The 245,747-nt window shown below is 45.8% G+C and overlaps 2 protein-coding genes and 1 pseudogene across 3 annotated transcripts; 2 read left to right on the forward strand and 1 right to left on the reverse strand.

Moving 5' to 3' along the window:
• Nucleotides 1–84,055: 84,055 nt before the first annotated feature.
• On the forward strand, nucleotides 84,056–84,322 carry LOC136150082 (large ribosomal subunit protein eL43-like; annotated as a pseudogene).
• A 16,457-nt stretch (nucleotides 84,323–100,779) lies between these two features.
• ELAC2 (elaC ribonuclease Z 2) lies at nucleotides 100,780–117,223 on the forward strand. The gene is made up of 24 exons (XM_065909508.1): nucleotides 100,780–101,076; nucleotides 101,532–101,582; nucleotides 101,703–101,773; nucleotides 102,805–102,869; nucleotides 104,149–104,206; nucleotides 104,982–105,050; nucleotides 105,376–105,480; nucleotides 106,794–106,852; nucleotides 108,957–109,015; nucleotides 109,105–109,177; nucleotides 109,629–109,741; nucleotides 109,877–109,972; nucleotides 110,586–110,724; nucleotides 110,823–110,908; nucleotides 111,772–111,884; nucleotides 113,061–113,157; nucleotides 113,703–113,841; nucleotides 114,112–114,150; nucleotides 114,286–114,395; nucleotides 114,670–114,769; nucleotides 114,853–114,973; nucleotides 115,062–115,140; nucleotides 115,584–115,728; nucleotides 116,046–117,223. Exons 1-24 carry the CDS (start codon nucleotides 100,844–100,846, stop codon nucleotides 116,262–116,264), a joined length of 2,439 nt encoding a protein of 812 aa, XP_065765580.1. The 5' UTR covers nucleotides 100,780–100,843; the 3' UTR covers nucleotides 116,265–117,223.
• A 580-nt stretch (nucleotides 117,224–117,803) lies between these two features.
• On the reverse strand, nucleotides 117,804–234,881 carry ARHGAP44 (Rho GTPase activating protein 44). Of its 2 annotated transcripts, XM_065909510.1 has the most exons (21): nucleotides 234,535–234,881; nucleotides 166,404–166,443; nucleotides 165,926–166,030; nucleotides 159,005–159,081; nucleotides 155,785–155,896; nucleotides 154,197–154,273; nucleotides 146,905–147,022; nucleotides 143,066–143,134; nucleotides 140,895–140,976; nucleotides 140,262–140,389; nucleotides 138,441–138,552; nucleotides 137,972–138,053; nucleotides 136,178–136,258; nucleotides 133,421–133,534; nucleotides 132,738–132,829; nucleotides 131,655–131,835; nucleotides 125,168–125,389; nucleotides 123,635–123,792; nucleotides 122,392–122,772; nucleotides 120,439–120,487; nucleotides 118,370–118,507 (listed from the first exon to the last, which is right to left on the reverse strand). In XM_065909510.1, exons 1-20 carry the CDS (start codon nucleotides 234,585–234,587, stop codon nucleotides 120,480–120,482), a joined length of 2,292 nt encoding a protein of 763 aa, XP_065765582.1. In that variant the 5' UTR covers nucleotides 234,588–234,881; the 3' UTR covers nucleotides 118,370–118,507; nucleotides 120,439–120,479. The 2 variants fall into 2 exon arrangements, with proteins under 2 accessions (XP_065765581.1, XP_065765582.1); XM_065909509.1 differs by lacking the exon at nucleotides 120,439–120,487 and having other exon boundaries at nucleotides 117,804–118,507.
• Between the last annotated feature and the right edge of the window lie 10,866 nt (nucleotides 234,882–245,747).

The raw sequence follows: 245,747 nt of genomic DNA on the forward strand, positions 1-245,747 counted from the left end.
TTCTGCTTTACTGACTATGCCAAAGCCTTTGAGTGTGTGGATCACCACAAGCTGTGGAAAATTCTTCAAGAGATGGGAATACCAGACCACCTGACCTGCCTCCTGAGAAATCTATATGCAGGTCAGGAAGCAACAGTAATGTCCAACTGGACATGGAACAACAGACTGGTTCCAAATAGGAAAAGGAGTACATCAAGGCTGTATTGTCACCCTGCTTATCTAACTTATATGCACAGTAAATAGTGAGAAATGCTGGACTAGATGAAGCACAAGCCGGAATCAAGATTGCCAGGGGAAATATCAATAACCTCAGATATGCAGATGACACCACCCTTATGGCAGAAAGTGAAGAAGAACTAAAGAGCCTCTTGATGAAAGTGAAAGAGGAGACTGAAAAAGTTGGCTTAAAACTCAACATTCAGAAAACTGAGATCATGGCATCTGGTCCCACCACTTCATGGCAAACAGATGGGGAAACAGTGGAAACAGTGGCAGACTTTATTTTTTTGAGCTCCAAAATCACTGCAGATGGTGACTGCAGCCATGAAATTAAAAAATGCTTGCTCCTTGGAAGAAAAGCTATGACCAACCTAGACAGCATATTAAAAAGCAGAGACATTACTTTGCCAACAAAGGTCCATCTAGTCAAAGCTATGGGTTTTCCAGTAGTCATGTGTGGATGTGAGAGTTGGACTGTAAAGAAAGCTGAGTGCCAAAGAATTGATGCTTTTGAACTGTGATGTTAGAGAAGACTCTTGAGAATCCCTTGGACTGCAAGGAGATCCAACCAGTCCATCCTAAAGGAAATCAGTCCTGACTATTCATTGGAAGGACAGATGCTGAAGCTGAAACTCCAGTACTTTGGCCACCTGATGTGAAGAACTGACTCATTAGAAAAGACCCTGATCCTGGGAAACATTGAAGGCAGGAGGAGAAGGGGATGACAGAGAGTTAGGTGGTTGGATGGCATCACCGATTCAATGGACATGAGTTTGAGTAAACTCTGGGAGTTGGTGATGGGCAGGGAGGGAGGCCTGGCATGCTGCAGTCCATGAAGTTGTGAAGAGTTGGACACAATTGAGTGACTGAACTGATACGTATCACAACTTCCTTATCTATTTATCTGCTGATGGACATCTAGGTTGCCTCCATGACCCAGCTGTTAGAAATAATACTGCATTGAACATTGGGGTACATGTGTCTTTTTTCAATTATGGTTTCCTTGGGGTATACCCCGTAGTGAGATTGCTGGGTTATATAATAGTTTTATTCCAGAATTTTTTTTTTCTTAAGAAATCTCCATTTTGTTCTCCATAGTGGCTATTTCAATTTGCATTCCCAACAGTGCAAGATGGTTCCCTTTTCTCTACATCCTCTCCAGCCTTAATTATTTGTAGATGTTTTTGATGATGGTCATTCTGACCGGTGTGAGATGATACCTCATTGTAGTTTTGATTTGCATTTCTCTAATAATGAGTGATGTTGAGCATCTTTCATGTATTAGGATTCAGTGGGGGAAGGAAAGAGTGGGATGAAATGAGAGAGCAGCACAGAAACATACACATTACCATATGTAAAATAGATCACCAGTGGGAATTTGCTCTATGATGCAGGGAACCCAAAGCTGGTACTCTGTGACAACCTAGAGGGGTGGGATGGGGAAGGAGGTGGGAGGAGGGTTCAAGGAGCGGGGGACATGTGTATACCTTTGGCTGGTTCATGTTGATGTATGGAAGAAGCCATCACAATATTTTGAAGTAATTATCCTCTACTTAAAACACACACACACAAAAGAGAGAAGGGGAATCGCCCTTGGGTGTTAGCTCAAAAAGTGAGGTCCCTTTCTCAGGTGGTTGCTTATTTCCCTAAACAATCACATCGATTGATAAGGAATGGTGTCTGCCTACGGGCGGTAGCAGCTACTACAACCCCACTAAGGAGGCTGGAAAGTGAATGGTTTGCTCAGCTGATAACTATATGGACTCCACTCTGGGTCCAGGCTTTGGTAAGTTCTAAGGGAACAGGATGACTATCCCCAGAAAGTCAGTTCAAGTTCAGACTTGAACCCAGTGGCTACCTTAAAAACGTGTGTGTATGTGTGTGTGTGTGTGTGTGTGTGTGTGTGTGTGTTAGTCATTCAGTTGTTTCCAAATCTTTGCAACCCCATGGACTATAGCCCGTCAGCAGCTCTGTCCATGGGATTCTCCAGGCAAAAATACTGGAGTGGATAGCCATTCCATTCTCCAGGGGATCTTCCCAACCCAGGGATCAAACCTGGGCCTCCTGCACTGCAGGCAGATTATTTATCATCTGGAGCCGCAAACTTGTCACATACTAAATCCTGCTATCCACAGAAATGGATATATATACTAAAATATATATGTCAATGAAAAATTAATTAGTTGATCCAAGAAAGAAATGGAAGATTTTATTCGAGTCACGTTTGAGGATTATAACCTGTGGAGAGCATCTTAGAATGCTGAAGAACTATTCTGCCCATTTGAAATCCAGGCAGTTATAAGAGTTTTTCTGAAATGGAAGGTTGAGCATTAACTGATGTGTTATTGACAGTTCACATGATTCAGATCTGCAAGTACAAAGTGGTTGGTCATCGTGATCCCTTATAAGAACAGAAGGAGTGTTTGTTATCTTTTAAGTTGAGTTGTTGTTGTGATGAGAATGTTTCTCTTTATGGTTGAGCAGGTGTTTCTGCCAGTGAGGGAGGTTTGGTCAATATAATGCAGACACAAAACACAGTGGGGAGAGGAGAGGCCAAAGGGCAAAGAAAATTTCTTATATTTAAATTATTTTTGTCTTGCCATAAAATATGAATTTATTTCTCATATGCATGCCAAGTCACTTCAGTTGTGTCTGACTCTTTGTGACCCTATGGACTGAAGTCCACTAGGCTCCTCTGTCCGTGGGATTCTCCAGGCAAGAATACTGTAGTGGATAGACATTCCCTTCTCCGGAGGATCTTCCCAACTCAGAGATCAAACCTGTGTTTCTTGCATTGGCAGACAGGTTCTTTACCACTTAGTGTCTGTGTGTGTGTGTGTGTGTGTGTGTGTGTGTGTGTATATATACTGGTATATTTGATTTGTTGGCATTTTATTTAGAATATTTGATTTTGCATATGAATCAGTCTCTCTATTCCAGTTTTTATCCTATATATGTTAGGCTCTATGATCAGAGATATGAATTTTTTTCATTTCTTTCTAAAGATTTGGCTTGCTTTGTAACATAAATAGCTATTTCACAAAAAATGAAGAACTGACCCCATAGACTATCTGTAGTTAACTCTTTTTTAAAGAGGGTAGAGGTTTGGGTTTTTGTCATAAATATTTTTTCTTTACTGCATTTCTAAATTCAGCAATCCTGTTTTTTACTAGAAAAATTTCTGATCTCATGTCAGCTTTCATTCCCTAGTTTTTGTTCTGTTTCCATTTTTATAGGGTTATTAAAATCACAAAGATTAACTTTGATGTTTTCCCTTTCCAACAAAAGTCTAAGAGTCTGATTATTCTTTGAAATGTATTTAAGATGAAAAATATTTTCATATGCTTTTATCAAGATTACTTCATTTGCTCCTTATCATAAGCCAGATAGGGCAATTTATATAAGATAAAACTTAGAAATGCATGAAATATCACAGCTTTGACACAAATTAGCTTGATAAGAATTTAGGAAAATGAAAGAGGAAGTGAGTTTATAGACATGTGTAAAAATGGAAAGTTTAAAAAAGTAAATGAATAAGTCCAACATCTGGAATACTATGCAGTTCAATAAATGTTATTGAATGAATGGACAAAATTCCCTTAGCTGTTAAGTCAGTTGGATTTAGCAGTGGAAGATAATTAAGCCTCAGTCTGACCTCTTATTTGGGATTAGTATTCACATCATGAGCCTCTTGTGAAAAGCAGAAATTTGAAAACCCAGATAAATACACCCAGTAGAAAAAGAAATATTTCTTTAAGTCTTTTACAATTTTCTTTCTATTATTGGTCTTACTGTATATTTCCCTTTTCCATTTGTCTTCTGTTTTATTTCTGTGACAAATCAGCCTTCATTTCTGGACAAATTGGACTTCACTGTTATCAATATTGTTTTTCCATCTTTTCATTAACAAGCTTAAGGGCAGTGACGAGATGCGAAGTAACCTTCACCTTCGGACTGAAAAAAAATCAGGTTTTGCAATAACCGCTCAATTTCAGGTTCATCCTCTCCTGCAGTCAACCTGGAGAGGTGATCATGGGTCTGCACTGGGGGCAGCCTGGAGGGTGGTCTGCGAGAGTGAGGTTGGGGTCATTGCAGGGGCAGGGTGATGGGTCAGGCTTTCCCTGCTGCACCTGGAGGATTTATAAATGGGGATATTTTAGTCTCGGCACAGGCCACTCCTTAGCCTGAGAGAGCACAAATATTTACAGAAGGAAAACCAAATAAGAGCACACTGCATTGCTGGGCTGGGCTGCTGGACTTAATGACGGGTTTCTTTCCCCCTATGGATTTCAAAGCAGCCTGCACTAAGGATACCAAAGCAAACAGCATATCTGAGATTTAATGGAAAGGAAAACATGCATGTGGCATAAAAGCCCCATTATCATCCCTTAGCACTTAATTTTGGGTGAAGTGCGTTGCGGTGACTGTTTGATGCACCCTTCTGTCCTCCTGCCTCTGAAGCAGCCCAGCTCCTCAGGCAGTGACTGGGTTTGATGGCATCCATCACCAGCCTAAGCCTGTTGAGGACCAGGAAGCGGTAATGCGCACCTAGGCTGGATGGATTTATAGAGCTACAACACCTACCAGTAGGGCCAGGGAGCAAGCCCTGGAGCCTGCGGTGATCTCAGAGAACCTGTCAGCTATGATGAGAAGGCCAGGTCTACCAGGTGCCCTATAGTTTTGGGACATAACTTGATAAATTGCTTTTTATCCCCCTCTCCTTCAGTCTTTATGTTTTTGATTGGCATAATTAACAAGTAGTAACAAACGTTACCACAGCACAGATCAAGATAGAAAATATTTCCATTTCCCCAGAAATTTCCTTGAGTCCTTTCTCACCAATCCTCCCCCAAAACTAACCACTATTCAAATTTTGATGACCAAGGATTACTTGTGCCTCTGCTGGCATCATACAACACACACTCTTTAGAGTCTGGGCTTCTTTCACTCAATGTAGTGACTGAGATTCATCTGTGTTGCTGAGTGTAACAGTGGTTCATTCTTTTTATTACTGAGCAATATTATTTTGTACAAATGTGTAATAGTTTACTCTCCTTTTGCTAGATGTTTGGGTTGTTGAGTTTAGGCTTTTAAGACAGCTGCTTTGAACTGGTTTTGTGAGAATATCTTTTGATAATTTGTATACGTGGAACAACAGACTGGTTCCAAATAGGAAGAGGAGGACGTCAAGGCTGTATATTGTCACCCTGCTTATTTAACTTATATGCAGAGTACATCATGAGAAACTCTGGGCTGGAAGAAGCATAAGCTGGAATCAAGATTGCCTGGAGAAATATTAATAATCTCAGATATGCTGATGACACTACCCTTATGGCAGAAAGTGAAGAGGAACTAAAAAGTCTCTTGATGAAAGAGTTCACTCATTGGAAAAGACCCTGATGCTGGGAGGGATTGGGGGCAGGAGGAGAAGGGGACAACAGAGGATGAGGTGCCTGGATGGCATCACCGAGTCGATGGACACGAGTTTGAGTAAACTCCGGGAGTTGGTGATGGACAGGGAGGCCTGGCATACTGCGACTCATGGGGTCGCAAAGAGTCGGACATAACTGAGCAACTGAACTGAACTGATACCTTCTTTGCATACAGTTAGATTGAGGTTTTTTGCATATTTTTAATTGCATTCTTTGTTTTTGGTTTGCAGGATTTATTTTTCTTTATTCATTATTCTGGCAATGAGTTCTTTGCTAAATATAATATTTAGTAAATATCCCTTAATTTTGTTCTCTAATCTATCAGTACAGTTCAGTCGCTCAGTCCTGTCTGACTCTAATCTATAGAACAGGCCTAACACTGCTAATGAGGTGTTATGCATGGTGCCTAATATCATTAGGCTACATTTCCATAGCCCTGAACACAGCTTCCAGGACAACAAATCTTGGGTATAGCTTCCCTGGTGACTCAGATGGTAAAGAGTCTGCATGTGATGCAGGAGAGCCAGGTTCAACTCCTGGGTCAGGAAGATCCTCCGGAGGAGGGAATGGCAACCTACTCAGTATTCTTGCCTGGAGAATTCCACAGAAACAGGAGCTGGGCAGGCTATAGTCAATAGGGTCACAATGAATTGGACACGACTGAGCGCCTAACACTTTCACTTTCCCAACACTCTGCTGTTAGATGGAAAAATTACATTAGATATAAAATATATCACCAGTTATTTTTCACTCAAATAAGTATGACAAAAGGAATCAGGATGCCGAGCAAGTGCTCAGTCAGTGTTGTTATTGGTGGTGTCATTCCTGCTGTAGCTGTGAGCATCATCAACAGAATAAGGCTTCAAAGCTGCCTATTACACCTAAGCATGAGAGAAAAGGTTGTATTTTCAGCAAGTTATTGTTGAAAGCTAACTATGTTACCAATTTCCAAGTAATATTCCAGAAATATTTTAATTATAGTCATTAGTTCTCTTATTTATTTAAAAAAAAAACACTTGAGCACTTACTATGAGCAAAATACTAAGGATTTAGTAATAGAGATTTCCTCAAAATAACTGCCATCATAGGGTTTTTCATTCTATTTGGAGAGATGGGGAGGGAATTAAAATGTAAAAAATGGAAGTAACAATAAGTGTTACAAAGGGAAAATATCAGAAAAAAATGGGTTTGAAATATTAATGTGGGGGTGGCTTGGAATATTAGAAATAGAAATGGAGGTCAGGATAGCCCTCTCTAAGACAACAACTTTTGAGTCAAGACTTGAAGAAATGGGATGAACTGCCTATGTGGGTGTCCTGAGAGGAGCCCTCCAAGAAGGGACCAACGGCAAAAAAAAAAAAAAAAAAAAAAAAAAAAAAACTGGAAGAGAAAAGGTGCTCGTGAGGGATGCCATGAAGATTCCTATGGCTGGAGCAAAGTGGATGGGAGTGAGGAGAGGAGCCGTGGTTCTTCAGGTCCCCTTTAGGTCTCTGCAGAAGATGGGAAATCCTTGAAGGGCAGAAGAGACATCTTTTAAGAAAAATAGCCCTGTGTTGACAACAGACAGCCCAGAAGCAAGTACAGAAGCAGTGAGTCACCTGGAGAACCATCTCGGTCACCCCACAGGAGATGAGGGAGATGTGGACCCAGGTGGTGGCGATGAGACTGGTAACAAGAAGTCATTTCCCAAATATATTTTGAAGGTGGGTGGTGGTGGTTTCATCGCTAAGCTGTGTCCAACCCTTGCGACCCCATGGACTGTAGCCTGACAGGCTCCTCTGTTCATGGGATTCTCCAGGCAGGAATACTGGAGTGGGGTGCCATTTCCTTCTCCAGGGGATCTTCCTGACCCGGGATCTTCCTGACCCTGACCCAGGTCTCCTGCACTGCAGGCAGATTGTTTACCAACTAGCTAGGAGGGAAGCCCGTTTGAAGGTAGAGCAGCTCTAAATTTATTCCCCGTCCCTTTCTAACTCACATATGTAGCGTCAAGGTATATTGTTCTAAAACAGCCTTTTAGGTTTCATAATGTATCTTGGCAAATTTTTCCACTTGAGTAAATGAAGAGCTTTCTCATCTTCTTATGCTCATGCTTTATTCCATCATATGAGTGTTGCCATAATTTATTTAAGCAGCCTTATACTGATGGATATTTGGATTGCTTTCTGACTTTGGCTACCACTCTGTGTGCTGAAATGAATAATCTCATATATGTGTCACATTAGACATTTGAGAATGTGTTGACAGGATAAATTCATGGAACAGAATTTTCTTAGTCAATGAGTTCTTGTATTCATAATTTTGACAGATATCTGACCTAATGATTGCCATCCATTAAAATTGTTCTAGATGACGCTCCCACTATGCATGAAAGTTTCTGTTTCCTTAGAAACTTGAGACTAGATCCAAGATCATAGAGGTTTCTTCTGGTACCACCTTAGTAACAATGTAACAAAGATTTTCTAGCTTTTTGCTCCATGTATTTATGAAAACTGAGTATTTATGTATTACTGTAGGGAATTCACTTAAAGATTGTCCACAATGTTGTAATTCAAGTTTGACATTTGATAAAATTCAATATTCATTCCTGACTTAAATCTTAACTCAGAATAAATGGGCATTCCTTGTACTTAAAAAAAGATTTTCTTGAAATTGAAAGTAAGCACAGTTTTAATAGTGAAATACCTGAAGTAACCCCACTGAAGTCAGAAACTAGGCAAAGATGCCCTATATTACTGCTCAGAAAGTCCCTGACAGTGCAAAAAATAAAACACAAGAAAGTAAAGAAAGGAATCAAATCTGATTATTTATGAGCAGTGTAATGATCTACATAAAAATAACATCAGAGTAAAGCTTTTAAAAGTTCCTTCTGTCAAAATGAAGTATCTGACATTATTATAAATTCTATTTAAATTAAATTTAAAAGTTAAGCATTTAGCATAAAACAATTTAGCTTACAGTGATTATATGGATAACAAATTATGGTGGTGCATCAGTTCAGTTCAGTTCAGTTCAGTCACTCAGTCGTGTCCAACTCTTTGCAACCCCATGGATCGCAGCACGCCAGGCCTCCCAATCCATCACCAACTCCCAGAGTTTACTCAAACTCATGTCCATCGAGTCAGTGATGCCATCCAGCCATCTCATCCTCTGTCGTCCCCTTCTCCTCCTGCCCCCAGTCCCTCCCAGCATCAGGGTCTTTTCCAATGAGTCAACTCTTTGCATGAGGTGGCCAAAGTATTGGAGTTTCAGCTTTAGCATCAGTCCTTCTAATGAACACCCAGGACGGATCTCCTTTAGTATGGACTGGTTGGACAGTAAAGCATCTGCCTGTAATGTGGGAGAACTGGGTTCAATCCCTGGGTCGGGAAGATCCCCTGGAGAAGGAAATGGCAACCCACTCCTTCCATGGATGGAACAACTTGGTAGGCTAAAGTCCATGGGGTCACAAAGAGTCAGACATGACTGAGCAACTTCACTGATTCACTGGTTCATTGCAAAACTGAATTCAAAGCCATGACATTATATTAATTGAAATTGAAGCTGTGCTTGCCAAAACTTACCAATGTTTAAGATAATTTTAAAGATTAAGTCACATTGAAAAATACATTCTCAAGGAAAATACCAGTGGCAAGATATTAGAACAAGAGATGGCTAAAACATTGGTCATATAAATATCTATCAAAATATTCATTGTGTTTGTTTTAATTTTCAAATAATTTATATTTGTTCTGCTCTTAGAGGACTCTTCCCAGGTATCTTCTTTTTCAGTTTTCTCCTGCATGCTAACTGCCCCATAGAAGGATACACCTTCATTAGATTCATTGATCTCTTCCTAGTTTCCTTCACCATAGTCTCTCCTGCTTTTTGAGAGGTCTTTGGTTTGAATTTCTTGGATGTGTAAAATATAGACAAAGAATATGGATAGACATTTCTCTAGGGAGAATATAAAAATGGCCAACAAGCACATGAAAAGATGCTCAATGTAATTAGTTAGCAGGGCAATGTAAATCAAGGCCCCAATGAGATACCACTTCTCATCTACTAGCATGAGTCAAATCAAAAAGTCAGATAAGATGTAGGGAAATCAGAACCATCATACACTTGTATGAGGGGATGTAAAGTGGTCCGTTGCTTTGAAAACCAGACTGGCCATTCATCATCTTATTCATGGTTGAACTCTACTGGCAGGTGTCTACAGTCACCTGAGTTGTCTTCATGCTCACCTGTGGCACTTACTCTCTGCTTTAGTATACTCATTACCAAAAAACAAACAAAACCAAAACAAACAAAGCAATGTTTCCTGTATGAATTTGTCTTATAATTCTGTCTTATGTATTATAAGTCCTGTCCCATTTTCACTTGTATTTTAATGTCCTCTACATAGTAAAATATGACCACAGGGAGTTGAATGTGACCGCAACAAAAGACACATCCACCTCCTGAGCCCCAGACTCTGTCCATATGACCTTATTTTGAAAAAGCAACTTTGTAGATGTAATGAAGCCAATGGTCTTGAGATGTGAATCATCCTAGATTATCCACTGGGACCTGATACCAATGACAAGTGTCCTAATAAGAGACAGAAGGTGAGAAGATAAACACAGAAGTGAATGCCATGAAGATGTAGGCAAAGATGGGGGTTAGGCAGGTGCAAGCCAAGGACTGTCAGGAGCCTCCAGAATCTAGAAGATGCAAGGAAGTATTTTCCATCTTGAACCTTCAGAGGGAGCATGGCCCTGCCAACAGCTTGACTTTGGACTCTTGGTCTCCAGGACTATGAGAGAATAAATTTCTGTCCTTTGTGAGAATTTGGTATGGCAGTCCGAAGAAACTAAGTGACATTCCTGCTGTGGCCATCTACAAAATCAACTAATCTCTAGACTTACTTTGTTGACCCTGCCTTGTAGCATGCTGGATCTTAGTTCCCCAACCAGGGATGGAACCTCTGCCCCCTACATTGGGAGCTCAGACTCTTAACCACTGGACCACCAGGGAAGTCCCTACTAATCTCTAGATTTTTGCAGTCAAGTGTATGTGTTAGTCTCTCAGTCATGTCCAACTCTTTGAGACCCCCATGGACTGTAGCCTTCCAGGCTCCTCTGTCCATGGAATTCTCCAGGCAAGAATACTGGAGGGGGTTGCCATTTTCTCCTCCAGGGGATCTTCCCCACCCAGGGATCAAACCCAGGTCTCTTGCATTGCAGACAGATTTTTTTTACTGGCTGAGTCACCAGAGAAGCCTCTTTGCACTCATAACTAAGTTCAATTTCTAGCAGCTAGACCAAGAGAGTCAATATGAGCCTGTTTTAACATTTTTACATCAAAATGAATCCTGCTCTTATTCTACGTCCATGATATATTCCACTAATCTTCCAAACTGTGGATTCAGTTCAGCTCATTTCCCACTTATTGATCCAGGACAACAGCTTTATCAGGCTGAGTTCCAAATTCAGATTAATTTTCCTTTTCACTAAGCCTTTTTAAATGGAGTGTAATGATAGCAGAGTGCACTTTCCAAACTCCATTTGAAAATTTAACTCCATACCTAGTTGGGAAACCTGAGAAGATTTGAACAAATTATCAGTAAATATCCCATTTTCAGCCATGGTCCATCCCTACCCTGTGTCTCATAGCTAATTTTCACAGTTTAGAAATCTAGTAGTCATTTGCTTTTTAACCCAAAATTTAGTGTATCCCACAGTCAGATTCTGATATGCTTTTCCCAGTGGGAAAAAAAGAGACACCTCAAAATTGTTGATATTTATATAGAAGTGTGTCCTTGTATGGAGCTTCCCAGGTGGCTCAGGGGTAAGGAATCCACCCACCAATGCAGGAGCCGAGGGCTCGATGCCTGGATCAGGAAGATCGCCTGGAGGAGGAAATGGCAATCCACTCCCATATTCTTGCCTGGGAAATGCTATGGATAGGGGAGCCTGATGGGCTACAGTCCAAGGGATCGTGAAGAGTCAGATACAACCTAGCAACTGGGCATACATACAAAAGTCGTTGTGAGGGGAACCAGTGCTTTATAGAAAACCACTGTGTCAGGAAGAGGAAATGCAAGAATTTAACCCTGGCTTCTCCATGAGGTGTGTAATCTTTGGGAGGTTTCTTACTTTCACTGAGGCCTAGTTTCTTCATCTATAAATGAAGTTTCTTCATCTATAAATGAAGTTGGTAATAACTGTCTTGTAGGGTTGGAGTGGATTAAATGGGATGTTCATGCAAGCAACAAGGACCAGTGACTGGCACATTATAGGCCTTTAAAAATGACAAGGCTTCTTCCCCGAACTTCATTCCCTCTTTTTCTCCTTCCCAAGCCTTTCCGAAGTCCTTAAACTTGAACACACATGGCTCCGTTTGTAGACTTAGTGCTGAGAAACTCAGTCCTGTCTGACTCTCTGCGACCCCGTGGACTGCAGCCCACCGGGCTCCTCTGTCCATGGGATTTCCCAGGCAAGAATACTGGAGTGGGTTGCCACTTCCTCCTCCAGGGGATCTGACCCACCCAGGGATCAAACCCGCATCTCGTGCATCTCCTTCATTGGCAGGCATCTCCTTTACCATTGAGCCACCTGGGGTTTGTGGACTTAGTTTCCCTCAGTTCCTAATTGAAGACCATCAACATCAGGACTTATAAGTCCCCCACCAACCTCACTGTTTTGGAATGAAGTCACCCTACCAGATCTAGGATCCAGCCTCAGAATTCTTCTAGACCACCAAGTTGACCCAGAATCATTCCCTTTCCACCCCCTCCACTAAGGAGTGGTTCCTTGGTTCCATGGTTCCTTACCACTGGAGTTTTTACTGCTTTCTCTTTATAGCATTCCAATCCATGCCCTTCTCCAAACTCTAAAGTTGATTGGCCACCAGAAAACTACTAGAGCTAATCAATGAATTTAATAAAGTCATGAGTTACAAAATTAATACACAGAAATCTTGTATTACTCTGTACTAACAGTGAAACATCAGAAAGAGAAATTAAAAAAATAATCCCGTTTATCATTGCACCAGAAAGAATAAAATACCCAGGAGTAAGCCTACTTAAGGAGACAAAAGACATGTATGCAGAAAACTATAAGATACTGATGAAAGAAATCAGACGACACCAACAGATGGAGAGATACATCATGTTCTTGGATTGGAAGAATCAATATTGTGGAAATGACTATACTGCCCATAAGGTTGATAGGTAGTTTCCCAGTTACTGCCAACCCTCTCCCCTGAGGATAGGGTCAAGTGCATATTAACTCATTCCCCTGACACCCGCCCCAAGTTTTGGGCCACCACCTATATTACCCATTTGCCCCTCTTATCTGAGTGGATACTAGTACTGAGAATTCATTGATTCAATTATTCAACAAAGTGAATAGCAGCAGATACTGTCTTAGGAGCTGTGTATGTTAGTCATTCAAAAGTGTCTGACTCTTTGTGATCCCATGAACTATAGCCCACCAAGTTCCTCTCTCCATGGAATTCTCCAGGCAAGAATACTGGAGTGGGTTGCCATTTCCTCCTCCAGGGGATCTTCCCAACCCAGGGATTGAACCGTGTCTGCTGCATTGGCAGGCAGATTCTTTATCACTAATACCACATAAGGACATCCTGATAAAATATCAGTGCTCTCATGTAGCTCACAGACTATTGAGAAGATGGAAAATGTGTTCATAAGAAAGATAAATGAAAAGTTCCTTGAAGAAAATAAATAGGGTGATGCAGTGGGTGGCGGGAGGGGACATTTGACCCAAGAGCTTAGTGAAGGGAGGAAGCTAGCCTCACAAAAGTCTGAAAGCTGAGCCTTCCTCCAAAAGGTTAGAGCTCCTTTGGCTGCCATGACTGGGGCTGGCTTTCAAGGCCAGGTAATTTTTTGGGAACTCCAGGCCCCTCCAACGAGTAGATCTCTGCGGGTCACAGTTCTCAAAATGCCATCTAATCCCAAGTCTCTGAGGTTCTAGAATACTTTAAGCACTTTTTCCACACTCACAACAGCCTCAAATCTTTATTCACTCATTAATCCATTCATTCAAATGTTGATCTAATGTCAACAGTAATGTAAACAAAATAATAGGTGATGTGGGTTACAAAGATGAATAAGACATGGACCCTGGTCTCAAGGAATTTACAGGTAAAGTTGACCTTAATCACTGGTTGAGGGACTTCCTATCCCTGGGGGTCCGGTGGTTAAGACTTGGCCTTCCAATGAAGGGGCGTGGGTTCGATCCCTGGTTGGAGAGCTACAGTCCCACATGCCTCGCAGCCTAAAAACCAAAACAAAGAACAGAAGCAATGTTGTAATAAATTTAATAAAGACCTTAAATAAATGGTCTACATTAAAAATAAAATAGGTTGCATTTAAAGGTACAGTAGAGATACTGTTGGGTTAGCATTAGATAAAACATTGGGAGGTTGAGTGGTTAGAAGCCAAGTAAAAGCAATAGAAATGAGACCCACTGAAGAGTTTAATACACAATAAAATGATGATCAGACAGGAGAATAATCAAATAGGCCAGGTGAGAGCTGACGAGCGTCTGAACTAAGGCAGAGGCAAAGAGCATGGCATGGAGGGGCTGGATATAGACGGTTTTAAGAGGTGGAATAGATTGGGTATTTCTAAATATCTGACAATCTAATGAGGAAGACATTGCTGCACTCTTCTATCCTCCCTTAACTGAACATAAGACAACCTGGAGTTGCTAAAGCAAAGAGCTGGGATAGAGATAGAGTGACAGATGAGACTGGATCCTGCCTGGCAAGGTTGAGAAATATGTAGCCTTGGACTTTCACTCCCAGATACCACATCATGGCAGACATCCCTTATCAATCATGGTGCGCCTTCTTATTGAGTTCAGATGTAGCATCAGATCCCCTTTCAACAAGAGGCTCCAGGCAGGGAGGGCAAAATCCATCAGGGTGGGTGTAGTAATTGAAACCTAATCACCAGTTTGGGTGCTGGGCTTAGAATGCCATAAGACAAGGCTTTGTCATTACTCAACAGGCAACAGGAAGCTATTGATGGCTTTTGAGACAGAAGACTGACATACAAAGGACATTATTTTTGGTGAAAATGTGAAAAAAGGCAGGAAGAGTAAGTGACTGGAGGCATGCAGATGGGTCAGAACATTAATTACTGTCTTTGATGGCTAGTAACCAGGAAAAGAGAACATGATGTAAAGATTAAGCCACAGTACATCCTCGTGGGGCTTCCCCAGTGGCTCAGCAGTAAGGAATCTGCAATGCAGGAGATGCAGGAGACACAGGTTTGATACCTGGGTCAGGAAGATCCCCTGGAGGAGGGCACAGCAACCCACTCCAGTATTCTTGCCTCGAGAACCTCACTGACTGACAAGCCTGGCAGGCCACAGTCCATGGGGTTGCAAAGAGTTCGACACAACTGAAGTGACTGCATCCTTGTATTTGCCAAAACATCTATATTTGTATTTGCCAAAACATCTATATTTCATGACGCTGGGTACCAATTTATCTTTGTGTGTCTTATCTCTGATAGGAAGCTTGATTATGCTTTGTGCCTACCTTCCACACAGTGGCAGTGAAGCTGACAGTGAAATTTGATGAGAACTACTGTTACAGAGGGGCTTCCCTGGTGGCTCAGAGGTTAAAGCGTCTGCCTGCAATGTTGGAGACCCAGGTTTGATCCCTGGGTCGGGAAGATCCCCTGGAGAAGGAAATGGCAACCCACTCCAGTATTCTTGCCTGGATAATCCCATGGATGCAGGAGACTGGTAGGCTACAGTTCACGGGGTCGCAAAGAGTCGGACACGACTGAGTGACTTCACTCACTCACTGTTACAGAAGGTCAGCAAAGTGGACAAGATTTTGGTAACAGGTGGCTCTGGGTTTTCCTCCCAATACTCAAGTCCAACTCAACCTGCCAGCAGCTTCTGATCTGAGCTTTCAATGCTGTGGACTTCCCTTTGATTTTCAAATCAAGATGACCTTGTTTAAGATGACGCCAGTTACAGACAGGCCATCCACGTGTGCAGAAAGGGCATTGGATCAGAAATTGGGAGGCAGTCACATGAGGTCTCTGTAAGGGCACTAATTCCATCCCCAGGGGCTCTATGCTCCTGACCTAATCACTTCCCAGAGGCCCCACTTCCTGGCACTATTACATTGAGGGATTAGGATTTCAACATGCAAATTTTGGGGGGACACAAATAGTCTATAGCAAGTGTCAATAATCAAGAAGATGCCCCAAAGTGGAAATGGCACATCTCTACAAACTTCATTTTTATCTGACTTCAGCATAAATATTTTGGCATTTGGGGTAGAAATTTTTGTTCTTTTCTTTTGCAAGCATTCTTCAGGGGTTGAGTTGAAGAGAATGGCAATTACAATATACTTTCCATAAACACAGACCAAGTGGTGATTGCAGAACTATACTTGGTAAGAGGAAGAAGCCATTCTCGGATGAAAAACCTGGATAAAAGAGAGGATAGTGGTAGATAATCAGGAGTTGGCTTATTGTGTATCTCCATATTACATTTTTAAGCATGTATATACATATGTATGTAACAAATTAACATAAATATTATATGTATCAAGAAGATAATTGGGAGGCAGAGACCCTAAGATATGAATAACGGATGAATTACGTAACCTTGCCTTTTTCTTGCTTGGAAAAATAGAGTCGAAATAAATGTTCTCTAAACACACTCCAATACTTTGGTCACCTGATGCAAAGAGCCGACTCATTGGAAAAGACCTTCATGCTAGGAAAGACTGAGGGCAAAAGGAGAAGAGAGCAACAGAAGATGAGATAGTTAGATAGCATCACTGACTCAGTGGACGTGAGTTTGAGCAAACTCCAGGAGATAGTGAAGGACAGGGAAGCCTGGCGTGCTGCAGTCCATGGGGTCACAAAGAGTCAGACACAACTTAGCAACTGAGAAACAACAGAAGACCCTCATGTGATCCTAATTCTCTCTGGCTCTCCAAGTATCACTGAAAGCTGCCGTGGGAGTGGCCATCGGCTGTAACCAAGAGGAGTGAGCACCTCTGGTTATGAAATAAAACCCAAGGAGGACAGCACACAGAGGATTCTTACCCCTGCTTTGCATCTCACATCTCCAATTTCACCCCAAACTTCTGGCCGTGGACTGAGGATTCTGATAAGATCCCAGAATACATGGGGTCTTTCCAGGGCACTGACATAATCATTTATATGTTTTACAGCGAGCCTGTCCTTAGGGTGTGCCCCCACATCTCCTTATCCCACAGAAATCAGGAGGCATTTGCCGTGGGGACCTCCAACTCAATGAATGATGAGGCCTTAAACAATTTACCAACTCTTCTGTAGCTAGCAGAGCAGCCGGTGTTTCATCTTGCATCACTCTATCACGACACCAAATCAGCTCCATATGGTGGGTGAGACCCAGATCACAGAACAGAGGGCCTGCCCATGAGGACATCTGGAAGTCCTTTAACACGTGTGCCCAGAGAGACTTGAATGGATCATTTATAGTCGGTCCTGGGCCTATGTGCTGGAGATACCATTACCGTGCTTTATCTGCCATGCAGAGGACTTCCTGCCCGAATAATGCTTTCATTTTGGTTTTATCATTGCTGTGTATTGGAGGGCTCGCTTTCTTTGGAATATGTGATCTTTATGTGGTAAATGACTCTGAACCCATCCCCAACCCCCAACATTTAGAGCCAGATGGTGCCAAGTATCTATGGTTACAATAACCCAGGGAAAAACTAGACATGGATCCCAAGGATTCTGGGGATCACTGATACTTACTGGGGTTTATGAGATTATGGAGGGAATGAATCAGCCTGTCTTGGAAAGCGGCCTGGGTATCAGGAGATGTAATTCGGTGTTTAAGTTTCTGTGGAAGTTGGAAACTGGGAGATCAACTTGACGGGTGTTGGCTCTCTTATTGGGGTGGCCCACTTGATTTCCCTCTCCAAAATTTTACAGAGCACCTGATATCATGATGTTGCATTGGCCAGTATACCATAAGAACATGATGTGGGCTCCCCTGGTGGTCCAGTGGTTAAGAATCTACCTGCCAATGCAGGGGACACCGGTTCAATCCCTGGTCCGGGAAAATCCCACAGGCCATGGAGCAACCAGGTCCGTGTGCCACAACTACTTGGCCCATGCTCTGCAACAAGAGAAGTCTCAGCAATGAGAAGCCCGTGCACCTAGAGAGTAGCCCCCACTGGCCTCAACTAGAGAAAGCCCACACAGCAACGAAGACTGATGCAGCCAGAAATCATTAAAAAATTTTATAAGAACGTGTGTACAGGCACAGATACATACTCTGAAATTCATAACTACTATAAAAATGAAGACCAGCCAGCAGTATTTTCATAGAACCCCAAAGAATTCACCACTGTTGGAATTTAAGGAACTAGAATTATCCTTTTTTATTATACATCATCTCTGTGCTTAAGTACAGGAGAAAACTCCTGAAAGTAGATGGAAAATATTTACTAAGCACCTTAGTAGGCTGAGGGACTTCCCCAGTGGCTCAACAAGAAAGAATCCTCCTGCAATGCAGGAGACACAAGAGACACATGTTTGATCCCTGGGTCAGGAAGATCCCTTGGAGGAAGAAATGGCAACCCACTCCAGTATTCTTGCCAGGAGAATCCCATGGACAGAGGAGCCTGGTGGGCTATAGTCTATTGGGTCACAAAGAGTCGGACACGACTGAGCAACTGAGCATGCACACACACACACACAAATACACACACACCTGGTAGGCTGAATAATGCCCCGCAAAGATGCGTGCATGTGTGCTAAATTGCTTCAGTCATGTCCATCTCTATGCGACCCCATGGATTGTAACCCACCGGGTTCCTCTGTCCATGGGATTCTCCAGCCAAGAATACTGGAATGAATTGCCATGCCCTTCTCCAGGGGATCTTCCTGATTTAGAGACTGAACCCAAGTCTCTTCTGTCTTCGGCATTGGCAGGTGGGTTCCTTACCACTATCACCAACTGGGAAGCCCACCCCACAAAAATACCAGGTCCTATTTCCTGGAACCTGTAAATGCTACCTGATAAACAGAAAGGGTCTTTGTAGATGTGATTAAGTAAATGGTCAGGAGTCGGCGAAATTATCCTGGATCATCTGGATGGGTCTTTGAAACAGCCACAAGTGTCCTTATATAACAAAAGCAGAGGGAGATTTGACGCAGAAGAGAGGAGAAGGCAGCGTGGTTGCAGGAAAGTCCAGTAGCCTCCAGGAACTGGAAGAGGCAAGACGCGAATCTTGACCACAACCTCCAGAGGGAATACAGCCCATTTGACACCCTGATTTTGGCTTAGTGAAATGAATTTCTGACCTGTGGCCTCCCAAACAGTGAAAGAATATAATCCTGTTATTTTAAGCCACCAAGGGTGGGGAAATTTGTTAACAGCAGTGACAGGAAACTAACATAGGAACTAACATAGGTACATTAAAGTTGCTTTGGGACTTCCCTGGTGGTCCAGTGGCTAAGACTCTGAGCCCTCAAGACAGGGGGCCTGAGTCTGAGCCCTGGTCGGGGAATTAGGGGGCTTCCCAGGTGGCTCAGTGGTAAAGAATCTGCTTGCCAGCGCAGGAGGTACAGAAGATTACAGTTCAGTCCTGGGGTTGGGAAGATTCCCCTGGAGAAGGAAAGGGCAACTCACTTCTGTTTTCTTGCCTGGGAAATCCCAGGGACAGGGGAGCCTGGAGGGGTACAGTCCACAGGGTCGCAAGAGTCAGACACAACACACACACACACACACACACACACACACACACACACACACACACACACACACACACACGGAATTAGATCCCACATGCAGCAACTAAAAATCCCACGTGCCCCAATGAAGATCAAAGATGCTATGTGCTACAACTAAGACCCAGCACAGCAAAATAAATGAATTTAAAAATAAAGCAGTTGTTTTGTGAATTCCCTAATGGTCCAGTGGCTAAGACGCTGCATTCCCAATGCAGTGGTGGGCCTGGATTCAATCTCCGGTCAGGGAACTAGATCCCACATGCCACAGCTAAGTCCTGGCACAGTCAAATAAAAAAATATTTTAAAGGGGTTGTTTTACACTAGTTGTCCATTGTTGTTGTTTAGTCATTGAGCTATGTCTGGTTCTTTGCAACCCCATGGACTGTAGCCCACCAGTCTCCTCTGTCCATAGGATTTCCCAGGCAAGAATACTGGAGTGGGTTGCCATTTCCTTCTCCAGGGGATCCTCCCATCCCAGGGATCGAACCCACCTCTCCTGCACTCGCAGGCGGGCTCTTAACCATCTGAGCCACCAGGGAAGCCCCTGATTTATGTTAGTACTCCTTCCTGAAACTGCTCTGCCTAAAAACGTGCTGTGGTAGAGCTGCATGTAGATCTCTTCTCTCTCTCTCCCCCTTGTGGTGTCCCCTTCACCCTCTTTTAGAGAGAAAAATGTACCTCTCCTCCACCCTGAACCTGACTGTACTGCAGTACCCCAGACTGTGAAAATATCCCAGGGGACAGACCATTCCAAATGTAGGTGTCTGAGAAACTTCTTTTAATCAAGCCACTGTAACCTCCATCTGAGGGTTGAGTCATTTCCCACGTTGGTGATACTTCTATTAAGGTCAAAGCGTAGTGATTCCCCCTAGGTTGAGACACTAAATCCAGACACACTGGAGATTGAGGTGGCAGGAGGGATGGGAATGGGAACTTAATGGCTTTACCTCTTTGGCGCCCCGACTACAGTCCTGTAGTCATCACCCCTTAGGGAGAGTCTGCTGAGAGCAAAGCAAAGGAGCTGTCAGTGTGAAATACTGGAAGCAGTGGAACTTCACTTTAACACGGCCACAAACCAAGGGCAAGGGTCCCTGCCTTATCTCTTTATCTGTCTGTTGTGCTCTTAGAACGGTCAGGATTTACACACAGAGATACACACACACACACACATCAGGGGAAGAACCGTCTGGTGCAGGCACGTCTTCTCTGCGTTTTCACCATTCTCAGGAAAAGTAAAAAGTCAAATGAGTGTCAGGTGCATACTTTATTTCATTTCAAGCAGGAGGAAGTAAAAACTCCTCCCCCTCCTCCGTTTCTTCCAACAGATCAACGTTGTGGCTTGGAGGAAAAGGAGAATAGATCAGAAGAAAGAATTTTATATCTTCTTGATCATTTGTTGTTGTTCAGTCGCCAAATCATGTCCAACTCTGTGCCACCCGATGGACTGCAGCCCACCAGGCTCCTCTGTCCTCCGCTATTTTATGTCCATTGAGTCGGTGATGCTGTCTAACCTCCCATCCTCTGTTGCCCCCTTCTCCTTTTGCCTTTAATCTTTCCCAGAACCAGTCTTTTCCAATGAGGGGACTCTTTGCATCAGATGGCCAAAGGATTGGAGCTTCAGCTTCAGCATCAGTCCTTTCAATGGATATTCAGGGTTGATTTCCTTTAGGATTGACTGTTTGATTTCTTGATTATTTACTCAGCCCACAGAAGAAATGATTTCATTAACTTTTACCAGTTGGCTGTTGGAAATCTATATTTACCTTTTACTGGCAACACATCTTCTGCTGTGTTTTCCAACACCTCCTCCTTTCTTCACTTTGATTATATACTTCTCAGGTCTCTATTAGCATGATTGGAATATTCTGCAGGGAATCTTCCTGATCCAAGGTCAAACCCAGGTCTCCTGCATTGCAGGCAGATTCTTTACCATCTGAGCCACCAGGGAAGCCCATATATATATGTATATATTAATATAATGCTTCACAACAGGACCATTAAAGTGCCTGTTATAAGCTCCTCAACTACTAGCTAACTAGCAGCCTCGAATTGTCTCTTCTTTATTTGCAATTTATTTCTACAAGTTCATTAAACTCCTCCTTCAAAATGAGAACAATTATTAATGTATGGATGTATAGACAAAGCATTCCAGTATGCAATCTAAATGATGTATGTTGGGGAGTGGCTACACTTTGAAAACACCTTTGTTTAATTTGAATTATTTCCACCTCCTCAAATTTTATATTACTCTAATTCTGTCAAATTGTTTTCAACCATGAAATGAACTTGATATTAGGTGTTACGTGTATAAATTCTCAAGTGTCTGACTGTCATTTATAAAGATATCTTGAGATAGCATGAAAAATAAAACTTTGAGATGAATAAACAGCTCATTGTTCACAACTTATTTTAAGAAAATATAAAAATGTGAGATTTCAAATGTCATAGGGACAATTTAGCTCTGATTTGTCTAATTTTAGTTTTAATAAAAGGTGACTGTCAGTACAAGAGTAGCAAGTAAAATTAATACCATCTGATAAGATTCAGTAAAGATTTGTTGTACCTTCTAGAAATTAAGATTAATGATGAATGATTGCATTAACAAACTTGAGGTCTGAAAATTTTACTTTGATTAATAATTATTTATCAAAGTCCTATTTGATGTGGAATATATTTTATTAATATGCAAATATCTTATTTGATCAGTTGCTTTGTAAGAATTATGATGATTATTTAATCCTGAATAAACATTTAACACATAAAGCCTTATAGTCAGAAGAAGGAAAGTCAGGCCTTCCCTGGTGGTCCAGTGGTTAAGAATTCGCCTCTCAATGCAGGGGATGCAGGTTCAATTCCAGGCCAAGGAACTAAGATCCCACCTGACACAACAAGCAGGCACAAGTACCGCAGCTACCAAGCCCACGCCCGCCAGAGCCCGCTCACCGCAGAACACAGCAAAGATCTGGTGTGGGACACAGCTCAGTAGCTCAACAGCGATCACTGTGCTAAGGGCTCTAATGGATAAAGTGGACACTGTGGGAGAACACAGGGCAGGGGGCAGTGGAAGCAGGGAGATGAAAAGTCGAAGGAGGACTCAGAAAGAAATGCTAGAGATCAAGACGCTGTAACACAAACAAGGATGCCTTTGATGGGTTTATTAGTAGACAGGGCTTGGCTAAAGAAAGATCTCTGAGCTTGAGGATATGTCAATAGGAACTTCCAAAATGAAATTACAAAGAGAAAAAAGACTGGAAAAGAAAGCCAGAGTATCAAAGAACTATGGAGACAGGTGCACAAGGTATGACAATGCATAGGGGGATAGGGGGTTGGGGGGAGAAACCAGAAGAGAGATCTGAAGCAATATGACTGAGAACTTCTCCCAAGCAATAATGTCAGACACCAAGCCACAGATCAAGGAAACTCAGAGAACACTAAGCAAGATAAACACAACAGAAAAAAATGACACCTTATGTGTATACTATTCAAACTGTGAAAAATCAAAATTAAAAAAAAAATTCCCGAAGGAAGTCAGAAGGAGAAAAATTAAAACCTTACTTAAAAGAGTAGGAAAGATAAGAATTACCTGACTTCATCTCAGAAGCCATGCAAGCAAGAATAAAGCAGAATGAAATATTTAAAGCTTTGAGAGGAAAAACAAAGCAAAACTACTAACCAGGATTCTATATCCTGAGAAATTATCCTTCTAAAGTGAGGAAGACATTTTGGATGAACAAAAATTAAGCGATTAGATGACCATTAGACCTGCCTTGTGATAAAAATTAAAATAAGTTCTTTACATAAAAAGAAAATGATATAGGTCAGAAACGTGGATCTACATGAAAGAAGAAATAGCATGAGAGAAGGAATAAGTGAAGAAAAAACTTTTATTTTTCTTATTCTAACAGATAACAATTTGCTGTTTGTTCAAAATAATAGCAACAACATAGTTAATAATTATAACTTATACAAAAGTGGAAATGACAGGAATGACACAAGGAACAAGAGGAAGGAATCAGGAATATTCCATTATCATATGGTACTTGAACTGTTCGTGAAATGGTGTGAGATTACTTGAAAATAGACTTGGATTTGTTGTAAATGTATATTGCAAACTCAAGGGCCAACACTTAAAAGTTAGAAAAAAAAGAATAAAAGTAATTGATATGCAAAGAAAGAAGAGAAAACTGAATGATGTTTAATTAAAACCACAAAAGGCAGAAAAAGAAGGAAAGACAAAAATAGAAAAAAAGAACAAGAATAATAAATAGGAAACAGTAATAAACATGGTAAGTATTTTTTAAGATTTTTTTTTAATGTGGATCATTTTTAAAGTCTTTATTGAGTTTGTTACAATATTGCTTCTGTTTTCTGTTTTGGATTTTGGCCACAAGGCTTGTGGGATCTTAACTTCCCCCCAGGGATCAAACTGGCACCCCTGTCGGAAGGTGAATTATTAACCCCTGGACAGCCAGGAAAGTCCCAACATGGTAGATATGAATCCAATAATATCAATAATCATGTCAAAAGTAATTTGTTTCAATATGTCAATTAAAAGAGTAAAGTCAGTGGATGAGAAAACAAGACCCAACTATATGTTGTCTACAAGAATCCCATTTAAAATATAAAGACACATTAAAATTAAAAGTAGAGGAAAGGAGAAAGACATGCCTTGCTAACACTAACCAGAAGAAAGTTGAAGTAGCTATATTAATTTCAAACAGAGCAGACTTCTGAGCAAGGAAAATTATTAGGGTTAAAGAGGGGCATTTCATAATGCTTAAAGGGCCAGTTCTCCATGAAGACATAACAATCCTTAATTGTTAATTTGACAGAGTATCAAAATACATGAGGCAAAAACTGGTATTGTTGCAAGAGGAAATAGACGAATCCACTACTCTAGCTGAAGACTTCAACATGACTCTATCAGAAATATACATGTCCAGTAGCCAGAAAATCAATAAAGACATAGCCAAACTCAGCAGTATCATCAATCAACTGGATACAAAGGACATCTATCGACCACTTCATCCAACAACAACAGAACACACTTTCTTCTCAAGCTTATGTGGAACATTCACTAAGCTAGAGCACATTCTGGACCATAAAGCACACCCCTTGACAAAAAAACCTAGAAATCATTCACTCTGCCACTTCAGCCACTCACAGCAACATCTCTGAGCCCCTTTTGTTATCCTGCTGCTTCAGCCCAGCAAAATTCACACCATGGATCAGCTTAACTTTCACTTTCTCTATTTCTGCTTCTCACCTTTAAATAGTGAAGGACGGGGACTTCCCTGGTGGCCCAGTGGTTAAGAATCTGTCTTGAAATGCGCAGGATGTGGGTCTGATCCCTGATCAGGGAACTAGGATCCCACTTGCCGCAAGGCAACTATGCCCGAGTGCTACAACTAGAGTCCATGCAGCTCAAGGAAAGATCCCAAGTGCTGCAACTAAGGCCTGACACAGCCAAATAAATAAATGCTTTATTTTTTTAAAAAAATGTAGCACAATTATTCTCCACTTAAAAATACATAAATTATGTACAGCACATAGAACTTTGATAAATGTTACGTGGAAGCCTGGATAGGAGGGGAGTTTGGGGGAGAATGGATACGCATATATGTATGGCTGAGTCCCTTCAGAGCTCACCTGAAACTATCACAACATTGTTAACAGGCTATACTCCAATACAGAATAAAAAGTTCAAAAAGAAAAAAAATAATAAATTTTAAAAAAAGTAACAGTGAAGAAATCATACAACCTCATGAAATGGTAGGATCTCAAATCCACAAGAAACTTTTCCTGAGTCTTCAGTACACTGTGACAATTCTTCTGTGTTTCTCTCGTTGAATTTATCTCCTGTTTTTCATGGTCACTACTTCAAACCTACATCACAGAAAATCTGTGCATTGCCACACCCCATCTCTTTTTCAACAGACCCCCAGCTTCCCACATCTCTGTAAAATAGAAATGATAAGATGGAAACACTTTATACTTTCCTGTGTCTCATCTGCAAACTCACCAGTCTCCCTACAGGTCATATTCACCTTCCATATAAAAAGATGGGCGAGGGGTCTTCTCTTAACCTAAAACTAGTCCTCCTACTTATGATCTGGATCTCATTCCCAACAGTATCTTTGGGGACTTAATTCTGTCAGTTACCGTCTTTCTCACCTCAAGTTTCAACTCTTCATTCTATACTCTTTTCCCCCTTTAGAATCTAAAGGTGCAGAATTCTCTTCTGTATTTGTTTTTTCATTTAAGGACTCCCATAAGCACATGTCCCTCATCAAATCTTGCTCTCACATCAGATCCTTTGCACAGACTTGAGGAAAGTGTTGCCTGCAGGAGCTGTGCACACAGCTCACCAACACCCGTTGCACTGAGATCTGTTGTGCTCAAACTTCTCCACTGAAAACCCCAAATTTGTGATTGTCAAAGACTACTTGTTGCTGATTTCTATCGTACTTGACAAGGCCCTCAAAAAAAATAACATTAAGCTCTTATGTTTCCTGCATTGACGGGCAGATTCTTTACCACTTGTGCCACCTGGGAAGCCCAGTGATGATTATACTTTAAAAAAAAACAAAAATGACAAACTTAGAATCAAGCGTAAAAAAATTCAAAGCAAAAACTATGACATAGGAAAGGAAGACGCATATTGTATTCATAAAGCTTAAAATTGACAGAAAGGTTAAATTGATTTGAATCTTTATAGACGAGTTGTACTGAAATATATAAAGGGAAAATAATTTGTAATATTTGGAAAAATTGGCCAGAAAATTGAAGTAAAAAACTGTGATCCAACTCTCTAAGTCTTTGTATAATTAAGTAGTTCCCTTAATTAGTCCCTTCCCAAAAGCACAGAAGATATGAATAACAAATAAGTCTAAATTAAGAGATGGATAAAGTCAGCTTTTAGTTGCTTTAATAAGCACTATTAACCATATTTTAGATCAAAGAAAATGTAAATAAATTCCTCCCGAACCAAATCATTCATGCCATAGTCTTTGGCCCCTTATTTATTAAAACTGGGTGTTAAAAACAAAAAAATTCAATGAAATTTCAAGTGAAAAACTCAACCACCATGAAAGAGTAAACTACTGTGTTACGTGCATGCGTGTGTGCTAAGTAGTTCCATTCACGTCCTGAATTCATTCATTCAGTCATGTCTTTGCAAGCCCATGGACTGTATGGACTATAGCCCTCCAGGCTCTTCTGTCCAAGGAATTCTCCAGGCAAAAATACTGAAGTGGGTTGCCATGCCCTCCTCCATATATAACTCCTATGATACATAACTCCTACTTTAAAGACAAAATCCAAGCTGAGATCATAGTAATATTAAACACCAGTACTTATGAATAAAAGCAAATTTGAATTCCAAGAAAACTCAAGCTTTAAATTGTTTTACTGTAAACCAGATATATTGAAAATAAATAATCTAAACATACAACAAAAAGAAGTTAATAAAAGGAAAACAAGGGAATTTCCTGACAGTCTAGTGTTTAGGATTCCATGCTTACACTGCAAGGGCTGTTTCAACCCCTGGTGAGAGAACTAAGACCCCACAAGCTGCATGGGACAGCCAAAGTGAGAGAGAGAGAGAAAATTCATATGGCATTTTAATGGTTCATGATCAAGTACACAGACAGAAAGCTAGCAAAATCCTGATGCCATAATCTGAAAAACATTGCTTTAAAAAAAAAAACTTAGTCAAACTTTTATTTGTTGGTATAGAAGAAAGCTGCAAAATATTAGCAAAGCAAATCTAAATCATAGTAAATAAATCACATGCAATGAAAAAGCACAAGTCTTTCTCCAGAGTTGCAAAAATGAATCAGTCCTTAGAAAAATCTATGAACATAATTAACTATATTGATGGATCAAAGGAGATTTTTCTAAAGCATATAATCATCCTCAGAGTTGCTAAAAAGATTTTTGAAATGGAAGAGTTGCTCCTAACCTCTTTGAAAGTATGGCTTTTTGTCAAATAAAAATAGGATATTCAATTAATGTGATACATTATATCTATCTGAAACCAACAGCAAATATTACTCTTAACTCTAGGAGTCCAGAAGCACTGTTATTAAAATCAGGTATGGCATAGATTGCTAGTAACTGCTGTTATTCAAAGTGAATTTGGAAATCTTTGCCAACACAGTCAGAAAGGAATATGTGTATGTTTGTGTATATGCATATATTTACATGTAAATATGTGTCTATGTATATATACACATAAATATGTTGGAATTATGGAACAATATTATCATCATTCACAAATTAAATTCATGAATCCATTTTGAAAATCTGAAAAACCTATTGAAAAACCATTGACATTAACCAAAGATCTTGCTTTGGTCACTTGTAGCAGAATATGTGAAAATCAATAGCCATTTTACATTTCGTTAATGATCAGTATATTATTCAGGATTGCTTTGGTTGCAAATGACTGAAATCATTCTGAAAGAAATTGGGCGAAATAGACTGTTTTGGAAGGACATTTAGTAGCCCACGTGACCTTCAGTCCTTTGGTCCCATGAGCTGTCAGGTAAAGTCAAGGGCAGCTAGGAGCCTCTCGACCACGAGTCTCCTGGAGTCAGGTCCTGAACACTGGTGGTCTCGACCCAACTCTTGTTTGCTTTGATCATCAGTGTCTGCCACTATAACTTGGGTTTCTCCATCTGGTTTGAAGTATGGTATTCCTCAGGTCCCATGTCTCACCTGCTGTATCTTCCACCACCAGAAGGGGTCTTGTTCTCTGTGTCCCAAGTTACAAGACATTGGGAAAAGACACTGGCTAGAATGATTTATCCCCATCAGTTTCGTAAAATCCTTCAGTGGCTCGGTGGTAGAGTCTGCCTGTCAATGCAGGAGATGCGGGTTCAAACCCTGGGTCAGGAAGATCCCCTGGAGAAGGAAATGGCAACCCACTCCAGCATCCTTGCCTGAGAAATCTTCCATGGACAGAGGAGCCTAGTGGCTACAGTTCATGAAGTCAAAAGGAGTCAGACATGACTCAGCGACTAAACCGAAACAGCAACAAAATCCCTAAGAGAGTTGGAAACAAAGGTTGAAGCTGAAAATATCTACGTATCTTATTTCAGAGTGTTTCACTCTAGATCCCACTTGATTCTGGAGCCAAGAGAAAACAGAGAGGTGAGTTGTTCTGATAACAGGGTCTCATCTCACCTCCAGAGCCCAAAGGCTGTTGAGTTTCCCTGAGATTTCCCTCGCAAATAATTTAAAAAGAATACATTTCTCAGAACAAACAGTTTAGGAAATATCTGTTGCGGTAATGACTGGCAGGGAGCATTGATCTGAGGTAGGATATTGGCTGTCAAACCGCCACCCAGGCGGGCAGAGAACCTCAGCCCATCTTTGATGTGGAAATCCAGAGGGCGAGGTTCCTGTTGAGTGGGCTTCTGCAGCCTGTGTGCAGACAAAGGACAGATGCAGAGTCAATAAAGTCCTTTTCTTGTTGGTGGCAGCAGCTTGGAATCTGGCTTCCTGTGGACCAGATCCTTTTGATTCTACTGACATCTATGGGCTGTGACTTAGCTATGCTCTTTTCTTTTCTTTATAGAAAGAAAGAAAAGCAATGTTCCTATTTTTTTTAAGGTTTTCTTATATATATGTAGTTTTCTGAAGATGATAGAGTAAAACTACTATTTTTCAAACATGGAGCTCTTGCCTTTCTGTCCACCAGAGACAGGCGAGGAAGAAAAATTCTCATATCAAAAGTTGTACCCAGGGAGAGAAGGGAAACCTCCTACACTATATGTGCATATGTAAATTGGTATAGCCACTATGAAGAACAGTATGGAGGTTCCTTAAAAAACTAAAAATAGAGCTAACATATGACCTTGCAATCCCACTCCTGGGCATATATCCAGAGAAAAGCATGATCCGAAAGGACACACGCACCCTAATATTCACTGCAGCACTGTTTACAATAGCCAAGATGTGGAAGCAACATAAATGTCCATCGATAGAGGAATGGATAAAGAAGATGTGGTACATATATACAATGGAATATTACTCAGCCATTAAAAAGAATGAGACTGCCATTTGCAGCAACATGGATGAATGCAGAGATTGTCATAGTCCATGAAATATTAATAAGTCAGACAGAGAAGGAGAAATATATGACATCCCTTATATGTGGAATCTAAAAAAAATGATACAAATTAACTCACAAAATAGAAAACGAAACTATGACTGCTAAGGGGGAGGGATAGTTAGAGAATTGGGGATGGACATATACACACTGCTATATTTAAAATGGATAATCAACAAGGACCTACTGGGTAGCATGGGGAGCTCTGCTCAATGTTCTGTAGCAGCCTGGATGGGAGGGAAGTGTGGGGGAGAATGGATACATTCATTTGTATGGTTGAGTCCCTTTGCTGTTCCCCTGAGCTTCCACTACAGCGGACATGGGTTCAAGCCCTGGTCAGAAAATTAAGATCCCACAAGCTGCACAGCAAAAAAAAGAAGAAGAAGAAGAAACAATCAAAACTGCACCCATGATTACCCTCTTCTCCACCCTGCTTTGCTTCAGTCATGAGGGATCTTAGTTCCCCCAGTTCCCCAACCAGGGATTGAACCCAGGCCCCCTGCACTGGGAGAATGGAGTCTTAACTTTTGGACCACCAGTGAAGTCCCACTCCATCATTTTTTAAAGTGATTGACCACATGTGAACATTTAACTGCAAAAGGAGGGAAGAGATTTTCTTTCTCAATCAAGCAACCTTGTTTCTTCACTAAGGGTAGTCCCAAATAATCTTTCATTCATGATGAGAAAATTAGCAAATCACAAATAAAAATATGAACAGCAGCATGTTCCAGTGGGCTAGGCTTTAGCCAAGAACTTCAGTGGTCCACGACCTCTGATTTTATGCTCAGTGATTGGTCAAGGATGTATCTGCCAATTGGAAAGACACCTTTCCATCCTGGGACGATCTGAAATCACAGCCACAACAAACATTGGAAGGTTGTAAGAAGACAACACTCGGTTTGATGACCACCTAACAAGAGGAACCGTGGAACACCTCATTTCCTCCTGACCTTGTAGGCAGGATGTAGTAGAAAGACCATGTACTTTGCGGTCTGATTAAGCTGAGTTTGAAACTTCTGCTCCTAAGTGTGTGTACATGTGTTAGTCGCTCAACCATGCTCCTAAGTATGTCATTGTTGTTGTTTAGCCACTGAGTCGTGTCCAACTCTTTTGCGACCCCATGGGCGGTAGCCCACCAGGCTCCCCATCCATGGGATTTCCCAGGCAAGAATCCTTGTGTGGGCTGCCATTTCTTTCTCCAGGAGATCTTCCCAACCCAGAGATCAAACCCACCTCTCCTGCATTAGCAGGGGGATTCTTTACCCCTGAGTCACCAGAGACGCCTACTAAGTATATAGATGAGTCTAATCAATTGACTTACTTTCACTGAGCCTTACAGTCATCAGCTGCGAAATATAAAAGCTAAGGATTTTAACCACTCAGTCAGTTCCATCCCCATTCTCTCTTCTGGGCAGAGGAGAAGTGACAGCCCCCACAGGGCCCTGGGTGAACAAAGGACCCCTGTGAGAGATGAGTCTCAGCTTCCCCTCATCCCGGGAGCATCCCAGTCTCTGGCTCCTTAGCCTGGTATTTCAGGTCAGGGTTATTTTATCCTCAGGAGTAACTGCAGCCTTCGGATGATGAACGCTAAGTCTTTAGGGGCCATTTTTAAATCCACTGTTAATATGGAGTGACACTGAATTCCCTGATAATCGGATTAGTGTATATTGCTCAAGCTGTCATTCAGAACTCAAGCCCCTTTATCTCTTTGCTGATATGAAGCTAAGCTTCTTGACTCACTTTGCTGCTGTCTCTTTGGAGTCATCAAGAATCTGACTTCTTCGAGCCAACAATTTTATTTGCTTAATCTTGGGTGAAGAGATTAGGGATTTAGAGAAGATTTTTCAACATCCCTGCCATTCCTAGAGAGAAGGCAAATTCCTTCCTCCTGCACCCTTCTCTCTCTGCCACCAGTGCACACACACCAACTAGAGGAATGAAAACACCCAACACACACAACACTACACTCAGGTACAGCATGCAACACAACACACAAAACTCAGATGCTGCACACACCCAGTTTAGGAGAAGAAAGAGGAACGCATGCCTGCTGCTTGTTTCATTGAAAGGTGGCATTTCTGTGGGTCCAACAGAGCAGTTCTCAAAGTTTAGGAGGTCACTGAGATCACCTGGCTAAAATGATGCCCTTCCGTTGCAAGACCTGTGAACAAAAGGGTGCTTATACCCATATACTCTGCCAGAGGCCAGCTTTAACCACAGCCTGGCAGCTTTCAAATGCGGATGCCATGAGATTAGAATGGGAGAAGATAGAAAACTTCATACTATTGAGACCTCTTCAGTAATGCTCAGCAAACCCCCTGATGCCCATGGATCCTTCAGTCACCATATTGCATTAGAATATGTAGTGCTCAGCTCAGACTAGGCTCTGCAAGCTTCACTTAGCCTCCTTCCAGGGACAAAATAAGACAGCCACGTCGTGAAAAACAAAGCTCTTTCCCAACTTAAGGACTGACAGTAACATTTTTTATTCAAAGAGGTGTTTTTGTGTAGCTAGACCAGGGTGGTCAGGACTCGGCAAAACCTAGTTTAAAAAATGGGATGTAGGGGCTTCCCTGGTGATCCAGTGGTTAAGAATCCACTTTGCAATGCAATAGACAGAGTTCAATCCCTGGTCTGGGAAGATCTCACATGCCGTGGAGCAACTAAGCCCCTGAGCCTGCTATCTAGAGTCCAGGGAACTGCAACTGCTGAAGATTGCATACCTAGAGCCTGTGCTCCACAAAAAGAGATGCCACCATAATGAGGAACCCATGCTCCACAATGAAGAGTAGCCCCAACTTGCTACAACTAGAGAAAGCCCGCACACAGCAACAAAGACCCGCAAAGTCAATAAAATAAAATAAATAAATCCTTAAAAAAAAAAAAAAAGACAGGGACAAAACACCTACTTAAAAGGAAAAAAAAAGATGGGAATGTGAGTCAGATGAACTCAGATCCCCCTGTGTACCTGGCACACATCCAGGTGTAGATTCACTTTGCTTTCATACTGATGGACTGGGCTGCATCTTCCTCCTTTAGCACTAGTTATGCATCTAAACATTCAGTAACTCTGAATTTATGGCTCAGAGTTGCAGAGTCCCTCCTCCTTTGACTCTACTTGTCTCTAGGAACCAGAGTAGACAAGTTAGAAATCAGATATATAAACATAAGTTACCCAATGTCAGACAGTCTTTCTCCACCCCTCCTTCCACAGTGTGCTGGGTTATGTTACCCAGGTACTGCCCTGGATAGTGTCACACACTGTCAACTCATCAGACATCATATACCTCCACATCTCCCAGTGCTCTATGCCTCAAAGAGGTGAGGAAATGATTCTCAATTCCCAACGTGCTTTCCTTTAGCTGTCTTTATCTCTCCTAAGTTTCCTTGCCAAAATCTACATGTCATTCTGCTATCTACTTTACCTCCTACTCTTGTGTTTGAGGGACACTAGTCTTTATATACTAGAGCTTCAAATTAGCAGAAATTGAGCCTCATCGTCACAATGAGATGTGATAGTAGTGCTTCAAAGGCTGTTCTATAGTGTCCACAGTTCTACAAACAGGTGTTCGGGAAGCAGAATGAGCAATAAACATGGTATTGTATACATAACAATGTTCTGAACTGCCAGAAACAAAATACTTGACTAAAAGTGGCTCTGACAATATTATCTTCCATAATAAGATGTCCAGAAGAAGGTGGGTGCAGAGTGAGTGCAGTGGGCCAACCAAGGCTTCAAGGACCAGGCTCCTTTCATCTTTCTCCTCCATCAGCCCATGGATCTGGTCCTTAAGCTTACTGGCTCATGATCACAAGATGGCTGCTACTGTTCCAGGCATCATATCTTCATCCAGAGGCATTCAAAGACAATGAGAAAGGCTGTTATTTTTTTCTTCGTCTCTGTTAATTGACTTCCCAGAAGCTTCCCTGTGAATTTCACTTTGATCCCACTGACCTACATTAGATCACACACTCAAACCCAAGCTGCAAATAAAGCTGTAGAAACAAATGTCTGGCATGGTCAGCTTTTATGTTAAGGGGAAACCTCTATCCTAAGCAGGCAAGCCCAGTAGGTTGAAAATCTCATCCTGGTTTTAAACCAGAAATGTCCTGGTTTTAAAACTGGAATCTCCACATCCTGGGAAACCCCTCTGTCTTGGGAAAACTGGATAGCATCACCCGTCTGTCATGGTGGATGCCTGTAGGGTGTTGGCAAAGAGGAACAGGTAGTAAGGATATGCCTAAAGCCTCAGGAAGGGGCTTAGGTACAGTAGGTGGCACTTAGGAGGGATTTGAGAGGGGGAAGAGGGGCTGTTGCATGAGTTACTCTGACTAGAATGGATGGGTCATGATTAACATTTAGCTGTGAAGCAAGAAGGGGTCATTCATGACTCAGTGGGGGGGGGGAATCCTGTCTCAAGTAGCAAGAATGCCCACTTATTATCTCATAGTTCCACGAGTCAGAAGTCTGGGCACAGAGTGGTTCAGCTGAGTCTTCTGTCCAGGATCTCACAAAGCTGAGATCAAAGGGTCTATGCTTTTTCAAGTTCTTGGAAGAATTATCTTCCTTCTGGTTTTGGGACTAAAGTCCCAGTTTCCTTGGCATATAATTTTCTTCATCTTCCAGCCAAAACAGTACATTCTACCTTTTCCTGCCTCAAATTCCTTATTTTCCCTTATGTTACCAGCTAGGGTAGGATTTCTACATTTAAGGGCTCATGTGATTTGATTAAGCCCATTCAACAACCCAGGATAATCTCCCAGTCTCTTAAAGACATTTGATTAGTAACCTTAATCACACCTGCAAAGTCCCTTGGCCATGTAGCGTAGCATATTTATCAGATTAACACTGAAGGGTGAAGGTCACGGGAGACAAAATTCTCCCTACAGATGGTTAGGTAGACAAGTTAGGAGATCACTGGTCACATTTTGCCACAATGAAGAAGAAAAAGGTTTCTAACAATAGAAATAAGCCTTAGGTTAGATGGTCTGTCTTATGAAGCACTGAGCCCTCAAAATCTAGAGCCACCTGAAATGCTCTTAAAGAAATTCTTGCAGTGAGCAAGATGGGACTGGATGATTCCTAAGATTCCATCTAACTCTAAGATCCTACAATTCCAGTTTTCAAAGAGTTATATACCTGCCAAGTAGAGAAAAATATAGTATGTTTGATTGATGAAAAGACAGAAATTTTCAGAAAATGATCAAACCCTTCTAATACAGGTGTTTTTACTTTCTCTGCAATGACTTGCAGTAAAACTTGAAAGTAAAGACTTGCAGAAACTGACCTTTCCTTTCGCATTTCATGGAGTTATTGGCTCTGAGAAAAAGCTTGGAGACACCTAGAGATCCCCAATATTGCCTGTCTTAGACTAGACCCTGGGTGATTGGGAAATATTATGAAACACTCCCTCAGAAGAAGCTGTTAGGATAGCTCACCGATTTGTAGTTGTAGGGACCTTTCCCCTTTAGGTGACAGGCAGAGTGCTGAAAGTGGAAACAGACTCTTGTGGCCCGCCCTGAGACCAGGCTTTTATTGATGGTAAGGCAGGAAGTGGTTGCAGGCTGGATGGAGCTGTGAGGAGCTGGAGATGATGGATCATGAAAATCTGCTTTGAAAAAGGAGAATTCTCATGGCTCTAAAACTCTGTGAGAGTGGGAATTTAATTAGGATATCTTTAGCTATTCAGTTCAGTTCAGTCGCTCAATCGTGTCCGTGACCCCATGATTCGCAGCACGCCAGGCCTCCCTGTCCATCACCAACAAACACTAATACCAAAGCACAGAAAACTAATTTCTGTCGTATTCTTGCCAAGTGTTCATAGCCTCAATAGAACCTGAGAGAGCATTAGACAAACCCAAACTGAAGGGCGTTTTATAAAATGACTGACCAGTATTACCCAAAAGCATCAAGGTCCTAAAAACTAAGGAAGAGTCCAGGTTGGAGGAGGCCAAGGACATCTGAGACCTGAACACAATGTGAGGTCCTGGATTGGTACACACCAGTCAAAACATTGTACAAGATGAATAAAGTCTGGTGTTTAACCTAACAGTATGATGCCAGTTTGAATGTCCTAGCTTTGATAATTATACCATGCACATACATTCCATTAGAGAAAGCTGAGGAACTCCATACTAATTTTGCTAACTTTTCTATAAACCCAAAAATGGTTCAAAATAAAAACTTAAAAAATGCAATGACAGGCTCTTAAGAAAATAACAATAATATTTAAAGTTGTACTCTGCAACCAATGCTAAACTCAAACAGAAATCCCTATTCTTCAATACCTTTTGTTTTTGCCACACCATGAGGCGTGCAGGATATTAGTTCCTCCACCAGGGATCGAATCCATGCCACCTGCATGGGAAGCAAAGATTCTTAACCACTGACCCACCAGGGAAGTCCCTTAAATGACTTTTATTATTAGAAAGAAAGACTGGAAATAAAAGAATTAAATGTTTTTCATTCAGAAAATTTAAAACTATCCACAGATAGCTGTACATGCATAAAAGAAGAAAGGAAAAATTATAAGAGCAAGTATTAATAAGCTGAAAAAAAGAAAAACAGACTAAAGCTAAATGAATCAAAAGAGAAAACATAAGTACACAATCTAGAGTCAGAGAAAGGGATATTACCATTTATATCCATTTATAGCCGTGGATAGAGAGACAATTTTTAAAATCCTAAACAAATGTTGTGTATTAACCTTTCATTTTAATGAGTGGAAAATATTCCAGGAAAACATAAATTATGAAAAAAAAAACATAAATTATGAAAATTGACATAGGAAAGTTAAAAAGCTTAATAACAATGGAAGAAATGGTTTTTTAAAAATTGTTAAAAACCACCAGAAGAACAACAGTCTTTAGTTTTATGAATGAGTTTTTTCAAGTGTTCAAAGAATATTGAACTCTCATGTCAAACTATTAAGGGCATGGAAAAATATAGAAAATTTATCAACACATTTTCTGAAACGAGAATGATTCTGATGACATAAATTTGGTAAAGTATAAAAATGAAAGTGTTTATCTTGCATATGCAATATAATTACTATCTCAGAGAGCTTTGCTTCCCACTTGTAGAATCTTCTGCAGTTTCTTTTAAATTTAGAGATTGCAAAATACAGAAAACAGAATAAAAATAAATTTTAAAAATATTTGAGTCATTCTTATCTTACTACATTCTCTGTTAACCTATTACATCACTTGCCCTGGGGAGAGGCCTTATATATTCCTTGTAATTCTTGTTCTGGATGCATCTTAGGAAACCCCAGTCTTCTTGGTGTTGTTTTCAAGTCTCAGCATCTTTCTACTTTTACACATTCATACCAACCTCTCTATTTCATGTGCCCTCTGTTTTCTGTCTCTCCTTATATCTCTTGTATGTGTTCTTTTAAAATGGGAATTAATGAGAAAGTCTAGCCACATTGATTTTTTATAGAGGTCTCCCCCTTTTCTTCTTCTTCAAAAAAATCATTCATAAGTATATTGTCGGAATTTAATTTTTGAGAGCATTCCATCCTCTGTGGATTAAAGGGACCATTGTTGTTGTTGTCGTTGTTATTCAGTCCCCATGATGTGTCCAACTCTTGCACCCCATGGACTGCAGCACACCAGGCTCCCCTGTTCCGTCTCCCAGAGTTTGCTCAGGTTCGTGTCCATTGAGTTGGTGCTGGCATCCAACCATCTCATCCTCTGCCGCCCACTATACAAGCACAGATATGTATGTATGAACAATATCATAATGTTTTGTGAGTTTTTGAAAGTTGTGTAAAGATAGTTCACATTCCTCTCTCTCCCTTGCTTTCTCTCTCTCTCCATACATATATACATATATGTATGTGTCTATATGTGTGTATATGTACATATATAGAAAAACCATAGATAAATGGAGGGATGGCTAGAGGGAGGGATGAATGGGCAAACGGACAAAGATAGATAGGTAGATAGAGATAGATAAACAATATATATAATGCTTTCTGGTTTTACTGAAATGTAAATAAATACAGGCATTCATTGTCCCCTCCACCTGGCTCACTCACTGCTTTTCCTTTGTGGAACCTGGTACATGAGTCACCACGGTGTATCCATCAACACCCCCCTCCCCCCACTGAGAGACATTTGCCATTTCCAGGTTTTCTGATTACAAACAATGTCAGTAGGGGCATGTCTTCCAGCCCCTGTCTGGGGGAGTTAAGCATCCAGACCTAGAAGTGGAATTGCTCGTCGAGAGCAGAGGTCAGCACAACACATAGGAAATATTTTGGTATTTTAGGTCTCGGTCAAAGCTACTCAGCTCAGCTCCTGGAGCACAAATGCAGGCAATGCAAAAGGGAGTGAGGGCCCTTGTGCACTGGAGAAACTCCCACCTCTGCCCCCAGCAGAGCATCTTCAGTGTCACTCCCTAGGGCCAAACCCCTCCCCAAGTGTTGCCCACTCAGCCTTCCCTACAGTCTTGCTTCCATCTATTTCCCTTCATCGTTTCTTGTCTTAGAGATGTTTGCAGAGCTGAAAATAGAAGCTGCCTAGGTCAACAGTTTCTTCTGTATTTTAGGAGCCTGGGTTCATTGAAAAGATTGCATGCTTGAGGTTCAGAGAGAAGAGGTGTATGTATGTGTGAGAGAGAGAGAGGCTTTGAAGGCCACCAGATGGGTAAAGGAGAGATTTTCCCCAGACTGTGATTGGTTGCTTGCTCCCTTGAGCAGGGGCACCCTTAGTCCCTGGGGACAGGATGTGGCAGGATCACAGTGGAATGACTCAGAGGTGGCCCAAGAAGGTTCCCAGCCTCCAGGAAGAACAATCCCAGTCAAGGTGCCAGACTACATGCCAACCATCACCAGGGTGGGAATAAGAAGAGAGAGACTCCCGGCCCCCAACCACCGCAATGACCTGAACAGTTGACCGTCTAGGATTATTATGTGATCTGGAGGAGGAGAGAAGGAGGAATCCCCATTTTAAAATGTCTCTTGAATTTGGAAAATTATTTTCCAGGTAAAGAAAGAACTCTGATATTTACACATTATATTAATGGAAATGTAATCATAGATTATTGCTTGGTTCAGCAAAGAAGAGTTGTTACATTATCTAAAAACGGATAAATGCTGTGGCTGAGTTCTCAACTTTTAGAACCAACTCTAGCCTTCATGGGTGACAACCTTGCTTACATAACAAAATGTAAATTTTATAAACCTTGATGAAGGAAGCATAAAGTTTTTGTGCATAAAGTTGAGGAGGTAGATGGGAGCATTGATGAAGTATGTGGGAAGAAAATTGCCAGTATGCAATGGAGACATCTTGGGGTTTCTAGAAAAAGAAATGGATGTCAAAGGTCTACTTTAAATATGTAGGTGTGACTAAAGAAGGATCTGGGTGATGCTAGTCATACACTACACATAAGGGATAGGATTGGTGGTGATAAAAGTGACAAAAATCCTTATCTATCAAACTGAAAGGCCACAGGTAAAAATTAGAGTGGATTAAGGGACTTCCCTGGTGGTCCAATGGTTAAGAATCCACCTTGCAATGCAGGGGATTCAGGTTCAATCCCTGGTCAGGGAACTAAGATGCCACATGTGGCAGAGCAACTGAGCCTCCAGGCCACAACTAGAGAGTCCACACACTGCAGCTAGAGAGGACAGCTAGAGAGGCCACGGACCACAACTAGAAAATCCACATGCCACAACTAGAGAGGTCACAGACAGCTAGAGAGGCCATGGACCACAACTAGAGCATTCACAGACCACAACTAGAGAGCCTATGCACCACAACCAAGATCCTACATGCTGCAACTAAGAACCAATATAGGCAAATAAAAAAAATTTTTTTTAAACTGATTAGAGTAGATTTATCTGGAATTGGTAGCCTAAATGTACTCTTTAACTGTGGTGCAGGAGAAGACTCTTGAGAGTCCTTTGGACAGCAAAGAGATCAAACCAGTCAATCCTAAAGGAAATGAACACTGAATATTCATTGGAAGGACTAGAGTTGCAGCTGAAGCTCCAATACTTTGGCCACCTGATGTGAAGAGCCAACTCACTGGAAAAGACCCTGATGCTGGGAAGGATTGAAGACAGGAGAAGTGGGTGACAGAGGATGACATGGTTCAATGGTAATCACCGACTTGATGGACATGAGTTTGAGCAAGCTCCAGGAGACGGCAAAGGACAGGGAAGCCTAGCATGCTGCAGTCCATGGAGTTGCAAAGAGTCAGACACAAACTGAACCACAAATCTGTAAAGAGACAACACCCAAAAGAACAGATACACACACACATACATATCTGTTAATCAAGGAGTAAACTAATGTCAACCACAGACTGCAACCCTTTTTTAAAAATATAGTAGGAAAAGTACAATATGCTGATGTCATGAATTTTGCTGGGATCCTTCATACTCGGGTGAAAGCTACTTTCTTCCATCAAAATCTGAGAGTAGAGGGGAGGAGTGCAGAACCAGGATTGAAAATGAGAACAGGGGAGGCAGGCAGACAGACCAACTCAGGGGGAAGCTGCCCCATGCAGGTGGAGACACTCCCAGCCAGATGGACCTTAAGTTGAATCAGGGATAAACTTCGGAATGGGGGACGGTAACCAGGAATGCGACGTCTGGCATTTTGTAATTTCTGAAGAATCCCAGTTAAATTCCTTTCCCTTCAGTAAACAAGATGAAAACCGCTGTCAGCCCTGTGTGTGGTCTCCGTGGCACACAGGAGTCAAGGTCACAGCCAGGACAGTGAAAGGGAAACCCAGCGGCCACTGGACCCCAGGTGCTGAGAGCAAGGGGGCGGCATCCCCTCTGCTGGCATCCTGGGGGGACTGTCACTGGGAGGCTGAGCCCTGGCTTGGAGATGGGAAACCTGGAAGCCAGGAAAACTTGGACAGTGAGCTTCTCGGCTAGTAGCAAACAAGGTAACACCTTCCTCTACCGGGAAATTCCATTACAGAAGAGGAAACAAACTGAAGCCATCTTCACAGCCGACTAAAAATTTTGCAAAGAAATGATTTATTTTTAAATGATTATAAAACTGGGTTACAATCATCATCATCATCTTTTATTTGCCTGTGACAGTTACTTTGCAAACACTCTGACATTTGTCATCTCATCATACCCCTAGCAATTACTGTTTTTCTCCTTCTCAGAAAACACAGCATCCCTAAAGTGTGACAACGATGCATGACTAAGGTCCTGCACCAATCCCAGGCATGCCCTTTAGTTTTGTCTCTGCTGTACCATCCAACCCAGAGGCCCTAAGAACAACCCAGTAATCAGAAAACGTTTGTGACTGCCCCTCAGGTTCACAGTGATTCCTACATCTGTAAGCACAGAACCCTCGAATGGACTGGAACCCAAGGGTGCTTCCTGTTTACTCCACCCTGGTGCAGGAGGCTGCACCAAGAAGAAGAAATGAAGCCCAGGTTTTGGGATTTGTGGATTATTCACAGGCACCCACACGCGACCCACACCTCCCCTGCTTTATGGCATCGCAGGAGAGTTCATAAAAGAAACAGACTTTTCTCCACAGCAGAGTTGCATGTTTTGAAATTATAAGACAGTAAAAGGAAGCTGAGATGAAAGAGTGGGCTGGCTGCACTTTTTCCCTATACCCATCATTTAAACTTTTGACACCCAAGTCACCCTGCTGTTTCAAATGCGGAAGCCGGGTCGAAGCTGGTAAGATGAGAACCGTCAGTAGCAGATCAAGCAAAGCCCGCTTGTCTTAGCCCAGCGAGGTGGTGAGCCCCTTAGCACCTTGTCAAACACTAAATTTAATCCCAGCTTTATTTTCCAATCGCTTTTTAAAAATACACTAACCATTAAGCAATCTGGGGAAAGGTCCTTTTAAAATGATTTATTACGTGTTAACAGCTAAAGAAAACCTAAACAATGTCTCCATAAAGACCCATGATCACGTTTTTAATTAAGAGCCACAACTTTTAATGGAAAGCATAATATGCCCATTCATTTCAGGGTGCTGGTGGCAGCGGGGCCAGGCAGCATCGGACTCTGGGGAGCACCACAGCTTTGATTCACACCTCAGGGTCTTCTGCTAAAGAAAATAACAATAAAGTCAGATCCCTTTAAACCTTGAGTTTGGGAATTGCAACCCAGAGAAAGGACACATTTTGTTCCACTACAGAGACGTTTGTTACTGTTGCTAAAGTGCCCACAATAGCTCACTCAGTGCTCTGAGTAACTCAGACGCCCCCTGAGTTTTAGTCTGTGACTAGGTTGTTCTAAATGTGACCCCGGGACTTTCCTGCCCAAGCTCAGGGGAGGCTCTGCCCTCTGAGAAACAAATCATCACTCTGTCTTTCTCAAACTGGCCCCTTAGATGGTTTTTCTTCTCCAGCTCTTTTATTTAAGGTTAAAATTCCATGATGGGGGAGAACAGAGCTGAGTCCCTCTGTATGGTCCTGCCGGGAAACCACTATAGTACCACCAGCACAGACTGGCTGCTTCCCACGAGCCTGGTTCTGCAGACTCTGATGAGGGCCCCAGAGCATCATCTCACGCGACCCTGGTGACAAGGCAGTAAACAGCGTATCACCCCCCCCCCCACCCCGTTTGCAGATAAAACAATGAAGCTTGGAGAGGGTGAGGAATTTCCCTTGGTTGCTGAGCAGCCTCATACGCGGCAGGCTGCGGATGGGTAGGGTGGGGCTGGACCAAGTCCTTCCCCCAAAAGAGGCTTAGGTCTTGCTGGGAAGACAGGACTTGAGCACATTGAAACAGAGCCAGCCACACAGGACTGAGGCTGGAAGAGTCCAGTGACAAAGCGGACAGATAGCCGCGTTGTTCCTCGGTACCTACGGGGAGTTAGTTCCAGGACCCCACAGACCCCAAAATCCATAAGTGCCCAAGTCTCACATAAAATGGCGTGGTACTTGCATATAGCCTACATACATCCTCCTGTGTCCTATATATATTTTTTAAATATTTTACTTTTATACAATTTAAAGCTTACTTTCATTCACAGTTATTACAAAATATTGGCTATATTCCCTATGCTGGACATCTTCAAGCTATCTTTCAAAAATAAATAATTTTATTTATTTATTTATGTCTGTGCTGGCTCTTCGTTGCTGTGGGGCTTTTCTTCGTTTTTTGGGGGGGTCTTCTCTCTTGTGGTTGGCAGGCTTTTCATTGCGTGGCTTCTCTTGTTACAGAACAAGGGCTCTGGGGTATGTGGGCTTCAGTAGTTGTGATTCTCAGGCTCTAAAGCACAGGCTGGACAGTTGTGCAGCTCCCGTCCTGGGGGACCTGGGAATGTATATAGGATATACCACACCTTTTATTTCAGTAGCTTGTACACTAAAGAACACCACTTAGGACATAAGTCAGAGGTGACAGTTAAATTAGATATGAAAGAGGACTAGCAGCTGGACAGGCAGGAAAAGGAGTAGGACCTTCAGCCTAAGGAAACGTTTTGTGTGCAGGCAGGTCTAAGGAAGTTTCTGTCCTGAGTGGCTTGCAGAGCATGGCTTTCGGTCCCGGGAGGGTACGACCACGGAGCTCCCATTTGGCATTCTGCACAGCTCTCCTTGTCCCTCTGCCTGCCCGGCTGGCTCCAGAGGGTGGATTGAGCTGGGGTGGAATTCTAGGCTCAGGATGAACACCAGAAGAGCATTGCCCAGAGAGCTGTGTGGAGTCTAGACAAAACCCCACCCACGAATGTCCATAACCATGGTCTCCACAGCAGCAAAGGTGGACACAGCCCAAACGCCCAACAGTGGATGAGTGGATAAACAAAATGTAATCTGTCCATGTAGAAGAAAACTTCTCCACCTTTAAAAGGAACAAAGTGCTTTACAAGCTGTAATATGGATGAACCTTGAAAACATTATGCTCAATGAAGGCAGCCAGGCACAAAAGCCCTCTTATTATGTAATTCCATGTGTATGAAGCACCCTGGACAGGCAAATCTGTAGAGACAGAGAGCAGATTAGGGGCTGCCAGGGGAAAAAGCAGGAAAGACAGAGTACCACTCAATAGAGTGGTAAAGAAACTCTTTACCGCTGAGCCACCAGCAAAGCCCCTTCAACACAGGTTTTGAAATGCAAAAGATATTTTTTTAAAGTGGGTGAAGAGAAAACTAAACCTCGCTGTGGATTTGCAGAAGGCCCTCAGGAGCACACAGAAGAACCACAGTGAAGGCGACCGTGCTCCCTGATCTGGTAACCAGAGCAGTCTGTTTCCTGTAGCAACTCAGAAGGGATATCTCACAGGGTGGAGGGATGGGTGAGCTAGGAAAGAATCAGAACCTGGGTTGGTATGTTCACTCTGCCCCTCTCGAGGTGTCTGATCTTTGGCAAGATGTTCACACTTTCTTTGAACCCTAACCAGTCACCCAGGACATCCGACTCTAGTCAGCCTGCCCCCAGCCTCTCCCCTCCCCAAGCCAAACAACTAACATCAGGGCAGCCCTGAGCCTTCTCTTCCACCCACTGTGACTCCTCCTCTCCTCTGCCTGCCTTGGAGTCTCTCCAAACTCCAGTGCCAAGGCTACTGCCTTCCCAGGGCCCGGTCAGCATGAAGAAGAGACTTCGCTGCCCCATTTGGTTGGCCTACATCACAGTTCTCAGACGCGATCCAAACCACAGTTATCGACCTGAGGGTCACGGGTGTCTCCTCCTCAAAGACTCCTCCCCACTCCACATTGGGTTAGATCTGTCTCCCTTAGATCACCTCTCCTCTCTCCAAAACCCAAGAAGACAAACTTCCAACTCAAGATCTGCACAGTCTTCCCATGATTCTTCTGAAATAAAAAAGCAGAGAAGTTCAGAAAGCACTGGGATCAGAGCATTTAAAATAATAGGTCTCCTGCAATGCAGGCAGATTCTTTACCACCTGAGCCCCCAGGGAAGCCCACGAATACTGGAGTGGGTAGCCTATTCCTTCTCCAGCAGATCTTCCCAACCCAGGAATTGAACCAGGGTCTCCTGCCTTGCAGGTGGATTCCTTACCAGCTGAGCTACCAGGGGAGCCAATTAAAGTAACAGGAGGGGGAAACCATCAGTGCCTACAGATTTCCAGAAGCTGTATGTAATAGAAGGGATATGAGCTTATTGACAGGTGAAGCAGACCAACAACGAAGCTGAAAGTGGCAGCCTGGAGCCCAAAGTGAGCGGTTCTGAGCAGATGCAGACTCCCTAGTGGGGAAAGGTGGGGTAAAATGTGATGCCCCAGAGGTTCTTGGGAAGGTCTGTGTGTGGAGTGTCTGTCAGCATCAGCATCCCTACCTCACAGGCAGAGCTCAGGCAACTGATATTATCCACCAGGGGGAAAAATCATGAACATCTCTCTCTCTTATAAAAAAAAAAAAGTGTTAAAAATATTAAATGTAGTAAAAGTGTCTTTAGGAAAATTGATTTTTAAAATTTTTTTAAGACCCCAAATTTGCCTCACTCCTTTAGCAGGGAATTCTAGAATTGCAAATTCTCTCAAAGGGGGACTGATTTTCAAAGTAAACCAATTTAAGGACTTCCCTGATGATCTAGTGGTTAAGAATCGGCCTTCCAATGCAGGAGACCCAGGTTCAAACTCTGAATTGGGAAGATCCCAGGAGAAGGGAATGGCAACCCACTCCAGTGTTCTTGACGGGAGAATCCCATGGACAGAGGAACCTGGCAGGCTACAGTCCATGGGGTTTCAAAGAGTCAGACACAATTGAGCGACAAACGCTTTCACTTTCACTCTCCAGGACTCTTGCCTGAGAAGTCCCAAGGACAGAGGAGCCTGGCAGGCTGCACAATCTATGGGGTTCCAAAGAGTCAGACACAACTGAGTGCACACACACATAGGAGGGCTGATGTTCATGCTTCTGCCCCATTCTGCCAGCAGAGTAGCTCTGACTCGGGTCTGACACCCACGGGGCAGCAGCCATGCAGCAGGTGGTTAAGGGCAAGGCGTGTTCATGGACCTCATCTCAGCTGCGCACAGCTATGTGTCCTTGGACGAGTTATTCACTCATGTACTTCAGCTTCTTAAGCAGTCAAGTGGGGGATAATAACACTGTCTCATCATGAGATCATCCTGGAGGACTGATTCCTCTAAATGCATAACGTGTTGACATCAGTGCCTGGCACTCACAAAACCTGAGGGAAATCTAGGCATCTAAGGTCTCAGCCAACTCCTCGCCCTCCACCAAAAGCCTGTCTGCACTTGGGCCATGATGGGGGGAGGACAGAAAGGCTGCGGCGCTGGGAAAACCAGCCGGAATGTCCATCACTCACATCTGTGATTGTGTAGCAGGGGACAAGGTAACTTATTCCTCCCCACACATTTTCCATTAACAAAAAGAAAAAAAGGCAAACCTCTGGCACCATCCGGTATGGTCATCCCCTGGGTTTTGTTCAGGGAATAGCGAGCAATGACTAACCTAATATCAGAGGAGCTTGACAGCCAAGGACTTAATTTATGAAGTGTTTAGTACATTTCTGACGAAAATCGGCTCCAAAGTATGGACACACGTTCATTCATGCCTTATGGTTCCCAGCTGCGGTGCTGCAGCCATAAACACACATTGTTGGAAGGCTGGGGGAGGCTTGGAGTGGATTTCCAGGAATGACCGTTTCTTCGAGGGAACGGGCCAGAGAGCAAGGCTCCCTCAAGACCAGGGGCCTCCTGGCTGGAGCAGGAGGAAGGGGGTGGAGTCTTGCTCCCTCTTGGTCTCCAACTCTGCAATTCTGTTGATGATCATAGCGGGCTGGGGTACACGCCATTTATTTCCCTCTAAATTCCAGCGAGGAATGCCGAGACCTAGCATTTCCTGGAGTGGATTTACATAAAAGAAGTGTCACCCACTTCCATTCTTGCTGTTCTTGTTCAGTTGCTAAGTCATGTCCAGCTCTTTGAGACCCCATGGACTACAGCACACCAGGCTTCTCTGTCCTTCACTCTCTCTCTGAGTTTGCTCAAATTCATCTCCGTAGAGTCAGTGATGCCATCCAACCATCTCTTCCTCTGCTGCCCCCTTCTCCTTTTGCCTTCAATCTTTCCCAGAATCAGGGTCTTTTCCAATGAGTCAGCTCTTCACATCAGGTGGCCAATGTGTTGGAGTTTCAGTATCAGCCTTTCCAATGAGTATTCAGGGTTGATTTCCTATAGAATTGACTGGTTTGATCTTTCTGTCCAAGGGACTCTCAGCCATTTAGTAGATCAGAAAACAAAGACAAACAGGGACTTATCTGCTGAGCCAGTGGTTGAGAATCTGCCTTCCAATGCAAAGGACTCAGATTCAATCCCTGGTCTGGGAACTAAGATCCTCTATTCCGTAGGGCAACTAAACCCTCGTGTCACAATACGACCCAACACACCCAAATAAATGTAAACAAAAATTTAAAAAGAAGAGAAAAAAAGAAAACTAAATGTGTTTTTAAGGCAATTTGGGACAGAGTCTTCGACAGGCTGAGAAAAGGTTATTTTAGTGTGAAGATAGGAGATTGAATTGTTGTTATTCAATTACTAAGTGTCTGACTCTTTGTGACCCCATGGACTGCAGCATGCCAGGCTTCCCCGTCCTTTGCTATCTCCCAGAGTTTGCTTAAACTCATGTCCACTGAGTCAGTGTTGCCAACCAACCTTCTTGTCCACTTCTCCTGCCCTCAATCTTTCCCAGTATCAGGGTCTTATCCAATGAGTCATCTCTTCACATCAGGTGGCCAAAATAATGGAGCTTCAGCTTCAGTGTCAGCCCTTCCAATGTATAATCAGGGTTGATTTCTTTTGGAGTTGATTTCTCTTATCAACATTAATCTTTTGATGTTTGATTACCTTGGGTTTTATGTGTTTTTTTCCCTTAAGATTTTTTTTTTTTTTGGATGTGGACCATTTTTAAAGTCTTTACTGAATTTGTTACAATATTGCTTCTATTTTATGTTTTGTTTTTTTGGCAGTGAAGCATATGGGATCCTAGCTCCCGGACCAGGGATTGAACCTATACTCCCTGCATTGGAAGGCAAAGTCTTAACCACTGGACCACCAGGAAAGTCCCTGTTTGTTTGTTTTTGGTTTTGCAAAAACTCCTACATACCCTGGATATGCCCTGGCTCTTCCTTCATATTGTTTTTAAATAACGTGGGGAGGCAGAGGACGGCTCATCACATACAAAACTTCTTCTCCTCTGAATCCACCCCTCACCGCGTGGGGAGAATTATCTTTACTCACGTGATACTGCTGCTGCCTGAAGTTTGATTTAAATAATGGAATGTCATCCAGAAACATCCGTTTGTTTATAACTTCTTTACATAAAAGTCTATGAATTAAGGAAGAATTAAGGAGGAAAAGTGGAATCTCGGCAGGGGCACACAGGGTGAATTGCGGTGGCGAGTGCTGAGTCCTTGATGATTTACAGTTCACAAGATGAGAAAAGAAAAGAGCTGGGGGGAAGGGTGGTGAAATGCCTGGACTGTGAGGCACTTGGGAGCCCAAGACCCCCTGGTACCAGACACAGGTTCTCCCAGGTCCATCCCCCTATTCAAGGGTATTATCCATGGACACACCTATTTTAGAGACAGGAAAATTGAGGCCTGGGAATGATCATGGGAACTGACAGCAGGAGGTCTCCATGGCTAAAAATCTATGGGCTAAACCTAGAACTTTAAACGACCAGTGACGTAGTAGTCAGTTCATGTGTAAAGTTAAAAGGACTACCTAGGGACTTCCCAGGTGGTCCAGTGGTTAAAAATCCACCTGCCGGGCATGTAAACTGATACAGCCACTATGGAGAACAGTATGGAGATGCCTTAAAAAAAAAAAAAAAAGCTAGGAATAAATCTACCTCATGACCCTATAATCCCACTACTTGGCATATAGCCTGAGGAAACCCTAACTGAAAAAGACACATGTACCCCAGGCTTCATTGCAGCATTATTTACAATAGCTAGGACATGAAAGCAACCTAGATGTCCATCAACCAATAAAAGGATAAAAAGGTCCGGTACATATATACCATGTGATATTACTCAGCCATAAAAAGGAGCAAATTTCAGCCAGTTCTAATGAGGTAGATGAACCTAGAGCCTACTATACAGAGTGAAGTAAGTTCAGAAAACCAAATATATTTTAATGCATATATGTGAAATCAAAAAAGATAGTACTGATAGACCTATCTGAGGGCAGCAATGGAGACACAGACATAGAGGACAGACTTTGGACAGCAGAGGAAGAAGAGGGTGGGACGAATTGAGAGCAGCACGGAAACATATACATTACCATGTGTAAAATAGACAGCCAGTGGGAATTTGCTCCATGACGCAGGGAGCTCAGGCCTGGTGCTCTGTGGCAATCTAGAGGGATGAGATGGGGTGGGAGGTGGAAGGGAGGTTCAAGAAGGAGGGGACATGTGTAAATCTGTGGCTGAGTTATGCTGATTATGAAACCAGCAGAATATTGTAAAGCAATTATCTTCCAATTCAAAAATAAATAAAATTTTAAAAAAAGAATCCACCTCCCAATGCAGGGGACATGAGTTTGATCCCTGGAAGATTCCACCCGCCACGGAGCAACTGAGGCCATGCCCCACAACTGCAGACTGAGCCTATGCTCTGGAGCCAGTGCTCCAACACTAGAGAAGCCACTGCAATGAGAAGCCCACACACAGCAACTAGAGAGGAGTTCCCGCTCACTGCAACTAGAGAAAGCTCGTGTGCAGCAATGAAGACAGTGACGCCAGAAAGCAGACAGACAAAAACCCATGTGCTCAGCACAGAGCAGCCAGTTCTCCTAATTCACACAACTGCCAGCTTGGTCATCTCTCAAGGCAACCTAAGCGGCAGGGTCGTGGCTGAGCTGCTGGGAAAATAACATCACATGCTGTCCTGTGTGCGTCTCATTACGACTAGTGTACACACACACACACACACACACACGCACACACTCCACCTTTTGTGGGCTTCTCGGGAACCCTGACTATCCTTTAATGGGAAGAGTTGGTGATAAATTGGATCTTGGCTCCCCTGGCATTTTATTCTCAGTAAATGGTCCATCATGGCACATAGGTCCTCTGGCTTGAAGAAGAAAGCCCATGAGCAAGGAGACAGGCTCCTAGTGGTGTTCAGCGATGCCTCACTGACTCCCTCCAATCTGTCTTTCTTCTGTTGCACAGTTGGCCCCACATAGTGCCTGGAGAAGCGCCTGAGGACGGACCTTCATTTCTTTTTTTCTAGCCGTGGTCTTCCCAGCCCAGCGGGAGGGCTTGATAAGCTGCTCTCCAAGATCCCTTCCCACTCTGAAGTTTTATGAGGCTGCGATTACCTAAGATTTGTAAAACTGACACCAGGGTCTTTTATGCACGTAAAAAGAAACAGAGCTTTTAGCTCAACAATTCCACTCCTAGGAATTTATCCTAAAGAGATAATCTAACATGTGTGCAAAGCTGTATGTATAGGAATGTTCACCGCGGTGTTATTTATGGCAGCAAAACTTGGGAAAGCTCAGGATTCAGCAATAAAGGACTGGTTAACTCAGCATTTCCCAAAGTATGTTCCGTGATATAAATAGGTATGACTGGGAGAAAGAAAAAAGAAGAAGGAGGAGGTTGTGACATTCCGTGGTCAACGATTTTAAAGAAGCATCACCTTAAACAAAAGAAGAGTTTAAAGGGTTTCTTTCAACCAGTATTTCATTGGACTTTTATGCTGCAGATATGAAGTACTCGATAAAAACTGTTGAATGATTGAAAATCTGTTGAATGATTGAACAGGAAGTGAATGTTTATAGTCAGCCAAAAAAAACTATTGGCTTCACTGTTTCAAAGCCATGGAACATTATACCTTCCAGTACGGGAGAATGGTCATTTATAGCACCTAACGATCGTAGCCTCTAGAATACGTTTATTTCTGTCTTTATTTATTTTCAGCTTCTTTTTTTTTTTTTCCAGGAAAAGATTTAAAGTGGGTGAGTGGGGGGTTACACCTTATAAAGTTCCTGGAGGGCAAAAGACTTTGCCTCAGGCACTCCTTCAATGCAAAGACCCAGGCCTGGAGAACAGACAAGCAACAAAATATATTGTTCATATGCCCCTCCAACAAGCCCCTTCTGTTTCCTATAAAAATGATTAGTTCAGAATGGAAATGTATATTTGTTTGGAATCCCAGATCTCAGAGTCTTCAACTAGCACCTACTGACATTGCCGCTTTTCACAGGCAGTATGTATGTTCTAAATAAGACGAGGGATATTTATATTATTTATGACCACAAGCTTGCACTCCCAGGCTCTTCTCCAGACTCGTATTCCTGGTGAGTCAGGCTGGACCACATGTGAGGTAGAAAGACTTCTTTGTGCTCCTGACCCAAGACTGAATCTAAAAGTAAACATAATATATGGCAGAATCAAAAGTTTATAAACATCTTAACAGGCTGGAACATAAGACCCAAAGCAAAAAAAAATAGTTATTGGCCACAGTAACGCTGCTAACATTTATTGAGTGCTTTGGGTATGCCAGCATTGTTCTAGGCAGCTTTATAAGAATTAACTCAGAATTCTTACAGAAATTCTATGCCGTGAGAATAATAATTACCCCCTTTTTCACAATTGAGAAAAACTAAGGAACAGAGAGGTGAAGCAACTCACCCAAGGTCACCCAGCTAGTGACAGAACTGAGGTTTAGACCAGCAGTCTTTCTACAGACTCCATGTGCTTAGCTAGCCCACAACGCTCTTAAGTGAACCTAGGTTAATAATTGTTTAAATTGTCCTGTAGAAAATACAGCAAATTTACAGCACAGCTTGAGGAGTTTTATAAAGTGAACACGGCTGAATAGCCACCATTCAACTCACAAAATAGAACATTAGCCACAGCTCAGAAGCCTGCCTATTACACTACTTCAGGTAACCACTGGTTTGACCTTTATCACCCTAAGTTAGTTTTGCCTGGTTCTGAGCTTTATTTAAGTGGAGTCATAAAATCTATGCTTCTTTTTGTTCAGTCTTTCTTCAGTCGACACTATAATCTGTGAAGTTCATCTATACTGTCGAGTGTGTAGCAGTGGTTAGTTTCTCTTCATTTCTTTTTTAAAAAATATTTATCTATCTATTTGGCTGCTTCAGGTCTTAGCTGTGGCATGCGAGATCTTTTTTGACTGCAGCATGTGACCTTCTAGTTATAGCACCTGGGATCTAGTTTCCTGACCAGGAATCGAGGCAGGCCCCCTGCATTCAGAGAGCAGAGTTTCAACCACTGGACCACCAGGGAAGTCCCCTAATTTCTCTTCATTTCATTCCCAAGGAGAGAAAATGTTTTTGTATAGCCTACAAGCTAAGAAGAGTCTGTATAATTTTTAATGGTTGAAAACAAATGCTTTTAAAGGGTAACAGTTTGCAATGTGAAGATTATATGAAATTCAAATTTCACTGTCCATAAATAAAATTCTAGAGGCACAGCCACGTTCGTGCATTTGTGGGTTGTCTGTGGCTACTTTCACACTAGGACAGCAGAGATGAGTGCTTGTGTCAGAGGCAGTATGTCCAGCAGATCCTAAAATATTTACTCTCTGACCTTTACAGACACAAGGCTCAACGCATAGCTGCCTAGGAAGGTAGTCATGCCCAAAGACAGAGCCCGCCAGTGCCTTGATTCTGGATGTCCCGGCTTCCGGAGCTATAAGAAATATGTGCTGTGGTTTATAAGCTGTCTGTCTGCGGTACTTCGAAGTAGCAGCCCAAACCGGCTATACAGTGCTCCATGGTACAAATGAACTATCATTTTTTTGTTCCCTTTTTGTTTTGTATTGGAGTATGGCCAGTTAAGTTGGACACAATTTAGTGACAAAACAACAAACACAGCCAATTAACAATGTTGTGATAGTTTCAGTGCACAGCAGAGGGACTCAGCCATGCATACACATGTATCCATTCTCCCCCAAACTCCCCTCCCATCCAGGCTGCCATGTAACATTCAGCAGAGTTCCCTGTGCTACACAGGAGGTCCTGGTTGGTTATTCACTTTAAATACAGCAGTGTGTGCATGTCCATCCCAAACTCTCTAACTATCCCATCCCCCAGCCTCCCCCCGCCCCGCCCCCGGCAACCCTAAGTTCATTCTCTGAGTCTGTGAGTCCATTTCTGTCCTGTTAACAAGTATGAATGAGCTATAATTTATTATCCATTTAATTGCTGATAGGCATTTGATTTGTTTCCAATTGGCAGCAATAATAAATAATAAACAGTGATCTCATGTATATTCTTGTACTTGTGTACACATTTCTGTTGATATACCTAAATATGGAGCTGCCATTAAATATTCATGTGTCTAAGGAGATCAAACCAGTCAACCCTAAAGGAAATTAACCTGGAATATTCATTGGAATGATTGACACTGAAGCTGAAGCTTTACTACTTTGGCCACCTGACGTGAAAAGCCAACTTATTGGGAAAGATCCTGATATGGGAAAAGATAGAGGGCAGGAGGAGAAGGGGATGACAGAGGATGAGATGTTTGGATCACTGACTCAATGGACATGAGTTTGAGCAAACTCCCAGAGATGGTGAAGAGCAGAGCAGCCTGGTGTGCTGCAGTCCATGGGGTCACAAAGAGTCAGAAGTGACTGAGCCACTGAACAACCACAGTCTTATTAGATACAATCAAACAGTTTTCCAAAGCTGGTGATCCAGTTTACACTGTCCCCAGTGACATAAGTGGTAACCTTGTTTAGGTCATGTGACTGAATAAGTATCAGGCACATATGTCTTATATTTATTACACTTCACTGATCAATGTTCCTATCCGTATATTAGAAAAACCACAATCTTCATCACTACAGCTTTTCCATAAATCATAAAGTATAATCATCTTGATTCTTCTTCTACCACAGTGCTTCTTATCCTTTTCTTTACCCATATGAATTTTAGAACCAGTTTGTCAATTTCCACAAAAATTAAATCTGCTGGGGTTTTCATTGAGATGCCAGTGAATATATAAATTGATGTCAAGAAAAGAAGATAATGTAACAAGATTGAATTGTCCAATCCATGAACATGGTATTTCCTTCCATTTACTGCCAGCCATTATGTAGTAGTATTTTTGTGTACAAGTTCTGAATATCTTTCTTTGGTCGTTTCCTAAGTATTTGATTTTTTAAAAAATACTCTTTTGAATCACAACTCCCCATGAGTTCTCCAAACCAATGCAACAGCTTTATTCATTGGTGCCTGAGAATCTCTGAGATGTCCTTTTCAGATCTTTTTTTTTTTAATATTTATTTATTTGGCTGTGCTGAGTCTTAGTTGTGGCATGTGGGAGTTAGTTCCCTGAATAGGGATTGAACCCAGGCCTCCTGCATTGGGAGCAGAGTCTTAGCCACTGGACCACCATGAAAGTCCCTTTTCCAGGTCTTCTGAGATGACATCCTTTTTTCCTCAGTTTTTCCTACCTTCTAGGATTTCAGTAGGAGATGCAGATTAGATCTGTGGGTCAGGAAGATCCCCTGAAGAAGGAAATAGCAATCCACTCCAGTATTCTTGCCTGAGAAATCCTATGGACAGAGGAACCTGGCAGGGTGCAGTCCATGGGGTTGCAGAGTGTCGGACACAATGGAGCACACACACACGCAGGATTTCAGTTATATCTGAAGTCCAGGAAAAAAAATTTTCATCTTTTACTTGAAATCCTCCCAGACCTCTCCAGTCCTATGGGAATGCCCCATTGCCATCATAGGTGGCACCTATTAACTTATTGCTAATTTACTAATTAATGATCCTCTGTTACTTGGCCTTGGGAGTAAATTTTTTTTTTTTTTTTTTACTGCACCACAAAGTATGTGGGATCTTAGTTTCGAAACCAGGAAGCAAACTCCCATTCTTTCTTTGAAAGTTCAGAGTTTTAATCACTTAATCACTGGACCATCAGGGAAATCTTCTGAGTAAATTGCTAGAAAAAAATTTTTAATGTATTTATTTATTTTTGGTTGCGCTGGGTCTTCATTGCTGAGCAGGCTTTTCCCCTAGTTGCAGTGAGCAGGGACTGCTCTCTAGTTGAGGTGTAGGGGGCTTCTTATTTCAGTGGCCTCTCTTGTCTCGGGGCACACTCTCAAGGGTGCACGGGCTTCAGTAGTTGTGGCTCCTGGGCTCTAGAGTGTTGGCTCAGTAGTTGTGACAGACAGGTTCAGTTGCCCTGCGGTATGCGGGATCTTCTCGGACCGGGGATCAAACCTGTGTCCCCTGCATCGGCAGGAGGAATCAACCACTGGACTGCCAGGGAAGCCCCGCTAGAAACCTTTTCAATGTCAACACACAACTTCTGAAGTCTTGTCTCCCTCCAAAAGTACACATCCACTAAAGATAAATATTCATTATCTTTTACTTTTGGTGCCCCTTAAATATTCTTCTAGATTAGTGTGTTCAGAAGGAACTTAATGTTAGCTCCTTCTTTGACTGAATCCTAAATTAATTTTCCTGAACATAGTTTACCTGGAGATTGATATGAAATGGTTAGCTATTTCCTATTCTTTCTATAATTGGCTCATATATCATACACACAGTAATTCATGGATTTAAACTTGTCTTGTGCTTTAAAGCTAAACTCTTCAGTGAATTAAGACAAACATATTTTTTTTGTTTTTCTTTTTGATGAAAGAGGTAGGCAGTTTTTTCAAAAAGAGATTTGAGGAGGAAAAGAAACCATTTTATCATTTAGCTTATTTTTTTTTTAAGTTCCCTTGAATGACGCCATGAAATTATGGAAGATGCAAATCTGTTGCTCATAATTTGAAGTTGTTGACATGCAGGACGGCCCTGTGTGGGTTCAGAAATCATTTTTCAAAATGCCAGGCAGCAATTTTTGGCTCATAAACAGCAACGGTGGCCTGTGTGACCCAAATAATTTGTTTCTTCAACTGGGAAATCCTTAGATGTAGCCAGGCAAGTTTAGAAAAAAGAAAAGCAGAAATACAGAGAGAAGGAATTGGATCGGGATTGAATTCTATTTTACTCCCACACTGACTTCCATAAACTGGGATCAGGCCAAATGATGGGGGAATAAAAATTAGAAAGATTGAGTTTTTGACAAAGGGGATTTTCTGGAGAGTCTATACACAGATCACTTGGGGCTTATGTTTTGTTTAAAAAAAAAAATCACATCACAACAACCAGCCCGATCTCTCAAAATGTTCCCAGCAGCTGGCAACTAGAGATAAGGAGAGGTATTTCACAGTCTAATACTAATCATATTTGAACACTTCAAGTAAGATTGGACCATCTATTTTTTTCTTTCATACTGTTTATTTTTAAGTTCAAAGCAAGGACTTGTTATATATATGAAAGATCCTCTTGAATCTAAAATATGAAACAGAAGGAGAGAGAAGTGGGGATGCAGCCTGAAGGGGGGAGGGTAGGAATGAGAGAAAAAACTTGTCTCCTTCCAGCAGAACCTAGTCATTAATGTTGGAACTCTTATAAAAATCCAGGCTGCCCCAGCTGATACCCACATGAGGGCGGAGGCTGCTACTGAGGCTGCCAGACCTCTGGGATGAGAGGGTGGAGTTCAAAGACCAGCAGTGTCCTGGGATGTTCTAGGATGTCACAAAGAGGAGGACCCGAGGGGGAGGAGACCCATTCTGAATCAAGATGAGCAGCTTTATTCCTCTGCCAGCCCTGCAGATCCATGCTCCCCACAATCAACCATCCTGTAATTCTACATACTCGATGCTTCATTTACTTGGACCATGACTGAGGGGGGAAAAAAAACCAGTTGTCTATGCCAGAAAGTCTCATTATGAACTCCCTTTACACGAAACCATCCTTTCCCAGTCTTGTCCATGCTACAGGGCTCATGTGTTTTCCTTCGTATATGTTAATCCAGGTATGAGTGAATGGCTTCAGGCAAAAAAAAAAAAAGAACAAAAAACTTTTTTAAAGCCCATCATTAAATTAGGTCAACCTCGGGACTTCACTGGTGGTTCAGTGGCTAAGACTCCATACTCCCAAAGCAGGGGGGCTCTGGTTCAATCCCTAGTCAGAGAACTAGATCCCACATGCTGCAACTAAGACCCAGCACAACCAAAAAAAAAAAAAAAAAAAACGGTCAACCTGGAGATAACATGCTACTGGTCATCTTTAAAGCTGCTTCATCCCACTATTCTATCTTTTTGTTCCAAATTATCTCATGAAATCCTACCACTCCCCAATCCCAAATCCATATGGGATCAAAATGGGAAAATCCTCATCTGCTAATCCCATTCACTGTCACAGAGATGAGACATCACACCTCTGTAACTGTTGTCAGTTGTGTTCCCTTCAGGACCTAAAATGCTTACACTTCTGTCTCTGCTGGTTGAACTCCCGGTGTTATTCAAGAGCAGCACAGACTGTTGCCTTCTCAGGGAAAATTCCTCTAAAATTCCTAGAAAGAAAAATCTTTCTCTGTTGTGCTGTCTTAGCCTTCTCCGTATAGCACAATTATGATACTTGACAAATAATCAAATATTTAAAAATCGACTCAGTGGTCAATACTACCAGGTAGTGAGCACAATGGAAGGCAAAATTATTTCAGTAATATTACTGTATCCATAATCTCCAGTTGTGGCTGATACACAATGGATATGCAGTAAAATATTGAATGAATAGATGGGTAAATGGAAGAATGGATGGATGGATGGGTAGATGGAAAGATGGACAGCCATGTGGAAGGATGGATGGGTAGGTGGATGGAAGGATGGATGGATGGATGGGTAGATGGAAGGATGGATGAATGGATGGGTGGATGGAAGGAATAATGGATGGCCAGATATGTGGAAGGATGGATGGATGCTTAGATGGAGCTACAGGGAGATTGGTGTATTGATCTTCTATTGTTGAGTAATAAAGTCTGATTCCAGTTTTTGATATTTGACTGCTGACAGCATGTAAGCATCACCCTACACTATCCTCTTTCTGCCCCACATCTGGGAAAGTGGATAAGAATTGGTAGTAATGGGACAGGAAATTCACCCTGTCCCCACTTCCTACCCACCACAAAACCTCCACCCAGTCTTCTTTTCCCACTTTCTCAAACTGTTTTGCGACCTGCTTGGGAGCCACCCTGAAAGCTTCATTATGTAAGTAACAGATCTTTTCACATCCTTTTGTTGTTTGTGAGGCATCATCAGTCTCAACATCTGAACCAAATTTTGGGTGGGGGTCCACCTGTCCCAGAAGGATGGCTGTAGCATGCTGTGACAAATTACCACAGACTTAGTGACACAGCTCAGAATATTATCTACAGCCCATGAGGAGGAACTAAAGGTCTTTGACTTTTTTTAATGACTTTATTATTATTGGGTTGGCCAAAAAGTTCATTTGGTTTTTCAGTAAGATCTATGGAAAACCCAAATGAACATTTTGGCCAACCCAACATTTTGTCCTGCTTGACTGCTTTTCTTTGCCTTTGTATGTTTTTTCATTTCTCTGATTAAATTTATTCTTTGGCAAGAGCAGGCAGAGGACATGGTGGGGTGGGTGCAGAGGGAGATCTGCTTTGGGAAGGCCCCACAGGGCTCTGCTCCATGATAGAAACCTGCTGCTGAATGAGATTCTGGGATTGGAGGAGGACAGGCCTGGGTAGAGAAATGGAAAAACTGAGCAAATTCAAAGTTAATATCTCATTGTTTTTACATAGAGGCAGTAGAACCTTTCAGTTCCTCATGTTGTCCCCAATCTTCTCCCAGAGAAAGCTATATTTATCTTTGTTTTGCCCCAGTAAGTAGCATGAATATGAATATTGAACAGGGCACAATGGTTTTCCTTGTCTATTCTGCTGACCCCATTATACCATCCAAGATTTTTAAGCTATAAAAAAATGATACAAAGATTAAGTCATCACAATTATTACTATTATTACCATTATTAGGCCAGAAGAATGTAACGGAGTGGAGGAAACTTTGGACCATGCATCAAGAAACCAAGTGCACCCATAATGAACTGGGCAATTTTGGGCATATCAGCTGACCTCTCTCTGCCCAGGGTTCTCCATCACCAAGAGGGGAGTTAGGTCACATGATTTCTTACCCCCCCTTAGCTCCAAAATGTTCATTATTTTTGGCATATTTGGTGGCTCTCTAAAATGCTGGTTCTGGATCTTGTAGTCTGAATGCATCTGCTATCCAGTCCATTTTTAGCATGGGTGGTCTTTTTGATGTGTTGGCCTCAGCAGAAGCATGTGTTAGCAGCAGTTGCTTTATCCTGGGCCCAGCTGCCTGATTAAAAGAACACAGCAAGTATGTGCAGATCTCCATAACCACCGTGTTACTGCACAGAACGCTTACGTTCACAAAGTCAGGCGTGGTCATTCCCAAAGAATATTCCTAGAGACGTCAGCATCATTTGAAAAGAAGGGAAGCTCAGGGCTTCCCCGGTGGTGCAGTGGTAAAGAACCCACCTGCCAAAGCAGGAGACACATGGGTTCGGTCCCTGACCCAGGAAGATCCCACAGTCACAGAGCAGCTAAGCCTGGGCACAACTATTAATCCCACGTGCCCTAGAGCTGGGAGCCGCAACTAGAGAGCAGCCCCCACTTACTGCAACTAGAGAAAAGCCCATGCAGCAACAAAGACCCAGCACTGCCAAAAATAAATAAAGTATAAAAAAAGAAAAAGAAAAAAAAGGGGAGCTCAGGTTTGAGTTCTGCTCCCACTGGTACCACTTAGAATGTATGGAATGATGGTACCTCACCCATTTCCCTCCATCTCACTCAATCTCTCAATAGCCCTGGGTGTGTTTATAAACTTTTACACGCCACAAAGATGAATTGAGGGGGGGGGGGGGGAGGAAGAAGAAATCATCTGACCAGCTTCCACTGTTCCCTGCCCACAACCATCTGACCCACTGTCTGAGCCCTCTAGTTGGGCTCAGTTCCACTATTCAGTGTTTCCGCTGTGCTGTGCTAGTCGCTTCAGCTCTTTGTGACTCTGTGGACCAGAGCCTGCCAGGCTCCTCTACCCATGGGGATTCTCCAGGCAAGAAGACTGCAGTGGGTTGCCATGCCCTTCTCCAGGGTGTCTTCCCAATCCAGGGACTGAACCCGCTTCTCTTACGTCTCCTGCATTGGCAGGCGGGTTCTTTACCACTAGTGCCATCTGAGGAGTGAGCTTTCTACTGTGTTATCCACAAGTTTCATGAGCCTAAAATCCCCTGAAAACTTGGTATGAGTAAAAACGTCCCATGGGGTAGAGTCCTGTATGTCATCATTAGAGACGATCTCCCAGCTTGAGGCTGATCTTTGTTCTTCATCTTTCAGACCCAGATACTCAACAAGGTGCAATTCTTCCTAATTATTTTGTCATTCAAGTTGCTGTTTTCTGTGTATATGGAGACACTAGGAAAGCACAATTCTAATACCTTAACTCAAATTCAGTGAATTAGTTAAGCAGGAAATGGGAGGTAGGGGGAAGGGGGTGTGTGTGTGTGTGTGTGCACTCAGTCCTGTCTGACTCTTTGCGACACCATGGACTGTAGCTTGTCAGGCTCCTCTGTCCATGGAGTCTTCTCCAACACCACAGTTCAAAAGCACCAATTCTTCAGGGCTCAGCTTTCTATATTTTAAAAATCGATGGGGTCACAAAGAGTCAGACTTCACTGAGCGACTGAACAACAACAATTTTAAAAACAAATGGGTCCATTCTGGTACCACATGCATAACAAACAACTTTATCTGTATTTTATTGTATTTTATCTGTATGGTCATTTCTATCTGTAAGTGCTCCCAGTGCCATCAAAAATCAGGCAGGCAGGTCTGATCAAAAGCCAGACAATGGGTTGGGCTAACAGCCTGGACTCAGGCATTTTTAGGCACTGATTGTGGTCTGGTTCACAAGAATAGTCTCAGTGGTTTCAGTCCTGTCCAACTCTGTGATCCCATGGACTATAGCTCACCAGGCTCCTCCGTCCATGGAACTTTCCAGGCAAGAATACTGAAGTGGGTTGCCATTTCCTACTCCAGGGGATCTTCCCGACCCAGGGATCCAACCCAAGTCTCCTGTGTCTCTTGCATTGACAGGTGGGATCTTTACCACTAGCACCAGCTGGGAAGCCAGAGGAGTAGTTAGAGTTGCAAGTCTCTCTTGATAATTCGAGTACTGGTCTCTCTCCAGTTTCCTCCTTTCCACCCAGTTCTCTCAATACCTCAGTGTGCCCTGGTAGCGGTTCTGATCCAATAACATTTAGGAATTTACGGAGAATAAGTTACAATTTCAGAACAAGATCAACCTTAAACCCTTACTAGGCACTAAATCAGGATATTTACATAAAAGAACCGAGGGTTAAGCTATTCAACCTAGAGATGGGGAAGATGGCAGCGGAATTTCTAAGAGATTTATTTGGTATGAAATGCTTTGCACAGATGTAAACATTGATCAAATTCACATGTTAATGATCTGACTGGCCACTTCTGTTTGTATCTTCTCAAGACGCCTCTGGTTCCAGGCCAGGAAGCCAAATTGCCTGCAGCTTGGCACAGGAGAAGCCTCGCTCCTAGGACAGCCCTGGGTGTAGCTAGCTTCTTGATGATGTTAACCAGAGCTGGCTTCTGGGATCTTAGAGGATCAAAAGGAATTTTTAAAAATTGCACATGAGCCCAGAAGAAAGTCCATAAAATCACTTCCTTGTGTCTGTGGGTTCCACCCAATAATAGCCTGCCAAACCCAAATACCTGAGAAGGAAACAGGATAGAGGGAGAGGAAAAGAAGTTGACTGTAGAGGGCAAATGAATCAAACCCCAAATTCTGTATTCGTCAGCAGACAATAGAGGCCAATGGGGAAACGTCCTTCCTGTGTGCATCGTTGATGCACGACTTTAGGGAGAAATTTGCATCGTCTTCTACCTCTAGCTAATGGTCCTCATCAGTGTTTTAAGAAATCCAGCCAGCCTAGAAAACTGCTGCTGAATGAGGTCTAGGAGAAGAAAGTGATAAGGACAGAAAGAGGAGTGGAGACACTGAGCTAATTCAAAGACAATGAACATCTCCCAAAAGCATTAGATTCCTTCTGTTCCTCGTTTTGTCCCCAGTCTCCTCCCATTATTTTGTTTTGCCCTGGCATATCTCTTGACTCGGAATATTAACAAGGCACAATTTGTTCGCCTTGTGCTGACCTCATTAAACCATATAAGATAAGCTCTGACTTTGCAGTCTTCAAATTGAATTTAATCACAAAGTCCACCTCCTTTCAGTTCAAGTTCTCTGCAAAACAAGACCGTTGGGCAGGTTGAGCAGTCGGCTCCAGTGTGCTTGTGTGCATTTGCATCAGCTGTGCCCACAGTTCGCCTGCTTTTCTCCCTTCCCCACCTAGTCTGATGACTCCCCCAGTCCCGACTCCCACCCACCCGCTCTGTAGCTCTGTCTCCTTGCCACCCCCCAACAAGCAGGCAAGCGCCCGCCTCCCCGCACCAACACTTCTCTATGGTCTCATTAAATTTGTACTTCCGCTGGCGTGATGTCCTTTGTTGTTGTTCAGTCACTCAGTCCTGTCCAGCTCTTTGGGACCCCCATGGACTACAGCACAGCAGGCCCTCCTGTCCTCCATTATCTCCTGGAGTTTCTCCAAACTCTTGTCCATTGAGTCGGTGATGCCATCCAACTGTCTCATCCCCTGTCGCCCCCTTCTCCAGTCCTCAAACCTTCCCATCCTGAGTCTTTTCCAAAGAGTCAGTTCTTTGCATCAGGTGGCCAAAGTATTTGAGCTTCAGCTTCAGCATCAGTCCTTCCAATGAATATTCTGTGGAGTGACTCAATGGCAAGATTCTCCTCTTATTCATCTTTTTTTATTATTAGCACCAGCAAACGATGGTTAAATGAGTAAGCTTTCATCAGAGGAAAGCCAGTCTGCTCCATGTTTTTTTTAAATTTTCAGCCACACCCCATGGCATATGGGATCTTAGCTCCCCAACCAGGGACCAAACCTGCGCCCTCTGGGTTGGAAGGCAGAGTCTTAACCACTGCACCGTGAGGGAAGTCCCAGCTAGCTCCATTCTTTATCTCATTATGAATCTTGCCCCTCATCTTTTGTTCTCAGTGAGGACAGTCCATACATAATGGATAGGAAAGATCAAAGGTAATGGTCACTGCACCATCGTCTGTGCATGTGTGTGGTTCTATAGGTGGTCTGTACACGGAGCATAGGTGCCCTTACCTTCCATCATCTGCTTATTTATTTGTTTCTCCCCTCATCATCCAACAAGTCACACTCAGTTCAAAATGACTGTAGTAAGAACTGAGGCGTGTGAAGTGAGAGTTTTGGTGCATGCTCAACAAAGGATTGCTGAATAAATTAATTGAATGATGGAAGGAATGAATAAAAAGTAATTTTATTAGGGGCAAGTTTGGAAGATGTTGGAGTCATTTCCTGCCAGTGTCTTTATAGCATATGTGCTGGATGGGGCACAAATGCTGAATAAATGTTAGTTATCATCACCACCATCATCATCACCATCATCATCAACATTGTCATCAGCAGTGCCTGCTATTTCTATTTAGCAACAAACCCCTTACCATTAGAGCCTGATGTCCGCCATTACAGTTAATAGTCAAGGTTCTGGGACCTCCAGCCAACTGCAATCAGACAAGCAGTAACAGACTGTATCTGTGCCAGGTACTAGGCTGTGCCTTATGGACAATATTTCATTTAATCCTCAGAAGATCCCTATAAAGTAGGTATCATTATCTCTTTTTACAACTGAGGAAACAGCCTCAGCAACTGGGTAAAAGGCAGGAGGTTTGAGTTAGTAGGTAGTGCAATAGGAATTTACCCAGGTCTGTCAGTCTGAAACAGTGATGCTTCTTCTTTTCTTAAGTACTACACTATACTGATCTAGAATAAGAAAACAAAACGTCAAAATTCTAAATATTGACATATATTTCTTGCAAATAAAATGATCATCTCTTTGCCAAGCCCAAGATATCCAATCTAAAAATGATTGCAATATCACAAAATATAATGGAATTGAAAGACTTCTCTCCCTTCCCCCTCATTCCCTTTGGTAACCATAAGCTTATTTTCTATGTGTGTGAATCTATTTCTGTTTTGTAAACAAGTTCATTTGTATTTTTTTTTTTTAGATTCCACATATAAGTAATAACATGATATTTGAAAAAAAAAAATAAAGGTCTCATTCAAAACAACCATTTTTTGAAAAACTAAAATATTACATCATGTGCCGTAGTCCAGGAAATTTGCTTTCTAGCATGGCTCCCAGTCCAATTCACCCTTATTTTCTAGCACCACTCCAGAAACTAGGGCCAAGTTTTTGGCAAGGTGGGAGTGAAATTTATAAGCAATGTTCAAGGCTGGGAGAAAGAAAACAACTAATAAACTTAAAAAAGTGACATACAAGAATGAGAACAAAAGATATACCATATTCCTAGATGAGAAGACTCAATACTTATAAAAAGTCAAATATTCACAAATTTAGTTTTATAGAAACAATGCCAATAAAAACTCTGACAGGACTATTGTCTGACATTTCACAAAATAGTTTTAACATTCATACTGGAGAACATGCAAACTAGAAAAGTCAAAAATATTTTAGAAAAGAAAAGTTACAAGAAGGATTTACCACACAAATATTAACATGTAATATATAGCATAATAATTAAATCAATATGTTATTTGTACCAAATTAGAAAGAGTAATAGAATAGAATAGGAAACATACAGCAGACCCAAATATGTATATAAATGTAATATTTGATAAAGGTGAAATTTAAAATCAGTTAAAGAAAAAGAATAATAATTCAATAAGTGGTTTGAGTGGCTAGTCATTTAGAAAGCAAATGTAAGTATCCAACTCACATTACACCCTAAATAAATTCCAGATGTACTAAAGTTTTAGGCATGTTCAAAAGGTAAACTATAAAATATAGCAAATATTTATATATAATTTTTAGCAGGGTATATCTAAGTGTCTTATCAAAAGTAGAAATCTAACGAAAAAACAGAGATTTGACTAAATGCAGTTTTATAATATTTGTAAGAAAAAGGAAAAGAATTGACAACGAACAACAAATCAAAGCAAACCTTTGGTAAGTTCTATGGTAAGAGGTAAGTTCTATGGTAAGAGACTTAATTCCTCCACATATATAGATTTTACATAAATCAATTAGAAAGGTATAAATATTTCAATTAAAAGCTCGGCAAGGGGTCTTCCCTGGCAGTTCACTGGTTGAGGCTCTGTGCTTCCAACCGAGGGTTCAAGAGTTCAATTCCTTATTGGGGAACTAAGATCCTGCAAGCTGTGTGATGTGGCTAAAAAAAAAGCTCACCAAAAGCAGGTCACAAAAGAAATGCAGGTGATTTTAAACCCAAATAAACACTAGAAATCCAAGAACTGCAAAGCAAAGCACCTTTGAGATACTGCAGTTTTGATTTTAAAAAAATTATTATCGAAGTGGCAATAATTTTTTAGATTATTGACTAGATTAGAGTAAGGAGTGCTTTTGTATCCTGCTTGGGAGGAGTATAAATTTCATGCTATCTTCTGGAAACTGGGGCTTCCTTGGTAAAATGCCTACAATTCATGAAATGCAGGTTCAATCCCTGGGTTGGAAAGATCCCCAGAAAAGAGAATGGCTAACCACTCCAGTTCTCTTGCCTGGAGAATTCCATGGAGAATTCCTGGCAGGCTACAGTCCACCAGGTCTGAGTGACTAACACCTTCATTTTCTAGAAGTTAATTTTGTCATAGGTGTGAAAATGACCTAAAAACCCTGTAGTCTGCTTTGGAAGAAAAACTTAAAAAGCAATCACACATAGCAATCAACATTTAGCGCTTAGCAAGTTTATTCAATCACAGGGACAGACCAGAAATTATTTGAATTTTGAACCTTAGAGAAATGGTTTAAAAACTGATTCAATAGGGACTTCTCTGGTGGTCCATTGGCTAAGACTCTGCACTCCAAATGCAGGGAGCCCAGGTTGTGTCCTTGGTCAGGAAACTGGATCCCACATGCCTCAACTAAGACCTGGTGAAGCCAAATAAACACACTTTTAAAAAAAGTGGTTGAATGTGGTTGAACACAAAGGAATACTATGCAGTCATGGAAAAGGCTAATGTACAGTCATATTTAATGAAAAGAAAGACATTCAGTAAGTGAGAAAAGCTCACAGAACTGTATATATGAACAGGGCCATCCAGCAGAGTTTTCTGTGTGGATGGAAATGTTCTTTATCTGTACTGCCCAGTGACTACAAGTGGCTTTTGAGTATTTGAAATGTGGCCAGTGTAACTAAGAAACTGAGTTTTTGTTTTTATTTAATTAATTCTCATTTGAGTGGCCACATGTGGCTATTGGCTGCCATAATGGACGGTCAGATCTATAGTGTGATCATACTTTTATCTACATATACCATTTTGCTGGTAGCTCAGATGGTAAAGAATCTGCCTGCAATACAGGAGACATGGGTTCAATCCCTGATTTGGGAAGATTCCCCAGAGAAGGGAATGTCAACCCACTCCAGTATTCTTGCCTGGAGACTCCCATGGACAGAAGAGCCTAGCAGACTAAGTAAATGGGATCAAAGAGAGTTGGACATGACTGAGCAATTATCAGTTTCACTTTTTACATCATTTCGAAGACCTTGTGATCAGTCATGTCCAACTCTTTGCAACACTTTGGACTGTAGTCCGCCAGGCTCCTTTGTCCATGGGATTTTTCAGGCAAGAATACTGGAGTGGGTTGCCATTTCCTCCTCCAGGGGATCTTCCAGACCCAGGAAACAAACCCCTGTCTCCTGTGTCTCCTGCATTGCAGGTGGATTCTTAACCCACTGAGCCATGAAGGAATACGTGCAGTAATAATATCAGACAGGTGTCCAACAAAATGTAACCCATGGTTATACCTGAAGACTGGGACCGTGGGTGTTTAATTTGTTTAAATATGATTAAATTTGCTTTAATATGGGGGTGGGAAGAGTTACGTCCCAAATAAGAGTACAAGGTGCTAGGAACTGTTTTGAAAACACTTTTCTGTGCAGAGAGTGGTGAAAACCCTGGGTCTACCTCATGGGTCCCCCATGGGTTTGCCTGGCCACCCAGGCTAAGTCATATTTCACTGGAGCTCCCAGTTTTTTCCCCAAAGACCATTCTAGATGTCACTGCCCCGTATCCTGACACACCAAAGATCACTTCCCCAGCGTCATGGCCCTGGGCTTTGGTCAATGTTCCTTTCATAACAGTTTTCTTAACTGATAGGCAGAGAGAAAGGCAAACTAGTGTGAGTGACGGGGCGGGAGGCCTGGTTTTAATAGAAGTTGTGGGATCAGCCGTGCATGCTTCCACTCAGCACTTCTTATCTCATCCACTGTCAGAGCTTTTCATCACATCACGGGCCTCGATCCTGCGAGATTTGCTTCTCATTATGGCCCCCGGCCCCGTTCTCCATCCCAGGAGGCAGGCCCAGGCATGCCTCCAGGATGAAAGATTACCCAAGCTGCTGGTACAGTGGGAGGACTAATCCTCCCACTACAGGCACTTCGATACACTTAAGAACCCCTCTGATGCTGAAGGAAGTATCATTGGGTAGTTCTGCCAGATGCCCACACCGTGGGCTCCTATAGAACTTTTATCTTTTTAAATATTCATTGATTTATTTGGCTGCATCAGGTCTTAGTTGCACCATCCAGGATCTGTCGTTGCAGCACACAGACTCTAGTTGCTCTTCAGCATGTGGCATCTTAGTTCCCTGACAGGGATCGAATCCACATACTCTGCACCACGAGGAGGATTCTTAACCACTAGACCACCAGGGAGGTCCCTCCTCCAGAACTCTTAAGAGACACACAGGATACTCATTTTGTCTTCATGTGTCTCTGCTGCCCCCCAACACCAGCATGGAGCAATCAGGCATGGCTATAACCTCCCTCCCCTCTCCTAACTGTTTCATTTACAGTCACTGTACCTTCCTCTGCTGAGTTCAGCGAGGCCTCAGCATCCTTCTTGACAGAGGACAGTCTTCACCCGTCACACCAAAACAATGCCATTTGACCCCCTCCACCAACTTAAACTTTGTCGTATGACTGTTCAGCAATAGTAGAGCCCCTATTCCAGGAGAGACTCTGGAAGCCAGAGTCTATATTTTTGTGTGTATGCATGCTCAGCTGCTCAGTTGTGCCGACTCTTTGTGACCCCACGGACTGTAGCCCAACAGGCTCCTCTGTCCATGGCATTTTCCAGGCAAGAATACTGGAATGGGTTGCCATGTCCTACTCCAGGGGATCTTCCCCATCCAGTGATCGAACCTTCATTTCCTGTGTCTCCTGCATTGACAGGCAGATTCTTTACTACCTGGAAAACCCATATTTGGGGGGATTTGAGAGCAAATAGTAATTTGCTATTGTCTTGTATTTATAACCTGACAGAGGTTTATAAGGCACTCCTGTGCACATCTCTTGTTGTTGTTGTTCAGCCGCTCAGTCATGTCTGACTCTTTGGAACCCCATGGACTGTAGCACACCAGGCTTACCTGTCCTTCACCATCTCCCAGAGCTTGCTCAAACTCATGTCCATTAAGTCAGTGATGACATCCAACCTTCTCTTCCTCTTTTGCCCCCTTTTGTCCTGCTTTCAGTCTTTCCCAGCATCAGGGTCTTTTCAGTGAGTCAGCTCTTTGCATCATTTGGCCAAAGTATTGGAGCTTCAGCATCAGTCCTTCCAATGGTTATTCAGGGTTGATTTCCTTTAGGAGTGACTGGTTTGATCTCCTTGCTGTCCAAGACTCCTAAGAGTCTTCTCCAGCACTTCAGACTTTCATGTTTGAAAGCATCAATTCTTTGGCACTCAGCCTTCTTTATGGTCCAGCTCTCACATCCTACATGACTACTGGAAAAGCCATAGCTTTAACTATATGCAGATTGCTAGGTTGGTACATGTTGTCTAGATCATGTGACTCTAAACACAGGGTTCTCTCTGCAACATTGCGCTGCAGCTCCACTCAGATGGCAGCAGGAAAGTCCCCAGGATCCCCAGGGCTGTCCACATCCAAGAGTAAACCAGGGGAGTGGTGAGCAGTTGGTTAGCCTCTAGCACTGGGTTCACAATTTTCCTTCACCACTTGCTAGTTGTGTGAACCTGGGAAATTCCTCAGCCTCTATAAACTTTAGTTACCCTAACTGCAGAAAGTGAATAATCACATTATTTCCCTCACAGAGTTGTTATGGAAACAAAATCATATTTAGCATGCTGCTGGGCATACAGTGGGCTTCCCAGGTGGCACTAGAACCCGCCTGCCCATGCAGGAGGCATAAGAGACATGGGTTCGATCCTTGGGTTGGGAAGATCCCCTGGAGAAGGGAATGACAACCCCCTCCAGAATTCTTGCCTGGAGAATCCCATGGACAAAGGATCCTGGCAGGCTACAGTCCATGGGGTTCCAAAGAGACACACATGACTGAAGTGACTTGGTATGCACACATACACGCAGGAAAGCTCTATCACCAGTCCAATTTAAGAGCAACCCCTGGAAAGTGACCTGCCTTCCAGTCAAAGAAGATGATCTTTGCACCTGGAATTGCCAAGTATATTCCATAGAAGACTGAGAAACCACCCAGAAGAGAAGGACTGGAATTTGATCCTGGATCAAGAAGAAGGTCGCTTCTTATACTGGAGTCATCTTTCAGGTTCATGCTGACATTATCGGGTCTGCCTTGTGACCTTGGGGAGATCAAACCTGGGACCCCAGGAGTAAAAGGGGATCCAGTATGCTTGTAGGTGTGTGTGATGTGCAGGCACCGCCTGGAGGAAGGTGCTCTTGGGTTATTGTCAGCTCTCACTGGATGAGCACAACAAACAATTGCTTCCTCTCTAGACTCCTGCATCACAACAGGAAGACGAAACTTCTTCCAGAAAATCTGACATTTGACAGTATGCCATCCCAAGCCCACCAGTGGTCATTGCAATCTTATGATTAGCCAAAATATTTTTGCTCCAGAGGGAGTTGGGCTGGCTGGAGAGTGGGAAAAAAAGTGGGAGCTCTTTAACCTTTTAATCTTATAATGATGAAGTTCCTAGTAACACTTTGTGGTACAAAGTAGAGATTATTTATTTGTTGACACTAGTTCTTATTTGACTACATCCTCTCTCTGTCTTTTTCTCCTTACCACGTGGCATATGGGATCTTAGTTCCCCAACCAGGGATGGAACCAGTGCCCCCTGCAGTGGAAGCACGAAGTCTTAACCACTGGACTGCCAGGGAATTCCCATATTCTCCATTATTTCTACATTGGCTGAGAGTAATTTCTTTCTGGGAGAGGCAATTCACCACTCCCTGGGCTCAGTGTTCTTGCATGCTCTAACTCTGTTTACCTAAAAAGCAGCATCCTGACCACTCTCTGCCTGGTAATCCGTTTCTCAAGGTTGTGTTTGCAACAGGCAAGCTTGAGCAATGAAGTACCAATCCCTCCTGGCCAGAGAGCGACCATGCTTACCACTCACACCAAGTTCAGGATTCCTCTTCTTTTATGGAACCCACTGGGTATGAAGGCATCCATCTAGGTTCATCGGTGTGACCCTCCCATGGGACTGGGGAACCAGGGAAATGGACATGACAGGAAGCTTGTGCTGCTTGCTATACTATGGTTAAGACCTTTGCCTCTGACCCAAGAGTACCGTGTCTTCTGCCAACATCCATGAACTAATAATGGGTTTGCCTAAGAGCCTACAAGTAGGATAGACTCCTAGATTCTTTATAGTTCTTGGCACTTATATATTACAAAAATTTAGCAATTTGTTGTGTTATGTCCTGTATGGTTTCCTAACTGGAGGATATTGTAGTAGACAGGATTACCATGGTGCCTCCAAGACCACAGCCTCTTCTAAGTGGAACTGTGTCATGAAGATGCAGTTTGCTACAGGCCAGCTGAATATTCCCGTGTGTGTGTGTGTGTGTGTGTGTGTGTGTGTGTGTGTGTGTGCGCGCGCGCACGCGCACTCTCTCAGAAGTGCCTGTCTCTTGCAATCCCATGGACTGTAGCCCACCAGGCTCCTCTATCCATGGGATTTCCCAGGCAAGAATACTGGAGTGGGTTGCCATTTCCTCCTCCAGGGGATCTTCCCCACCCAGGGATTGAACCCACATCTCCTGCACTGGCAGGCAGATTCTTTACCACTGAGCCACCAGGGAAGCCCCATTTTTCTATTATATCCCACTTTTTGGACCACGTCACCTTAAAACATGGACAAAACTATTCCAAAAAGTAGCAGCCTATGACACATTCCTCAAAGCCACAGTCACATTCACTGACTCTTTTTCCACATTCTCATTTTCCTTCTTTCCAAGCTTCTGTCCTACATTTCGCATCAAATACGACAAACCACATCAGCACGACCCAATCCAAACCACACGTCACTCTAGGGCAAATTAATAACAGCCTCAAGTAAAATAATAGCAGCATTGAGCAGAGAGTTACATTTAAAATGAGCTTAAGTCATTCCGATGGAGAAAGTCAGTAAACCATCATGCGAAATCAAACCCAGCAGTCTGAGAGGAATCGGAGCAAATGATTTTAAGGGCATTTTCTCAGAAACGTGGACAAGCCTTTCCAGTCAAGCATAGCCTGCCCTAGTCCATAATGCAGGTAGCATCTGTTGAACATGAAATTCCCTTCCAGTCCCCATGTTAACATTTCAGGGTTGATACCAACCACAGTTTGTAACCAGTGCGGTTCAAGATTTGCATTGTTTCCAGGCAGCTCAGCCCTCACTGGATGAGTCATTTTCAAGGGATAGGATGCATGCTTATCTCAACGTCTCCGAAGCTGTAAATTTCTTCGTGATGTCCATTTACTCCTACAAATGAGCTGTTAGAAGGCTGGACTGATTGTAGAAGCAAATCAACCTTTAATGGGCTGCGGCATAATTACAAAACAAAAACAGTTACACATGTTCGATTCCTCTACATATTGACGAGGAGTGACTGCAATGATTCTTCCAGACCCATACAAGTTCCTCGGTGTTTTGATGAGGTTGAAACATTCTGGTTTGGTCTCGGCTTTCTCAGGGGTGAGGGATCTTGCTTCTGCAGGAATGACTCTGTGTTTTACCAGTTTTTCCTTTCCCCCAAGAAACAGTACTTATTTTATGATCTTGTGGATGATGCATCATTGTATAGTAATATTTCATTCAAAAGCAACTGTTGAGGATCAGTGACTGAGAATTTGGGCTTCTGGAAACAAATGACCTGGATTCAAACCCTGGCTGGATGACTAAAGAGCTGTGTGACCTTGAACAAGGGGTTTGATCTTTTTTATGCTTTAAGGTTGACAGTCATTTAATGGATAACACTTTCACTTAGAAAAACACAATTTGCGCGTACAAGGAAGATTGGTTCTAAGAATACAACAGAATATTAGAGACAGTCAAGCAATCAGAAAAACAAGATCAAATCTCGTGGGGAAAAAACGAACTGCATTCCATGCCGGTGACTATATCAACTTGGGAAGGAGAAAGAAAGATGACACAGGATCATAATCTATGTAGAAAACAAATCTGGGTCACTCAGCCTCAATGGCAGGAACTTCTAGGATCCAGATCTCACATTCTGGCTTGACCCATTTCATGAATGATGATCTGAAATATAGCCACTGGTCTCTCCCTTCTCTTTACTTCTAAGACCCTAAAGATAACTCAAGAAATTAACTCAGTTTCCTCAATGCCAAAATAGGGATAAAAATGTGTGCCTCATAGGATTTGGGTAACGACTGAGTTGTTCTTGGGACTCAATGCATGAGGGGAGCATTCAGTAAATGTCAGCTACATCCTGCACAGAATATTCTTTTTTAAAAGAATATATTTATTTCTTTATTTGTGGGGTGGGAGGGAGGTTCAAGAGGGAGGGGACATAAGTATACCTATGGCTATTTCATGTTGATATATGGCAGAAACTGACACCACAATATTGTAAAGAAATTATCCTCCAATTAAAAATAAATCATTTAAATAAAAAAAAAACAGTGCTAAGACAAAAATTAAAATTTATTTGCTGTACCAGGTCTTAGTTGTGGCATGTGAGATCTAGTCCCCTGACCAGGAATCGAACCCTGGCCCCCTTGCATTGGGAGCAGAGAGTCTTAGCCACGGGACCACCAAGGAAGTGCCCCACACAGAATATTCTTTCCTTGTTTTAACACAGAGGATCACACAGAACATCCTACACTTAAAGCAAGTGTCTCACTGATTTCCCCCTCTAACCTGTGGAGGCTCACGGACCCCAGAATCAGAAGACAATGGGCTGAGGCCACAGATCTGATGATGCTGAGGTTCCCCAAGGATGGATTTAGGACTCTGCCACGGCCATTTTCCAGGCTACCCCACTGTGGGAACATTCTCCGTCACGCTGGCCAGATACCAACTCCATGGAACATGACCTCTCACACACTCCATGTTTTAATTAACCTTGGATCAGCAAAGCACTATCTGTTCACCAAATACAGTCATATTTTATGCAAGCAGTGACAAGCTAATTAAGTTAATTATTATAACACCTATCTGTATAATGAAACTAAGGTTGGATGATTCCAGCTGCTCCTCCTTAAAGTGCCTCCCAGTGATGATTAAAAAATAATTAATATTGCAGCAAAGACAGGAACAAGAAGTTAATTAAAAGACGGAGGTGCAGTCTTAATGAAACATATCCAATTGTGTTCACTACAATGCTCCACGGCCAAATCCTCCTCTGAATAAAGATGAACAGCCGTGAACACCAGTTGTTTTCTGAGAGCATTTAGAAAACATTAACATCTCCCATTGGCTCCATCCGGCAAACATTCTAGAAGTCTCATTTTGCCTTTTAACAAGATAAAAGAAACTTGTATTTATTTGGGCAAAGTCAGTTTGTTGAAATGAATTCCAAATCTGGGCCAGAAATATTACTTTGGGGTGAACCTACGTTATCAAAGATTGGGCTTTCCTGGTGGCTCAGATGTTAAAGAACCTGCCTGCAACACAGAAGACCTGGGTTCAATCACTGGGTCAGGAAGATCCCCTGGAGAAGGAGTTGGCTACCCACTCTAGTATTCTTGCCTGGAGAATTGGAAGGACTGATGCTGAAGCTGAAGCTCTGACACTTTGGCCACCTGAAGCAAAGAGCAGACTCACTAGAAAAACCCTGATGCTAGAAAAGATTGAGGGCAGGAGGAGAATGGGGCAGTAGAGGATGAGATGGTTCGAGAGCATCATTGACTCAACGGACATGAGTTTGAACAAATTCTGGGTGACGGTGAAGGACAGGGAAGCCTGGCGTGGTGCAGTCCATGGGGTTGCAAAAAGTCAGACACGACTTACCAACTGAACAACAAATTACCAAACCTGTCCCTTTGCTGGTGGTATCACAGACTCCCAAACACGAAAGTTCTATTCCATTTTTAGGTAGTCCCTATTGGGACTTCCCAGTGGCTCAGTGGTAAAGAATCCCCTTGCCAATGTAGGAGACACGGGTTCAATCCCTTGGTCGGGAAGGTCCCTTGGAGAAGGAAATGGCAACTCTCTCCAGTATTCTTCCCTGGAAAATCCCAATGGACAGGGAAACCTGGTGGGCTACAGTCTGTGAGGTTGCAAAAGAGTCTAACACAATTTAGCAACTAAACAACAACAGCTGTCCAATCTTCATACAGGAAAAATTAAATAAAACGTCATGGTTGAGGACATTTGGAACTCTACTTTGATTTCAGCTAGTTCAGTGTACTTGTATTGCATTCCAGGCACTGGTTTTACTGGCAGAAGAGGCCAAGGATGCTTTTGCTGGCTGGCTAGGGTCCCCCAGGCCATGTCTGTAGGCAGTAGGATGGCTTGTTAGGTGGCCATGTGGGTGACTAGAACAGGTGTGGTGAATGCAGAAGTCAGTGGAGAATTCCAGGGCATCAGCCACACTTGGCCAAATCACTTTGCTTCTTAGGCAGAGGAGACAAATTTCATTTGTGAAGGAGGAACATCCCTGGAGGTCCAGTGATTGCAGAGTCCACATTTCCACTGCAGAGGTTGCAGGTTCCATCCCTGGTCAGGGAAAACTAAGGTCCCCCATGCTGCACGGCCACAACACTTTAAATAAAATAGTCATTTGCAAAGGGAAGGATTGGGAATGAGTAAAGTTCTATTTTAGACAAAATAAGAGTCAACAACCAATCTTCCTCAAAGTTGGAAGACCATGTTTCTGGGTGTCCTTCGACTCCTGAGCAATTTGTGTCCTTGGACAGACAGCTTTGCTCCTCTGAATTTCCGTCTCCTCGCTGATAAAAGGAGGAATCAGGATGTTACTCGAACTACGGTTGCTTTTCATGCTCTCGCTCTATGGACCTGAGCCACCACCTTGGTGTTTGTAAGGTTAAAATGAGATGATGGGGGAGATATCATCAAACCTATTCTACAGGTGAACAAGCTGATCATCATAGATCTTTCAGAATTTTTGTTCAAGTTACTCAGTCTCTGAACCTCAGATTTCAGACTCAACAACAGATACTGCATCCGCAGCAGGTGCCCAGTTGTGACGTCCAAAACAATGTATCCAGGAGCGTCTCCAAGCCCTTCCCCTCTAAGGAAAGCCCCTGCCTTGACAGATCACAGGATCTGTGGGTCCACCAGCAGTGTTCCACCACAAAGCGAGGTGGGTGGGGTGTGTTTTATTCATTCTGCTTCCCTCATGTGGGAGGCTCCCTCACAAAGGGGAAGGGGTTCTGCTCAGGACCACATAAAAAGCGATTGAATGTAGTCCATCATGTGGGACTTGGCTACAGTAACAGATCCTGTGGCTCTCATCATTAACACCTCATTTGCAATGAGGTTCTCACGGTCTTCCTCTCAGGAAGCAATTACACACACGTGCGCACCCGCCTAGAAATTGTATCCTGGCTTCGGGTGGCCCGGGGCACCAGCAAAACCTGGCGGGAAGGGGTTTCTTTCTCATTTATTTGGAATGGGGGATATGCGTGCTGGTGTCCCATGAAAGGTGAAGACATTTTAGAAGGACTTTGATGCCTGGAGAAGGATGGAGGGGGAGGAGACTGTTCAGTGGCAGAACCCCGATATGTAAACAGAATTCTAGAAATTCAGACTGAGAAGGTCATTGTTTGCTTTTGTTTTGTTTTTGTTTGGGTTTTTTTGTTTGTTTGTTTGTTTTTGCCTGCACGGCATGCGGGATCTTAGTTCCTCGACCAGGGATCAAACTCACACCCCATGCATTGGGAACTTGGAGTCTCAACTACCAGATGGCCAGAGAAGTCTTAGAAGATCATTATTTTGAGGGTTGGGATGCAAAATAGCATGGCATCCTTGGGGGACCCTCTGCTCCTCCCTGGTCAGCACCCTTCCTCTTTAGAAAGTTCCTGTTATCAAAGGACCGAGGACTGGTTTCCAGGCTCAGAGGATCAGGCTGGTGGGTGCTGAGAAATGGCCCTCCCGTGTTCCTGGGAAGGGAGCACAGGCAGGGAAGAATCTCAGGCAGGTGGGCACCTCCTCCACACCTGTGCCGGTCATGTTGCCAAAATCTTGACTCCCCGTCCATCCATGCCAAATAGAAATACAGAGACTGAGTTGGAGGAAATAGAAAAGGAAAAGGAAACCCAGCAGAATAGTGCCTCAAGGACTGTGCACCCCTTTCTCGGGAATAGGGAGAGGTTTTATATCCTCCTGAAGGTCTTGCTTTTTTATTTTCTTTTTCTTTTGCAAAATTTCGAAACAACCACAGCTGGATCAGGCAACTCGGTAACTGGGTCTATGAACCTGAAGTTATCAGCCCATGATGTTCTTTCTGAAATGCAGTATACTTTAAGAGAGTAGGGGGAGAAGAAAGAAGAATGCCAGGTGCAGAGTGTAATCTATGTGGAGTCAGAGTAATCAGCTTTTGGAGGATGAATCCAGCTTCAAGTGTCTGTTAGTAGTAACAGTTAAAGAGGGCTTTCCAGGTGGCACTAGTGGTAAAGAGCCCTCCTGTCAAAGCAGGAGACGTACGTAGATGCAGGTTTGATTCCCTGGGTCAAGAAGATCCCCTGGACAAGGGCACGGCAACCTACTCCAGTATTCTGGCCTGGAGAGTCCCATGGATAGAGGAGCCTGGCGGTCTGTAGTCTGATCACACACAGTCAGACACAACTAAAGCGACTTAGCTCACACACGTGCACAACAGCTAAAGAATAACCAAGATTCTTTAATTTTTGTAGGAAGGGTTGAGTGGTATGTGCCAAAGGCTGTTCACTCATGTGTTTTTGCTGCAATAGTCACAGCAAAGAACAGGCACCTCTCACAGCCACCACCTTCTCCCTACCACACACAGATCAAACAGCTGTTTTCATTATCCCCACTTTACAGATGAAGGGACTGAGGCCCAGAGGGGGAACATGGCTTGTGGCCAACATGTTACATGGATCCCAAGCAGCACGGTCACGACCTGGACTGGGTGGTTTGAATTCAGGCATCTCTACCGGTGGACCTCCTCTTACTGTGCTTCACAGATACTTATTTTTAAAAAACAAATTGAAGGTGTGTAGCTACCCTGCACTGTCAGATGATGGGTTAGCATTTTTTAGCAATAGCACATTTTTAAATTAAGGTACATATGCTGTTTTTTTAAGACATAATGCTATAGTACACATAATAGTCTACAGCTAGTATCACTTTTATATGTATAGGGAAACCAAAAAATTCATGCCACTTGCTCTATCATGATATTCTATTTTTTGCAGTGACCTGAAACTGACCCCCAAAACTCTCCAAGATCTGCTTGTACCCGAGCCCTAACCCACAGAAATGTCTCTCTCCCCATCCCCAACTCCCCTGAAGCCTGCACCTTTTGATGCAGGAATTCAAGACATGCGGGTATCTTTAGAACCCGTCCGCACCATCCCTGTGTCAGAGGTCAAGACACCTGGATCTGTGAGGAATGAAATGAAATGGGTTTAATAATTCAGTTTTGCTTCCCTAAGAAAACCATGCCTTCCTTTCTGCCTTCCCTCTCCCCCTAAGCTGCTCTGTTCACAGACTCGTTTACATTTCAGCCTCTTCCCCCAGGTGGTACCTGGGAGAGTCCAGGTGGCTCGAGTCACTTCAGTAAGCAAGTGCTGAGTCGGAGGGCCTGGGAAGGAAGACCTTGGTCAGACCCCAGGGGTGACATCCCAGCTCTCCCTGGAGGTAGCGTGGATTCTGACCAAGAGCCTTCATCTTCCCTCTCCTGCGACCTCATCTGTAAAAGACAGGTAATAGTTACAGTACTGCCTCCGAGGCTCCTTCTGAGGGTAGAATGAGATGGATGCCCCTCTGGCATACCGAGAGAGTCCAATGTTTGCTATTGTCTTTACAGGGAGAACTCAATAATGTTCGCTCTTATTCTTAGCAAAAGTGAGGTCCGGCTGCTTGCCGCTCTGAAACCAGTAAAGAGGCAAGCTTGGTGGAAAGTTTGCTTTATTTTGGAGGCCGGCAAATGGCGGTTGGAAGTCAGGGGGTGGACTCCTGTCCGAAGGTCAGCTCCCCTTCCCGGACAACCAGTGGGCAAGAGCTTTTATAAACACAGGGAGGGGCTCCATGCAGAGACTGCACAGTCAGCTCTGACAGTCATCTTGACATTAGTCACCGGTGGTCTGACCAGCGTCATCGTGATTGTTTTAAGTACAGTTAGTCTTCAGTTCCAGGATCGCTTTGCTCCAATTTTTCTCGAGGGCAGCTCTCTGAATTGTGGCAGCTTACGTCATGGCTACAGTCTGGTCATTATGTAGTTAACTTCTTCCACTTGGTGGGGGGTTTCAGTATCTATAGCACAGCCCATAGCATGTGGCTTGGGCTTCCCTGGCTCGGTGGTAAGAGAATCCACCTGCCAGAGCAGGGAATTAGGTTCAATTCCTAGTCTGGGAAGATCCCCTGGAGAAGGGAGTGGCAACCCCCTCCAGTATCCTTGCCTGGGAAGTCCCATGGACAGAGGAGCCTGGCGTGCTACAGTCCGTGGGGTCGCAAAGAGTCGGACATGACTGAGCAAGTAAGCACAGCCAGCAACCTACAACAACAACATCATCCATCGCCCTTGAGGAGGAAGCAAAGGTCCTGTCTGTGCTGACCGACTAAACGCTTCTTCTTATGTCTTCTAAGGCTGTTTTCTCTTGCTTCTGCATTTTCTCATTTCTCTGATTACACTTATTTGTTGATTAAAGTTTTTCCACAGACGAAAGGCAGGTGGAGGACATGGGATGAGGGGAGGACCATAGGCCAAAGGGTTCCCTTTCACTAGTATTAGATTTCATACAGTGGCCTGCTCAGAGATGAAGGAGGCAGAAGTCCTGCCTCAGGGAGTTTACAGTCTAGTGGTTGGAATAACACACAATGCAGGACCCTCTACTTAGTAGAGAAGAGTGATTTTCTAAATTGCACCAGCACCTGAGTCCTCTGGCAGGGGCGTCAAAACTTAGGGCCCTCCTGTGTTTTTATTTTTGATTTATATGCTGCGCCCGCCTAGAGAGTGTCTGTTTCAGAAAGTCTGGGGTGGGGCCTGAGAACATCCATTTCTAACAAGGTCCCAGGTGACGCTGCTGCTCTGGGGATCCCACTTTGAGAACCATTGCTATGGGCATGAAGGCACAAAGCCTGGTCTGCCCTTGAGAGCTGCCTGACCTTGAACTGAGCTCCTGTGATGGGCACGTTAGCAGGGAGGATGAATGTAAGTGAGCTCATGGGTGAGGACCCTTGCTGCTGGTCCACATTGATCTTGGCCAGCCGGGCGAGATATGGCAGAAGGAAGGAGAGAGGCTGATCTGGTCTCAGGTGGAGGCCTCCAGCAGGAAGTTAATGTGCATGGGATGAAAAGCATCTGGGAGTCAAAGTGATAGTCACAGAGATGCTTTGAGCCCTTGAGTAGCAAACCCCTTGGCTCCTGAGTCCGGGAGCAATTGCAGACATATTGAAGTATATTTTGATTGACTTCCACCCATCTGAACCTTGAAATATGAGTGATGGCTGGAAGCCAAAAGGCCCCCAACTCTTTCCACCGTAATCCGTGTATAAAGTCTTTGGTGTGGTGTGGCTCCGCGAGGCATGAGGGCAACATTTATCATCCCTGCAGCCAAGCACCAGAAAGGGGCACCACAGCAAGGAATTTTTTTTTTTTTTTAATTAAAAAACAAGTTGCTTTGTAACCCGAGCCTGTTCGCCGTTGGCACCATGATCCATTCATTCCACTCACTCATTGTTACAATTCAACACTTCATTCACTCGCAGCTCTAAGATGTTGATGTAAAATGTGGCAGCCATTTCCTGAACACACCAGAAATTTGACAACCAGCTCCCAGAAGAGTCATTTCGAATCGATCAGTGAATGTGCCCACAACCGAACCCAGGACCCTGTAGAGCGAGCTGTGTCTCTGCGGTTACAGTCCTCCCCTTCATGGACATTTGCCGGATCCTGAAGTCACTGAGAAAGGAGTCATTTGACATTTGGCAGCTCCTGCAAAGATGCGGAGATGTCAGCCGGGAAGAGGGGTGGGGGGCTCAGCCCCACCTGAGAAGGAGCTGGCGCTACGGCTGCATGCATTCTGGGCTTCCAGCTGCAGCCAAGTGAGCTGAGCCTCAGGGAGGGCCTGATGCCGGGCCAGGGGAGCCCTCGGGCTCACACCTGCGTCCGGGACCGCAGGGGAGGAGCCTGGGCGCGATTGGAAGAAATTGAGAGTCTGGGCTTTGCTCCAGCCCGGAGCCCGTTGGGTCACTGCCTGCAGGAATGGTGAACCTGGTTATGCTCCCCTTCAGGAGCAAACCAGCGTTTCTCAAACACTATTTCCCGAAGTGCCCATGAGCAAGAGGTCTGTGGAGGGCCTGTCATTTCCACACACACACAAAAAAAGTCAGAATCGCTGTCTGTTTCCTTGAGACCTCAAACCAGATGTCTGCAGGCGGCTACTGGCAAGTTCCTCTCTGTCTCCCAACTCCTTCCCCGCTTCTTCCTTCCACAGCTGTCACTCATCTCCAGTTGAACTACTCCTTCAAGAAGATGGGCAGTTAGGTGGGTATATCCTGCCTGGTCCTCCTCCTCGCCGCCTGCAGAGCCCACTACATAAAAGAGCAAAAGCCGGATCTCTGGACACCACAGCTCCACAACCTGACAGGCTCTGAATCACCTGGGGCTCTTGTTGAAAGGTACACTCTGCCCTCATTCAGCGGGTCTGGGATGGCGCCCAAGCTGCTACTTTTTGGATACACTCTCAGGCGATGCTGAGGCTGCAGGTTTGCAAACCGCACCTTGAGTGACACGGGTGTAAAGGATGACAGGAAAGTATTGAAACCACAGCAGCTGTGCACTGTTATTCTAGGTCATCCCCGGGGACACGGAGCACAAAGCTAAATGTATGACTCTCGTCTTCATGATGGTTAAATGTAAATGGATTTTACTTGTGCAGTGGCTGCCTGTGGCCATGTTAAACTTCAGGGTCATGCATGTCCTTTTGGGGGCATTTTTGGGTTATACTGAAAGCAGAAGTGAATTATACGAAATGACGCCCAACGTGATGGGGTGGACACTTGGAATCAAAAGTTGATGGCATTTGAGTGTTAACCTTGCCCCATCGCTAGTGGGCGCTGAGTGAGTCATTAACCATTGGACAGATGGACGGGACCAGTGACTGTCTTACTTACCCTAACAGGGCTGCTTAGGAGATGAAATTAGGGAAAATTTGGAAAATTTCCAATGCAGTTTCAAATGGTAATGTATTGACAACCCCCTTTGGACTCTGGGAGGATTAGCAAATATAGGATGTAAAATAGCCTTCTTAGGGACTTTCCTGGTGGCCCAGCGGTTAAGACTCAGAACTCCCAGAGCAAGGGGGATGGGTTCAATCCCTGGTCCAGGAATTAAGATCCTGCATGCTTCTCAGCACGGATAAAAGAGTAAAATAAAAGTTTAAAAATAAAATAAAATAGCCTTCTTATATAGAAGGCAGCAAAATTTTCACTGTCACACATGGTGCCACTGTATCCCAAACTGCATCTTAATACACCACCCATATTTTATTATCATTTTACAGGATAATAATGGCTGTTACAGCCAAAGGAAATATTGTATTATTCCAACAGCATTCACATAAAACATAAAGAGATCAAAGTCCAGCTCATTTTCTTAATATCATAACAGTGAGATTTATACAAGTCTGGCTTAATTCAGCCTTGGCCATCTTTCCAACTAAAACGTCCCTGGAGAGTGAGCCTTTTGAAAAAGCGTTCTTTTTGGCCTCACGTGAATTCCTTTCTAATGTCAACCCTTCAGGAAGTAATTATTGGAAGTCCCCCAGCCAACCACACATCCAAGTTTTCCTCTTTGTTTGGGAAGATGTCACATTCTTGGAAACCTTCAGGAGGACCAGAAGGGTAACTTGAAGGTGCTCATTTGCAGAACTGGCCATCGGAAAAATGAGCCTAGCTTCCTAAGACTGAAGTCCGGTCAGAAATAAAAATCTCTCTGAAGATCATCCCTGGGTAGCATTTACCAAAGGGCCCCAGCTTCTGCATCTAATTTATATCACATTTAGACAAGCGATGTTACAGTGCTGGTCCTGTGTATTATACAGTTACGGAAATGTGATCTGCATTATGTTGTTAGAGTGAGAGTTGCTGCTACTCCGGCCATGCTCTCTGCAGACCATCTGCCTATGCAGCGTGGTTATTGCTGCTGCTGCTAGGGTCTTGGTGCCATATTCGTCCAGCCCCTTTAAGTCCCGTTGGGGCAAACTGGAAGTCCTCCTCGGCCCCCTGGGTTGGTTTTGATTGGACTCAACTTCTGGGAGAAACTGGACTCCTGCAAAGCCCAGCCAAGTAAACAGAGCTCTCCCTCCCTGGTGTCATTAACCCTTTTCTGGGCAGGCAGCGATCCACACAAATTTAAACCAGATGGGTGAAAGAGTCTTTGCAAGAGGGAAGGAAGCCCCCCCCTTTTTTTTTATGGGTTCCACATGGAAAACCAATAGGAGTGTGTTTCATGCATTTGTCGTCTGTTTCAGGAAATCTGTGCCGAGCATCGTGTGATGCTGGAATTGGCTGGAGGTTCAGACCTAGTGGAGAATGTGGTCTTCACGAATCACGGATGACGACCCCTCTGACTATCCGAACAGACTTCAGGACCAGGATGTGGCAGGTCAGGCTGGGTCAGTCGCAAATCAAAACTTAGGTTGATAATATCAGTTCAATCATCCAGCAACTATTTATTGTGTATATTCAGGGCAGAAGGGTCATCAGGCTTCAGACAGGGTTCAGCCTCAGGATTTCAGAGCAAGGTCAGGAAATGTCACCTTTGCAAGCTGAAGCTAATAAGAAGTAACGTGAAATTGAAGCAATTAGCCATCTGTAGGAGGAACCCGCCCTTTGGCAATGTACTGCAGATGAGCCTGGGGTGTGCCCTGAATCTCCACCTAAGAATGGACACCCCTGAGGTCTTCAGAGGTGTTCAAGAGCAATGAAATTTAAGGAACACAGAGCAGTGATTATCCTGATGTTCTCAGAACTGGTGGGAGGTGCCCTGGCAGGTGGTGGTTTGAGAGAAACATCTCAACATTGAGGTCAGTTCATCTAGGTGCCTCACCTGGAGAGAAAAAACAACCAACGCCCTTTGAGTTGTTCTGTACTTGACAAGCAAACGACCCCACTAACTGATCCCAGGACCCCTGCCCCAAATAGTTCCCGTGGTGAAATAAAAAGTGGATATTCCAGTAGGTGAGACTTGCTTGATTCTGAGGAACAAATTTACAGTAATTAAGTCCGATTGTCCCTACCTAGATTCATAAAACTGAAACTGGCGCCAGAGAGGACCATACCCCAAATCAGACAGCTTCATTCATTCATTCTCTCGCTCAGGAACTTATAATGGAAGTTCACCTGTGTATTGGAGACTGCTTGAGGCATAAGGGACTCCAAGGAAACTTCACCCACCCTGTTCCTTTTACAACGTGAAGGGTCTGATTCCTATTATGAATCCTGTATTCTGTAATTATTTTTAAAGCTTGAAAAGCACTTTGCTAGAAGAAATAATAGACAGTATTTATAATGATTTGTGTCCATGTCCCTGGTGGCTCAGATGGTAAAGAATCTGCCTGCAATGCAGGAGACCTGGGTTCAATCCCTGGTTTGCGAAGATCTCCTGGAGAAGGAGGTGGCAACACACTCCAGTATTCTTGTCTACGAAATCCCATGGACAGAGGAGTCCTGTGGCTACAGTCCATAGGTCGCAAAGAGTCAGACACAACGGAGAGACCGACGCTAGCAGTTCTACTAAAAGATGTAAAACATCCAAAGAAAGTCCAGACAGGAAGTGACATTAACAGGCAGGAAAGACTTCTTAGAAGAAATAACCTTGAATGAGGTCTTGAATGATGAGCAGACCCCCAACAGTATAGAAGAAAAAAGTATTCATGTCACTTGTTAAAAAAAATGGTGAGGAGGGGTTTATTCAAGGGGAACGACCGTGATAGGTGGACGGATCGCTGCAACGAGGTTTTGCAGTGGAGGAGAGAGCCTGGACTCAGTGCTGAAAACGACAAGGAGAAGTGGGAATTTATAGCCAAGGAGCAGGATGATGGGTTGGGGGTCGGTCAGTGCATGGGAAATCAGGGTAGCTCTGGGCTTGGACCTGGGCTGTGGCAGAATGGCAAAAAACAACCAGAATGTTGGAATTGTGGGCAAATATGGGGCCCGTTATGGTGCCCCCCTCAGGAAAATAGTGAATAAAATTTAAATCAACCAGCAAGCCAAGTATGCCCGCTCCTTCTGTGGCAAGACCAAGATGAAGAGACGAGCTGTGGGCATTTGGCTTTGTGGTTCCTGCATGAAAACAGCAGCCGATGGTACCTGGACCTACAACACGACCTCTGTTGTCACCGTGAAGCCTGCCATCAGAAGACCCCAGGACTGAAGGACCACTAGATGCACCATCATTTGATAACATTGCTAGCCTATAATAAATGGGTTACTTTGTGTATCAATAACAACAATAAAACAGTGCCTGGGTAGCAGGGATTCTGGTAGACTAACCAACAGGATTCTCTCTGAAGGAGGACAGGTGGTCAGACATGACCTGGGGGACGGTGGAGGATGAGGCTCTTGGTGGTGGAGGGTAATCAAGTGTGGAGGACTGGGATGCTGGCTAAACTGACTTAGCCAGATTCTTGCTAAAATTGGACAATGCAGAAATGAACATGCAAGTTCCAAAGTCAAAGCCTTGGTGGAAAAGGTCTCAGAGAAGCCTGCACAGAGAATCTGATCAAGGAGAGCATCTTTGTCACCAGACAAGGACTCTCAGCTGGAACAACAAATCTGCTTCTTTCTTTATCACCCTATTTTCTCTCTCTTTTTTAAAAAGACATTTATTTATTGATTCAGTTGTGTCTGGTCTCAGTTGCGGCACATGGGACCTTTTGTGATGGAGCACAGACTCTCTAGTTGTGGAGCATGGGCTTAGGTGTTCTGTGGCATGTGGGATCTTGGTTACCTGAGCAGGGATCAAAGCCAAGTCCTCTGCATTGCAAGGTAGATTATTAACTACACTGGACCGCCAGGGAAGTCCCTCTCACCCTATTTCTTAACATGAGCACCTAATTCCAACCCTGGGGTCTTCCCTGGTGGCTCAGAGGGTAAAGAACCTGCCTGCCAATGCAGGGGACATGGGTTTGATCCCTGACCCGGGAAGATCCCAGATGCCTCGGAGCATCTAAGCCCATGAGCCACAACTATCGAGCCTGTGTTCTAGAGCCCAGGAGCCGGAACTACTGAGTCCACAAGCCTGAGCACTAGAGCCGGGGCTCCACAAGAAGAAGCCACTGCAGTGAGATGCCCACACACAGCTAGAGAGCACCCCCACTTGCTACATCTAGAGAAAAACCCACACAGCAACAAGGACCCAGCACAGCCAATAGATAAATACATAGAGTTATTTAGACAAAAAAGGGGGGGGGGACACATTTCTCTGGGGGCAGCATGTCCACTGACCACAAGGAGAGAAAACCAGATGTCTCAGACTGGGTCTCTGGAAACAGCCATTGAGATGGGAGTTGTGTGCAGAAGGGTTTCCGGGAAGAGCTCTCAGGAGGGTTGCCTGTAAGGACGTGGAGGAGGCAGGAATGGGGAGGACACAGTGTGGATGCACCTGAGGCCCCGGCTAGTTCAGTGGGGAGCTCTGCATTTGGGTGGTTAACCTCATTTCATTGACTGTGGGCTGGACCTTAGCAGGGTGTGTATCCTTGGCTGAAGGAGGGCCCTGTAGCACAGATATGGACAATGCTCAGTGAAGGACATAGCTATGATTCATCACTCCCACAAGCAATATTCCCAGGACCTAGAAGATGGGTGCCTAGGCCTTGCGAAGGGCAGCTGGACACTGCATACCAGGATCTAACACAGATCTAGTTTCAGCTTGACTCTATGTTCCTGCTGACATTCGGCTCCAAACCTGAGCGTGACTTCCTGGTGAGCTGGCTGGCCTGGAACACAGGACATGTTTTTGCCAAGGATGGGCCGAATTCAGCCCGTGTGACTCCACTGCTGTAAACACACAGAATTCAGAAGAGCATGAAAAAGAGATACACAGCCTCCCAGCAGGAAGATATAGCAAAGCCCTCTGGCAGAAGAGATGCATCAAAGCCCAACCCAGAGAGCGCAGCAGGCCCCCAGAATGACCAGCCCCAAGGAGAGGGTGTGAAGAACCATCTGTCGTTTTTGGATGCCCAAAGTCCACTGGCTATGGAAGGGCATAGCGTGCATGCTCAGTATTGTCTGACTCTTTGCAACCCCATGGACTGCAGTCCAGCAGGCTCCTCTGTCCATAGGATTCTCCAGGCAAGAATACTGGAGCAGGTTGCTATTTCCTTCTCCAGGGGATCTTCCTGACCCAGAAATCGAACCCACATTCCTAGCGTCTCCTGCATCTCAGGCAGCCCTGGCTACATGGTACCACCATTCCGATTTTCCTTTAGCAAACCATCACTCCTTTGCCATCATCAGTCTCTGGGGTTCAGATGGACTGACCCTTTCCCTTCACTCTGTATGTGGGCAAGTTGACCCGTCTTGGCAGAGAAGAGTGAAGCGTCCCTAACCCCTGGCAGTCTTTTTCTGCTGGAGTTGCTAAGATAATAGACTATCTTTCTGGAACTGTGGATGCCCATCTGCTCTTCCTTGGGTAGAGTCCATCTGAGGATGAGGCCAATAAAGAGAAGCAGGCAGCTCAAAGGCAGAGAGCAGGACAGGTTCCTGGGGATACCTTGAGAGCACCTGGAATCCAGCAGAACCTGAAGACGTCTTACCAGCTCTACTGCTGGACTTTGCAGTCAGTTGAGCTAGTGATTGTCCTTCTTTGATTAATTCTTTAAGTTGTTTTTTGTCACCAAAATATTGGGATGGTATATTCTGATCCCCTTCGCAAGCACAGAAGAAACTGTCTGGTCCCAAGCGCAGGTCTCTGCAAATCTGGAGATGGATTCTGGAAGCCGTGGAGAATGTGCCGTGTTTGTCAGGAGGCAGGCAGCCTCCTTCATTCTAGAATTAATCCCTGCTCTGCCATCTAGCTGGGTGACCTGGGATGGTTCCTTATACTACTTGTGTCTCAGTTTCCTCAACTGTGAAACAGGAATAAAAACGACTTTCACCTTCTACACTTGCCTCGAGGATTAGGTGAGTTAGGGGACATGAAAGGCTTGGGAAAGGGCCTGCGTGTGTGCGTGCTCAGTCACTTCAGCCATGTCTGACTCTGCGACCCCATGGACCATAGCCCTCCAGGCTCCTCAGTCCACAGGATTTTACCAGTCAAGAATATTGGAGTAGGTCGCCATGTCCTCTTCCAGGGGATCTTCCCGACCCAGGGATCGAACCTGCATCTCCTGCATTGCAGGCACTACCACTGAGCCCAGGCAAGCCCTGGCACATAGTTAACAAAGAAATAATATTGGCTAGAATTACACCTCAGTTGACTTGAAAGCAAATGTTTTTCAAAGAGAAATATTCCAGGGACTTCCCTGGTGGTCCAGTGGTTAAGAATCCACCTTCCGGGGCAGGGAACGTGGGTTCAATCCCTGGTGAGGGAACTAGGATGTTTCATTCGACAGGGCAACTAAGCCTGCAGGCCGCAACTACAGAGCCCACCGGACATAACTAGAGAGAAGACCTCACACTGCAACAAAATATCCCACATGCCACAGCTAAGACCCGATGCAGCCAAAAATAAATAAATAAATATTTTTTTTTAAAAAGGAGAAAAGAAATATTCCTTCAATTTCTTATTTTCTCTAGTTCTTCCTACTAAGGAAGAAAGCAAGACTGATCACTGGATTCTGATCTTTGCTGGGGAATCATGTCCGATGTCCACACTGTGCAGGTGTGGACTTGGAGGCTCAGAGACAGGAAGTGACTTACCCCGGGGTCACACCTCGGTTCTGCCCCAGCACACACGGAGCTGGGTGAGGATTTTGCTTCTGACCCAGGGCTCTGCTTCTCTCTGCCCTCTGATGCTGGGACACCCACGAAGGGCAGGGGGACCCTGTCCCCTCAGTGATATACTGCCCGCTTCCTGCAAATCCAGCACCTTCCTGGTCCCCGTGTCCTGTCCCCAAATGCTGAGCCATCCCACTCTCCTATTTCCAAGGCGAGTGAGCATCACCTCGCAAAGTTCCCAGCAGCAAAGCAGGGACACAAACCTGGGGGGGTCACCTCCCTTCCCCCGCACCTCAGGGGCCTCAAAGTACTGTCTCAACCCCACCCCCGCCCCCACTTCAGTTTAATCCATTTCCAGAAGGAGAAGGAGGAGAACAGCCCCTCGGGTGTCACTCTAAACCTTTTCATAACAATAGACTTTTGGAGATCATAACCCTAATTAAAGAGAGGAAAGAAGTCCGTTGTCTCTGTGGCTGGAAAACAAAGGGTGCAGCAACCCATGCTCACCGCTAGGTGGCGATAGTGGAAGCAAATGCTCAAATACGGCGACCGGCCTGGGGTTTTGGCCCACAACGTGTTTATATATGTTCTCAGGAAATTTTGCATACAAATCTAGTGTTCCAGGCTCACTTGTAAAACAGTCCCAGGATCTGGCATCATCTGGGCCTGCGTCTCTTGGGGAACCAAGTCTTGCTCTGGACTGAGCATCGCTCCCACTGGGAGCATCAGGCCAGGTTTGCTCGTGCTCCCCTCGTCCTCCCCTCCTGTTGATCACTCATTCATGCCACCTGCCTGGCTCTGCAGGCTAACTGTCTGCCACCCCAGTGACCCCAAAACCTCCTAAGGGGGTGTCTGGTGAGGAATGTAGGTGTTTTTTAGACCATTGCTGACTCAGAGCAGCACAATAGGGGTTGAGAAGTGCTTGTATATATTTTTTTGTTGGTGACTGCAGCCTTGAAATTAAAAGACACTTGCTCCTTGGAAGAAAAGCTATGAAAAACCTAGACAGCATGTTAAAAAGTAGAGACATCCATCACTTTTCCAACAAAGGTCTGTATAGTCAAAGCTATGGTTTTTCCAGTAGTCATGTACAGATGTGAGAGTTGGACCATAACGAAGGCTGAGAGCCAAAGAATTGATGTTTTCAAACTGTGGTGCTGGAGAAGACTCTTCAGAGTCCTTTGGACTGCAAGGAGATCAAACCAGTCAATCCTAAAGGAAATCAACCCTGAATATTCATTGGAAGGACTGATGCTGGAGTTGAAGCTCCAATACTTTGGTCACCTGATGCGAAGAGCTGACTCATTGGAAAAGACCCGGGAAAGACTGAAGGCAGGAGGAGAAGGGGACGACAGAGGATGAGATGGTATATATGATAGGATAGCATCACCGATTCAATGGACATGAGTTAAACTCTGGGAGATGGCGAAGGACAGGGAAGCCTAGCGTGCTGCAGTCCACTGGGTCACAAAGAGTCAGACATGACCGAGTACCTGAGAAACAACACAGTTTCACTCCTGACTCAGGTCTTACTGTCTGCAACCCCATTTCACTGCTGCTCAAGGCTGCAAGGGGCCTCAAACTTGTGCCCACAGCACACAAGAGGTTCTCTACTGTTATTATCACGGGCCCAGATTTTCACTCTCTCTCCCATTAATCTGTAAATTCTCCGAGGGCAGGGACCAAGATAATCCTGTACCTGGCTCTTCAAAGGAATTCAACAAAGAAAGAAGGTAGGGGAAGAAGATAAGAGTGCTAAGTCCCTTCTGTCGTGTTGGACTCTGTGCGACCCTATGGACTCTAGCCCACCAGGCTCCTCTGTCCATGGAATTCTCCAGGCAAGAATGCTGGAGTGGGTTGCCATGACCTCCTCCAGGGGATCTTCCTGACCCAGGAATCAAAACCGCATCTCTTCTGTCTCCTACATTGGCAGGCAGGTTTTTTACCACTAGCGCCACCTGGAAAGCAGGTAATATGGGGGAGGGTGTACTCAAACACCCTGGTTCTCAAGCCCAAGCGGGCATCAGAATCCCCTCCCAAGATTTCCCTAGTGGTCCAGTGGCCAAGACTCAGAGCTCCCAATGCAGCAGACTCAGGTTCAATCCCTAGTCAAGGACCTAGATTCCACATGCCCCTACTAAGAGTTTGCATGTTGCAACTAAAGATTACGCATGTCACAACTAAAACGAAGAAGACCCCACATGCCGCACCGAAGACCTGATGTAGCCAAATAAATTAATGTTTTAAAAAATAATAATAAAAAGATGAATTTTATGGTAAGCAAATTACATGTCAAAAAAATAAGAACCCAAGAATCCCCTCCCTGGAGCAGTAACTATACACTGGTCCCCCACCCCCACCCCTCCACCTCGGAGTTTCAGATTCAGTAGATCTGGGTGGGCCTGAGAGTCTGCATTTGTAGTAAGATTTTGGACAGTGTTCATGGTATTGGCTCAGGAGTCACATTTTTGAGAAAGTCTGCTCTTGGTGGCTCTTTTTCAAAAGATAAGTTTCCAGAAATAGCTTACAGATTTTTAATAATTCACTGACTCTTGTCTTTCTATTTTAGAATTTAGCAGGCACTCAGTAAAGACTGACACACATGGGTGGCTTTTGCTCCCCCTGCCTGCCAGGCTCTGGAGGAAGAGGGCAGCTACAGTGATTTCCTCCTGCCTGAAGCAGAGGAGTGGGTTCCTGTGTGAAGTGAGGAAGGCCCACCGCCCTTCTGCCTCAAGCAGTAACACAGAAGACAAGAAAAAAGAAAAGGAAGGAGTAGGAGATCAGATTAAGGTGCTACTCTGTATCCAGTGGCTTCCCAGGTGGTGCTAGTGGTAAAGAACCTGCCTGCTTATGCAGGAGACCTGGGCTCGATCCCTGGGTTGGGAAGATCCCCTGGAGAAGGAAATGGCAATCCACTCCAGTATTCTTGCCTGGAGAATCCCTGGGATGGCAGAGCCTGACGGGCTACAGTCCACAGGGTCGCAAAGAGTTGAACACAAACACGGCTAAGCACGCGCACACTGTGGTCCATTCCTTGTGTCCTGTGTCAGGATGCTAATGTACCCAGCATGTCCCCCTGCTACGCCCCGCTTCCCAATCACATGGTGAAGTGCAAGTGGCAAATTTGGGTGACCAAGCCTCAAATTCCTGCTCATGAGCCTGGACTTAGGTGGGGTTTAGAGCAGCCACCCTCAGACTCTGAGATGTGCCCGCTCTCTGCCTAACATCCTGGAAAGATGCTTGTTGAGAAGAGATTCCAGAAACCACTGCCCTCCTTAAATCCTGGACCCAAACTCAACATCAGGAGAGACGGAGAAGTCCATGATGTTCTGGGGGGTCGGGGAGGGGTTACGCTAACAGAACACAGTGCCACCGAAAGCCTTGGTTAACTTCAGGGTGTTGGTCACACGGATGCAGTCGGCAAAGGAATTCTGTGGAGAACTGAGTAACAGATGTCAAGCGAAGCCCCCTGAGAACAAAGCCCAGACTGGCAGGAACTCTTCTGCCTCCTGGGGAGGCTCAGCTGCCAGCCAGATGGAGGAGGATGGGTCTGGGCATTTTTCGCCCCCAACCACAGCCCGTGGGCGAAAGACGAGGGTTCGCTGCCACCAAGTGGTCACTGCTGGTAACACCCCTCGACTAAGGAAATAATGAAAACCAATCAAGGCCCGAAGAACGGATGCAAGAGAGGGTAAAAACTGCAATTATTTTAGTCTTTCCTAGTGAACACATGTGCCCATTTCTTGTGTATAAAACACTGGGCGAAAGTGGTATCCAAGGAAGAGAGTCGAACTCTTTTTTAAAGATCCCAGACCAGATATTACTGACCAGGAAAGAATGGACAGATCAGGAATTCAAGCCTCTTGGATCCCATCCAGATGTTCAACCAGCTGGTCACACCGAGTCCCCTCCAGTCAATTACTTTTCTTGATGTTTCTAATCAGCAGTATTATATATGTGATGCTATAAACTTTTATATTTAATATTAGCTCATAACTCAGGATCCGAAACCAGATGTTTTGGGTGAGAAAGAAATTGATGACTTATCAGTAGATTGAACCCAGGCCACTGGCTGCTTTCCAGGCGTTTTACCAGCTGAGCTGCAAAGCAGAGGAGTTGCTACCAGCTCCCTTCAGTTATGGAGAGAGGGAAAAACGAGAGAGAGAAGGAAAATGCTTATGAACAAAAAAGCAGCATTCAAGGTCTTTTATGATTTTTTTTCCTCTTATAAAGTAAGAGCTTGTGGTGTTGAGTCAGTAACAGGCAGGTGTTTGCAGACCTCAGAACGCATCCTCCTCTTCTTTATGACGTCACGAAGTGTGGGTGCTGGGGACGCAGAGGAGAAGAGAGTAAAATACAGGGGATGTGGCTGACGGTCACGAATCAGGTGGGATAATGTCATTAAATTGTAACTGACTTTACCCCCAGGATTCCCCTCTGCCTTGGGATAAAAGGAGCCAGGCCCGCTGACAGGACGCATTGGGCCAAGTAGAGAGCAGAAAATGAAGAAACTTTCTGGATGGTGGTTTCAGGCTCCTGAAGGAGAGAAGGAATTCCTGCCTCAAGATCCCTCTGGAAAAATACTCCCCAATCTGTGGATCTGGGAGCAGGACTTCAGGTGGGTTTAAGAGGAAGTTTCTGCAGCTGATTTCCTGGGTCAGAGTCCCAGGGAGGCAGCAGAGTCCAGACAGGGTGTGGCTGCGTGCAGCATCTGGCCAGTGGGGGCCAGGGAGTTTCCCAAGGAGAAGAACTTATCAGGTCCAGAGGATGAGCTCAAAAACCTACAGCTGACACTGCTTTTGTGTGGGCACTCATGTTTCAGATGCCTCTAAAATCACCAAAGCCAGCTCCCTGTGGGATGCTTGCTCAGCAAGGGACAGCTAGCAGAGTTTCCACCCCCCACCCAACAATCCTGGCATCTTTCTTTTCTCCTCCCATCAGACAAGACTACTTTTAATTCAGTTTCCTAAATGAGCCCATCTAAACCAATAGGTGATGAATTTTATATGTCAACTTGGATAGGCCATGTGAAAGTCACAGTCGTGGGCGACTGTTTGCGACCCCATGGGCTATACAATCCATGGAATTCTCCAGGCCAGAATACTGGAGTGGGTAGCCTTTCCCTTCTCCAGGGGATCTTGCCAACCCAGGGATCGAACCCAGGTCTCCCACATTGCAGGCAGATTCTTTACCAGCTGAGCCACAAGGGAAGCCCAAGAATACTGGAGTGGGTGGCCTATCTATTCTCCAGTGGATCTTTCTGACCCAGGAATCGAATTGGGATCTCCTGCATTTGCAGACAGATTCTTTACCAACTGAGCTATGAGGGAAGCCCATGGATAGGCCATGGTACCTAAATATTTGGTCAAACCTCATTCTAAGATGTTTCTGTGTATTTTTTTTTAACATAAGATCAATATTTAAATCATCAACTTAGTAGATGACCCCTCCATAATCTGGGTGGGCTTCATCTAATCAGTTGAAGCCACCTGAGACTGGAGGAAGGAGGAATTTTGCCAGCAGATGGACTTTGGACTCAACTACAGCTCTCCTGGGTCTCCAACCTGCTGGGTTGCCCTGCAGATTTTTTTTTTTTTTTTAATTTGGCCACACAGCATGGCTTGCAGGATCTTAGTGCCCTGACCAGGGACCAAAGGATGAACCCACACTCTCTGCAGTGAAAGCATGGAGCTGCAAACACATGAGCCAATTTCTTAAAATCTTCTTTCACCATACACACACACACACACACACACACACACACACACACGCGTGTACATCCTATTGGCTCTCTGAAGAACCCTGACTAATACAGTGATTCCACAAAAGCATTACAGAATACACATAAATATATCTTTTCCTAATGGCCCTACCCCTACCCTGGTGGACTGAAAAGCAGAATACAGGGTGTCTACTGGTGAAAAATTAAAATAAATCTCTCCATTAACTATGAGGTTTGTAATCTTGGGTGAATTAATCCGTGTCTGTCTTGGTTTTCTCATCTGTGAAATAGGATAATAATAGGCTAAAGGCAGCAGGAATGTGGTGAGGATTAGATGAGATACACATTTAAATTCATAGAGGCATGCCCATCACAGAGTAGACACTCACGGGATACATCCCCATCTTTCATATCTCCTTGCTGTTCCCTCTGGCTGGAATAACTTTCCCCATCTTGCCACCCTAGACATTTCCTGTTAATTTTCCAAAATCCCAAGCATGCCTTATGTTCTGTGAGACTTCCTGGCGTTATCCACTGTGCCCAGGAAATAACCATCACTAACACACATGCTTATGCTATCAGCGAAAAAACAACAACAACAACAAAAATGACTGTGTAGAAAGCTATAACTAGAGTTCTTCTACCTTCACATATTTCTTCACCCTTTTAAAAATATTTATTTGGCTGCATCCAGTCTTAGTTGCGGCACGTGAAGTCTTCAGTTGTGGCCTATGGCCTCTTGGTGGCATCATGCGGGATCTAATTCCCTGACCAGGGATGAAACCCAGGCCCCTGGCATTGGGAGTGCAGAGTCTTAGCCACTGGACCACCAGGGAAGTTCCTACCCTCACATATTTCTGTTTTAAGCCGCCACGCTGGGTTGGCAGAAAATTCAAACCTCACGGTTTCTGAGTCCCCAGTCTCCCCAGGGGCCATGTCAGCTTCCTGGAAGTGGGGTTTGTCAATTTTCTAGGCTGATTGCTATACTAAAATACCACAGACAGAGCAGCTTAAACAACAGGAACATGTTTTCTCACAGTTCTGGGGGCTGGGAGAGTGAGATCAAGGTTGGGTTTCGTGAGAAGCCTCTCTCCTTGGTTTGCAGATGGCTGTCATCCCTTGATGTCCTCACTAGGGTTCTCCTCTCTCCTGGAGCATCACTGGTGTTTCTTTTGAGTCTTAATTTCTTTTTCCTGGAGGGACACCAGGAGGATTGGATTAGGACCCTAAGGACTCATTTTGACTTAATTACCCATTTAAAGGCCCTTTCTCTGAATACAATCAGAGTACTGGGAGTTAGGCTTTAACACGTGAAATTTTGAGGGGATGGGGCTTCCCTCGTGGCTCAGATGGTAAAGAACCTGCCCGCAATACAGGAGATCCTGGTTTGACTCCTGGGTTGGGAAGATTTCCTGGAGAAGGGAGTGGTAACCCACCCAAGTATTCTTGCCTGGAGAATCCCATGGACAGAATACCCTGGCAGGCTACAGTCCTCGGGGTCACAAAGAGTTGGACACGACTGAGTGACTAACAATTTGCAGGAGTGGGGCACAATTCAGTCCATATGTTACCAAAAGCTCAACCTCTCTGAACACTGGTGCCGAATCAAATCCCGGAGACAAGGTTTTGGGTGAAGCAGAAAAGGATAGCTTTATTTGCCTAGCAAAGGGAGACATACCAGGCTTCTGCCTTGAAAAACTATGTGACTACGCTAGAAAACTTGATGAGGGTTTTTAACAGTGGGTCAAAGGTGGGGTCTGACAAGATCAAGGTGTGAGCAGGGCTTGCATGCCCTTAGTCTCAGGTGGTCCATCTCCTAATCTTTAGGAACTTCTCTGGTCCCATTAATCTTGCTTTGGGTGGTTTCTCCTCCCTTGACTAGCAACCTGCCCTTTGGCACTCAGGGAAGGTCATAATGACTAGAAAGAAAAAAAAGGGTTAGTCACTCAATCGTGTCTGACTCTTTGCGACTCCATGGACTATATCCCGCCAGGCTCCTCTGTCCATGGGATTCTCCAGGCCAGCATACTGGAGAGGGTTGCCATTCCCTTCTCCAGGGGATCTTCCTGACCAGGGTTTGAACCCGCATCTCTTGTGTCTCCTACACTGCCAGGCGGATTCTTTACCACTAGCACCATCTGAGTGAAGTGAAAGTCCCTCGGTCATGTCCGACTCTTTGCAGCCCCACGGACTATACAGCCCATGGAATTGCCCAGGCTAGAATACTGGAGTGGGTAGCCTTTCCCTTCTCCAGGGGATCTTGGGGAATCCAACCCAGGTCTCCCACATTGCAGGCGGATTCTATACCAGCTGAGCCACGAGGCAAGCCCAGCACCACCTGTGGGTGTTCAATGAACACTTGAAATATTTTTCAGTATATACTGAAGGGGGGGAATATTACAGTTCACATTTGCCAGCCTCCCGCCAGTCGGTAAACCTTTGGGTAAAATAGCCTAAGTTTTTCTTACGGGCAGCAGTGTGCTAAGCACACTCGCTCGCGCAGGAAATAAACTCTAAAAGGAGCTGACACTGAAGGGAGGAGCCACCGCGCCCTCTAGTGGCGATGGCGCGCGTTGCACCCCTCTGGACTTTCCCGGAGCCCTGACGCTGCGCGGGGACCAGTCTGAGTGGGACCGGTCCTCCGGGTCTGACCGGGGGGTCTGGGCAGCCAGGGTCACAGGGCAGGCACACGGTAGGAGCCACCCAGAACATGCTCCGCGGAGGATGTGGGACGGCTCTGAACACGCGCTGAGGATCTGGACGGTTTTGTTGCTGTTTTTTAATTGAAGTAATAGTTGATTTATAATTTTGAATCAGGATCTAGAAGACTGAACTGCTCCAGTCTGGCGCCAATTGAGAGCGCCTACCGCCTGAGGGGAGGAGCTCGCTCCCGTGCCGCTGAGAGCAATATTCCCATCAAGTGGAGAGGCGAAGCCTCACAGCCTGTCTCGGGCAAGAGACTGTGAGGCCCTCATTTCAGACCAGGTTCAGAGCTACCTGCTGGGCTCATAGGAAAAGAGGAACCAAAACGTTCTCCCTTTGAAGGTCGAGGGGCAGTAGACACAGGAATGCTGAGGTATCCTGAATAGAAGGGCGTGGAGGAGAGGAAAGCTGGAGTCAGCTGTCAGGGGCTGAACTGTGTTCCTTCCCTGAATTCATGTGTTGAGGTCCTAACTCCCGGGACCTCAACATGTGACTGAATCTGAAGAGAGGGCTTTTAAAGACGTGATTGATTTAAAAGGAGGCCACGGTGGCGGCCCCTAGTCTGATGAGATGGGTGTCAAGAAATTCAGACACACAGAAGGCGCCGCCAGGGATGCACAGAAGAGAAGCCCAGGGAGGAAGCAGGGAGGAGGTGGCCATCTGCAAGCCAAGGAGAGAGGCTTCAGGAGAAATCGGCCCTGCTGACACCGTGAGCCTGGACTTCCAGCCTCCAGAACTGTGAGCAAATTAATTTCCGTTTGTTAAGCCCCCTGCTCTGTGCTGTTACGTTATGGCAGCCTGAGCAAACGAATACTGGGCAGATCCTTTGTGCCCTCAGCAGACGTGTATGGGGTTCTCTCCAGGTCTCAGCTGTTGTTGTTTAGTCGCTAAGGGAGTGTGCTTAATGCTGAGCGTCTAACGATGAATGGAGGGACTTCCCTGGTGGTCCAGTAGTTTGGTATTGTTTCTGTTTTCTCCCCAGCCTTATTGAACTTTGACTGACATATAACATTGTGTAAGTTGAAGGTTTACAATGTAATGACTTGAAATAAGTACATATTGCAAAATGACTACCACCATAAGGTTAGTTAATATATCCATCACCAGGCAAACTAACCTTTGTGTGTGTGTGATCTACTTCCTTTGTAACTTTCAAGTATCCAATACAGTATTGCTAACTATAGCTACTGTACTGTACACTACATCTCCAGAGCTTATTCATCTTGCAACCAGAAGTCTGTACACTTTGAACACCTCTACCTATTTCACCATGCTCCCAGCTTCTGGTAATCACTAATTTCCTCTCTGTTTCTATGAATGCCTTTAAGAGTCTCTATATAAGTGAGATCATATAGTACTTGTCTTTTTTTTTTTTTTTTTTTTTTTTTAGTATTTGTCTTTCTCTGACATTTCAGTTAGTATAATGCCCTCAAGTTTCACCCATGGTATTGCAAATCTTTGTTATGGCTGAGTACTATTGCATTGTATATATTTACCGTATTTTATCCATTCATCTATTAGGTTGTGTCCTTGTCTTGGTTGTTTCCATGTCTTGGCTATTGTAAATAATACTGCAATTAACATAGGGTTGTAGATATCTCTGAGATACTGATTTCATTTCCTTAGTGATTTCATTTCCATATATACCCAGAAGTGGAATTTCTGAATCTTATAGTAGTTCCATATTTAATTTTTTTAAGGAAACTCCATACTGTTTTCCATAGCAGCTGCACCAATTTACATTCCCACCAACAGTGCACAAATTTCCCTTTTCTCCACATCCTGACCGATACCTGTTATTGCTTGTCTTTTTGTTAAAAACCAGTCTGACCAGTGTATGGTGATAGCTTACTGAGGTTTTGACTTTCATTTCCCTAATGATTAATGATGTTGAGCAGTTGTTCATATACCTGATGGGCATTTGTATATCTTCTTTGGGAAAATGTCTCTTCAGGTTTATCATCCATTTCAAAATTTTGAATTTTTGCTATTAAGTTGTATGAGCTCCTTATGTATGTTGGATATTAACCACTTATCAGATGATTGGCACATACTGATTGCTATTTTTCTCCCATTCCATAGGCTGCCTTTGGTTTTCTTGCTCAAATGTTTATTTTGAATACTTTTGGGGATGGTAGTGTCATCATTGTTTCAGGATTAAGCCCTGGAAATGTTTAAAATAACAGAAATGTGTTGGGAGCTGCCAGGATGCACCCAGTCTGCGACAAGGTCATGGGACGAGAGGAACCTGCAAGGCAGCTCTTCCTCTCGAGGTTGTCCCGGGGGCCCGGTATGTCCCTTTCTTCTTTCTGTCTTACTGTTGTTGGGCTTTCTATTAATTTTTGGAAATATATAGTAATAAGGCCTCCCTGCAAAAGTCCAAGCCTTTCTGGAAATGCTCATGATTGCTCTGGTTCAGGACATGACCATAAACATCAAGTCAAAAAAAGAAAAGAAAAGAAAAGGCCACAGGTATAGTTTGACTGCTTGCTTAAAAGATTATAATGTTCTAAAATAGAAAAGAGTAGAGGCATTTAGATTTAGAAGTAGATATACTGCTTCAGTTTACTTGCTCCTTGGTTGAGAGGGTTTTCATTATTGCTATTTCTATGTTGCTATTTGTTCATTGTTTCCCTTTCTTTAAACAACATGGAAGATAATGGGTATTTTTGTACAGTTAGGAAATGGTGTACATAGGATTTCAATAGAAGATTTATATTAACCAGCTTCACTGCCATTGTCTCACTATTAATAGAGGTGTTTTGCTGCTTTAGAGGTGTTTTTGCTGTTTAATAGTTAATCATTGTAAATTGAGATTTTGGGGTTTCAGGTAAAGAAAAATATCAAGGTTTTTCTCATGGTACTATTCTCAGAAATGTCAAACATGTTACTGTGACCCTTCCCATGTATTGTTTTATTGTCCAAAGAATTTACACTATACCTGAGATTTGTAGAACATTGTTTTGTTAGAATGAAAATGTTAGGGCATTGAGGCAAGAAGATTAACGTACGGGACATTTAAGAAAAAACTCTGTAATTGGAAACGTTCTAGATGAATGCATAGGGGAAAAACATGGGAAAGAAAATTATTGACAGAAGCACGAAACCAATATCTGATGTAATATGTGGTGACTTACGGGGGAGGTAACATTCATTCTATAAAAACTGAGCTGTCCTAAAAATAAAAAAAGCTGCCTCTTCTAACAACCTTCTGTGTGTGTCTGTCTTCTTCTTCGCTGGTGCCATTCATCCCTTGGGTATTCCTGGACCCGCTGGGGCTGGACCCCGGCAGAAATGAAGTTTTCCTGATCCTTTCAGCAAATATTGCTTTAAGAACAAAATGTTTCTACACAGTTGTGTGGTATTCTTCCACAGAACCAGTTTCATATTTGACTAGAATGTCCAGGTAAAGGAAGGGTCATCCCCATTTAAGCAAGTTCCTTGTATTCCAAATGATTTAACTGAGATCTCTCAGGGGCTTTGAAAGAAGACCTAGGTATTGTTTGGCTTTTCAAAAGGTCTCTATTGGGCCGTCTACCCCATGACTGTCCCTGGGCAACATTTAACTCCCAACAGCTTTTAAAAATATTTTATGTCGGTTGAAACACTTTATTTCCTTCCCAATTTTTACCACCATTCATTGAGTGCCTGGTCCATGACAGTGCCACTCAAAGCTGTTAATATACCATTAGGTGATTTAATTCTAACACCTTATGAAGTATGGGACTTCCTCATGGTCCAGTGGCTAAGACTCTATGCTCCCAATGCAGGGGGCCAAGGTTTGATTCCCTGATCAGGGAATTACATCACACACGTTGTAGCTAAAGATCCTGCGTGCTACAGCTGAGACTTGGTACAGCCAAATAAATACACAAAAATATTAAAAAATAAAACCTTACGAAGTAAAAACTGACTACCCTAAGGAAACGGTCTCAGAGAGGTCAAGATCACTCGACTAATAAAAGACTCTCTTATCCCAGAGACTGTTCTCTTAACTCCCATTCTTGCTTTTCTTTCCAAAACCCAGTAAAACACATCTGAAACATGCATTCCTACGAATTGCAACGTAAAAGTTAGCAAAACTCCTATGGCAAAGCTCTATATAGTCTATCTCCTCACATCTAATCCTAACAACCGCCACAAGGAGTTGACTCGTCTAAGGCAACAGCTCAGAACAGGTGGCAACCGCTGACCAGCGCCTGAGCCTAAGCCAACTCCAAGGACTCGCTCCTCCGCCCGCATCTCCTTTTCCGGTCCTGTGCCCCTGGAAGTTCTGCCCCGCGCCCCCGGAAGCCCCGCCCAGACGAAGGAAGATTTCCGGAAAGAACGGCCAGGGGAAACCAGAAAGGGACCAGGGGCGGGGCCGTTCAGGGCGCTCTAGGATTCTTCCTCTCTATGACCACCGCCAACTGACATGGGCAGTGCGGAGCGGTCCCTCCCTATTGGACGTGCGGCCTCGCGTAGGCGGGCAGCAAGGCTGGCGGCGCGCTGATTAGCTGGGGCGCCCCGCGGAGGTGAAGGGGCGGTGCTCACGGGGCATGCGGACCGAGGCCGGCTGCTGCGCTCGGGTCCGGGAAGAGGAGGCTGCGCATGTGGGCGCTCCGCTCGCTGCTGGGGCTGCGGTGCGCGGCCGGGCGCACCATGTCGCAGGGGCCGGCGCGCCGCCCGCGGCCGCCCAAGGACCCGCTGCGGCACCTGCGCACGCGGGAGAAGCGCGGCCCGTCATGGGGGCCCGGGGGCCCGAACACCGTGTACCTGCAGGTGGTGGCAGCCGGCGGCCGGGATGCGGGCGCCGCCCTCTACGTCTTCTCCGAATTCAACCGGTCCGTGCGGCGCGCCGGGGCCCGGTGGTGGTGGTGGTGGTGTCCCCTGGCCGAGCCCCTCCTCTCTCGGCTTGGTCACCCAGTTGTCAGTGTGGATGTGAGAGCCCGCACCCCGTACTGCCCCGTCCGTGCGGCTCCGGGAGGCGCCCCTGATCTTGAGGCAGAGCCCTCTCGTGTGCGCCCCATGGCCGGGGCCTCTTAGTCCGTGTGTGAGGTGGGCAGGTGTGCGGAGGAGTTGATGGGAGAGGACCCCAGCACCGGCCCACTCCAGCCCCCTCCCCGCGTCTGCCGAGGAGGGTTCAAAACCCAGCGTCCTAACAGCAGACCCTCGGCCGGTAGCACCACATGGATTTTCAGGGTCCCCCCCCCCCCCCCCCACGGTGTACAGCAGAGCATCCGATCGGTGGCAGAAGCTTTACAGACTCTGACTCTCTGGTGCGATGTTCGTCTTCTAGGTATCTCTTCAACTGCGGGGAAGGCGTCCAGCGACTCATGCAGGAGCACAAGTGAGCCAGCCCTCTTCCTGCGGGGCGGGGATGACTGTGCGGCTTTGACACGGGGGTCAGCAGAAGAGAGGGTCCCTGGCCAGTGTGTTGCGTCCTGCTCCAGCGCTTTCTCTTTCTTAGGCTGAAGGTGTCCCGTTTGGACAACATATTCCTGACCCGAATGCACTGGTCTAATGTTGGCGGGTTGTGCGGTGAGTCTGTTCTTGTCCAGGTCAGGCTGGAGGGAGGTCTCTGGGATTTTAACCTGCCTCCTGCCCCCACCCCCTATTTTTTTTGCCCATCGCCGGAAGTCCAGGGGAGCTGGAATTCTTTTTATGCCTGCCCCTTCAGCTACAGCAGGAAGCATCCAAAAGTGTGGCTCAGAAGAGTAGGTGTTAATGTGGAGGCTGCCTTTAGGTGTTAACCACCCACCTCATTTATTGAGTTGCTGAACTGGAGGTGCGGGACTGACTGGAGTGTGTGGTCACAGTAAATGCGGATCACAGTAAATACTGGGTTGGCCAAGAAGATGGTTTGGGTCTTTGCGTAACAGACTTTTTGGCCAACTCATTATGTCTGCCACTGAGACCATCAGCTACACACAGAGACCCAGTATCCAGACTTCTTGTTGTTTAGTCGCTAAGAAGTGTCTGACTCTTTTGTGACCCCATGGGCTATTATAGCCCGCCAGGCTCCTCTGTCTGTGGAGTGGGTTGCCATTTCCTTCCCCAGGGGAGCATCCCCACCCAGGGATCAGACCCAAGTCTCCAGCATTGCCAGGCGGATTCTTTTTCCACTGAGCCACCAGGAAAGCCCGATATCCCGATTACCCCCTTGTTTCTGCCCATCAATTAGGAAGATTGAGATTGTTTTGCTGCCACATTCTGTAACATTGTGGAGCAGGTAGGAAGGAGCAGAGGGTGGACCTGTCTCATCCCCCGGGACTGAGACTCAGATGAGGCGAGGACGCGCCCAGGGTGCAGAATTGGTGCCATCCTCTGACTCAATGGATTTTTGCCCCCGAGGTGCTTCATTCTAGTATCAAGTCCTGAGTAAGCGTCCCTTGAACATCTAGCCATCACCAAGTCTGCTCTGCATGTGTTCCCTGTTAACTCTGGAGTGAGAACAAGTAGAAAAAGCAGCCAGTTAAGTCAGGACTGCGCTTCCTGGTGGTGACTGCGAGTCAGGGCTATGAGAGATCTGAGTTTATTAATTTTTTTTTTTTTTTTTTTTTTTTTTTAAGGAATGATCCTCACTTTAAAGGAAACCGGAGTTCCAAAGTGTGTGCTTTCTGGACCTCCACAACTGGTGAGTTTCAAAGCTGAGCCTTCCATTTTAACTTCCACAGGAATTTCCAGTTTTGCACATCGGCCCTCTGCCCTCCAGAGAAAACTCATAGCAGTGGAAACACTTTGCATTTCAAGCTAAAGATAACCCGAGTCCAAGCCTTATTGCCTCTCTGACTGGGCTCAGGTCACAGTCCCTCCTGGACCCTCCGTGACTGTGTCTGCGAAAGGGTCGCAGGGGTTACGAATTAAACGAGGTAACACAGAGTGCTTGGTCACTTGGTTTCACGCCATGTGGACACAGGATAGATGTCAGCTTTTATTCTTTTTTTTGTTTAGAATTTATTTATTTTTTTAATTGAAGGATAATTGCTTTACAGAATTTTGTTGTTTTCTGTCAAACCTCAACATGAACAACTTTTATTCTTATTTATTAAATTACCAACATCTCTGTTGTACCTTCCAAGCCAGCTTTACAACACTGTTGAGAGGTTATAAACACATTATTGGTGTAAGGGTTCACTTCACTTCCCAGGTCCTAAGGTAAAAGGCAGCCAGCCACCAGCCCTGCCTGTGACATCTGTCTCCAGAATAATGCCTCTCAGCCGTCAGCCTGCGTCCTCCTCATTAGCTCTGTCCCACCATGGTATCCTGCCGTCACTCCCCACGTCCATTCCTCCACCCCTGTGACTGTCCAGCACCGCGGCCACAGGGGTCCCTCTCAAGTGGAACGGAAGGCGGGTCAGCTCGTCCTAAAAGCCTTCACAGGTCTCTGTAAACATAGCCCAGACACCGTCACGTGGCCCCAGGTCCTGCTGGCCCTGGCCCTCACCTGCCCTGCATCTATGCCCGGCCACACTGCGAGGCTGCGGGGCCAGCTCTGAGCTCTCCACAAAGCCCCCACCTGTCTCAGGCCAAGATAACTTTCTCCCTCCTGTGTTCTCCCAAACTTCAGGGCTCAGCTCCAGGGCTTCGGCTTGGGATGCCCCCGCGCCCCGCCAGTGGCTCTGCAGACTGGCTGGATCCCGGTCTCCTGTGTTGTTTTATGTGTACAGGACGCTCAGCCCCATGGCGGCTTGTTGTCATTTGTATGATTTCTCTCCCCTCTCCTGGTTTCTAAGTTCTGTGAGCACAGGTACCCCATCTTCTCATTGCTGACCCCCAGGCATCTAACCTGCGGTGGACACCCAGCAAGGAGGTTGGAAGTGCTCTTTGAAGTGTGTTTTACGTTGCTGCCTCCAGCACCTCTCATGGATTGACGCTTGAACATGTGTTTCGTCCTCCTCGTTTTTCTTTCTTAGGAGAAGTACCTGGAAGCTATCAAAATATTTTCTGGTCCACTGAAAGGAATAGACCTGGGTAAGTCCTTGATTACTACTCATATGCCCCCTTCTCTCAAATCAGAATCCATAAAAGCTGACCAAAGTAAACCTTAAAAATGAAATGCTTCATCCATGTGAGATGAATTTTGAACCTATTGCCGATTGCACTTTCTCTGCCCCCACCTCATCCCCTTAAACACAGGTGGGAATGTAGGAGTGAGTCAAAAGCTGCCAAGTATGGGGTGTGTGCAGGGTGGGGTCTCCCTTGGGGTCCCGAGGCTCCTTCCTGGCCCTGTAGATGGATCTCACCATTGAGTGGCCTTGGATCCCTCACAGAGAGAGGGGCTGGGAACAGTTTTTCTGGGAGCACATGGCCAGTTGATGAGAAGAGGCCTGAGCAAAGTACCGGCCGGGCCAGGGGCATCTCCGGTTGGTTCTTCTGTAGACGGACGCTGGGGTTTTATTTCAGAACGTGTCTTGGCTCTCAGAGTTGAGAGCATAGGTTCCCTGGCCTGGCAGTGCTGAGTGTCAGCCTGTGTCTCTTACACTTAACCAACGGCTTCATTTTCTTTTGGCGGTTCATCACCAGTGATCCTCGTACGTCTTCTCACATGGCTGTGCTAAACGTTAAGAGCTGAAGATGTATTTTTACTGCTTCCCTAAATATTTTCATTTACTTAGAAATTCTCGGTTTAATGCAGATTTCTGCAAAATTCCAGAGCGCTCCCATTGCTTGTGGGTGGTGATCTGAAGGTCATTCTCGTGCCCGTGTTTGCTGCCTCAGTCACTATCCCGCAGTCTTTTCCCCACAGCCGTGCGGCCCCACTCGGCACCAGAATACAAGGACGAGACCATGACAGTGTTCCAGATCCCCATCCACTGTGAGTACAAAGCCACATGGCGGGGACCCTTGGCGCTCCAGTGGTTAGGGCTCCGTGGTTTCACTGCTGGGGCCCAGGTTCGATCCCTGGTCAGGGAACTAAGATCCTGCAAGCTGAGCTGCACAGGCAAAAATTAAGAAAGCCACGTTTTCTTGGAGTGGGAGGAGGTGGGTCCTAGTTGAGGAAGGCGGGGGGGGGTGGGTGGTAGAAACTACTGGTGGCCAGTGGAGGACAGGCCAGTGAGGTGGGCAACTCACTGTGAGTTGCAACTGGCTGTGAGCTCGCCCGAGGACTGTGTCATCTGCTCATTTCCCCTACTGACCAGGCGAGCAGACGAGTGGTCAGCAGCCTCCCTCGCAGAGTCCAGAGCGGCTGAGTCCACAGCCACCTCCACATGCGGAACCAGCTGATGGGGAGCGGCGCCCGAACGGTAATGGTGCTCGGTCAGCAGCGTGCTGTCGAGGGGGCTCGGGTGGACGTGGGGTCTGTTTTAGTCCCTTGCCTGCTTCTGCTCGTCATTCAAGTTTTTGTCCTAAGGAAGCTGTCTGTGCAGAACAGACACTTCTTCCTTGTCATGTTAGGACACCTGTGGGCAGCTGCGAAGGCTGTTGTAAAGGTGGCCGCATGGAGGCTTAAGGGCCAGCGTGCAGCCAGTGGGTGGGGGCCCAAGCTTCGGGTCCAGTTTACCCAGGGAGAGCAGGGCCTGGCAAGTGATTCCTACAGAGGCTTTTGTGTTTCCCATTTTCTGGTACAAAATTATGTTGTTTATTTCATTATATGGTACAGATCATTAATTAAGTCTTTACAGTTCATTACCGAGTCTTTGGAGTTCTAACTTTTTTGAATTTTGAAGTTTGAATTTTTTTGAAGTCTTTTTGAATTCCCATTTCACATGTAGCAAGTCAGAATTTGTGTGTGCACCTGTCGTGTTTGCAAAACCGCACACACAGGAACACTGCTCTGACACCGTTGGTGTCAGCAGATGGAGAAGGCTCGGTGAACTGTTTGTGTCTCATGGAGGCAGGAGTAATGCCAGTTAGTTTTTGTGACTGCAGGATCTATCAGCCAGGCCGACAAAGCAGTCAAAGACTGGCTTTGGGCCGCCTCTTCCAGAATGACAGCCCACTGGGAAACGGAATCAGAATTCCAGGATGAGAATCTGGAATCTGGCTGAGAATCTGGAATCTGGAATCCAGGATGAGAATCTGGAATCTGGAATCTGGAATCTGGAGAAGAGGAATCTGGCTGCTTGAGGTGGTCCAGGGATGGGCAAGCTTGATAAGTTCCCGCCTCTGCCCTGAGGCCACGTCTGTCTGAGGACCGAGGGGCCCCAGCCCTGTGAACTGTCCTCCTTGGATGGCATGAGTGAGGACTGACACCCACGTCATTTTTGCAGGCCTTTCAGCTTTTATGTTATTTCTCACAGAGTTATTGATAAAGCATATTACAGCTTTTTTTTTTTTTCTCTCATCTCCACTTCTTGGTAAAACAGAAAACATTTTAAAACACTTCACTTGGTCTTCTCTGGTTTGAGTTTTTGCATTTTTGTTTCCTCGAATCTCAGCACGAGTTAGAAAAAAAAAAAGAAAGTTCTGCTTGAGGGTAAAACAAGTGTGTGTTTGTATCGAGAGTTCCTTCCGTTTACATTTGTGTGACGCCAGATTAGGTGTCAGGTGACCGCTGGCCTGTGACACCTGTAAGACTTGCCATCCACCTTGTCATGGTCGGACTGTCTCTCCTCAGGTGTTGACCAGAAAGCACGTGGCAGGGACACCTCCTTGGTGGTCGCTTTCGTCTGCAAGGTGAGCATGTGTCCGGTGACCTCAGGGTTTTTGGTGATCGGAAGGCAGCAGCTTTCTCTGTGATCAGAGAAAACACACCCTGGTTCCCAGGAAACCGCTTGTGCTCATCATATGTGTCCAGATTGTCTTCCGGCTAGAGTCAGTCTTCAGAGACAGGTTGGCTGTGAGCCTCACTCTTGAACTTCAGAAATAGTTAAGAAAGGTTAAGTTTCTGAAGTCAGTGGAAACAGAGTTGATTTACAGTGTTGATTTAAGTGATTCAGTTATGCACGTGTGTCTGTATACTCTTTTTAAAAGTATTCTTTTCAATTATGGTTTATCACAGGATATTTTCTTGTGCTATACGGTAGGACCTTATATCCATTCTATGTGTAATAGTTTGCATTTGGTAATCCCAAGCTCCCAATCCTCCCCTACCCTCCCCCACCCCGGACTTCCCGCTTGGTGACCAGTCTTTTTCTTAGGTTCATTTGTATCCTGTTTCAGATTGGACATATAAGCGATAGCTTATGGTATTTGTCTTTCTCTGACTTTATTTAATATGATAATCTGTAGGTCCATCTGTGTTGCTGCAAATGGCATTTCATTTTTTTATGACTGTGTAATATTCTATTATATGTATACCTATATATATTTATATACCGCATCTTTTTTATCCATTCCTCCATCAATGGATGTTTGGGTTGCTTCTATGTCCTGGCTATTGTAAACGGTATTGCAATGCACACTGAGGTGCATATATCTTTTTAAATTATGTTTTTCTCCTGATACATACCCAGGAATGGGATTGCTAGGTTGTATGGTAATTCTGTTTCTGCTTTTCTGAGGAACCTTAATACTGTTTTCCACAGTGGCTGCACCAACTTACATTTTCACCAACTGTAGGAGGGTTCCCTTTTCAGCACATCCTCTCCAGCAGTTATTGTTTTATAGACTTTTTAATGATGACCATTCTGATTGGTGTGAGGTGGATATTTCATTGGAGGTTTGATTTGCATTTCCCTAATAGTTAGCAATGTTGAGCGTCTTTTCATGGGCATGCCTGTGGGCTCTCTGTGTGTCTTGTTTGGAGAGATGTCTGTTTCGGTCTCCTGCCCATTGTTCTGTTAGGTGGCTTTGTTGTTGTTGAGTTTATGAGCTGTTTGTATCTTTTGGAAATTAAACCCTTTCAGTTGCATCTTTTGCAAATATTTCTACCATTGTGTAGTTTGGCTTTTCATTTTGTTTATGGTTTCCTTTGCTCCGCTAAAGCTGTGAGTTTGATTAGGTCCCATCGGTTTATTTTTACTTCTGTTACTTTGGGAGACTGACCTAAGAACACATTGGTATGATTTATGTCAGGATGTTTTGCCTGTGTTCTGTAGTAGTTTTATGGTATCATGTCTTATGTTCTCTCTATACCCACTTTGGTAAGAGGTTTTCTTTTTTAATCATTATTATGTTTGTTTATTTCTGGCGGTGCTGGGTCTTCACTGCTACATGGGCCTCTCTAGTTGTGAGCGGGGCCTCCTGTCTAGTTGTGAGCGGGGACCCTTCTAGTTGTGAGCAGAGGCCCTTCTAGTTGTTGAGTAGGACCCCTCTAGTTGTGAGTAAGGCCCCTCTAGTTGTGTGAGTTTTTAAATACAGAATGATGATTATGAGGTTTTGTGAAGGATTTTTTTCCACTTTAACATAATAATAGAATACTGGGACTTTTTTATTGTAACTTCTCTCTGGTATAAAAGCAGCAGCACAGTTTTGCCACATATGTGAAAAGTCGATGAGAGAAACCGCCCAGTTTCCCTGTCCCTGGAGCGCCGGGTCGCACGGCGGATCCGCGACTGTTTCTGTTGGACTCTGTTCTGGTGACGCTCTCTTGGCCATTGCTTGACCAGCACAGGATAACAGAACGAGCGTCTCTCCTTCAGGTGCTTGGAGAACGCTTCTTACTTGGGATGGAATAGACAGCGTTTTATTAAATGTACAAGGAGTTATCAGGGTTGGGGAAGTAGGCAGCTCAGTTTTAAATTATTCGGTTTCCCGTGCTAAACTGCTTTCAAGACTATGGTGGAAGCCAAGCTTCTCTATCAGACCCTGGCCTCACATGGTGTCCTCTTCCTCGCAGCTCCACGTGAAGAAGGGAAACTTCTTGGTGCTCAAAGCGAAGGAGCTGGGTCTCCCAGTGTGAGTGGCGGGGTGTCTGGGGGCGGCCTTGGCGGACACAGGGCAGCCCCGGGGCCTCGTCCTCACCGAGGCCTCGCCTGTCATTTCAGCGGAACAGCTGCCATCGCCCCCATCATCGCTGCCGTCAAGGACGGGAAGAGCGTCACCTATGAAGGGAGAGAGGTGGGTGCGGTCCCGGCAGCCACAAGCTGGGCCTGGACGCTGGACAGTCGCTGTCCAGTTTGGCCCCACTTGCAGGGGAGTGAGCAGCTTGGGTTTCATCACTGAGCCGAGCTTGCCTAGGTTTGCCCCGCATGTCAGTGCTGGCCACGTGGGGGCGTTTCTGGGGGTTTCCCTTTAGGCTGTGAGGGTCTTCCTCATAGGATGGGGGCTGTCCCTATCCCTGGGTTCAGGGGAGACCCCTTCAGGGTGGACTTCAGGGGTGTGGCCCCAAGGAGTGACATCCTCCCCAAGGTGGGAGAATGAGAGGACGAGACTCTGCCAAGAGCCGGGTGTGAAATGCCCTCTCGGGCCAGCCGTCCCCGTCTGGTGTCAGTGGAGAGAGGGCCGGAGGTGTGGGCGCTCCTCGAGGGGGCTGCCCTGGGAGCACACGGTGACCCCGGGGACTTGACAGATTCTGCCTGAAGAGATCTGCACCCCTCCGGACCCCGGGATCGCCTTCATTGTGGTAGAATGTCCAGACGAAGGGTTCATCCAGCCGCTGTGTGAGAACACCGCCTTCAGGAGGTGAGGAGGGCCCTCCGGGCGGGAGGTGAGAACCGACATTGCTCGGGAGAGCTGGGCCTGGCTCCCGCCGCCCCATTCGAGGTCTGCACTCTGTGCCTCCCTGGCCCCAGCAGAACCCCCGCTTCTTCCTCCCAGTTACCAAGGGAAGGCCGACGCCCCCGTGGCCCTGGTGGTCCACATGGCCCCGGAGCACGTGCTCCTGGACAGCAGATACCAGCAGTGGATGGAGAGGTATGAGGGCCCCTGGGTTCCTGCCTTCCCTGGAGGCTGGGGGCATCTGTGCTGTGAAGACTGTCCCTGCCAGGGGGCGCTGCGGGCACACGTCCACTGGCCTGGGGCTGACTTCCTGCCTGCACCCTCCACACCCTCACCTCGGGACAAACCCTGCCAGTGTTGATGATCACGCGTGTGTTTCCGAAATAAGAGACGTGGAGGATAAAGTAGCAGCCTCGCTTTAGAAGCTTTATCCACATCGGGCACCTTCCTGCTCTTCCACCGCCCACCTCAGGGCCGGGTGGCTGGGGTTGGACTGGGTGCATGGTGACTTCTCTCCCGCTGGCGCCCCTGGTCCCCTGCACCTCGGGGTCTGAGTGTTGGCATCCATCACCCTCTTCCTTTCCTTCCCTCATCCCTGTGTTCCCGAGTCCCCAGCCCTGGAACTGTTCCTGGTTTCCCGCAGGCCTTGAACTGGGCTCTGAGGAGGACCTGGGCTGTGTCTGGCCACTCAGGGTGACCCCTGGACAGGGGTCGCTCGCCCTCTTGAGCACTCTCAGTACATGACCACTGCGTGGGCAGGAGTGCCCCCAGAAAGATACCATGATGACCGTGTGTCCATCCATCTTAGGTTCGGGCCCGACACCGAGCACCTGGTTCTGAACGAGAGCTGCGAGTCGGTCCACAACCTGCGCAGCCACAAGATCCAGACCCAGCTCGGCCTCATCCACCCCGGCATCTTCCCCCCACTCGCCGGCCCCCGCCCTCAGGTAGCCCCCGCCCTCAGGTAGCCCCCCGCCCCCAGGTCGTGGCTGGCCTCTGTCCCCGTTGTCCCCACCCCTATGGGTCACAGCTCCGTCTCTTGCAGGAAGGCAGTGCAGCCCATGGTGTGCCCACGGTCCGAGGCCAGTGTCTCCTTAAGTACCAGCTCCGGCCCCGGCGGGAGTGGCAGAGGTCAGTGTGGTCTCAGGGTGGGGGGTGTCAGTGTCTCAGGTCTGCAGCCACGTGGCTGCTGCCTCCGAGCAGAAAGTCAGTCACCCGCCATCCCATCACCCTGAAACACTGCCTGTTACCAGTTTGTGGTTTCTGACCAGGTGTGTGGGGGCATGTTAAGATGTGGGTTTAGGGCCTGATACACTGTCGGGCTTTTCCCAGGTCTTGGTAACAGTCTTCAGAACAAGGTTGTCGCCAGGTTTCCAGGTGGGGGTGTTTGTTCATTGGAGGCACTGCAGTCCTCCTGCTACGTTAACAAAACAAGTGCCTTCCATAAAAATCCTTGGGTGGAACAGGGTTTCCTTGGAAAATGCTTAAGCGGGGGTGGGGGGGTACTGGGTCAGAGGCTGGCCCTGCCTGAAGCACCTGGTGAACCCAGCTTACCCTGCAGCTAGTCACGGAGAGGTGCTTACTGCCCTCTGTCTTCAGTTTTTAAAAATTTGAAGTGTCCTGTGCACACCAGTGTGGTCCAAGTGGACCACGTTTGGAAAGGTAGCTGGATCCTGGGCACCATTGTGGTGAATAGTTGGGGCCCTTTAAGAGCCCTCTTCCCCCTCCCCCAAGGGGATGTCTGGCCCAACTGGGGTCTAGTGAGTAGAGGTCAGGGAGGCCCCTGCCCCGTGGATCAGTGCTGCCAGGGCCAGCCTGGCCCGCTTTGAGCTGCGAGGTCCTGAGGACCGGAGGTGTGAGACCCGCTGGGCTGGGGAGGGTCTGCCATGCCATCACTGAGAGGTGGAAGCACTTGCAGACAGCCCCCAGGGTCGATGCTGACTTCAGGTCTCACGGCCACGGCGCCCTTCCATCCCGATTCCACCTCCTTGCAGGGATGCCGTCCTGACCTGCGACCCCGAGGAGTTCATCGCTGAGGCTCTGGAGCTCCCCAACTTCCAGGAGAGCGTGCAGGAGTATAGGAAGACGACCCAGGATGGCCCAGAGGGTGAGGCAGACCAGGGACCAGCCCCTCGCGGGCTTGCGTCTCACCCCGGGGCCTTCTGGTTGGTTTCCTACCAGTGCCTGCCCCACCCAGCCCAGGCCGCTTGGCGGGTTAGGTGATGAGGCCCACGCAAGCCGAGCGGGAGGGTCCTGGGACCTTGGCTGAGGCTCTGGGCAGAACCTGGGGTCTGGTCCCAGCGTTGCTTTAAGGGTCCACGGGAGGACTCTGGCCCCATCACTCACCGTGTTGGGCTTCCCCTGCCCCAGGGGGAAGACAGTTTGGGGAACTCTGTGGCCTCTCTGCAGTAGTTGGTTTCCCCAGTGGTGGTGGTTTAAGCTCACAATTGAAGTGGAAAAAGGAGGCTGGACTAGACGGCGGGGTCAGGTTCAAGCCGGTCAGCACCAGGCTGGAGTTTCAGGAATATGCCTCCCTGGCTGCGCTTGCCGGGGTAGGTTTCTGGTTTGCACACTAAAGCTCCATTGGTATCATCGCTTGCACACATGCACAGGGGGCCTCTCTGGCTGAGCAAGTCCTTGCGGGGCCTTCAGGCTTCAGAATCCAGAAGGCTGGTCCTGCCAGAGCGCGAACCTCCCGAGCTCCTCCCAGCAGGGCGGGACCTCTGCCAGGTGGGCTCAGCCCTGAGGTCTGTGCTGATTCACAGCATCAAAAAGGCCCCCCCCCCCCAAAAAAAAAGAAAAAAAAAAAAAACAGAAAAAAAAGGTAACACAAAAAAACAAAAAAAAAAAAAGAGAAAAGGGGCCCCTGTTAGATCATCTAGTAGGAGACTTGGGGGCTTCCCTGGTAGCTCAGTTGGTAGAGTCCGCCTGCAATGCTGGAGGCCCTGGTTAGATTCCTGGGTCGGGAAGACCTGCTGGAGAAGGGATAGGCCACCCACTCCAGCATTCTTGGGCTTCCCTTGTGGCTCAGCTGTTAAAGAATCTGCCTTCGATGTGGGAGACCTGGGTTCAATCCCTGGGTTGGCAAGATCCCCTGGAGAAGGGAAAGGCCACCCAGTCAAGTATTCTGGCATGGAGAATTCCACGGACTGAGCTACTTTCACCACCAGGAGACTTGGGCTTGCGTAATTGCTCTGCTTTCTGCCCCTTCTGGTCTGACCCCAGCCCCTCCTGGGTATCTGGACTTAACCCCAGGGCTGGCTCACGATGTGTTTTTCCATAGAGACTTGCAGCCAGTACCCAGAAGTGGTCTTCCTGGGAACAGGGTCCGCGATCCCAATGAAGATCCGGAACGTGAGCTCCACGCTCGTCAATATCAGGTAGGAGCCCTTGAAGGGAGGCGCTGCCCGCAGGGGGACCCTGCCGCACTCCCCGGTGAATCAGAAGGTGCAGCCTCTCATCCCTGGAGGCCGGTCTTGGCTGGAGTGCCCGGGGAGGGATCGGGCAGTAAGGTGATAGGTGGTCTGGGTAGCCGACTTGGACGTGGGGGGTTCGCGCAGTTGGACGCCCAGTGCATCTTTGGATGAAGCAGGTGTTGCGTGCGCTGTGAGCCATCACCTGGTCACCTGGCTGAGACGCAGTCTCACCGGGCTTTCAGCTCCTCCTGTGAACTAGTCACTAACCGCCCCCACCGCATCGTTGGTGTACCCGCCCCCAGGCTCCGCTTCCCACACAGACCCTCTCTTGGGTGCCCAGCGTCTGTGTGACTCCGGGGATGCTCGTGTATGTCCCGGGGCGTCGGGCTGTCCTCTGATATGAGGAGGAGAGATGTGAGGCCACCTTTACCTTGAGGGCAGCCCCCCGGGTGGGGCTGAGGTACCACCCTGCCCTCCTCCAAGTGATCCTCCGCCTGGCCCCCCCACAGCCCCGACACGTCCCTGCTGCTGGACTGCGGGGAGGGCACCTTCGGGCAGCTATGCCGCCACTATGGGGACGGCGTGGACCGGGTCCTGGGCTCTCTGGCTGCCGTGTTCGTGTCCCACCTGCATGCCGACCACCACACGGTGAGTGGGCTCCCTCCTTGGGCTCCGTGCCTCCCACCCGGCGTGGTGTCTTAGGAAAACCTGGTGGCCTAATCTCAAGGCCACAGGGTCTCCCCTGGCCAGGCGGCTACTCAGAGCAACCTGCAGCCGGAGGCAGGCGGCAGCCGGGTGGTGGGCATCAGAAGGGGGTGGCTGATGGAGGCCAGGGACTGCAAGCTGGGGTCTCAGGGCCCCAACTCAGGAGGGAGGTCGGGTCTGCATGAGGCTGATCGTGTCCCCTCCTCCTCCCAGGGCTTGTTGAACATCCTGCTGCAGAGAGAGCGTGCTCTGGTGAGTCCTCGGGATTGCACTGCTCCCGTGTTTCCGGGGATGATACACACACACACACACACCCCTCCTCCCACTCCACACCGTTTCCACTGAAACGTCCGCTGTGCTGGCGGCACTCTGCTCTTCCCGCTGCAGGCATCGCTGGGCAGACCCTGCCACCCCCTGCTCGTGGTCGCCCCCACCCAGCTCCGGGCCTGGCTCCAGCAGTACCATAACCAGTGCCAGCCACTGCTGCACCACGTCAGGTGGGTGCGGGCCGGGCGGCAGAGCTGGGGAGGGAGGAGACCTCGGATGGTCCCCTTATAAAGGCCCTTTGCTTTCGGTTTCTCTCGGCCTCCTTCGCTTCCAATCCCAAGTCCAGATCTCTGCCAACACTTCTCCATGAAACGGTTTCCAGGCCTAGCACCCTGCTTCCTCAGTGAGAGCAGTGAATTGTTTTTTGTAATAGTGGGGCTCTCTAGTCAGTGGCTCAAACATCAAATTAAATGTCTTTTTCTCAAATGTTTTATCTTCTCACAGTGTCATCCCTGCCAAATGCCTTCAGAAGGGAGCTGAGGTCTCCAGCCCCGAGGTGGAGAGGTTGATAAATTTGCTGCTGGAAACCTGTGGCCTGGAGGAGGTAGGGGGAGGCCCGGGCGCGGGAAGGCAGGCGGGGGCCACGGACGCGTGTGGCCAGCCGCGAGCCCACCGCCCCTCCTCCAGTTCCAGACCTGCCTGGTCCGACACTGCAAGCACGCCTTCGGCTGTGCGCTGGTCCACATGTCCGGCTGGAAGGTGGTCTACTCGGGGGACACCATGCCCTGCGAAGCTCTGGTCCAGATGGGTGAGTAGGGGCATGTGCCGTGCAGCCCCCAGACCCCTGCGGCCCCCAGGCAGAGAGCTTATTCTCAGCATCTGTGCTGCTGCTTCAGGGAAGGATGCTACCCTCCTGATCCACGAGGCCACCTTGGAAGACGGTCTGGAAGAGGAAGCTGTGGAGAAAACACACAGGTACAGAGCGCCCGGTCCCTCTGGCTCCCCAGGTGATCCTGGGCCAGCCTGCTTCCCACCGAGGGCTGTGGGGGCTTCTGACCCTGAGCGGCTGTCTCCCGAGCCTCCACTTTTATTTCTGTGGCACCTCTAAGGCTCTGGAGGAGGTGTGGCTCAGGAAGGAACTGGCAATAGGCTGAAGCCAAGGAAGGGGGGCTGGGGCAGGGTCATGGGCGGTCTCAGGGAGGAGTGTGTCGCCCCCAGTGGGAGGCCGCCATCCCCCGAGGCCTCACCGGTGGGCAGTCCCGCAACGCAGAGCCTGGGCTGCTGCAGTGGGGGTCTGGGGGGAGACGGGCTCCGCGGTGGCTTTCTGTCGGCCCGTGGCCCCCAGGTGCCCAGGCGGGCCGGGTCTGGCCGGGTTCTGCGCAGCCCGCTTCTCCAGCCTCCCGTCACCCTGTGTGCAGCACCACCTCCCAGGCCATCGGCGTGGGCATGCGGATGAGCGCGGCCTTCATCATGCTGACCCACTTCAGCCAGCGCTATGCCAAGATCCCGCTCTTCAGCCCTGACTTCAATGAGAAAGTGGGCATCGCCTTCGACCACATGAAGGTGCGGGGACCCCTTGCGCAGGGCGGGGAGAGGCGCCTCCATCCATGTGGATGACTGGGCTCGGTCTGCTGCCCACCATGGCCGGCACAGCCTCAGGGCACAGGCCCCCGAGGGCCTGTGGAGGCCCAGCTGGTCCCCAGAGTGATGACACGTGAGCCGCCCTCCACGCAGGCCCGGGGGATGGCATTCTCCCAGCCGTAAAGCTGGGCCTTGGGAGCCTGGCTTCCTCTCCCCACAGCCGGCCCGTCTTCCAGCCGAGTCTGCCTGTGAGGGTGGGCAGTGCTTGTGAGCCCTGACAGCCTCGTCTTGCCTCGTAGGTCAGCCTGGGGGACCTCCCGACGGTGCCCCGGCTGACAGCGCCACTGAAGGCCCTGTTCGCCGAGGACCTGGAGGAGATGGAGGGGCGCCGGGAGCGCCGGGAGCTGCGGCAGGTGCGGGCGGCCCTGCTCATGGGGGAGGACGTGGAGCCACCGCAGAAACGTGCCCCCACAGATCAGCCCCCCAGCCCGCAGAGCAAGAAGGCCAGGGCCCAGTAGACACGGGGCCAGGGAGCACGTGGAGGGAGGCCGCAGCGTCCATCGGTCTCGTGCCCGAGTGCTGGGCAGGGGACGCAGCCTCAGGAACGGCGTCTCCAAGGACGAGACACTGAAGGTGGCATCGACCCTGAGTGCTGTCCCCCTGCTGCGGCCGAGCAGGGTCTTGGGGCACAGCTCTGCACTGCAGGTGCCCAGGGCGCCCAGAAGCAGCTTGATCCTGGCAACGACCTTCAGAGTCCATCCCTGGGGAGCCAGCACCCCTCTGCAGCCAGGTGTCTTAGCCAAAGTCAAATCGTGTGGACTGTCAGCTGTGGATGGTACTGGGTGGGCGTGCAGTGGTTCCAGGAATGCAGAGACGGGCTGCCGCTCTTGCCGCGTAAACAGACTCACTGGAGTGTGGAGTGACACCGCGTGGGGCTGGCGGCCGGGCCTCCCCTTAAGAGCTGGACAGCACTGAGGTCAGTGTCTGAAAAGGGGGTGGATTTTCACAGATGCCTCCAGTATTCACATGGTCTTACCACCCAGGAGGAGGGGGGGGAGCTTTAAAGAGACACAGGTGCTGAGACAGAGACCAAGGACTGGACTCACCATGACCTCGGGGTCCCTGGCATCACCTCCTGCGTCCTCTCAAGCTTGTTGTTAAGACAGGAAGATAGGCCACGCTCAGGGATAATAAATCTATTTTAATAACATTACTTTTGACAACTATTTGTACACGTATTGAAAGGTAATTGTCAACCCCCGGGCTCCATTACAAATTGGGTACTGAGCTGCCCTGCCAGGAAGCGAGCAAAGCCGGGAACGTCAGAAATCAGCAAGTCCACTGTCGGAGGAGTGTTACTTTACACTTTGTTGGGAAAAATAACGAAGCATTTAAATCTCTCATTGTACACCTGTACATGGGTTTAGATTGAATGGCTCAAATTAAACAAATATAGATTTCATATATACAAATATTATATCCAGTTTAGGTATATCTATTTTAAAAGGATAAAACTGTAAGGTTGGACTCTGCATGCATGACCGGAACCTGCTTCTCTCTCCCTCCGTCCCAGGTGTGACCAGAGCCCCCGGGGTCTCCTCCCCCGGGGTGGCTGGGGGCTCTGTGGAAGGGTGAGCCAAGCTCTGCACTGCACAGCTTGGGGTGCGGGCCTGGGGGCTCCACGGGCTATGGCCCCTTCCCCTCTGGGCTTTGGGTGACAGGATTATTGCTATTCACTTCTGACCTCCAGAAAATGACCCCATTTCTTAGTGAGCTGGGGACCCTGGAGGGCTGCAATTACTGAGACACATCTCAAGTTTTGGGCGGGGTGCCTGGGGAGCTACATTTGGGTCCCCCAGACACACAAGATCGTTTTTAAAATTCAGAAATAGAAAACCATAAGATAATAAAGGGAGCTTCATTCCACAGTGTGGAAGAGTAAAACTGTTAAATTTCGTCTTCAGCCATTTACATCAGAGCCCACGGAGGAAGGTCCGCCCCAGCCGGCCCCTCGCTGTGAAGAGGAAGGCCGGCCAGGGCTCTAGGCTTCCAGGCTCCTGAGAGCGAGACCCCCGCCCCCTGTCCCTTCCCCTCCCCGCTCTGCACCATCAGGCGGACCTCGCAGGACTCGGAGGCCGTCAGCACGGGTGACAGGCAGCCCCAAGCTGACCACCACCACGCCGTGCACACCCACCCTGCAGAGGACGTTTCCGACACAAGCCCTCGAGTGGGGAGGGCGGTCACCTGGCGTGGAGGCCGGAAGTGGATCAAAGTAGGCACGAAGTCAAAAGGCAAAGATCAAACAAAAGGCCAGTGTCACCACCCGGAGGGAACGAAAAAAGTCCGCACCACAGGAACCTGCCACACGGCCATCCGCAGGAGTCCCGCCTGGTGGCACTGCGACGGCATAGGCCACGTGCGCGCGCATGGCGCACGGAGCTGCTCAGGGCCACGTGCACACGCGCGCGCGGAGCGGCTCACAGGGCCACATGTGCACGCCTGCGCGGAGCTGCTCACAGGGCCACGTGCGCACGCGCGCGCGGAGCGGCTCACAGGGCCACATGTGCACGCCTGCACGGAGCTGCTCACAGGGCCACGTGCGCACGCGCGCGCGGAGCGGCTCACAGGGCCGTGCTCTCCGACTCCTCCTCCGAGTCTCTCTTCTCAGCCACCGAGTGTCGCCGCACGTGCTCCAGGGGCCCGAGGCGCAGCGCCGACCCCAGCTCCACGTGGATGGAGGGCACGTCGAAGTGGACCAGATCTGCAAGGCGGCAGGGGCGGGGGTCGGGCTGAGAGGCTGCGGCCCAGGCAGTGCTGGGGGACCTGGGGTGTCACGGAAGTGCTGGGGCCAGCTGATGCAGGGGTCCCTTGAAGCAGCCTCTCGAGGGCCCCGCTCCGCCCGTGGGCCCAGACATCCAGTTTCCTACCTGTGGCTCAGGCCCACAGGATCCTTACCCCCTGGAACCAGACTCTGCATATAGAGGACGCCCCCTGGCTGGGCCAGCTGACACCGGATTGGGGATGTCAGGCCTGCGTTTAGTTCCCCGGCGTTTGCAGGGATCGGGTCACAGGCTGGGGACATAGCTGCCTCCCTAGTGCATGGAAGGACGGGGTCCTGACACAGTGGCCCAACTCGAGACCACACGTGTATGCCTGACAGGCTGGCGGAGATTGGGCGAGGGTCTCCCTCAGGACCCTGGGAGTAATGGGGGCAAGCTACTCCCTGTGGGCACCGCCACCCCCACCCCCACCCTCGCCCCGCTCGCCTCCAGTTAGGCCTCTGCTTGTACACCGAGAGGTCACTTCCTGGAAAAGGACCAGGAGGAGGGCTGGTCCCCAAGGCAACACGCGCAGTGTCTGTTCAGACCTCAGCCGGCAGCCCAGGCATTGGACGGCGGGGCCTGACTCCCGGGCCGCAGGGCTAAGGGGACCTGCCACTCCCTCCGGGCCTGCTGAGCTCTGGCCTCCGCATAGCCTCACTGTCCCCTGAGGTTGAGGGGGGGGACTGAGGACCCACACCACTGGGGAGCAGACCGGGGGTGGGGCTTCCTGTTTTTGTCAAACATTCCATCCAAGGAAGACCACGGCAAGTGGACAGACAGACGCGTGGACACCATCTTCAAAGACACACAAACATGGAAGCTCTGGGACCAAGGTCCTCCTCTCCCCTGCCCACCCGCCCCCCCCAAAACAGCCCCTTGCCTGACCGAGCAGAGACGGGGGGTGGAGGCTCCGCAGCGCTCCTCCTGCTGGCCTGCCCTGCAAGGTGTGGTACACCCTGCAGCTTGGACTCAAAGCCCCGCCTCTGTGCAGGCGAAGCGGGTAAAGGATGCGCAGCCGGAGGAGAGCCGCCCGGCGGCCACCTTGGCTGCTCCTTAAACCACACTGAGCAGGAGGGTAACTCAGGCAGCCGGGAGGCAGTGGGAGGGAACACCCTGCAGACCGCGGAGAAAAGAGAGGCCCATCCTAGGGACAGAGGCCCCAGGAGGCCTGTCAGGGGGCCTGTGTGGGCAGTGGACACTGCAAAGCCACTCCTGTCCAGAATGTGCAGCTTTCCCGGGGGGTGGAGGGGACCCCTTGCTTCACTCTGGCTGCCCCATCTGACTCAGGCCCCAACACCTGCTTCCTGCCTGTTCTTACCTCCACTTTCCTTACGAGCTTCTGACCTTTTACAGGAGCAGGAGGCCTGGCAGAAACTGCTAGGAGGGCTCCCAGAGTATTTCATTGAATTGGACAGAAAGGCCCTGGCTAGCTGCATACCTGGGACAACATGAGCTCGGAGTGAATTCTAGAACGTACACTAGGGGTTCTTTAGAACCTGCTGACCATCCCAGAGGACCGGGCAGGTCCTCTCCCCGGGGAGCCCTCCCCTAAACCCTGGGCACTTGTGCCTCCCCCAACACTGGGCATACGTCGTCAGCCAGCGGGCCATCCAATGACACAGGCCTGGGAGGAGGGGGCGGCTGTCACCCCTCCCTTGTAAGCCTGTGTGGGAAGCAGATGGGGCTGGGTGACCCTGGAGGAGGACAGTGAGGGAGAAGCTGAGCGCAGCCTCTTTCTCCTCCTGTGAAAAGCGAGGAGGCGGCCGGTGAGCCCCCAGGCCGCGGGAGGCTGCCGTGCGGGTCGGGGCGCATGCAGAGCGCGGGGTGCGGCCTGGCTGCGGGCGGGAGAGGTGAGGCCGGGACCGCTTACCCTGCAATCCCCCTCACGTGTCCACAACCGCGTCCCCCGTGTCACACAGCTGCGAGAACACAGTGACAGGAGTCGGAGAGAGGAAGAAATACGATGAGACGACAACGGAACACAGAGCACGCCCAACATCACAGTCAGAGGGGCCGCAGCAAACCATGACGACCACGCCGCTCAGACCACTGCCCTGCGGGACGAGGGGCCGGGCTGCCGCCCCCCAGGGGACATCAGGATGGGACAGACCGGGCCCAGATGACCGCTCAAGGGCAGCAGCTCTGAACCAGGGGCGGCCGGGGCCCTCTCCATCTATCAGGGACTCTTCCAGAACCACCAGTGGGAAGGAAGTGGTGCTCACTGTGGTTCTCCAAGGAGGGTTCTCCTTAATGTCTTAAGAGCCTCAGGGTGGACAGAGCAGCTGGGCCTTCACCATGAATCATATTCAAAGAAAGCCAGATCGCCAGACGGCCGCTCCCCATGATATGTACGTCTGCTCCCCCGACCCCAGGCATGTGCACTGGACTGGTGTCTTCTAGTCAGCAAAGCACTAAACCCACAGCCTCACCTTCCATCTGGTCAAGGGAACCCTCACTCCCGAGGACGGACGTGGGGATGAATAAAAGCACAACCTGGTGTAGTCGGGACCCAGGGCCAGACCGCTCCCTCCAGTGTGTGTGTGCGGCGTGTCTACGTGGAGGCAGCTGTGTTTGTATATGTGTGTGTGGTGTGTGTATATAGTAGGTGTATATGTGGTGTATCTGTGTGATTTATGTGTATCTGTGGTACAAGTGTGTGCGAGCATGCTTGCATGCATGTATCTGTGTTGTGTGTGTGAGTTATGGTTACACATTTTCCTAGAGGAAAATAGCTCCACCTTTGATGTTAAATTTAAAGTAAAACTAATCTTAGTTGTTATGGGCCTGTCCCACAAAGTCCCTCAAAGAACTAGGCTTACAAAATCTTTTCTGAAACTGCATGCTCAGTCACTTCAGTCATGTCCGACTCTGCGACTCCATGGAGTGTAGCCCTCCAGGCTCCTCTGTAGATGAGATTCTCTAGGCAAGAATACTGGAGTGGGTTGCCATGCCCTTCTCCAGGGGATCTTCCCGACCCAGGGATCAAACCCATTATCTCTCACATCTGCACTGGCAAGCAGGTTCTTTTCTGAGCCTTTTCTAAATATATTTTGCTAGGAAAAAAACCTTTTTCTAATAAGGCTTGTTTGAAGTGAAGTGAAAGTCGCTCAGTCATGTCTCTTTGTGACCCCATGGATTCATGGAATTCTCTAGGCCAGAATACTGGAGTGGGTACCTGTTCCCTTTTCCAGGGGATCGTCCCAACCCAGGTCTCCTACATTGCAGGCAGATTCTTTACCACCTGAGCCACCAGGGAAGCCCAATACTGGAGTGGGTAGCCCATCCCTTCTCCAGGGATATCTTCCCAAACCAGGAATTGAACTGGGGTCTCCTGCACTACAGGTGGATCCTTTACCAACTGAGCTATCAGGAAAGCCCATAGGGCTGTTTAGTTAATAGGAAAATACATTTTTGTCTCTCGGTCTCTGTTCTCACGATGAAAAGTGGTACCTGAACTGTCAGCGCGGAGCCAAGCAAAGCCCCAGACACACCTGTGCTGTGATCCTGCTTTCTGCCATCACAGTCCAGTCCCTCCTGAAGCCTCCTCTTCCTAGGATGCAGGGTGCTCGGCCCCCAGATGCAGGATCAGAACCCAGGCTGGCGGGTGTTCAACTGGGAGAAATCCTCTAGGGAGCCCCCTCTCTGCAGGACAACTGGGCCCGGGGCTGTCCACGGCCTCAGGGGGGCTTCTAAGGTGGCCACCCCATATGCCACAGGTGGCTCCAGCACAGTCAGCCCCGGCAAACAGGGCCCACCTGCTGCAAAGTCCCCACTGGTCCCTGCATGCTAAGGCTCACACAGGTGCCACGCGCGCCAAGGTTACCTGTTGACATGCTCTCCCCGGGGGACACGCCATCCAGTGCGGGATGCTCTGACGACTGCGGGCTGGAGGCGGCGAGGCTGACGGTGGGCGGCTGGGGTGGCGGCAGGGTGGGCCTCTGCCGGGGCTTTGGAGTGGGCCGGGACTTGCTTAGGGCGCCCGTGAAGCCAGAGGGGGAGGCCAGTGGGGGCGCCGGGGCTGCGGGGGAGAGCTGGCCCGATGCCAGGGAGTAGCCCGGGGGATAGCTGAGTCCATAGGGCGATGGGGTGCTGGGGGGCGTGGGGGACAGGCTGAGTGGGGATGGCTGGCCGGCAGGCTGCTCAGGGAGGGGACCTGGCTGGCCAAAGGGGACCTTGGGTGGAATGGGCGCCAGCTTCTTGGAAACTGAAAGACAAATCAGCACACAGGGTCATTAAGTGGCACTCACCATCCATCTGTGTGGCTGTGAGCACCTTTCCCCGACCCCTCACCACCAGTGTCCCCACGCCCAGCTCCTGCTACCCTGAGGGCAGCTGATGCCATTTTAAAAAATTCACCTAGAATGGCAGATTTTCATATCTGCCCACCTGTTCATTAATATTTCCTCCTCTTCTCTGGATTCCTGCTGTGATTGGCATGCATGCGTGTGCATGCGTGCACACACACACACACACCCACTCCAGCCAAACGAGAGAACACACGTCCCACCCCCAGGCAGCGGCTGAGTTCAGGGTCCTCCCATCGCTTCACAGTGATACAAGTACCAGGGTGGCTCGGAGAAGGTGGGAGTCAAGGATGCACTATCTAGGAGGGGGTGATTAGAGATTGGCCTGGACACTGGACCCTGGACAAAGCGACCATCCTCCAGGCAGGAAGCTCTTCTGGCTGAACCTCCAAAGGCTCTGGGATGCCGTAACAGTGACCTCTGAGCCAGAACGGAGGCCCAGAGCCTCCATCACTCAGCCTATCTCCTCCCTGTCCTTGCCCTCAGTCCCATGTACTTGCCCCGGAAGTGTTTTCCCTTTAAGAATCCCAGGTGTAGATGTGGACAGATCTGCATTGTTCTAAGTGTACCACTGCTCCGACCCCTCTGCACTCTTTTTTTCCCTCTTTTCACTTTTTTTGACTCAGGATCTTAGTTCGGTGATGACCAAGGATTGAACCCGTCCCGCTGCAGTGGGAGCAGAGTCTTAACCACCAGATCCCCGGGGAAGTCCCCACACTGCCTTCTTTCATTTATTTAGTGACAAGGGTGGCGGGGACGTACCTTTCCGGAGAGTGTGAGGGCTCTGGTCCGCAGGTGGCTGGCCCGGACTCGAGCCCGGCTGTACCCCAGGCTGCGTGCCTACACTGGGTGTCCCCTGGCTAGAACCCGGACTTCCCTTCTGCCCTGATCCTGGAGAAAGCTCTTTGCTTTTAGAAGCGCTATAACACGAGAGAGTTACAAAACAGAGTCAGTTCCTGAACTCAGGCAGCTTCAGCATCAGAATCGTGAACTGAATATATGTTCTCTGGGCAGGCGTGGTCCTCTCAGCCCTTCTTAAGGCCATCAGAGATGCCTGTGGAGATGACCGGTCCCTCCTGGGGACTCTGAAGGCCCTGAGCTCCACTCCCATCTCCAGGTGGCCCCCTTACGGCCAGCTCCCTTTCCCGGCCTTGGCCTTCTCCCCAGCAGACCATCCCAGCAAGTCTCCTCTTTGTCAGTTTCCTCCTCCAGCCAGCAGCCCCTGCTTCCTCTCTCTCCCCTCCTGCATCCTGAAACAGAACCAAAGCCCGTGATTCCATGGCCAGAGTCAGCCAAGTGGTTCCTTGTCCCCTCTGGTGGAGCCATCAGTGACTATCCCATCCAGGGTCATCGCCAACCCCTGCCAACTCTGTCATTTCCTATCTCACAAGGAAAATACTTTCTACACATTAAAGAAAAAAAAAATCCTGCAACCCCTTCACTTAGGGGATTGGTATCTGTGTGCATGTGTGCACACACACAGGTGCATGCAAAGACTGGCTTGAAAGGTTCAGATTTCCAAAGTCTCCAAAATTTTCCCAATTCCTAACAATGCACAGCAGGCCTGATGAAGTGGCTTTCCTAATTTTCTGAATTGTTGTTTAGAACAGAGACAAACGGCCAAGGGGTCTGTGCAGCCCCGCTGGTAGAATTCCCTCTGACCATGCCCCTCTCAAGAGGGGCTGGGGGGACCTCCTCCCCTGCACCCCTGGGGACCAGTGACCCTGTGCCGGCTCAGATCACACTTTCCATCTTTGGAGGGACAAGGGCCTTTCTCCACAAAAGCTCATGGAACCAGCACTGGAACGAGCAGGCTCCCCAACTCTTCCTCCTCCATGAGAATGAAATACACGATCTTGTCACCTCCGTTCTTTACCTGAGTTGCACCCATTTAATGGCCCCCATGCATCTAAAGGAAGAGGAGTGCAGAGGAGAACCACTGAAATTCTCAGTTTTGAAACAGGCAACAAGATGTAACAGTGCAGGAGGGGACAGAGGAGCTGGGAACTCAGCCTCCTCGCCTGCTTTGGCAGGCTGCCACCTTACCCCCGTGCACCTGGGATGCTGTTCTCAAAAAGCCTGGGCTCCCTCTGATCACACAGGGGCTGTGAATCCCTACCTGCTGCCAGGATGAAGCAGAAGCCAAACCAGGATGCTTAGAAAGGGGACGGGGGCCATGACCAACTGCACACTGCTCAGCTTGCTCAGCAAACCCGAAACCCCTCATCCACATGCACCGCAAGCTAGCCTACCCGGGGGGTCGGGTGGGGGGCAGCGCTCCGGGCCCGGACTTACCTGGTCCGTTCAGCCGCAGGCTGGAGGCCGAGGCCGGATGGAGAGAGCGCGGGCGCCACGGGACCCTCAGGGGACTGCTCCGGGAGGGGTGACGGCAGGGGCGGGGCGAGCTCGGCGGGCGGGGCGGGGGGCTGCATGGCAGGCGGGGCGCAGGATGCCTTCCGGCCGGCCGAGGAACCTCTTCGAGCCACCCACGACGTGTCCATGACCCTCACGCCCATGCTGGCCGGGGACAGAGACACTAAGGCTTAGCCGCGCGCCCAGGGCGCCGGGCTCCCGCCCCCACGAAGCGGCCAGCAGCGCAGCCCCGAGCAGCTCCTGGACCAAGGAAGCGAGGCGGCGGCAGTGCTCCTCGGAGCATCCCGCAGCTCCAGGCTGGGGCGGCCCGGGCACTGCTGGCCTTAGGACCGCGGCGTGCCCGTCAAGCTCCCTGGAACCCAAGCTTCCCTCAGAGCAGAGAGCGGCTTCTCTGGGGGTGGGGGGTCACCCACTCCTCCCAAGTGGAGGGTGGAGGCGAGGCGGGGAGGGGGAGGGGGGCGGGCAGCATCAGACTAGAACAGAGCACCGACCAGCAGGGACACCTGAACATCCTTCCTTCTTTTTGTCACCTGGGGGTCCGGGAGCACAGGACCGACTCAGGACTCCCGGGCTAGCCCCAGGACGTTGTTTTACAACCTCTGCAGGGTCTAGAGAGCAGGGCGAGGCTGATCATGCTCTGGTCAGTCCCCGCCCCCGATTCCACTTCAAGAGGAGGGGACACAGCTCTGAGTACATCGGCCAAAGCAACCAGACACGCACATTCACCCCTGCAGAGCTCGCTAAGGCACCGCTCGCTATTCCCATGGACTGCACGTGGCCTCGTGGCTACCCGAGGATACTGTACCTTTGGATTTTCCTAAGGCTGCAGGGACAGAAACACACAGACATTAGTGTGGTAAACACTGCGCCTGCCTCTGGACACATAGCGGCTCTCTGTCAGGGTCAGGGGCTAAGCCTGGGGCTTCCATGGGACCTTGGAATTGTTTGTTTGGTCCGTCTCTCCAGTTAAAGTGACTTCTGTCTGCACAGGTGAAGAGCATCCTACCAAGCTCACAGGTGGATAAAGACAGAAGCTGAAGAGTTGATACTGGCGCTTGCGGTGGGGGTTGGGGGCATGTCACAAGGAAGGGAAAAAAAACCCACAGAAGCAGCCATTCACTCTTTTCTAAGTTATATGACTTAGAAGGTGGTCAATCTCCTTTCCTCTGGTCTAGGAGGTGACTGGTTCCATGATACGTAGTCAAAGCCTCCACTGACTGTGGCAAGAGCTAATACTGCCAGTTTTAAGGGAGACACAGATGTTCATGCAAGGAGAACCCCGGCCAGACCCCCATCTCCACCGGGGATAAGCAGAGGGCTGCCCCTTGCTCACGATCACCCACGCTGGCCAGGGGCACTGAGCTCCCACACCGTGACAGTCTGTCCACCTTGCAGAGGTGCAGCGAGAGTCAAACCAAAGGTTCAAGGCTGGGGACTGGTGGTAGCAGCTGGGATGTGGTCCTTTACGGAAATGTACAGGGAGGGAGCCTCCGGGAGAGGCGCAGAGGAGGATGGTGGTACAGCGGGCACACAAAAAGGGACAGCCTCTGACACGCTTTCCCTTGGGGAGGGCGGAGGGGAGACCCCCGAAGGGGAGACAACCCCACCACCACCACGCCGCCCCTGTCTAGTGTCACTGTTAACACATTATTGACCGGGGCATTTTTGCAGAAGCTAACGCTTGTGGTGTTAATACATCTCTGGTCAATAATGTGTTAATGGTTCTCTTCTCCAAGGCATTTTGGCGGCAGCTGGTCTCTCTCTGGGATCCACTACCAACCAGCTTGCAAGTCGCCTTGGCTCTGAGGACCCCCCAACAACAAACAGGCACCTTCTACAGGGGATCCAGTCACCCCTGTAGGTCACTCAAAACTCTGCAGCAGGATCCAGTGGCATCCCCTGGTATTTAAAGTAAGCTGTGGGCAAGTATCAAACTTTGCTCTTTGGGCTTCTAAATTTATCAGGATGAAAAAGAGCAAAAAGCTTAACATTCCACTTGGGGAAGCGAACTGATGCCACTCTGTTGCAATGGTTGGCAATGCTGTTCCCTGTGGTTCCCAGAAGAGCCCTAAAGAAGGGCGGTCTCATACATGCAGGTTTTCTTTCTTATCATACTCTCTTTCATTTAGAAAGACCTTCCCCATTTGAGATGGGAGGCATGGACTTTGGGATCAGGGCTGATGGGGGGAACGCCTTCTATTATCAACCGCATCTCCCAGCACTGTAGACCCCAGACACCAGGCTACCTGGTGATCTCCTAGTTCACCAAGGGGAGGAGGCGGAGGGAGGACTGACACCATGGGGAGGATGCAGAGGGAGGACCGATGAGACCCACTAAATATCAGCAGCAAAGCATCAGCAACCAAGAATCGACAGGTGTATGGACACTCCTGCTTTCATAAACAGCTAAGCCACCTGTCATCACCACTCTCCCAGCTGAAGTGACTTCTGTGGGGCAGGTAGCATGCCCTGTGCCCAGGGAACAGGCATCAAAGGTTCACGGATGTCTTCAAAAGGCAATAAAAATCTTTACAGACCAATGAGTCACAATGGCAACAGTGACAATCTTGGAGGCATCAGAGCATGTTTACCTTCAGAGGCTAATGAAAATTTGCTTGGAACACTGGCAGATTTAAGTGTCCGAATGTCTAGCTAGAACTCCACCCAAAGACAAAATTTATAAAATGGCTTGGCATGTGGCCAAGAGCAAGGGAGCTACTCAGAGGTAGTAGAATACAACCAGAAGGTCACAGAAGCAGGTCATAAGTTTCTGCTCATTGTTCTGTCACACAAAGAAGTAATAGTCGCAAGAATCAAATAACTTTGTGTTATTTTAAATAAACACCAGATTCAGCAGTCGCCCAGCTAGCTCAGTCGGTAGAGCATGAGACTCTTAAATAAACACCAGATTCAATCCATCGAAAACAACCAACTCCCTTAGAAACTTCACAGATACCCACATGGCTTATGGATGTCAACAATTCCCCACAGCCACTGCTTCCGGTGAGAACGAGAAGAACTTGGTTTTCAGATCCCTTTATAGTTGAATCAAGGCAGAGGCGAGAAGCCAGAGGCCACAAAGAATGCCCAAGAAGCAAAGGGCTTGGAGAGCAATTAGCAGAAAGCAGGATGACGTGGCAAGAGTCCAGGAGGGGACCTGTTCAAGGTTCTCATCTGCTTCCCCTTGGGATTCACACAGGGCAGGCTGGCTAGCAAGGCAGCTCCACTGAAGGCTACTGTCCCCTGCTTCACTCCTAGCCTACTGGGACCTCGATTTGCAGAGTAGCTTATCCTAAGCTAGGCTTTTCTAGTGACTCAGAAGCTTAAGAATGTGCCCGCCAATGCAGGAAACCCAAGTTCGACTCCTGGGTCACAAAGATCCCCTGGAGAAGGGAATGACTACCCACTCCAGTATTCTTGCCTGGAGAATCCCAAGGACAGAGGAGTCTGGTGGGCTATAGTCCATAGGGTCGCAAAGAGTTAGACATGACTGAGTGACTAATACTTCACACTATAACCTGGCAGGCCACACAGGGAAAAGATAAGATGCAAGACCTTAAAAATTAGGAGACAAAGGCCTGCCCCAGAAAAGAAAAATCTGAAAGTTGGAGATTTCAGCATAAGAACAGGTGTCTACAGAAAGAAAACATTTATCACTGGGAACAGAAGTTTGCTCTGGACCATTCCAAGTGATGAGTTGTCAGGGGTTAGCAGCTATATTTCTTTTTGACCTCTGTTGGATAGATATCTGTCATGCTGTTTTTATTTTTTATTTTTGGTCACATCATGTGGCATGCGGGATCTTAGTTCCCCAACCAGGGATCAAACCCATGACCCCTGCAGTGAAAGCATGGAGTCTTGACCACTGGATCACCAGGGAAGTCCCCATGATGCTGTTTTTGAATCCTGATCAGGCAAGGTCTTACCCAGAGATGTTGGCCAGTGTATGGATTTAAGTATACAGAGATCTGATAGGCTTTGATTTTTCATCTAGAGATTGGTTACATTTGGAATCACTGGAAAAGACCCTGATGCTGGGAAAGACTGAAGGCAGGAGGACAAGAGGGGACAGAGAATGAGATGGTTGGATAGTATAACCGACTCAATGAATATGAGTTTCAGCAAACTCCGGGAGATGGTGAAGGACAGGGAGGCCTGATGTGCTGCAGTCCGTGGGGTCGCAAAGAGTCGGACATGACTGAACAACAAGTCTATCCTCATCTGGAAGGTTTCGATTTTTGTTCTGAAGATCAGTTACATTTGGCAAATACTTGCTGAGGGAAAGGAAGCAAGAAAGCCTGGTATCTCCCCCAAAATCCACAGGAGCTTTCGGAGCTTCTGGACCATTTAAGATGAACTTGGAGGCTGGGCAGCAGTGGCACGGTCGGTGCCAACGTGAGAGATGAGTAAGAAGGATCCTAAAGATCCTGGCTCAGCCTTGCCTACACTCCCCCAGGAAGGCCAGAATCAAGTATTTCTAGCTCCTCTAGGGATCATTCCTCTCCTAAATGCATAACAAAGTTTCTTCACCTCCTCAGGACAAATAACAGCTGGAGGTACCAGGCGACATTTCACAGACCTGGTCTCAGCACCCACAAATGTGTGAATCCAGGAAATGTGGAAGCAGAGGTGGAGCCTGGGCCAAGAACACGCCTCCCGAAGGCCGAGCTGACAACCCAAGCCCCAAATATGAGTCAAGGTTTCCATGGTACCCAGAACCTCAAGCTGTCTGAAGAAAAATTCCTGCACCCTCTCACCACTCCACAACCCTGTTCAGAGTAGTTGCATTTGGGATTCTCCATCTTTCTACTTAGTCTTCAGAGGACCCCAGTATCCACAATCACAATAGCAAGCTCCTTGGAACACAAGTTCTATCTCATGACAACAGGCTTTTTGACGTAATAAACTTGGGAAAGGATGCCAGAGCCCCTTGTGAAGAGTGATAGATCACAGCATGTAAAAGACCCCACAAACTCATACATTCAGGAAAGAGGCTTCAACGTGTTGAATCATGTGTCTCAGGAACTCACAAGACCCGGGTGTCTATCTCCCCCCCTGCCCCAACATAACCAAGCATCAGTGGAACCTGTGTTCCATAGAGCACCTCAGGTTGCTCCTGAACCTCTCAATTACACATGCTTATTCCAAATTACAGGCTTCCCTGGAGGCTCAGGGGTAAAGAATCTGCCTGCCAGTGCAGGAGACATGGGTTCCATCCCTGGGTCAGGGAGATCCCCTGGCGAAGGAGATGGCAACGCATTCCAGTATTCTCGTCTGGGAAATTCCAAGGACAGAGGAGCCTGGCGGGCTATCGTCCAGAGGGTCGCAAGGAGCCGGACGTGACTTAGCAACTGAACAACAACAACATTCCAAATCACAGCACCTCCAGGCTAAGGTCTCTGTGTAGACATGCCCGTGGATTCAGTTGCCGCTGTCAGCTGACCTGGTGAGGCCCTCTGAGGATCGGAGCAGAAGTGGTATTGCTACCGGCACGTCAAGTGGGACTGGACGGAGCAGCTACACGGGGGGGCACGGCCTCAGTATCCTGTTTCTTTTTTTGGCACACTGCATGGCATGTGGGGTCTTAGTTTCCTGACCAGGCATTGAACCTGCACCCCCTGCATGGAAGCTCTGAGTCCTAACCTAAATTGACAACTTGGTTAGGACTTGACAAGTCCTAACCTAACTTGACTACCAGGGAAGTCCCCAGTGTCCTTTTTCTTTTTTTTTTTTTTTAAAGCTTGTTCTGATTCTCTTTCATTGCGTAACAAACCACCCTTAAAATTTAGTAGCTTATCGATCCAGGCCACAAATCCACAATTCTGACCGAACTTGGCAGGGTCAGCTTGACTAACCCACACAGCACTAGCTGAGGTGCCTTGACTTACGTAGTTTTAGCCTCTGTACCCCTAAGGCTCCAGCAGCACCTGTGAAACTGCCTGCAGACCCTGGGGTCCCAAAGAGATGGCTCTCTATCCACAGAAATCCTGACGACCCTGGCTCTTTATACTCAGAAGACCATACACTAGGGGCCAGTGGACACCGAACACCCCGAGATGCCACAGTGACAACTTTCTCGTAAGGGTCACCTGGATGGCTTTTCAGAGGGGACTGGGAGTCAGACGAGGTCTGGCCGGAAAGACGGGGAGCCCAGCTCTGATGCAGAGACACCTGGGAGCGAAGGACCACAACTGACCCCCCAGGGTATACCCCCAGCTAGAGACACCTCACGCAGGAACCGAATTGCTTAAAAACCACATTTAAAAGACAAATTCCAAAGCATTTGCTGGCATCAGGAATGAGGTGACAGGGCCACTTAAACTGCTGGTGGTTAAGTGCCGCCTTCCTGTCGTTCATCTCAGTCAACCCCTCCCTCCCCCAAAGCCGAGAAAGGGACGCGAGTTCATACCCATCCTTTTTGTAAAACTCCAGCATCATGTTATCTGTGGCCACACTGAGGGGCCGGCGGGCCTGCTCGGGCTGGCGCCGGTCGGCGGGGTCCATGTCTGGGGAGGGCATTGAGCTGTAGTTGGCGTTGTGGTTCACATGCACTGGACTCCCGTAATTGCCCGTGATGTTGAACTCTATCTCTGCGGGGAAGACAGAATAGATGCCCACGGTCTGTGAGTCGGCCAAGCCCTTCCTGGGCAGGAGGGAAACCAGTAGAGAAATGGCCACTCTTTTGTGTGTCACCCCTGAAAATCTCATCTCATGGTTCAATGTTAGATCATCTGTTGATATTAACTCATCTTATTATATTTCATCCTATTACCAGGTGAGCCCATGTGCTCACCTAGCATGTAATAGAATAGGGACTTAATAAAGCACTTTTTCATCTGTGATTCACAAAACAAATTCAGTCAAACAGGAACAGGTGGGTATTTTCTTTTTGGAAAAAAAAAAAATAGCAGAATCATCTATCTCAATCCTCACATTTAAGACTGAAATAAATGCCAGAGTGGTCTAAATCAAATCAGGAAAAAGGGCAATGCCCACTCTCAACACTGTTATCTGGTATTGTTGAAGTGCTTGCCAATGAAATTAGTCAAGAAAAGAAAATAACAGTCAATATTACTATCTGTAGATGATGATGATGGGATGTCTTTTCAGAAAACCAAAGAGAAAAACAAAAATTACAGGATTAGAAACAGAAAGAGATCTCACTAAGATTGCGGGCTCTCAAATGGAGTCTCATCTCATCCCCTCCTGACTACAGCTGATTTATCTGCAGTGCTCATGAGCTCAGCCACAGAACCTACAGAGTTTTACCTTGAACTCCTATCTCCTTTGTTTCTTTATCCTGATTTTCTACCACTGGCCAAAGGTGGTATGCACAGGGGGCTTAAAAACAAAACCACACACACACTCACACCCACACCCACACACACACCCACACCTTTGGCCAGTGGTACTCGATTTCAAAGATTCAGAACTCACAGTAACCTCCCATTCCCCACAGAAGCCTACTCCCACATCAGATGCTGCCACGTACCCCCGGGGAAGAACCAGTCTGCATGCTGGATGATCGGCTCGATGATCCCGACGATCTGCAGCGAGACCGTGGTCATCATCTCCGTGATGTTCCTGAGGGCACAGGGCAGAGATGGGCAGGTGGGGTGAGCAGCCGAGGCAGGGAGGAGGCCCTGGACCAGAAGCCTGCACACTCGGTTCTGAAAGCATGTGTCCTCTTGGGGAGAGCACTTCACCTTTCTGAACCTCTCCCCATGTCTACAGAATGGAGACATCCCCAGAAGCCCTCCCTACAGGAGACGAGTGAGTAACACACACAAAATCGCCAAGTTTGAGGGCTGATTCTCACAACTGCCAGACTCATCCTTTCCCAGCTCTGTTCTCTCTGTCAAGACAGCACTCTGTCCTTCTGTATCCCAGTGCTGGGATGTGCTTTCCACAGAGGGCCAAGGGGCTGGAAGAGCTTGCCAGACCTGGTGCTGGCCCAGATGAGCTCAGAAAAGACCCTGGCTATAGGCCTGGCTTTGAGACTATCAACAGGAAAGATCTGAAGAATTCTGGGCCTCCTCCTGAGTCTAAAGTAGGACCAGCTCAAGACAGGCATATGACCTAACACATAAATAAGGCTAGTGGTTATCTGGCTATCCCCCCCAGGCCCCCACAGCCCCCAATGTGACCCACACACCCCTTCTTCCCTGTACTCACCCTTCTGCTTGTGGCCACAGCAGGTTGGGTCCTAATACAATGGCCATGTTACTGGGTGTCATCTTGTTGACATCTTGGTATTCTGAGAGCTTGGATAAAAACTTGATCAAGTATCTGAAAGGAAGTGAGAAGGGCCAGGTTTAATGAGGGCTCGATACCAGCCATGGTCCCCTAACACCAGCTGGAATCATCTTTTACTGACAAGAAGACTCATACATCCTACAATATAATCAAGATGTGTCACACGTCAGGACTCAAGAATGCTCCAAAAACAGACAGAGCTCTTCCTGGGCTGTGTCCTGGGCTAGCTGTAAATGTCTGCTTCAACAAACTGTGGCCAGAAAAAAATTCTCCATCCTTCCTTTGACTCAGGGCATAATGCCAGAAATTCCCTCCTTCTTTTCAAACCTCTGTCACCTCCTGTCTTCCCTGTGTGCAGAGGTGAGAAGTAGTGTGTAGCTGTCACTAGTGGGGACATTTTCATGCTAGGAGCAGTGTCTCAGTGGGGCTATGAGAGCCAATGAAGAAAACGTTAGACCTAGACTTAGCATGTGGCCCAGCAATTCCACTCCTAGAGAAATACGTCCACACAAAAATGTGGACGCAAATGTTCCCAGCAGCATTATTTTGAAAAGGAGAGACCACCCAAATATCCATTAAGGGACGAACAGATGAATAAAACGCAGTCCCATCCATACAGTGGAGTACTACTCAGCCCTGAACAGGGCTGAAATACTGACGCATGCTACTGCATGGATGAACCTCGGAAACTTGATGCCAATGGAGAAAAGCCAGACACAGAGACCCCAGGGTGAATGACTCCATCTGTATGAAAGGCCTGGCGCAGGCAAATCGACAGAGACAGAACATAGATGAGAGTTTGCCAGGGTCTGGGTAAGCAGAAATGGGGAGTGACTGCTGATGGGAACAGCATTTCTTTGTGTGGGTGATGAAAATGTTTTCAAATTACACAGTGGTCATAGCTGCACAACTCTGCAGATTTACAAAAACCCATTTAATTGCACACTTTTAAAAGGGGACAACGGCATATGAATTGTTATGTCAATAAAGCTATTATTTTAAAAAACAAATCAGTGAGTGAGTAGCTGTGCACAAATGAAGCATAAAAAGAGTTCTCCCAAACCACACCAAACCTGCCTGGTCCCGCACAGGCCCCAGACCCCAAAGCCCATCTCTTCCCGGGCTCTTGGTTATATAGACAGTGGGTCTAGCCCTATGCTGCCTGGGCCACAGCGAAGCGGCTCCTTCAGCGACTGTTGCCCACAGAGCACAAAGACCCTAAGCCGCTGATGGGCCACCTCCACCCACATCCTGCTGCATCACACCCTCCAAGAGGCCACACATGCCTTGACCAGGATATGGGGCCTGAGCTGAGCATGGTCAATCCACGGGCTGGCCAGTGACCCAGCATCACTTCAAGAATCATTCTTGCTCTTGATCTGATTCTTGCTGGGATGCTTTCTTTCAATTTTGTATATATTTAACACTTTAAGCATTTTACAGTGTGCAGTTCATTAGCATTACTTTCCATTATGATGCAACCATCACCACCATCCATCCCCAGAATTTTTCATTACCCCAAACTAAAGCTTGACACCCATGAAATGACAGTCCACCTGCTGCTCCTGACCCCTTCCCCCTTACCCTAGCCACCATTCTACATTCTGGCAATCACCATTCTACTTTATATCTTTATGAATTGACTGCTGTATGTACTGCTTTTGAGTGGAATTGTTCAGAATCTCCCCTTTTGTGTTTGGCTTCTTTCATTTAGCATACAGCCTTCAAGGTTCATCCATATTGTAGCAAGAATGAGAATGTCTCTTTTATTTGAGGCTGAATACTGCATTGTATGTACTTTTTGTTAACCTATATTTATCCATTGCTGGACATGTGGGCTGTTTCCACCTCTTGGTTATTGTGAATAATGCTGGCATGAATGTAGGTGTACAAAATCAAGTCCCTACTTTCCAATCTTTTGGAAATACACCCAGAAGTGGAATTGCTGGGTCATACAGAAATCCTATGTTTGTCTTAGGACCCGCCATGAGAAGTCACTCCTGGGATTTTTAACAGGAAAACAGAAATAATCAGGCAGATGGCAGTAGGAGCTGAAGCTGAAAATATGCATCTAAGGAAGCTCCAAGGACTGGGGGAGGGCCAGGAGCGATGCTGGTGCAAAGTGATGAGGAAGCAGAAAGTGGAAAAGAGCATAAGCCTGGGAGGGAAAAGATGCGCAGAGCAGTGGGAAGTGAAACCTGGGTGAGGGTGAGAAAAGTAAGAGACAGACACATGGAAAATTGCTGGTGACAAGTGGAAACCAGAGAACATTCTCCCAGCCTCTTCTTCTGGCTCCAGGACACAACTGCCAAGTCCAGCTCAGGGTCTGGTCAGCATGGCCCCTGGGATCCACAGGCCCCCATCTTTACAATAAACCCTGGTATCTGAAAGCAGCCTGCATTCATCCTTGCTCCTTGCAAACCAAAGAACTGCGTCAGCCTGCAGCTGGTCAGGTAGCCTGCAACGTCCCACAGCCCCATACAGTCTGTTTCCTCATCTTCAGGATGGTAATTCACAACCTCCCAGGATGGCTTGAAGTTGAAAAGAGACCCTGTGTGTTAAATACGGTTTGGACACCGTGTAACGCCAAGCTTGCCAGTGACCACGCCTTTTGGCCTGGAAACCTGTGTCTGAGGCTTAAATAACCTTGACCCAGCGTCTCCAGTGTCCACTCACCGGATGTTGTTGTGATTGGCTTTGGGCAACTTCTCACATGCGTTCCACAGCGCCTGGAGCCTCTTGTCCTGGTCCTGGATGCTGGAAAATTAACAGGAAAAGCGACTGGTTGAGTATGGACCAATGAAGTCTTACCAGTACTCAGATTCACCAGCCATCGAAATATTTGAGAAAAGGAACCAGCCGTTGTCAGTGACCATATCAGTAACTATTTTCATTCATATCTTCGGTTTTTATTATTTCCCCCTCAATCATCTTTCGGTCTTGGCTGTGCTGTTTTAACAATACTTCCCCTGCACACATCACATGGCCCAGGTCATGTGTACTGGGGCAGCAGGTGAGGGCAGAGGGCAGACACCTGCACCTGAGTGGATGGGGCTGAGATGTCATCGGGAGGTTGGTTCTGGCACAGGATACCAGAAACAGGTCGGCTGCAACTTCACGCCACCATGGCAGCCAGCTGGCCAGTCCCACAGATAGTTTAATGCACATTAAGCTTCTTGGCATGTGGAATGTAACAGATGCTCAACAAACACCTTCTGAACAAGTAAACGACATGAACTCATATAGACATAAGGATATCTGACCCTTGAAGACACAACTCAGAGATGGATAGCTTCCACAACTAAAGGATTCTCCATTCTACAGAGAGACTTGCTCGAAGGGTTTCTCTATTAATAGGTCTTCTAAGGATTAAAAGAGACTACTGAAAGGTCTATACATGTATTTGCTGTTGTTAGGACTACATTTTTAAATATACATTTTTATGAAAACCTACATCAGGGTTTACAGGGTTAGGAAGGCCTTATGCTGAAAGAACCTTTTAACAAGAAAAACTGAAAAGTAAACACCCCCCGCCCCCTGCCAGGAGGCTCAGCTCTGACCCTCTGACTCACAACCCAAGGTAGGGGATGGCCATCACGGGGCCCCCAGAAGTCCCTGCTTCCATTCTGACCAAGGCGAGAAAAACTCCCTTTTCTGCTCATCAGTCCTCTCTAAGGTCAAAAGGCAGATGCTGCCAAGGTCTTTCCTTCAATGAAAAATCAACATCCATATGGGACTTTCTTTGTAGTCCAGTGGTTAAGACTACACGCTCTCAATACAGGGGGCACAGTTTGATCCCTTTTCAGGGAAATAAGATGCCACATGCCGAGCATAGCAAAAAAAAAAAAACAAAAAAAACAGGCAAAAATAAAATAAAATCAACACCCACATACTGAGGGTCTCTGGCGTATCAGGCAGTGTCACACGGGTTAGGGAGTGGGAGGCAGTCAGAAGAGATGGTCATCCCTCCCTGTCCCCCATCAGCTCACAATCCAACCAGCCATACAAACACAGCCTTGAATTTGATCAGTCCCTGCAGAGAACCCGGGGATGGGGCAGACCCTGACTACCAGCTGCTGGGCACCAGTTGTCAGGAAGGAACCTCTCTGAGGTGACCTTCAGGGAGGGACCCAAAGAGTCAGAAGGAGCCGAGGAGGCAGAGGTTTTCGGGAACCAAAACCTGTCGCATGGCAGGGAATGGGCAGTGTGAAGAGGGATCTGAGAGGTGATGGGAGCCTGGGGCCTCCCTGAGTCCTCTCGAAGGCCCAGAGCGGCTCTGGGCCACTCTGGTGGCCCCAGCCTGCGACCCACACCCTGGGACCTGGCTCTCCGGGCACACGTACAAGCCTCTCCCCACGACACACACCAATATGCAGACTCGCCGGATCCCACGTGGCACACTTGCACAGTTTCAATCAAGGCTCCACATAAACCGCACCCACAGGACACGTGGAGACCCAGCGTACTCACTTGGAAGCCTGAATCCACTCGTCATAGAGCTCAAAGGTCATCAGAGGTTCTGGCAGCTCCCGGAGGTAAGACTTGAGAGCTCCTGGACGTGAACACCGTACGGGCCGTGAGCTGCCGGGAAGCGGCAGACACCTGCTACCAGCCAGCGTCACCACGGGGGCCAGGTTTGGGAAAGGTTTCCCAACCCTCGTGACCAGGTCACATGGTGGCCGCCACATGCCTGGATCCAAGGCTCTGGCGTGGCCGTGAGGGCCTCCCCTCTCGTGTTACCACCATCACCGCCTCCCCTGGCACCTTGGGGATGGGGAGGCCTTCCTTCAAGGGCCCAGCAATCAGGCCTAAGGTGGGGTCCTGAGCCGGACATGCCCGGAGCATGGCGGGGAGCCAGGGGCTCGAGTGTCCCCGGCAGTGGCTGTACGTCTTCCACGCCCACCCCTTCCCCTGGAGCTCCTCCAGCGGCGGGGCCCACCTGCGATGGCGTGGGGGTCCGCCGAGCACTCCTGTACATCCACCACACAGCAATCCAGGGCTGCCTTGAGCTTCTTCAGCTTGGAGGCAGACGGGGCTACTCGGAAGAGGCCCTGCCGATAGGACAGGGGTCACCAGACAGCCTGCACCTTGAGGGCACCACAGCGAGACCGCTGGCAGGCAGTCTCCCCAGCCCTTTCCTCCACCATCTCCCAGGAGCCTCCTTCCCACCACGTGTCAACACTGGGGCAGCAGAACCTGGGCCTCATCCCTGGCTGTGGCCTCGGCACCTCGTACAGGGTGACCCGGCGTTCTGCTTCAGTATGTACTTGATTAAATGAGCCCTGAGCACTTCGACATCCCGTTCTGTGTATTTAAGATATATTTTGGAAAAACAAAAACACTAATTTGAAAAGATACATGCACCCCTGTGTCCACAGCAGCATTATCTGCAATTACCAGGACATTGAAGCAACCTAAGTGCCCATCGGCAGATGAATGGATTAAAAAAGATACGGCAGGTCCATAAAATGGAATAGTACTCAGCCATAAAAATGAATGAAAATTTTGCCATTTGCAGCAACATGGATGGACTGAGAGATTATCATACTAAGTGAAGTAAGACATAAGGAGAAATATTGTATGACATCCCTCATATGTGGAATCTAAAAAGAAATGATACAAATGAGCTTACTTACAAAACAGAAACAGATTCACAGACTTAGAGGACAAACTTACTGAACTGATGGTTGCTGGGGGAAGGATAGGAGGAAGGGATAGTTAGGGAGTTGGGATGGACATGTACACATTGCTATATTTAAACTGGATAATCAACAAGGACCTACTGTATAGCACATGGAACTCAACTCAATGTTATGTGGCAGTCTGAATGTGAGCGGGTTTGGGGGAGAATGGATACATCTGTATGTATGGTTGAGTCTCTTTGCTGTTCGTCTGAATCTATCACAGCATTGTTAATTGGCTATACCCCAATACAAAATAGAAAGTTTTTAAAAAATGGGGAAAGAAAAGGCCCCATTCACCTCCCTCCATGAAACTTTCCCTCAGGGACTAAAAAGACCTCATCTTTTCATTGGAATTATACATGAAAATGCCTGACATTTAAAACGGGACAAAAAAACCTGCTTTGAATAAATCAGGCTTATTTGACAGACACTACACTTATCTGCTCCATAAGCTCATAAGCCCCCTTTTGTACTTTTTAAAACAGCTCACTCTTATACTTTGCTTAGTAATAAATACCACTGATAAATATTGATTGGTTGATCAGATCACAGGAAAGTAGAGTCATGATTTTTAAACTGCCTGCATAAGAAACTAAAGATGAGGTCTACCTCCCAGGAGACCACGGACACAGCAATAAAAACAATGGTTGCCAATGTCTCATAGATTGTTTTTTAACATGTGGCTTATAAGGAGTGCTTTCTAATGCCTGTATCAATTTTCAGGATGTCTATAAAAAAAGTTATGATCTAAAAGGTTAAAAGGTCTATGTTTTAAATTAAGGAGAGAGGAAGTGGAGAGTGGGCTGGAGGAGGAGGAGGAGAAAGCCCCAATCTCATTACATATGCAGGCAGGAGGGCTGGAGCGGGGCATCATGTCCCACAATCCTCCACTGTCCCTGGAGAGGGAAGGCTCATGGGAGAAGCAGGACCATTTGAGGACAGGGGGCTTGTACTGCATCTTCCCAGGCTTGGGTTTATGGGGCCGGGTGAGGATGGAAACAGGAGAGACCCCAGAGGCTCCATCTCACAGGCCAGGAGATCCGCTCACGGCGGAGCTCGGCTGCACCCAGACGCACCTCCTCCTGCATCCCGCATTCCAGCAGCATCGTCACGCACGCCTCGATGGGGAAGGCGATCTCCCGGCCGCTGATCGAGAGGTGCTCCTCCAGGGGCTTCCCAAAGGAAGGCTTCTCCACCCAAGCCTCTGGGGGGGGCAGGTGCAAGTGGAGCAAGAGAGGGGTCAGCGCAGGTCACCCCCGCGGGAACCTTCCTTTCCTCCGGTCACACTGCTTCTCCTAAGTGTCCCAGGGACACGGAGCAGTGGACATGGAAGCATTGTCCATTGAAGCATTGTCCAACAATGCCCATGGAAGCACTGTCCAACTGCAGCATCTCCATTCCTGCAGTTTCGGGAGATGACGGGGAGGAACTGGGGGAGGTGGTGGAAGCCAGCCCACTGTAAGCAGAGCTGCTGGGCTTCCTGTTACACACGCACCTCCACACACGCCCATGCACACCCGTCTCATCCCTGCTGGGGTAGTGTGTGTGTGTATGTGCTCTGCTTTCCTGCCACTGGTCAAGGTGCCTGCAGGCAGAGGCCCAGGGCTCACGCGAAGGCGGCCCTGCTGGGGAGGAGCAGGTGAACCAAGCATAGGGCCGTGGACAGCAGGCTCCCCGCCCTCCCTGCCCCAGGCAAGCTTGGCACTCACCCTGTTGTGCTTTTATCTGAGGCAACACGGCCTGCAGGAGTGCCAGGGACTTCCTGTGGTACTCGGCCTGCACTTCGATGAGCTGAGGGGACATGAGGAGAAGCATCAGCCTTTGCCGAAGGATGGAGGGCATGGGCTGCCACACCAGTGCAGTGCCCTTCCCCCCTCCTCCACCCATCTGCAATGACGGGCATTCGCCCCCTCAGCCTCTGCAGCAGAGGGGTGGCCATCAAGGGAAGTTGTGGAGGTGGGAGACTCGGGGAGGAGGTGACGGGGACTCTCCAGAGTTGGGCCTGCCTTCACTGTCACCCCAGCTGGGGAGCACCCTGCCCCCACTTCTCACAGCAAAAGGCACCAAAGGGGTGCAACCATGAAAAGGCTATAAACAGAGAGCACATTCAGAAGTCCAGGTGTCCATGAGAGGGCACCCAATGCCATGAGCCTCAATGTATCTTGATCCCCCCGCAAAAGAGTTCAAGATACAACTGGTGGGAAAACATGTGCTCGATGCACAATCCTCTTCCACCTTGGGAGGCAAAACTGCTTTATCATGATGTGATTCAAAGGACAGAGTCCTTCAAGATGCTCTATTCTGCCCCTCCCACTACTGAAAAAGCTGCTGAAATGGTAAAAACAGCAGAGGAAAAGCAGTGAATAACTGGCACTTCATTTATTTTCTAAATCTCTCCCTGCTCAAAAAAAAAAAAAAAAAAAAAAAGGAAAGAAAATTGGGTATGTAGGAGGAAAAAGGAGAGAGAGGCACTTTGCTCAAAAGTCTGGTGTGATGAGTAGCTATTATCCCCAAGGAAAACTAAAAGGGAATTTTTTCTTTTTTTAAGTCATAGTGTTGAAGTAAGTGGTACCCAAAGACAATTAGGTAGTCCAATAATGCTTGGAATGCCAACAATCATTTGTTTTAGATATTTTAAAATGAAATAATATCTTCACAAATAAAACCGATGGTATTTTAGACTTGAGAGAATAGACTTGAAAAGAATCCTACTATTTTAAAGTAAACATTTCAAGTTGGAAGGAATATGTATCAGCTCTCTCTCGGGGGGGGGTGTGGGGAGAAATTCTGGACTTCTTGGCCATTGATGCTGAGCATGCGGGGGTGCACTGACTACCCCCGGTTCTGCCCCACGCTTATCAAAGCATCCAGCTTCTCAGGATTCCTCTTCTCTCTTCATCTTCTTTCCCTGTCTTTGTATCACTTCCTTGACCCTAAAGAGAAACTTTGAGTTTTATTCCCAACGTTATTTTTCATTTCAGGGTCCTAATTATTTGGGCCACATGATTCAAGTATGGATGACTCAGATCCTGTGTCTCTACTCTGTAAATCTGCTCCCATAGAGGAGAGGCAGTAAACAGGCATCAACCCTCATCTACCAACTTGTCATCATCTGGGACAAAAAAAATCTCCATTAATAACCAACAGATGCTGGGGTGCAGCTAGCTGCTTCTTCCCAAGTTGCTTCCTGATGACAGACTCAGGTTTTGCAACCCTGACCCTGCTGACATCTGGGGCTGGATCACCCTCTGTCGGGGGAGCTGCCGTCCTGTGCACTGCGAGATGTTGAGCAACAAACCTGACCTCCACCCTCTGAGTGCCTGTAGCACCTGCCCCTGAGAGTGACGGCCAAAAACATCTCTGCTAAGCGACTTCAGTTATGTCCGACACTTTGAGACCCTACGGACTGTAGCCTTCCAGGCTCCTCTGTCCATGGAATTCTCCAGGCAAGAGTATTGGAGTGGGTTGCCATGCCCTTCTCCAGGGCATCTTCCCGACCCAGGGATCGACTCGGTGTCTCTTAAGTCTCCTGCAGTGGCAGGCGGGGTCTTTACCGCTAGTGCCACCTGGGAAGCCCCCCTCAAATGTCTCCAGACGCAGCCAACCATCTGCTGGGAGGTGACAGAATCACCTCTGGTTGAGAACTACTGCCATTGATCACAGAGGTACAAGCATCTTCATGGGTGAGGCTGAACTTTATTCTCGGGGTTTTGGAGAAATCCATACAAACGGGCCTAGAAGGCAGGATTTATTCACAGGTCGGACAGTCAAAGCCCCACCTGCTCTCAGGACATGCTCAGCTGAGGCGCACGTTCCTTCCCGTCCCCACTGTGACACCTGCTAACACACTCCAAGCAGCCTCACCTTTCTGGACGCTTACCGTCTGAAAGTAGTTTGCATAGTCGATTTCTTTGGCCACAAAACTGTACATGTCAGCCGACAGCTGGTCCTGTGGGGGCAAAACACAAAAGGATAGAGTAGGAATCCACACATCAGAGGAAAGAACCGTAACCATGGTTTAACCTCATTTTTCATAATACTAAGCAGATTACAAACTTTGCCTGTGGACATTCCGTCTCCCAGCCACGGCTCTAAAGGATGACTAAGTGGAGAAAGAACACCTATGCCAGAGTTTTCCTAGCACTTTTAACGTGGGCCACGTGGAGAGTTAGGAAAGCTGATGCGGGGGAATGACACGCAAATTGCTTTCTTGCATCTCTGTGGCGCGCCCTGCTATCTGCAGCAGCCCCACCAGGTACACACCGCGCTTCTGCTTGCCTCCCCTTGCCGCTTCTTCCCCTTGATGATGTTACTGCCTTGCTCCCTTCATCTCAATTCTAACTGGTTGATCACAGGGAAAGAGAGGCGAACACACCAAGTCGAGGGAAGCTGGTTAAGACAGGTGGGCAGGGGAGAGGACGGACCGCTGATTCCAAACTTGGCAAAAAAAGAAAAGAAAACCAAAACCTGGACTCAGCCAATATCATACATGAATCTCAGTGTGAAAAGCCCTTCACCGCTCAGCTCCCCAAGGAGCTGAGAATAGTGGCTGAATGCTATGTCTGGACCACGTTCCCTCCAAGGAGGACAGTGGTCAGTTTCACTGAAACACCCCCAGCACAGTGCAGTAGAAGTGCATTCGAGTGGATGTAGACTCTGTCACGCTAACTGTATCTTTGAGCATGTCACACTCTCTAAACGTGTTTGTACAAGTCATGTGATCTCCTTGCTTGGTAGCCTTTGAGGCAAAGCTTCAGAAGAGGTGCTGAGTTAAGAGAAAAAGTATCTATCACGTTCAGGTTGGAATAAACAGGAAAACATCACCCCAACGCTTATAGCAGTGCTATTTCCAACTGCCAAGATATGGAAGCAACCCATGTGTCTACTGACAGATGAACAGATAAAGAAGATGTATTGTACAGACAATGGAATACTACTCAATCATAAAAAAAGAATAAAATCTTGCCGTGCGTTAACAATGGATAGACCTAGAGGGTATTATGCTAAGTGAAATAAGTCAGAGAAAGACAAATACCTCATGATTTCATACATGCAATCTAAAACACAAAATGAAACAAAAACAGACTCATAGATTCATCGAACAAACAGTAGTTGCCGTAAGGGGAGGGGATGGTGGGGATGGGCAAAATAGGTGAGGGGGATGAAGAGGCATAAACCTCAGTTTACTTAATAATTAAGCAATGGGGATGTAACATACAGCACAAGGAAGACAGTCAATTATACTGCAATAAATTTGCATGGGGACAGACGGTTACTAGATTTATCATGGTGATCATTTCATAATCTGTGCAAATATCAAGTCATCATGTACCACACCAGATACAAACATGGTATTGTGTGTCGACTATATCTCAATAAAAAGGGGAAAAAAGCACAGGAAAGCTGACCCGAATGCTGAAGGAATTACAGCAGACAACTGCATAACTCAGGAAGAGTCTGATATACACAGAACCTCAAGCATTTTGCACAGACCCCGATAACCTCAGCAGCCCCTCCAGCTGCTGATCAAACTGTCCTCTGTGAGCAGGGGGACAGGAGGAGTAATCTGTTTCCTTTTCCAGGATCCTCAACAGGCAAACATCCTTACAGTGTTCTTGCACACAAGATGATAGAACCAAGACACCAATTTCACATGACTAGCTACCAAAAGTTCAAGGTATTTCTCCCAAAGAATAAAATGGGCTCCAGGACCACCCACCTCAGGTCCCCTCCACTTCAGCATCCTTTGCAATGAATGCCTCCGGGAGGCTGCTGGACCTGTCAAAGGTGCTAGAGTAAGTGGTTTTGTCGGAACTCAACCTTGCCTGCCATGGCCCCAGCAGCCTTGGTCTGGAAGCATCCGTCACCAGACTGACAAGTGTGAGGGAGACAGTTCAAGTCAGGGAAAGACAAACAGTGGGGTGATTAAAAAAAAAACAACAAAAAAAATGACTCGGTAGACAGAGGTAAGGAAGGGAGCCTTGGGAAGGACTAAATGCCACATCAGTTCAGTTCAGTGCAGTTGCTCAGTTGTGTCCGATTCTTTGCAACCCCATGAACTGCAGCATGCCACTGTCCATCACCAACCCCCAGAGCTTGCTGAAACTCATGTCTATTGATGCCACATCAAATCACCTTCAACCACGCAGCAGACACTCTCCATAAAGCCAGCCCAATGGAGTATGCCCTCAGAAACATGAAGGGGTTTTCTGAAGGTACAATCACATCACTGTCTTATAAAGTTAACAATATAGATTCTAAGTAAGCCACACAAGTGAGAAATAAAAGCGGAAACTCTAAACCAAATTTTCATTTGTCTAAATATTTATAATTTAATATTATTAAATATCTTATTCATAAACATTATCAATATAATTTAATATTTAAATAAAGCGTAGGGAGCCCCTATACTTTTGCGGAATTTTTCCTCCTGCAGTACTACCAAGTTCTAACAGTGAACAGCAGAGTCCTCTCGTGTTTTTTCCAAGGGGAAGGGAAAAGATTGCCATTTTGAAATGCACTAGAGCATTCTACTGTTAACAAGACCTAACCTTAGGAGAATTTTTCTTTTATTCCTGGCTGTGCCATGCAGCTTGTGGGATCTTAGTTCACCAACTAGGGACTGAACAAGGGACCATAACAGTGAAAGTGTCAAGTCCTAACCACTGGACCGCCAGGAAACTTCAAGGATAAATTATTTTATCCCAGTAGAACCTGCTGGGATGCTTTCGAATTGTGATTCTGCAGAAGACTCTTGAGAGTCCCTTGGACTGCAAGGAGATCAAACCAGTCAACCTCAAAGGAAATCAACTGTGAATAGTCATTGGAAGGACTGATGCTGAAGCTCCAAGACTTTGGCCACCTGATGTGAAGAGCCAACTCATGGGAAAAGTCCCTGATGCTGAGAAAGACTGAAGGCAACAGGGGAAGCGGTCGGCAAAGGATGAGATAGTTGGATGGCACCATCAAATCAACGGACATGAATCTGAGCAAACTCCAGGAGACAGTGAAGGACAGAGGAGCCTGGTGTGCTGCAGTCCACGGGGTTGCGAAGAGTCAGACATGACTTAGCAACTGAGCAACTACCTGCTGGGGTTATATCAGAGCTCTACTAAACACTTGCTTTTAGCAGACCCTAGCCTTCCTCATGTTGAGAAAGAATTAATCAACTCCAGCATCCTCTAGCCATCCTGTCCTACCAAAACCAAAAACTGAGAGGCTGGAAACAGAACGAAAGACAACAGAGAAGCACTGAAGTTCAGGGTGCGGGGTCACAGGTCACCCACAAGACTCACATCAATCACAGGGCTACGGGGGCTTCCCCTGCTCCCACACCTGACCACTGCATCACCAAACGCCTACGCATGACAGGGCCCTCGACCCAATCCTTCATGTCCAACTTTTGACAAAGATTGCAAGCCATGCTAAAAGGCAAAAACAGTTTGAAGAAACTGAACAAGCATAAGAACCAGAGTCAGAGGTGTCAAGAACGCTGAAATTATCAGGTCAACAATTTTTTTAAAAAATATGATGAATTCTGAAAGCCCCAGCTCTCAGGGTTCGTCCTGGGCTCTCTCCACATGCCAGTGGACAGGTCTGGGGACACAGACTCAACCAGAGGCTCACTCTTAGGGTTTTCATAGACCTCCAGCACACAAAAGGATCCTCCCTGCGGGCCTCCCATTTTTCTCGGTGGAGAGGAGCACAGAAAGGGGGTACCCTGCAAATCTCCACTCTGTTGGCAGCCTCTTCCATCTCCTCCCTGAGGGCATCGGCTTTGGCACCCGCGGGCTGTGAGCTGCTGGACAAACCTGAAGACTTGGACGTCTGCTGCCACCTGATGAGAAAACAGGAGAAGAGGAGAGGTGTGAATAGAACTTGGTCTCTGCCTTCGAGGAACTTAGAGTCTAGTCAGATTAGGCATACATATAAGTTGAACTTCAGTACAGTGTGGGTGTTTTTTTCTTTTAGCATTTTCAGACATTCTACATCTAAGTTGATGAGCCTTACAAATTGGAGTTTGTGCACATATAACATAGTCAAAAGCACACACCCTTAGCTCTTTAGGGCTCCCACCCCTTTGCCACTGATGCACGAGGCTCCAAGCTTTTTCTCTGTGCAGCTTCATAATTTCAGTGTCTTTTAGTGACAAGTTAGAATGGCGGTGAAAGCAAACACTCTGGGATTAGAAAGGGAAAGTGCATGGTGAATTGGACTCAACGATAACTTTTGGCAAAGAACATTTTCCATGTAGCGTGTGGAATCTGATGCCTTATCAACCCTGACAGGGCTTCCCAAGTGACTCAGTGGTAAAGAATCCACCTGCCAATGCAGGAGACATGGGTTCAATCCCTAGGTTGGGAAGATCCCTTGAGAAGGAAATGGCAACCCACTCCAGTATTCTTGCCTGGGAAATCCCATGGACAGAGGAGCCTGGTGGGCTATAGTTCATGGAGTCACAAAGAGTTGGACACGACTGAGCATGCATGCATGTGAGACAGGTAGAGAAAACCCTGGGGACACTGTGGGAGGCAGGGAAACAGCTGGTTATGGGTATCACCCAGGGAATGACACAGCCTCATTGCCAAGAATAGATCAGGGAAAGGTACCTAGTACCAGACCAGGAGAAAGGGGGCCCCAGCTTCCACATGGCAGGACTAAGAGAGGCTGAGGACAGTGGTCCCTTCAGACAGAGCAAGTGTTCTCCAATCTGCGACACCTTCCCTACTGTCTCCGGAACCCTAAGGCCGAATGACATGACCGCTACTTTCTCTGAAGCACGGTCCAGGCCTTTCCTTTTAGTTCCCTGCCCATCGGGCACTGAGTTGGGAAACCTTCATCTACTTGGCCAAAGTCAAGTAGATGCTAAGAGAGAGGATAAATGGGTAGGATGAAAACAAGTGTGAAAGTCAAAATCTCCACTAGGAAGTGCCAAGCAGCCTTGGACCAGCATTCTGGTGCCTCATGTAAATTTTCTTAAACATTTATCTCCGGGCAGAGAATACTGGCCTTCTAAGGAGGCCCCTTGGGAAACTTTCAAGGGGAAGCACAAATATTTCTGGTTGCTCCTCCAATTAAAAAATGAATTTAAAAAGCTATTTCCCGTTGCTAAGTTTCAAAGAATTACCAAAAGCAGGCCCTGACAGAAGGTTCTAATTACACTAAGATGCTAGTAGCTATCGCAGGGAATAGCAGTGGGGCCTCTCACTGTGGCAGTAAACTCAACAGTCTATAGACCCCAGCAAGTGGGAAAAATAAGTCAAATGGGTCATTATCTTAAAAACTCACCCACCCAATCATTGATTTCCTCCATGTAACAGGGACACGAGATATAAGCTGCTTCTTGGCTCTAAGGCAAATTGAGTCATCAGGGTGGCAAAGGCAGCTGATGCCCGGCTGCAGTCTTGGGCAGTCGGGGGGTAAGGGACCTGGCAGGGACTCGGTGGGGGTGGGGATGGTGGGGCCCAACCAGGAGCCTGGGCCTTGGGGAGCTGGATGTTTTCATGGACAAGTTGGGAACTGTCAAGTGTACTCATCAGATGAAATGTGGCAACAGATTAAATAGTGTCCTCTAAACACCATGCAGCCCCGGGGTGGATGGGACAAACCAGAGAGCCCTGCTGGCTCCATCTGGCTCCCGGGCCGTTCACCCAACATGGAGGCAAAAAGTACAGCCTTAACCTCATTTTGAGAATCGATAATAGACTCACTAAGTGTTTTCTCTGCACAATTCTTTCTTATTGTGTTATGTGCAAGAAAAAGATTAAGGGAGTGGAGCTGTATCACAATACCAAAAAAAAGGAAATCAGTTCTCTTTGTCATTAGCAAAAAGTAGCAAAATGAAGAATCTTCTGTCACTTAAAAAAGTGCACCCATGGAAGAATTACTTTGAAAGACTTTGGGACATCAAGCTGGCTTGAAGCTACAGCGATGGTCACATGTGTCGTGAGAAAGATTCCTTACTCGTGATAAGAATTCAGGAAAAATTAGAAAGGAAATATTCTACTCCAAAATGTCAAAAAAAAAAACACCAAAAAAACCCTAAGCTAACAGGTAAGGATTAGTAGAAATGCCTGGGTAATTCTTTCTTATAATGGCTTGCCCTACAGAAATGATGTATTTATTATTTCTTTTTTTAAAGTTAATTAACTAACTAAAGTTATGGCTGCGCTAGGTCTTCATTGCGGTATGGGGACCTTCTCCAGTTGCTGCAAGTGGGGGCTTCTCTCTTCGTTGTCGGCAGGCTTCTCATTGGTGGTGGCTTCTCTTCTTGCAGAGCACAGGCTCCAGCAGGTGGAGCACGTGGGCTCAGGAGTTGCACCAGGGCTTAGTTGCTCTGTGGCCTGTGGGATCTTTTGGGACCGAGGATCAAACCCATGTCCCCTGCATTGGCAGGGGGATTCTTATCACTGTACCACCAGGGAAGTCCAACAGAAATGATCTATTTAATGAATATCTCCAAGCCATAGCCAAATAAAACAGGGAATGTCATGGATGTAATTTGGATCTCAGATAATGAATGTACTTCCATAATAGATTATGGGACAGACCTACAACCACCATCTGACTCATCCTGCCTGAAAAAAAGAAAGTAACCAATAAATAAGCATAAAAAATACAGTGGCCATAAACACTAAACTGATTTTTAGGGTATTATAGATCTGGATTGGTCTTTTTTTAAACCCCAAATTACATTTAATATATGTATATTAAAATGAAGACATTATTTTTCCCCACAATTGTGTCCTGGTACTTTAAAAGCATACTCCTTTCCCCTCCCTCTATAGGGAATTTTACTTGTAATGGATAAGTTATCTATTCTGACATTATAAATACCCACCAAATGGTCCCTTTGTGGAAACTGAATAGCACAATATCAAGGAAAACTAGGCAACATTTTGTACAGGTAGTAATTTGTTAAGAGAAGTGCTACTAATCGTGAATCTCGACGAACAACAGATGCTGGAGAGGGTATGGTGAGACGGGAACCCTTCTGCACTATGGGTGGGAATGTAAATTGGTACAGCCACTATGGGGAACAGCACGGAGGCTCCTGAAAAAACTTAAAACAACCATATGATCCAGCAACGCCACTCCCAAGCACATATCCAGAGAAAACCATAATCCGGAAGGAGACATGCACCCCACTGTTCACAGCAGCACTGTTCACAAAAGCCAAGACATGGAAGCCACATAAATGTCAATCGACAGAGGAATGGATAAAGACGACATGGTACATATATATACATGGAATGTGACTCAGCCGTAAAATGGAATGAAATAATGGCATTTGCAGCAACATGGATGAACCTAGAGACTATCATACTAAGTGAAGTAAGTCAGACAAAGACAAGTATCATGTGATATCACTCACATGCGGAATCTAATTTTAAAAAACAGGGAAGCCAGGTATGCTGCCGTCCATGGGGTCGCAAAGAGTTGGACACAACTGAGTAACTAAACTGACTGAATTTTAAAAAAAAGATGCAAGTGAACTTACGTACAAGACAGAAACAGACTCAACAGATATCAAAACAAACTTAGGGTTACCAAAGAGGAAAGGTGGGGCGGATTATAAATCAGGAGCTTGGGATGAACACACACACACTGCTATATATAAGACAGGTGACCAACACGGACCTGCAGGGAACTCTGCTCACTGTTCTGTGATAACCTATGTGAGAAAAGGATCTGAAACAGAACGAATCTATGTACACGCATAACCGAATCCCTCTGCAGTACACCTGAACCTAACACACCACTGTGAACATCTATACTCCGATAAACTTGACATATTTTAAGAAAATCATAAATTTCAAGGAGTGATGATATTCTCAGCCAAAGGCTCTACAAATAAACTCGACAAGTGTCCTGCTCTGTTAAGGGGAGAAATAAGGATTCTTGTCCAAGAAGAGTTTGAGCTTTGAAGCTGGAAGAGAAGAAAGTTTATTTCTTCCCACTAAGAGAGCTGAGGTGACCCACCATTCTCTGGGAAAGATGCTATCACTATGATTTAAAGAAAGCTGAACGTCCAAGAATTGACGCTTTTGAATTGTGGTGTTGGAGAAGACTCTTCAGAGTTCCTTGGACTGCAAGGAGATCCAATCTGGCAATCCTAAAGGAAATCAGTCCTGAATATTCATTGGAAGGGCTGATGCTGAAGCTGAAATGGCAATACTTTGGCCACATGATGCAAAGAACCGACTCATTGGAAAAGACCCTGATGCTGGGAAAGATCAAAGGTAGGAGGAGAAGGGGACAACAGAGGATGAGATGGTTGGATGGCATCACCAATGCAATGGACAAGAGTTTGAGTAGGCTCCGGGAGTTGGTGATAGCAGGGAGGCCTGGTGTGCTGCAGTCCATGGGGTCACAAAGAGTCGGACACGACTGAGTGACTGAACAGAACTGAACTGATGTTTGGGGATGATGAAGATAGAATACAAGGTTTAAGGAGGGACTTCTCTGGTGGTCCAGTGGTTAAGAATACACCTTCCAATGCAGAGGATATGGGCTCCACCCCTGGTCAGGGAGCTAAGATCCTACATGCCACAGGGCAACTTAGCCCGCACACCGCAACTACTGAGGCCCGCCCACTGCAACTAGAGAGATGTCAGAGTGCTGCAACGAAGAGCCAAGGCAAGGACAGATCCTGCAGGCTGCAACTAAGACCTGATGCAGCCAAATACATAAATATTTAAAGAAACAAAAAAGCCTCAGGAAAGGCTAATGGAAAGAAAAAGGCTGGAAATAAGGGTAAGACATTTCACAGACCAGGAGAAGGGTATAGAAGGCAAAGACAAGATGACTTCAGGGTGACAGGGAGCCCAGAAGTAGTTCTGGAAGGAAAAGGGAAAGCTGTGTTAAGAGGACATGTGTTGTTTCATCTGCCCCATCTTCTCCGCTCCTCTACCACTGGCATCCTCCATTTTCTGAGGGCCCAGGAGGAGAAAGCTGCGAGGAACAGATCCTAATGAGTACAGACTGACCAAATGCGGAAGTGGGGTGGGGCAGAGGTGGGGGCAGTGAGAACCCACCTGCTCTCCAAGAGAAGCTGGTGATGTCTGCCTTTCCAGAGCACAGAACCAGGTCTCACTCTCTGCTCTATCTTGGCAGAGTCCTCATGCTGAGTCAGGGTGAAGGGTTAGAGGGAAAGGCAAGAAGTTGGGGGAAGTTGGCTTCTGAAAGGCTGTCAATGGTCTAAGTTCAAGGTGAAAAACACAGAAATTTGGAAGGGGTGATATATACTGCCTTACCAATCCCAATACCCAAGAGACAATAAGCTGGAGACATGAAAACACTTCATTAAATACTGGAAGAGAGGTCCCTTATGACACTTCTCTAAGGTTTCAAAATCTACAAGCCACCTCTGGTGTCACCATTATACACATGAGACAGAATTAGATGGACCACGTCTGTTACCCAGAAGAAATTCTCCTTTAGGGAAGCTGAATGAAGAAATGTAAGTGGGCAAGGCAAGGACAAGCTCTGATGCTAACATCCAGCTCTGAGCAGAAGCTGAAAATTCAGGTTTTCCATACACAAGCAGAGAAAAGACCTCAGAGCTAAAGCCCAGGGCTTCAGAGGAGGAAATCACTCTGCAAACCCAGGAGCATAGTGTCCACCACCATTCTGACAGTGCAATGAACAGCATGTCTGTAATCATCTCGTGGTGGTGTTCCGTGGCTCAGTCCGACTCTTTGTGACCCCATGGAGCACAGCATGCAAGGCTTCCTTGTTCCAACTACCTCCTGGAGGTTGCCCAAGTTCATGTCCATTGAGGCGGTGATGCCATCCAACCATCTCATCCTCTGTTGACCCCTTCTCCTTATGCTTTCAATCTTTCCCAGCACCAGGGTCTTTTCCAATTAGCTCTTCACATCAGGTGGCCAAAGTATTAGAGCTTCAGCATCAGTCCTTCCAATCAACATTCAGGGTTGATTTCCTTTAGGACGGACTGGTTTGATCTCCTTGCAGTCCAAGGGACTCTCAAGAGTCTTCTCCAACACCACAGTTCAAAAGCAACACCAATTCTTCAGCACTCAGCTTTCTTTAAGATCTAACTCTCACCTCCGTACATGACTACTGGGAAAACCATAGCTTTGACAGTCGAACCTTTGTCAGCAATGTAAGGTCTCTGCTTTTTAATATGCTATCTAGGTTTGTCATAGCTTTTCTTCCAAGGAGCAGCATCTTCTAATTTCTTATGTGACTCCCCAGTGTGGGACTACAGAAGAGAAATCTACACCATAGGAAGTAGGAAAAGGTGACTGAAAGTCCCCAGATTCAGAAATTCTCCTCTTTCTTTTCTTTTTCTAGCTGAGCCACATGGCTTGCAGGATCTTAGTTTCCCATCTAGGGATGGAGTCCTGGCACTGAAAGCAACAAGTCGTAACCACTAGACAACCATGGAATTCCCAGAAAACCTCCTCTTATTACAGACACTACACATCACCCAACCTCCTCTCTGATCTCTGCTCCTACCACTCTCCCTTTTCCCCTTCCACCCCCACCACGCCCGCCTTCATTCCGCTTGCTGAATACATCACCCTTATTTCCACCCACAGGGCCTTTGCTGTTCCCATTGTCATGGACAGCTTTGCAGTGTATCTCTGCATAGCTGCTTCCTTCTTATCAGATCTAGTGTCATCTTCTCAAAAAGAAAAAAAATTCTTCTCTGTTTCACTATTTATGCCATGGCCTGTTTCTCCAGAGCCACTTCCAAACTTACACTGTGGTGTCTTTCTGAAAGGACTTATGGCTGCTGAAATGGCCTTGTGTGTGTGTGTGTGTGTGTGTGTTCTCTTGTCTAGCGTCCAACTCCCAAATCAGGCCACAGCCTCTCTAAGAGCAAGGCCCCCGTACTCCAGCTCCCAGCTCACAGCAGAGGTAAGAAACACTCAGTGGATGAACACACACACACACACACACACACACAAGCCACTGCCTTCCAACTAGGATCGCTGCTCTTTCAAAGAAGCAGAAACGGAAGCAAAGAAAACCCACCCTACCTCGTTCGTGAAGAGTCCATGTCCAGCACCAGCTTGGCTAAGTGTTTCCTCTGTTTTTGGATATTTGGGATTTCTACCTGTGGGTATAGGAAACAAACAAAGAAAACCCAGTTGATTTGAAGTCCAATGATAGATTTTTTTTAAAAAAATTTTAAAGATTGAAGTATAGTTGAATTTCCAATGTTTCAGGTGTAGAGCAAAGTGATTCAGTTATATATATATATTTTTTTTTTTCAAGTTCGTCTCCGTTATAGATGAACTTGAAAAAAAAAAAAAAAATATATATATATATAACTGAATCACTTTGCTGTATAACAGGTTTGTGCCATTATAGGTTATTATAAGATATTGAGTATAGTTCTTTGTGCTAGACAGTAGGTCTTTGTTGGTTGTCTATTTTATACATAGTAGAGGGTGTAGGTCTATCCCAATCTCCTAATTTATCCTCCCACCTTCCCAGGGAGGGAGCCTGAGCCTCTTACGTCTCCTGCATTGGCAGGCGGGTTCTTCACCACTAGTGCCACCTGGCTGCACTACACACATTTCAAGAGCTCAGCTGTCACAGGTGGTTAGTGGTCGCCAAGCAGTGTAGACGGGAAACATCTCCAGCACCGGGGAGGTTTGTAGGACCAATGAAAGGGGAGGATGCAAAGAGGGCCAGGGTGCACAGCAAATAACATCCCCAACCATTTTATCTCTTACTTGAAAAAATTTCACTTGGTTGAAGCTGGCAAAACTGTCACCTACACATGAAGGCTTCTTCTTAAAAAGACAGTTTGCTTTAGTGTCCTTTAAGGTAGACAGAGCAGGGCCCTGCCTAAACAGACAGTGAAGGGGCTGCAGAGTCTCTTGGACACGAGCCCTCATATCCAAGAACAGGGGCTTGTGAAGAGGGGCTGCTGTTCATTTTAAAAATTTTTTTAATTGAAGTACAGTTGATTTACAATGTTGTGTTAATTATGGCTGAACAGCAAAGTGATTCACTTACACGTATACATATATATATATATATATATATATATACACTTTTTAAAATATTCTTGTCCATTATGGTTTATAACAGGAGATTGGATTTAGTTCTCTGTGCCATAGACAAGGACTTTGTTGTTTATCCATCCTATATACACTAGCTTGTGTGCTAATCCCAAACTCCCAATCCATCCTTCCTATATCCCCTCCCCCTTGGCAACCACCAGTCTGCTCTCTGAAGAGAGTCTGTCTCTGTTTCACAGAGAGGTTCATTTGTGTCCTATTTGAGAATCCACTGTCATTTCACAGAAGCCTGGAGATAGGTGGAGGGCAGGGAGGAAGATGGGGCGGAGACCCTGCGGGGGATGAAGTGATGCCACCAGCCTTGCAGTTTCTCCCTCAAGAATGGTACAGGTGGGAGAAGGGTACAGCCTTCAGCTCCAAGGGCTCCCAGGCCGGGGCACCCCCTGCAGTTGGGTAGTAATGCTCCCCAGTGAGACACTGTGTCACAGAGAGGGTGAGGGGCAGAAACAACCCTGAGGCTGGAGCCAAAGGACCCCAGGGACCACCACTCTGCCCACCCCAATCACACGGGTCCAGCCTCGCTCCCACTTCTGACCTCGGCCAGCAAGAACAGCGGCTCGATCACGTCCCTCTCGACCTGCAGTTCGAAATGAATCAGCTCCTGAGCCAGCTTGTCCTCTGTCTCGCCACAGAGTTTCAGCATCTTCCTGCAACAGAAGGGGAGGAAAACCATCCTGAGCACTCTGTGGAGAGAGACATGACCCCTGTCCTAATGCGGTCACCTGCCAGCCAGGTAAACACCCTCGAGAAAAACTTGCTTCATACAGTTTTGTTTCTGAAACTGTCCACTTTCTAAAGGATGTTGAGTACCTACTATGTGTCTGGACTAAAAGGGGGTCTGTGGGGGAATTAAGAGAGATATAGAGAGGCTTCCCTGGGGCGGTCCAGTGGTTGAGACTTCGCCTTCCAATGCAGGGGGTCGGGGTTTGCTCCCTAGTTGGGGAACTAAGATCCTGTATGCTGCAACAAAAGATCCTGTGTGCTGCAACCAAGACCTGGCAAGGCCAAATAAATATTTAAAAGGGGAAAAAAAAAAAAAAAAAGAAGAAGCTCTCTCCTCTTATCCTGTTTGCCTAAAGTGAAAGTAAAGTCACTCATTCGAGTCCAACTCTTTGTGACCCCATGGACTATACAGTCCATGGAATTCTCCAGGCCAAAATACTGGAGTGGGTAGCATTTCCCTCCTCCAGAGGATCTTCCCAACCGAAGGATTGAACCCAAGTCTCCCCCATTGCAGGCGGATTCTTTACCAGCTGAGCCAGAATGGAAGTCCAAGAATACTGGAGTGGGTAGCTTATCCCTTCTCCAGCAGGTCTTCCTGACCAGGAATCAAACCGGGGTCTCCTGCACTGGAGGCAGATTCTTTACCAACTGAGCTATGAGGGAAGCCCTAAAAGCAGGATATGAATCTGTAAAGGGGTCCCCCTCCCATCTCTACCAGATGCTAATCATCAGAGACAATTCCAGACCCTTATCAGCCCAGAGAAGGCCCCAGTGGACTCCACATTACAAACTTTACTAACTCTTATCTTCTACTAGTTCCCCATATATTTACCTTCCCACAATTTGCTGCCCTAGAGACTAACATTTCTTTTTGTCTTGTCCCATCTTTAAAAATCACTGCTCTTTTGTTAAAAATGCTACATAGGCCCAAGTTCAAGCCACCCCTTTGAGTTCCTCATCATTGAGTTCTCCCATGTGTATGATAATCAAACATGTATGATTTTTCTCTTACTCATCTGTCCTCTGTCATTTTTATTTGTAGGGCCTGTGAAAGAGTCTAAGATGTGAAGAGGGAAAAAGAATTTCTTCATCCTCTCCAGCACATTCACTTTGTTGTTTGTTGTTGTTCAGTCACTAAGTCGTGTCTGACTCTTTGCAACCCCATGGACTGCAGCATGCCAGGCTTCCCTGTCCTTCACTACCTACAGGAATTTGCTCAAACTCATGTCCATCAAGTCGGTGATGCCATCCAATCATCTTATCCTCTGTTGGCCCCTTCTCCTCCTGCCCTCAATCTTTCCCAGCATACCTTTTTTTTTTTAAATGCTTTCTTGCTATTTGCATTTCAGTCTTTTCTTCTGGACATAATCTGCCTCACACGACCTTAACTAGTTTTTCAGTGAGAACATGCAAATATTAATTCCTCTAAATCTGTGCCTGAAGATACCCTGTTTTCCTCTTATTCCTTAAGATTTTTAAAAAATATTTGCTTATGTGGCTGTCAGGTCTTATTGTGGCGCACGTTGGCTCAGGAGCTGCAACACGTGGGCTTTGCTGGCCCATGCCACGTGGGATCTCAGTTCCCCAGCCAGGGGTGGAACTCACTGTTCCCTGCATTACAAGGAGGATTCTTAACCACTGGACCATCAGGGAAGTCCCTTCCCCTTATTCTTGAATGACCATTTAGTCCATCACTGAATCTAGACTTCTCACATTTTTCACTCACTACTTGAAGATATTCCTCCCTTATTTCCTGGCATTTATTTTGGCTCATAGTCAGTTATCAGTCTAAGTGCCCTTGTATACGTACTTGGTGACTGAACAACAAGCTTTCTCTGCTTGATTTTAAGCCTCTCTTTTGTGTCAATGGTGTGTGGTTTTACAATGGCGTGTCCAGGGATGGATTTCTTTTTGTGGATCTCTGTCAGGACTATTTGTGCTCCTTAAATCTGAAGACTCATGCTTTTCTTCAAATCTAGAAAAAGAAAATTCAACCATAAACTTACCCTTCTATTTTCTTCTTCAGGAACAACTACTACACACTACTGCTCTATATTTATAACCTGCCGCTTGAGTTTCTCCACTTAATGTTGCCTGCGTCTCTAGTGCTTCTATTGGGTCGGCCAAGACTTTCATTCAGGATTTTCTGTAAGCTCTTACAGGAAAACCCAAAGGAATTGTACTTTTTTATTCTGGTCATTCTCGTGGCGACTCCAGATGTTTTCAAGGTCACCAGTGTCCATATCTATGTGCAACTTCCAGTCTCTCTCAAGTAAGTTTTTAAAGTATAATAAATATAATTTGAAGTTTTAAAAGTTCTATTTGGTTTTCTTTGATTCTGCCTCCTCTTTTCCCCGCCTCATATTATTTGATTTTCTTTTCTGTCAAGAATTTTTCTGTGTTTATTAAACTTTTAAATTTCACTTTAGACATAACTACTGTCCATTTCCTTTCATGCCATCCTAGTATTTTTAGCTCTTAGGGTCCAATTCTCCCATCAGCTGTGCCTGCTGACCCTCTCTCATGATGCTCCTATTTTTAGCTTGCTTTTATTGTGAGCTCAAAATCAGCAAGCGTTGTTCTTCTGGGAATCCTATAAGTTCTGACATCTGACACAGAGAGAATTCATATTTGCTTCTGCTGGGGCCCAAGGGATTCTGAGTGCTCTTCAACCATTTTTTTTTTCTTTTTTTTCTTTGACCATGCCTCATGGCATGTGGGGTCTTGGTTCCCCAACTGGGGATCAAACCTACACCCCCTGCAGTGGAAGCACGGAGTCCTAACCACTGGACCACCAGGAAAGTCCCTCTAGTTTTATGTTGGTTTCCCGCCTTGGGAGCTCCCTCCTGCGCAGACGCTATGACTCCGGGGCCCCGGGGCTTAATTTCTCACCTGCCGCCGTCCCTTCTCCCCCATCCAGCCCCCAGCCAGGCCGCAGTGTACGCAGTGTCTTGCTGAGATGTGCGCGTCCCCTCTTTAAGGACGGGGACTTTCCCAGATTTGGCACGAACCCAAGTGTGGTATCTCCTTACCCAAGAAGTGTGTCATCTCCCAGGATAGCTGACCCTTCCATCAGACACTGAGCCAGTGTTGTCAAAGGCAATTTTTTCTGAAAAGGGAAAAAAGAATGTGGTGATGCAAATGACTTCAACAGTCACCCACTTGTATGAAAATAGTGAGAAGTCAAATACTTGCCTAGATACTCTGTTAGCTAAGAAGCGAACTGACTTTAAAATATGTATAACACCCCAAAATTCAGAGGATACAAAGGTGGGTTAGACTCAGAGATGTCAAAATTCAGAAAACTAAAACAAAATCTGCTAATTTGGAAAATAAGGCTAAGGTTTACATGCTGCATTTTAAAATCTAGTAGGATAGCAACAGGGAAAAAAGGAGACTTCAAAATTATGCTAAAGACTTGAGCCATGCTTTAATTAGAAGTCAATCTCTTTCTTAAGAAGTATATTAGCCCTAATTTATAAACAAGGCAGCTTATGGTCAAGAAAGACAGAAAATGTTCACCTAGAATTACAATGCAAACAAAGTAATCATCAAAATAAGGCAGACTCCAAAGAAGATATAAAATGGCCAATGAGAACATGAAAAGATGCTCAACATCATTAGTCATTAAGGAAATCAAATGAAAGCTGCAATGAGATACCACCTCACCCCCACTAGGATGGCTATCATAATATTAATAACATATATTTTTGGATACATAAAATAAATATTGGTGAGCATGTGGAGAAATTGGAACCTTCATGCTTTGCCGGAAGAGATGCAAAACGGTCCAGCACTGGGGAAAAGTTTGGCAGTATTTCAATAAGTTAAACAAAATTACCATATGGCCCGGCAATTCCACTCTTGGGTATGTACCCAAAATACTCTGAGACAGATGGCTGAATAAAAACATGCATGATGTGAAGAGCAGCCCAATGCACAATAGCCAAAAGGTAGAAACAGCACCAATGTCCATCAACGGGTGAGTCAAGAAACACAATGCAGTCTATCCACGCAAAGGAACTACTACACAGCTGTAAAAAGAGAATGAAGTCCTGACACAGGCTACAATGTGGATGAACCCTGAAGGCATGGCCAGACAAAATGGGCACATGATGTATGATTCTACTTATATAAGATCTCCAGAATAAACAAATCCATAGGGACAGGAGCTAGATTTGTGGTTAAGAGATGAGGGAGAAACTCCAATACTTTGGCCACTTGATGTGAAGAACTGACTCATTTGAGAAGACCCTGATACTGGGAGAGATTGAAAGGAGGAGGAGAAGGGGACAACAGAGGATGAGATGGTTGGATGGCATCACCGACTCAATGGACATGAGTTTGAGTAAACTCTGGGAGTTGGTGATGGACAGGGAGGCCTGGCGTGCTGTAGTTCATGAGGCTGCAAAGAGTCGGACACGACTCTTCAGTCGGAGCTACTGAACTGAACTGAAGAGCTGAGGGGAAGGGGGATTAATTGATGACTATGGGGTTTCCTTTTGGGAGACGGAAATGCTCTGGAAGTAGATTATGGTGGTAGCTGCACAATACCGTCCCTGTACTAAATGCCACTGAATTGTACTCCCTAAAATAGTTAAAATGGTAAGTTTTATGTTATGTGGGAAGTGAGAGAGAGAGAGGAGGAGGGAGGCAGAAAGGCAGAATGATCTATGATCACAGAATGATACATCTTCCCTCCTTACTAAGTGTGGACAAGCCCTGTCCTTCCTGAGCCTAAACCATCCAGCACAGGCTGAGAACAACAAGGTGAGAACCACCGGATCTCCTTAGATCTTCCGGTCCACACGGCCACACAGACCCCCTCCCATCCCACAGCCTTTGCCCTAGGACCCAGAGACCCTCAGCTGTCACTTACTTCCTCCCCAGAGTGAACGGGGTGCCTGCCTACCTGGGTACCACAGCTGTGATGACTGAGACCAGACGCTGCTTTCACGGAGCTTACATCCCAGGGCCGGGAGACAAATACTAAACACACACACTGTGAAGGAGACTGTTTCGAGAGTTGGAAGGGCTGTGCGGGCAACAGAAAGCAGGACAATAGGTAGAGGGGCAGCTGCGACGAGGGAGCGGTGATGAGAAAAGACCCTCCCCCCGGAGAGGGTACCTTTAGGAAGCACCCTGAAGAGACAGAAAGTCAGCCAAGCCTCCAGATGACCTGGGACAGAACATGCCAGGCAGAGGAATGGCAGGTGCAAAGGTCCAGAGGTGGGCTACCTGGCCCGCTCAGCATCCATCCCCAGGAGACCAGCATGACTGGAGCTACGTGAGCGAAGGGGGAGCGGTCAGGAAGGAGGCGGAGGCCAGACTGTGCATGCCCTCATCAGCCAGAGGCAGGCACTGGAGTTGGATTCTAGGGGACCTGGGGACCACTGGGGGCTTGTTAAAGAACAACATGATCTGCTAAAAATAACTCAGTCCTGAAACATGAAACTGGATGATGTGAGAGAGGAACCAAGATGAAGGTGGATTTTTAGGAATCTGGTTTGAACATCCCCAGGAGAGCGGCAGGCTCCAGGTATCTCCAGGGAAAAATCGCAGGAGACAGATCAACCCCAAGAATGGGATGGAGTTCCTGGGTCTCCAGGAGGAGGAGAGACCAGGACTCCTGAGAGATTATTGCTCTCCAGCCCAGGAAAACCCAGGATACCCTGGATGGGTGCAAGCCACAGTCGCCTCCCTGCCCTCAGAGAGGACGTCTAACTTCCGTGAATGGGGTGCCTACCTACCCAGGTACCACTTCCCAATTAGATGCCTTTCACCTGAGGAATAATCCTGCTACCCCACAATTTCACATAAAATGAGACATTCTTCTGGGTAAAAATGAGACCAGGCAACCAAGAACTAAAACATCCAAACTTAAACACCACTTTCTAGCTGTCCTACAAAGCTATTGGGTCCAGGTTTCCAGAGATTTATTTAAAGGCACAGGAACAGTGTCTTTGGAGAGAATTTGCTCCCCCCTCCCCCGCCACCGTTCAAAAGAAGTTACTTAAAGCACATTTTAGAGAAATGTCTAAAATGGTTAAAAAAGAAAAGAAAGAAAAGCAGAAAGTCTTCTTCCATCCTTAACCCTCAGCCACTTGGTTCCTGACTCCAGAAATCACGACAGTGATCAGTTTTCTGTGTCTCCTTCCATAAGTATTCTAAGAAGATCCAATTATGTATGGGAGTGTGTGTCCATTTTTAATGGACACATTTTCCCCCTCACACTGTTAGCACACGATATACCCAACCCTACACTTAGATTTTCCTTTTCACATAGAGATATCGTTCATGTCATTTCCTATCAAGACATAGACAGAATTGTCTCATCCTGTTTTTTTTTTTTTTCTTTTAATGGCTACACAGATCAGTGAATGATGATGACAACTTTTAAACAAGTCCTGTACTGATGGTGTAATGGTCACAAGACAGGGTCTGTGCCTGTGGACCCAGTGATGCTCCTAAGAAAGGATTTGCTGTGGAGGAGACACTGAGGGCCTTGTGAGCATATGGATTTCAAGGGCATCAGGGTTAAAGGGGTAAAATCTCAATTAGTGAGTTTTTGCTTGTATAGATGCTGTAAGAGTCCAGAAACAAGAGAAGAAAAGAATCAAGAAATTAAAAGGAAGCTACCAAAAGAAAAAAAAGGAAGAAATGGGTTACACCTTCATGTCAAAAATGAGACAGTGACAATCTATAATCAAAGGCAGGTGAACAGAAGAAGTTAATGGACTACAACTCACAACAGACTCCAAATCACTTCTATTCCTAAAGACATTTTCTAAGACAAAAGGAAAAGCTGAGGGCTCAGTAGACACAGGGCACCATGCTGATTAACTTACCTTAATGCCTACCTGTTCCTGAGATATTACTTGCTCTCTTCCCCACCCTCTGCTCACCCTCACTTCACTTAGAAGGATATTGAGACTTTGAATGATCCAGCTGCCCACGTGTCTAGAAAAGCCACCATTCTCTGGCTGACAAAGATCCAGGCTGAAAGAACCACACACTCTTCCAGGGACTACTGGGTTAGTCGCTCAGTTGTGTCCAACTCTTTGTGACCCCATGGACTGTAGCCCACCAGGCTCCTCTGTCCATGGAATTCTCCAGGCAAGAATACTGGAGAGGGTTGTCAATCTCTTCTCCAGGAGATCTTCCTGACCCAGGGATCAAAACTGCATCTCTTTTGTCTCCCGCATTGTAGGCGGAATCTTTACCGTCTGAGCCACCAGGGACCATTAGTGCCCAGGTAAGAGATCTTAGCAAGCTTCACCCTGACCAGTGGCTTTCCAGGTCAAAGGGAAGCTGTTAGAATATACCTCCTCCTGATTCTGGAGTGCCAAGAGATGCTTAAGAGTTAAAGAAGGGGACACAGAATGTTCCAGGGTTTGCAAGCAGTCGATCTGACTTGTCTGAGATGATTGTTCTCTCCAAAATTATCTTGGGCAGAAGCAGCACAGTTTGTAGGATGACTCAGAGACAAAAAGTCTCATTCTAACATCCACCCTGCTTCCCAAACATACGCACACACGCTCACACACAGCCCCATCTCTGAGAATTGCTGTCTACTATTCTCTAATCCAGGCATACTTGTTCCCTGGGGCTCAGCAGTTCTCAGGGGAGATTCCGGACCAACAACGGGGCCATAATAACAGCAGCTTCTGTTTCTTTACTATGTAGTTAGGTCAAGCACTGTGCTAAGCATTTACATGAATGATCTCACGTAATTCTCAAACAACCCTACTAGGGAGGGATTCACTGTACTACCATTTTCCAAGTGAAGAAACCAAGGCTTATAGAGATAACCAACTTGCTCTCTGTCAGGCAAAATTTGGAAACAGCAGAGCTGGGCTTCAAGCTCAGAGAGTCATATCCCAGCACTTGAACTCAGAACCATCAACCTAAATTGCTTCTGTGAAGAACAGCAAAGATTTGGGACTTCCCTGGTGGTTCAGTGGTTAAGAATCCACCTTCCAATGCAGGGCTTGTAGGTTTGATCCTTGATCAGGGAACTAAGATCCCACATGCCTTGGAGCCAAAAAACCAAAACATAAAACAGAAGCAATAGTGTATCAAATTAAATAAAGATTTTGAAAGAAAAGAATAGGAAAGACTCAAATTGGCTTGATGGCGTTGGGCAGGTCCTGTGCCTAAAATACTCACGGGCCATCCAGTCATGACACATCTATTTTTAGCACTGCCTTCACGTGGCAGGCCCCATTAGAGGCATTAAGGATGCAACCGTGATGGGAAGATAAGATCCCTGCTCCCACGGAGCTCACATACCAGGACTGGGAACGGACACGGGAGAAGATGAAGGAGCACAGTGATTTTAGAGAATAACACGTGCTAGGAAGAACGTGGAATCGGGGGGTGTGACAGGGGGAGGGAGCAAACACATCAGATGGTGACAGAAGCTGCACCGAGAAGGTGGCCTCTGAGCTGAGAATCAAACAGTAAGATGTTGCTGGCCTGGCTAAGCTGCAGTAGCCAGGACATGGATGCAATCTAAAGGTCCATCAACAGATGATGGATAAAGACGTGGTTCATATATACAAAGGAATACCAAGCAGCCATAAAACAGGAAAATAATGACATCTGCAGTACCATGGATAGACCTAGAGTTTATCACTCTAAGTGAAGCCAGACAGGGGAAGACAAATACCATATGCTATCACTTAAATGTGGAATCTAAAAGAGGACACAAATGAACCCATCTAGGAAACAAAAGCAGACTTGTGGACACAGAGAACAGAGGGGCGGTTGACAAGAGGGATGACTGTCAGGCGCCCCTTGCTGAAATCCCCAATACACATCGAATTACTTCCATAGACACTCTGCAAAGCGGTAAACATTTTATTTCTACCAAACATCAGTGGTTCCTGCTGGGAAAGTTAAGAAAGAAGAAACCAGGGCTGGGAGGAGAAAATGGAATGATCGATGGAGCAAGCAAAGCGGTCTGGCCCTGCAGTGTGAGCTGGGAGGACGCATCAGGATAGCCAAGAGAGGCGAAGTCAACAGAGCCGGGGGGCTCAGGGCGACCACCAGGAAGAGACGTCAACAAGAACTCCCGGTCAGAGAAAATCAGACAGACACCAGACACGCTGATTGTCAACTCAAGGAGGAAAGAGACCCCCTAGACTGACCCTCCTCTGGAACAAAGCCAAGTGAATGCTTAAGAATATCTTTTGGGGGGCTTCCCAGGTGGCTCAGTGGTAAAGAACCTGTCTGCCAGTGCAGGAGATGCAGGTTAGATTCCTGGGTTGGGAAGGGCCCCTGGAGTAGGAAATGGCAACCCAGTATTCTTGCCTGGGAAACCCCATGGACAGAGGAGTCTGGCAGGTGACAGTCCATGAGGCCTCAAAGAATGACTGAGCACATTAGGCAAACAAAAAATAAATTAATATTAATACTATTTTTTATAAAAAAGAGTATCTTTTCACCTCTGTTGGATTTAAGGGAGGTGGGGGTCAAGAGGGAAGTGAACCTCCAGGGTCATCCACCCCGAGGACTGTCCAATGGAGCTGCATGATGCAATGCCTTCAGCACTAGTGCAGGTTCCAGACAGAGACCCTGGAGCCCTGTTCTGCATCACGTTATCTTTACTGCATCATTGCAGCAAAAATGGTCTTCATAAGAGTCTTTATAGGTCCCTTGTAACCCCCAAAACCACAGTGTAATTTTTTTCCACGTGATCTTAAGATACTATGGAGGCAAATGGAATCTGTAGATGAGCAGCAGGGGTAAGGAAAGGTGGCAGCCTCCTCAGCAGTGGGATATAAGCCCGTCCTGCCCTCCTCGGGGGCTGCCCCAGGCTGGGGAGGACAAGGATGGGGACCACATCTTAGTGAGCGTGGGGGTGCTTCCGGCAGGGGAACGATTCTCAAACACCGGCCGGGCGGTCGGCAGGCACATTCAGCCTCCCCCGGGGCCGGGAGGGTACTTACGGAGCGCTTGTCAGCCTCGGCCCCTTGCTGGCCCTGCAGACATGCCGTGAGCTTCTTGTGTGTGCTGTGGGAGACCTGCTTCACCAGCTCCAGCCGCTTCTCTACCTGCGGACAGAGCAGGGGCGGGGCCCCCGGGTGAGGCGAGGGCAGAAGCGGGGTCGTGGATCTGGATAATCCAGGGGCAAGAATGACCCCTGTTTCTGCAGAGACAACGTCCAATGTGGGAGAGCAAAGGAGGGGATCACAGACTTGGAGACGCTCTGCTAACCATGTGGTGAAATGCCTTCACATGTCTCCTGAAAAGTCCCACTGAGACTGCTGTGTACCATGCAGGGTGCTATTGTAAAGAGAAAAAGCTGCATCTCTAAAGGGGCTGGGAGAGGAGCAGTGGAAAGTCTGAACAACATCGGGAAGGGCTCGGCTGTAAAAGGGAAGACGTCTTTGCCATCTACAAGTTACGGGCCAGTGACAATCTTACCTGAAGAAGGTCTTCGCTCAGAACTTCAGTCTTCTCGGCCCTAAGGAGAAAATGGAGACACACATCAGTTAAAAAACAAAAACTAGGTATATGGTCTCATAATTACTCCCCACCCTCTCCACTTATCGAGTGATTCAGTGTTACATCTATGCACATTCTTTCATATTCTTCTCCATTTGTGGTTTATTACAGGATACTGAACACAGTTTCTTGTGCTACACAGTAGGACCTTGTTGTCTCTCCCTCCTGGATATACTAGCTTGCACCAACAGCAACGATTTCTAGCAAGAGAAAATATAGGCAGTACTGGGATTGACAAGGAACATCAAGTAATCAGCATTTCCAGCAAAGACATAGGCTCTGAGGGGTCTCCCACTACTGTGTGGAAACCTAGATGAAGCACAACAAACACACCTTTTCTGCCTCCGGGTAGTCTTTTTTCAATGAATAGAATTAGGTAGGTTCCCCGACCCATTCCCCTTGGCCTCCCCCAAACAAGCAAACGTGGCAGAGATTGATCAACAGCAAAGACAGAGAAAGTGTTGAGTTGAGTCCTGGTAACAAATGCAAATGTCACCACTGAGATCTGGCCACTAGTATGAGGCACCCCCCACCCCTGCCCGCCCCAGAAAGTGGAGAGCTGAAACCAGAGGTTAACACTTATGGGGAAAGAACCTGGATGCTGGCTGGAGTGTCCCAACCTGTAAGCAATCCCTGTCTCAGCATTAGAGGAAAATGCAAATCTTCCTGGAGCAAAGCATAAAGAGGCATACTCCAAAAAATCTAAATATAAACTAACCCACAGAAAAGAAAGAAAAAGAACACAAAGCAATTAAAAAAAAAAAAAAAGAATAGACATAATACAAAAAATTAAATGGCAGGCTTAAGTCTTAACATATTCATAATTATATTAAATGCAAATGGCCTAATAAATATGCTCATTAAAAGACAGAATGACAAGAGTGGACTGAAAGAAATCATGTGGGCCACAAGAATCTCACTTCAAATATGATATGGGTAGACTGAAGGTAAAAAGGACAGGAAAAGATATCATGCAAACATTGATCAAAAGAAAGCAAAAGTGGCAGTATTAATACAGATAAAGTAGATTCAGAATAAAGAAAATGACCAGAAATATAGAGGAGAGTATAGTGATAAAAGCATCAATTCATAAGAAGATGTGGCATCTTGAATGTGTATGCACTAAACTACAAAGCTGCAAAATATGAGAAGGAAAGTACAATGCACGTAGAGACTTCAATATTTCTTCTCTCAACAAGGAACAGACCAGCTAGGAAAAAAAAAAATCAGCAAGAGTATATATGAACATAATCCCAGGGGCTTCCCTGGTAGCTCAGCCAGCAAAGAATCTGTCTGTAGTGCAGGAGACCTAGTTCGATCCCTGAGTTGGGAAGATCCCCTGGAGAAGGAAATGGCAAGCCACTCCAGTATGGGCTTCCCTGAAAGCTCAGTTGGTAAAGAATCCGCCTGCAATGCAGGAGACCCTGGTTCGATTCCTGGGTCTGGAAGATCCGCTGGAGAAGGGATAGGCTACCCACTCCAGTATTCTTGGGATTCCCTTGTGGCTCCCGCCTGCAATGCAGGAGACCTGGGTTCAATCCCTGGGTTGGGGAGGAGGGAAAGGCTACCCACTCCAGTATTCTGGCCTGGAGAATTCCATACTGTCCATGGGGTCACAAAGAGTCAGACAAGACTGAGCGACTTTCACTTTTCTTTCACTCTAGTATACTTGCCTGGAAAATCCCATGGACAGAGGAGCCTGGCAGGCTACAGTCCATAGGTCACAAGAATTGGACATAACTTAGAGACTAAACCACAACCACCACAAAAGAATTTGACATTTATATAAGAACACTAACACTCCAACCAACATCAGCAGAATATTCTTTTCCAGTATATATACCGAGATACACGACATCCGGGTTCATAACATTATTAGTCTGAAAGAACTGAAATCATATACAGTATATTCTCCTATCACTAACAGAAGGATAAGAAGAAAGTATCCAAACACTCAGACACTAAACAGAATGCTTCTAAATAATTCCTAGAACAGAGAAAGTCTCAAAGGAAAAAAACTAAGGAAAAAAACTAATGAACTGCATAAAAATGAAAATGCAATATATCAAAATGGCAGACACAGCCAAAGCAGTACTGGGAGGAAATTTTATAGCACTAAAATCATACATTAGAAAAGGGAAACATTTTCAAATGAGCAACCCCTGATGCAACAATATAAAAGAAGACCAAAAATAAGCCCAGAGCAAGCAGAAGGAATGAAATCATAAAGGGCAGAAATAAAGAAGTCTAAAACAAAATAGTAACAGAGAAAACCAAGAAACAAAGAGCTGGTTCTTTGAGAATACAGTTGAAAAAAATCTCTAGCACAACTGAAAACAGGAAGAAAGAGAAGACAGAATAGGAATGAAACAGGAAATATCACTAAAAAATTCTGTAGATTTCAAAAGGATGTCTTTGAACAATTAAGCACATACATGTAAATTTGACAAGTTATATGAAATGGACTAATGTACTTAAAAACAAATTACAATACACTCAACATGAAAAAAATAATCTAAATAGCCCTGTAACTATTACAAAATTAAACCTGTACTATTAAAAATCTTGGAAAAAAAATTCAGATCCAGAGACTTCACAAGAGAACTTTACCAAATACTTAAAGAAGAAATAGCACCGATTCTACATAAGCTCTTCCAGAATACAAAAGAGGAGGAAATACTTCCCAATTGATTTTATGAAGTCAGTATTCCTCTGATACCAAAACCAGGGAAAAAAACAGTAAAACAAACAAACAAACAAACAAAAAAACTAACTATAAACCAGTATTCCTCATGATATAGATGCCTTGATCCAAGTTTGTACTCAACACTCACTCAATATAGTGCTAGAAGTTTTCACTTAGGGTAATAAAGGAAATAAAAAACATACAGATATGAAAGGAACAAATTAAAATGTCCCTATTTGCAGATGACATGTTTGCTTATGTAGAAAATACCAAGGAATCTTCCAAGAAAAAAAAAAAATTCCTAGAGTCAATGAATTCAGCAAGGTTACAGGACATAAACAACAAACAAAAAATTTTATTTCTATATACTAGCAATGAATACTTATTAGGATTAAAAATAAAATACTATTAACAACTGCTTTGAAAAATAAAATACTTAGGTATAAATTTATAAATATATAGGCACAGAAAGTACAAGTTGAAAACTATAAAATACTTATGAAAGAAATAAAAAATCTACATCAAGGGAGAAATACGGTGTTTGTGGACTGGAACTCTCAACATAATAAAGATATCAATATTCACAAAATTAGCTATGATTAAATACAATCCCAATCAAAATTCCAAAAGGATTTGTTGTGGATACAATCTAAAATCGATACGAAACTGCAAAGAAGTAGAATATACAAAACAATTTTTAGAAAGAATAAATTTGCAGTACTCATTTTAAGACTTACTATAAAACTAAGTAATCAAAAGAATACGGTAGTGAAAGAACAGAAAAACAGATCAATGGGACAGAATAAAGAAAATGGACCTAGATAGATATAAGCAACTAATTTCTGACAAAGATGTAAAGAGGAAGAAGAGTCTTTTTAACAAACTATGCTGGTACAATTGGACATTCACATCAAAAAATATCAACTTTGTCCTATATATCACATCATATATAAAAATTCACAAAGGTTCACAGACCTAGATACAAAACAAGAGACTATAAAACTTTTGAAGAAAACATGAGGAAATATCTTTGACCTTGGGGTTAGGCAATGAGTTCTCAGAAATACCAAAAGCATGATCCATAAAAGAAAAAAAAGGATACATTAGACTTCATTTAAATTAAAAGCTTCTGCTCTGTGAAAGGCATGTCTAAAAAATGAAAAGACAATCCACTGAAAGAAGAAATATTTAAATATTTGTAGTTCACATAAAAGAACTGTATCCAGAATATATGCAGAACTCTCAAATTCAACAGTAAAAAAATCCTGTTACAAAATGGGCAAAAATATCAACAGAGACGTTTTAAAATTTAATTTTTAGTTGAAGGATAATTGCTTTACAGAATTTTGGAACAGAAACTTTATCAAAGAAGATGAATAAATGGCAAATAAGCACAAGAAAAATTGTTCAACATCAGTATCCACTAGGAAAATGGAAATTAATACCCAAATGAGATAACAGTTAATATAACAAAATGACAACAAAAAATGCAAAACCCTGACTATATCAAGTTTTGGAGAAGAGGTGGAACAACTGGAATCCTTACACACAGCTGAGGGTGGGGCAACGGAAGACAGAACAGTCACTGGGGAAAACAGCTTGGTAATTTTTTATGAACTTGAACATACACTTGCCACATGACCCAGAAATCTCCTCTACAGAAATGAAATTTATGTTCCCCCCAAAAGACCCTCATAAATGTTCATAGACACTTTATGTGTAACAAGCAAACATCCTAAATGTTCTTCCTCGGGTGAGTGGATTAATAACAGAATACACTCAACAATTTGTAAAATACTCAGTCACTCTTCAAGGAAATCAACCTTGAATATCATTGGAAGGACTGATGATGAAGCTGCAATACTTGGTCACCTGATGTGAAGAGACAACTCAATGGAAAAGACCCCAATGCTGGGAAAAGTGAGTGAAGGTTTCTCAGCTGTGTCCAACTCTTTGCGATCCCATGGATGATACAGTCCATGGAATTCTCCAGGCCAAGAATGTGGAGTGGGTAGCCTTTCCCTTCTCCAGGGGATCTGCCCAACCCAGGGATGAAACACAGGTCTCCCGCATTGCAGGCGAATTCTTTACCAGCTGAGCCACCAGGGAAGCCCAAGAATACTGGAGTGGGCAGCCTATCGCTTCTCCAGTGGATCTTCCCAACCCAGAAACTGAACCAGGGTCTCCTGCATTGCAGGCAGATTCTTCACCAACTGAGATGTGAGGGAAGCTGAGTGGGAAAGGTTGATGGCAAAAGGAGAAGAGGGTAGCAAAGGATGAGATGGTTAGATAGCATCGCCATCTCAATGGACATGTATTTGAGCAAACTCCAGGAGATAGTGAAGGATAAGGAAGCATGGTGTCCTGCAGTTTACGGGGTTGCAAAGAGTCAGACACAACTTAGCAACTGAACAAGAACAAACACTCAACAATAAGTAGGGAGGATCTATTGATACAAGTGACCATATGTATAGGTGTTTAAAGACATTATGCTCAGTACAAAAGGTCACGTGTCCTTATCAGGTACTCAAATGAAACATCTTTTAACAGAACAATGCCTATTACAATAATATTTTAGTAAGCATTGTTCTGCTAAAATATTTTCTAATATTTTCTACTGTGTTCACTGTATTAATTTCACTATCAGTAATGAGTTCAATTCAGTTCAGTCGCTCAGTCGTGTCCAACTCTTTGCAGTCCCATGGATTGCAGCACACCAGGCCTCCTTGTCCATCACCAACTCTCAGAGTTTACTCAAACTCATGTCCATTGAGTCGGTGATGCCATCCAACCATCTCATCCTCAGTCGTACCCTTCTCCTGCCTTCAATCTTTCCCAGCATCAGGATCTTTTCAAATGAGTCAGTTCTTTGCATCTGGTGGCCAAAGTATTGGAGTTTCAGCTTCAGCATCAGTCCTTCCAATGAGTGCTCAGGATTGATTTCCTTTAGGATGAACTGGTTGGATCTCCTTGCTGTCCAAGGGACTCTCAAGAGTCTTCTCCAACACCACACTTCAAAAGCATCAATTCTTCAGTGCTCAGCTTTCTTTATAGTCCAACTCTCACATTCATACATGACTACTGGAAAAATCATATCTTTGATTAGATGAACGTTTGTTGGCTAAGGTCCTGGTTTTCAATAAGCCAGTTATTATTATTTAATAATAAGTTGTCTCTGATTTTTAATAAGCTGTCTAGGTTGGTTGTAACTTTTCTTCCAAGGAGCAAGCGTCTTTTAATATCATGGCTGCAGTCACCATCTGCAGTGATTTTGGAGCCCCCCAAAATAAAGTCTGTCACTGTTTCCACTGTTTCCCCATCTATTTGCCAGGAAGTGTTGGGACCAGATGCCATGATCTTAGTTCTCTGAATGTTGAGTTTTAAGCCAACTTGTTCACTCTCCTCTTTCACCTTCATCAAAAGGCTCTTTAATTCTTCTTCGTTTTCTGCCATAAGTGTGGTGCCATCTGCATATCTGAGGTTATTGATATTTCTCCCGGCAATCTTGATTCCAGCTTGTGCTTCCTCCAGTCCAGCATTTCACATGATGTACTCCGCATATAAGTTAAATAAGCCGGGTGACAATATACAGCCTTGATATACTTCTTTCCCGATTTGGAACCAGTCTGTTGTTCCATGTCCAGTTCTAACTGTTGCTTCCTGACCTGCATATAGATTTCTCAGAAGGCAAGTCAGGTGGTCTGGTATTCCCATCTCTTGAAGAATTTTCCACAGTTTGTGGTGATCCACACAGTCAAAGGTTTTGGCATAGTCAATAAAGCAGAAGTAGATGTTTTTCTGGAACTCTCTTGCTTTTTCGATGATCCAACAGATGGTGGCAATTTGATCCCTGGTTCCTCTGCCTTTTCTAACTCCAGCTTGAACATCTGGAAGTTCAAGGTTCACGTACTGCTGAAGCCTAGCTCAGAGAATTTTGAGCATTACTTTGCTAGCATGTGAGATGAGTGCAATTGTGCGGTAGTTTGAGCATTCTTTGGTATTGCCTTTCTTAGGGATTGGAATGAAAACTGACCTTTTCCAGTCCTGTGGCCACTGCTGAGTTTTCCAAATTTGCTGACATACTGAGTACAGCATTTTCACAGCATCATCTTTTAGGATTTGAAATAGCTCAACTGGAATTCCATCACCTCCACTAGCTTTGTTTGTAGTGATGCTTCCTAATGCCTTCTTGACTTCACATTCCAGGATGTCTGGCTCTAGGTGAATGATCACACCATCGAGATTGTCTGGGTCATGAAGATCTTTTTTGTACAGTTCTTCTGTGTATTCTTGCCACCTCTTCTTAATATCTTCTGCTTCTGTTATGTCCATACCATTTCTGTCATACCAACTGTGGTTTTGGACGCTGCATTTTAAAAACGTTGTCCGAGAGAAACCCCTGGGCATTTATCAAGACATTTTCAAAACATTCAGGATATTTCTCTTCTTCTTAGGTTAAAGAAAAAATTAGGGGGAAAAAGGTCATCAATAAGAGAATAAAAAAATGGCATATGTTTACATAATGTCATACCATATGTTAATACACTAATAAAAATAGTTAAATAAAATTTATCCAAAACAACACTGATGAATCTAATAAGCACAGTGGGTGAGGAAAAGCAAAAGACTACTTTGATATGATTTTCATAAGGTTCAAAGCTAAAAACTACTAAACGACATATTGTTGTAGTATGAATACACATGTAATAAAACGAAAAACAATGCATTTCAAATGGTGGTTATCTCTAGAAAAAGAAGAGGGGTGGGATTTGAAAAGGATAAACAGGTAGCTCCAACATAACTGTTAGTGTTCTGGTTCTGAATTTGTATAGTACACTCATCGCTTTAACATGTTTCAGAATATACATATGAAAATACAGGTATGCTCGGGCCTGGTGCACTGGGAGGACCCAGAGGAGTCGGGTGGAGAGGGAGGTGGGAGGGGGGATCGGGATGGGGAATACGTGTAACTCCATGGCTGATTCATGTCAATGTATGACAAAACCCACTGCAATGTTGTGAAGTAATTGGCCTCCAACTAATAAAATAAAATTAAAAAAAAAAAAAAGAAAGAAAATACAGGTAATCCGTGTTTCAAACAATAGATAATATAAAAAATAAGCACCAAGTATTAAGCATAAACTTGCATAAATGGTTCCTTGCATAAATGATTTATATACATATACATATATAGTTACACACACACACATATATTTAAGCCAGAATATAGGGAATCTAATGGCTAATTTTTGCTTATTTTTCATCTTCTGGGATTATAGGACTCATTTATGCAAGTTTATATGCATATACTGGAAAAGGGAATGGCAACCCCCTCCAGCATTCTTGCCTGGAGAATCCCATGGACAGAGAAGCCTAGCAGGCTACAGTTCATGGGGTCGCAAAGAGTCGGACATGACAGTGGCTTTCACTTTACTTCACTTCATAAATACATGTTTTATATATAATAAATATATAATGTATGCAATGTACATAAACTGTGACATTATAAACATTTTCCTTAAAGATATTACTACTTTTTCTTTAAAAGTAAGAGCTGAGTTTTAGGGCATCTTGACTGATAGCTAATGACTCACAGTTCAACTGCACATAAAATAAAATAACCAATCAAAACAATGTAACTACATAATTGATAAGGCAGCAACAAACTCCTTTAAAAGAAAAGGATCTTGTGCTGGAGACAAATTTTGCTCTTAAAGTGTGGGGTCATACATACACTTATTTGGAAAGCAAAAGGATTTAAGAAACTCCTAGAATGTTTTGCTGACCTGGGAAGACTGATCAATATTGAATTGATTGGAGGTCGCTTAGCCCGACTGTCCACTCGCCGGAGACTTCCTCCATTACACACGGAGCACTTCAACAGAGCACTCAAGGCTGACCCAAGCCAGGTGGTGGGCTAAAAGGTGATGCTAATTTTAGGAAGCCTGGTAATTTTGGTCTCATCTTTGTTATCACAAGAGTTCACTACTAAGACAATGAACATACTGCTTTCAGAGGGTGACTCATTCTACAGAGTGATAGGCACTGTGTAGGTGACAGACACCTGAATACAAGTCATGTATTTTTATTTTTTACACCAAGAGACTAATGTAAAACAGAGCCTTCGGCAAATGGATCTAAAAATGGTGCACTGTTCTCCTTAGGGGCTTAGGAGAATAATCACCACCACCCACAAAAATCCTGCCTGTCGCCAGTGTCATAAATGAGCTTGTCAGGTCACAGAATGTGTTCCATGGAAAAATAGTTATTAGACACTCTGAAGGAAAGGGCTCTGTGGAAAAAACCCTAGGAAACACTGAAGGTTATATTATCCATTAACAGAGTCTTATTAAAGCATTAAAGGCTCTGAGACATCCTGTAGGAAATTAAATGGCTTAGCCAACTCGTCATTTCCCAAATCTACAAAAATATAGTTCACATAACACCAGGTTGCCGCCACACCCTGAGTGCGGAGTATGAGAGTGAAGGAAACATTCACTACGGACATGCTGGAGATCTTACCTGACAAGCTGCCTTGGAGTTCCAGCCTCATCACAGAAAGACATTTAGTGGATAGAGAGCCAAGCAATCATTCTCAGCTGTCATTACAGAAGTCACAGAGTGAAGCTGCCTTTAAAGCAGAGACAGTCTCATTACAGGGTTTCCCTGGTGGCTCAGTGGGATAGATTCCCCGGAGGAGGAAATGGCAACCCATTCTTGCCTGCAAAGTCCCATGAGCAGAGGAGCCTGGCGGGCTACAGTCCGTGGGGTCACATGGAGTTGGTCACAACTGAGCACACACGCATTGGGCTATGGGGAGTCCCTACAGTACAGTACCTGAACTTGCGGTGATTCAGTGGTAGGAGAATAGTGTCCAGACCACAGGAGCCTGAGAACAGGTGAGTGGAGGTATGGATTCGTGATTGGTTGTTTGCCTATCAAAGGTGTGCTTGCAGGCAAATTGTCTGCTCTCTCCAGGGATCAGCCAGGCCTGGGAGGGGCAGTCTCTCCTGAGACAATGAGACTTCAAATGCCCAATCATGAAGTATACAGAAAATATAGTGAATACAGTCAATCACTTTTTTTTTTTTAAGGCAGAAGATGTTATTACCTCCAATTTTTTAAAAAATTAAGTCAACTCTAAATTAAGTCATCATCTTAGTATAATATGAAGTCCCTGGTGGCTCAGATGGTAAAGAATCTGCCAACAACGCAGGAGACCTGGGTTCAGTCCCTGGGTGAGGAAGATCCCTTGGAGAAGGGAATGGCTACCCACTCCAGTATTCTTGCCTGGAAAACCCAATGGGCAGAGGAGCCTGGTGGGCTGCAGTCCATGGTGTCGCAAAGAGTCAGATATGACTTCCTCACTAACAGTACTAATACACCAAAGCATAGTCCTGGACCCACAGTATCAGCATTACTCCTGCTAGCATTCAGCTGGTGTTCTTTGAGAACTGTTGCATCTGCAGATGTATTCTTGATGCATCCACGGAGAGAGATGTACTCCACGTCCACTTCTTCCTGCACCATCTTGACTCCCTCCTCCTGGAGGGCTTCTTAAAGCAGATTGCTGGAGCTCACTCCCAGAAGTTCTGACTCAGTAGGTCTGGTTGGGACTGGAGAATTCGCATTTCTAACAAGTTTGAAAGTAATGCTGATACTGTGGGTCCAGGACTATGCTTTGGTGTATTATACTGTTAGTCGCTAAGTTGTATCTGACTCTCTGTGACCCCATGACCTGCAGCACGCCAGGCTTCCTTGTCCTGCACAATTTCCCGGAGTTTGCTCAAACTTATGTCCATTGAGTCAGTGATGCCATTCAACCATCTCATCCCCTGTTGCCCCACTTCTCCTCTAGAAAATCCTGCTAAGTCAACAAATTTATCTCCTCAAGGTCCCCAAACTGCCCCCGTCTCCCACGCCCAGGCATCTTCCACTCTTCATACCAATCCCCTCCAACCCTGCCTGCCTCACACACTCTATGCTGCAGGCACATCCAACTTTCCCTTGTTCACCAAACAAGCGCCCCTGGGACTCCTATCATGCTCAGCACCAGCAAAGCACGTAGACACAGCACGTGCTCTATAAACGCTCATTAAAATGCAGTGCCATCTTTGATATAATCGGGCACAGCGGCTTTCCCTACTCAGACTTGCTCATTTTGGTAGACTCTGCTAACTGGCTCTCTCCTAAAGTCCATCCCTACCTCTGCTGCTTTGCTCTCTCTCACCAAAGAAGGTGGGAGGCCAAAACCGTCCCGGTTTCTCCCGAAATTAGGAATACCCATGTGTCCTGGTTCTAGGCTCTAAGACAAAAGCAGAAGTATGCTCCAGAGTCATCTGGAAAAGTCCTACTTTCCTGCTAAGAACGAAGAGGACACAGCTGTCAAGCTCTTTCTCCTCTTCCTGCTTTAAATGCAGACATGATGGCAGGAGTGGTAGCAGCTATTTTGTAATTGTGGAGAACTGTCAGAACTGCAGAGATGCTGGCTTGACATGACTGAATCACTGATACAACTCCACCCACCATTTACACTTGGACATATTTTTGAGAGAAATCAACTCTTTTCAAAGCCATTCTAAGTGGAATTTTCTATTACTGGGCTCAGTACAACTCAGCTCAACATACCGGTTGCAGAGGGTCTCATCCTATAGCTTATCTTATTCTGATTAAAAGTACAATTATTTGGTACTCCTGAAATTGTCCATAGTCCCATCTTAAAATCAGTATAGCAATTATTAATTTTTCACTGAGAATCTTCATTAACTACCAGTCTGAACATGAATACATGTGGGGGTGGTGGTGTGAGAATTATTGAGAAAGGCTTCCAAAGGAGGTAGCATCGGCAGGTACTGAGGGTTGGGTGGGATTTGCCAGAGAGAAACAAGGGAGACAGTCCAAAGTGGCAGAGCAACCACGAAAGGCATTCCCGTTGCACCAAGAAAAGGCAACTAAACAAAGAGAAGTAGGGTAATGAGAAGAAAATCACCTCTTGGGAATAAGGGGAGACACACGTGGCCAAGTTATTCTAATGCCAGGACAAAGCTTTACTTTCAAAACAAGGCACAGACAATGCTTAAATTGAGAAAGAAAACACTTTATTAACAAGTTTCTTCTGAGACCTTCAAGAAGAAAAAGATACCTATTAAAAACATAGAAAGCTATGAAAATAAGAACAATTAGAACACCAGAGAGATTTCTGGAAGTAAGCCCTATAGAAGTTCCCAGGGGAAATGATGGGAATTTAGCGAGAGAGAAAGAGAGAGAGAGAGGAAAATTCATAGAGCGAAAGAGACACCAAAGACCTCAAATTGCTAGTGCCTGGACTGTGAAGGACACAATAAAACAAAGAGATCTTAAAAGGCTGTCAGAGAAGAGGAAGCTATCAAGTTGCAACAATCAGGCCATCAGCAGAATTTATCAGAAATAACTGATAATAGACTACCACAGACCAATTCCAAAGTTCTTAATAAAAATCCATCTCAATCTAAGAAAATTTTTATCATGGTAACTTATCAGTCAAGAACAGAGGCAAAATAAAATCATTTTTAGAAATAGAAAAGGAGGTTACCTCTCTTTCTGAGAAAACTCCTTAAGGATGCACTCCAGGAAAAAAATAAGGATAAAACTTCAATCCAGCAAGAAATGATAGAAATAAACCTGAGACCAGCAAGAGGAAATCCCAGGATGTCAGACCCTCAGGAAGCTTGGTGAGCAGTAAATCCAAGTCATAACTCAGTGGCCTCAAAGATGAAGAGCGCAAACAAGATAATAGATGGAATGAGTAAGTTGGAAGGTATGAAGGCATATGATTCTCCCAATAAGAAAAAACAAGATAATCCCAAAAAATTGTAGGAAAAGTGCCCAAGAAAGATAGGATTCAAATATGAATTAAAAAAAATATGAATTGAAGTAAAGTGATGCATGATCAACTCATTTGTAGAACATAACAGAATAGTATTCATTCAACCTTGGCACTCGGCAAAGTCTCCATGATCTGAGTAGCTATCTTTATGTTGGAACCACACAGCAGGAAATATTATTGACATGTTACTGGGCTCTGCAATGAACAATATTTAAGTAGCTACAAAAGAAGTATTTAATTGATTTGACTTTTAGAATTAACCCATGATCAAAGCATAGAGTATGTAATTATGGGGATTATAGGAGAGAATGAATGTAAATTTTATCAGTCTTTGAGATGTGAAAAAGAGAAAGAGAGGAAGGAAAGAAGGGAAAGAAAGGAAAAAGAGGGAGAAGAAAAGAGCTGAGAAAGAGAGGTGAATCAGGTTCACTAAAGCCATACAAGAGAAACTGTACTTGTGGCACCTGCAGAGAGATTTAAAAATAAGTTAAATGCTGTTTGTTATAACAACTTCAAAAATGGTAATGCAGGAGGAGGCAGGTGGTTTCATAGAATCAAAACCTCATCTCCCCAATAGGAAGGAAACTGTGTGTGTGTGCGTCTATGAGAAAGAACCAACAGTACAAGCATATTATTTACAGATGTGGGGACAAGTTACTCAGGAATCAAATACAGAAGCCATAGCTTTCTCCATGGCCTTCCCTGATGCCTCAGTGGTTAAGAATCCTCCTACCAACGCAGGGTTCAATCCCTGGTCTGGGAAGATCCCACATGCTGCCGGGTGACTAAGCCCTTGCACTACAACTACGGAAGTCTGTGCCTAGAGTCTGTGCTCCTCAACAAGAGAAGCCACCGCGACGTTCTCATTTAGATGTTCTCAATTAGAGAAAGCTTGCACGCACCAACCAAAACCCAGCACAGCCAAAAATAAAAGTTATTAAAAAAAAAGAACTGTCTTCAGAGAGCAGGCCTGGGCGTGGGATCAGAGTAACAGGGCTGGTACCTTTTTGTGATAAGTCCTTCTCTACAACTTAATTTTTTGAAGGCACATCCACCTATTATTTTAGTTTTTAAGGGACAAGGGTACCTGAGTCCGGGAACATAGGTGTGTTGACCCACAGCTGTTGGAAACACGAAATGGTTCGATCTTCAGTGAAGGCAATTTGGGGTCACAGAGTCAGACAGCCGAGCAACTAGCGCACTAACACAGCTGATTAACAATGATACACTAGTTTCAGGTGCACGGCAGAACGTCTCCGTCACAAGCAATATCTTTCAAAAGCCTGAACATAGAGAAAATGTTTCTCCACGTAACTTAAAAGGAGGATCTCTTCCCAAAGAAATAACTGAGGATGTAGACAAAGACTGAACTGTAAAAAAGTTATCAGAGCATTGCTGAATGGAGGTCTACGTTTATACTTAATCTTTTGTCTCTGGCCCTTTGGAACATGGATATACTGGAAAAATATCCAAAGAATTACCCCCCAAAATGAAAAGGAATTGTTTAAATGGATGGACTTCCAGGTAAGTATTAAAAATGATGACATATTTGACATGCAAAGGTATTGATATATTAAGCAAGGAGAAGCTATAAAACAGTACATGCAGTAAAACACACACACACACACATATATATATACACATATATGGATGATGTCGTTGTTTAGTCACTAAGTCATGTCTGACTCCTTGCCCTGACTGGAGCCCGCCAGGCTCCTCTGTCCATAGGATTTCCCAGGCAAGAATACTGGAGTGGGTCACCATTTCCTTCTCCAGCAGATCTTCGTGACCCAGAGATCAGACATGTATCTCCTGCACTGGCAGGTGGATCCTTCACCACTGAGCCACCAAGGAAGCCCCAACTCAGAGGCAAAAGGAACATGCTAAGGTGTATGTCAAGGTGTTGTGAGCTCTGTGCTCCTCCCTCATGTTAAATATTCTAATTCTTCTACAGCGAACAGTGTAAGTATTGTAAAATGTATTGCAAGGGTGGTTACCAGGGATTACGGGGGAGTTGCTGATTCAGGGATACAGAGTTTCAGTTTTGCTAGATGAAGACTTCGGTGGAAGGATGGATGGTGGCAATGATAGCACAAAACTTTGAGTGTGATTAATGCTGCTGATCTGCATACGGGATGGCTGTGTGAGGACGCACGGAAGAGACGGCTGTCTGCAAGCCAGGGAGAGGGGCCTCAGAAGGAACCAACCCCATGGATACCGTGATTTGGGGGCTTCTAGCCTCGGAGAAGGCAATAGCACTCCACTCCAGTACTCTTGCCTGGAAAACCCCATGGAAGGAGGAACCTGGTAGGCTGTAGTCCATGAGAGACATACATGACTGAGCGACTTCACTTTCGCTTTTCACTTTTATGCATTGGAGAAGGAAATGGCAACCCACTCCAGTGTTCTTGCCTGGAGAATCCCAGGAATGGAGTCGCACAGAGTCGGACACGACTGAAGTGACTTAGCAGCCTCTGAAATTAGGAGGAAAATAAACTTCCATTGTTAAATGCCCTGGCGATGCCACTTGGTTTAGCCACCCCGGCAGACCCCACAGGAGCCCATTCTGCATCTTTCTACCTCCACCTCATCATGGTCACTGAACTCTGAGTGCCGTGGAACTTCATGGCTTTAAGGATGGATTACAACATGATCTCAGGGCTGCAGAAGAGGGTCACAAACCTTGCATGACTCTCATGCTTTCCTCTGCTCACGGTTGGGGGTCTGTGTTTGTCAGAGACCAGGGTTTGGTGACGTTCAGAACAAGACCTGATGTGCTTCCTGAACATGAAGGGATTGATCAGCTCAGGATGAACAGATTCCAAGCCGTCCGTGGGGGCAATTTCCAGGATACCTGTCATTGCAGAAAGGTTCTCTGGGGTGGACTTTAAGTGTGATTCTCTCTGAAGTTAAAGCCTGGACTCAATGACTTGCCAAGGTCTTTTTCTGGTCTATGGTTTGGGCATGGTTCTAAAAATAAACCTGTGATCCAGTCCAACGGAAAGTGGCTTGGAAGTACAGCTCTCCGAGGGGCCAGTCTGTGACACTGAAAATGACAGAATACCCTTCTGCCCAGCTCTGGTGTGACTGGCAGATTTTATACAGGCAAGTCGGCCCCAGGGTCCAGCGGGCAGGAATTTGGACATCATTCACTACAGTGAGAGGACCGGGGCCACAAACGTGGGTTTACACTCCTCTGGCCTCCTGCTCTTGGCAGTGCTGGTCAGGCAGGGCTTAGAGGGACCAGTAAGATGTTATTTTGCCATGATCAGTGGTATTCCAAAAGTGTGCCCATCCAGACAAAATGCTGATATTGGGGCCTGTGGCCTCTCTTCTGGGGTCCTTCCCAAGCCACACTGTGAACGGTCCCAGATAGAGATGCAGCCACAAGTGAAGCCAGGCAGAGCGTGGTCCAGGCTGATGCTGTGAGCTGCGCAGACAAGGGCTCCAGTGATGCTCTCAAGGTCGGGGGTTGGTGTGTGTGTTCGAGGGGGGGCACTTTTCCAAGCTCAGCGGACAGGTGAGCAGGCCTCAGCATCTGAACCACCACCGCTGACATCGAGTGCAACAGAAGTGAGCTGACCCCTCTGAGCCTTGCCCAAGAGCAGATTCATGAGGAAAACATCACTGTTACTTTGTTCAGTCCCTAAGTCGTGTCCGACTCTTTGTGACCCCAAGGACTGCAGCATGCCAGGCTCCTCTGTCCCCCGCTGTCTCCTGGAGTTTGCTCCAATTCACTAGGTTGGTGATGCTGTCTAACCACCTCATCCTCTGCTGCCCCCTTCTCCTTTTGCCCTCAATCTTCCAATCATTAGGGTCTTTTCCAATGAGTCGGCTCTTCACATCAGGTGGCCAGAGAATTGGAGCTTCAGCGATAGTCTTTCCAATGAAGGACTCATGGCTCACAGCTTCATGTGAGTTGAGCTACACCATGCCGTGGTTATTGTAGATCACCAGAGTGGGGCTGGTTTGTTATACCACATTCCTAGATAACCAGAATGGTCACCATGGTTCACCATGCTAGTCCACATAACGAATAAGGGACCTGGACTCAGATAGGATTCTCTCTAGAATCCTCCGGGATTTATATATATATATATATATATATATATTTTACTTCAAACTTTAAACTTTTTATTTTGTGTTGGGGTATAGCCAATTAACAATGTAATGATAGTTTCAGGTGAATGGCAATGGGACTCAGCCATACATATGCATGTATCCATTTTCCCCCAAAGTCCCCTCCCATCCATGTTGCCATATAACATTGAGTAGAGTTTCATGTGCTATACTATATGTCCTTGCTGGTTATCCAAGGATTTATATTTTAATGCAAAATTTCCATAGTTTTCAAGGATTCATGTTATCTCCAGTTTTCTTGGTCTTGGTCATAGAGATATCTTTGAGAAGATTCTAGAACCATCTACTTCTTTGGTACTAAAATGACTGCCATTGAGAGGTAAAATGGGAAGAAACTGGCATAATATAGTAATTCTCTTTTATGCAAATACACTTAGTAGAAGAAGACATGTAAATGTTATGTCAGTTCTCGGGTTGAGATGCAAATATTTCGATTTGGCTCAGTGAATGACATTAGATCTTATCAAATTTTCGGGGAAAATACCTGTGCGTGACAAGAGTGAATTCACTTAACTAGGTCAAGGAGTTTCAGAAACAAGGTGTAATGGGATCCGAAAGCAGGGGTCCTGGCTTCTGGCTAAGCCATTGGTTCTCCAGGGAAGGGTCTCAGCTTCTCCGAGTTCCCTCATCTGCTAAGTGAGGAAATTGGACTCAGTGACCTTTAAAACAATTCTGCAAGCACGACCATTCTGCAAACCTTTAATAAGTGTTCATGTGTCAAGAACAAGAACATGCTGTCCACCCAACCCCATCATTTCCCAGATGGAAGAACCGAAGAGAGCCTGAGAGGTTAGCAGGCAAGGGAGAGATTAGGAGATGGAGGAGAGGAAGAAACAAGAATTCCCATCATCGGAGGAATACACAACCATGAAACTGCTTGTGGGGATCAACCCAGGCGTTCTCAGTGATATTTCCTGTTTACTTCCTATTCTTGGTAATGCAATCTCTTCTCTTTCTCCTTCTTTCCAACTGCACTGGATTACCAGTTTACCATAAAAGGACAGAACTCAGGAGCAGCCAGATGGAAGAAGTGCACAGGAGAGGTGAGGAAAGGATGAAGAGCTTTTACACTCTGAGTTCACTACCCCAACCAGAACCTCCACCTGTTCACCAACCCGGGAGCTCTCTCAAGTCCATCCTTTTGGGTCTTTATGAAGACTTCATTACACAGGCAAGACTGACTAGCTCATTGGCCAGTGATGATCAATACTACCTCAGACTCCTCTTCCCCAGAGGTCAGGGGTGGGGCTGAAAGTTCCAACCCTCTGATCACAGGGTTGATTCCCCTAGCAACCAGCCCCATCCTCAGGTGCCATCCCAAAGTCACCTCATTCACACAACAAGCTAAAAAGTAAGAAGATACCGTTACAGCTCTCATTATTTCGGAAATTCCGAGGGTTTTAGAAGTTCTGTGCCAGAAAGAAACCAAGACTAAATTCCTTATTACAAATATTTTTATTACAAATCACAATATCACAGGCTGAGAGCTTCAATTGTGGGAAAGGGGCCTGGAGGGCTGCTTTATCTGACCTGATGCTAGAGCTGTGAAAGGAATCCTTGCACACTTGCAGGATCCCCGCTGAAACAGTTACACCCCAAGCAGTGCCACATGGACTCGCCTAGTCCAGAAGGACTCTCCTGCCTTCTGGGCACCAGAGTGGTGGCGAGGGAGGGGGCTCTGTTTGGGGGATTCCACAGCCCCATCACAACTAGCAGAGGGCAAGGCAGGAAAAGGGAGGGGGTAAGATACAGCTGCTGTATACATGCCTCCTCTATCTGGCTGACCCCAGTGTTTTTACAATAGCAGACATGCTCAGAACCTTCCACTCATGAGATTCCTGTGCCCACAGGCTGTGGGCTAACACAGCCAAAGGCTTACTACAGACTTGGTGGAAGACTTACTCCTCTTCCTCCTTCCAAGCTCAAGCCAATGTTGGCTTCTCAAAAGGATAAACTTCCCTTTTCTGATGGGGTCTGGATTCATGTTTCATTAAGCTCCTGAGTTTCATCTGAGGTGATGTTTGATATTTCAAGGCAGTTCATTCCTTACACCTTCAAAATGCTGAGGAAGCGATGCCTAAAATACCACGACGAAACACTCCATCCTTTGGTGGCTTAAGTCACTATACTCTGCTAGAGATCCTTAGTCACTGCGGGGCTCCCTCAGGGAGGACTTAACCAGGTGCCTGCGTAAGAACAAACTTCCAGGAAAAGAAGCAGGAAGTGGGGACAGAGGTCTCCATAGGATTCTGGAGAAATGGCTTTGCCTCTAATTAGCAGTAGGGCAACGAGGTTCGGTGAAGCGAGGCAACCTTTTTTTAAGTCTGGCAAGAAGTGGGGGAAGATTTGCTTGAAAAGAGTGTCGTCATTATACTTCTAATGATAGGTTATTTTCAGAATACAAATTACAGAAAGTAAATCTCAAAGTCTGCAGAAGGCACAGAGAGATGTAGAAAATGCAGGAATGCATAATCACAAGTATAGTCTTAATGCATTAAAAAAAACACCACCACCACCAAAACAAACAGATATTTATTAAGTCCCCACTAAGTGCTTCCCTGGTGGCTGAGATGGTAAAGAATCCACCTGCAATGTGGGAGACCCAGGTTCGATCCCTGGGTTGGGAAGATCCCCTGGAAGAGGAAATAGCAACCCACTCCAGTTTTCTTGCCTGGAGAATCCCATGGACAGAGGAGCCTCGTGGGCTACAGTCCATGGGGTCACAAAAAGTTGGAGCTGACTGAGCAGTATGTTAAAACTTGACATTCGTTTAACTTTCCTAACAACCCCTGAGGTGGGGACTATTAATAACATCATTTTATTGACGGGGAAATGGAGGGTTAGTGAGCGCAGAGAACCAGCCCAAGGTCACAAAGCTTGGAGAGGCAGATAATGAACCCAGCCTGAGCTCAGAACCCACTTCCGTGACCTCTGTATCATCATGGCTTTTTAAAAAGTTTAGAGATCCTGGCGATCCCTAAAATACCTTCCGAATAAGACCTGACTGTGGAAGACAGTGAGGAGGGGATGGGAAAGTACAACTCAACTGTGCCTGCTTCACTGCTCAGGGCCCACTTCCGGTAGAGCTCTATATATAGTCTGGCTGCTTGTCAAAAAACAGCAGAGAATCATTGCTCTCAGGCTACCTGCAGGGAAGCAGAGAGGAAGGACATTTCCCCGCCAGGTCTAACAGACTGCGGGTTTCATCTGCCCTAACAGCTCCAGAGGCAGCCACCCCACAGACAGTGTGACAACTCCCACTCCTGTAGCCAGAAAATAAACAACCAAGTACAGCAGAATGAGACCAAAAGCACAGAGAAAAATACACATAGAATATGAATGTATTGTATACAGACGTATATGTAAACATATACAAATGTATTACTTATAAGTATATATGTATATATCTATTATATGTATAAATATATGTATAAATATAAAAGTATTTATAAATAATACATATTATATATAACTTATGCGCTTCCCTCATGGCGCTAGTGGTAAAGAGTTCACCTACCAACACAGGAGGCACTAGAGACATGGGTTTGATCCTTGGGTCGGGAAGATCCCCTGGAGCAGGAAACGGCAATCCACTCCAGTATTCTTGCCTGGAAAATCCCATGGACAAAGAAGTCTGGCAGGCTACAGTCCATGGGGTTGCAAAGAGTCAGATACAACTGAGCACTACTTATATATATTATACATATATATGTTTATATAATTATAAATTAATATAACATATATATTTATAAATAATACATTTATATGTTTATATATACATATATATGTATATAAATGGGCTTCCCAGGTGGCACAGTGGTACAGAATCTGCCTGCCAATGCAGAAGATGCCAGAGACATGGGTTCAATCCCTGGGTGGTTGGGAAGATCCCCTAGAGAAGGAAATGGCAACCCACTCCAGTATTCCTGCCTGGAAAATTCCATGGACAGAGAAGCCTGGAGGGCTACAGTCCATGGGGTTGCAAAGAGTCAGACACGACTGACTCACTGAGCACACATGCTAAATATGTAGCTGTCAGCTTGGAGTTGTGCCTTCATGGTCACCAAGTCAGTCATGATCATGATGTATATAAACATAAAGGGAAAAAGATAATGTAAGCAACAGAGAAAATTAACCAAAGCTAATATGGTTTCTTTGAAGAGAAAAGAAACAGACAAGCCCCTGGGAAAACTAATCAAGAAAAACCAAGAAAGACACACATGAAAAATACTGTGAATGAAAATGGAGAACTTAAAAAAATTGCCAGAAACATAAAAATTACTCAAACTGACAAAAAGTCTCTACAAGCAAAGACTTGCTGGTGAAAATATACTTAACCAGAATGTAAAATCTATCCTCCACATGATCACCACCCCCTAAGATAAAGCAAACAGCTCACACATTTCGATAATCTTGCAGACAAGCTGAGCACTGGCCACTTCCATCCTATCTCCTCAAACTCCTGCAAAGAACAGTGGAAGTAAGGCCCAATGCCTTCTATGTCCTTGAAGCCAGAATCAAATAAAGGCAGCGCAAAGAAACTGATGAGACAAGCTCATCTTTATAACCACAGAGTTTCTGCAGGGTATACTCCACGCCACTCCACCTAAAAGATTAACTACCCAACAGCCCTCTGTCCCTTCATGGATCACAGCCTTGTCAGGGCAAAGGGGCTCCACAAAGCCACAAGCCATGCTGTGGCAGGACCACCCAAGATGGACGGGTCATAGGGGAGAGTTCCAGCAAAACGTGGTCTACTGGAGTGCAAGGAGATCAAACCAGTCAATCCTAAAGACAATCAACCCTGAATATTTATTGGAAGGACTGATGCTGAAGCTCCAATAGTTTGGCTGCCTGATGCAACGAGCAGATTCATTGGAAAAGACCCTGATGCTGGGAAAGACTGAAGGCAAAAGGACTCAACAACAACAACCGCCCTCTGACTCAGATGGTGCCTATTTGAGGCCCAGGAGATGCAGACGAAAAGAATGCACAATCTGATTTCTGGAAAGTTTTCTCCCATTGATTTCATCTATTTAGAAAGGAATTCTCTTCTTCTGTTTAGAAAGTAAGAACAATCACCTGCACAAGGGAGCCCTGAGAAAGAGTTCTGGGGTGAGAGTTTATGTTGTTCCCTAACTTCTAGCTTTCTCTGTAGGAGATAAATAGGCTTCTGCCTTTTTTGAGGCTACCATTTTGTTTAAAGCTCTACCATTTAAGACTTCTCTCTTATATGCAACCCAAGCTGATTCCAATAGCCAGTTGAGCAGGAGAGATCCTGAGAGAGGAGACAGGACAACTACCAGCCTGTCCACATAGCTGAGAAAACCCTCAAAGGAGGGACCGGAGGGCTGTGCTTCCTGCGATGCTGGAGATGCTGTTCACGCTCACCCCGCATGGAGGCCTGAGCATAGAAACAAGGCAGCTGGGAGGGATCCAACAGAGAGACACACCCAACCCTCTCATTTTACCCATGAGCAGAGTGGAAATGACTCACAAAAGCTGAGGCACTGGCAGAATGCTGATTCCAGTTCCCATGTGCGTGCGTGGGTTCCTTCCACTCCACTGAGCAACCGTCTGCAACACCAGCCAGGTTTCCTACAACTCAACTCTGACACCTGGAGATGATGTCAGATCCCACAGGTGCAGGGCTCCGTCCCACGAGACTCCCTCCCTTCAGATGCCAACCCCAAGTCCAGGTTTTCCCCGTGCTTCGGACCAATCTGCTACAGATCCTAGCATCCCACGATCCCTTCCTTATGTTCGATCAGTTGGCTAGGGGGCTCACAGAATTCAGGAAAACATTTTATGGTGGACCCTTGAACGATGCAGGGGGTTGGTTCTAGGACCTGCCCTGAGACCCAAATCTGAGGATGCTCAAGTCCCAGAGCTGGGCATCTTACCTGCAACTCTGCCCCCCGAGGACTCAACCAATTGCAGGTGTAGATGGTATAGTGTACTAGAGTATTTATTGAAAGAGTCCACATGTAAGTGGACCCACACACTTTTGAACTCATTGTTCAAGGGTCACCTGTACTTAGTAGATGCTGGTTTAGAGTATGTAACTCAGGAACAGTAGAGTGGAAGCAATGCACAGGGCAAGGTATGAAGAAAGAACCCAGAGCTTCTTCCGTGACCTCTCCAAGGGTGCCATCCTCCCAACACTTCCATGTGTTCACCACCCCAGAAGCTGTCCAAACCCAGTCCTCCTGGGGCAATGTGGAGGCTTCATTACATGGTCATGGCTGAGTAAACCACTGGCCATAGGCAATGGATTCAACCTCCAGCCCCTCTCCTCTCCCTGGAGTTTAAGGGGTGGGATGGAAAGTTCTAACCCTCCAATCACAGGATTGGTTTTGCTCTACCAACCAGCCTCCAGGCTCCAGATGCTTTCCAAAGATCTTCTCACTTACATAAGCTCAGGTGTGGTTGAAAGGGGCTTGTTCTGAATATCAAGACACCTTTACCACTATTACCACCTGGGGAAGTCTGAGGGTTTTAGGAGTTCTCAATGTGTATTTAGGAGCTCTAGGGACAAAGACCAAATGCATGTTTCCTATTAAAAATCACAGTATCACAAGTGTTCAAAAGCCAAAGTGGGAAAGAAAATCCAGTTCCTCTGATTTCTACCCAGGTCCCAAGCTGTCTGTGATATGCATGAGTCTCAATGACTAGAAGTCGCTTCTTAGAGATGATCATGCTGAGTGAAGCAAGTCAGACTGAGAAGAAACAATATCATAAATATCATATGACATGCCTTATATGGTGAATCTAAAAAGAAATAATACAAGTGAACTTATTTATGAAACAGAAACAGACTCAGCGATTTAGAGAATGAACTTATGGTTGCTGGGAGGCAGGAGGCAGAAGGGATAGTTAGGGAGTCTTGGATGGCCATGTACACACTTTCCTACTTAAAGTGGATAACCAACAAGGACCTACATTATAGCACGGGGAACTCTGTTTAATGTTACGTGGCAGCCTGGATGGGAGCGGAGTTTGGGAGAGAATGGATACCTGTATATGTGTGGCTGAGTTGCTTTGCTGTCCACCTAAAATTATCACAATATTGTCAACAACTATACTCCAATATGAGAAGGCAAAGGATCCCAAATGGGTCCGTGAAACCAAGACAGTTGCAATTTTCTAAAAAAATAGGTCTCTACTCCTGCCTCTGGCTTATTTAGATTCCATCAACATATAACACACACAGTGAAAAGCAACTGACTACGTATAATTGTCATTATGAAAGCCCAACTCAAGCCAGGCTCCTTACCTGTCAGCTCTGGGTTGGGTCTTGGGCAACTCTTTTCAACCATCTAAGCCTTCATGCCCTTGACCTTAAAACAGAGCTGGCTGGAACATATTCTCCTGAGCTTCCTTGACTCCACAACTGGATCATTTTATATTTATATTTGACTTATCCCATGACAAGTCATTATATGTCCATGACATTTTACTTTGGCAATGCTTACTAACATCCTTCCTAGCAAGCAGAAGTGAATCTGCTCCCTTGACGAAGCATAAGGACAATCTGAATGCTCTTTTATGGGCAATTTTGTTCCATCGTGGATAAAATGAACATTTTGGTAACAGACAAACTGAATCATCCCAGAGTCATACGCTCACACCAACACATTGTGGACAAGCTTGTCATCCTTGATCAAGCAGCATCAAATGCTGCCTGGGAAAAAAGGAAGTAAAGGAATACATGAGAAAATGTTGCACATCATTTATTAAGTGCCATCATGTTTTTGGACATGGCAGGAATTAATATTTTCAAAAGCCAATAATTGGCAAATACAGTAAAAATGTTATCATCAGATACTTTGAGAGCCTGGGTTTGGGCAATTCTTTTTTTTTTTTTTTCCCTTGGCTGTGCTTGGCATGTGAGATCTAGTTCCCCACCAGGGTTCAAATCCATGCCCCCTGCAGCGAAAGCACGGAGTCTTAACCACTGGATGGGCAGGGAAGTCCCCCTCTTTTTAAATTGTAGCTGATTTACAACATTGTGTTCATTTCTGCTGTGCAAAGTGATTCAGATACACACACACACACACACACACACACATAGAGACAGTCTTTTTTTATATTCTTTTCCATTAGGGTTTATTACAGGATATTGAATATAGTTCCCTGGACAATACAGTGAAAGTGAAGTCACTCAGTCATGTCTGACTCTTTGCGACCCCATGAACTGTAGCCTGACAGGCTTCTACGTCCATGGGATTTTCCAGGCAAGAATACTGGAGTGGGTTGCCATTTCCTTCTCCAGGAGATCTTCCCGGCCCAGGGATTGAACCCGGGTCTCCCGCATTGTAGGCAGACATTTTACCGTCTGAGCCACCAGAGTATGACCCTGTTATTTATTCATTCTATATATATTATAAAACTGCATCGGAGAACCCCAAAGTTCCAATCCATCCCTTCACCCACCCCCACCTCCCCACCAACCACAAATCTGTTCTCTATATCTGTGAGTTTGTTTCTTAATGATCAGTCAACTCAGGGTTCATCCGGGCCAGACAAGGTGAAAACAAGGGCTTAAAAACAAAAATGAACAAAAATTGGAAGGAAAGACTAAGTTACTGAACTAACATCGGAAGCCAGAGAGATCCAAGCAGCAATCAGGATTCAAACCAGAAAATCAGATTCAGGTGAACAAGCCAAGCAGGGTTAGCAGCAGTGCCGAGCGTCAAGCACCGTGAGCACCACGCCCAGACACGGGGTCAGGCTGGTGAGTGGGAGATGAGCAGGACAAGGAAGACGACCCAGGGCCAGGGGAAGGGCCGGGTCACACAGCTCTGTCCTCCCAAATGCTTCTGAATGGACTTTGTAAAGCACATGAGACAGACTATGAAAAGTCCATGTACAGAAACCTCACGGAACGTTCCCTGACCTGCAAACCCTAGAAGTAACTCATTCTCATGACAACATAAAAGCTGTATTTTTAATGCTTTCTGCACCTAGATTCTGAATGTCCTTTTGCAGGCTAGAATCTGAATACAGCCAACATTTAGTTTGCTAAACAAACATGTATTTTGTGTTCCTTCTAGAAACACAGGATACTGCCCAATAAGAACCATCTCTGGGGACTTCCCTGGTAGTCCAATGGCTAAGATTCTCTGTTCCCAATGCAGTGGGGCGTCCAATGGCTAAGACTCTCTGCTCCCAATGCAGTGGGGCCCGGGTTCAATTCCTGGTCAGGGAACTAGATCAAACATGCCACAACTAAAGACTCCGCATGCCACAACCAAGGCCTGGCACAGCCAAGTAAACAAATAAATAAATATTTAAAAAAAAAAAAAAAGAGGAAGAACTCTCTCTGCCCTCATGGATCTCAGAATCTAGTAGAGATGCTGAAGCACCCCAGGGTTTCAGAGACATCTAAGTGTGCTGATACAGGTTTGACTAACCTTCCCAGAGAACTTGGTAATTAATTTCCAGAAGTAGCTTCTGACTTAAAAAAAAAAAAAAAGAAGGGCAAGCTTTGGCAGGAACTGCAGGAAAAACGTATTAGCAAGAATACTTGACGGATATTCATGTTTCATACCCAATCAACAAATTTAATAAGAAGTGAGAAATGAGTGGGTTGGTGCTGCTGACAAGGTGACTGAAGCAGCACAGAGAGTTTCCATGCAGAGATAACAAATCATTTCAAAGGCTGGAAATCGACACCCAGAAAAAGGCAGAACAGGAAGTGCTCGGGAAGATGGCTACTTGAAAAATGGCACTTCTACCCTTTGATTCAAAGTTGCCATTAATATAACATTGAACAGAAAGATTTCTAGGCTGTACCTCAAAGAACATGAATATGAGTTTCCCCATTTTTCATTCTATTCTTATTGCACACAGCAGGGAATAAGAAGCAAGCTGATACCTGACTTTATCCAAGAGCACCTTCTGCCACAAGAATGAGATAATGCCACTGGAAGCAACATGAACGGACCTGGAGATGGTCATACTAAGTGAAGTAAATCAGAGAAGGACAAACATCATGTGAAGTCACTTATATGTGGAATCTTAAAAAAAAAAAGATACAAATGAACTTGTTTAAAAATCAGAAACAAAGTCACAGACATAGAAAACAAACTTATGGATACCAAAGCGGAGAGCAGAGGGGAGATAAATGAGTTTGGGATGAATTTATACATACTACTATATATAAAAGACAGATAAACTATAAGGACTTACTTATAGCACAGGGAACTATTTTGTAATAACCTACAAGGGAAAAGAATTTGAAAAAGAATACACACAGCCGTATATATATATATATATATATATATATATAAATATATATATATAAATACATACAAATAGAATTATACACACACATATATATAACTTAATTGCTGTGCTGTATCCCTGAAACCAACACTATATTGTAAATCAACTCTACAATAAAAAAGTAAACTAAAAAATAAAAATAACAGCTACAAAAAATCATTAACATGCTGGGAAAACTGCCTTGGCAACAGTGCAACAACCACACTCTACAGACATCACCCCTTCACTCACCAATTGTGACCTAACTCACTTTTTTCCCCTGGTTTCTCCAAGATTCAGTTCAGTTCAGTCGCTCAGTCGTGTCCGACTCTTTGAGACCCCATGAATCACAGCACGCCAGGCCTCCCTGTCCATCACCGACTCCCGGAGTTTACCCAAACTCATGTCTATCGAGTTGGTGATGCCATCCAGCCATCTCATCACCTTGTCGCAAACCAGTCTGTTTCCCGAGTATTATTTTAAAGAACTTCCTGTAGCCAGTGAGATAAATCAGATTGTGCCGCAGCCCACTGTGCCAACGCTGGGTAATAAAGATGCAGTTCAGAGTGGGACAAAGCCCAGGTAACACCTCGGGCCACCTCAATGACGACTCTGTCAGCTCAGCATTGCTTCGTGGGTTAACCTGAGGAGACCATGATAGAGCATTCTCAGCTCCATTCCAGCAGGATACACGTTCTCGCTTGGATGAGAGAAGAAGACGTGAAACTACTTCGTAGCATAAGCAACACAATGAGGACTTACACCTGCCGAGTTAGAGGCACTATAGGAAACACACCATAAAAACGTTCCCCTGTTCAAATTATTTTAAGCGGACCCCAATCTAGCCTTTTCACTCATTCTATTTCTGTCACTTCTACTCAAGTAAGGCTTTAGGAGAGATGGCATGGCATTTGAAGGTGTCTCCGGTTGTCAAGGTAACCAGAAACCCTGCAAAAAAGGAACTTACATTACTACTTCTTTGACAGACATCTTTCCCATTTAAATAAATTCTATTTTCAGCCTAAAATATTTTTCCACAGGAGACTGAATAAATGCATTATTACATAATTTGTGTAATAAGATACTTGCATGCATGCTAAGTCGTTTCAGTCATGTCTGACTCTTTGCCATCCTATGGACTGTAGCCCACCAGGCTCCTCTGTCCATGGGATTCTCCAGGCAAGAATACCGGAGTGGGTTGCCAAGCCCTCCCCCAGGGATCTTCCCCACCCAAACATCGAACTCCCGTCTCCTGCATTGACAGGTGGGTTCTTTACCTCTAGAGCCACCTGCGAAGCCCGTAACAAGATACTACGCAGTCATAAAAAAGCACAACACATTGATATGGGCTAATACATGTAAGGATGTACAGACATACGTGTAAAGCATGGACGCATATGTTTTTCAAAAAGTTTTATGGCAAACTGGGTACTGTTAAGGGCTACTGTCTCTGGAAAGGGGAACCTGGGAGCCAAAGAGTTGGGAAAATGCTCACATTTTTCTTTTTGCATTTTTTTTAAAGTTACCAAGTTTATGTATTTGCTTCTCAATTTAAAATTAGTAAATGAAAAACTGTAAAGATTTTCATGTCTACCTAGACAGATCTAAGTCTGAAATATTTTAGTTAAGACTCCACAGGTCCTAAAATTTACCCATCCATTTGCCAACTGAAGGTTTTCCCTAGAAATAACTTGCATCATCTCCCTGCACCACGACTCTGAAAAAAAGGGTGAAAAAGCAAGCCTAGAAACAAGGTCAAAAGTTGTCACTAACCTATTTTTAGATTTTTTTTTTTTTTGTAAATAGATTTTTAAATCCGGAGACTCTATCTTCTATTTATTTCCAATCATCCTCTGAAGCTCGGGTCTTGCACACTATCCAGGGGCTAGTTTCATACCTTACACAGAGGAAATACAACACTGACATTTTCTGCACTGAAAGGAGTACAGCTTTAGAAATAAAGATGTCACAAACCGACTGCAGCCTTCCCAGTTCAGTTCAGTCACTCAGTCGTGTCTGACTGTTTGCGATCCCATGGACTGCAGCATGCCAGGCTTCCCTGTCCACGACCAATTCCCAGGGATGGATAAATATCTGGTGACTCAATGGGAGAGTTGTATGTCACATTGATCAATTTAATAAATACTGAATAAGTCAATTATAACTCAATAAACTGAAAAAAAAATACTCTGAGAGCTTGTTATGTAGAAAGATTAAGAGGTGCAGAGCACAAAGTGATGAATGGGTAAACAATGTCATTGTCCCCATGAGTTTATGTTTTAGCAAGGAGTTGTTATTCAGTCGCCCAGTCGTGTCCGACTCTTTGCAACCCCATTGACTGCAGCACACCAGGCCTCCCTGGCCCTCACCATCTCCCAAAGTTTTCCCAAGTTCATGTCCATTTCATCAATGATGCCATCAAGCCATTTCATCCTCTGACACCCTCTTCTTCTGCCCTCAATCTTTCCCAGCATCAGTGACTTTTCCAATGAGTCTGCTCTTTTTAAGAGGTGACCAAAATACTGGAGCTTCAGCCTCAGTATCAGTCCTTCAATGAATATTTCAGGGTTGATTTCCCTTAAGATTGATTGGTTTGATCTTCTTGCTGTCCAAGTGACTCTCAGGAGTCTTCTCAGCACACACACACACAGCTTTCTTTTTTTGTTCTTAAGGGTTTTGGTAAGCCTCTACTCAATTTTTTTCTTCCAGTTTTATTGATATAATTGGCATACAGCACTGTATAAGTTTAAGGTGTACAGCATAATGATTTCACTTGCATACATCATGAAATGATTACAATAAATTTACTGAACATCTGTGTCTCATGGATACAAAATAAAACAAAAAAAGAAAAATTTTCCTTGTGATGAGAACTCCTAGGATTTACTTTCAACAATGTTCATATAAAACACAGCAGTGTTAATTATCTTTACCATGTTGTACATTACATCCCTAGTATTTATTTATCTTGTAACCGGAAGTTTATACCTTTTGATCATCTTCATTTAAATCCCCTCACCCTTACCTCTGGTAACAAAAACTCCAATCTCATTCTATGAGTTGTTTTTTTTTTTTTTTTTTTTTAAGTTAAATGACCTACAATGCTTTGTTAGGTCCTGGTGTACGATATAGCGATTCAATCCTTCTATATATTACAAAATGATCACGACTCGTGTGGGCTTTTCCAGTTTTTTCATATTGATTGTCACCATTAGGTCATTTACAGGCTAGCTGAAAATCTCCTCTGGTTTAGTTAAGGTCTTTCTAAATTAAACTTGCAAAAGACTACAGCCGGAAAACAGAAGGGTTTCTGTGGGATGTTCTCTTTCCTCTGTGTCACAATGAATTAATAATAAATCTCTCTCTCTCTCACACACACACCATAATCTGGAATGAGGAAAAATGCATCTAATTTTTCAGACCTTTCCAACCCTTTAAGCAAGCCTGCCTTTCAGTCTCCTTAGTAACCAAAACCTTGTAATAATTAGAAGCAATTAAACCTTCAATGATTAGAATAAACTGCACTTATAAAACCTAATACACTAAATATTATGATAGGTAAAAACAAAATTATATATCACGTATTTACATGATTATTAAAAAAGGGATGCCACAGCATTATAAAAGAAACTTAAAAAAAATGTATTTGATGTTTCCCCAAGTTGTCTATTTCTCACTGTTTTCAGCTGGTCTCAGACACTCAAATGTGACACCTCTTCTGAGAAGATCACTTTTACTAGAAAATAAATTCCATAAGGGAAAAGATTATTGTATCCTTAAGGTCAACCCAGCTCCAGAGACGGCAGACACCCTACTAGATGGATGAATAAGTGAAATTCACAACCTAATGCAGGACTTTGGTTTCACACGACTAGTGTCCAAGGCTGCAGCACTTCACAGCAGCTCTGTTCCTCATGCAGAGAATGTGAACCTGACCTCTATGTTTGGTCAGTTCGTGGGAGCATACTGTCAGTTAGACACTTGGAAGAACAGAGGAGGAAAGGGTCAAAGTAAGGAAGTGAGTGGCTGGAGAGTTGGTGGGGATGGGATGAATGGTCCCTGGCATTTAGAAAGTGCTTCCACCTCCTCCAAAGGAGGTGGGGAGGACAAGAATTCAAAGAAGAGGACGAACAAGACCAGGTGATGATGCCCAGGAGGCCACTGAGAAAGGAAAACTTACACACATCTCAGCGCAGATGGAATCTGAACTGTGACCACTTTCTTTTTTAGACATCCAGAACAGCTGCCCAGATATGTATCAGATCCATCACTTTGCTGACAAAGGTCCCGAGAGTCAAAGCTATGGTTTTTCCAGTAGTCATGTACGGGATGTGAGAGTTGGACCATAAAGAAGGCTAAGTGCTGAAGAATTGATGCTTTCAAACTGTGGTGCTGGAGAAGGTTCTTGAGAGTCCCCTGGACAGCAAGGAGATCAAACCCATCAATCCTAAAGGAGATCAACCCTGAATATTCATCGGAAGGACTGATACTGAAGCTGAAGTTCTAAATACTTTGGCCACCTGATGTAAAGAGCTGACTTATTAGAAAGGACCACGATGCTGGGAAAGATTAAGAGCAGGAGGAGAAGCGGGCGACAGAGGATAAGATAGTTAGATAGCGTCACCAACTTAATGGACATGAGTCTGAGCAAACTCAGGGAGGCAGTGGAGGACAGGGGAGCCTGGCATGCTGTGGTCCATGGGTCGCAAAGAGTCAGACACGACTTAGTGACTAAACAACAACAACCCTACAATAACTCTTGACAGCATACCCCTTAAGGACAAATATTCCCCTTTTCCATCACCGTCAATTATAGTTCTTTTTAAAATATTTATTTATTTGACTGACTGCACTGGGTCTGAGTTGCACCACATGGGTCCTTTAGTTGGGGCACGTGGGGTCTAGTTCCCTGACTAGGGAGCAAATTGGCCCGCTGCAGTGGGAGCACGGAGTCTTAGCCTCTGGACCACCAGGGAGGTCCCTCAATCACACTTCTTGAACAACTTCATAGTTTTTGTCTTTATAAATCCCTGATCCTTCCTCTTCCTCAGAATACTTTAATACAAATCTATGTACCCCTCAATCGCAATTCTTAAGACCCCAGATAAAGCTCTCTGTTCTCTGCAGCCTCAATACTGATTATTGTTCGACTTTATGGATTAAAATCTGTCCTTACTGCTTCACTTTGGTGAAATTAAGGAATAAATGGTGCAAGAGGTGAATGGGCAGTAAGTCAGGCTCTGCCCACTGGGCTTGGTGACTGACTGTGACCTCAAGATGCTTTCCTGAATGTGTAGAAGGAGACACCAGTCCTGCCTCACAAGAGCTGCTAAAGAATGAAGTAAGATATGGCACGAATTTAGGGCCATGTCTGGAATATCAGAACTGCTAAACAAATAATTAAGAAAGCAAATAGAAATTAACCTCTGGAAGGATTCACTAAAACCAGACAAGCCGGGCAGGGTGGGTGGGGAGGGGGTGGGGATGGCAGAAAACCAAAACCAGGGGCGTATAACACATTGAAAGAAAAATCACTGTAAAGTCAAAAGATGTGTATAACACATTGAAAGAAAAGTCACTGTAAAGTCAAAAGATGTGTCCCTAAATAAATCAACTTTGCCCTCCATTCTCTGCTCTAAGACAAGGGATAATGTCCCTTTAAACAACCTGACCAAACCTCTTTCCCGGTTGCTAAGTGTCGCCAAGGGATACAGGCTAAGCTTGTGTGTAAATTAATCATTGTCTGCAAATTAAGCAAAACACCAGATGAGAGCAGTCTGGAATAGCTCCCTATCCAAGGGGAAAAAAATATAACAAATTTCATAGGTTTTTTTTTTCTTGGTTAGCTGCTGGAAAAAAAAGAATTTACAGGGCACTCAGTCTGATTCCTGCATTACATAGGAGGGCAGCTTGAAGCCTCCAGAGGTAAAGTGACTTGCCCAAGGTCCCAAGGCAATTAGCAATGAAACGAGACCTAGAATTTAACCATGACTTGTCGATTTCTCATAACAGGGAGATGTAACACAGACCCGGGAAATATCACCAATAAGGACAAGAAATTTGAGTTAGAAGACATTAGGTTCAAATCAGTGTGAAAAGTAAAGATTTAAGAATCTTGCCGATCCCTAAATAAACTGAAGAAGGACAGAGCTGAGAGTCTGAGCTCAGAGCAGAGAATCAGGGAAAGGAAGCATCTACTCCTGTTACCAGCACCAGACATCATGTAAGCTGAATATCTTGGCAGAGCATCTCAAGACACAAGATAAGTTCCTTGGCCTAACAGAATTTAGCAATCAGAGCAAAAAGGCCCATTGCTCTTTGAGGTCAAGAAGGAAAGCATTCAAATAAATATTTATGAAAAGATTTCAACCTCTTCAAAATCCCAAACGCCCAGAGCCCAAACAACTAACACTTCTTTGCTGCCACACAGGAGGTTTACACTGCAGAACAAGTTCTTCATTTAAAGGCTGGTAGCCTTATAGCTCAGCCGGTAAAGAATCTGCCTGCAATGCAGGAGACCTGGGTTCAAACCCTGGGTCGGGAAGACCCCCTAAAGAAGGAAATGGCAACCCACTCCAGTATTCTTGCCCGGATAATCCCATGGACAGAGGAGCCTGTCAAGTTACAGTCTATGGGGCTGCAAGAGTTGGACACGACTGAGTGACTAAGCACACACACACATTTGATTTTATTCGTTAATTCTAATATTTATTGAGTGCCAACTATCTCACAACCATACTTTTAGACAAGATAATCAATGAATGAATACACCAAAATTTCTGCCCCTGGGGGCCTTATATGACAATGGGGAGTGGGGCTGGGGGAGAAAGAAAATAAACATAATACACAAGTAGAGTAAGTAGGTGATAAGTGCTAAGCATGAATGCTGCAGCACTGGGATTGCAATTTCAGGACGTGGTCAAGAGAGGCTCTATCAAAAAGGTGGCCTTTGGGCAAAGATCTACTAAATGTAGGGAAATACTTGCAGGGGAGGCAGAAGAACATTCCAAGGAAAAATGTAGTGCAAAAGCCTCAATTAAAGAGAGGAGACTTTAGTGTGATTATAACATCCAATAAAGAAAAGGAATAAAGTTTGTATTCTTTAACAGTTTGTAGGAAGGACTAATAAACAGGTTTCAAGGCAGTAACTGGGTATTGAAAGTTGGGGAGAAGAGAATATATTCAAGATAATATTAATATGTCAGAAGGTTCACCTGACACTGAGGGTTACAATAGAAAGCTGGAAAAGAACAGTGTGAGGAGCACCAGTGATAAATCTATTACCATGGCACAGGCCCATGAATCCTCGCAGGAAGACATGGAAAAATAAAAGGACCATTTTGAGGGACCACATCAAGAAAGAATCCAAAGAATCTTGGAAGTGAGCGGGAAGAGTGGGGGTGGAAAAGACAAGGATGACTCCCAGCTTTCTCGTCTTGGTGTCTGGCACCCCTGACGGAAACAGAAAGCTCTGGAGACAGGGCCAGAATGACAAGTTTGATTTTAGAAATAGAAAAATCAGCATGATGTGCTGCTGCAGCCAACATTGCCAATAAAATGTAAGCGCCTTGGGAAATTTAAATGCAACCACATCCTTAAGTCAAGTCACGGTCCAATGACACTGGGAACGAAGTTAGTGCACTGGTTACTGCACTCAAGAAAACAAGAGAAAGGCACAAAGAGGAAGACCAGAGAAGAGGAAATCAAACAATTAAGTCAATGGCTGACACAACTTCTTTATCAGACTCTTTAAAAGAACTGGTAAAGAAACAATCTAAATGAATTATAAAGAGGCAAATTTGTTAAACGGATCTGTTGAATCAGGAAAGGGTTTATCAATAATAAACTTTAGAATGAACACAAAGAATTACTCTAAGAGCAGTGCAAGCAGCCACAAGACATCACTCCCACTGGCATTGGCTGTAGGTAGAAAATCTAGAAATCTAACACTCCCAAAGCTACATAATTGATGTTTATCGAATGCCTTCTACATATCATGCACTGTGACAAGCAATGAAGATGCAATGATGGGGTCAAACAGACATGGTCCCTGTGATGGTTAATTTTATGTGTCAACTTGGCTTGGCTACGGTATTGAGTTTTGGGTTAAACAACAGTCTAGGTATTATACTGAATACAATTTAAATTGGTAAACTTGAAGCCAAGCAGATTACCCTCTGAATCCATTTGGGCAGCTATAACAGAATAGCCTAAACTAACTGGCTTAAAAACAACAAAAATTTATCTCTCAAAGTTCTAGAGGCTGGTAAATCCAAGATCAAGATATTGGCATAGTCCATGTCTGGTGAGAGCCCACTTCCTGGTTCTGTCGTCTTTTCCCTGCGTCCTCACACAGAAGAAGGGGAGAAGGATCTCTTTGGGATCTTTTTATAAGGGCACTCATCCCATTCATGAGGGCTCCACCCTCATGACCATATCACCTCCCAAAGGCTCCCATTTCAAAGATCACCATCTTGGGAAATAAGTTTAAACAAAAGAATTTGGGGAAGACACACTCAGCCTACAGCACTCTCAAATGTGAGTAGGCCATCTCCTTTACAGAACTGAGGGCCTTTACAGAAAAGCCTGAGTTCCTCTGAGGAAGGATGAATTCTGCTCCCAGACTGTCTTCAGACCCAAGATGGCAACATCAACCTCCCCTTAGGTCTCCAGTTTATTTGCCCTGCCTCACAGATTTCAGATTTACCAGATCCAACAATCACATGAGCCAATTCCTTAAAATAAATCTCTCTCTTTTCTACACATATACATCCAATTGGTTCTGTTTCTCTGGAGAACTCCAATGAACATAGTCCTCCATGTCATTAAAAAAAAAAAAAACCACCAATCAAATGACTCTATAAGTGAAGTGAAAGTCACTCAGTAGTGTCCAACTCTTTGCAACTCCATGGACTATACAGTCCACACGCCAGAAAACTGGAGTGGGTAGCTATTCCCTTCTACAGCGGATCTTCCCAACCCAGGGATCGAACACAGGTCTCTCACATTGCAGGTGGATTATTTACCAGCTGAGCCACCAGGGAAGCCCAAGAATACTGGAATGGATAGCCTATCCCTTCTCCAGTGGATCTTCCTGACCCAGGAATCAAACTGGGGCCTCCTGCATTGCAAGCGGATTCTATACCAGCTGAGCTCCTGGGGAAAGCCCCAACTGACTCTATAAAAAATATATATTTGCAAACTAAGATTAGCTTACAAAAAGGAAAGAAATCAAACTTGATAGTAACAAAAAAGACGATCGACCTAAATTGGGGTCAAATCTGATGGGCAGTCTTCACCAAAAGTGTTATTTTGGCCACGATTCTGGAAGAACGGGAGATACACAGGCAACAGTAGTTGGGCAGGCAGAGAATGACTCAGGTGGGAGGCAGAGCAGTGAAGAAGCAGGAGGCGGCAGGTGGGAAAGGACGTCAGGAAAGGACATCAAGGCCAGACCATGAAGAACCTTCTATGAGGCTCACTATCCTCAGAGCAGTGGGAAAGCACGGAAACGAATCAGCGTTGGGGTGACATCAGACGTGCACTGTGACGATTATTCAGGCTACTGTGTCAGAAACAGGGTGAAAGAGGGTCAGAGTGCCTAAATGAACTGAAAAGAAAGTGATGCTAGGATTTGAATGTCAGTTTTAGAAAAGGCAGAGGAACCAGAGATCAAACTGCCAACATCCGCTGGATCATCGAAAAAGCAAGAGAGTTCCAGGAAAACATCTATTTCTGCTTTACTGACTATGCCAAGTCTTTGACTGTGTGGATCACAATAAACTCTAGAAAATTCTGAAAGAGATGGGAATACCAGACCACCTGACCTGCCTCTTGAGAAACCTGTATGCATTTCAGGAAGCAACAGTTAGAACTAGACGTGGAACAACAGACTGGTCCCAAATAGGAAAATGAGTACATCAAGGCTGTACACTGTCACCCTGCTTATTTAACTTATATGCAGAGTACATCATGAGAAACACTGGGCTGGAAGAAGCACAAGCTGGAATCAAGACTGCCAGGAGAAGTATCAATAACCTCAGATATGCAGATGACACCACCCTTATGGCAGAAAGTGAAGAGGAACTAAAGAACCTATTGATGAAAGTCAAAGAGGAGAGTGAAAAAAGTTGGCTTAAAGCTCAACATTCAGAAAACTAAGATCATGGCATATGGTCCCATCACTTCATGGCAAACAGATGGGGAAACAATGGAAACAGTGAGAGACTATTTTGGGGGCTCCAAAATCACTGCAGATGCTGACTGCAGTCATGAAATTAAAGGATGCTTCCTCCTTGGAAGAAATGTCATGACCAACCTAGACAGCATATTAAAAAGCAGAGACATTACTTTGCCAAGAAAGGTCCATCCAGTCAAAGCTATGCTTTTTCTAGTAGTCACGTATGGATGTGAGAGTTGGACTATAAAGAAAGCTGAGCACCGAAGAATTGATGCTTTGAACTGTGGTGTTGGAGAAGACTCTTGAGAGTCCCTTGGACTGCAAGGAGATCCAACCAGTCCATCCTAAAAGAAATCAGTCCTGAATATTCATTGGAAGGACTGATGCTGAAGCTGAAACTCCAATACTTTGGCCACCTGATGCAAAGAACTGACTCACTGAAAAAGACCCTGATGCTGGGAAAGACTGAAGGCAGGAGGAGAAGGGGACAACAGAGGATGAGATGGTTGGATGGTATCACTGACTCAATGGACATGAGTTTGAGCAAGCTCCAGGAGACAGTGATGGACAGGAAGGCCTGGGTGTGCTGCAGCCCATGGGGTCACAAAGAGTCAGACACGACTGAGTGACTGAACTGAACTGACTCCTAAAATTCAATGTTTAAATCCTCACTCTCAGAGATGATAGTATCAGGAGATGAAATCTTTGGAAACTGATTTGGTCATGAGAGTAGTGCCTGCGTGCCCGACATAAATGTTCTTATAAAAGAAGTTCCAGAGAGGCCACCCCTGAGTTCCTTCCACAATGTGAGGACACCAAAAGAAGGTGCCAGCTAGGAAAAGGAAAAGGGGTTTTACCAGACCCAGACCATGCTACTATCTTGATCTTGGACTTCCACCCTCCACAACTATGAGAAGTAAACGTTTATTGTTGATAAGAGCTCCAGTCTATGGTATTTTGTTTTAGTAGCTGAGATAGACCAAAGCAGGTGTGGTCAATGTCTCTAACCCACCCAACTGGGTGGATGGTGATAGCAGACATGACAATAGGGAAGCCTGGGAAGAAGACCATGAAATAGACCTTAGAGATGCTGTGTTTAAGGCACATCTGAACACCTAATGAGTCCCCCATGACCTCTTTTCTGGATATTAGCTTCCTAAAAGGTTTCCCTGCTTCCACTTGTATCTCTCTACTAAGTATTCTGCACACATCAGGAAGACTAGTTTTTTAAAAATGTCAATAAAACTGTATTATTCCTTCACCAAAAATTCAAACTTTTCCACAGTGTATTAAGGACCTAGGGCTTCACCACTGGCAGCTCCAAGACAGCTTACGAGAACTCAGTCATCTGCAGAGAGTGGTCACGGAAGTCAAGGGTATGAAGGAAATTGCATAGGGAAAGACCATAGAATCATGAGGAAATCCATTATTTCCTGCAATGGAGATAGATAAGGAACAGTTAGAAAAACAGGAAGAATCGCAGCACAATATCATATCACTGAAGCCAAGGGAGAGGGAAAAAAAGCACTTCAGGGAAAAGTGATCAACCAAGGCTGCTGAAAGGTTAAAGTGTAAAGACTCAGAGATGTCAGTGGATTTAGCCATATGGAGTCCGGCGCCTTTTTGACAACTCACTGAGTTCAGGCAGAGGGATGTGGGTAAGGAATAGGAGCAGAGGCCAGGCAGAGGGAAACAGGGTGAAGAGGGGCCAAAGACATTTGCAGTGTCATGGATGGACCTAGGAATGATCGTACTGAGTGAAGTAAGTCAGAGAAAGACAAATACCATATGATACTACTTATATGTGGAATTTAAAATATGCCACAAATGAACCTATCTATGAAACAGCAACAGACTCACAGACATACGTAGAGAAGAGACTTGTGGTTGCCGAGGGGGAAGGGGGTGTAAGAAGGTGAACTGGGAGTTTTCGATTAGCAGATGCGAACTGTTATATACAGGCTGGATAAACAAGGTCCTACTGTGGAGCACAGAGAACTATATTCAATATCCTGCGACAAACCATGATGCAAAAGAACGTAAAAAAAATGTGTATGTGTGTGTAACAGTCACTTGGCTGTACATCAGAGACTGGCAAAACACTGTAAATCAACTATACTTCAGTAAAATGTTTATATTTACCAAAAAAGAGGAGGCAAAGAAACAGAGACTGTGAATACAGGCATTTTTCCCAAAAGTCCAGCTTTAAAAGACGAGAGGTAAGTCACTGTTGGAGGGAATGTCAGGGGAAATTTTATTGTTGAGACGGAAGGGATTCAACACCTTCATTGTTGATGGAACAAACTATTTGAAAGAGTAATTAAATATACAGGGGAAAGAAGGGAGACTTGACAACACAGTAAGGTTCTAGAGATGAGACCCAAAGCACAGATGGAAGGACAGAAAGAAGATGAGAAGAATTCCTCCTCTGTTGGAACAGGTGAGAAGGTAGAGAAGCTACAGACAGAGGAAGTCTTGACTTTCACAGTGGAAAGTCATGGCCATCTCATTCATCTGATAGAGCACCAGCTTTCTATAGGAAGTAGAAGGTGAGGTTAGTGAAAGTGCTAGGGAGGAGGCAGTTTGAGGAAAATAGAAAAAGGAAGTATTCTTGTTTTGGAGAAGGACAGAAGAAGCTGATTTGACAACAGTAGGATTTAGAGGGAGCCATGGGGGGTGGGCCCATTTGAACTGGACAGTAAAGAATTCATAAGGTACCAACCGGCCTTGTTGAGTCACCCACAACAGCAGAGTATATTGCCTCAGTTACAGGCACAGAGCTCCCCAGGAAAGACTTTAAGAGGGTTCAATAGTCTGCAAGTTGATTGGAAGTATTAAAGAAGCCTGGAGTTCTGAAGATTCCTATTATCATAAAGACAATCCCGCCCTCCCAAGGAACCAATGCTGCTGCTGATCTCCAGGGTCAAGAGTGCCAGACAGACCATTACTATATAACGAGAGAATCTACACTAAGTTGGTATTGAACCACAGCAGATTTCTGAGTTAGGAGACTATGCAGATGAAAGAAGTTAGAAAGAAGAATCTACCCATGCAGCACAGCAGATCAGGAAAAAGGTCTACCCAGTAACCCGCCTTCCTGATACTTTAAGAAAACATGATTGATCCAGCACCTCTTGTTGGCTTTGACATTACCTAGTGCAGAACAACTGCCTCTTTCACAGACATAACATTTCCTAAGTCCAGCCTCTGAGTCACAGATGTGCTTTGGGAAGAGAAAGATGGAGTCACCAGGCAAGGAGGGTGGCCAAGGAAACCAGTATTTTAATATCTAAGATATCTTTTTTCTGGCTCTAATGCTGTACACAATTGCCTTTGTTCAGCTCTCATCACTTCCTTCAGCTCTCATCACTTCTGCTCAAGACATAAAGTGATGAGACAATTCTATCCTGATTTGCAGATGGCTTGCATTCTAGACTTTGGTTTCTTTCCGTGAATAATTAACAGTAATGGTTTATTAAATAGAATATGGCTTTACTGGAGCTCCACACACCTACTGGCGTTGAACTCCCTGAGGTCCAAAAGTGGGAACCCAGGTACTCAAAGTGGGGCCACCACTCTCCCTCCCAAGCTAGGAAGTCTATGACAACCTACTGCAGGGTCAGCAAACTATGGCCAGCAGGCAAATCCAGACCCACATGTACTATCATCTGATTTATGACAAGGAGAACACGGCAATGTAACGGGGAAAGGATGGGTTTTTTTAATAAATGGTGCTGGAGAAACTCACTATTCACCTAGACGTATCATCTTTGTTGGGCTCACTGCCCCCACCACTAAGCTTGGCACACAAATATGATTAAACCTTTTTATCCTTGTTGAAGGATAAATATGTGTTTCATTGGTTTTGTTGACTGAACTGTGTCACAAACAACCCTACCCCCACCCCCGCATAAGTTACAGTTAGAATGTGACCTTAGCTGGGAACAGGGTTGTTGCAGGTGTAATTCACTTAAGGGGAGGATATGTTGGGGGTATGGGCTTCCTAGGTGGCACTAGATTCTTCCCAGGTGAAGAATCCATCTGCCAATGCAGGAGACACAAGAGATGTGGGTTTGATCCTTGGGTCAGGGAGATCCCCTGGAGTAGGAAATGGCAACCCACTCCAGTATTCTTGCCTGGGAAATTTCATGGACAAAGGAGCCTGGTGGGCTACAGTCCATGGTGAAAGTGAAAGTTGCTCAGTCGTGTCTCACTCTTTGCGACCCTGTGGACTATACAGTCCATGGAATTCTCCAGGCTGGAACAATGGAGTGGGTAGCCATTCCCTTCTCCAGGGGATCTTCCCAACCCAGGGATCGAATATTGCAGGCAGATTCTTTTTACCAGCTGAGCCAAAAGGGAAGCCCAAGAATACTGAGTGGGTAGCTTACCCCTTCTCCATCAGATCTTCCAGACCCAGAAATTGATCCAGGGTCTCCTGCATTTCAGGCAGAGTCTTTACCAGCTGAGCTACTAGAGAAGCCCATACAGAAACACAGAGTTACAAGAAAAGTCAAAAATGACTGAGCACACACTATCACATGTGCTGGGACAGGTGGACCCTTAACCCAATATGACTAGTGTACTTATAAGAAGATGAGAAGAGACAGAGTCAGTGATAATGTTATGCGATGACAGCGGTAGAGATTAGAGAAGTGTGTCTACAACCCAAGTATTAATAACACCAAGGATTGCTGGCAACACCAGAAGTTAAGAGAAAGTTCTGACACTGCTCTCTGGTACCAACCAGATGTCCTACAGTTCTGTTAGGGGAAGCACACTGATTGAAACCGCCCACCCCGGCCAGGCACCATAGTAACCATCTGCATGAGTTGTTTTATGACAGGAGATCCTAATAAGGAATACAGAACTAATAAGCCACCACCAACCGGAAGAGTTCGAGAAAGGTCGAAAGGAGACACCGCGTGTCCGTCCACTTCCCAGAATCCCTCTCACTAGCATCCAACTTGGCTGAGCGATGCGTGCGCCACCAGGAAAGACTCTGAATCAGAATGATCGGCCAAAGACCACCCGGAAATGAATCCCATCACCATAAAACCCAAGACTTCTAGCCAGGCAGGCCACGCAGCACGGCAGTTCTCCTGGGCTCCCTTACCCTCCGGCTCTCCACCCGGGTGCCCTTTCCCAATAAAATCTCTTGCTTTGTCAGCACATGTGTCTCCTCAGACAATTCTTTTCCGAGTGTTAGACAAGAGCCCGCTCTTGAGGCCCTGTAGGGGGCCTCCCCCTTCCTACAACAACTGGCGACCATGAAGGGACACCCCCATTTCTACTGGGGCTGACATCCAGACCGCTTGGGGTACTCCAGGACCAGCTTGCCTGCCGATGGATCTGACCCAGCGGCCGCAACCGGGACTTGTTTGTCCCTGGTCTCCTCCCAACGAGGACAACTGGCCAGGGTGCCCCAACCGGATAAAGAACAAGAGATTTTGTTGACCCCTTTTATCTCATCCCTCCTTTCAACCTATCCTATTTTTCTAGTCCCCTGGTCCTGGACGCAGGAATCTGGCTGAAGTGCCTCAGCCTGAGCTGACGATAGGAGACTAATCACCTCCTCTTGGCAGAGAACTGGAATTCTCGTAGGGCCAAGTTCCAGTCTTCCCTTATCTGGAAGCCCAGGGAAAAGTCCCGTAACGCCTGGGTATCTGCAGGTGGCAAGAGACATCTGTAAGGCCACCACCTTTTGTCCCTCTTTCTCTCCCCCACTCCTAGACCTTTTGTCTCTTCCCACTCCTTTTCTCTCAACCTGGCCTTTTTTCCTCTTTAAGACCCAAGTTATTTCCATTTACTCTGTCTGTCAATACTTGGACCTGAAGTTCTGGGTCTTTCCAAGAGATTTTCAGGAGGCTACACTCTCTGCTCCCCAACAATTGTGCTTTCTATCCTTGGGGAGAAAATAGGGTGTTAGAAGCCCTCCATCGGGTGCCCTGTTTCTATAAATTAAGCCATTTAATTGACCATTTGGCTGAGTGCTTCCACGTGGGCGTGATTGACGGGGTTCAGTATAGTCGCACCTGGTCTCGGGTGAAAATTAACACCCTAGACACATCCTTAGGGGTTAATTCACCTTTCGGGACCAGACCTACAGCCCCATTGATTGTGCTTACTAGTGAACATTTCCTTTGGCATATACAATCAGGCCATTTGGGATAAGGAGAGAGTTTACAATCTCTCTAGAGTCACATATAGAGGCATCCACCCCAATACTGGTCCCCTGGGAACAAGATATAAACCATACCATCGCTAAAATGAGAAATAAGCCTAGCTTCCCTTTAGACACCCCGCTGGGTTGTCTTTTGGCCCACTGGGAGGGATACCAACTGGAAGGGCTGAAAAAGGAAAAAACTTATCAAATACTGTACTCAATACTGGCCTACTTACTCCCTGGGAGGAGTAAGGCAAGGGAAAAATGGCCCCAGTATGGATCACTTGGATACAGCACCATTTTACAGCTCAGTCTATACTGCAAACGCGAGGGTAAATACGAGGAGGTTCCCTATGTCCAGGCCTTTATGGCCCTCTACCAGGATTCCAGAAAAAAGGGAAAATATAAGCTTGAGGACTTTGATGAATGCTCTTCCAAAATCCTTTTAGCAAGGTCTGAAACAGAAGATCCCCTTGACCTTCTCTTGACCTCTTCTGCTTTAGCAGAGAGGCCACGGGGAAAGGAGGGTCAGACACGACCAGAAGTCACGAGCCCGGACCGGAAGTCAGGAGGCTAGGCCCAGAAGTCACAAGGCTGGGCCCGGAAGTCATGGGATCCAAAGGGAAGTCACTCCCGATTGCCTTGGCTCCTCCTCCATATGTCCCCTCGCCCATGGGGTTTACAGTCAAGAAGTAAGCTTTGTCCTCCATAGAAGGAAAGGTCATCCTCAGACAAAATCTTCCCCCTAAGAGAGGTACCAGATGGGGAGGGGGGAACTCTGCACGTTCATGTTCCGTTCTCTATGCAAGACATTACCCAATGCAAGGAACAATTGGGCTCATATTCTGAGAACCCCCAAAAGTTTAAGAATGAATTTGAGTGTCTTAGCCTAACTTCTCCCTCACCTGGAGGGATATAATGGTCATCCTCACCCGGTGTTGTAATGATGAGGAAAAAGCTTGAATCCTAGATCAGGCTAGAAAAGTGGCTGATGAAAGACAGCGGGTAGATGTCAGTCTGGCCCCTGCCGAAAGGCAATCCCCTCTACAGAGCCAGACTGGGATCCTAATACAAGGGCAGGAAAGGAATCCTTAAGACACCTCATTACTTGCCTACTACAGGGAATGACCCAGGGTGTCCGAGAGGTTGTTAATTATAATAAGATAAAAGAGGTTACACAGGAAGAGAATGAAAATCCAGCTATTTTTTTGGGCAGACTCACAGAAGACTTTAAAAACTTTACTGAGACAGATCTAGAAAGTATGGAAGGAAGAGTCCTGTTGGCCCATTCCTTCATAACCCAGGCAGCCCCAGACATAAGGAGAAAATTACAAAAACTAGGAAAAGGACCAGAGACCCCAATTTCCGATTTGGTGGAGGAGGCAAATAGGGTGTTTCTGAACAGGGACCAGGAGGAAGAAGCAAAAAGGGAGCAAAAGGAAGCCCGAAAGGACAGGAGAATAGAGAGGCAGACCCAGGCCTTGGCCCAACAACAGGCTAAAATCCTGGCCTTGATTCATCCTGCCACTATATGAGAGTCCCTGGGAGAGCAAGGAAGAAAAGAGGATCTTAACAATCCACCGAGGCTGAGCCACACCCAGTGCTCCTACTGCAGAGAGGATGGGCATTGGAAAAGGACGTGTCCATATCACCCTAAGGGAAAGAGTATGGAGACCCCTACACCTGCTCCCTCTGTGTTACTCCTGGGCGACCAGGACTGACGGTGCCCAGTGGCTTGAGAAACCCCCATGAATGGTGAGATCCAGATCACTCCTCTGTACCAGCTCTCAAATGGACACTATTAAAACTCTAAATTTCCTATATGAAAAGGGTTATCGATTATCCCCCAAGTAAGCTCAGATTAGCTTAACCCAAGTAAAATACCTTGGATTTATAATTACGGAAGGAAAAAAGAATGCTCGACCTCCAGAGGAAATCCCTCATCTTCAATACCCCGTATCCCCAAACAAAAAAACAGCTTAGGGGATTTTTAGGAATGACTGGGTTTTGCAGGATCTGGATTCCTAATTACGGCAATCTAGTCAGACCCCTATATGAAAAGTTAAGAGGGAAAGAGGAAGAGCCACTCGACTGGGATGAGACCTGCAAGGTTGCCTTTAATGCCCTAAAAGAGTCTATCACTACAGTCCCAGCTTTAGGCCTCCCAAACCTGGAAAAGCCTTTCGGGCTTTATGTTTCCGAAAGGAGAGGAACTGCTCTTGGGATGTTAGGGCAAATGATGGGGCCTGTATTACAACCCGTGGCTTATCTCTCAGAACAACTAGATGAGGTGGCCAGAGGGTGGCCCACTTGCCTCCGGGCAGTAGCAGCCACCGCTCTTATGGTTAAGGAGGCATCTAAGCTCACCCTGGGTCAGCCCACCACAGTGTATACGCCTCACCAGGTGCAAGCAGTCTTGGAAACTAAAGGGGATAGGTGAATGACAGGGGGAAGGATCACCCAATACCAAGCCCTCCTCCTTGACACTCAAGAAATAAAGTTGAGGGTCTGTCAGACTTTAAATCCAGCAACCTTACTGCCAGATCCCCCTACTTTCCCTTTGGATCACCAGTGCATACAAATCATAGACGAGTTATGCTCTTCTCGCCCAGACCTATCAGAGACACCTTTATCTGACCCAGAGGGAAAATGGTACACAGATGGCAGTAGTTTTGTAGAAAAAGGAGAGAGGAAAGTAGGATATGCTTCAAATGAATCAGTTCTAATGAGATGGATGAAACTGGAGCCCATTATACAGAGTGAAGTAAGCCAGAAAGATAAAGAACATTACAGCATACTAACACATATATATGGAATTTAGAAAGATGGTAATGATAACCCTATATGCAAAACAGAAAGAGACACAGAAGTACAGAACAGACTTTTGAACTCTGTGGGAGAAGGTGAGGGTGGGATGTTTCGAAAGAACAGCATGTATATTATCTATGGTGAAACAGATCACCAGCCCAGGTGGGATGCATGAGACAAGTGCTCGGGCCTGGTGCACTGGGAGGACCCAGAGGAGTCGGGTGGAGAGGGAGGTGGGAGGGGGGATCGGGATGGGGAATACGTGTAACTCTATGGCTGATTCTGCAATCCCACCTGAGCCCTTATTTTCTTTCTTGACTAACATCCCCCAAGTGACCTTCCCTATCTGTCTAAAAAGCGACTCCCTAAGAGGGGTGTCAGTGGGAAATCTAGACAACTCACAATGTGGGGTGACCTTCACTGTTGATACTGATGGGAAAAACCAGGACATAGAAATTTCACTTGGATATTACGATTTAGCCCAAAGTTTGGGAACTAGAGGTTCTGGCAGAACTGACACCGATACCTATCCCCGAACATGAGGCTCTCCTCATATGCTATTAACCAGTCTCGAAAATCCATGTTCTGTTCTGGACGACCAAAGAACCACACCCGTTCATCCTGGTTTCTAAATCGGGCAGGCAACTCTGACCCCTGTTATTCCCTTGTAGGGGTACCCACCCCTGAAAACCTAACCCTATGGTGGGAGCCCAAATGAAATACTCTTTACCTTGAGGACAAAACCCAGGATGCCTCACAACACTTAAATCCGTTCCTAAATGCCCTCACTGCTGCCGGTTTTGCAGCAAGTGGAGTGGCAGTCTCCTCCCAGCTGCTAAAGGACTGCCCCTGTTCCATTATGCCATGTTCCAGTTGTAAGGCAGATGGAAATTCTGTTCCCCTTTGGCAAGCCGGTTTTGCTGCCCAACTTAAACCCAGTCATGGTGTCTATTTCATATGTGGGGATGAAGCTTATTTATCCCTACCACCTTTTTGGTGAGGAACTTGCTCCCTAGGGTATATCACGCCCCACATAGATCTGGCCTGGAGTAATACCTCCTTGTCTTTACCAGTATATACCAACCAGAGGATACGTCGTGCAGTAATACTTACCCCTCTTTTCCTGGCATTAGAACTGACCGCTGGTTTGACAGGAGCTGCCATGGGGGGAACTTCTTTACATAAATTTCAGCAGCTTTCAACAGACACTGCTGTATCCATAGAAAAAATGGTGAGGACCCTCCAACGCCTACAATCCCAGTTAGACTCCCTAGCCGCAATGGTCCTACAAAATCGTTGGGCCCTAGATTTATTGACTGCAGGACAGGGTGGCACTTGTCTATATCTAAAGGAAGAATGTTGTTTTTATTATAACCAGTCTGGGCAGGTCCAAGAAGACATCAAGGGGCTTTTGGAACAGGCCACAAAGATCCGGGATTTGAGTTCAACAGGTGTATGGAGTTCTCCTTCTTTCCCTTCTTGGCTCTTACCATTCATGGGTCCAGTGATAACTATCTTATTAGGCCGCCTATTTGGCCACTGTATATTCCAACTCCTTACAAAGTTTATTTCCAGCAGACTCCAGCGGTTCCAACCCAAACTGATGTTACTACAAGGGTAGAAGCTGGTTTCAGATGTGGAACATCCCAACTTAGATCAGGTAGAGAGACACTTCTGCTCTGCTAGGCAGGCCTAGGCCCAGGCACAGCAGGAAAAAGTTACAGAAGAAAGAGACCTCCGCCCCAATTCCTAAGAAGCATCTTGAGTATGAAGTCTCTCAGGGGGGAGCTGTTAGGGGAAGCACACTGATTGAAACCGCCCACCCCGGCCAGGCACCATAGTAACCATCTGCATGAGTTGTTTTATGACAGGAGGTCCTGATAAGGAATACGGAACCAATGAGCCACCACCAACCAGAAGAGTTCGGGAAAGGTCGAAAGGAGACACCGCGTGTCCGTCCACTTCCCAGAATCCCTCTCGCTCGCATCCAGCTTGGCTGAGCGATGCGTGCGCCACCAGGAAAGACTGAATTAGAATGATCGGCCAAAGACCACCCGGAAACTAATCCTATCACCATAAAACCCAAGACTGCATGAGCCAGGCGGCAGAGCAGTTCTCCTGGGCTCCCTCACCCTCCTGCTCTCCACCCGGGCGCCCTTCCCAATAAAATCTCTTGCTTTGTCAGCACGTGTCTCCTCGGACAATTCATCTCCAAGTGTTAGACAAGAGGCCGCTCTTGGGGCCCTGTAGGGGGCCTCCCCCTTCCTACAACAGTTCGACTCCATTCTGACACTAACTACCCAAAGTCAGAGCAGACCCCAGAAGTTAAGGACAGAGGGCTACCCAAGACTTTCCCTACTTCTGGTGCCAGCCCCGGTTTTGGGTGTCCCCAAGCCGCCCATGATCTGCCCAGCTGGCTGCAGATTCAGGGCTTCCCCCATCTCCCTTAGGTGGGATCATTTCTTAGAATGACTCACAGAACTCCCTGAAAGTGTTCCTCTTAGGATTACAGCTTTGTGTATATGTATGATGGAAACAACTCAGTTGGGATTAGCAGATGCAGACTATTACATACAGGATGAATAAATAACAAGGTCCTACTGTAGAGCACAGAGAACCGTATTCAATCTCCTGGGATAAACCGTAACGGAAAAGAACATGGAAAAGAATATACATGTGTACAACTGAGTCCCTTTGCTGCACAGCAGAAATTAAACACACAACATTGTAAATCAACCATAGCTCAATAAAATAAAGAAGGATACAACTTGGGAACAACCAGAGGAAAGGGGTACACAGAGCCAGGTGTGGGATGGGGGGAGATGCTGGGTTTCCACGGTCTTCTGGTGGAAATAGGTGCTCCACCCCCAGCACCTCAATATGTTCCCATCTAGGAAGCTCTACTGAGCTCCATGTCCAGAGATTATATATGAGCTTCATCACATAGACAGGATGGATTGAGTCACTGGTCACAGCACTAGACACCCAGCTCCTCTCTCCTCCCAGACATTGTTGTGCCAGACCAATGTTCCAACCCTTCAATCACAAGGTTTCTCTTTCTGGAGACCAGCCCCCATCCTGAAGCCATCTAGGGGCCCACCAAGGTCACCTCATCAACATAAGAAAGGACAACGATTAACTCAAGAAATTCCAGGGACTTTTGAAGCTTCCAGTCAGAAACAGATAAAAAGGAGATGGTGGTGGCAGTTTAGTTGCTAAGTCATGTCTTTTGTAACCCCAATAACTGTAGCCCTCTAGGTTCCTCTGTCCACGGGATTTCCCAGACAAGAATACTGCAGTAGGTTGCCACTTCCTTCTCCAGGGGATCTCCCCAAACCAGAGATGGAACCCGAGTCTCCTGTACTAGCAGGCAGGTTCTTTACCTGTGGGCCACCAGGGAAGCCCTGAAAAGGAGATCCTCTTCATTACATCACAGCAAGGGATCTATCCTCCCCTGAGCCTTCAGAGAGAGCATGGCCCTGCCGACACCCTGGATTTTGACTCAGTTGCCTTTAGAACTGTCAGAAAACAACGACCTGTTATTTTAAACCCCCCTCCCACCTGGGTGTGTGGTAACTGATTACAGAAGCTGTAAGAACTGACAAAGTAGTCTGGAGCAAGGCTTTCTGTTGTAACTCCGAGCTAAAATGGGGGCTCCAGTGTAATCCCCTCACCCCCAGACCATCTATTATTTCTTGAGGTTCCTCAGGACATTCCTCTGCACCCTTCTCTTCTTAGCAACCCGACCCCCACCCCGGGCTTCAACACTTTGATTCCACCCACCTGCTGAGGACTCCTAACTCCATCACCACTAGACCTCCTCCTGAGCTCCAGACCCGGATGCCCACTGGAACATCTTCCGCTTGTGTTTCTCAGTGACTGGCAGGACTGCCCACCCTTTGCCCCAATCCCAAACCTCAGGGCAGTTTTATCTCCTGCTGCTCCCTCAAGTTCTACCAAGTCAACAACTTAACTACCTCTGTAACCTCTCCGCATCTCCCCCTTCATGACCACAGATCTGATCCAGGTGGCCATCACCTGGCTTGAATGTCTTACCTAGTCTCCGAGTTCAATAGCGTCATCTCCTCACTGGTCCCTCTGCCCTATGCTTGCTCCCCTCTCCATTTGGTTTCCCATTCTGCATCCAGAGTGATTAGCCTAAAACCCAATCTCTTCCCCTGTTTAAAATAATAGCAGAATCTTACGCTTAGCCAGCTTATACTGTCCCAGAAACTATTTCAAGTGCTGAGTGTGTACTAATTCATTTAAAATATCATACTTTATCATATCATAAAATACCATATTTTATCATCTAAAAATCATAAAATATCTGGCAATTATTAATATACCCATTTTGCAAATAAGACAATTGAGGCTGACTGAGCCTAAGTGACACATACAAGATTTTACAAATCGTTAAGGGATGGAGGCAAGATCTAAACCTGTGGGAATCCGACATCAGAACCCTGGTCATGACCCCAAAAGTGTGGAAAGAGGTCCAATGATTTGGTAATTTACTGAGCAATTTACCTCTGGTCCTTGTAAAAAACCAAATTCGCTGAGTCATGACAAAAGTAGGCTATCCATACAATGTGTGCCCAGGCTTTGCCCTGCTGTCCCTGGCACTGAATTATGCAACCAGTCTCAGAAGTGTCCCACTTTGGACAGTAAATTAGACAGTCTAAGCCTTACTCCGACTGCCAATGGCATTCCAAACACAGAGAATTTATCTGACTTCCTTGCGGTGCCACGCTCTACATCCCTTGGCATTTCCACCTTATCCCTTATCCTGCTAGAAATGCCTCGTCCTTTGGGTCTCAACGTCCATGACATCCTACCAAACCTCATTCCATCCAAACACCATGATGTTCTCAGGATGCCATGAACAATGGACCTGTCACCCAAGACACCACCCACTGTCCTGGTTTAAGTGCTCTCCTCCTCATGCTCAGGTTTCTAGCAAAGGACCCACCACCTGGTAGGTACAGTGGACACTAGACTCCCCTTCAGGAATGAAAGCTATACGCCCCATCTCGTAGGAATGCTGCCATATGACGCCTTCAGCCGTCTACCCTCTGGCACTGCGCGGGCTGAAAGTCACCCTGTATTCCAGTGAAAGGTGTGATTCCAACGACTGATCAATACAGAGATAAAAAAGGGCTCAACGCTTTCCCCCCAGCCAAGGACGACTCTGAAGAGACATCTGAACTCCAGACGCCAACCCAACAGGGAACCAGCTGAGACCTTTCCTGGGACTGCATCATGGCTTCATTTCTCCTTCTGCCAAGTCCAGTTTCCATTCACTTCTTCCACACCTGCTGATGTTAAGAGCACTTCCTAATAACCACTCTGCATGTTACTCTCAGTATCTGCTTCCTGTGAACCCACCCGTCACCTACAGTAGGTGGTCAATAGTTATCTGTTAATGAATGACTTCTTTACTCAATACATTTCCACGATGACACCTTCCTCTTTGCAAATATGACAATGCAATGGCCTGGGTCTGGCTTATGGAAAATCATACTTTCAAATTAAAGACATGATACTTACTAGGGACCGATTCTAAAGCCATGTCCTATTTTTTTGCTTGCAGAGTAAAATCCTGGTGATTAGGAAGGCATGACTACAAGCCTCCAGCTAAATATTTAGCGTGGAAAACCTCAACTTAGAGGACTCCAAAAACCCATTGTGACACCTGTTAGAAAAGCATACATTGCCTCACTGCCAGCTCGTTGAGAAGCGCCCACTCCCACTGTTTGCACAGCACCTGGGACAGCTCCGGACACGGAGGTATCAGTCTGGATCCCTGCAAAGGCACAGCGCCCAGTTCAGTGAGGGGAACAGAACTGACAGCATCTGGAGAGACCAGAGCAGGATGAAAGAACGGGTACAGAAGCAGCAGAGTGTGTGGAAGCATAAAGCAAGACAGGATCGTGGGGAGAGACAGGCAGGGGTGGCATCCAAATTGAGCTCGGAGAATGAACCTCCCAGCTTCCGAGCCCCTTGTGTATTCCAGACAGCACTGGGGTCCACAGACTACAAGCTGAACTCTCATGATGATTCAGTATACCACGTTTCATATGTTGATACGAACCAGAGCTCTGGAACACGGAAGAAGGGCCCTGGCAAATACAAAGCAGGAGCAACGACATTCTGACTCAAGGTGAAAACATTACCAAGGTTAAGACTTGAACTTCTCTGACCCACACTTCCAACGACAGTATAAAAACTCTAGTTTGAAGCATGGGTGGCCCCTGAAAAACTGGCTTTCACACTCAAAATGCTGGGTTCAACCTAGCTGCAGTCTGACAGTCTACCCAGATGCCCTTTTCCTCCTCCCTTCTGGACAAGTACCCATCCCTCCCCCATGGAGCACTCCATCTCTACTCCCAGGGGTCTCCCTGCCACTCGTCATCACAATCCTGCCTCCCCTGCTAGGGACTGAGTCAAAGATGTAGGCTTGCGCCCACCAGCCCCCGGCACCTCCTCCCTCAGGCACATGGTAAGTCAATGGAAAACATGTAAATATGCTTCACAGGCTATTCGGGGAAAAGAATTTGCTGTCAATGCAGGAGATACAGGAGATGCAGGTTTAATCCCTGGAGGAGGAAACAGGCAACCCACTCCAGTATTGTTGGGCTTCCCTAGTGGCTCAGACAGTAAAGAATCCACCTGCAATGTGGAAGATCTGGGTTTAATTTCTGGGTTGGGAAGATCCCTTGGAGAAGGAAATGGCAACCCACTCCAGTATTCTTGCCTAGGAAATCCCATGAACAGAGGAGCCTGGCAGGGTCCATGGGGTCACAGAGAGTCGGACACGACTGAGCACATGCATATAAAACTGCCTTAGGTGAGAGGAGAGGACCCTTATCCCATGATGGGGACCCTAGGGACTGCCCCACTTGTCTTAGTCATTTTGGGGCTGCTGTAACAGAATGCCTTAGGGATTCAAGTGGCTTCACATCAGCAGAAACATCTCCCAGTTTTACAAATTGGCAAGTCCATGGTCAAGGTGACAGCTGATCTGCTTTATGACAATGTCTTCTCCTTGAGTCCTCATGTAGTGGAGGGGCCAAGGGAGCTTTCGGGGGATTATATTTTGGCTGCATCACACTCCATGTAGTATCTCAGCTCCCTGATCAGGAATTGAATCTGCGTCCTTTGCATTGGAAACTCAGAGTCTTAACTACTGGATCATCAGGGAAGACCCTCCAGGGATGCCTTTATAAGGGTATTAATCTCATTCATGGCGGCCCTGTCTTCATGATCTAATTAACTCCTAAAGGCCCTACCTCCCAAACCACCACCTTGAAGGTCAGGATTTCAATATGAATTTGGGGGGAACACAAACATTTAGACCCAAGCATCTCTCTCCATGTCCTCTCGTGGGTTCATGAGCATGAAGACAGACTACCTCAGTTGCTGCTAGCAGCTGTATTTTGACCATGAAAAAAAGCCAAGATGCAGGTGAAGGCAAAGCAAAGAGAAACGGTGAAGCAAAGTCTCCTTTCTAAGTCTCTCTGAACTGACATCTGCTACTGTAATGAAAAGCACTCTAGGTGATACAAGTGATGCAGTTTTCTTTACTGCGGAACTTGAGGACCTTAAATAGAAATATAGATTGTAAGTCTCTAAGAAGAATCGACAGTATGCCACATTCCTTGCAGTCCGGGGATTTTTTTCCCACAGAACAAAACTTGATAAAGAAGGAAAAAGGCATTCTTCTGTCCATGAATTCAAAAATATCATCTGTCCTGTGTTGCAGGAAGCCAGAGAGGAGAGATCCCAGGCAAGAATACACATAAAGAGGATGACGGTAGGGACACAGATGACAAGGAAGAACCAGGAATGTTGGGATGGACATGTACACACTACTGTATTTAAATGGATGACCAACAAGGACCTACTGTATAGCACAGGGAATTAATTCTGCTCCAGGTTACTTGGCAGCATGGATGAGAGGGGAGTTTGAGGGGAGAATGGATACATGTATGCAGACAGCTGAGTCCCTTTGCTGTCCATCTGAAACCATCACAACACTGTTAATCAGCTACAATTAAATACAAATACCATACAATACAAAATAAAAGGTTTTTTAAAAAGATACAGGAATGAAATAACATATATAAATTATGATTCACAGAGAAATTTGGAGGAACTGACTGGACATGGAGGGGTGAGGAATGACCTCAGAATACCAGGGAACAAGCTCTCCAGGTCACCGCTAAGGTCACAGCTCCCTGGCAAAGTGACCGAGGTTGAGTCTTTGATGTCGCTGATTAGAGTCTAGTCAACCATCTGAGTGGAATGAATGGCCACCATCCTTTCTTGATCCTTTGGGTAGAAGTCTCTGGTGATCCTTTTGGGAACTGCTTCTCCCCATTTGGTCTATGTGGATATGTGATGCAGTCAACTCCTTACCCTTCCTCGGTCCCCAAAGGGTTGGCCAGGTCACATGACCCACACCAACCCAATCAGACTCTCTCCTGCAGTAGAATCCTGAGTGGTCCAATGACAGAAAACAACTGGGAGCTAATCCCCTTTATAAAAAAATTTTTTTTAAATTGAAGTACAGTTGATTTACAGTGTTGTGTTAGTTTCAGACATACAGCAAAATGAGTCAGTTATACATTTATATAGTTTAATATATGTGTGTGTGTGTATGCGTGCATGCTAAGTCGCTTCAGTCATGTCCAACTCTTTGGAACTCCATGGTCTGTAGCCCTCCAGGCTCCTCTTTCTATAGGATTTTCCAGGCAAGAATAGTGGAGTGGGTTGCCATGCCCTCCTCCAGGGGATCTTCCCAACCCAGGGATCAAACCCTGGGTCAATCTTGCAGTGGCAGGCGGGTTCTTTACCACTAGGGCCACCTGGGAAGCCCTATACATGTGTATATATATATATACTTTCCAGATTCTTTCCCCATATAGGTTATTACAAAATATTGAGTAGAGTTCTCTGCGCTATACAGTAGATCTTTGTTGGTTACCTGTTTTAAATATAGTAATGTGTATATGTTATTCCCAAATCCCTAATTTATCCACCTCCCCCCCTCTTTTCCCCTTTCGGTAACCTTAAGTTTGTTTGCTAAGTCTGTGGGTCTGTTCCTGTTTTGTAAATAAGCCCATTTACAGGGAAGCAACCCTTCTGAAGGTGGCCTCTGCAGGGCTGTCCCATGGCCCCTGCGCCTGGTCACTCCGTTGATTTTTCTGAGCTGCCCTTCTCCTTTCCAAAGCTTCATTTTGGCTTAAATTAGCTCTTCCTACTACCGCAACCAGAGAACCCCAACTGGTCAGAGGGATGCACTAGACCTCAGCTCCAAGTCATGCAGACCAAGTCTCAAAATGTGATGTGTCTTTCAAATAGCCATGCACAAAGGCTATTAGCTGATCACTTCCTGTTGCTGCTGCTGCTAAGTCGCTTCAGTCATGTCCAACTCTGTGCGACCCCATAGACGGCAGCCCACCAGGCTCCTCCATCCCTGGGATTCTCCAGGCAACAACACTGGAGTGGGCTGCCATTTCCTTCTCTGGATCACTTCCTAGGAGATGAGTATTCTGTTCTGTAAAATGAAATCTAACATGAGGTCCCTTCCAGAGCATGAAGATAAGACGTTTCCCATGTTTAAAAATCAAGGCTGAGAAGAACTTCAAACATTTCTATTTAGACCTTCCAGAGCCCCAAACTTAACCGTATCACATGAGAACTTCTAGTTACATTTTACATTTGCCCACTTTGAAAGGGTTTGATTTTTTTTTTTTTTTAGTGTTTATTTTTAAAGAATTTGGAAATTTTTAGAAAGTGCAAGCAGCAAGAAACCAAACCACTCCTAATCCTACCCAGAGATAAAACACTGCATGCTGAACTGTCCAGGCTTTCCTGATTTCCTTCCAGTCTGTTCTATGCACTCTTTACAAAAAAACAAAACAAAACAAAAAACAAAACTGTACAGGCTCAACTCTGTATGCCTTCTGTGTCCTGTTTCCTTATCTTAAACACTTCTCCCAAGTCATTACATTTTTTTGAATGTTAGGAAAACACTAAGATTGTTACAACTGCATAGATGGGCCAAAATTTAGTCATCCCACTAACGTTAGACATTTCAACGTTTTCCAAATTTTTCCCTCCTGCAGATGCAAAGTGAAAAGTTAAAGTGTTAGTCCTTCAGTTTTGTCCAAATCTTTGTGACCCCATGGACTGTAGTCAACCAGGCTCCTCTGTCCACGGAATTCTCTGAGCAAGAATACTGGAGTGGGTAGCCACTCCTTCTCCAGGGGATCTTCCCGATGCAGGGATTGAACCCGGGTCTCCTGCATTGCAGGCAGATTCTTTATCGTCTGAGCCACCAGGGAAGCCCAGATTCAAAGTACAGCAATAAAGAACATCAGTGTCAGAACCAGCAAATCCGGGAGCAAATCTCAGCTGCCGTCCTTTCCTTACCAACTCTGCACCCAGAAGCATCACACGCTCACCTGTTTGGAGACTTGTGCAAACACTGGGGGTGTCTCCTGAGGGTGGATCTCTGCAGTTTCAGGGCCCCTCCTGCTGCTTCAGTAACTATGCTGAAGAGTCATGAAGATGAAACAGGAACATCTGTAAAGTGCTTTCAAGTGTCTGCCGCCAAGACATAGGACACACACTACCAAGAGCAGGTATGCACACGAAGCTTGTGCCCGCAATCCCAGCAGTATCCATGCCATGCCAAGTCACTTCAGTCGTGTCCAACTCTTTGCAGCCTGCCAGGCTCCTCTGTCCATGGGATTCTCCAGGCAAGAATACTGGAGTGGGTTGCCATTTCCTCCTGCAGGGGTTCTTCCCGTCCCAGGGATCGAACCCTTGTCTCCTGCATTGCAGGCAGATTCTTTACCATTGAGCCACCACGGAAGCTCCGTAACAGTATCCATAAGCAAATGGCAAAATAATAAAAGTTCGGTCCGCTTTTCATTTCCCTGATATGACAAACGAGCTATGACTATATACTCATAGTTTCTCCTAAGTTTTAAAATCATAAAAAAATGAATGCTTTTCTACAGCATTTGTTTTGTAAAGGTCCCTGCTCAGTTTATTTGTCATGTAGAAGTTGGTAGAGGCTTTTGCAGATACAGAAACTGCTTTTCTTCCAATACAAAGCTTTAAAAAAAAAAAAAAAGTACTTTCAAAAGGCACTCCTTATCCTTTCTGGCGAAACTGCAGTCAGGAAACAAAATGAGGAATTTTCTATCGGCAGATGTTCATAGTATGCTCTTTGTGGATGGCTACCAACAAGACACTCTATTACTTTGAATGAATGTGACAGTGTTATTTTTATTCATGTCAAGAGCAGTTCATTAGCATTTCCAGAACCACCTAAACTGAAGTAACAGGAGGGACCCAGAGGCTACAGAGATCCACCTTCAGGAGAGAGCAGATGAGAGGGAAGCATTTGCCTGCACTTGACCTACTTAGGCCACAGCTCTGATGTGGTCCGCTCCTGTCTTAGTCTGCTACTTCCACAAAATGGAGCTACAAAGAGCACCCAGTTTCCAGCCATGCTTCCATGTTGCTGTTCAATCGCTAAGTCGTGTCCGACTCATTGCGACTCCAGGGACTGTGGCACGCCAGGCCTCCCTGTCCATCACCATCTCCTGGAGCTTGCTCAAACTCATGTCCATTAAGTCAGTGATGCCATCCAACCATCTCATCCTCTGTTGCCCTCTTCTCCTCCTACCCTCAATCTGTCCCAGCACCAGGGTCTTTTCCAATGAGTCAGCTCTTCACATCAGATGGCCAAAGTATTGCTGCCATGAGTCAATAAAAATAAAGCCTATAAAAGACACTGCCCAGTCCTTGGTGACCAGAGACAGAGCTCTGGCTTTTGTGGTTCTCCTTTTCCGGGCCCATGAGGGACTCCTTTCCCTGCCCCAGCTCCAGCTGGGGTGGGGCAGGAGACTTCCTCTAGCCACTGGATGTGAGCAGAAATGACATGTGTCACTTCCATAAAGAACCAACATATGATTCATCACATCCTCCACCATCACAGAGGTGCATGTGGGGTATGGGAAGAAGGAAAACCTCTGGCAAAGCTAGTCCAGGTGAAAAGAGGGAAACTCAAATTTGGCTGACAAAGGAGGTATGACTATATACTCATAGATTCTATTGGGTTTTAAAATCATTAAAAAAAAAAAAAAAAAAAAGAATGCTTTTCTTTAACACAGGTACTAAAAATGACTCAGGAAAAGATAGAAAACATAAATAGCCCAGTGATCACTGAATAAACTGGGAAAGCTGCCAAAGAACCACCTCCAAAATCTGTCCTGGAAAGGTTGTTTTGAACCTTCAAAGAACAAGTAATTCCTCACCTGACCATTGCACAGGAAAAGAAATGAAGAGTCTGTTTAACAATGTTATGGCTCAGTGGTAAAGAATCCAAAGGCCAATGCAGGAGACATGGGTTTGATCCCTAGGTCGGGAAGATGTCCTAGAGGAGGAAACGGCAACCCACTCCAGTATTCTTGCCTGGGAAATCCCATAGACAGAGGAGTCTGGAGTCCTGCAGTACCTGGGGTCACAAAGAGTCAGAGAAGATTTAGCAACAAAAGAACACATAGGAATACTGAATGCCCAAATCCTAAACAACTAAATCTAGCATTGTATAAAAATAACTAGCAAACATAGTCAAATAAGATCAACTGCAGGAAGGCAGGGAGAGCTCAATACTAGAAAATCTGAGGCTCAGGAATGTAAAACACAAGGTCTTCATGTGTAGGAACTGGAGGAACTATCATTGCTGTATCACCAGCACAGAAAACAATGCCTGGAACATAGTAAGTGCTCAATAAATATCTATGGCATAAATTATTGAGTAAATATCATAATAAATTAAAGGAGAAAAATACATGATTACCTCTAAAGACCATGACAATATAGTCAAATTTAACTTTGGTGCCAAAGAAAAATTCAAAATAATAAATTTATGCAACATGTAACATGATTAAAAACAAAATCTCTCAAACCAATTATCATGCATTCCCAGATATAATAAGACATGGAAGTTCACATTTCACCATATATTCATCAGTAGTTTAACACTGTTCTACAAGTCCTAGACAAGGCAAATAGACAAGAAAATATGGTAAGTATAACACTGGAGAGGAAGAAACAAAATTACTATTTGTAGAAAATATGATTACTACTTGGAAAACTCAATAGACTCAATTTCTTTTAAAGTATTTATAAGCAATGAGAAAGTTTGGATGAAGGTGATTAAGATAATTACATAAGAATCAACAACTTTCCTACATTCCAACAATAAAGAGTAAGAAAATATCACTTAACAAAAGACTCCAACCATTAAGGTTACAGTAATGACAATAACAAATTACCTAAACATAAAAGCAAGATTATTCAGGACCTTTGTAGATAAAAACTAGATTATAGGATCATAAACAAACTTGAATAAACATGTCATTCCCAGACAGAAAGAATTCTCATCATACTAAAAACTGCAAAATTGTCAATTTTCCCCAACTTAATGCATACATTTTAAAACATACTAAGAATAAACCAGAGAGCAAAGCCAAAAGAATATAATCAACATTTTTTTTTTAATAAGGAAGCTATTTGTAGTTAGCTGTGATTAAGGCACAAGATCTTTAGGCAAAGCTGCTGAGTCCTCATTGTCAAGCCAAGGAGTTGCCCCAGATGAAGCTGGGATGAGGGGCCCAGACCAACTCCACTGCACTCCTGCCCAAAGGATGGGATGTACTGATCTACTCCTGCTCACCTGGGCAGCACCTCAAATCCCTGCTCAGTGCCAAAGAATTGATGCTTTTGAACTGTGGTGCTGTAGAAGACGCTTGAGAGTCCTGTGGACTGCAAGGAGATCAAACCAGTCCATCCTAAAGGAAATCCACCCTGAATACTCATTGAAGGACTGCTGCTGAATGAAGCTCCAGTACTGTGGCCACCTGACGCGAAGAGCTGACTCACTGGAAAAGACCCTGATGCTGGGAAACATTGAAGGCAGGAGGAGAAGGGGACAAGAGAGGATGAGAGGTTAGACAGCACCACCGATTCAATGGACATGAGCTCTGGGACAGAGTGAAGGACAGAGGAGCCTGGCGTACTGCAGTCCATGGCGTCGCCAAGAGTCAGAAACAGCTTAGCAACTGAACAACAACTACTGTTTAGAAAAAAAAACTAAACGTGACACGATGTGACATCACACACCAAAATCACAGAATTTGACAAATAAAAGATCTGATTTGACAAAATAAAATTATATAAATGGTAATGAAAACGTAAATGTGTCAATATTTATGTAATCTTAGGCTGGGAAAAGCGTTCCAAAGCATAACATTTAAAGCACAAACCATAAGTTGATAGACTTGAGGTCATGAAATATTAAAAATGACATAAAACAAAATATCAAAGGCAGAGAAAACTATAGCGAGAATGGATAAAGTGTACATGCTTAATATATTAGCAACGACCTTAAAATCAATAAGAAATAGTCATGAACATGACTGTAAAGAAATGGGACAAAGACCTATGCAGGCAACTCAGAAAAGGCCACAAACATCCAACAGACATAAAAAATGTTCAACCTCACTATAGAAATTTGAGAGGAAAAAGGTTTTGGTTTTATTCAGGTAATTAATGAAGTCATAAAATTAGCTACTAATGTAGTTGGGGAGAAGAAATTAACAATTCTTCTGAGGATGAAAACAGAAAATGTGAGTGCAATTCATATATATGAAATATATACTCACACAGTCTTAAAAACTCACTTATTCTTTGGTTGAGAAATTCCATTTCTAAGACTTCATCCTAGGAAAGTAAACCTATAGGAAATACTTGCTACATGATTACCAAAGGACCTCAGTGGACTATAATGTAATATTATATAGCTTTGAAAAATCATGCTGTAAACACAGCTATTGACATGGCATGATATTCAAAATATAACACAAAGGGGGAAAAGACAGGTTGCAAAAAGCACACAGCCAATGGTCTCTATGTCTTTAAAAATAGAAATATACCTATTAAAAACTTGGAAGACTATATCCAAAATATTACTGTGGTCTCCAGGTAGTCAGATTACTGGTTTGGGGGCTTTCTGTTTTGTTTTCTGGCCACACCATGTGGCAGACAGGATCTAAGCTCCTAACTAGGGATTGAACCCGAGCCCCCTGCAGTGGAAGTGGGGAGTCTTAACCACTGGACCGCCCGTGAAGTTGTTCCAGGTAGTGAGATTGATGAATTTTTTTTTTTTTTGCCTTTTTGCCCACCCACGAGTTTATAACTTTTCTACAATAAACAAGTATCATCTACATAACCAAAAAGAAAGCTTTAAAAAAAGTAAATTGAATTCTGTGGGAAAATAAACATTTATCCTAAAAATAAACTCTGAAGTTGGAAAATGAAAGCAAAAACATCTGCTTCCTGGACAGAAAGGAGAGTTTAAAATTGCTAGACAGCCACACACTTCCCAAAGGCAGCGGTGTGTCAGGTGCCAGCTTGCTGGGACTCTCTGCATCCAACGGGAGAGCCCTGACTCCCCCCACTACCGGTCTCCCCACACTTCTCTCCAAACTACCACTAACTCCGTGCAGAGTTGAAGCTTAACTGTATTATTTCCCATGGTCGTCAATATAGCATTTGAAACACATGTTGTTATCAATATAGCATTTGAATTTCTTGATTATTATTAAAAGAGATCAAGAGATCCTTACTAATCCCCTCTAAAAGAAGCAACCTTCAACTGAATGACTGTTTTGTTCAGCTACTGATTCACTTTGTCTAGAGAGGAAACAGTCCTTATCACCCATCATGATACATTTCTTCGATGGATGGACAATGGGAGGGGGAGTCATTATCTGCTGCTGAGAAGAATGGCTCCCTGGCGGTGACTTGCAGGTCTGGGAGAACAGTCCTCCCGGAAGTCCTGACAACCAGAAGCAGCCCAGCCCGAGGCTGCAAGCTGGCAGCTCTGCATAGTGAGGAGCCTAGAAGACTCAAGCAGAGAATACGTTCCAGATCTGCTAGCCTGTTCATCCGTCGGTGAGTACATTCTGTTTTTCTGTCATACACATACCACAGCAGGTGGCCTGACACAGGCTTCCATAAAACTAATGAACAACTTCACTCTGAGACCTTACAAATGTGCACAGTGCTCCTTGGGAGACAGGTTTGGGTCTGCCCAGCCCTGTTGCATAAAAGAAAGACACAGGGAAATATAGGCAGGAGCTAGAGTCCAATGACTAATCTGGAGTTGGTTCTGACTTTTCCGTGACGCCCTATCAACTGGGCCATGGCTCTTAGGAGGCCTGCTGATGGGCAAAGTAGAGTCTCAGAAACACCTTCAAGGAAAAGATCCTCGTTGGTCTTGGCTGCTTTGGCTCAAGCCAAGATGTCTGCAGCACCAATGCTCCTGGAAGCGGCTGCATCCTCGGCATCTATCTGGGTACCCCTGGCGGCAGCATCCTGAGTGCTGCACAGAGGCAGTGATGCTCAGCCCGCCCAGCTCTGCACCAGAAAGCAAGCCTGCTCAAGGTGGCAGGCTGAGCAGTCTAGGAGTGGAAGACGGGGCTGTGCAGACCAAACTTGACCTTCCACTCCCCCAACTCAGAGCTTCAAGAGCCAAAGAATCCAACCCAACTGGACTTGCTCCTTCCCACAGTTCCAGAGCTCCTTGTCTACTCTTGAGTCCCTTGAACATCACCCCGTTTTGCACATGAGCACTGAGGGCTTCCCGAGTGGCACCTGCCAATGCAGGAGACATAAGAGACAGGGGTTCGATTCCTGGGTCAGGAAGATCCCCTAGAGAAAGAAATGGCAACCCACTCCAGTATTCTTGCCTGGAGAATCCCATGGACAATGGAGCCTGGTGGGCTATGGTTCCTGGGGTCACAAAGAGTGGGACATGACTGATGCGACTTAGCACAGAGCCCACTGACAGCCACTACTGGCCAGTGGCTGTGGGCGTCTGAGAAGCCCTTTACACTGGGGAGCCAGTGTTTTCAGAGGACTGAATGGGCACAAGGAGCCTCACCAACCATTTCCTGGGTCCTTGATATAAGACAGGCTCCCGTTAACTCTTAATAGACATCTAAGGCAGGGGCTGCTATGATATCCACCACCCCTCACTGGAGACTGAAGAAACCTCCTTCTCACCAAGTCAAGGTGCCAGTTTTACCTCCATTTTCTCAGTCACCTAGTGTGTTAGTCACTCAGTTGTGTCCGACACTTTTGTGACCCCATGGACTGTAACCTGCCAGGATCTTCTGTTCACAGAATTCTCCAGGCAAGAATACTGGAGTGGATAGCCATTCTCTTCTCCACGGGGATCTTCCTGACCCAGGGATCAAACCCAGGTTTCCTGCATTGCAGGCAGCTTCTTCCGTCTGAGCCACCAGGAAGGCCAGTTTTACTTCTATTTTCTGGGTCACCTAGCAGGTCTCTAAATCTTAGTTCAGGGCTCTATTTCCACCCAACACAAACCACATTCCATTTGCAGAAAAAAAGTACTCCATGTCTTTCAGAGTGCCTCTCACCCCAGCAACCGATAGACTCTCCTGAAGGTAAAAAAACCTGGTATCCTAAGTCAGCATGAACTGATTCCTCCCTTAACTCCTGCTCCATCCTTCCAAAGCCCAGGCGTGCAGCTGTGCTCACGCCTCGGTACCCCATCACCATCCCAAAAGGAGAGAGGGGCTGTGTCCGGAGCCTCTTGCATCCTTGCCTATGACACCTGGATCTCTCGATCATTTATGTATTCAGTTGCAAAAGAATTTCAGAGAACCAACTATATGCCAGGCATCAGGACAGCTGTCCCTGCCTGCAAGGAGCTTAAAGTCTACTGGGAAAGGCAAACGAGACAAGATAAAAATTATGGCACACAAGAGAAACGGGTTTTGTTTACTCTGCATGCCAACAGTTCATGGCAAATGCCTGCTAGCAAATAGCAGGCATCCAATAAGCATTTACTGGATGAATGAAAGAATGAGCATACAAGCCGGGAACAGCATCTGCCCAAAGGTACTTGTGGCTACTATTCACGAAGTATGCACTGGCTGAGCATGGTTTTGGGTGCTTTCTGGGGGTAATTCCATGACCTCATTGCCACAATCACATCACTGGTACTCAGTCCAAGCTTGTACTGCTGGCCACAGAGGAGGCCAATAAATCGAGAGATGAGCTGTTGGAGCAAGGAACAGTGACTTTATTCGGAAAGCCAGCAAACCAAGAAGATGGTGGACTCGTGTCCCAAAGAACCATCTCACCTAAGTTAGAATTCAGGCTTCTTTTACATTAATACTAAAAAAAAAAAAAAAAAAAAAAAGAGACAGTAAAGTCAAACATTTCTTGGTTTGGGTTAGCCTCCAGAGGGGATGTGTTAATTTCTTCCTCCCTGCAGTCATTCACAGGTGGGCCTGATCAGGAAGTTTCCAGGAAGCTAAACCAAGGTATTTTGGCTTTATGCTCATGACCTGGGGGGCAGGGCTCCCAGAGATGGGCCATTATGTGTAATTTATGCTTATAGGCAATATCCCTTTAGTGATTAACTTGTCATAGAATACAAAAGGTCCTTCATTATTACATGACCTCAGCACAACACTTATTATGCCCATTTTGCCGATGAGGAAACTAAGGAGCAGAGCCCAGCTCAAGATCCTGTAGTCAGTAACCAACCAGCCAGATCCATCCCACTCCAAAGCCAGTGCTACCTGGAACCACCAGGCACTTGGTGGTACTGTCTGGAAAGTCGAGAGATGCTTCCCAAAAGATGGGCTGAAGTGAACGGAGAGGAGAAGGAATGTGTGCACAGATGGGAGAAGCAAACCAAGGAGGAGACGACACTTTTCCTAGTTAACTGCAGTGGGCTTGAAACTTTTCCCAGTTGCTGGCACCCTCTCTATGGAGAAGTACTGACTTCAAGAGAAAATACTGCTAACTCCATAAGGTATGTGTAAGTACAGCATTTCCTCGTTAAAGAGACTGGATCTGATCCCTGGCAGTTTTATATTCAGAAGACATCCAGAACCTACAACTTACAGAAGGCAAGCCGGGTGAGATGCCAAGAGGTAGAACCACCCTCTAGCCCATCTCTTAGACCTCCCTCATAGACAAGAATGTCATCCTTTCAAAGACACAGGGCAAGCATCCAGTGGCTTGTTAAAGCATCACTTGGTGGTCCACCAACCCCACACCTAAATTCCAAGCATCCAATTCCACTGCCTTTACCGAGTCAAGAAATCAAGAAGCAGTGTTAGGATCATGCCTTGGTACATTCTCCATAAGAGAAAGTGAAGGCTGCCCCCTTTTACTTACCTGCATGGACCCCACGGTCAACTGGATTAATCAACCATGAACTGAGCACCAACTGCCTAGAAGGCATTGCACTATACAGACTGAGCATACAATGGCAGTCCGTACATTCTACCATTTTGTGCTTGTAAGAAGTCAAAAAAATGAAAAAGAAGAGCATTTCAAAGAGTGATGAGTGCTGTGACAAAAATGAACAAGATGATGGGGGGAGTAGGGCCTCTCAAAGGTCTCTGAGCAAAGACCTGGATGAAGAGGAAGAGGCATGCAGGAAAAGCAGACCCTCAGCCAAGCAGGGAAAGTGAGAAACACCTGGAACAAGATCCCCAGATAGAAATGAGCTTGGTGCGTTTGGGGCAAGGAAGGCCGTTGTCAATGGAGCACAGAGGAGGAGGGGTGGGCGGAACAGAATGAGAATGAAAAGACCAGGAGGGAGTCAAGTCTGGCTGGGTCTTGCAGGCCCCTGGAAAGATTTGGGGCGCTCAGTGCAATGAAAGGCCACTGGAGGCTTTCCAGCAGCAAAATAATACAAACTAGTTTTTGCCCTAAAAGGTTCACTCAACTCAGAATGTCATCAAAACAGATAGAGACTAGTGATTAACACAATAGCGGACTAGTTCCCACACTACCTGATAGAGAGTCAGAATTCATCCACTCACGAGCAAACAGCAGCATCTCCATAAACAAGTGGAAAGTACCTCTTAGTGACCAGCTGCTTGGAGCTCCAAGAATATGTTTTCAAATTAGTAAGAACACCTGGTACCTATTCTGAAACCCAACCTCCATTCTCCCTTGGTCATTCCATCCATGGATGAGGCTGGAAACCAGCTTTTATGCCCAAGGTTTGTAGTAAATCTTCCTACTTTGAAACAAGTCCTGAAAAGATACAGCTGTGTTTTAGGGGTACCGGGGAGAAAGCATGAACACCTGGCTAACATTTTGCTTCGATGACCGAAGTGGAACCTCAAGACCAAGTGAGAAGGGAGATCCAGGTCTAAGGTTATGGGTCCCTGGTCATGTGGTTGGTCTGGCATGAAGACCTGAAGACCCATGCCAGCACCTGGGGTGATGCAGAAGTCAATCACTAAAGACAGGTCAACTGGACCGTCATCTGCTAAATGTCCCAGACAGGAAAACACGGTTTCCGCATCCAACATACCGAAAGGCAGCCCACGTGAAGCTCTATCTGTGGCAATACCATGCCAGAAATCTGGGCTAATCTGACTCTGCTATTCATAAATTCTCCCCCCTGTGAAAGCACATGTGTTTGGGAAAAAGGAAAATGCATCCAAGTCCATTTTAGACATGGTTGCTTGGGAGCCATCTGGAAGCCTAACAAGCCGCCTGCACCCCCCTGCCCTCAAATGCCCAGCGTAATTAGGGCAGTGTGCTTACAAGGGTGTTCAGTGTCCCCCAGGAAGGTCCCCACTCCCGACTGGCCAGATGCCAGTTGGGGCTCCATTTCCCACCCAAGAAAGGTATTCAGTTTCTTGGTAAACCTAGTGGAGGGCCCTCGAGGTATTGAGCTCCTACTTGAACGGCACCCAAGACTGGGTTCTCTGCTTTTCGCCGGCTTTAAGACAGCACACCCAAATTCCTTGGCCACAGAAGCAACGGAAATCTCTCTCCAGGGACAGAAGTTTCACGAAAATCCCTCTCTACCTAACCAGTCTGTGTGCAGAGCTTGGGAAAAGACCCACCGGAACCCTTATGTAACAGGAATAGACGCCGGCACCCCACACAGCGGCCCCAGGAGACACTAGCCCAGATGTAGCCCATTTTGGTGATGACAGCCGGCGGCGGGGTCTTGCGCTAGGATCCGGTTCTTTCCAACACTGGGGCCAGGGTCCACTCCCCCGCCTCCCCTACCTGGCTGTGATCTTCTTTCTGCTTATCTCATCTTCCAGAGGAGTTGGGCCTCCTCCTCTGCAGCCTTCACCGCCAGTCCGCCCCCCCCCCCTCCACCCCCGCCACTGAAATCAGTCTCAGGACCGAACGACTGCCGCGCCATTCTACCAGCACCTTCCTGCAGCAGCCCCCACCCCTACCGATCTCTCCCCGCCACCTAACACCTCGACAAACCCGGCCGGGAAAAGAGATTCAGCATCTCGCCCAGCCAGAGCCCCCGGAGGGGCAGGCTCAGCTCTGTCAAGCCGACCCACCAGGCCCAACACGCAGCCCCCGCCCGCGCCCCCGGACTCCCCGAGGAGCCCCGAACTCGGAGCAGGAGGGGCATGCATCTTCGAAGAGCGACCGCGGGTCGGCGGCCTCCAGCACGATCAGAGCGAACACCTGTTTCCAGGACGCTCTGGTGCCAGAGGGAGAAGGGAGTCCGGGGTGGGGGTGGGGGGCGTACAGGGAGGACGAGGTGAAGGGGCAGCTGGGGACGCAGGTAAAGGATGCGTCATTCTTCGCGCTTGGCAACCGGAGCCCCGGGGCGGCGGGCAGAGCACCAGAATGGCTCCGGGGTCCGAGAGAAGTTCGGGGAGGAGGGGGGGGGGGGTCGCGCCCGCGAGCGGCGCCCAGAGCTAGGGGAGAGGACCCGCGGGGGCCGGCGCGCCCGCTCCATCACCTACCTGCGCGCGCGGGGGGATACAGCCCCGCCGCGCGCCCGGCCCGCGGGTGACCTACCTGCCCACCGTCTGGTTGGCCAGCTGGCGCATGCGGTTGAACTGCTTCTTCATCGTGTCCCCGCTGGCGCGCTAGCCCGGAGCTGGGGAGGATGGAGCAGCCCGGAGCCCGCCGCAGGGTTACATGGCTCCCGCGCCGAGCCTCCCGGGCGGCGGCACTGCGGAGCCTCCCGAGCCGTCTGGCCCGCGCGCGGCTCCCTCCCGGGGGCTCCACCGCCTACTCCTCGTGCAGCCGCGGAGCCCTCATGGCCACGCCCGGGCCGCCCTGGGCGCCGCCGCCGGGTCCGCCCCGGCCGCTGCCCCCAGCCCCGCTACGGCGCGGGATTCGGGTCTCCGCAGGCTGGCCGCTGACCGGCTGGCCCGGGGAGGTGGGGGGTGCGGGGGGGTGTCCCCGCTGCGCCTGTGCGGAGGGCGCCGTGCATTCTGGGGCCTGTAGTTCCGCGCCCGGCGCCCACCTCGCCACGGTCCCAGGTGTCCACGTGCGGCCAGCCACTCTGCACTAGAACGCTGAAGTTCTAGGAAGGGAAAGGTTTTCCTGCTTTAGAAATAGCAAAGTGGAACCGAGAATAGAACAGCAAATAAGGAGGATCCATTGCCTTTTTTTTTTCTTTATAATGAAATACAGGGCATGTACAATATCATGTCGGTTTCAGGTGTACTGGGCTTCCCTGGTGACTCAGAGGGTAGAGAATTTGCCTGCAATGCACAAGACCTGGGTTCAGTCCCTGGGTTGGGAAGATTCCTTGGAGAAGGGAATGGCTACCCACTCCAGTATTCTTGCCTGGAGAATTCCATGGACAGAGGTGCCTGGCGGGCTGCAGTCTACAGGGCCGCAAGGAGTCGGACAGGACTGAGGGACTAATACTTCAGGTGTTTTACATGATGATTTGACATTTGCATGCATTATGAAAAGATCACCACCATAAATCTGGTAACCAACTGTCCCCACACAAAGCTATTACAGTGTTACTGACCATATCCCTTATGTTGCAATGAGTCCAACAGGACTGAGCAACTGAACAACTGACATATAACCGGAGATTTGTGCCTCTTAATCCCCTTCACCTCTTTTGCCCTCTGCCTCCCACCCTCCTCCTTTCTGGCAACCACCTGTTTGTATTTTAAGAGAATGTGAGGCATTGCTGCTAAATTCTCAGGAGGAAGACATGCCTACAAGAAGATGGCTCATAAAGCTGCAGATTAACACTGAGGGCCAGGGTTAAGCTTGGGGCGAGAGTGTCGGGCAGATTTTGCACCAGGTGTAGCATACATCCCAGGAATGTGATGCTTGCTTTTCAACAAACCTAGTAGGTAACCAGAAGCCAATAAAATGATAGTGGCATCATGATCACGGGTTCCAGTTTAACCAGGATCACTTTCTTGTGTGGCTTAGACTCCAGCCTCATGTCCCTTCTAGTGCTGAAGACCAAGAGCCATCAGCTGTGGCTGGCCAGCAGCATCCTACAGGGTGGCGGCGCATTAGCATCAGTTGACTTTTGAAAAGGGGTCATGACTTTCTGCAGCCTTTATCCTTTGGAAAACAATGGTGACTTCAGTTAGGTTTTATTATCAATTACCAAGCAAGGCAGTGTGTTGGGTGGGAGGGTCTTTGGATCAAAGAGATATGAGTATCTATTAGAACTCCAAATACCAGTTATATATCCTTAGGGAGAAAGTACATACCCTCTCTAAGTCAGTTTTCTCATCTCCAATAGAGAAATAAAACCGCTTGAGAAATAGCAGACTGAGAGATCTATTTGCTAGATTATCAACAATCAAGTAACATCTAAATTTCTATATAGTACATTATGTCCTCTTCATTTACTACAAATAAGATTAGCATGAGTGCAATAGAGAAAAATGCTATTCCTACAGCAGAATTACTAGTCTGACAAATGAAAGAACTTTTTTTGCAATGGGATATTTTGCATAGTTTGATTACAGTCGCAAGATGTACTACATATGGCTCTACGTATCTTGCTGACCAGCTGAACAAAAGATGGTTTGAGGCATGTCTTGGCTGAATGAACATGAAATCTTTAATTAAATTGTGAATTTAGCCTCAGCTTATTAGGTCAGCAGCTCTAGTCAATTAATAAGTTAAGGCATTATTTGCTTTTAACCAACTGAGTTATGCCTATAATGTCAATATAATTTTTCTACAAACTAATTTCCATTTTGAGAATTTTTTAAAAAAACCAAGTCACAGCATGTTTTTATATGTATAAATAATAGTGAGGCAGTGAGGACACTGGGTGACTTTTATTAATAGTAGCACCGTCTCCCATAATGTCTAGAGGGTCCAGTATAGTAGTCACCAGCGGCACATGGCCATTGAAATTAAAATTTAATTCCTCAGAACTTCCCTGGCAGTCCAGTGGTTAAGAATCTGTACTTCCACTGCAGGAGGCATGAGTTCAATACCTGGTCAGGGAACTAAGATCCCTGCAAGCCACCTGGTGCAGCCTAAAAATTAAAAAAATAATTTAAAAGCATTGGGGCTTCCCTGGTGGCTCTGTGGTAAAGAATCTGCCTGCCAATGCAGGAGTCACAGGTTCGATCCCTGATCTCGGAAGATCCCTGATACTGCAGAACAGCTAAGCCCTCTTGCCACAGTTATTGAGCCTGTGCTCCGGAGCCCGGGAGCTGCAACTGCTGAGCCCATGTGTCACAGCTACTGAAACCTGAAGCCCGGAGAGTCCGAGCTGCGCCTCCGCAATGAGAAGTCTGCACCGCGCACAGCGCAACAGAGGGGAGTACCCGCTTCCCAGCAATAGAGAAAAGACCATGCAGCATCAACGACCCAAAACAGCCAAAAATAAATAAATCTTTTTTTAAAAAAATAAAAATACTATCCTCCAATTAAAAATTTTAAAAGTTAAAAGCAATAAAGTTTAGTTCCTCCATCACCCTAGCCACATTTTAAGGGCTTCATAGCCCCACGTGACTAAGGGGTTGCTGCGTTGAACAGCACAGAATTAGAAGATTCCTATCATCTCAGAAAGGTCTAGTGGACAGCACGTGTCCTACAGAACTCTGGTAGACAGCTCCAATATCATGTCAGCCTCTGCCTTCAATGCTGAGATGTTTCAGTTCTGTTCTGCTTCTCCTCAAAAGACAGCCTACCCTGCTAGACTGTGGTCTAATAATATGTTATTAACTGATGGTTTCTTCACAAGTTTCTGTTCTCCTATGAGGTTTTCCTCCATTCAAGAAGCAGCCAGGGCTTTTTCTGCTTCCTACCCCAGGGAGGGGATGACAGTGCAGAAAAAAGAGAAAGGAGTGTCAAATCTTTTCATCTCTCAAAGCAGACTTCAGAAACACATGTGAGAGAATAGAGGTGTTTTTTTTTTTTTTAAAAGGGGGGTTTTGAGTTTGAAGATTATGGGCTTTGGAATGTTTATGTCTATGCCATAAATAGCAGCGTTTGAAGAGTATCCTACCCCATATATTCTAGATAAAGAACCCCCAAACTGTGGAATACTGATGATGATGATGATAGGGGAGTGGGAAAGGAGACACGGAGAGGAAAAGTAGGTGATGAATGTGCTGATTTTATTATTGTTCAAAAATTTCACTGCCTATCTCCATAGGAAGGGATTTTACTTCCTCTTCTCTTTGAGGTCAAGATCAATCACGTGATTTTTTTTCCTGGGACATAGAATATGCACAGAGGTGGTTTATGCCACTTCAGAGTAGAAGCTTTAAGAGTGATTTTGTGATCCACCTCCTTCTTTCCTCACACTGCCATGAGACCAGCAATGAGCAGTTGGGGGCTGCTGTGGACCAGAGTCATGGTGATCCACCTTGAGTGAAAAAACAATACCTTTGTTGTTGTAAGTCAGAGGTTAGTGGACTGTTACTGCAGCGTCACTGAGTCTTAAACTGACTACTGCAAAAGGAATCTCTAAGAAAGCGACTTGCCCTGTGCCCTTCCCAGGGTCACAATTTAAGTAGAGTCCAGGCAGGTTGGAGATAGGGAGATTATATAGCTATGAGTCATATAGCAAAGGTCACAGAGACCCTCCACGTGGAGGACCTGGAGTGCCCAAAACACAGTGCCACATGCAGTGAATGTGGGTGCTAGGAGGGCCTGCAAAGGTACCAAAAGAGCTGGACATGATGCTGTTGGCAGCAAAGATAAGGAGAAGGCAGCAATGGCTGAAGTGTGGAATGAAGACGCCCCAAATTACCTGAAATTTGATTTCTACCACCTGAAGAATGGACTGAACATTTCAATTAAGTGCATTTGAAGAAGATAAAAATGGGAAGGAGGAGAGAGGAAGGAGAGAGAGAGGCAGGGGAGGGGAAGGAGGAGGAAGGTGAGGGAGGAGGGAAGAAAGGAAGAGAAGGTGGACAAGGAGAAGAAGGAAGGGGAAGAGAAAGAAAGAACATTCCACTTCTTATATCCCTGACTTTGAACTATGGAAGGCTTACACTTCCTGCTCCTGTGGACCTTAAATGTGACCACATGACTTGCTTTGACCAATAAAAATAGGGGCTTCTTCCTTGCTTCAATAATGTTGTAGTACTATTTATCTGAGATCCCTTTCCTCTGAAATCTGATATTCCACTTGGAAGCCCCTGAATTAGTTTTAACATCTTCATTCTGTGCCCCAACATTGGTTGGAGCTGCTCTGTCCAACTCAGAAGCCACACAAGACATATTTTTATTTAAATTTAAATTAAATTCAATAAAATTAGAAATTTAGTTCCTCAGTGACACTAGCCACATTTCAAATACCCCCAAAGCACACGTAGCTAGTGTCTGCCATATTAGATAATGTAAAATAGAACACCTACATCATCATTGACAGTTCCACTGGACAGTATTGGTCTGAAGAACAGAATTCAAAATACAGGGCAAAAATACCATATGATATCACTTATATGTGGAATCTAAAGTATGAGACAAATGAACTTATCTACAAAACAGAAACAGGGAACAAACTAGTGGTTACCAAAGAGGAAAGGGGGTGTGGGGGAGGGATAAATCAGGAGTTTGGGATTAGCAGATATACACAACTATCTATAAAACAGAGAATCAACTCCTATATAGCACAGGGAACAATATTCAATATTCTGTAATAACCTGTAACAGAAAAGAAACTGAAAAAAATGTATGTGTATATGTGTGTGTATATGTGTTTGTATATGTGTGTGTGTGTGTGTACATATATATGGGCTTCCCAGGTGGCACAGCGGTAAAGAATCCGCCTGCCAATTCAGGAAATTCAAGAGCCATAAGTTCAATCCCTGGGTTGGGAAGATCCCCTGGAGGCAACCCTCTCCAATAAACTTGCCTGGAAAATTCCATGAACAGAGGAACCTGGCAGGCTACAGTCCATGGAGTCACAAAGAGTCAGACACTACTGAGCACACACACACATACATATACACATATGTATATGTGTATACGTGTATAACTGAACCGCTTTGCTCTGCACCTGAAGCTAACACAACATTGTTAATCAGTTGTGGTTCAATAAAAAAAGGAATGTCTGCATCACAGTGTCTCACATTTTCAAATTATTCTTGTGTTGCCAAATTACCCTCTAGATTAAAAAATGGAAACATTATGCAGGCCCACCTCCCATGCATAAATGTCCTATTCTGCCTACAGCCTGACCTACATGGGATATTACCACTTTTAATAATCCTGCCTGATGAATAGCTGAGAAATAGCATTATAGTGCTCTTTTAATTTGCAGGGTTTTTCTTCTTTATCACAGTAAACATGTGTCTCACGTTTCAGGGCTCTGAGCATTCCTTCTTCAGTTAACCACTCACTTCTTCAGGTCCTCAGCCTGGTTTTCTCTTATGGGGCTCCATATTATCTTATTGATTTTAGAAAGCTCTTTAGTTATCTTAACTACACTAATGCTATTGTTATCTTATGTCAGATTATTTCCTTTAGTTTGACCTTCCCCCTTTAAAATCTCTAATGTTGATTTTTGTCTTCCAGGAAGTTTACATTTTTAATATGGTCAAAGCCATCCATCTTTTCCTTTATGTTTCATGCCTCTAGTTTAATGCTTAGAGCGCCTACTCTATCCCCAAAGCATAGAAATATTCAACTGTATTTTCATCTAAGCTCCTTCATTTGTTAATTCTCTTTATTCAGAGTAAATTTTAAATTCAGGTTTGGGGACCAAAAAGTTAACTAGAGTCAGTAGCTTTGACTCATTTCTTCCTCCAATATCATTTTGAAATAACTCAAATATATCTACACACACACACACACACACACACACACACACACACACACACACACCAGAGAAATTCTATTTCACTCACGGAAATTAGGGAAAGATCCCACTTGCTATTTTGGCAGAAAATGGCAGCAGTCATTACATAGGAAACCTCAACCTTGAGAGTAGAGACTTCATCTTGGACCTCTTTTTGCCCAAAATAAGACCTGGGTATAGAGAAGACATTCAACAACTGTTGATTATGATAAGGAATATACACAATGGAAATGGAAAACTGAGATGGAAAGAACTGAGAACTTTATGCAGTAAGTTCTGATGGCAACGGTGTCAAATTTTAATGAAGCAACATGACATGACAAACAGACGCAGGATCAGTCTTGGCTTGGTCACTTACTGAGTGATCCAAGACAAATTACTCAACTTCTCTAGTAACTCAGTTTCTTCCTTTGGAAAATGAAGGCAAGAACCTTGTCTCTGCTGTTCACCATTACACCTGCAGTTCCTACTTTGCAAGATTGCTATGAAGATCAAACACAGTAATGCACACATTTGAAATGTTTGCTACATTGAAACTAAGGAAGTGGTCACTATTTTTACATAGATTAATGATAATAAATTTTGTTCTTACAGGGAAAAGAAAATGGTACCAGTGATTTCTGAGTCAAGGAAGAACTGGCCAAGAAAAAGTTACTATGTGTGGTAACCTCTTGAGGGAAATTAAATGGAGACCAACATCATCTCTGATAGATCACCTCCCCCACCATCTCAGCCACACCTGACTAATCAGACCTCTCTACCTGAGAATGAACAAACAGAGAAAAATCAGTAATTAAGTATAATAGTGAAGATGATGATAAAGATGATGACTACAATGATGATGGCAAGATATGATGAAGATAATAATAAATCATATAGTTTAGTCATGTTCAACTCTTTGTGACCCCATGGACTACAGCCTGCCAGGTTCCCCTATCCATGGAGTTCTCCAGGCAAGAATACTGGAGTGGACAGCCATTCCCTACCCAGGGGATCTTCCTGACCCAGGGATCAAACCCAGGTCTCCTGCATTGCAGGCAGATTGTTTGCCATTTGAGCCACCAGGAAAGCACAATAAGCCATATAGCTAAAAGTGAAAGTGAAAGTCACTCAGTCATGTCCGATTCTTAGCAACCCCACAGATGATACAATCCATGGAATTCTCTAGGCCAGAATACTAGAGTGGGTAGCCGTTCTCTTCTCCAGGGGATCTTCCCAACCCAGGGATCAAACTCAAGTCTCCTGCATTGCAGGTGGATTCTTTACCAGCTGAACCACCAGGGAAGCCCAAGAATACTGGAGTAGGTAGCCTATCCCTTCTGCAAAGGATCTTCCCAACCCAGGAGTAGAACCACGGTCTCCTGCATTGCAGGCAGATTCTTTCAACGTACATCATCTTATTTAATCCTTTAAAGAACTTTAGGAAAAGGTTTTTATTACACCCATCGAATAAATCAAAGCTCAGAGGGTTTCTGTGAAGAGTCATTCATGCATCACCACTGAGATGCCATGTTTTTCTAGTTCAAATGCTTTGTGCTGTTATTACAGGTTATTACCTCCATAAAACAGGGAGGCTAATCTGAGAATTCAGAGAACTGTCCTCCAGTGAAAAAGTTAAGCAGAAAGTAAGGGAAATGTATTTTTAAAGTCTAATTTGTATTCCTGGTGAGAACAGAAAGAACACTGCTTTAATATGACAGAAGCGGGCTGCCATGAAAAAGAGCCGTCTTAAACAAGGAAGAGTTCTTGGATAAAAAACACATGACTTCTAAACTAATGAAACTCAATAGAGGCAGGAAATAACAGATTTGCCAGTGCCCGAAGCCAGACTGGTCCATTCCAGGGTGGGCTGGAAGAAATCTCCCAAAATTCAGAGGAAAGAAGGAGGTAATTCCATGAAAAGAAGGGAAAAGGCAGAGATGCGGAATCTTTCTCAGAACATTGAAAAAAATATATGTAATAGCATTTCCAGAGCAGATGAATAAGAAGAAAATAGCATGGAAATTCTTGAAAAGATATTTTGCACAGCTGCAGAAAGGCCCAAATCAAACTTGAAATCATTCATCAAGTGCCAGAAACTACTACTGCAGTGGGTAGAGGTGGGGGCCCCAGAAGTAACTGGGTAAAATTTCTAAATTTCAAAGGTAGATACATACTGTATGGTGTATTTGAAAGATGCTAAGAGAGTAGATCTTAAAAGTTCTAATCATAGGAAATAAATATAATTTGTGTGGCATGGATGTTAACTAGACTTACTGTGGTGATCATTTTGCAGTATATACAAACATCACATCATTACATTGAACTCCTGAAACTAATATAATATTATATGTTAATTACACCTCAATGTAAACCACCACCAAGGCCAAGGGGCGGCGGGGGGGATGGGGTGAGTGGTGGAGTGGGAGTCTGGGGTTAGCAGATATACATTTTTATATATGGAATGGATAAACAACAAGGTCCTACTGTATTTCACAAGGAACTATAGTCAGTATCCTGTGATAGACCATAATGGGAAAGAATGTAAAAAAGAATGTGTATATAGCATATGTATAACTGAATCACTTTGCTGTACACAGCAGGAACTTACACATTGTAAACCCACTATACATCAATAAATTAAAACTACCACAACAATACAAATACAAAGATAGATATAAATGTATATAAGTACTGTTCAGAGAAAAGAAGTTTCTCTCTGAAGAAAAGCTGATTCCCTCAAGCTTCCTGTTTGCAATAATGTAATAAAATTTCGAGCAATATTTACAGAGCTCAATGGAAACAGGCTGTAACTCAAGTGGGACTCAAAAACTCTGCATCTGGTCTAACATTCACAAACAAGGGTGAAAAATAAGGGATTTTTAAACATGCAATGAACTGAAAAGGTTTATCAGGCACCCATTCTCTAAAAAAATTATTCTTCCCAAGAGATAATAAAAATCAAAATAAAGAACAAGTAAGATTTTCTATAGGATCTTGGGGTAGGGAAGGATTCCTTAAACATGATACCAAAAATTCTCACCTTAAAGGAAATCATTATAAATCGTATTACTTAACAATAAAAGGCTGGTTTATGAGATAATATCATTAAGCGAATAAAAAAGCAATCCTTAGAGTGGGAAAACTTACCTGCAAAAACCATATAATAGTCAAAGACCCAACTCCAGAATATGTAAAGAATTCTGCAATACAACAGGAAAAAGGCAGGAAACTCAAAGGAAAAATGGGCAGGCGACCTGAACGGTCGGTCACCTTACCACAGAAGGAATCCAAATGGCTAAGGAAATATGAAAAGTTGTTGAACCTATAAGTCATCCAATCGATGCCAGGCGATTTTACAGGGAATACCAAAACAATCCACAGCATGGGTAAAACTGAAAAAGACGGGCAAAACCAAGTGTTGGTGGGGACATAGCTCAGCCAAAGCTCATGTATTTTGATGGGAGGGGTATGTGGACAAGCCTCTCAGAAAGCTGTTTTTCCATCATTGGCTACGACTTAACAGTAGGCAAACACCATGACTCAACAGTTTCACACGTTCAACAAAAATACCACGACCCAACAATTTCACATGTTCAACAAAAATGTAAGGAGACTTCCCTTGGCGGTTCAGTGATTAAGACTCTGTGCTGTCACTGCAAGGGGCATGGGTTCAATCCCTGGTTGGGGAATTAAGATTCCACATGATGCAAAACTCAGCCAAAAATATAAATTAAAAAAAAAATTGGTAATGTCTGTACCAAAACGCATGTGCTAGGATGTTTGTATCAGCAACATTTCCAATTGTCAAAAATTGGAAACAACTGATGTGTCCATCAACAGTAGAGAGGATAAATAAAAGGTGATACAGATGTGCATGGATATCTACCACTTTCTCTCTTCTGTGTACTAGCTAATTCCCATTCTTTTAAAAAAAAATTAGCTCAAATATCTCTCCTCTTGAAAAATCGGTCCTTTAAATTTCTGTCTGCTCTGGTCTTGTGCATCTTCTTCCTCACATGGCCAGCCCCTTGATAGGCGAAGCCTGGGTTCAGTCTCCATTTTCTCATTTCTCTCACCCTTTTTTTCTTTTTTTGGCCATGCTGCACATGACCTGTGGGATCACAGTTCCCCGACCACGACAGTGAAAGTCCAACAGGGAACGGCCTCTTCATTGCCTTTCAATTCCTTGGTCCACATCCACTTGGCTTTACCAATGCACACATGATGCTCTCACCTTGGTTACCGACCAACCACCTCCTTAGTATTAAATCAAACAGTACTCTTTGTTCCTTACCTTACAGAAACAGCAGCACCAGACAGGATTGAAGATTCTCTCTTTCTACCACCTTGGAGCCTGGGATACTTCCTTCTTCCGGTCTTCTTCCTGGTTTCCTAGTCCCGCCCCTTCCTCCCCTCTGCCAATAGCGAACCGTGTTCGTTGGTGGTCCTCGGCATCCCCTTTTCTTATCACTCCACAGGTTGTGTAGGTCACAGCCATCCTCATGATTTCAGTGACCTTCTGAATGCTGTTCTCTCCCATCTCTAAATCTCTGTGCAAAGGACTCTGAGGTCCAGACCTCTCTAGTGAATGCTTTTGACTTAAGTGTCCTGCAGGCGACAGACACTCAGATTCACAATTTTTCGTATTAAGGTTACTCACTCTGGCCTTTTGCCTCTGTGAATGGAATTAACATACGCTGGACATTCACTTGGGCTTCCCAGGTGGTGCTAGTGATAAATAACCCGTCTGCCAATGCAGGAGACATAAGAGATGCGGATTCCATCCTGGGTGGGAAAGGTCCCCTGGAAGAGGGCCTGGCAATCCACTGCAGTATTCTTGCCTGGAGAACTCCAGAACAGAGGAGCCTGGTGGATTATAGTCCATGGAGCTACAAAAAGTCAGACATGACTGATGCAACTTAGCATGCACACATGGATATCCACCTCTCTCTCCCAGATCTGAAATCTCTCTCGCCTTTGCCAT

This window comes from Muntiacus reevesi, chromosome 18 (genome assembly GCF_963930625.1).
Source record: "Muntiacus reevesi chromosome 18, mMunRee1.1, whole genome shotgun sequence".
In the NCBI taxonomy this organism is placed as follows: Eukaryota; Metazoa; Chordata; class Mammalia; order Artiodactyla; family Cervidae; genus Muntiacus; species Muntiacus reevesi.

Excerpts from the sequence above, each read along its gene's own strand:
- ELAC2 (XM_065909508.1), top strand. The coding sequence starts at position 100,844 with ATGTGGGCGCTCCGCTCGCTGCTGGGGCTGCGGTGCGCGGCCGGGCGC. Across the intron at positions 114,770-114,852 it reads AAACCTGTGGCCTGGAGGAG|TTCCAGACCTGCCTGGTCCG; the intron begins GTAGGGGGAGGC and ends CCCCTCCTCCAG. Across the intron at positions 115,141-115,583 it reads GCTGTGGAGAAAACACACAG|CACCACCTCCCAGGCCATCG; the intron begins GTACAGAGCGCC and ends CCCTGTGTGCAG.
- ARHGAP44 (XM_065909509.1), bottom strand. The coding sequence starts at position 234,587 with ATGAAGAAGCAGTTCAACCGCATGCGCCAGCTGGCCAACCAGACGGTG. Across the intron at positions 133,535-136,177 it reads GCCAATCACAACAACATCCG|ATACTTGATCAAGTTTTTAT; the intron begins GTGAGTGGACAC and ends ACTTCCTTTCAG. Across the intron at positions 132,830-133,420 it reads CTGTGGCCACAAGCAGAAGG|GAACATCACGGAGATGATGA; the intron begins GTGAGTACAGGG and ends CTGTGCCCTCAG.